This window comes from Elephas maximus, chromosome 11 (genome assembly GCF_024166365.1).
Source record: "Elephas maximus indicus isolate mEleMax1 chromosome 11, mEleMax1 primary haplotype, whole genome shotgun sequence".
Lineage (NCBI taxonomy): Eukaryota > Metazoa > Chordata > Mammalia > Proboscidea > Elephantidae > Elephas > Elephas maximus.
In genome coordinates, this window is record NC_064829.1 from 19,883,227 (window position 1) to 20,112,773 (window position 229,547).

The window sequence follows — 229,547 nt, forward strand, 5'->3', positions numbered from 1 at the left end:
GGCAAAGACACCACTAAAAAAGAAAATTATATACCAATATCCCTCATGAATATAGTCGTAAAAATTATTCAACAAAATCTTAGCCAACAGAATCTTTTGATATCAACAGCATATCAAAAGAAAATAATACACCATGACCACACGGATCTAACATTAGAAAATCAATCAATGTAACCCACCACATAAATAAAACAAAGGAAAAGAATCACATAATCATCTCAACTGATGCAGAAAAGGCATTTGATAAAGTCCAATACCCATTCTTGATTTAAAACACTCTCAGCAAAATCAGAGTAGAAGGGAAATTTCTGAGCATAATTAAGGACATATACACAAAACTAACAGCCAATATTATTCTCAGTGGAGAGAGACTGAAAGCATTCCTCTTCAGAACGGGAACTAGACAAGGATGCCCTTATCACCACTTTTATTCAATATTATTCTGGAAGTCTTACCTAGAACAATAAGGCAAGATAGGGAAATAAAAGGCATCCAGATTGATAAGCATGAAGTAAAACTTCCTATTTGCAGATGACATAATCTTACACATAGAAAATCCCAGAGCTCTACAAGAAAGTTACTGGAACTAATAGAAGGATTTAGCAAAGTGGCAGGATACAGGATTAACACAAAAAATCAGTCAGACTCCTCTAGACTAACCAAGAGAACTCGAAAAAGGAAATCAGGAAAACAATAGCATTTACAATAGCCCCTGAAAAGATAAAATACTTGGAAATAAACCTAACTAGGGACATGAAATCCAATCTATTTTTAAGATGGTCTCTAAATTCAGTGAAAGGAAGAAATGATGAAGTAAAAGAGCTGAACAGATTTCAAAGGGCAGCTCGAGAAGACAAAGTAAAGTAATATAATGAAATGTGCAAAGACCTAGAGATACAAAGCCAAAACGGAAGAATGTGCTTAGCATTTCTCAAGCAGAAAGAACTGGAGAAAAAATTCAAGCCTCCAGCTGAAATATTGAAGGATTCTATGGGGGAAAATATTAAATGACACAGAAAGTATCAAAAGAAGATGAAAGGAATACACAGAGTCACTGTACCCAAAAGAATTGGGCGACATTCAACCATTTCAGGAGGTAGCATGTGATCAAGAACTAAAAGTACTGAAGGAAGAGATCTAAGCTGCACTGAGGACATTTGCAAAAAACAAGGCTCCAGGAATTGAAGGAATACCAACTGAGATGCTTCAACAGATGGATGCACAGTTGTTCTCAACCCACCTGGAGCAAGGAAGAATGAAGAACACCAAAGACACAAGGTAATTATGAGCCTAAGAGACAGAATGGACCACATAAACCAGAGACTACATCAGTCTGAGTCCAGAAGAACTAGATTGTGCCCAGCCACAACCGATGACTGCCCTAACAGAGAACCCCTGAGGGAGCAGGAGAGCAGTAGGACGCAGACCCCAAATTCTCATTAAAAAAAAATCATACTTAATGATCAGACTGGGACTAGGAGGACCCCGGAGGCCATGGTTCCCAGACCTTCTGTTAGCCCAAGACAGGAACCATTCCCAAAGCCAACTCTTCAGACAGGGATTGGACTGGAATATGGGACGGAAAATGATACTGGTGAAGAACGAGCTTCTTGGATCAAGTAGACACATGAAACTATGTTGGCATCTCCTGTCTGGAGGGGAGATGAAAGGGCAGAGGGGGCCAGAAGCTACCCAAAATGGACTCAAGGAGAGAGAGTGGAAGGAAGAACTGTGCTATCTTATTGGAGGGAGAGCAATTAGGAGTGTATAGCAAGGTGTATGTAAATTTTTGTATGAGAGACTGACCTGATTTGTAAACTTTCACTTAAAGCACAATAAAAATTAATTAAAAAAAAAAGTCAATTCAAGACTTTTTTCAACTAAAAAAAAAAAAAACAGATGCAGCGCTGGAAGCACTCACTCATCTATGCCAAGAAATTTGGAGGACAGTTACCTGGCCAACCAACTAGAAGAGATCCATATTTGTGCCCATTCCAAAGAAAGGTGATCGAACAGAATACAGAAATTATCTAACAATATCATTAATATCATACACAAGTAAAATTTTGCTGAAGATCAAATCAAAAGCGGTTGCACCAGTACATCAACAGGGAACTGCCAGAAATTCAAACAGGATTCGGAAGAGGATGTGGAACAAGGGATATCATTGCTGATGTCAGATGAATCCTGGCTGAAAGCAGAAAATACCAGAAAGATGTTTACCTGTGTTTTATTGGCTATGCAAAGGCATTTGACTGTGTGGATCATAACAAATTACAGATAACATCGCAAAGAATGGGAATTCTTGGACACTTAACTGTGCTCACAAGAAACCTGTACATAGACCAAGAGGCAGTTGTTCAAACAGAACAAGAGGACACTGCATAGTTTAAAATCAGGAAAGATGTGTGTCATGGTTGTATCCTTTCACCATACTTATTCAATCTGTATGCTGAGCAAATAATTTGAGAAGCTGGACCATACAAAGAAGGTGGCATCAGGAGTGGAGGAAGACTCATTAACAACCTGCATTATGCAGATGACACAACCTTGCTTGCTGAAAGTGAAGAGGACTGGAAGCACTTACTGTTGAAGATCAAAGACCACAGTCTTCAGTATGGATTACGCCTCAACATAAAGAAAACAAAAATACTCACAACTGGACCTATAAGCAACATCACAATAAATGAAGAAATATTGAAGTTGTAAAGGATTTCATTTAACTTGGATCCACAATCAACATCCATGGAAGCAGCAGTCAAGAAATCAAATGACACACTGCATTGGGCAAATCTGCAAAGGATCTCTTTAAGGTGTTGAAAAGCAAAGATGTCACTTCGAGGACTAAGGTACTCCTGACTCAAGCCCATGGTGTTTTCAATCACCTCATATGCATGTGAAAGCTGGACAATGAATAAGGAAAACTGAAGAAGAGTTGATACCTTTGAATTAGGGTATTGGCAAAGAACATTGAATATACTACGGGCTGCCAGAAGAATGAACAAATCTGTCTTGGAAGAAGTACAGCCAGAATGCTCCTTAGAGACAAGGATGGTGAGACTTCTTCTCACGTACTTTGGACATGCTATCAGAAGGGACCAGTCTCTGGAGAAGGACATCATGCTTGGTAAAGTAAATAGTCAGCAAAAAACAGGAAGACCCTCAATAAGATGGATTGACACAGTAGCTGCAATAATGAGCTCAAGCATAACAACAATTGTCAGAATGATGAAGGGCTGGGCACTGTTTCATTCTGTTGTACATAGGGGCGATAAGAGTCAGAACTGAAATGATGGCACCTAACAACAACTAAAAGGGAGGTAAAAGACATACACAGAAAACTTCAAAACAGTACTACAAGGACCCAAAAGAGACCTGCCTAAGCCGAAAAATATATCACGCTCATGGATAGGAAGACTTAACATTGTGAAAATGACAATACTACCCAAAGTGATCTACAGATACAATGCAACCCCAATTCAAACTCCAACATTCTTTAACAAGATGGAAAAACTAATCACCAACTGTATGGAAAGAAAAGAGGCCCCAGACAAGTAAAGCATTATTGAAGGAGAAGAGTGAAGTAGGAGACCTCACAGTCCCTGATCTCAGAACCTGCTTATATAGCCACAATAGTCAAAACAGCCTATTACTGGTACAACAGACACAGATAAATGGAACTGAATGGAGAGCCCAGAAATAAATCCATCCACCTATAGGCAATTAATCTTTGACACAGGGTCAAAATCCATTAAATGGGGAAGAGAGAGTCTCTTAAGCGGTGCTGGCAGAACTGGATATCCATTTGCAGAAAAATGAAACAGGTTCCATACCTCACACTATACACAAAAACTAACTCAAGATGGATCAAAAACCTAAATGTAAAACCTAAAACCATAAAGATCATAGAAGAAAAAATAGGGGCAAACCTGTTGTTGTTGTTGTTGTTGTTAGGTGCCGTCGAGTCAGCTCCAACTCATAGCGATCTTATCAACAACAGAACGAAACACTGCCCGGTTGTGTGCCATCCTTAAAATCATTGTTACGCTTGAGCTCATTGTTGCAGCCACTGTGTCAATCCACCTCGTTGAGGGTCTTCCTCTTTTCTGCTGACCCTGTACTCTGCAAACCTAGGAACCATAATTTACGGGATAATTTATGGCATAAATAGGCCATCAAACGTAACTAAAAAAGCACAAGCAGCAGAAGATAAACTAGATGATTCGGACCTCCTGAAAATTATGCTCATCAAAAGACTAAAAGGAGAACCCACAGACTGGGATAAAAAAATTTGGCTATGATATCTGATAAGGGTCTAAACTCTCAAATTTATAGAAAACTCCAAAAAGACAGACAACCCAATTAAAAAATGGGCAAAGAACTTGAACAAACACTTCACCAAAGAAGATATCCAGGCAGCCAACAAATATATAAAGAGATGCTCATGATCATTAGCCATTAGAGAGATGTGAATCAAAACGAGATACCATCTCACACTGGTAATAGCAGCGTTATTAGAAAACAACAAATACTGGAGAGGTTGTGGGGAGTTTGGAACTTTCATACACTGCTGGTGGGAATGTAAAATGGTACAATGACTATGGAAAATGATATGGTGCTTCCTCAAAAAGCTAGAAATAGAAATACCATATGATCCAGCAATCCCACTCCTAAGTATATATCCTGGAGAAATAAGAGCCATGACACGAACAGACATATGCACCCATGTTCTTTGCAGCATTATTCACAAGAGCAAAAAGATGGAAACAGTCTAAGTGCCCATTAATGGATGAATGGATGAACAAACTGTGGTACATACATACAATGGAATACTACATAACGTTAAAGAATAATGATGAATCCATGAAACATCCCACAACATGGATGAAATTGGAGGATATTATGCTGAGTGAAATAAGTCAATCACAAAAGGACAAATTTTGTTTGAGACCACTATTATAAAAAGTTAAGAAAACGTTTTCACACAGACAAAAAATTCTTTGATTCTTACAAGGGATGAGGGGTGGGGGGAACCACTAACTAGATAGTAGATGCGTACTAACTTCAGTGAAGGGAGAGATAATACACAAAATGAGGGAAGTCAGCACAACAAAATCAAGATAAAGGAAGACACTGAAAGGTATACAAGAGTTAAAAACAACAACGGTAAATACTAATTCATATATAACCCTGCAACAACTGTAATAACAAACAGTAATATATGAGTGAATACTTAGGTAGATATGCAATCTGAACAGTGATGGAGGATATATGGAAGTACACCCACGTGCATATATGTGTGTACATGCTGCAAATATACCCGTGTATGAAATAGTGCACACAGGGGACACAGTCATGAAAACTTCTTAGCCTTAACAATACACCCCTCCGTGACTGAAAAACTGGGCTTGAGGGTTAAGGACCATAGTCTCAGGGAACATCTAGGTCAGTTGGCACATCATAATCCATATAAACAACGTTCTACATCCTACCTTAGTGAGTAGCAACTGGGGTCTTAAAAGCTTATGAGCGGCCATCTAAGATACAACAATTCATCTCTTCATGTCCAGGGCAAAGTGAAAAAAATCAAAGGCTCAATGAAACAATTAGTTCGAAGGACTAATGCACCATGTGAAATACGGCCTCCACTAGCCTGAGACTAGAATAACTAGATGGTGCTCAGCTACTGCTACTGACCGCTCTGACAGGGACTACAATAGTAGGTCGTGGACAGAGTGGGAGAGAAATATAGAACAAAATTCAAACTCGTAAATAAAACCAGACTTACTGGTATGATAGAGACTGGTGGAGCTCCCAAGACTTTGGCTCTTAGACATCCTTCAAACTTGGAATTGAAATCACTCCCCGAGATCACATTATAGCCATACAATAGACAGGCCTATAAAATGAACAATAACACCAGTGAGGAATGTACACGTCAGAACAATCAACTGTATGAGACCTAACGGGCAGCATTTGCCCAAAAGCAAAGTTGAGAAGGATGGTAGGGGCAAGAAAGCTGGACGTATGGACACAGGGAACCCTGGGAGGAAGCTGACACATTCAGGGGTTTGCAAACCATGTCACAAAACCAGCCATGTATAAATTGTTGAATGGAACACTAATTTGCTCTGTAAACTTTCACCTAAACAACAGTAAAATGTTCAAAAAGAAAAAACAAACAAGAGTAAACAGACATGGCATATTTGGGGAAAACTAAAAGGTATGACAAGATTAATAGTTACCAATGTATTCAAGAATCTGGACTACTGCAGTCCAATAGAACTTTCTTCAATGATGGAAATGTTCAATTTCACTGTCCAATATAGTACCAGCCACATGTAGGTACTGAGCATTTGAATGTAGCTAGTGTAACTGAGGAGACCTAGCGGCACAGTGGGTAAGCATCTGGCTGCTAACCAAAAGTTTGTCAGTTCAAATCCACCAGCCACTCCTTGGAAACCTTATAGGGCAGTTCTGCTCAGTCCTATAGGGTCGCTATGAGTCAGCGACAGGTTTGGTTTGGTTTTAGTGCAGCTGGAGAGCTGATTTTTTATATTAATTAAATGTAAATATTTGCATGTGACTACTGGTTATCATAGTGGACAGTGCAGATATAATCCTTCATTCAACAACATTTTTCTGTACCTACTGCCTACCCTGTGGCATAGTAGTTAAGTGCTACGGCTGCTAACCCAAAAAAAGGCCAGCAGTTCAAATCTGTCAGGTGCTCCTTGGAAACTCTACAGGGCAGCTCTACCCTGTCCTATAGGGTCGCTATGAGTCGGAATCAACTCAACAGCAGTGGGTTTGGTACTGCCTACCCAACACTGCTAGGCACAGGAATATAAAGGCAATTGTGGCCTTTCAGGTATCCATCCCATACATTTCAGGTATGAGATTTCTACCTGAAGTCTCATTAAACCACAAGCAGAATATTCTTGGCCTATTGATAAACTTCTTTTTCCAGAGATGAGTGCAAGCAGCTAAAACATCAACTATTTGGAACCTAACTGAGTTGACCTACGTGGAAGAATTTGTGGTTGAATAGGAAAATAATGTCATCTTAGAGTTCCTATACGGAGACAAATAGAAATCAAATCACAGCCCCAGAATTTTAGAAGGCAAATTTCAAAAATGTCGAAGGAAAAAATTATATAGCACATAATTTTGAAAGGAAGAATTAACCAAGGTTAAAAATAAAAAATGCAGCTCCGGCACTGCAATACCATTGATGCTCAGTGAGAAGAAACCTGTGGCTATACACAATTCTCTGTGGTGAACTCAAATTTTAAGAGCTGTATTTAAAGATTAGAAAGAAAATCATATAGCCAAGAATGCATATAGAAGAAATTCAAACATGAAGATTCTCTAGGAGTTATAAATTATCAACTGAGGTTTTGAAAAATAAAATTTTTTTCAATTAACATTTGGAGCAGAAAAAGAAGTGACAAGCTGCTGTATGGTATTGATGGTATCATGCTGACCTAAAGGAGAATCTAATTCCTATAGTGATTGTTTTCTCAAGAGCAATAATCTTCAACTGAAAAGAGTAGAATGAACCCCAGTGTGAAACTGAATCCCAAGATGACATGAAAACTAAAAATACAATAATCATCAATTGCTCACATCATCTGGACCAGAGTAATTACATCCCAGGAGACTAAGACATTTTGCAAAAACAACCTCAAAAATGTCATTTTAAAGGAATAAGAAAAAATAGGAGCATGTCATAAATTTGAAGATAAAGGGTAAAATAACATTCATCTTTTTCGTGTGTGCGTTTTTGTTTTGTTTTGAAACATTGTTAGTTTACACTACACCATCTTCAGGGCTTTTGGGCAGCTGGACATAAGAACTTCCCTTGTTCCAGTAAACCAAAGAACAAACCCAAGGAACAAAAACATCAAATTCTTGGCTTATAAACTTTGGTCCAGGATTAAGAAACAATGGATGTGGAAGAATATGTTACCAGAAAGATAAAGCAAAACTGTAAACTGACAGATCCAAAACCTCAGTGCATCCCTAGAAGAAGAAAACTATACTGAGCCAAGTCATAATCAAATTGCTCAAAGCATGTAAGAAAAAGGAAATCTTAAAAGCACCCAGAGAATAAAGATACATTATACACAGAGGAAGAAAGATAAGAATGGCAACAGATGTCTCATTAGCAAACCAGAGACAAAAGAAGTAACTAGACTGTGAGAAGCTAAAGATCTATTTTGTAAACTCTAGGTCAACCATTAAAAGAAAGTAAGAAGTAGAGCTAACAAGAAAATAATGGAGATAAAATGGAATCATAAAAAAATACTCCAACCATATCAATGATCACATTAAATATAAATGGTCTAAACTGCTGTATATGCATTTACAAGAAACACACTTTAAACTCAAGACACAGACAGGTTAAATAAAGATGGAAAAAATATACCGTACAAAAAATAAAGAAAGTTAGAATGACTATATTAATAACAAAATAGATTTTAGAACAAGGAATAGTTACAGGAATAAAGAGGACATTTCATCATGATAAAGGGGTCATTTCATCACCAGGACATAACTATCCTAAATATGTATGTACTTAACAACAGTGCTTCAAAATACATGCAACAAAAATCGATAGAACTGAAAGGAGAAATAGGCCATGCCATAATTACAGTTGGAGATTTTTATACTGCTCCCTCAAGTAAACAGAAAATCACTAAGGATATAGATTTGAACAATACTAAAAATTTATACATTTATGGAACACTATACCCAAAAACAACAACAAAAATACATATTCTTTTCAAGTGCATAGTGAACATTCACCAAGGTAGACCATATTCTGAGCTATAAAACAAACCTCAATAAGTGTAAAAGGACTGGAATCATGCAAAGTATGTTCCCTGACAACATGAGAAATTTCGAAATTAATAACTAGAATTAAACTAAAAACACTAAAGTAGAAAATATAATTGGAAAATGTCCAAACACTTGGAAACTTAATGGCACACTCCTAAAAAAAAAATCACAAGGAAAATTAGAAAATATTTTGAACTAGGTGAAAATGAAAACAACATCCAAACATTTGTGGGATACAGCTAAAACAGTGCCTTGAAGGACATTTATAATATTAAATGCTTACAAAAGATGAAAGTTCTCAAACCAATGATCTAAACTTTCATCTTAAGAAATTAGAAAAAGGAAGAGTAAATTAAACCCAAATAAGTAGAACAGAGGAAATAAAAAATAAGAGCAGAAATGGCATCGGGAATTAGGACAAGCCTCACCTAATTGATTCTTCTCTTCACAGTGTCAACCTAGGGCATGCAGTGGCAGTCAACTGATGAACAGGTTGGTCTGGAGGGTCCACGACAGCTTCCCTCAAATATCTGGCAAGTTGTTGGTGACGGCCAGAAACTAAGGTTAGCCTGGACTCTTAACCGTAACAGCTTCCTTAGCACGGCAACCTCAGGGTAGTCAGACTGCTCAAAGAATGAAGTCAGGCAACCGGCTTCCTTCAGCGCAAGTGTCCCAAAAGAGCCTAGGGGAAGTTGCATGGTCATTTCTGACCTAGCCTCGAAAATCACATCACATCATTTCTGCCACAATCTATTGGTTATAAGTGAGTCATAGGACCAGCGAAATAGACTCCACCACTTAATGGGGAAGTGGCAAGGCCACATGATGGAAGAGCATGTGGGATGGGAGATACTGTCGTGGCCATCTTTGGAAAGTTCAATATGCTGTGCTGTGCCTCTAAATTCTCCGAGCAGAGCTGGGTTCCTGACTGTTGCCCCAAGAAAATCACTCGTTATCCACCAAAGTCACTCTTGCAACTGAAAAATTAAGAAAAATTTTTCTGTATACTTGGGTGTTTTTCAAAGCTGGCCTGGGAAATGAAGATGTGGATCAGGACTACTAATTATGATCTGCGCATTAATTTCTCCAGGCCAAATCATCACAGGATCGCCTGACAGGTAACAGAGAAATGGGATAGTCAAGTGCAATATTGGACTGCTAACTTGCAACAGAAGTACACTTTTCCTCCAATTTGCTTTTTATTCTCTTAGCGTTTATCCCGTCAGATGAACAGTTTTTAGAGAAGAAATTTTAATTAACTACCGTGCTAAGACATTGCAACAATTGATAATCATTACCTGTGAGAATAATTTTTTTACTCAAAATATGAGGTATGACAATAGAAAAATCACAAAACCAGTTGCTCCAGAGGCACATAGCAAAGATGTATGATTTGTTTTAGTAATTTGATTAGTATTTAACAAGCATATAAAAATTTTGTTGATCCAAATCTCTGTTCTCTGAAAGGTAGCTACTTCGAGAGGCTATAAAATTATTGATTAGGACATTCTTTTTAGAATTCACATCAAATACTACAGCAAATTTTGAGAAATGCACCTTTTGGTAGCAAATTTTTATCCTTTGGGAATGCTGTAGATTCTTTGGAAATATCTTTAAGTCAATTGAGATTGAAAATAAAGCAACTAAAACTATATGATGTTGTTGTTGTTAGTTGCCATTGAGTCAATTCCAACTCATGGTGACCCTATGTGTGCAGAGTAGAACGACTCTATAGGATTTTCAAAGATGCGACCTTTCGGAAGCAGATTGCCAAGCCTCTCTCTTGAAGTATCTCTGGGTGGATTCGAGCCTCCAAGCTTTCAATTAGTAGTCAAGCACTTAATCATTTGTTCCACCCAGGACTTCAAAACTATATAATACTATATGACAAAATAAAGGAGACTCATAACTTTGCTACTTAAAATCTGGTGTGGAAATAGCAGTATCAGCATGTCTTAGTTATCTAGTGCTGCTATAACAGAAATACCACAAGTGGAAAGCTATAACATGCATAAATTTATTTTCTCACATGTTAGAGGGTGTTATGGATTGAACTGTGTCCCCCCTACCCCCAAAATGTGTGTCAATTTGGCTAGGTCATGATTCCCAGTATTGTGTGGTTGTCCACCATTTAGTGATCTGACGTGATTGCCCTATGTACTGCAAATCCTAACATATATGATGTTAATGAGGGGCAGGATTAGAGGCAGTTATGCTAATGAGGCAGGACTCACTCTACAGGATTAGGCTGTATTTTGAGTCAATCTCTTTTGAGATATAAAAGAGAGAATCGAGTAGAGAGGAGGGAAACCTCATGCCACCAAGAAATAAGCACTGGAAGTAGAGCATGTCCTTTGGACCTGGGATCCCTACGCTGAGAAGCTCCTAGATCAGGGAAAGATTGATGACAAGGATCTTCCTCCAGAGCTGACAGAGAGAGAAAGCCTTTCTCTGGAGCTAACACCCTGAATTCAGACTTCTAGCCTTCTAGCAAGTGAGAGAATAGATTTTTGTTTGTTAAAGTCATTCATTTGTGGTATTTCTGTTATAGCAGCACTAGACAACTAAGACAGGAGGCTATTCTGACTCGTAGTGACCCTATATGACAGAGTAGGACTGCCCCACTGGGTTTCCAAGGAGTAGCTGGTGGATTCGAACTGCTGACATTTGGATAGCAGCTGACCCTTAACCAGTGTACCGCAGTGATGTGATGGGGTGAATGTGTTTTGCATAAGGCAAGCATTTGCATTTTTGGTTGCTGAAGGGTGGAATATTATGGATCGAATTGTGTCCCCCCAAAATATGTGTTATAAATCCTAACCTCTATGCCTGTGGTTATAATCCCATTTTGGAATGGGCTGTGTTTCTTATGTTAGTGAGACAGGATTAATCCTGCAAATAGTAATACTTTTAATTATACCCTCCCACTTATTATACCTCTGATTTCTTTCTTTTGTCTAATTGCGTTGGCTGGCAAATCCAATATAATATTGGATAATACTTGTGAGAGTGACTGTCCTTGTCTTCCTTCAGTACCATCAGTTCCTGATCATATGCCACCTCTTAAAATGGTTGAACATCGACTAATTCTTTTTGGTATAATGACTCTGTGTATTCCTTCCATCTTCTTTTGATGCTTCCTGCGTCGTTTACTATTTTCCCCATGGAATCCTTCACTAAATAGACCCATAACAAAAGAAGAGATTGAAAAGGTAATCAAAAAACTCCCAACAAAAGAAAAAAGCCCTGGTCCAGATGGCTTCACTGCAGAGTCCTACCAAACTTTTCAGAGAAGAGTTAACACCACTACTACTAAAGGTATTTCAGAGCATAGACAACGACAGAATATTACCAAACTCATTCTATGAAGTCACCATATCCCTGATACCCAAACCAGGTAAAGACACCACAAGAAAAGAAAATTATAGACCTATATCCCTCATCAATGTAGATGCAAAAATCCTCAACAAAATTCTAGCCAATACAATTCAACCATATATCAAAAAAATAATCCACCATGACCAAGTGGGATTCATACCAGGTATGCAGGGATGGCTCAACATTAGGAAAACAATTAATGTAATCTACCACATAAATAAAACAAAAGACAAGAATCACATGATTTTATCAATTGATGCAGAAAAGGCATTTGACAAAGTTCAACACCCATTCATGAGAAAAACTCTCAGCAAAATAGGAATAGAAGGAAAATTCCTCAACATAATAAAGGGCATTTATACAAAGCCAACAGCCAACATCACCCTAAATGGAGAGAGCCTGAAAGTGTTCACATTGAGATTGGGAAACAGACAAGGAAGCCCTTTATCACCGCTCTTATTTGATATTGTGCTGGAGGTCCTAGCCAGAGCAATTAGGCTAGATAAAGAAGTAAAGGGCATCCAGATTGGCAAGGGAGAAGTAAAAGTATCTCCATTTGCAGATGACATGATCTTATACACAGAAAACCCTAAGGAATCCTCAAGAAAACTACTGAAACTAATAGAAGAGTTCAGCAGAGTATCGGGATACAAGATAAACATACAAAAATCAGTTGGATTCCTCTGGACCAACAAAAAGAGCATCACAGAGGAAATCACGAGATCAATGCCATTTACAGTAGCCCCTAAGAAGATAAAATATCTAGGAATAAATCTTACCAGAGATGTAAAAGACTTATACAAAAGAGAACTACAGTACACTTCTGCAAGAAACCAAAAGAGACTTACAAAAGTGGAAAACATACCTTGGTCATGGATAGGAAGACTTAACATTATCAAAATGTCTATTCTACCAAAAGCGATCTGTACATTTAATGCAATTCCGATCCAAATCCCAACGACATTCTTTAACGAGATGGAGAAACAAATCACCAACTTCATATGGAAGGGAAAGAGGCCCCAGATAAATAAGGCATTACTGAAAAAGAAGAACAAAGTGGGAGGCCTTACTCTACCTGATTTTAGAACCTATTATGCCGCCACAGTAGTCAAAACAGCCTGGTACTGGTACAACAACAGATACATAGACCAATGGAACAGAATTAAGAATCCAGACATAAATCCATCCACATATGAGAAGCTGATATTTGACAAAGGCTCCAAAACAGTTAAATGGGGAAAAGACACCTTTTTAACAAATGGTGCTGGCATAACTGGATATCCATCTGCAGAAAAATGAGAGAAGACCCATACCTCACTCCATGCACAAAAATGAGCTCAAAATGGATCAAAGACCTAAATATAAAATCTAAAATGATAAAGATCATGGAAGAATAAATAGGGACAACATTAGAAGCTCTAATACATGGCATAAACAGTATACAAAAACATCATTAAGAATGCAGAAGAAAAACTAGATAACTGGGAGCTCCTAAAAATCAAACACCTATGCTCATCCAAAGACTTCACCAAAGGAGTAAAACTACCTACAGACTGGGAAAAACTTTTTAGTTATGACATTTCTGATCAGTGCCTGATTTCTAAAATCTACATGATACTGCAAAAACTCAACTATAAAAAGACAAATAACCCATTTAAAAAATGGGCAAAAGATATGAATAGATATTTCACTAAAGAAGACATTCAGGTAGCTAACAGATACATGAGGAAATGTTCACGATCATTAGAAAAATGCAGGTCAAAACTACAGTGAGATTTCATCTCACTCCAACAAGGCTGGCATTAATCTAAAAAACACAAAATAATAAATGTTGGAGAGGCTGTGGAGAGATTGGAACACTTATACACTGCTGGTGGGAATGTCAATGGTACAACCACGTTGGAAATTGATTTGGCACTTCCTTAAAAAGCTAGAAATAGAACTACCGTTCAATCCAGCAATCCCACTCCTCAGAATATATCCTAGAGAAATAAGAGCCTTTATATGAACAGATATATGCACACCCGTGTTTATTGCAGCACAGTTTACATTAGCAAAAAGATGTAAGCAATCAAGGTGCCCATCAACAGATGAATGGATAAATAAATTCTGGTATATTCACACAATGGAATACTATGCATTGATAAAGAACAGTGAGGAATCTGCGAAACTTTTCATAACATGTAGGAAACTGGAAGGCATTATGCTGAGTGAAATTAAAAACAAAATATTTTCTTCTCAGTTTAAACTATTTCTCAAGTTCTTATAATAGTGGTATTATACAATATTTGTCCTTTTGCAACAGACTAATTTCCTCATGTATCTGTTAGCTACCTGAATGTCTTCTTTAGTGAAATGTCTATTCATATCTTTTGCCCATTTTTTAAATGGGTTATTTGTCTTTTTATAGTTGAGTTTTTGCAGTATCATGTAGATTTTAGAAATCAGGCACTGATCAGAAATGTCATAACTAAAAAGTTTTTCCCAGTCTGTAGGTAGTTTTACTCCTTTGGTGAAGTCTTTGGATGAGCATAGGTGTTTGATTTTTAGGAGCTCCCAGTTATCTAGTTTTTCTTCTGCATTCTTAATAATGTTTTTGTACACTGTTTATGCCATGTATTAGAGCTTCTAATGTTGTCCCTATTTTTTCTTCCATGATCTTTATCATTTCAGATTTTATATTTAGGTCTTTGATCCATTTTGAGCTCATTTTTGTGCATGGAGTGAGGTATGGGTCTTCTCTCATTTTTCTGCAGATGGATATCCAGTTATGCCAGCACCATTTGTTAAAAAGGTGTCTTTTCCCCATTTAACTGTTTTGGAGCCTTTGTCAAATATCAGCTTCTCATATGTGGATGGATTTATGTCTGGATTCTCAGTTCTGTTCCATTGGTCTATGTATCTGTTGTTGTACCAGTACCAGGCTGTTTTGACTACTGTGGCGGCATAATAGGTTCTAAAATCAGGTAGAGTAAGGCCTCCCACTTTGTTCTTCTTTTTCAGTAATGCCTTATTTATCTGGGGCCTCTTTCCCTTCCATATGAAGTTGGTGATTTGTTTCTCCATCTCGTTAAAGAATGTCGTTGGGATTTGGATTGGAATTGCATTAAATGTACAGATCGCTTTTGGTAGAATAGACATTATGATAATGTTAAGTCTTCCTATCCATGACCAAGGTATGTTTTCCACTTTTGTGAGTCTCTTTTGGTTTCATGCAGAAGTGTACTGTAGTTCTCTTTTGTATAAGTCTTTTACATCTCTAGATATTTTATCTTCTTAGGGGCTACTGTAAATGGCATTGATCTCGTGATTTCCTCTGTGATGCTCTTTTTGTTGGTCCAGAGGAATCCAACTGATTTTTGTATGTTTATCTTGTATCCCGATACTCTGCTGAACTCTTCTATTAGTTTCAGTAGTTTTCTTGAGGATTCCTTAGGGTTTTCTGTGTGTAAGATCATGTCATCTGCAAATGGAGATACTTTTACTTCTCCCTTGCCAATCTGGATGCCCTTTATTTCTTTATCTAGCCTGATTGCTCTGGCTAGGACCTCCAGCACAGTATCGAATAAGAGCGGTGATGGAGGGCTTCCTTGTCTGTTTCCCAGTCTCAGTGTGAACACTTTCAGGCTCTCTCCATTTAGGGTGATGTTGGCTGTTGGCTTTGTATAAATGCCCTTTATTATGTTGAGGAATTTTCCTTCTATTCCTATTTTGCTGAGAGTTTTTCTCATGAATGGGTGTTGAACTTTGTCAAATGCCTTTTCTGCATCAATTGATAAAATCATGTGATTCTTGTCTTTTGTTTTATTTATGTGGTAGATTACATTAATTGTTTTCCTAATGTTGAGCCATCCCTGCATACCTGGTATGAATCCCACTTGGTCATGGTGGATTATTTTTTTGATATATGGTTGAATTGTATTGGCTAGAATTTTGTTGAGGATTTTTGCATCTACATTGATGAGGGATATAGGTCTATAATTTTCTTTTCTTGTGGTGTCTTTACCTGGTTTGGGTATCAGGGATATGGTGACTTCATAGAATGAGTTTGGTAATATTCTGTCGTTGTCTATGCTCTGAAATACCTTTAGTAGTAGTGGTGTTAACTCTTCTCTGAAAAGTTTGGTAGGACTCTGCAGTGAAGCCATCTGGACCAGGGCTTTTTTCTTTTGTTGGGAGTTTTTTGATTACCTTTTCAATCTCTTCTTTTGTTATGGGTCTATTTAGTGAAGGATTCCATGGGGAAAATAGTAAACGACGCAGGAAGCATCAAAAGAAGATGGAAGGAATACACAGAGTCATTATACCAAAAAGAATTAGTCGATGTTCAACCATTTTAAGAGGTGGCATATGATCAGGAACTGATGGTACTGAAGGAAGACGTCCAAGCTGCTCTGAAGGCATTGGCAAAAAACAAGGCTCTAGGAATTGATGGAATATCAGTTGAGATGTTTCAACAAACAGATGCAGTGCTGGAGGCGCTCACTTGTCTATGCCAAAGAATATGGAAGACATCTTCCTGGCCAACTGACTGGAAGAGATCTATATTTATGCCTATTCCCAAGAAAGGTGATCCAACCAAATGTGGAAATTATACAACTATATCATTAATATCACATGCAAGCAAAATTTTGCTGAAGATCATTCAAAAAGGGCTGCAGCAGTACATCAACAGGGAACTGCCAGAAATTCAGGCCGGTTTCAGAAGAGGACATGGAACCAGGGATATCATTGCTGATGTCAGATGGATCCTGGCTGAAAGCAGAGAATACCAGAAGGATGTTTACCTGTGTTTTATTGACTATGCAAAGGCATTTGACTGTGTGGATCATAACAAACTATGGATAACACTGCGAAGAATGGGAATTCCAGAACACTTAATTGTGCTCATGAGGAGCCTTTACATAGATCAAGAGGCAGTTGGTCAGACAGAACAAGGGTATACTGATTGGTTTAAAGTCAGGAGAGGTGTGCTTCAGGGTTGTATTCTTTCACCGTACCTATTCAATCTGCATTCCGAACAAACAATCCGAGATGCATGACTATATGAAGAAGAACGGGGCATCAGGATTGGAGGAAGACTCATTAACAACCTGTGTTATGCAGATGAGAGAACCTTGCTTGTTGAAAGTGAAGAGGACTTAAAGCACTTACTGATGAGGATCAAAGACCACAGCCTTCAGTATGGATTACACCTCAACATAAAAAAAAAAAAATCCTCACAACGGGACCAATGAACAACGTCATGATAAACAGAGAAAAGATTGATGTTGTCAAGGATTTCATTTTACTTTGATCCACAATCAACACCCATGGAAGCTGCAGTCAAGAAATCAAAAGATGCATTGCATTGGGCAAATCTGCTGCAAAGGACCTCTTTAAAGTGTTGAAAAGCAAAGATGTCACCCTGAAGACTAAGGTGCGCCTGACCCAAGCAAAGGTATTTTCAATCAGATCATGTGCATGTGAAAGCTGGACAATGAACAAGGAAGACCAAAGAAGAGTTGATGTCTTTGAATTGTGGTGTTGGCGAAGAATACTGAATATACCACAGACTGCTAAAAGAATGAACAAATCTGTCTTAGAAGAAGTGCGGCCAGAATGCTCCTTAGAGGCAAGGATGGCAAGACTGCATCTTACATACTTTGGACATGTTGTCAGGAGGGATCATGCTTGGCAGAGTACAGGGTCAGCGGAAAAGAGGATGACCCTCAACGAGGTAGATTGACATAGTGGCTGCAACAATGAGCTCAAGCATAATAATGATTGTAAGGATGGCACAGGACCGGGCAGTGTTTCGTTCTGTTGTGCATAGGGTTGCTATGAGTTGGAATCGACTCGACGGCACCTAACAACGACAACCTCTGTGTTAGTTTAGGTAGGCAGTGTGTTTCCAGGAATTCCTCCATTTCTTTTAGGTTTTCAAATTTGTTAGACTGCAATTTTTCATAGTAATCTCATATGATTCTTTTAATTTCAGTTGGCTCTGTTGTAATATCGCCCATCTCATTTCAAATTCCGATTATTTGCTTCCTCTCGTGTTTTTCTTTGGTCAGTTTGGCCAGTGGTTTATCAATTTTGTTGATTTTTTCCAAGAACCAGCTTTTGGCCTTGTTAATTCTTTCAATTGTTTTTCTGTTTTCTATTTCATTTAGTTCAGCTCTCATTTTTATTATTTGTTTTCTTCTGGCGCCTGTGAGTTTCTTGTGCTGCTCTCTTTCTATTTGGTCAAGTTGTAGGGATAATTCTTTGATTTTGGCCCTTTCTTTTTTTTGGATGTGTGCGTTTATTGATATAAATTGGCCTCTGAGCACCACTTTTACTCTGTCCCAAAGGTTCTAATAGGAAGTGTTTTCATTCTCATTGGAGTCTATGAATTTCTTTATGCCATCCTTAATGTCTTCTATAATCCAGGCTTTTTTGAGCAGGGTGTTGTTTAGTTTCCAAGAGTTTGATTTCTTTTTCCTGCTTTTCCTGTTATTGATTTCCACTTTTATGGCCTTATGGTCAGAGAAGATGCTTTGTAATATTTCAGTGTTTTGGATTCTGCTAAGGCTTGCTTTATGATCTAATATGTGGTGTATTCTAGAGAATGTTCCATGTGCACTAGAAAAGAAAGTATACTTGCTTGGTGTTGGGTAGAGTGTTCTGTACGTGTCTATGAGGTCAAGTTTGTTGATTGTGGCATTTAGATCTTCCGCATCTTTATTGAGCTTCTTTCTGGATGTCCTGTCCTTCACCAAAAGTGGAGCGTTGAAGTCTCCTACTACTATTGTGGAGCTGTCTATCTCACTTTTCAATGCTGATAGAGTTTGTTTTATGTATCTTGCAGCCCTGTCATTGGGTGCATAAATATTTAATATGGTTATATCTTCTTGGTGTATTGTCCCTTTTATCATTATATAGTGTCCTTCCTTATCCTTTATGATGGATTTAAGTTTAAAGTCTATTTTGTCAGAAATTAATATTGCCCCTCTTGCTCTTTTTTGATTGTTGTTTGCTTGATATATTTTTTTCCATCCTTTGAGTTTTAGTTTGCTTGTATCTCTAAGTCTAAGGTGTGTCTCTTGTAGGCAGCATATAGATGGATCTTGGTTTTTAATCCATTCTGCCACCCTCTGTCTCTTTATTGGTGCATTTAGTCCATTTACATTCAGGGTAATTATGGATAGGTATGAATTTAGTGCTATCATTTTGATGTCTTTTTTTGTGTGTTGTTGACAGTTCCTTTTTCCCACTGAATTTTATGTGCCGAGTAGATTGTCTTTATATATTGTCCTTTCCTCATATTTGTTGTAGATTTTGTTTCTGCTGAGTCTCTCTTTTTTTCTTGTATTTTATTTTGATGAGTAGGATAGTTTGTCTCCTTTGTGGTTACCTTATTATTTACCCCTATTTTTTAAATTTAAAACTAGCTTTTATTTCTTTATATCGCCATATCTCCCTCTCCATATGGAAGGTGTATGAATACATTTCTTAGTTCCTGTTTATTACTTTAACGTTGTCTTCTTTTATATAATAACATCGCTTTTAACCTGTTTTGAGCTTTTTTTTTTTTTAATTCTTGCTTTGTTTTTTTGGATTTCCCTGTCTGGGTTGACTTCTGGTTCCTCTGCCCAGTGTTCTAGTCTTGGGTTGATACTTGATATTATTGATTTTCTAACCAAAGCACTCCCTTTAGTATTTCTTTGTAGTTTTGGTTTGGTTTTTACAAATTCCCTCAACTTGTGTTTATCTGGAAATGTCTTAATTTCACCTTCATATTTAAGAGACAGTTTTGATGGATATATGGTTCTTGGCAGGCAATTTTTTTCCTTCAATTTTTTAAATACGTCATCCCATTGCCTTCTTGCCTGCATGGTTTGTGCCGAGTAGTCCGAGCTTATTCTTATTGGCTCTCCTTTGTACGTGACTTTTCATTTATCCCTCGCTGCTCTTATAATTCTCTCTTTATCTTTGGTTTTGACAAATTTGATTATATGTCTTGGTGACTTTGTTTTAAGATCTACCTTATGTGGAGTTCGATGAGCATCTTGGATAGATATCTTCCCATCTTTCACAATATCAGGGAAGTTTTCTGCCACAAAATCTTCAACAATTCTCTGTATTTTCTGTTATCCCTCCCTGTCCTGGCACTCCAATCACTTGTAGGTTATTTCTCTTGATATAGTCCTACATGATTCTTAAGATTTCTTCATTTTTTTAAATTCTTTTATCTGATTTTTCTTTAAATATATTAGTGCCAAGTGATTTATCTTTGAGTTCAGGAATTCTAGCTTCTACGTGTTCAATTTTGCCCTTCTGACTTTCTATTGAGTTGTCTACTTGCGTAATTTTATTGTTAATCTTCTGAATTTGTGATTGCTGTCTGTCTATGGATTTTTCCAGCTTATTAAACTTTTTGTTATGTTCCTGAATAATCTTTCTAATTTTTTTAATTGCTTTATCTGTGTGTTCCTTGGCTTGTTCTGCATATTGCATCATTTCCTTCCTGATGTCTTAAAGGGTTCTGTATATTAAACTTTTGTATTGTGCATCTGGTAATTCTAGGAATGCACTTTCATCTAGAAGATCCCCGGATTCTTTGTTGTGAGAGCCTGTTGAGGTGATCATGGTCTGTTTCTTTATGTGACTTGATATTGATTGTTGTCACCAAGCAATATATAAGTTATTGTATTAATTTATGCTTGCTTACTGTGTCGTAGCTTCTTGCTTTGTTTTGTTTTGGTATACCCCTATAGGTTGCTTGAGTGAGCTAGCTTGATTATTTTCACCTTTGGACCTCTGACGTCCTGTCCCCAGCTGGCTAGAGCTATTATCCAGTATATCAGTCTAGGAGTCCACTCAGCTCTCTTGTATGAGTTCAGCTCAGGTTTCCAGGTAGTTGATCATCAAGTGTGTGGTACAGGCTCTGTCCTACAGTCTTAGAGTGGCATGGATGATTGGCATATATACCGATATGTGATTGCAGCAGGGGGTCACACTCTGAACAAGGCAGGGGGCTGAGAACCAACTCCCGAGTGTCTCTGAGGAAAGCACATCCCTATTTCCTAGAGCATGCAGGTAGGTGGGTTCTGCAGACGGACCATGGGCACCCAAAGTTTTTGGTTCTAAGGACTGGGAGGTACCAGTTATCTTTGGACCCCTGTCGCAGGTGGCTGGGTGACCTGAGTGGAGCTACCAGTCCTTAGGTCCCTGATGTGGGTAGTAGAGGGCCTTGTTTAATAGGAAAGCAATGTCAAACATCAAACACTCACCTCTGCACCACACAGCTGAAACAGTTGGAGTCTGCCAACAAGGGCCTATTCTCCCAAAATAGGCCCACACAGGTCCATGCAGAAGGGAAAGGTGCTCAAAGTCCACGGACTGTTTATGCCTGGACAGGAGCCGCTTCTGTCCTGAACTCCCCTAGTTAATGGAGCTAGCAAATTATCTTTTCCCCCAAATGCAAATTTTTTCCTTCCCCAAGGCCGGGAGAGTGGCTCTAGGTGCTCAACGGTGCATATCTCAGGCCCAGGGTATTCAGCTGCTGAAGCCAGCTTGCAGGGGTGGCGTGGTAAAATATATGCAAGTATTTAGCTCTTACCGAGAGCGCCATTCTTTTCTGGTTCTGGAATTGTGAGTAGGCTGTGCGGCTGGCTGCTTCTCCCTGAGGGAACTGCAGCTGAAGGGTAGTACCAGCCCGCCACCGCTGCTCCAGGAATGGTGACTGAGAGCTCCTCCCGATTCAGGTCCGGTAACTCCTCTCCACTTCTGAACGGTCTCTTCCTTCCCCGCCCCTCAACTCGTTTTCTAAAATTTCCTTTGAAGCTCAGGGCTCCAGGCTTGTCACAAATATACGTGTTTCACTTGTTTTTTTAGGGTCTTTGTTGTAAAGAGGGCTGGCCGGAAGTGCCTGTCTATTCCGCCATCTTGGCTCTGCCTCCTCGAGTTAGCTTTTTAATTCATTTATCTGAATCCATATATATGCCTTAGTATTATCCCGTAAGTTTGTATATATTTTCGTTGTCTACAGTTTCAACTGGTACTTTCTCTTTATTCTAAGAGTTGTTTAAAATGGCTTTGAATTTCCACATAGAATATTTTTTGTTCGTTTTTTAAATTTTTATTAATTTCCAGTTGTATTTGCATTATGTTCAGAGAATGCTATTTTTACTATTTTTATAGTTTGAACTTTACTGAGGTTTTTCTTTGTGACCTAATACTCTTTGTGAGTATTCATGAGTACTCGAAAGGAAAGCATATTCTCTTTTTAGAATTATAATTTGATGGTATTGTCTTCTATAATTTTATTTTTTATTTACTTGATCTCTCATAAGCTGAGAAACAGAGATTTTTTAAAAAAACTTTATCAAGTTCTCATAGCTAATAAATGACAAAATCTGAATTCAAGCAGTCTGATTTCAGAACCTCAACTCTAAACTATTATGCCAGGCTGACTTTCATTTGTGTTTGTTAGGTTTTCCTCTGTGTAGTGTCACTTTGTGTCCAACCATTCAGTAGAGAAAGAGAGATCTCTCAGAGGGAAAATCTTGAAACCAACAAAAAGGATTGTGAGAACACTAGAATTTGTAAAATAATTTAGCAAGGCAATCTGCCAAAGGAGCTGAGGAATTGTGCAAAATGGTAACATGACTAGAACAAAAGGAATTGTAAGCTACATGAGGTGTTGGCCAGTGAGGTTGCCAAAGGTGTGGTGTAATAAGCTAGGGTGTGGTGTTGTAGGGCAGGAGCTATGTGGTTAAATTTGGGGTAGTAGAATGGCTAACATCAAGAAACTGTGTGAGTGAAGGACAAGCTCCACCAAATTTCTGTAAGGAAGTTATGATAGTAGAATAGTTTACAGCTTGCAGACCTTCGAACCTTTGACTGGAAGAAAGATATCAATTCTAAAGCAGGAAGCCCTGCCCATCAGACACCAACAGACCTAAGATACAATCGGGGAAGGCCACTGAGTTGTTTCCTTATTAAAGGGGAGGTGACTGGTTGAGGCAGATGGGTGGGATAAGCTCTCCACTGGCAGTTTCTTTTAATTCCTGAAAAAGGAGGAAGATATCAGGTCTGAAGAAGCTAGACTGTCTATTAGCAGATGTGAGTTTGCCTTTGAAGGGCCTTTGGGCAATATGTCTAAAAGTAGATAGGAACCAGAGCAGTGTCCTAGAGAGCTATGGAATGGTAGGAAAAAATTATTCCCTGCTTATCTTTTCACCTCAGAAGTAGAGATACTGTCTATGCTCTACAAACTAGAGAATAAGTTAGTTGTCCAAGTTCTTTAGAGAAAGTCCTTAGGTATTTTCCTCACAAGGATGGAGAATATGAAACACTACCAATATCCTAGGAAAGAAATGGGATGGTTGTAAATTCGATTCCCTAGGTATCTGAAGGAAACCCTGGTGGTGCCGTGATTAAGAGCTGTGGCTGCTAACCAAAAGGTCGGCAGTTCAAATCCACCAGGTGCTCCTTGGAAACTCTATGGGATGGTTCTACTCCATCCTATAGGGTCGCTATGAGTTGGAATCTACTTGACGCCAGTGGGTTAGTTATCTGAAAGCTTTAGAGTAGGGAAACGAGGTTAAATCTGTTCAAGCAACTTGGTTTTCTAGACACCAGGAGGGGAGGGTCTGTGTTATTTGGGCCCTGGAAGAAGAATTCCAGAACTGCCCTCAGACTTATACCCTCATACCTCACATCCTGGAAGAGGGACTTGGGGGAGTGAAAGATCTGGTGCCCTGAGGCTGTCCATTCTCAGAAGAGGAAGGAAGATATAGAATGGAATCAGGCCAGAGCTGGCCGCGGAGAAGGTGGAGAAGGCTGAGGTAGCCCTGGCACATCTGGCAGGAATGAGCAAGGAGTAGATCTTGAGGGCAGCAATCCAAAGTCACCCATGGTGGGTGCTCTCCATCTGTAGGTGTAAGGAGGTAGATTACTGAGGAACTGGAAACCAAGAACGGCATATCCTGGTGTCTTTCCTTAAGGAAATCTCTATCCTGGGGCAAAGAAAGAAAGAGTACTTGGGGAATTCCATCCAGTATAACTCCAACTCTACAAAGCAATCACTCTGAATTAAAGAAGCCACCCAAAGCTAACAAAAGCCGGTTGGAACCCACCAACCAAAGAAAAGACCACTAGGCCATACCTATGAAAAAGTTGGTTTTATTTAACTTGTTGCAGCAAGAACAAGCCTGTCATGGATGTCTCAGTAAAAGGAAGTGGGCAGAGGCTTTTTTTTTTTTACAGGGTTTGGGTGCATGCTGATTGATTCTAAGAAGGGATTGTTAGTCATTGTTGACAACTACCGTATAACCTTGTTTATGTTTGGTTAGAAATATTGTTCTCTTGGCCTTGTCTGGAAACATTGTTTATCACAATCTGACTGCTAGCAGGATTTCTTGTCACTTTCTCAGGCACCAATTAGTGTTAGAGGTCCTGGCTGGGGAGAGTTATTTGCCTAATTAAAAGACCACAGAAAAGCCTCAGTAGGGTGGTAGCTGTCCAGGAGCCCTCCAGGGACAGCTCAGCTAAAGCAGAGTTGGAATGTGGCCGTGTGGAGGCAGGAGGAGGCTGGGTGATTGCTGACAGACCTAAGGTGAACCTTACCCTGCATTTCTGTCAGAGGACTTAGGGAGCTGTGGGGAGATTTAGGTACATGGCAGAGAACAACAAAATTATACTGGTACAACATAGAGTATACTTCCCCTTCCTGTTGTGCTTGGCTTCAAGCTACAGCACCTTGAGGAATTTGGCTTTGCAAGCAGTTTTTCTCTCAAGCTCGCAAAGCTTCAGACAATACACTAGTATAAACTTCCCTTCCTTCTGAAAAAAGCATCAGGGCTGAGAAGGTTTCATTTTGCAAATGTAAAGCAGAAGCATTCTTGAAAATGAAAAGAGTTGAAATACTGTGGATCTAAGAATCTAAAATGTTTGTTGAGACACTAAATTATTCTGTGTGTTTGTGTGTCTGTGTGTGCATGTGTGCATGCATGCATACTTATGACTGTGCTCTTTTTTTAAGAAAAAAAAACCTTTTTTTAGGTTTAGATCACAGGAACAGGAGGAGCGACACACCCAACAGCTGTAGAAGCAGGAAACATCTACCATAAAATTGAAGAACAAAAACATGAGAATTGAGAGTATTCGTGCCTATTTTAAGGAGCCCTGGTAGTGGTAGCGCAGTGGTTAAGAGCTCCACTGCGAATAGAAAGGTTGGCGATTCAAACCTACCAGCTGCTCTGCAGGAGGAAGATGTGGCAGTCTGCTTCGGTAAAGGTTTCATTTACAGCCTTGGAAACCCTATGGGGCAGCTCTACTCTGTCCTGTTGTGTCATTAGGAGACTGGACGGCAATGAATTTGGATGCCTATTTTGTTCCAACTAACTTGAAAAAGTCCACATTATATATATGTACAACTGGGAACGGGGAAGCTAGATTCTCTGTGTGCAGTTTTATCTCTGTAAACTTATCACATTCCAGACGTATTAGGAGTTAAATCCCCTAGGACAATTAAAAAAAAAAAAAAAAAAACAACCCATTGCCATCAAGTCAATTCCGACTCATAGTGACCCTATAAGACAGAGTAGAGCTGCCCCTTAGAGTTTCCAAGAAGTGGCTGGTGGATTTGAACTATTGACCTTTTGGTTAGCAGCCTAACTCTTAACCACTGTGCCATCAGGGCTCCCCTACAACAATAAAAAAAAACAATGGGGGGGGTGATATTCACCTGAAGCTGGAGGAGGATCTGTGGAGAGAAACTGGTCTGGGCTTGGCAAATTGATGGGGCCATTTAGAACTAAAAAAAATGTGAAAAATAAACACTGTCCTTGGTTTTCATAATTTACATGGCTGTGTATAACTAAATGACCTAAGTGGTACCATATCTGTGTATCTCTTGTGGGGATGCTGCACTAACCCTGTAACAGGCCAACGGGACTGTAAGGAGAGGTATCCGTAGTATCCACTGCCTTCTGGCAACAGATTGGTTCTTTTTTAAGAAGGTGAAACCTAAACAAGAAATGGGAACTTAGTCTGTAGAGGGAACTTCTATTCTTCTTTGGGCTTTGTCTTGGGACTATATTTGAAAGAAAGTAGATTGTTTTGGGGGGCAGTGGTCGTTCAGTGGTAGCATTCACACCTTCCATGCAGGAGACTCAGGTTCGATTCCAGGTCAATGCACCTCATGAACAAGCCACTACCTGTTTGTCAGTGAAGGTTTGGGTGTTGCTATAATGCTGAACCGGTGTCATGGACTTCCCAGACTAAGATGGACAAGGAAGAAAGTCCTGGTGGTCCACTTCCAAAAATAAGCCAGTGAAAACCCTGTGGATCACACAGTTCAGTCTCCAACCCATCATGGGGGTGACTGGCAGGGGGAGATGATCTGTACTCATTTGAAGACAGGGCCCAGAAGCTGCAAATGAGTCAGCTGCATTTTGTATATCAGACTATTTATATACTGTTTCTCATATTCACCACCTTTTTTTTTCTTTCACTTTTTCACTGTTTCTCAAAGTGTGGTGCTTGGAGTACCTCCATCAAAATCACCCAGAAGTTGTTAAAATATAAATTTCTAGTCCTACACTGCACTGATTCAAAATATCTGCAGGTAGAGCTTAGGAATCTGTACTTTAAACACATGTAAAAACAAGTTATTCTCACGCACACTGAAGTTTGAATGACCATCAGGGTCTCAACTGTACATCCAGATCTGTGTTCGTAAAGGTGGTAAAGCTGTAAAGAAGGAGCTGGTAGTGGCCGCAGCAACCAACAGAAAGCCCAAGTGGAAGGTTAGGGCTTCAAAGTCAAGCTGTCAGATAGAGCCCATGTGTAAACTCTCCTACTGCTGACCTTGGAGGCTTTCGTTTGATTTTTATTGCAGGAGATGGGGATTTCCTGCAGCCTTTGACTCTTCCTGGGGAAGAACTACCTTACCACCTGATTTATTTGCCACCAGATGCAGTCTGGGGCTTCCAACCTGGGCTGTTGCTAAATCCTTATGAAGGTGACCTTCTTTTGAGCTAAAAAGTACACTTTTGCAACCATGTGAAAATGGTCACTTCTGGGTTTCCAATTCCATATTTTCTAAGTACTACCACAACTCCCTGCCCTAATATTTTACTTGGAGCCGAAATCAAAGGTTAGAAACTACTGAGCAGGCTGTGGTGTGGCTTCGTCAGGCCTCTGCCACCCTGGAGTGATCACACGCTGCTAGTGCCCAGGTAACAGGCAATACCTGTCTCTTAGCCTCCCACCCCGTCATGCCCACCACCTCTGTGCTTACGTATTGGCAGCTCCATGGTTTTCTCCACGTTCAGTGTTTATTACTAATCTCCCATACCAGAAGAACTGGCACTTGGCTCTGCTTTAAACATGATTAAGCACATCATACACGAGAATCAGAAGAAAAATTAACCCCACTTTTTAGTAGGGTCATCCTGACTGGTTCTGCTTCCCAAAGTAACAAAACCTGGAAAATTTCCCGGACCCTCTGAACAATACCAGCCCTAACGTTTGTTACGCTGACGTCCGAAGACAAGTCACGGCCTTTGTAAATATGAGTTATGTGAGAAAATTGTTTTTTCCCCACCATGAACAGACTAATGTCAACTTAGTACCTTTGATCATCTTGCCTTCCTTTAAGTACTTCTGTTTTGAATTTGGTGAGTCAGTCCTTCTGAAGTCTGACACCTTTGCACTTAAGGAAAATGAAGTTTTTCCATCTTCTTCTAAATGCTTCAATCTCTTGAGCATTCGCTTGACACCCCTTTCCAGCCCTTTATGGTGTGCCCTGTAGAATCACTTCCATTCCATCTCTCCCCACTGCTGTGCAAGGCAACGCCATTTCCCGGTGGCCTAAACCCAAGGCCTGGAGTCATCCTTGACTTCTACGTCCACCTCACTCTTATCTGAGGTCTCTCAATTCCTTCTCCTAAAAGGCTTTCACATCTGTCTGTCCTCTCTGTCTATAACACAACCTTAACCTCTTTTACTTTTTTTTTGGTGTGAGAGTTTTGTTTTTTTTTTTTTAATTTTATTGCAATATAATTCACATACCATAAAATTCATCCACCTGAAGTGCACAATTCAATAGGTTTTGGTATGGTCGCAGAACTGTGCAGCCATCACCACAATCTAATTTTAGAATATTTACATTACCCCCGAAAGAAACTGCATACTCATCAGCAGTCAACCACAGTCTCTTGCCTGGGTTTCTGTAACAGCCTCCCACCAGGTCCTAAGTTTTAGCGTCTGCAATCCGTCTTCCATACTAAAGTCATATCTAATCATGCCCCATCCTAGATTAAAAACCTTCAATAGTTCTTTTCCCCACTGTTCTCCTTTAAGGTGGCTCCCAGGGCCTTTAAGGATCTGACCCCCTTCTTAGTCTAGGGATAAACAGTATTTTAGAATGCTGTTGGTATTAGAGTAGGCTCCAGTTCATGGCAACCTAGTGTACAACAGAACGAAACACTGCCCAGTCCTGCACCATCTTCATGATCGAGTCCATTGTTGCAGCCACTATATATTTTGACTCCTGTCCAGCGTAGGAAGGTCATCTTCCAGCACTACATCAAAGAATATTCTGTTGTGGTCCATAGGGTTTTCATTTGCTGATTTTTGAACATAGATTTCCAGGCATTTCTTCCTAGCCTGTCTTAGTTTGAAAGTGCCACTAAAACCTGTCCACCATGGATTACCTTGCTGGTATTTGAAATACTAGTGGTATAGGTTCCAGCATCATAGCAATATGCAAGCCACCACAGTATAACAGATCGGCAGATGGGTGGTTATCCAGGGATAAACAATATTTTAGAATGCTGTTGTTGTTGTTAGGTGCCATCAAGTTGGTTCCAACTCATGGTGACTGTATGTACAACAGAAAGAAACACTGCCCGATCCTGCGCCATCCTCACAATCATTGCTATGTTTGAGCCCGTTGTTGCAGCCACTGTGTCCATCCATCTCATTGAAGGACTTCCTCTTTTTCACTGACCCTCTACGTTACCAAGCATGACGTCCTTCTCCAGGGAGTGGGCCCTCTGGATAACATGTCCAAAGTACATGAGACAAAGTCTTGCTATCCTCACTTCTAAGGAGCATTCTGGCTGTACTTCTTCCAAAGCAGATTTGTTCATTCTTCTGGCAGTTCATGGTGTATTCAATATTCTTTGCCAACACCGTGATTCGAAGGCATCAATTCTTTGCCCGCTTTTGCATGCATATGAGGTGATTGAAAATACCATGGCTTGGGTCAGGCACACCTTAGTCTTCAAGGTGACATCTTTGCTTTTTAACACTTTGAAGAGGTCTTTTGCAGCAAATTTCCCCAATGCAGTATAGGTACATGGACATAGCACTACCCCCACCCGCCCCCCCCCCCCCACCTTTCCTGGAGGGAAGATTAAAAAACCAAACCAAGCCCATTGTCATGGAGTCGATTCCAATTCATAGTGACTCTATAGGACAGAGTAGAACTGCCCATAGGGTTTCCAAGGAGCAGCTGGAGGATTCAAACTGCTGACCTTCTGGTTAGCAGCCAAACACTTAACCACTGTGCCATAAATGTAATTAGATTCTCAGAGGTTTAGGTTATCTGGAAGAGCAGATTAATTATGTATAGTTTTACCTATTTTCTAGTTTTGCACAGTTTTATTTTTACTTTATTTATGGAATGGGACACACAATAACGCTTTTAGAGTTCAAAGTTTCTAAAGGTCATTCTGCCACAGGCGTGGGGTGGGGGGAGTTGCAGAGCAGGAGATTCTTACTGTAGCCGTAATGTCTAGAGTAGCCCCATTAGAGGTGGAGCCTCTGTGGAGCAGTTCTACTCTGCACACATGGGGTCACCATGAGATGGAACCTGCTGGATGGCAAACAACATTAAACCTGAGGGTGTGTGTGTACCTTGGCGGGTAGGGGAGTGGAGGAGGAGCAGAGCGGAAGTGGGAAGGAGGGGAGAGAGAAAGCGTATTGTGGGAGGAGTAGGATGTCAGCACTACAGTAAGAGTGGAGGAGAGCGTGCAGGCTCTCTAGTCCTCATCCTCTGCTCCACTTGCTCCCCGAGGGGAGGGACTGTTTCTTATTCATCTTTGAAACCCCAGGGCACAGGAAAGGCATATGTTTGGATGAATAAATTAACGAAGAATTCTAATAAAGCGGCGGTGCCTGTTTTATTCATCTGTCTCTTCCACCTTATGCTCAGCTGAATTGGATCACCCTTTTTTTAGATACATACTAAACAAAAAAAACAAAACAAAACAAAAAGCCAAACCCGTTGGGTTGATTCCAACTCATATCAACCCTATAGGACAGAGTAGAACTGCCCCATAAGGTTTCCAAGGCGTAGCTGGTGGGTTCGAACTGCCAACCTTTTGGTTAGCAGCTGAGCTCTTAACCACTATGCCGCCAGGGCTCTTAGGTATGTGGCTAGATAGGTGTGGTTATTGACACTTGAAAGCACGTATTCTTACTCCTCGCTCAGTTTTCTTATCCCTGGCAACATGTTGCCTCTTCACTGCTGAGCAAGTAAAAACCAAGGCTTCGAGGTGTGGTCTCAAAGCCCTGCGGAGAATTTGCATTTCTAACAATTTCTCAGAAAGTTATAGGTAAGACTCCCTGGGGATCTTGTTGAACTGTAGATTCTGATTCGGTATATGTGGGGTGGAAATGCAAATTCTCAGCGGGGGTTTGAACCTGAACTAGCTGGTCCGAAGCCCTGATAAAGGCATTATAAAGTGCTCCTCCTTTCACACTTCTCTAGGTTCACAAACCAGTTTCTTTTCTGGTAATCAGTTTCATTTCTTTTGAGCCACACCAGCATCACAGCATTGTTTTAAAGTTTCAAATATTCAAACCCATTTTCTATGTATCTTAGGTAATGAAAGGTATTTGTTTTAATTTATTTACAGTAGCATGAAAGGCTCGTACTTTCCAATCTGCCATGTTACTTAATTTCTCTGGTAATAGATGCCATCTGAACAAGAGTTCCATAATATAGCACTTTGCCTCCAAATTCTAACAGACCAAAACAAGGTCTACTAAAACTGAAACCAAAACCAAACCAAACCCGTTGCCGTGGAGTCTCGACTCATAGCGACCCTACAGGACAGAGTAGAACTGCCCCGTAGAGTTTCCAAGGAGTGCCTAGTGGATTTGAACTGCCAATCTTTAGGTTAGCAGCCGTAGCACTTAACCACTACACCACCAGGGTTTACTAAAACAGAAAGTCTCAGCAAAAACGGTTAACTGATTTTGTCCAAATCTTGAACAATACTAACAAATATTAGACTATACTTTTAATTAGATTTATGGCTTTTGCTAGATTATGTTTTTAGAACAATGACACATCTTAATATCTGAGCACTAAATTCTACAGTTTTGGAGGATTTCAAGGAAATTCGAATAATGTTGAGATTATATGCATAAAGGTTACATAAAAAAACTGAATTCTTGTGGGGGCAAAAAGGCTCAGTTCACTGTATTATATGAACTTCAATTGAGGTTATCTATATATATATTTTTTATATTGTATATTGCATAAGGGAGTCCCTGAGTGGTGCAAATAATTAATGTGCTCAATTGCTCACTGAAATGTTAGAGGTTGGCGTCTACCCAGAGGGACCTCAAAAGAAAGGCCTGGTGATCTACTTCTGAAAAACCAGCCACTGAAGACCCTGTGGAGTACGGATGTACTCGGACACACATGAGGTCCCCCCTGAAGACCCCGCGGGGTACGGATGTACTCGGACACACATGAGGTCCCCCCTGAAGACCCCGCGGGGTACGGATGTACTCGGACACACATGAGGTCCCCCCTGAAGACCCCGCGGGGTACGGATGTACTCGGACACACATGAGGTCCCCCCTGAAGACCCCGCGGGGTACGGATGTACTCGGACACACATGAGGTCCCCATGAGTTGGAATTGTCTCAAGGCAACAGGTTTTTATAAGGTGTAAGTATTCAGGCTTTGAAGTCTGACAAATTGGGATTTTAGTCCTGGCTTTGCCAATCCTTAGGCATATAGCCCTGGGCAAGTGATTTATCCTTTATGTCTCAGTTTCTATATTTCAAATATAGGAATAACATCTATCTAGCAGAATTAATTGAAATAAGTGCCTCGACTGTTCAGTGAATGACAGTTATTATGACAACATTCACAGTAGGTAATATCATTCATTACTATGGCAATCAGCGTTTTCAGTTCCAAGGAATAGAAACAATCTCTGGCTCTTTTAAGCAGAAACAGTATTTTTGGCTAGGAAATCGGGTAGCTTGTGAATTTGCTGGGGGGTTTGTGAACCCAACTTGAAAGCTACAGAGCAAAAGTGCAGCTAAAACCATGAACTGGTTGCATGAGGACACCACTGCCACCAGCCTTTTGCACAACTGACACCACTACACGCTGGGGTACGGGTCCCTCCGTGGCCTCTACAAGCTGCTGCTGCTGCCCATTACTGCCTGGTTGGTGGAGCCCAGATGGCGTGCGTGCATCTCAGCTGTGACGGAGACTGGAAAATGAGTGATTCATATCATGGGGAATCCCCTAAACATAGAAGACATTGAGATGCTATCCAAGAATGCATAACAATTCCTCAGGAGCCACGAATATTGGAAATTGACTTGATCCTCTTTCTCACACATCCCACATCCAAGCCATGAGCCAATTTATCAACTTCACCTTCAAAATACATCCAGAATATAACAACTTCTCCTCACCTCCACCACTACCAGCCAATGTCAAGCCCTCATTATCTCTTGTCTGGATTATTATTTTTTAACCTCTTACAAAGTTTTACAACATAGATGCATATATGCAAGCAAAATTAGCAGAATCATATTTTTCCATTTTGTTCAGTAGGATGAACACCTAGAAAGGAGAAAATTTTATATTAGTGAGTGATTAGAAATTTCTGTGTTGTTAGGGAGCCGAGTCGATTAGTGCTGTAATTGAATCAGAATATACAGGATAATGATGGACAACCTGAAAATATCAAGGATTGTGGGATCTCATAGTGAGCTTGACGTGAAAGCAAATAGCAGCTTTCCAGCCACAACTAAGTGTTCAGTAGTAAATAATATCAGTCAGCTTAAGAAGCTTATGATGTACCTAGTTACTTATTAAACTACAGGCCTTACTGTGGAAATATGAAAACCCATTGCCATCAAGTCGATTCCAACTTATAGCGACCCTATACGACAGAGAAGAACTGCTCCATATAGGGTTTCCAAGGTGCACCTGGTGGATTCGAACTGCCAATCTTCTGATTAGCAGCCGAACTCTTAACCACTACGCCACAAGGGTTTCCAATACAATTGATCACAGTTTCAAGTATCTCTTATATGAGAAAACATTGAGCAAAAAAGGGGGAAATCATCACTGCTGCAGTGACAATTAAAAACCAACTATGTGTTGTTGTCATTAGGTGCCTTGAGTTGGTTCCAACTCATGGCGACCATACATACAACAGAAAGAGACACTGCCCGATCCTGCGCTGTTCTCACAATCGTTGCTATGTTTGAGCCAGTTGTTGCGGCCACTGTGTCCATCCATCTCATTGAGGGACTTCCTCTCTTTCACTGACCCTCTACTTTAACAAGCATGATATCCTCCTCCAGGGACTGGTCCCTCCGGACAACACGTCCAAAGTACATGAGACAGTCTCGCCATCCTTGCTTCTGAGGAGAATTCTGGCTGTACTTCTGCCAAGACAAATTTGTTTGTTCTTCTGGCAGTCCATTCAATATTTTTTGCCAATACCGCAATTCAAAGGCATCAGTTCTTCTTCAGCCTTCCTTACTCATTGCCCAGCTTTCCCGTGCACATGAAGCCATTGAAAATACCATGGCTTGGGCCAGGTCCACCTTAGTCCTCAAAGTGACATCTTTGCTTTTTAACACTTTAAAGAGGTCTTTTGCAGCAGATTTACCCAATGCAATATGTTGTTTGATTTTTTTTTTTTTTTTTTAGGTGTGCTCGTGACTGGTTTATTACAGTAAAAGGAGGCAAAGCAAAATCAGCAAAGGGAAGAGGTATATGCAGCAAAAATCAGAGAAAACTCGGCACAAGCTCCCGGGAGTTCTCTGTCAGTGAAGTTACACAAGATACACTTAATTTCTCCAGCAACTTTCTCTTTTTAATTGTACTTTAGATGACGGTTTACAGAGCAAATTAGTTTCTCATTAAACAATTAATACACATATTGTTTTGTGACATTGGTTGACAACCCCACGACATGTCAATATTCTCCCCATCTTGACCTTGGGTTCCCCATTACCAGCTTTCCTGTCCCCTCCTGTTTTCTAGTCTTTGCCCCTGGGGTGGTGTGCTCATTTAGTCTCTCTTTTTTTTTTTTTTTTTTTTTATGGGCCTGTCTAATCTTTGGCTGAAGAGTGACGTTCAGGAGTGACTTCTTTACAGAACTATAAGGGGACTTAAGGGGTCATATTCTCAAGGTTTCTCCAGTCTCTGTCATACCAGTAAGTCTGTTTTTTTTGTTGTTGTTGTTAGAATTTTGTTCTGCATTTTCCCCCAGCACTGTCCAGGACTCTCTGTTGTGATCCTTGTCAGGGCAGTCCGTGGTGGTAAATGGGCACCATCTAGTTGTGCTGGACTCAGTCCGGTGGAGGCTGTGGTAGTTGCGGTCCATTAGTCCTTTGGACTAATCTTTCCCTTGTGTCTTTGGTTTTCTTCATTCTCCCTTGCTCCAGCCGGGGTGAGACCAGTGGAACATCTTACATAGCTACTTACAAGCTTTTAAGACCCCAGACGCTACTCACCAAAGTAGAATGTAGAACACTTTCTATGTAAACTGCGTTATGCCATTTGAGCTGGATGTTCACTGAGACCATGGTCCCCACAGCCCTCACCCCAGTAATTTGTTCCCTCAGGGAGTTTGGATGTATCTGTGGAGCTTCCTTGACCTTGCCTTGTACAAGCTTCCCCAGTATTGTGTACTGTCTTACCCTTCACCAAAGTTACCACTTACCTATTGTCAATTTAGTATTTTTCCCTCTCACCCCTCCCCTCACTCATAACCATCAAAGATTGTTTCCTTTTGTGTGTAAACCTTTTCATGAGTTTTTATAATAGTGGTCTCATACAATATTTGTCCTTTTGTGATTGACTTATTTCATTCAGCATAATGCCTTCCAGATTCATCCATGTTGTGAGATGTTTCACAGATTCATCATTGTTCTTTACCACTGCATGGTATTATTCCAATGTGTTTGTATGTACCATAGTTTGTTTATCCATTTGTCAGTTGATGGACACCTAAGCTGTTTCTATTTTTTTTGCTAGTGTGAACAATACTGCAATGAACATGATATGCATATGTGTATTCATGTGATGGCTCTTATTTCTCTAGGATACATTCCTAGGGGTGGGATAGCTGGATCATATGATACTTCTATTTCTAGCTTTTTAAGGAAGCACTATATCGTTTTCCAAAATGATTATACCATTTTGCTTTCTCACCAGCAGTGCATAAGAATTCCAATCTCCCCATAGCCTCTTCAACATTTGTTATTTTCTGCTTTTTGATTCGTGCCAGTAATGTCGGAGTGAGATGGTATCTCCTTGTGCTTTTGATTTGCATTTCTCTAATGGCTTTTTTTTTTTAATGGCTAGTGGTGGAGAATATTTCCTCACCTGTCTGTTAGCCACTTGAATGTCTTCTTTGGTGAAATGTCTGTTCATATCTTTTGCCTATTTTTTAACTGGATTCTTTGTCTTTTTGTCATAGCGGTGTTGGATTTCCCTGTAGATTTTAGAGGTTAGATCTTTGTTAGAATTGTCATAGCCAAAAAGTTTTTCCCATTCTGTAGGTTCTCTTTTTACTCTTTTGGTGAAGTTTTTTGACGAGCATAAGTGTTTAACTTTTAGAACATTCCAGTTATCTAGCTTATCTTCTGGTGTTTGTGTATTGTTCATTATGGTTTGTATCCTGTTAATGCCATGTATCAGGGATTCTAGTGTTGACCCTATTTTTTCTTCTGTGATCTTTATAGCTTTTGGTTTTATATTTAGGTCTTTGATCCATTTTGAATTAGTTTTATGTATGGCGTGAGATACTTCCTGTTTCATTTTTTGTGAATGGACATCCAGTTTCGCCAGCACATTTGTTAAAAAGGCTGTTTTTCCCCATTTGATGGACTTTGGGTTTTTGTCAAAGATCAGGAGACTGTAGGTGGATGGATTTACATCTGGGTTCTCAACTCTGTTCCCTTGGTCCATGTATCTGTCATACCACAAGCAGGCTATTTTGACCACCATAGCTATATGTAGTAGGTGCTGAGGTCAGGTAGCGGCAGTCCTAAACTTTATTCTTATTCTTCAATAATGCTTTACTTATCCAGGGCCTCTTCTCTTTCCATATAAAATTAATGATTTGTTTTTCCACCTCTTTAAAGAATGCTGTTGGTATTTGGATCAGGATTGCATTGTATTTGCAGATTGCTTTGGGTAGAATTGACATTTTTACAATGTTAAGTCTACCTATCCATGAGCATGGTGTGTTCTTCCATTTATGTGGGTCTCTTCTGGTTTCTTGCAGTAGTGTTTTGTAGTTTTCTTTGTATAGATCTTTTTCCTCCCTGATTAGATTTATTCCTAAGTATTTTATTTTTTATGGGCTACTATAAATTTTTTTACTATAAATTGAATTGTTTTCCTGATTTCCTTTTCATTGTTCTCTTTATTGGTGTATAGGAATTCAAATGATTTTTGTATGTTTATCTTGTATCTTGCCACTCTGCTGAATCTTTCTATTAGTTCCAGTAGTTTTCTCGTGGAGTCTTGGGTTTTCTGTGTGTAGTGTCATATCATCTGCCTTTTATTTCTTTTTCTTGCCTTATTGCTCTAGCTAGGACTTCCAGCAGAATGTTAAATAGGAGTGGTGATAAAAGGCATCCTTTTCTTGTTCCTGTTCTCAAGGGGAATGTTTTCAGCCTCTCTCCATTAAGAATGATGTTGGCCGTTGGGTTTGTTTAAATGCCCTTTATTATGTTGAGGAATTCCCTTCTATACCTATTTTACTGAGAGTTTTTATCAGGAATGGGTATTGGACTTTATTGAATGCCTTTTCTGCATCAATTAAGATGATCATGTGATCCTCTTATTTATATGTTAGATTACGTTGATTGATTTTCTAATGTTGAACCACCCGTATGTACCTGGTATGAATCCCACTTGGCTGTGGTGTATTACTTTTTGATATGATGCTTGTGATGGTTAAGATTGTGTGTCAACTTGGTTGGGCCAATATTCTCAGTGTTTATATATGATCACCCCCATGATGGGATCTGCTGTGAGTAGCCAATCAGTCGGAAGGGAATTTCCTTGGGCATGTGGCCTGCATCCAAATATAAGTGGATGTTTTTGCTTTTGCCTGCACTGGATCCTGCACCTGGCTTCTGTTTGTCTGACCTCTGGTTCTTGGAACTTGAGCTAGCAGCTTATCTGCCGATCTTGGGATTTTTCGATCTTTGTAGCCTGTGAGCAAGAGCCCTGCTCTCCGACTTGCTGATCTTGGGTTCATCAGCCCCTATGACTACATGAATCAAGAGAAGCCTCTATTCTGATCCACAGACTTGGGATGTTTCAGCCTCTACAATCGCATGATTTCTTTCCTTCACATAAATCTCTCTCAATATATATTTACACACTTTACTGGTTTTGTTTCTCTAGAGAACCCAGCTTATGGCAATGCTGAATTCTATTGGCTAGCATTTTGTTGAGAATTCTTGCCTCTATATTCACAAGAGATATTGGTCTCTAATTTTCTTTTTTGAGTAATGTCTTTGCCTGGTTTTGGTATCAGGGTTATGCTGGTTTCATAGAATGAATTTGGCAGTATCCCTTCCTTTTCTGTGTTCTGAAATACTTTGAGTAGTACTGGTATAAGCTCTTCTCTCAGTGTTTGGTAGAATTCTCTAGGGAAGCCATCTGGGCCAGGGCTTTTTTGTTGGGAAGTTTTTCTTTTTTTTTTTTTACATTTTCAACCTCTTCTCTTGTTACGGGTCTGTTCAGATTTTCTACTTCCATTTGTTAGTTTGTGTAGGTCATCGTTTTATTTCTTAATTGCCACTTCCAATTAAAAACCTACTATGCAACACTCCTGAAAAAGAACAAGATCACTCCTGAAAAAGAACCAGATAAGGTGGTTTGCTCTATTGGTTATCAAAACATATAATAAAGGTATGGTAATTAAGTTCTTGTGATATTAGCAGAGAGAGGGAAAAAAACAGCCTGTGGAACAGACTAGAAAATCTAGGAACAGGAGCATACATTTATGGAAACTTGATATGTGACAAAAGAGATACAGGATATATAGGGGGAAAAGAGAGATTGGCTATTCAATGTTCAGACAATTAAGTATTCATTTGAAAAAAGTAAAATTGGTTCCTTTTTAATGTCATATATAAAAACCAACTCTACATGGATTAAGGACTCAAATTGGCAAATGGGAAAAAATTTAAACTTCAAGAACAAAATTTGACATTATCTTTATAACACTTGGTAGTAGAGAAATTCTTAAAACAGACCAAAAACATGAACCATGATAGAAATTACCAATAAATTCAATCATATTAAGATCAAGAACGATTGTTCATTAAGCGACCTTATTTACAAAGAGAAAATATAAGCCACAAACTGGGAAAAGCTGTTAATAAGACATATATGCAACCAAAGTTTAGGATACAATACTGAGATTCTGTTAGGGGCAATGAAAAAATTTGGAAATGGTTAGTGGTAATGGTTGCACAATATGCTGAATGTAATGAATGTCACTGAATTGTCTGTATAAAAATGTTTAAAATAGCAAATGTTTTGTTATGTATCTTCTACCACAATAAAATGAAACAACAAAAACAAAAGCAATACAACAATATGCATCAGAAGCAAAAAAAAAATGGTAAAGTTTAGGATTCACAATATATGAAGAACTATAAATCAACAGGAAAAACTCAAATAACTCAATGTGAAAATAGAAACAGGGCATAAGCAGGCATTTTACAGTAGAGGAAACATAATTATGAAGTACGTGAAATGATGCTCAATCTCATTTATAATCAGGGAAACGCAATTAAAACTACAATGAAATACTATTTCACATTCACTGGATTGACAAAAATTGTAAAAGGCAAAATATTCCTAAGTGTTAATAAGGAAAAGGAGCAGCAGTAACTCTTATATGCTGGAAAATAATTTGGCATTATCTGGTAAATTTGAAACTATGCATACTCTAACACTTGATATATATCCTATGCAAGACATAAAAACATCAGGATACACCACATAGTATTCATAGAAACCAGGTTTTTAAAAGGCAAAAACCATCCTGGAAACAATTAAAATGTCCATTGATAGGAGAATGGAAAAATTGTGGAGCATATCAAGAAATACTGTATACTATTTTTTTTAGTGTCTTAGTCATCTAGTGCTGCTATAACAAATACCACAAGTGGATGGCTTCAGCAAACAGAAGTTGATTCTCTCACTGCCTAGTAAGCTACAAGTCCAAATTCAGTCCAAATATAATTGCCACTAATCCATCTTTTTACATCACAGTGATAGGATTTACAATACATAGGAAAATCACATAAAATGATGGACAATCACACAATACTGGGACACAATTCAATCCATGACAACCAGTAAAAAAGAATGGGAAAAGAATGAGCAATAGCTATGTGTTTCCACATGATTGAATCTCACAAATATTATGTTGAGAAAAAGAAAAAGCTGCAGAAAAATGTATACATGTAATTGGTAAAGTCTTACATGGCTAGAAATATTTTTTGAGATAACAACATATTTTAACTTTTGTTTGTCTCTTCTTTGATTTTCCCTTAATCACCGCCCCCTGCCAACTGTCCACCTCAATTCAAGAAAACAGGAGGCTGTATGCTTTTCTGTCCCGGGAGAACTTTATCATAGGTGTGTCATAGACTGTTGCTTTGGTGGCCTCCAAATAACATGCCTTGCATATTCCTGCCGTTATGTAATCTGCCCTTCAATTTGCGATGGCTCAGGTGGCCTGCTTAAACCAACAGAGTGCGGCAGAAGTAATGCTGTGTCAGTTCAAGTCTTAAACCTTAAGAAGCTTCTACTTTTGTGCTCTGGGGGAACCCAGCCATCATATAAGAAAGAGTTCTGATTATCTGAGACCGTCACTGTGTGAGAATCCCAATCTAGCCATAAAGTGAGGCATAGGAAAGAGATCTGAGATGCCTGGCAGAGCTCCCAGCCAATAGCCAGCACCATCTTGCCAGCCATGTGAGTGAGGCCGTCTTAGAAGTCAAACTACCTAAGCAAGCCACGTAGAGCAGACATCTGGTTCTGCCAAGCCCTGCCCACACCGCAGAATCATGAACGTATAAATAAAATGTTGTTTTTGAGGCAGTTTGTTATATAGCATCGATAATGAAAACAGGTTGGGGAGTAGAAAAAATACTTTCATCCTGGGAATGGTTTTTCTAAAAGCCTAAGCCCTTAGGAGAATGCAGAAGGTTTGGGAAAATTTATAAAAACAAAACATATATGCACTTCTCTATCTTTTTAAGTAAATTTGAGAAGATAAGCATATTTAAAAAAAAATCACTTTCCTTGCCCGTTATTTTTTAGGCATTTTTATTTGAAAGGAATTTAATCTCATCAGCAAATTCTAGCAAGACTGTATTTTCTTTTCCTTCTTTCTGCCAACTACTCTAACAGTTTTAAAAACTAGTCTTATCATAGTACACAGATATTAGCTCTGTTCCTCAAATCAGCAGTGATTCTGCAAACCTACCTCATTTTGGCAGGGGAGCAGACGGGCTTGGCTATGTATCTGGTCTTGACCAATGGGACATTAGTAAAGGTGATGCAAGCTTAATAAGCATTTGCACATTGGAGTTTTCTCTTGGTATGCTGCCACTGCAAAGTGAGAGACCAGCCTATCCTATTAGAGGTGCCTAACAGAGGGGAGGAAACCCTGGTGGTGTAGGGGTTAAGAGCTATAGCTACTAACTAAAAGGTCAGCACTTCAAATCCACCAGGTGCTCCGTGGAAACCGTATGGGGCAGTTCTAGCTGTCCTACAGGGTTGCTATAGGGTCATTAAGAGTTGGGATTCACTCGATGGCATCGGGTTTGTTTGTTTTTTTTTCATAGAAAAGGAGCCCTGGTGGCATAACGGTTAAGTGCTCAGCTGCTAACCAAAGGTTGGAGTTTCGAATCCACCCAGCGGCTCCACAGGAGAAAGACTTGGCCATCTGCTTCCGTAAAGATCTCAGCCTAGGAAACCCACCCTATAGGGCAATTCTACTCAGTCATATGGGGTTGCTATGAGTCAGAATTTACTTCATGGCACCTAACAACAATAGAGGAGAACTCAGGTGCTGTAGTCAACAGTCTCAGCTAACTGCCAGACATATAGTGAGGCCACGATGGACTCCAGCCCCAGGCAAGCTGCCAGAAGACTGCAGCTATATAAGGTATGTCAGGTGAAATCAGCAGAAGAACTGACCTGCTGAGCTCAGCCCAAATTGAACAATCATGAGCAAATAAATGGTTCCAGTTTTAAATGACTAAGTGTTGGGGGTGGTTTGTTATGCAGCGAATGAAAATAAAAATTGAGTGTTGGTTGAAGATAAGTAAATGCAGAATGAGGACTGGGTCATTTCAAACACTAACTTTGTTTACATGTGATAAAATATAAAAAAAAAATTCATCATCTTTCTCTTTCTTTTGAGAACAAAAGTGACTGATAACTGGCAAACGGTCCTGAGAGGGCTTCAGACTGCCATACCGTGGTATAAGAGACTGATTCAGACTTGAAATCTCTACAAGAGGTACACATCAATGTTTTCACCAATGTTGCTGTTAGCTCCTGTTGAGTTGGCCCGATTCATGACAACTTCATGCAAAATGGGAGGAAATGCTGCCTGGTCCTGTGTGGTTGGGGATAGGACCATTGTGATCCATATGGTTTTCACTGGCTGATTTTTGTAAGTAGATCACCAGGCCTTTCTTCCTAGTCCATCTTAGTCTGAAAGCTCTGCTGAAACCTGTTCAGCCTCATAGCAACATGCAAGCCTTCACTGACAGGAAGTGGCTGCACGTGGCTGCACATGAAGTGCATCGGCAGGGAATGGAACCCGGGTCTCTTGCACGGAAGGTGAGCATTCTATCGCTGAACCACCAATGCCTTGTTTTCACCAACAGCTGCCCACAACATTGCAATGCACTTCTCTGGCAGCATTTTGGATCTCTCCTCTTAGTAATCATCCTCAAATCTTTTCTGAAAACATGAAAAGTATTTATATCCACGTATTTGCATAATTTGGAATTACAGAAAAAGGAGAAATTGCCAATGATGAACCTCTCCCTCTAGTACCAGTTTTCTGAAATTGAAAAGCAATTCATCTTGCCATTAATGAAGAATTAGAAAAATAATCTGTGTTATCCCTAAGTCATTTAAATCAAACACTATTACATAATGGAATAGAATGAAAAATTCACACACGTTTGAAAAGTTAAACATGAGAGTTAAAAGAAATTCCGTAGAAGTCAGGTCATTCTGATCTCCTCCTTCCTCCATGTTCTCCTTAGGAACATAGATGACATATGACCACAACCTACTTCTTCCCAATTTTATCCTCCACTTCTACTGCTCCATTCTCCCCACTTCCACCCCTACTATCTATGTTCCCCGAACACCACCACGCATGCTTCACACTTTTGCTCACATCATGTGTTCTACCTGTAATATCTTTTATGTCTACACACACACACGATTCTCACATCTTGATATGAACAAGCAAATCTAAGCTTCTAGTGTTTATGAGTCTATCCATCCGATAACTAACCATGATGGTTTTGACATATCTAGTAAAACAGAATATATACTAAATATTATTCAAACTTTTTGAAGAATCGAAAAAGTCATCAATCTGCTTTGACTTAGTGAATTTACATGTCACCGGTAGCACAGCAGTTAAAGTGATCGACTGCTAACTGAAAGGTCTTCGGTTCGAAACCACCAGCTGCTTCACAGGACAAAGTTATGCCAATCTGTTTATACAGATTTACAGCCTTGAAAAACCTATGGGGTTGCTATGAGTTGGCATTACTCGATAGCAGTGGGTTTGAATCATAAAGGTTGGCAAGAATCCCTGGTAACACAGTGGTTAAGTGCTCAGCTACTAACTGAAAGACTGTCAGTTAGAAGCCACCAGCCGCTCCATGCGATAAAAACGTGGCAGTCTGCTTCCATAAAGATTACAGCCTTGGAAACCCTATAGGGAAGTTCTACTTTGTTCTATAGAGTTGCTGTGAGTCTGAATCGATTTGATGGCAATGGGTTATAAAGTTTGGCAGTTTGAACTCACCCAGGGGTACCACACACTGTAGAAATGGCCTGGTCATCTGCTTCCATTAAGTATATTAGAGCTAAGAAAACCCTATGGAACAGTTCTACTCTATAACACCTGGGGTTGCCATGAGTCACAATTGACTCCATGGCAACTAACAACAACAAAGTACTATGAATTCACTAAATATGACTTTTAAGAATCGAAAAGTAAATGACTAAATAAACTTAGTCCTTCAACAATGATAATAGTTTTTGTTGGTGAGTTAGGGCACTACACACCCATGAGAAGGGTATTCAATAAAATTTACTCCCTGATAATGATGAATAAACCACGAAATAAGTAAGTCAAGAAACCAAACGACATATTGCATTGGGCAAATCTGCAGCAAAAGACCTCTTTAAAGTGTTAAAAAGCAAAGATGTCACTCTGAGGACTAAACATGTGCCTGACCCAAGCCATGGTGTTTTCAATTACCTCATATGAAAGCGAAAGCTGGGCAATGACTAAAGACGAATGAAAAAGAATTGATGTCTTTGAATTATGGTGTTGGCAAGGGATACTGAATATACCATGGGCTGCCAGAGCCCTGGTGGTGCAGTGGTTAAGAGCTCTGCTGCTAACCCAAAGGTTGGTAGTTCAAACCCGCCAGCTGCTCCGCGGGAGGAAGATATGGCAGTCTGCTCCTATATTTACAGCCTTGGAAACTCTACGGAGCTGTTCTACGCTGTCCTGTAGGGTTGCTATGAGTCAGAATCCACTGGAAGGCAATAGGTGTTTTTTTTTTTTTTTTGCTAGAAGAAAAAACAATCAGTCTTGCATGCTCCTTAAAAGTAAGAATGGTGAGACTTGTCTCATTTACTTTGGACATGTTTTCAGGAGAGGCCAGTCCCTGGAGAAGGACATCATGCTTGGTAGAGTGTCAGAGAAAAAGAGAAAGACCCTCAAGGAGATGGACTGACACAGTGGCTGCAACAATGGGCTCAAACAATAGCAACAATGGCGTAGGACCAGGCAGTGTTTCCTTCGTTACAGGTAGAGTTGCTGTGAGTGGGAACCGACTTGACGGTCCTATCTAACAACGATAAATAAAGAAAGCCTTTTTACTGACAGTGTACCATGAGTGAAGTATTTTACATATGTTATCTAATTAACCCCTAATAATTCGTTGCCTGTTGTTATTCCCAATTCCGATTCACAGCCATGTGGCCGCGATGGAAGGGTTGGAACGTGAGGCGCTCCTGGGCCTGGAACTTGGCTTGTCAGTGCTGGGGACACCCGGAGAGGCAGTGAATGGGGCTGCAGTGACGTCACAGGGTCTCGAGTTCGACGTTCTCTGGGACCAGCTTTGCCTTGGGGGCCGGTACTCGGGTCCACAGAGAATTAGGCAAGCGGGCAGAGACGTGCTCGCGGCGGGGAGGTTGCACCTGCGAGGCCCGCGGGCCTGACGCCTCCCGCCGCCGCGTCCACGCGAGCTGCCGCGCGGAGGGCGCCACAGTGGCTTCGGCTGCGCTGCTGGGCGCTCGAGGTCAGACTGGCTCGGCTGAGGTCGGGGCGAGGCGGGAGTCAGCAGACCCTCTCGGCCAAGAGAAGGCCGCCCAGGTGCACGGCGGCTGCTGCGACTGGCTCGCCCGACGCTGCTGTGGTGGACGACCCAGAGGCGCAGGCGCCCGGAGGCCCCGCGCTTCCCTTCAACTCCGCGAGGCCCCGCCCCCGCCCGCCCGCCCGCGCGGCCTGCCCTGCCGCCCCGCCTCCTCGCCGGCGCTGTCCGCGCCTCTTCCTCCTGCGCCACAGTCCCGGGTGGAGGTGGCCCTGTGGCGGGTGGCGCTGCGAGCTCGCGTGGGCGGCGGCGGGCGCGAGGGCTCGGCCCGGGGAGAGTGCGCCGCGCGTCCTCGCCTCCCCGAGAGCGGTGGGCCGCGGAAGTGACGTGAGTCCGGGCCGCAGCGCGTTTGAATCGGTTCCCGGGTGATCCTCGCGCCGCCGCTGCTCGGCCGCCGCCGCCGAGGAGAGAGCTGCGTCCCGCGCGGACCGAGGCCTGGAGCCGCCGCGGGCGCTGGGGCTGGGGGCGCCGCGCTGAGCCCGCGCTTCGGCCCTGAGCACGGCGGCGGCCGGCGTCCGCACTGCTGTCTTTTCTCCTTTCCTCCAATATGGCAGCGGCGGGTGGCGGCAGGCCCGGCGGGCCCTCGGCGGGGGCCGGAGCGGGCAGCGGGGGCGATGGCTACAGGACCGTGTACTTGTTTGACCGGCGCGAGAAGGAGTCGGAGCTCGGCGAGCGGGCGCTGCAGGTCGGGGAAAGCTCGGACTACTCGCGCTTCCGCGCCTGTGTGTGTCAGGTAAGGAAGGGTGCGATGGGGGGGCGTGTGGGGAGTTGGCGTGGGAGGGTGACGAGAAGCCCAAGTGGCTCACCGAGGGCAATAAACCTGTCACCCGGGTCTGGCCCTGCGACCCGGTTGCAGCACCAGCCGAGCTGCGGCTTCCCTCTGGGGTGCCCGCCAGGCCCGAGGTCCGGCGGCAGGAAGGCTGAGGCGCGTCGGGGCGCCGGCCCCGAGCGTAGAGCGGCTCCTCTCGGTGCTCCCGTCGCCCGGCGCTTTTAGGTCCTGCCGCCCACGGTTTGATACCTCGGGTTTAATTGGATGGCGCTCGTGGAGTTTATCTTCCTGTGGGTAAAGCCACTTGTGCCTGCCTCTAGTCTAACTTTTTAAAACAGAGCGGAGTTACGCCCGATGTCTGTGTTGTGAGTGATGCAGACCTTGGCGCCGATTTGCTCCAGGTTCGTTAAGTGATGCTGTAATTTACCGGGTCGTCCTGTCAGGAAGGTGCGAGACGGGCCCTGACAGGGTCCTTCCGCGGCGAAAACGCTTGTCCGACTTAGCTACACCGGTGGGCTGCGCTTGTGGTTTTCTGAACCTAACCCTTGCACCAAGGTTCTTGAACTAACTCGGCTGGTATCCATGGGTTACTGTGGAACGCCAAAGAAAGCACATGCCGCCTGTTATAGTAGTTTGCTGTAAAAAGTAATGAGTATGTATGAAGACCTGCTTTAAACTGAGAAGTATTTTATAGATATGAGGTGATATTTTTGCCTGAGCTTTAAATAACGAATATTTTCATGCCCTCAGTTAACTGTAAGAGATACTTTTTAAGCTATGAGGAGCATTTATTTGGCTTCCAAGGAAAAAAGAATTTTGTTTGAAACAGTTTTTTGCCTTGAGTAGGCTGATTGGTTTAGAAATGTTCTGTGCAGTTGCTGAAATAATTAAAATTAACATCCGTAGAATAAAAGCAATTTGAGAGTAAGGACTTTTGTTATGTTCACAGCTGTATTTCCCATGTCTAGAACCGGGCTTGGCACCTAGTAAATGTCCAAATTCCAATACATAAATGAGTGAAGTCAAAAACCTACCAGCTCTGAAGTTCATTCGTGTGCCTGGGTGTAGTAGATTCCCATGTGTTTAAAAAATGAATAAACCAGTACTCATCTTTTTTTGTTGTATGTTTTGTATTCAAAGCTATCTCATTAAAAGGAAATTCTTTGTTTTTAATTTTTTAGTTTATCTTATTTTTTTGTTGTTGTTGAAAATACACACAATAGAACATAACACCAACAATTTGTACATGTACAATTCAGGGATATTGATTACATTCTTCAAATGTGTGACCATTCTCACCCTTCTTTTCCAAATTGTTCTGTGTCCATTAACATAAACTCACTGTCCCCTAAGCTTCCTGTCTAACCTTTCAAGTTGCTGTTGTGAATTGGATCCCATGTAGATATTTCTTAAAAGAGCATGATGCTCAAGGCAGACATCTTTTACTAGTTAAGCCAAGCAATTGTTTGGTTTTAAGACTTCAGGGGATATTTTTGGTTTAAGGTTTAAAAATTATCTCAGGGCAGTAGTTGCAGGGGTTCATCCAACCTCACTGGCTCCAGATATTCTCTTCTACATTTCCCCCTTATGATTAGAATTCTTCTATAGACTTTTTCATCAAAACTTTCAATAATGATAGCTGGGCACTGTCCGATTCTTGTTTCGTGGCAAGGGAGGCAGTTAGCCACACATTCTATATCCTTTTTTATTCCCGAGGCTCCTTCTACCTGTGTTACACCGGGAGAATAGAGACCTTGGATGGCCACTTCAAACCTTTGAGACCCCAGACACTATGCAACAAACAAGGAGGTAGAACAGAAGCAGTAAACACAATATTAGGCCAGTTAACTGGAATGTCTCATGAAACTATGACCCTAAGTCTTCAACCAAGGAACCAAATCCCAGGAAGTGTTTGGTTGTACATAGCAGCCTCTGCAGCTAGCTGCTCTTTTTTTATTGTTGAAAATGTATCTGTCACACACGTGGCCAATTCAGTTTTTTACAGGTGTACAACTTATGGACATCAGTACATTATCAGCTATCCAACCATTATCCTTAATCAGCATGAATTTTCCATCACCATAAACAGAAACTTAGTGCTCCAGAAGCAATAAGTTCCTCTTTTGCCTCTCTGGCCTCTGGTAACTACCAATAAACTTTGGTCTGTATATATTTGCCCCCCTTTTTTTTTTTTTTTTAAATATAAGTAACATAAAATATTTGTACTTCTGTGATTGACTTATTTCAACTCAGCATAATGTCTTTTTTGGCTGAGTATTATTATTCCATTGTATGTTACGTATGTTTATCTGATCATCCGTTGCTGAGCATTTAGCATATTTCCACCTTTTGGCTATTGGGAATAGTGCTGCAGTGAACAATGACGTACGTATATCTGTTCAAATCGGTGGTTTCAAGTCCCTTGGGTGTATTCCTAGGAGTGGAATTACTGGGTCATATTGTAGTTCTATTTTTAGTTTTTTGAGGAACCTCTGCACTGCTTTCCACAAAGGCTGTACCATTTTGCATTCCCATCAGCAGTGGATAAGGGTTTCAGTTTCCCCACATCCTCGCCAACATTTGTTATTTTCTATTCTTTTTATCTTAGCCATCATAGTGGGAGTGAAATAGTGTCTTATTGTGGTTTTGGTTTGAATCTCTGATGATTAATGACATTGAGCATCTTTTCATTGTTTGGTGGCCATTCGACTATCATCCTCTTTGGTACAATGTCTCTTCAAGTTGTTTGCCCAGTTTTTTTAATTAGATCATTTGTCTTTTTATTGGAAAAGTTATATATATATATATAGGTTAATAGATTGTTATGGGATATATGGTTTCTGAAGATAATCTCTCAGTTCGTAACTTGTTTTTCCACTTTTTTGGTAAAGTCTTCTGATGAACAAAGTTGATGAAGTCCCATTTGTTTGTTTTGTCTTTTACTGTTTGTGCTTTTGTTATTATACCGGATAACCCATTGTTAAAAGTAAGTCCTGACCAGCCTTTCTCCCCTCTATTTTCCTCGTAAGAATTTTATAGTTTTAGTTTTCACATTTAGGTTCTTAATGCACTTTGAATTTGTCTTTGTGTATGGAGTGAGACATGAATCTTATTTAATTTTTCTACATGTGAAAATCCTAAAGGGAAATTCTTTGTATTATTTTTCTCGTAAAAATATCAGCACATTAAAGAAAATATGGAGTGAGAGCGAAAAATATAACTTTTTATATAACTTCTGTTACCACTTGGGCATACTTTTTGCAACCTTAACCTCCCCTTGTTGAAATAGCTGTGGTAAGTGTTTTATATTGTTTCTTCCCTAATATTGTCAGAAGTATTTTTCTATTTTAGTCCAGTCTTGATAATGGAAGTTTGATGGTTGGTTTAATGCCACTGTTTACATGTTTATATAGCCAGATCTCTCCTTTTTGTTTACATTTACATAAATACTTGTTAATGCTATGATGAACATCTTTAAATACATAACCTTTTGTGTCTTTATTGTTGTTTGTGTAGTAGAGAATCTTAGTTTTCTAGATCAAAGACCAGAAACATCTTTAAAGTGCTTGATACAGATTTTCAAAAAGTTTGTTTTAGCTTACCCTCCTTTATAATATCACTCTTTCCCCCCATCTCTCCTGTATGATTGTCATAGTAATTCTTTATATAGATAGGACAGGTATTGTTGTTAGTTGTCAAGTGTGGTGGCCCCATGTGTGCAGAATAGAACTGCTTCATAGGATTTTTAAGACTGTGACCTTTTTGAAACAGATCATCAGGCCTGTCTTTCAAGGTGCCTATGAGTAGATTTTCAAAATGCCAACCTTTTGTCATGTAGTCTAGAGCTTGACTGCACCACTCAGGGACTGTCTGGATATTATTAGCTTCATATTAAAGAAGTGGATACTTGGTCTTGGAAATGGTTATTTGACCAAATCAAACAGATAGTAAATGTCAGATTAGGATTAAAACCCAGAACCCATGTGTTATGGATTGAATTGTGTCCCCTAAAAATAATGTGTTGTAAATCTCTATGTCTGTGGTTATAATCCCATTTGTGAATTTGTTGTCTTTATTATGTTAGTGAGATAGGATTAGTACAGGGTGTGTCTTGAGTCCACCTCTTTGGTGATATAAAAGAGTAAAAACAAGCAAGAATCTGATTAGAGATGGAGTAAGATAGATACCAAGACACATGGAGATCTCCAAGGAACCAAAAGCAGAAGCTGAGGCGGCAGGGTCAAGATGGCGGAGTTATCAGATGCTTCCTGTGGTCCGTCTTACAACAAAGACCTGGAAAAACAAGTTAATTGATTATATATGATGATCTAGGAGCCCTGAACATCAAAAACAAAGTTGAGGAGCAGGACTGGGCGGCAGGGGAAGGAAGAGACAGTTCAGAAGTGGTGAGGATTTGCCATACCTGACTTGGCCGGCACCCTACAGCCTGGACCGGGTGGCGTGCGTGGGTTTGAGGCAAGCAGTAGCACTTGGGACGAGTTTTCCACACCTGGAGAAACTGAGCTGCGGAGAGCCTGCTCAAGCCTCCGGAACCAGGGAGAAGTGGTGCTCCATCAGCGAAAAATAAGTGCAAGCATCTAACCTACCACATGGGATCAAAAAAACCCTTCCTGCCTCCCATTTACCCACTCCCTCCCTGCTCTGCTCCAGTCCAGGTCCAGATTCAGTGATGGCTATGTGCACTGGACCAGAAGTGGGACCTGTCATGAGCCCCGAGCCATTCTCCTGGCTTTGGAGAAGGAACAAATTAACAAACAGGAAAAAATAATCTGCCGGCTCCCCTAAGTCGGGGACTCAGGACAGACACAGCCCCTTTGCCTAGGCACAGGCATAAGGAGTCCATGGACTTTGAATGCCTTTCACCCCTGCCTAGACCTGTGTGGGCCAATTTCAACAGCGTAGGCCATCATTAGCACAGTACCACAGGGTATATACCTGAAGCCTATTTTGAACTGTAGCAGCTAAGGGGGGGTGGCAGGTTTGTGACATTTGGCACTGCTCTGCCCATTAAGCTGGGTCCTCACCTACCCACATCAGGGGCCTGAGGACTGGTGGCTCAACCCACTCCACTGAGCCACCCACAACAGGGGTCTGAGACTAAGTGGTACCTCCCAGTTCTTCCAGCCAACAGCATTGGGTGCCCAAAGTCTGGCTGCGAAACCCACTCACCTACGTGCTCTAGGAAGCAGGGACACACCTTCCACCCAGGCACTCAGGGACAGCCATCAGCCCCCTGCCTTGCTCAGCACATAACCACCTACTGCAGCCAGATACCTGTGCCTACTACAATCACTCCTACGTAGCCCTGCCTGTCTAGGACTATAGGTAAGAGCCTGTATCACACAGTTGATGACTGATAACCTGGGCACCTGAGCCAAATGCACACAAGAAAAGTAAACAGGCCCCTGGGCTAACATACCTAGTAACAGCTCCTATCACCTGGTACCAGGACATGGGAGCTTCAAAGACGCCAGTAGTCAAAGTAGCTTACATGACTGGCCTATTTGGGCGTATCAGAGCAAAACAAAACAAGAAGCTAGGCTGCAGTAAGCAAACATTAAACATAAATAAATGATAAACAAACAAACAAAATAATTTATTGATGACATGGAAACCCTGGTGGCGTAGTGGTTAAGTGCTACGGCTGCTAACCAAGAGGTCGGCAGTTCTAATCCGCCAGGCACTCCTTGGAAGCTCTATGGTGCAGTTCTATTCTGTCCTATAGGGTCACTATGAGTCGGAATCGACTTGATGGCAGTGGGTTTGGTTTTGGGTTATTGATGACTTAGAGACAACCGTCAATATCAAGTCACATAAAGAGGCAGACCACGATGGCTTCAGCAAGCGACCAAAACAAAGACCCAGGAAACCTCCTGGAGGAAGATAAGGTCTTGGAGTTACCGTAGGTAGAATTCAAAAGATTAATATACAGAGCTCTTCAAGGCAAAACGCAGACCAAACCAAGAAACAGCAATTTAAGAATGTTATGCAAGAGCATAATGAAAAGAATCCATAGAGAGACAACAAACAGAAATCCAAAAGATTAACAATAATATTTCAGAATTAAACAATAGAAAGTCATAGGAGCAGAATTGAAGCAATGGAAGTCAGAATTAGTGAGATTGAAGATAAAGCACTTGACAGCAATTTATTTGAGGAAAAATACAGATAAAAGAATTTTAAAAAATGAAGAAACCCTAAGAATTAGGTGGGACTTTAAAAAAAAAATTTTTTTTTTTTAATCAAGAGAAATAACTTAAAAGTGATTGGAGTACCAGAACACGGGGGAGATAACAGAAAATACAGAGAGAATTACTGAAGACTTGTGGCGGAACACTTCCCTGATACCATGAAAAATGAGAATATATCTCTCCAAGAAGTTCCTTGAATCCCACACAGGGTGGATCCTAAAAGAATGTCACCGAGACACATTATAATTAAACTTGCCAAAATTAAAGATAAAGAGAATTTTAAGAGCAGCAAGGGATAAATGAAAAATTGTCTACGAAGGAGAGTCAGTAAGACTAAGCTCAGACTACTCAGCAGAAGCCATGCAGGCAAGAAGGCAGTGGGATGACATATATAAAGCCTTAAAGGAAGAAATTGCCAGCCAAGAAATAATATCCAGCAAAATTGTCTCTCAAATATGGTGGTGAAATTAGGGCATTTCTAGATAAACAGAAGTTTAGGGAATTTGTAAAAACCAAACCAAAATTACAAGAAATACTAAACGGAGTCCTCTGGTTAGAAAGTCAGTAACATTAGATAACAATTCAAGACTAGAACACAGGACAGAACAACCAGGTATCAACCTAGATAGGGAAGTCACAAAAATAAATCAAAGCTAAATCATAGAAAATAGAGAAACAGAGATGTCAATATGTAAATGATAACAACATTAAAACAAAAGGGACTAAATATTGTAGTCAGAACTTTCATAAGGAGAGGAAGTCAAGGTGATATCAAGAAATAAAAGATTTGTTTAAACGTGGAAAAATAGAGGTAAATATTAAGGATACTAAAAATCCTTTACACATCAAAATAAAAAAGAAAAACATAAAGACTCAGCAAATACAAAACAAACAAAAATGAAAGAGATAAAAAGAAAATACATAAAGAAAAACAACTCAGCACAGAAAATTAAGTGGAACAAAGAAACTGAACAACACACACACTCAAAATACATCAAATGACAGCACTAAACTCCTGCCTGTCAATAATTATGCTGAATGCAAGTGGACTAAATGCACCAATAGAGAGAGAGAGAGTGGCAGAATGGATTAAAAAAACACGACCTGGCTATATGCTGCCTACAAGAGACACACCTTAGACTCAAAGAAACAAGTGAGCTAAAATGCAAAGGGTGGAAAAAATATATCAGGCAAACAACAATCAAAAAAGAACAGGAGTGGCAACATTAATCTCTGACAAAATAGGCTTTAAAGTAAAATTCACCACAAAGGATAAGGAAGGACACTATATAATGATTAAAGGGTCAGTACACTGGGAGAACATAACCATAACAAATATTTATGCACCCAGTGACAGGGCTCCAAAATATATAGCAGAAATCCTAACAGCACTGAAAAGAGAAATAGATAGCTCCACTATAATAGTAGGAGACTTCAACACACCATTTTTGGTGAAGGACAAAACATCCAGAAAGAAGCTCAATGAAGACACAGCAGATCTAAATGCCACAATCAAATAACTTGATCTCATAAAGGTATACAGAACACTCCATCCGACAGCAGCCAAGTATACTTTCTTGTCCAGCGCACATGGAACATTCTCTAGAATAGACCATATATTAGGCCACAAAGCAAGCCTTAACAGAATCTAAAACACTGAAATATTACAAAGCATCCTTTCTGATCATAAAGCCATAAAAGTAGAAATCAATAACAGAAAAAGCAAGAAAAAAATCAAACACATGGAAACTGAACAACATCTTGCTCAAAAACAACTGGGTTATAGAAGAAATCAAGGACAGAATAAAGAAATGCACAGAATCAAATGAGAATGACAACACATTCTACCAGAACGTTTGGAACACAGCAAAAGCAGTGCTCAGAGGTCAGTTTATAGCAATAAGTGCACACATCCAAAAAGAAGAATGGGCCAAAATCAAAACATTAACCCTACAACTCGAACAAATAGCAGCAAAAGAAACCCACAGGGACCAGAAGAAAGGAAATAATAAAAATTAGAGCAGAAATAAATGAAATAGAGAACAGAAAAACAATTGAAAGAGTTAACAAGACCAAAAACTGGTTCTTTGAAAAGATCAACAAAATCGATAAACCATTGGCCAAACTGACAGAAGAAAAACAGCAGAGGAAGCAAATAACCTGAATATAAAATGAGGTGGGTGATATCACAACAGACCTAACTGAAATTAAAAGAATCATAACAGAATAGTATGAAAAATTGTACTACAACACATTTGAAAACCTGGACAAATTTCTAGAAACACACTACCTACCTAAAGTAACACAAACAGGTAGAACAGCTAAACAATCCTATAACAAAAGAAGAGATTGCAGAGGCAATTAAAAAACTCCCAACAACAACAAAAAACCCTGGCCCTGACAGCTTCACTGGAGAATCCTACCAAACTCACAGAGGAGAGTTAACACCAGTGTTCCTAAAGGTATTTCAGAGCACAGAAAAGGATGGAATAATCCCAAGTTCATTCTGTGACTCCAGCAAAACCTTGTGTCATGGATTGAATTACGTCACCCCAAAAATGTGTCTCTTAGTTTGGCTTGGCCATGATTTCCACTATCGTTTGGTTGTCTTCCATTTAGTGATTGTAATTTTATGTTAAAGAGGATTAGGGTGGGACTTTAACACCATTACCTAGGTCATGTTTCCTGATCCAGTGTAAAGGGAGTTTCCTTGGGGTGTGGCCTGTACCACCTTTCATCTCTCAAGAGATAAAAAGGAAAGGGAAGTAAGCAGAGAGTTGGGAACCTCATACCACCAACAAAGCAGCACCTGGAGCAGAGTATGTCCTTTGGATCCCGGGGTCCCTGTGGCTGAGAAGCTTTTTGACCAGGAGGAGATTGAGGACAAGGAACTTCCTCCAGAGCTGACAGAGAAATTATTCCCCTGGAGCTAATGCCCTGAATTTGGTCTTTTAGCCTACTTTACTGTGAAGAAATAAATTTCTCTTTGTTAAAACCATCCACTTGTGGTATTTCTGTTATAGCAGCACTACATAGCTAAGACACCCTGTTACCAGAACCAGGTAAAGACAGCACAAAAAAGGGAAAATTACATACTAGTATCCCTCATGAATGTAGGTATAAAAATCCTCAACAAAATTCTAGCCAATAGAATACAACCATATATCAAAAAAATAATTCACCATGAACACGTGGAGTTCATACCAGGTATGCAGGGATGGTTGAATATTACAAAAACAGTCAAGGTTTTTGACATAAATAAAACAAAAGATAAGAACCATGTGATCTTACCAATTGATGCAGAAAAGGCATTAGACAAAGTCCAACACCCATTCATGATAAAAACTCTCAGCAAAACAGGAAGAGAAGGAAAATTCCTCAACACGATAAAAGGCATTTATACAAAGCCTAAAGCCAACATCATCCTAAATGGAAAGAGTCGGAAAGCATTCCCCTTGAGGATGGAAACCAGACAAGGATGTCCTTTATCACTACTCTTATTCAGCATTGTGCTGGAGGTCCTAGCCAGAGCAGTAAGGCAAGAAAAAGAAATAAAGGGCATCCAGATTGGTAAAGAAAAAGTAAAAGTATCCCTATTTGCAGATAATATGATCTTATACATTGAAAACTGCAAAGAATCCACAAGAAAACTACTAGAACTAGTACAAGATTTCAGCAAGGTATCAGGTTAAAGGATAAATATACAAAAATCAGTTGGATTCCTCTACACCAACAAAGAGAACGTCAAAGAAGAAATCACCAAATCAATACCATTTTCATTAGCCCCCAAGAAGAAAAAATACTTAGGAGTAAATCTAACCAGAGACATGAAAGACCTATACAAAGTAAACTACAAGACGCTACTGCAGGAAACCAAAAGAGATCTACATAAGTGGAAAAACGTACCTTGCTCATGGATAGGAAGACTCAACATTGTGAAAATGTCAGTTCTACCCAAAGTGATCTACAGATACAATGGAATCCTGATCCAGATTACAAGGAAATTTTTTAACGAGATGGAGAAACAAATTACCAACTTTATATGGAAAGGGAAGAGGGCTTAGATAAATAACGCATTACTGAAGAAGGGCAGAGTGGGAGGCCTCATACTACCTGATTTTAGAATCTGTGATGCTGCCACAGTAGTCATAACAGCCTGGTACTGGTACAACAACAGATATGTAGACCACCTGAATAGAATTGAGAATCCAGATGTAAATTCATCCACCTGTGAGCAGCTGGCATTTGACAAAGGCCAAAAATCCGTTAAATGAGGAAAGACAGTCTCTTTAAGAAATGGTGCAGTAATTCCGATCCAGATTCTAACGAATTTTTTAATGAGATGGAGAAACAAATCGCCAACTTCATATGGAAGGGAAAGAGGCCCCGGATAAGTAAAGCGTTACTGAAAAAGAAGAACAAAGTGGGAGGCCTCACACTATCTGATTTTAGAACATGTTATACTCCCTCAGTAGTCAGAACAGCCTGGTACTGGTACAACAACAGATACATAGACCAATGGAACAGAATTAAGAATCCGGACATAAATCCATCCACATATGAGCAGCTGATATTTGACAAAGGCCCCAAAACAGTTAAATGGGAAAAAGACAGTCTTTTTAACAAATGGTGCTGGCATAACTGGATATCCATCTGCAAATAAACGAAACAAGACCCATACCTCACACCGTGCATAAAAACCAACTCAAAATGGATGAAAGACCTAAATGTAAAATCTGAAATGATAAAGATCATGGAAGAAAAAATGCAGACAATGCCAGGAGCCCTAATACATGGCATAAATGGAATACAAAATGTTACCAACAAGACACAAACACCAGAAGAGAAGCTATATAACTGGGAGCTCCTAAAAATCAAACACCTATGTCTATCCAAAGACTTCACCAAAAGGGTAAAAAGATTACCTACAGACTGGGAAGAAGTTTATAGCTATGATATTTCTGATCAGCAAAATCTGCATGATACTGCAAAAATTCAACAACAAAAAGACAAATAACCCAATTAAGAAATGGGCAAAGGATATGAACAGGCACTTCACCAAAGAAGACATTCAGGCAGCTAATGAATACATGAGGAAATGCTCACGATCATTAGCCATTAGACAAAATGCAAATCAAAACTACAATGAGATACCATCTCACTCCCACAAGGCTGGCATTAATCCAAAAAGTACAAAATAATAAATGTTGGAGAGAGAGTGGGGAGACGAACAAGTGCTTATACACTGCTAGTGGGAATGTAAATTGGTACAACCACTTTGGAAATCCATTTGGCGCTTCCTTTTTAAAAAGCTAGAAATAGAACTACCATAAGGTCCAGCAGCAGTCCTGCTCCTTGGAATGTATCCTAGAGAAATAAGAGCCTTTTCAAGAACAGATGTATCCATACCAATGTTCACTGCAGCACTGTTTACATTAGCAAAAATATGGTAGCAACCAAGGTGCCTGTCAATTGATGAATCGATAGATAAATTATGGTATAGTCACGCAATGGAATATTATGCAATAAAGAACAATGATGAATACATGAAACATTTCATAACATGGAGGAACCTGGAAGGCATTATGCTGAGTGATAAGGACAAATATTGTATGAGACCACTATTATAAGAACTTAAGGCATAGTTTAAACACAGAAGAAGCTATTTTTTGATGGTTATGAGGGTGTTGAGGGGAGAGAGAGAGAGAGGAGTATTCACTAATTAGACAGTAGAAAAGAACTATTTTAGGTGAGGGGAAAGACAACATGCAGTACAGGAGCAGTCAGCACAACTGGACTAAACCAATAGCAAGAAGTTTTCTTAATAAACCAAACACTTCAAAGGCCAGAGTAGCAGGGGCGGAGGTCTGGGGACCATGGTTTCAGGGAACATCTAGGCCAATTGGCATAATAAAATCTATTAAGAAAACATTCCGCATCCCACTTTGGTGAGTGGCGCCTGGGGTCTTAAACGCTAGCAAGTGGCCACGTAAGATGCATCAATTGGTCTCAACCCACATGGAGCAAAGGAGAATGAAGAACACGAAAGATACAAGGTAATTATGATCCCAAGAGACAGAAAGGGCCACAGAAATCAGAGACTACATCAGCCTGAGACCAGAAGAACTAGATGGCGCCCGGCTACAACCGATGACTGCCCTGACAGGGAACACAACAGAGAATCTCTGATGGATCAGGAGAGCAGTGGGATATAGACTTCAGATTCTCGTAAAAAGACCAGATTTAATGGTGTGACTGAGACTAGAATGACCCTGGAGGTCATGGTCCCCAGAACTTCTGTTAACCCAGGACAGGAAGCATTCTGAAAGCTAACTCTTCAGACAGGGATTGGACTGGACAATAAGATAGAAAAATGATACTGGTGAGGAATAATCTTCTTGGCTCAAGTAGACACGTGAGACACAACGTAGGCAGCTCCTGTCTGGAGAGGAGATGGGAAGGCACGGGGGACAGAAGCTGGCTGAATGGACACGGGGAGTACAGGGTGGCGAGTGTGCTGTCTCATTAGCGGAGAGCAGCTAGGAGTATATAGCAAGGTGTATATAAATTTTTGTATGAGAGACTGACTTGATTTGTAAACTTTCACTTAAAGCACAAAGAAGATTAAAAAAGAAATGGTGCTGACACAACTTTATGTCCATCTGCAAAAAAAAAAAAGACCCATACCTCACACCATATGCAAAAACTAATTAAAAATGGATCAAAGTCCTAAATATAAAACGAGAAAGATCATGAAAGAAAAAATAGGGACAATGCTAGGAACCCTAATACCTGGTATAAACAAACAGAACACAAAACATAACTAACAATGTACAAACACCAGTAGAGAAGCTAGGTAAGTGGGAGCTCCTAAAAATCAAACACTTAAGCTTATCTAAAGACTTCACCAAAAGAGCAAAAAGGCATCCTACAGACTGGGGAGAGTTTTTTGACTACGACATATCCAGTAAGGGTCTAATCTGTAAAATCTATATGATACTGCAAAACCTCAACAACAAAAAGACAAATTGCCTGATTAAAAAAAAAAAAAAAGAAATAATATGAACGGGCAATTAACCAAAGAAGACATTTAGGTTGCTAACAAATACATGAGGAAATGCTCACCATCGTTAGCTATTAGAGAAATACAAATCAGAACTGCAGTGAGATACCTTCTCACGCCAATAAGGTTAATCCAAAAAACAAAATAATAAATGTTGGAGAGGTTGTGGAGAGACTGGAACACTTATATGCTGCTGATGGGAATGTAAAATGGTACAACCATTTTGGAAATTGATGTGACGATTCATTAAAAATCTAGAAGTACTATACCATGCAGCAGTCCTACTCCTTGGAATATATCCTAGAGAAGTAAGAGCTGTCACATAAATAGATATATGCTCTCCCATGTGCATTGCAACACTGTTCACAGTAGAAAAAAGATGGAAACAACCTAGGTGCCCATCAACAGATTGAATGGATAAACCAATTATGGCATATTCACACAATGGACTGCTATGCAATGATAAAGAACAATGGTGAATCCACAAATCATCTCACAACATTGATGAATCTGGAAGGCATTATGCTAAGTGAAATTAGTCAATCGCAAAAAGACAAATATTGTCTGAGAATGGTTTTATAAAAACTCAAAAGGTTTTAAACACAGAAGAAAACATTCTTTGATAATTATGAGGGTTGTGAGGAAGGGAGAGGTGAATTCACTAGCTAGGTAGTAGACAAGAATTATTTTAGGTGAAAGAAAGGACAACACACAGTGTAGGGGAATTTAGCACCACTGAACGAAACCAAAACTAAGAAGTTTCCTGAACACAACCAAACACTTAGAGGGACAGAGTAGGAGGGGCAGGGACCTGGGGACCATGGTTTTGGGGGGACATCTAGGTCACTTGGCATAACAAAGTTTATTAAGAAAATGTTCTCCATCCCACTTCGGTGAGTGGTGTCTGGGGTTTTAAAAGCTTGTGAGTGGCCATCTAAGATGCGTCAATTGGTCCCAACCCACCTGGAGCAAAGGGAAATGAAGAACACCAAAGACACAAGGAAAATACTAGCTCAAGAGACAAAGGGGCGCACATAAACCAGAGTCTCCATCAGCCTGAGACCAGAAGAACTAGAAGTTGTCCGGCTACCACCAAAGACTGCACTGACAGGGAACACAACAGAGAGTCCCTGATGGAGCAGGAGAAAAGTGTGGTGCAGAACTCAAATTCACGTAGAGAGACCAGAGTTAATGGTCTGACTGAGAGTAGAAGAACCCCAGAAGACATGGCCCCTGGACTCTGTTAACCCAGAACTGAAAACATTCCCGAACCCAACTCTTCAAAGATTAAACTGGAGTGTAAAACAAAATATTGCTCATAAAGCGTGTGTTTTTTAGTTCAAGTAGATACATGAGACTGTATGGGCAGCTCCTGTCCAGAGGTGGGATGACAAGGCAGAAAGGGATAGGAACTGTTTGAATGGACCCAGGAAACCCGAGGTGGGAAGGGGGAGTGTGCTGTCACATTATAGGGATTGCAACTAGGGTCACATAACAATATGTGTGTAAAGTTTTGCATGAGAAATTAACTTGAATTGTAAACTTTCACCTAAAGCATGGTTAAAAAAAGAAAAGCAGAAGCTGGAGAGAGCCCACAGAGAGAAACATTCTTCCCTGAGAGCTGGTACCCTGAATTCAGACTTCTAGCCTCCTAAACTGTGAGAAAATAAAATTCTGTTTGTTAAAGCCATCCACATTTGATATTTGTATTATATCAGCACTAGATGGATGAGACAGAATTTGGTGCTGGAGGACCGGGGTGCTCCTCTAAGAGATACTTAAAATGTGGAAGTGGTTTTGGAATTGGGTAGAGGCTGGAAGAGTTTGAAGCTGCCTAATAGTATGATCTTGGCTGCTAACCAAAAGATCGGTAGCTCAGATCCACCAGCCACTCCTTGGAAACCCTATGCTGTTGCTGTTAGGTGCCGTCGAGCCGGTTCCGACTCATAGTGACCCCATGCACAACAGAACGAAACACTGCCTGGTCCTGTGCCATCCTTACAATTGTTGTTATGCTTGAGCTCATTGTTGCAGCCACCTTGTCGATCCACCTCGTTGTCGATCCACCTCGTTGAGGGTCTTCCGCTTTTCCGCTGACCCTGTACTCTGCCAAGCATGATGTCCTCTTCCAGGGACTGATCCCTCCTGACAACATGTCCAAAGTATGTAAGATGCAGTTTTGCCATCCTTGCCTCTAAGGAGCATTCTGGCTGTAATTCGTCTAAGACAGATTTGTTCATTCTTTTGGCAGTCCATGGTATATTCAGTTTTCTTCGCCAACACCACAATTCAAAGGCGTCAACTCTTCTTCGGTTCTCCTTATTCATTGTCCAGCTTTCACATGCATATGATGTGATTGAAAATACCATGCTTGGGTCAGGCGCACCTTAGTCTTCAGGGTGACATCTTTGCTCTTCCACACTTTGGAGAGGTCCTTTGCAGCAGATACGCCCAATGCAATGCGTCTTTTGATTTCTTGACTGCTGCTTCCAAGTAAAATGAAATCCTTGACAACTTCAAACTTTTCTCCGTTTATCATGATGTTGCTTATTGGTCCAGTTGTGAGGATTTTTGTTTTCTTTTTGTTGAGGTGCAATCCATACTGAAGGCTGTGGTCTTTGACCTTCATTAGTAGGTGCTTCAAGTCCTCTTCACTTTCAGCAAGCAAGGTTCTGTCATCTGCATAACACAGGTTGTTAATGAGTCTTCCTCCAATCCTGATGCCCCGTTCTTCTTCATATAGTCCAGCTTCTCAGATTATTTGTTCAGCATACGGATTAAATAGGTATGGTGAAAGAATACAACCCTGACGCACACCTCTCCTGACTTTAAACCGATCAGTATCCCCTTGTTCTGTCCAAGCAACTGCCTCTTGATCTATGTAAAGATTCCTCCTGAGCACAATTAAGTGTTCTGGAATTCCCATTCTTCTCAGTGTTATCCATAGTTTGTTATGACCCACACAGCCAAATGCCTTTGCATAGTCAATGAAACACAGGTAAACATCCTTCTGGTATCCTCTGCTTTCAGCCAGGATCCATCTGACATCAGCAATGATATCCCTGGTTCCACGTCCTCTTCTGAAACCGGCCTGAATTTCTGGCAGTTCTCTGTCGATATACTGCTGCAGCTGTTTTTGAGTGATCTTCAGCAAAATTTTGCTTGCATGTGATATTAATGATATAGTTGTATAATTTCCACATTTGGTTGGATCGCCTTTCTTGGGAATAGGCATAAATATGGATCTCTTCCAGTCAGTTGGCCAGGAAGATGTCTTCCATATTTCTTGACATAGATGAGTGAGCACCTTCAGCACTGTGTTTGTTGAAACGTCTGAAGTGACATTCCATCAATTCCTGGAGCTGTGTTTTTTGCCAATGCCTTCAGAGCAGCTTGGACTTCTTCCTTCAGTACCATCGGTTCCTGATGATATGCCACCTCTTGAAATGGTTGAACATCGACTAATTCTTTTTGGTATAATGACCCTGTGTATTCCTTCCATCTTCTTTTGATACTTCCTGCATCATTTAATATTTTCCCCATAGAATCCTTCACTGTTGCAACTCGAAGCTTGAATTTTTTCTTCAGTTCTTTCAGCTCGAGAAACGCTGAGCGTGTTCTTCCCTGTTTTTTTTTTGTTTTCCATCTCCAGGTCTTTGCACATGTCATTATAATACTTTGTCTTCTTGAGACGCCCTTCGAAATCTGTTCAGTTCTTTTACTTCATCAGTTCTTTCTTTTGCTTCAGCTGCGTGTCATTCGAGAGCAAGTTTCACAGTTTCCTCTGACATCCATCTTGGTCTTTTCTTCCTTTCCTGTGTTTTCATTGACCTCTTGCTTTCTTCATGTATGATGTCATTCCAGAACTCGTCTGGTCTTCAGTCACTAGTGTTCAATGCGTCAAATCTGTTCTTCAGATGGTCTCTAAATTCAGGTGGGAGATACTCAAGGTAATATTTTGGCTCTCATGGACTAGCTGTGGTTTTCTTCAGTTTCACCTTGAACAATTGATATTCTGTTCCACAGTCAGCCCCTGGCCTTGTTCTAACTGATGATATGGAGCTTTTCCATCGTCTCTTTCCACAGATGTAGTCTATTTGATTTCTCTGTGTTCCATCTGGCGAGGCCCATATGTATAGTCGCTGTTTATGTTGGTGAAAGAAGGTATTTGCAATGAGGAAGTCGTTGGCCTCGCAAAATTCTAACATTTGATCTCCAGCATTGCTTCTATCACCAAGGCCATATTTTCCAACTAGTGATCCTTCTTCTTTGTTTCCAACTTTCACATTCCAATCGCCAGTGATTATCAATCCATCTTGATTGCCTGTTTGATCAATTTCAGACTGCAGCAGCTGAGAAAAACCTTCCATTTCTTCATCTTTGGCCCTAGTGGTTGGTGCGTAAATTTGAATTATAGTCGTATTAACTGGTCTTCCTTGTAGGCGTATGGATATTATCCTATCACTGACAGCCTTGTACTTCAGGATAGATCTTGAAACGTTCTTTTTGATGAGGAATGCAACACCATTCCTCTTCAAGTTGTCATTCCCAGCTTAGTAGACTATACGATTGTCCAATTCAGAATGGCCAGTACCAGTCCATTTTCAGCTCACTAATGCCTAGGATATTGATATTTATGCATTCTGTTTCATTTTTGATGACTCCCAATTTTCCTAGATTCATACTTCGTACGTTCCAGGTTCAGATTATTAATGGATGTTTGCAGCTATTTCTTCTCATTTTGAGTCGTGCCACATCAGCAAATGAAGGTCTGTCAGTTTGTCATTATGTGGGGGCTTGTGTGTTGCTGTGATGCTGGAATCTGTGCCACCGGTATTCAGATACCAGGAGGGTAACCCATGGAGGACAGGTTTCAGCTGAGCTTCCAGACTAAGACTAGGAAGAAGGACCTGGCAGTCTACTTCTGAAAAGCATTAGGCAGTGAAAACCTTAAGAATAGCAGCGGAACATTGTCTGATATAGTGCTGGAAGATGAGTCCCCCAGGTTGGAAGACATTGAATAGCTGACTGGGGAAGAGCTGCCTCCTCAAAGTTGAGTTAGTTCCTCAAAGTAGAGTCGACTTTAATGACGTGGAAACCCTATAGAGCATTTCTACTCTGTCCTATAGGGTTACTGTGAGTCGGAACAGATAGCAACGGGTTTGGATTTGGTTTAACACTAAAAGTCTGGATTGCCTTGAGGAGACAGTTGGTAGAATTGTGGTCATCAGATGCAATTCTGGTGAGGGCTCAGAAGAAAGTGAGGAGAGCTATAGAGAAAGTCTCTGTTGTCTTAGAGAATACATATGGTGCCAGCAACAGAACCTTTCTGGAATTGTGAATGTTAAATGTGTTCCTGGTGAGGCTTTAAAAGAAGTGATGAACATGATTGCATAGTGGAGGAAATGTGATGCTTTTTATGCAGTGGCAGAGAACTTGTCTGAATTATGTTCAAATGTTTGGTGGAAGGTACAACTTGTAAGTGTTGAACTTGGATAGCTGGCTGATGAGATTTCTAAGCAAGATCGTAAAAGGGCCACGTGATTCTCCTTGCCGCATATAATAAAATGTGAGAGAAAGAGATGGACTTGAAAATGAAAACAGAACTTAAAGATTTGCAGAATTCTGTTGTACAAACTAAAGACACGTGTCCTAGAGTGTTCAGGAAGGACATAATCTTGTGTTAAAGAGATTAAGTCTATGACGGACCTAACCAACTACCATGATAGAAAACATATCAGCTCAGACTGACGGGGATGAAGAAAGAATGAAAGAAGGGACACTGTCTGCCTCTTGAAATTCTACAGGTACGAAACAGGCCAAAGAAGCTGTATCTGTTTTTCTCCAAAGAAAGAAAATGACCATCCCTGGAGCTGTTCATAGACCAGCAGAACTCCTGGTAGGGAAGCAGAGCTGCCTTGTTCTCAAAGAGTGGGGTCATGTTGGGGCAACTGTTAATGTATGCCAGGGGTTGGGGCTGCTGCCCAAAGCAGAGGGGGGTGGGGCTGTCATGTGCAAAGGGCAGAAGAATGGGCCCTGCCAGGGCCAAAGGTGTGGGTTACCACTTAAATGAACTAGGAGGATGGGTCCGCCCAAAGCTGAGGAAGCAGAGTTGCTGGCCATCCCAGTGGGCCTGGAAGGTGGAGCTGAAGCCTAGGGCTGACAGGCCTCCACCCATAATTCAGAGAGCATGACCAGTACTCAGAATCTGGAGGACAGGCTATTGCCCAGATGGTCTCAGCAAACAGAGGTGTTATTTTCAAGCCTTGAGAGCTAATGTAAGTTGTTCTAGGTTTTGGGCTTCCTTGGTGCTCGTTATCCCTTCTTTTCCTCTAGTTTCTCCCATTTGTAATGCAGATGTCTACCTTGTGCTTGTACCACGATTATACTTTGGAAACAGATAACTTATAATGTAGACCTCACAGGTTCACAGATGAAGAGAAATACACCTAAAGTCTCACCCATATTTGATTCTGATGGCTCAGAAGATGAGATTTTGGACTTAGAGTTGATTTAAGACTGTTGTAATGATGTGATAGGGTGAATGTGTTCCGTATATGGCAAGGACATGCATTTTTGAGTGCAAAAGGGCGGAATGTTATGGATTGAATTGTGTCCCCGAGAAATATGTGTTATAATTCCTAACCTCTACCCTGGGTTTTTTTTTGGGTTTACGTCTGTCGTTATAATCCCATTTGGGGATGGGTTGTCTTTGTTATGTTAATAAGACAGCATTAGTGTAGGATGTGTCTTGAGTCAATCTCTTTTGAGATATAAAAGAGATTAAACGTGCAGGCAAGTGGCAAAGGTAAGCTAAGATAGACTCCAAAAGACACATGGAGATTTCCAAGGAACCAGGACATGGACCTTCCTCCAGAGCCAACAGAGAGCGAAGGCCTTCCCTTAGAGCTGGCAGTCTGAATTGGGACTTCTAGCCTCCTAAGCCCTGAGAAAATAAATTTGTTTGTTAGAGCCGCTCACTTGTGGTGTTCCTGTTATAGCAGCACTAGATAACTAAGATGCCATGTTTTTTTCTGCTACCCCACTTTGCCTCAAATTGAGTTTTTGTTACAGGAAACAGATGTGTTTATTGTACTTTTTAAAGATTTTAATCTGAAAATGAAGACTAATATTTTCTTTGATAAATTCTTTTCCTCCTTCATGTTACTTTTTCCTGCTAGAGGAGGTGAAGGGTTAAATTAGATGTGAGCGTTAAGTACTGGCAAGTAAAAGGCTAACTTAAGAGTCTACTTTTTAAGTATCACTAGATCATGCCCTCCTAGTCTGCATAACCTTGAGGTATGTACAGCTGTCTGTACATGAAGAGCTGAATTATGTTATGCAGCTGCGTCCGGGATTATATAGCTAATAGTGAATCTGGGATCAGAATCTAGGTTTATTTGATTCTAAGGCTAGTTTTGTGTGTGTATGTGTGTGTGTGTTTTATTTAACTTCCTACACTGTTTACTAAAGCCTTCATTTTCCTTGTTAGAGGAAGAATCAAAGTATTCCACTAACTTGTCTTTTGTAAAAACTTAAACCAGTAAGTTCAGGTAGTGCCAGAAAGAATTATAGACCTTTACTTGGGGAAAGCGCAACATTGTGGAAGGAGGAACTGTCACAAGAGGGAGGCAGAGGAAAGGGTATCTAGGAGAAGCCATTTTTGTTGTGTGCCATTGAGTTGATGGATTCTGACTCATGATGACCCGATAGGACAGAGTAGAACTACTCTAAGGGTTTTCTAGGCTGTGACCTTTTACAGGAGCAGATCCACCAGGTCTTTTTTCCCACAGAGTAGCTGGTGGTTTGAACCGCTGACCGTTCAGTTAGCAAATGAGCGCTTTAACCGTTGCTCTACCAGGGCTTCAGTAGCCATTAGACCTGTGATAAGGAACTGTTGACTTAACTGAGCCCTTGTGGCCTTGCAGAATAAAAGCTTAGAAAATGACTAATTTGATTAGTTCTTAAATATGTCCAGAAGTTAAGTCGCATGTGTGCAGCATCCCCCTCCCCTAATTTTAAGAAATTGTCTACTTTCATCTTTGTGTAGTTTCTCTATACCTTGTTACCCTACTGTGGCACTTGTTATACTATTGTACTTTTCTTTTTTATACTTACAGCTGCACATTTATTATCACCAGAAAGAATACAAGTGAAAAGACACATCAGGCAAGGTGTGGGAGAGTTTCTAGCCCAAGGACATACCACGGACCCCCAAAAAGGGAGCTCCAATGTCTAGAGTCCCTTATAAGTCACTAGGACCTCAATATATGTGCATGACTGGAGCCTCAATACATATGCATGAATCAGTGGTTATGTATGATGGATTCCATCATGCCCCTTCCCATTTTTTGTTTTTAATTTTATTGTTTTAGGTAAAAGTTTACAGCACAAATCAGTTTTTTATTCAAAAAATTTAAACCAATTGTTTTGTGACATTAGTTGCAATCACCACAATGTGTCCGTACTGTCCACCAGGCTTCTTAGCATCCATACATAGAGTTTTCCTCTCCCTTCCTGCCTTCTCTTCTTTGCATTTGGGCAGGTGTTGCCAGTTTGGTCTCTGTACTAGATTGAACTAAGAAGCACCTTCCTCATGTGTGTTATTGTTTGTTTTGTAGGCCTGTCTAATCTTTGGCTGACAGGTGGACTTGGGGAGTGACCAGAGTTCTGAGTTAGGTGAGTGTCTGGGAGCCATAGTTAGCTGGGCAGGGTTCCTTCAGTCACCATCAGACCAGTGAGTCTGGTCTTTTTTTGTGGATTTGAATTTTGTTCTACATTTTTCACCTGCTCTGCCTGGGACCCTCTATTGTGATCCCTGTTAGAGTGGTCAGTGATGGTAATTGGGCACCATCTAGTTGTTCGGGCTCAGATGGTCGAGGCTGTGGTTCATGTGGTCCATTAGTCCTTTGGAGTAATATTTTCCTTGTGTCTTTGCTTTCCTTCATTCTCCTTTGCTCTCCTACTGGGACGAGTAGATGTATCTTAGATGACCACTTGCAAGCTCTTAAGGCCCTGGATGCTGCTCACCAAAGTAGGATGTAGAACATTTCCTTTATGAAATATGTTATGCCAGTTGAGCTAGATATCCCCTGAGACCATGGTCTCTAGCCCTCAGCCCCAGTAACTCAGTCCCTCAAGGTGTTTGGATGTATCTATGGCTTTGTCTTGGTCATTTGTGCTGACTTCTCCTATATTGTGTGTTCTTTCCCTTCAGCAAAGTTAACACTTGTCTGCTATCTAGTTAGTGATTTCCTCTCTCCATGCCTCCCTTCTGTCATAACCATCAAAGATTTTTTCTGTGTGTAAACCTTTTCTTGAGTTACTATAATAGTGGTCTTACACAATATTTGTCATTTTGTGATTGACTTATTTCACTCAGCATAATGCCCTCCACATTCATCCACGTTGTGAGATGTTTTGTGAATTCATCATTGTTCTTTATCATTGAGTAGTATTCCCTTGTGTATATGTACCATTATTTGTTTATCCATTCCTCTGTTGATGGGCACTTAGGTTGTTTCCATCTTTTTGCTATTGTGAATAATGCTGCAATGAATGTGGGTGTGCATATTCTTGTGACAGCTCTTATTTCTCTGGCATGTATATCTCATTTATGAATTGGGTTATTTGCCTCCTCTCCTGTTTTTCAGTTGTCAGTTTGGCCAGTGGTTTGTTGATTTTGTCGATCTTTTCACAGAACCAACATTTGGTCTTCTTGATTCTTTATTTTTTCTGTTCTCTTTCATTTATTTCTGCTCTAATGTTTATTATTTCCATTCTTATGGTGGCTGTGGGCTTCTTTTGCTATTGTCTTTCTGTTTGAGTTGTATGGTTAGCATTTTGATTTTGGCTCATTCTTCTTTTGTGATGTGTGCGTTTATTGGTATAAATTGACTTCTGAGCACTGCCTTTGCTGTGTCTCAAAGGTTTTAATATGGTATGTTTTCATTCTCATTTAATTCTAGGATTTTTTAAAATTCCCTCTTTGATTTATTCTATTACCCAGTGATTTTTAATCAAGGCGTTACTCAGTTTCCACATATTTTATTTTTTTTCCCTTGCTCGTCCTGTTATCGATGTCTACTTTTATGACGTGATTCAAGAGAATGTTTTGTATTATTTCGATATTTTGGATTTTATTGAGGGTTGCTTTGTGGCCTAAAATGTGGTCTATTCTGGAAAGTGTTTCATGTGCATTGGAAAAGACAGTATACTTTGGTGCTGTTGGGTGAAGTGTTCTATATATGTCTACGAGGTCAAGTTGGTTGATTGTGGCCTTTAGATCTTCTGTATCTTTGTTGAGTTTCTTTCTACATGTTCTATCCTTTACTGCGAGTGGTGAGTTGAAGTCTACCATTATCATGGAACTATTTCTCTTATCAGTGCTGTTAGAGTTTGTTTTATGTATTTTGGTGCCCTTTTGGGTGCGTAGGTATTTATTAAGTTTGTGTCTTCGCGGTGGATTGTTCCTTTAAATACTATATAATGTCCTTCCTTGTCTTTTATGATTTTGCCTTAAAGTCCATTTTATCTGAGATTAGTATTGCCACTCCTGGGCTTTTTTGGTTACTCTGCTTGATATATTTTATCTCCTCTTTGATTTTTAATATATTTCTGTCTTGCGTCCAAAGTGTGTCTCTGTAGACAGCATACTGATGAATCTTGCTTTTTTAAATCAATTCTGCCACTCTGTTTACAGGTGCATTTAAGCCATTTATGTTCAGTGTGATTATTGATAGGTATGAGTTTATTGCTGTCATATTGTGCCTTTTTTTTTTTTTGGTGGTGCTAACGTTTTGTTTCTCTTTCCTGTGCTGAGTTCTTTTTATTTATGGATTTTCTTTTCTTTCAGTATTACAAATTTTATGTTCACTGAGTCTTTATGCTGTTCTTCTTTTTTTATTCTGATGAGTAGATTTATTAACTTTCTTTGTGGTTACCTTGAAATTTACCCTTATCTTCCTAAGTTTGAAGCAGTGTTTTATTACCTAATATTACCTTGACTTCTCCATTTGAAAGTTCTGTAGCTACACTGTTTATCACCCCTTTTATTGTTTTGATGTTGTTGTCAGTTACAGACTGACACCTCTGTTCCCGTGTTTTAAGTCTTTTAGCTTGCTGTGTTATTTAGAGTTCTTTACCTAGGTTGGTATCTGGCTGATACTGTCCTGTCTCCTAGACTCTGGTTGTTGTTTGATCTCTAGTCGAAGAACTCCCTCTAATATTTCTTGTAAGTTTGATTTGCTTTTTACGAATTCCCTTAATTTCTGTTTATCTGGAAATGCCCTAATCTCGCCATTGTACTTGAGAGAGTTTTACAGGATATGTTATTCTTGGTTGGCAGTTTTTTTCCTTCAAGGTGTTACATATGTCATCCCATTGCTTTCTTGTCTGCATGGTTTCTGCCAAGTATTCATAGCTTAGTCTTATTGTTTCCCCTTTGTAAGTGGCTTTTTATCTTTATCGAGCTGCTCTCAGGATTCTTTCTTTGCCTTTGATTTCAGCGAGTGTGATTATGGTAAGTCTTGGTGACTTTCTTTTGCAGTCTGTGCTGTATAGGGTTGGTTGAGCTTTTGGGATGGCCAGCTTTTCATCATTTGTAGTATTTAGGAAGTTTTCTGCCAGTAAATCTTTAACAACTTTCTCTGTATTTTCCATTTTCTCCCCCTATTCTGAAACTCCGATCATGTGCAGATTTTTGCTCTTGTGTCCTACACAAATCTTAGGTTTTCTTTATTCTTTTCTCTGAGTTTTCCTCAAAGTGGTGTCCATGGATTTGGATCGTCAATATCAATGATTCTGTCTTCCATTTTTAAAAAATTTCCTTCTAAAACCTTCTATTGAGTTGTCCATTTCTGAAATTTTGTTGTTTATCTCTTGGCTTTTTAGTTGCTGTTTTTGTATGATTTCTAATTATTTATTTTGACATTTTGTTCCCTGTATTATTTTCCTGAGTTCTTCTATTGCTTTGTCTGTGGTTTCCTTGATTTTGTATATGTTTTATTGTTTTTTTTTTTCTGTGATTATGTCTATTTTTTCCTTGGTTTTGTCAGTGTTTTCTTTGATCTCTTTCCTAATCTCTTGGAAAGCCCTAAATGTTAGCCTTTTGAACTCCATATCAGGCTGTTCCACTGGCTTTTCTTCTACCAGAAGGTCATCTGATTCTTTATTTTGGTCACTTGCTGGAGTTATCTTGTCCTGCTTTTTGATATGTTTTGATAACTGTGTTGTCTCCAAGACACTAAGGTATTATTTTATTGATTTTATGTTTGTTTATTTTGTCCTGCTTCTTTGCTTTCTTTTGCTATGTCAGGGCAAGTGGGACAGGCATGCTTCAATGCTTGCTCATCTCTGGGCATGATAGATCTCACCACCTTGCCTGGGTGGGCAAGGCATCAGCAGACAGGGCAAGCCTGTTTAGCTGTATACTGGTTTGGTGAGATGGCTGTGGGTGGACTTGGTGGACGCTGTCTGCTTCCTGGTGTTGGTCTAGTGGTATGGGAGTATTCACAGCCCCTCGCCAGATAGGTGGGGTGTTGGATGGTGTCTTAGGCTGGGTTCTCCAGAAAAGCAAAACCAGTAAAGCTTATAAACATATATAGAGATTTATATCAAGGAAATGGTTCATGCATTGTAGAGGCTGGAACGTCACAAATCCATGGGTCAGGATAGAGGCTTCTCTTGATCCATGACACCACAGGGGCTGGTGACCCCAAAATCTGCAGGTCAGAGAGCAGGGCTCCCGCTCCCAGGCTTTGATGATTGATGAAACCCAGGGTCTGCAGATAAGCTGGTAGCTCAAGTCCCAAGAACTAGAGGTCAGAAAAACAGGAAGCAGCTACAGCATCCAAATCCCAAGTTCTGCAGATAAGCTGATAGCTCAAGTCCCAAGTGTCGGAGGTCAGACGAACAGGAGGCAGCACAGGATCCGGAGTGAGCAAAAAAGCCAGAACATCTACTCAGATTTGGATGAAGGCCACACCCTCAAGGAAACGCCCTTTCAGTTGATGGCTACTCATGGCAGATTCAATCATGGGAGTGATTACATATAAACATTGAGAATCATGGCCCAGCCAAGTTGACACACAATCTTAACCATCGTAGTCCACCCCTTGTACACAGGTACACATCTCCTTAAACCATACATAATCTCTTAATAAAGACAATTATGAAGGCATACTTGTACCTAATATGATACAACTAACACATATACAACTGAAAACACACTAGCCCAGTTTACATCTTTTATAAGTGAAGAAAATGGAAATATTTGATGCACACATACAAAGCAGAAATACTAATAACAATTACAGTCCTCATTTCTGCACCCAGTCACGTGGCCATAACTGGTGTTTAGTACTACCTTCTTCCACCACCCATTCCGTATCCCATTTGCCCTCAGCAAGCACCTCAGCTGGCTGTGGTTCTTTGCCTGGTGGGGTGCCCAGACCTTCATTCCTGAAGGGTCTGGGTCATTAGTAGTCATGTCAGAATTGTATTGCTGTAGTTTTCCATTGATTTTAATCACAGGGCGTGGTAGTACTAAGAGATGTCCTAGAGGATCACCTGCATTCCAGACATACTCTTCTTTAACTCTGTATGTAATATCAGTCCGGTTTCCTCCTGGTAATCAAGATGAATCACACCAGCCGGTATGGTAACGCCTTTCCTTGCCTATTGATCCAGAGGCATAAGGGGCCCAAAGTGGCCAGGTGGCATTCTTAGCTTCCAGTTCAGTGGAATCAGTGATGTGTCTCCAGGTGGGAGCATTCCTCCCGTTGGAACTAAGACCTCTAGATCTGCAGAGTGTAAGATCATGGGGACAGGAAGCAAAAACCTTGCAAGTGGGTCACTAGGTAATAGTGAGTGGTGCCACTCTCATTTCCATTCCTTGATTCCTGGTCCCATGAATTCTGACTATGGAAGAAACAGCACCATGTATTGGATGCTGGTTTAGAGCATATACAGCCTCCTGAAGAACATTGCCCCAACCCTGCAAGGTATTGCCATCTAGCTGGTGCCATTTCATTGTTCTATCAAGCCAGCTGCTTCAGGATGATGAGGAACATGATAAGACCAGTGAATTCCATGAGCATGGGCCCACTGCTGCACTTCATTTGCTATGAAGTGAGTCCCTTGATCTGAGGCAGTGCTGGGTGGGATACGGTGACAGTGGATAAGGCATTCTGTAAGTCCACGGATGGTAGTTTTGGCCAAAGCATTGCATGCAACGAAGGCAAATCCATATCCAGGGTAAGTGTCTATTCCAGTGAGGATAAATGCTGCCCTTTCCATGATGGAAGTGGTCCAATGTAATCAACTTGCCACCAGGTTGCTGGCTGATCACCTCAGGGGATGGTGCCACATCAGGAACTCAGTGTCGGTCTCTGCTGCTGGCAGACTGGGCACTCAGCAGTGGCTGTAGCCAAGTCAGCCTTGGTGAGTGGAAGTCCATGTCGCTGAGCCCGTGTATAACCTCTATCCCTGCCAACATGGCTACTTTGTTTATGAGCCCATTGGGCAATGATGGGAGTAGTTGGGGAAAGCAAATGACCCTTTCCACAGAACATGTAATCTTACCCACTTAATTGTTAAAATCATCCCTCGGCTGAGGTTGTCCTTTGGTGAGCATTCACATGAGACACAAATATCTTCACTACTTTGCGCCATTCAGAGAAGTCTATACTTATAGCTCTACTCCATAAGTCCTTGTCTCCAATTTTCCAATAATGTTTCTTCCATGTTCCTGACCATCCAGCCATACCATTGGCCACAGCCAATCAGTATATAATTGCACATCTGGCCATTTCTCCTTCCAAGGAAAGTGAACAACCGGGTGCCCTGCTCGAAGTTCTGCCCATTGAGAGGATTTCCCGTCACCACTGTCCTTCAGGGAGGTCTCAAAAAGGGGCTGTAGTGGTGCCACTGTCCCCTTGAGAGTGGCACCTGCATATTGGGCAGAACCGTTTGTAAACCAGCCATGAGTTTTCTCTTCTTCAGTCATTTGATCATAAGGAACTCTCCATGAGGCCATAGGTGCAGACTGGGAGATGGACGGTAATGTGACAGGAGTGGAGACCATGTGCATTTGGGCCACTTCCTCATGCAACTTACTTGTGCCTTCAGGTCCTGTTCAGGCCTGATCTCATATATACCACTTCCATTTAATTATGGAGTGCTGCTGTGCATGTCCAACTTTATGACTCTATAGATCAGATGACACCCAGTTCATGATAGGCAGCTTAGGCTGCATGGTGACTTGGTGTCCCATGGTTAAGCATTCAGTCTCTACTAAGGCCCAGTAGCAAGCCAAAAGCTGTTTCTCAAAAGAAAGTCCTTATCTACAGAGGATGTCAGGGGTTTGCTCCAAAATCCTAAGAGTCTGTGCTATGGTTCACCAATATGGGCCTGCCAAAGACTCCAAACAGCATCTCTATGGGCCACTGACACTTCAAGCACCGTTGGATCAGCTGGATCATATGACTCAAGTGGCAGAGCGGCTAGCACAGCAGCCTGAACTTGTTGCAGAGCCTTCTGTTGTTCTGGGCCCCACTCAAAACTAGCAGTTTTTCCAGTTACTTGATAAACAGGCTGGAGTAGCACACCCAGATGAGGAATATGTTTCCTCCCAAATCTAAAGAGGCCCACTAGACATTGGGCCTCCTTTTTAGTTGTGGGATCAGCCAGATGCAGTGACTTATCCTTCACTTTAGAAGGAATAGCTTGATATCCCTCACACCGCTAGACCCTAGAAATTTCACTGAGGTGGGAGGTGCCTAAATTTTTGTGAGATTAATTCCCCACCCTCTAGCACACAAATGTTTTACCAGTAAGTCCAGAGTCATTGACACTTCTTCCTTACTAAGTCCAACCAGACAATGTCATCATTGTAATGGACCAGTGTGATGTCTTATGGATGGGGAAAGTAATCAGGGTTCCTTCAGACTAAATTATGACACAGGGCTGGGGAGTCGATGTAGCCCTGAGGTAGGCAAGTGAACGTGTATTGCTGGCCTTGCCAGCCAAAGTCAAACTGCTTCTGATGGTCCTTCGAAACAGGTATGGAAAAAACAGCATTAGCCAGATCAGTAGCTGCCAGGTACCAGGAGAGGTATTAATTTCCTCAAGCAATGAAACTACATCTGGAACAGCAGCTGCAATCGGAGTCACCACCTGGTTAAGTTTTTGATAATCTGCTGCCATTCTCCAGGATCCATCTGTTTTTTGCACAGGCCAAATAGGCGAGTTGAATGGGGGTGTGGTGGGAATCACTACCCCTGCATCCTTCAAGTCCTTGATGGTGGCAGTAATCTCTGCAGTCCCTCCAGGAATGTGGTATTGCTTTTGATTTACTATTTTCCTAGGTAGGGGCAGCTGTAATGGCTTCCACTTGGCTTTCCTACCATAATAGCCCTTACTCTGTCAGGGATCCAGTGTAGGGGTTCTGCCAGTTGCTGAGTGTATCTATTCCAATTATGCGTTCTGGAACTGGGGAATCAGCTAGAAGATGCGTTCAGGGACCCACTGGACCTACTGTGAGATGGGCATGAGCCAAGACTCCGTTAATAACCTGACCTCCATATACCCCCACTCTAACTGGTGGGCCACAGTGACATTTTGGGTCTCCTGGAATTAGTATCAGTTCAGAGCCAGTATCCAGTAATCTCTAAAAAGTCTGATTATTTCCTTTTCCCCAATGAACAGTTACTCTCGTAAGAGGCCTTAGATCCCTTTGGGGAGGGCTGGGAGAAAGATTAACAGTAAAAAATTTTGGCAGTGTGTTGGAGTCCTTCCTCAAGGGGACTTGGCCTCCCCGTCATTCAAGGGGTTGTGGGTCTTTAAACTCGCTCAAATCTGGGATTTGATTGAGGGACCGTGACTGTCTTCTGGTGATCAGCCTGCTGTTCACCTGACCTAGAATTCATCCATTTGTACAGATCAAGCACATATTTAGTAGATTTTCTATCTTTCACTCCTAGGGACACCATGACTAAGTAGCCAACGCCGTTAAGTCCATACAAGTCAGACTATTCTGATTACTGCTTTGACTCCAGCTGTCCATTACTGTAACCATGCCCACCTTATCTTTGTCGATTGAGTGCAGTGACTTGTTCCCTACTAAGGGGGTGGTGCGTTGGATCAGCCCCATTGTGTTAGGTGTCTTAATTCAGTTAGGGCAGTGCTCAATGTCAAATTGATTTACATAGGATAGTGGTCACAGCAGTCTTAAAGGATGACGGAGCTCCCTTCACAAATTTTTTCATCTGGGCACCCTACAGTATCCCAAGGCAGGTCTGGAACTTCAACTTGATTTCGCGTAAGCCACCTCATAATCCATGCTTCGGCAACCCGACCAAATAAACTATTAGATCCTTTCCTAACTTCTCAAGCTGAAACATTTAATGAAGAATCTTTGCTTAGTGGGCCCATATCAATTAACTCAGACTGATCCATCTTTATGTTCCATGCACCATTCTCCCACACCCTTAATAGCCATTCCCACACGTATTCCCCACGTTTTTGTTTGTAGATTTTAGAAAATTCAAGCAGTTTTTTTTTTGGAGTGTAGTATACCTCCTCCTGGGTCACACTTTTTACTTCATGTTTTGGGGCTTGCTGGGACTTCAGTTATAGGTTGAGAAGCCAGAATGGGTAACATGGAATTGTTTTGGGAACATTTAGCATTGCCTTGTAAAGCATCTGCCTCAGGTGATGCCCCAGGCAATGACTCAGGCAAGGGGTCCTTAGAGGCAGCTGGGCTAGGACTAATCCCATTAGATGGGAGTGGAGGGGCTGATGGTTTTTCTGGGGAGGGCGGTTTAGCAGACAAACATGAAGTAATCTCTTCAGATGGGAGTGTTTCTCCTGGCAGGAGTGATTCAACGGAATTTAGGGGTTCAGTGTCTCCAGCTTTCTGATTCTCTGCCTATATGTCCCCATTCCAAGCTTTAGTATCCCATTTCGTCCCAATCAATTCCCTGACTTAAACGTCAGACACCTCTTAAAGTTGGCATTTGAGCTGGCATTGTAATTTAGCCACTCTTACCATAAGGCTCTGGGTTTGGTTTTAGGCAGTTTCAGCTCTCTCACTACAAGAAATTGGGCTTTCTTTCAAGCACAAGTGGAAGCCTTAAGGCCATTTATGTGGCACTTGAGCTTTGACTCTGAAGCCCTGAGTGCATCTCTTTCTTTCACCAGTTTGTCTAGCGGAAGTGGGACCAACCAAGCAACTTATACTTCTCATTCTGACACAACGGTAGAGCGATATCATACATGTGTTCACCCGGAGCCTTGCCTTTCACTAATACCTGATCTACTGGTGGTGATATTTTGCGTAATTGTATTGCCAGCTCACACCGTGGATTAGCAGTGCCCTCTTTACTAATGGAAGCAGAGTCATCAACATCTTTAAGGCTAACCAGGCTTGAGAAACAATTTAGAAAATTCATCCGTAGAAATTTTGTTTCTCTAATACCACTCTTGGTACAAAGTGTCTTAGGTTTGGTTCTCTAGAGAAGCAAAACCAGTAAAGCACATAAATATATGTAGTTGTTGTGTTGTTGTGAGGTGCCGTTGAGTCGGTTCTGACTCATAGCGACTCTGAGCACAATAGAACGAAACACTGCCCGGTCCTGCGCCATCCTTACAGTCGTTGTTATGCTTGAGCTTATGGTTGCAGCCACTGTGTCAATCCACCTTGTTGAGGGTCTTCCTCTTTTCCGCTGCCCCTGTACTCTGCCAAGCATGATGTCCTTCTCCAGGGACTGATCCCTCCTGACAACATGTCCAAAGTATGTAAGACGCAGCCTTGCCATCCTTGCCTCTAAGGAGCATTCTGGCCACACTTCTTCCAAGACAGATTTGTTTGTTCTTTTGGCAGTCCATGGTGTATTCAATATTCTCTGCCAACACCACAATTCAAAGATGTCAGCTCTTCTTCGGTCTTCCTTATTCATTGTCCAGCTTTCACACGCATATGATGTGATTGAAAATACAATGGCTTGGGTCAGGCGCATCTTAGTCTTCAAGGTGGCATCTTTGCTCTTCAATACTTTAAAGAGGTCCTTTGCAGCAGATTTGCCCAATGCAATGCATCTTTTGATTTCTTGACTGCTGCTTCCGTGGGTGTTGATTGTGGATCCAAATAAAATGAAATCCTTGACAACTTCAAACTTTTCTCCGTTTATCATGATGTTGCTCATTGGTCCCGTTGTGAGGATTTTTTTTTTTCTTTTATGTTGAGGTGTCGTCTATACTGAATGCTGTGGTCTTTGATCTTCATTAGTAAGTGCTTTAAGTCCTCTTCACTTTCAGCAAGCAAGGTTGTGTCATCTGCATAATGCAGGTTGTTAATGAGTCTTCCTCCAATCCTGATGCCCCTTTCTTCATATAGTCCAGCTTCTCGGATTATTTGTTCAGCATACAGATTAAATAGGTATGGTGAAAGAATACAACACTTACGCACACCTTTCCTAACTTTAAACCAATCAGTATCCTCTTGTTCTGTCCAAACAACTGCCTCTTGATCTATGTAAAGGTTCCTCATGAGCACAATTAAGTGTTCTGGAATTCCCATTCTTCTCAGTGTTATCCATAGTTTGTTACGATCCACACAGTCGAATGCTTTTGCATAGTCAATAAAATACAGGTAAACATCCTTCTGGTATTCTCTGCTTTCAGCCAGGATCCATCTGACATCAGCAATGATATCCCTGGTTCCACGTCCTCTTCTGAAACCAGCTTGAATTTCTGGCAGTTCTCTGTTGGTATACTGCTGCAGCCGTTTTTGAATGATCTTCAGCAAAATTTTGCTTGCATGTGATATTAATGATATTGTTCAATAATTTCCGCATTCAGTTGGATCACCTTTCTTGGGACTAGGCATAAATATGGATCTCTTCCAGTCAGTTGGCCAGGAAGCTGTCTTCCATATTTCTTGGCATAGACGAGTGAGCACCTCCAGCACTGCATCTGTTTGTTGAAACATCTCAATTGATAATCTGTCAATTCCTGGAGCCTTGTTTTTCTCCAGTGCCTTCAGAGCAGCTTGGACTTCTTCCTTCAGTACCATCTGTTCCTGATCATATGCCACCTCTTGAAATGGTTGAACATCGACTAATTCTTTTTGGTATAATGACTCTGTGTATTCCTTCCATCTTCTTTTGATGTTTCCTGCGTCGTCCAACATTTGCCCCATAGAATCCTTCACTATTGCAACTGGAGGCTTGAATTTTTTCTTCAGTTCGTTCAGCTTGAGAAACACCGAGCGTGTTCTTCCTTTTGGTTTTCCATCTCTAGCTCTTTGCACATATCATTATAATACTTTATTTACTTTGTCTTCTCGAGAGGCCCTTTGAAATCTTCTGTTTAGTTCTTTTACTTCATCAGTTCTTCCTTTTGCTTTAGCTGCTTGACGCTGAAGAGCAAGTTTCAGAGTCTCCTCTGACATCCATCTTGGTCTTTTCTTTCTTTCCTGTCTTTTCAGTGACCTCTTGCTTTCTTCATGGATGATGCCTTTGATGTCATTCCACAACTCGTCTGGTATGTGGTCGCTAGTGTTCAATGCGTCAAGTCTATTCTTCAGATGGTCTCTAAATTCAGGTGGGATATACTGAAGGTCATATTTTGGCTCTCGTGGGCTTGCTCTGATTTTCTTCAGTTTCAGCTTGGGAAGGAACAAGGACCCAGCAGCCTACTTCTGAAAAGCGTTAGCCGGTGAAAACCTAATGAGTAGCAGCAGAACATTGTCTGATATAGTGCTGGAAGATGAGCCGGCCAGGTTGGAAGGCACTGAAAAGAGGACTGGGGAGGAACTGCCTCCTCAAAGTAGAGTCAGCCTTAATGATGTGGATGGAGTAAAGCTTTCAGGACCTTCATTTGCTGATGTGCTATGACTCAAAATGAGAAGAAGTAGCTGCAAACATCCATTAATAATCAGAACGTGGAATGTACGAACCACGAATCTAGGAAAATTGGAAATCATCAAAAATGAAATGGAACGCATAAACATCTATATCCTAGGCATTGGTGAGCTGAAATGGTCTGGTATTGGCCATTTTGAATCAGACAATGATATAGTCTACTATGCTGGGAATGACAACTCGAAGAGGAATGGTGTTGCATTCATCGTCAAAGGGAACGTTTCAAGAACTATCCTGAAGTACAGCGCTGTCAGTGATAGATGATATCCATACGCTTCCAAGGAAGACCAGTTAATATAACTATTATTCAAATTTATGCACCAACCACTAGGGCCAAAGGTGAAGAAATAGAAGATTTTTATCAGCTGCTGCAGTCTGAAATTGATCGAACATGTAGTCAAGATGCATTGATAATTACTGGTGATTGGAATGTGAAAGTTGGAAACAAAGAAGAAAGATCAGTAGTTGGAAAATATGGCCTTGGTGATAGAAACAGTGCTGGAGATCTAATGATAGAATTTTGCAAGACCAGTGACTTCTTCATTGCAAATACCTTTTTTCACCAGCATAAACGGCAACTATACACATGGACCTCGCCAGATGGAACACACAATCAAATTGACTACATCTGTGGAAAGAGACCATGGAAAAGCTCAATATCATCAGTCAGAACCAGGCCAGGGGCTGACTGTGGAACAGACTATCAATTGCTCATATGCACTGAAATATATGTAGAGAGAGATTTATATCAAGGAAACAGGTCACACAATTGTAGAGGCTGGAACATAGCCGCAGGGGCTGGCAAAGCCAGGATCCTCAGGCCAGGGAGCAGGGCTCCCATTCTCAGGCTTTGAAGATCAAGGATTCCCAAGGTCTGCAGATAAGCTGGTAACTCAAGTCCCAAGAGCCAGAGGTCAGACAAACAGGAGGCAGCTGCAGAATCTGGAGTGAGCAAAAAAGCCAGAACATCCGCTTATATTTGGATACAGGCCACACCTCCAAGGAAACTCCCTTTCAACTGATTGGCTACTTACAGCAGTTTCAGTCATGGGAGTGATCACATATAAACACTGAGAATCATGGCCCAGCCAAGCTGACACACAGTCTTAACCACTGCAGAAGGGGAGTGGCATAGACTCACCTCCCTCCATTCGGCACCTGGTCAGTTGGTGGAAGGGGCGTGGCAGTGCGGGCCTGATATGGTGGTGGGCCTGAGCTGGGGGTGCTCTAGCTGTGGCAGCACGGTGTAGTCTGGTGGGTAAGGAGGTTGTGGTACGGGGCTAGGAGGGTAGGAACAAAGAAAAGAGGTAGAAAAAAAAGAGGGGGTGGCCAGCATTTGGGGTAGGTTGGAACTGGTGGATGGCGAGAAGAGGGAGAGTGGCATATGGGGCTAGGTGGGAGGTAAAAAGCAGTGGGCTGGTGACTCCCTAGCCATGGCGGTGCGGCAAGACTTGGTGGGAAGGGGGAGAGGTGGCTTATGGGGCTAGGTGGGAGGGAAAGAAAAAAAATTAAAACAAAAAAATGGTGTGGCAGGTGAGGGTAGATGGGACCCAGGGTGATGGCAGGCGGGTAGCTCTCTACCCGTGGTGGTGTGGTGAGGCTTGATGGGAAGGGGTAGAGGTGGCATCCAGGGCTAGGTGGGAGGGAGAAAGAAAAAATAGAAAGAGGGGAAAAAAAATGCCACAGAGGGATCCATCAGGTGCTTGTGGGGCAGACCCAGGGTGGTGCCTCTCCAGCCTAGGTTGCTTGGTATGGCCTGGCAGGAATGGATGGAGGTAGGGTACAGGACTAGGTGGAAGTGAGAAGGAAAAGGCGGAGATAAGGAAAAGGAGAAGATGGGAAAAAAATGTAATGGTGAGGCAGGTGGAAGCAGGGAAACCTGCTGGCAGCAGGCCTGTGGTTCTTTATCTGTGGTGGGACTGGCAGGAATAGGGAGAGGTGGCATACGGGGCTAGGTGGGAGGGAGAAAGTAAAGGGAGAAAGTGGGGAAAAAGTGGGGTGGGGCAGACATGGGCTGGTGTCAGGCTAGCATCTCTTTTTCCAAGGTGGTGCGTCATAGCTTGGCAGAAAGGAGTAGAGGTGATGTATGGGCTAGGTGAGAAGGAGAAAGAGAAAGAAGAAAGGGAGATAAAATGATGTAGCAGGAGGTGGCAGGTGGGGCTGGGGCAGACCGAGGCTTGTGGTGGGCCAGCATCACTTTAGCCAGGGAGGTGTGGCAAAGGTTGGCAAAAAGGGTTAGAGGTATGGTACGGGGCTAGGTGCAAGACAGAAAGAAAAGGAATAAAAATAAAAATCACACAGTAGGAGCCAGCTGGTGAGGAGGGTGGGGGTGGGGAGGACTTGGAATGGTGGTGGGCTCAAGTCTCTCTAGACAAGGTGACTTGGCGTTGCCTGACAGAAGCTTTGGAGGTGGTGTATGGGGCAAGAGAGTTGAGGGGTGAGAAAGCATGTTTGTCTGGTTACTGGGTGCTCTGTCTCTTGTTGGGAGCTCTGTGAAATTGCCTTCCTGTACTCCCTGTCCGGGGTTATTGATGGCTGTGCTCCAAGATGGCATTGCTGCATCGTGTTTATATGATTGTACTTTTTAAAAATTAACTGTGTGCCTGTTGAGGGCAGGAACCTTATCTAGTAGTCATTTTATAGCTGTTTCAATAAACAAAACAATCTCTTGCTTTTTTTTTTTTTTGTACTTTAGATGAAGATTTACAATCTCTTGCTTTTTACAGAAAAAAAAAATTAGGGTAGCTAATACGGGTAAATCAGTGTTATAGATTGAATTGTGTCCCCTAAAAATACATGTTGTAAATCCTAATCACTACAAACCAGAAAACCATGTCCACCACCTTCGAGTTGATTCAGACTCATAGCAACCTTATAGGACAGAGTAGAACCGTCTCACAGGGTTTCCAAGGCTGTAATCATTATGGAAGCAGACTGTCACATCTTTCTCCCATGAAGTGGAAGGTGGGTTTGAACCGAAGACCTTTTGGTTCGCAGCAGAGCGCTTCACCACTGTGCTGCCAAGGCTCCTCTAACCACTGTATGTGTGAATATAATCCTATCTGGGAAGAGGGTTTTCTTTATTATGTTAATGAGGCCAGATCAGTATAGAGTGTGTTTTAAGCCTGTCACTTTTGAGATATAAAAGGAGGAGTTCATTAGGTGAAGGGAAGGACAATACTCAATACACGGAAGGTCAGCTCAACTGGACTGAACCAAAAGCAAAGACATTTCCGGGATAAACTGAATGCTTCAAAGGTCAGCGGAGCAAGGGCGGGGTTTTGGGGACCATGGTTTAAGGGGACATCTAAGTCAATTGGCAAAATAATTCTATTATGAAAACATTCTGCATCCCACTTTGAAATGTGGCGTCTGGGGTCTTAAATGCTAACAAGCGGCCATCTCAGATGCATCAATTGGTCTCAACCCACCTGGATCAAAGGAGAATAAAGAACACCAAGGTCACACGATAACTATGAGCCCAAGAGACAGAAAGGGCCACATGAACCAGAGACCTACATCATCCTGAGACCAGAAGAACTAGTTGGTGCCCGGCCACAACTGATGACTGCCCTGACAAGGAGCACAACAGAGAACCCCTGAGGGAGCAGGAGAATAGTGGGATGCAGACCCCAAATTCTCATAAAAAGACCATACTTAATGGTCTGACTGAGACTAGAGGAATCCCAGCGGTCACGGTCCCCAATCCTTCTGTTGGCCCAGGACAGGAACCATCCCCGAAGACAACTCATCAGACATGGAAGGGACTGGACAGTGGGTAGGAGAGAGATGCTGTTGAAGAGTGAGCTATTTGTATCAGATGGACACTTGAGACTGTGGTGGCATCTCCTGTCTGGAGGGGGGATGGGAGGGTAGAGAAGGTTGGAAGCTGGCAAAATTGTCACGAAAGGAGAGACTGGAAGGGCTGACTCATTAGGGGGAGAGAAAGTGGAAGTATGGAGTAAGGTGTATATAAACTTACATGTGACAGACTGACTTGATTTGTAAACATTCACTTGAAGCTCAATAAAAATTATATATTAAAAAAAAAAAAGGAGTTCAGGCACAGAAGCAAGAAAACACAAACGGAGGGGAAGATATATGCCACATGAAGATTGCCAAGGAACTGAAGAACCGAAGCTGAAAAGAGACAAGGACTTCTCCCAGGGCCTACAGAGAGAGAGGGCTTCCCTGTAGAGCCAGATCCCTGAATACAGACTTCTAACCTCCTAAACTGTGAGAACATAAATTTATGTTTGTTAAAGCTACCCACTTGTGGTATTTCTGTTATAGCATCACGAAGAAACTAAGACAACCAGTTAAATCTGTTGGCGTGGAGTCCATTCCAACTCATGGTAACCCAGTGTGTGTCATAGGAGAAGTATGCTCCGTAGGTTTTCAGTGGCTGATTTTTCAGAAGTAGATCGCTAGACCCCTCTTTTGAGATCATTGCCTCTGGGTGGACTTGAGCCTCCAACCTTTTGGTTAGCAGCTGAGCATGTTATAACAGTTTACATCACCTAGGGACTTTGCTTATATGGGCATAGTATGTTAAAAATACCAATAGATGAAAAGTAAAAAAAGTAGAGGGAGACAGATGTAGACTGGTAATGTGGAACCTAAATAAAGTTAATAAATGGAAGTGTATTTTTTTTTTAATTTTTATTGTGCTTTAAGTGGAAGTTTACAAGTTAGCCTCTCACACAAAAACTTATATACACCTTGCTACATGCTCCCAATTGCTTTACCCCTAATGAGACACTCTGTCTTTTCGTGTCCCGTTCGCCAGCTTCTCACCCCCTCTACCCTCTCATCTTGCCTCCAGGCAGTAGATGCCAGCATAGTCTCAAGTGTACACCTAATCCAAGAAGCTCACTCCTCACCAGCGTCTCTCTCCAACCCATTGATGGAAGTGCATTTGATAATAAGATTGCTACCAATGCTGAGCCATGAAATCAACTTTGAGTTTCCTGGTGGTCAAAACAAAGAAGTAAATAGAACTGATATAAAATTCACAATATCCGTAAAATAAAAATATACCAACTGCTAGGAGAAGCAAAGTTTTCCTGACATTAAGATTTTAGAAAAATTTCTCCATAGATTTCTCATAAATCTAGAGTGATAAATTGGATCTTATCTTGTCTTTCAGTGCAAGATAAGGGTGTATGTTATTTTGAGTAGCGCAAGTTGTGTTAACCAGTGTTGTTGTTCTTAGCTGCCACTGAATTGGTTCTGACGCGTAACAACCCTGCATACAACAGAACAAAACACTGCCTGGTCTAGAACCATCCTCACAGTCGTCAAATGTTTGAGCCCATTGTTGCATCCACTGGGTCAGTCTTTCTCGCTCAGGGTCTTCCTCTTTTACTGCCCCTCTACTTTACCAAGCCTGATGTCCTTCTCCAGGGACTAGTCCCTCCTGATAACATGTCCAAAGTATGTGAGGTGAAGCCTTGCCATCCTTGCTTCTGAGGAGCATTCTGGCTGTATGGCTTCCAAGACAGATTTGTTCATGCTTCTGGCAGTCCATGTTGTATTCAGCATTCTTCGCCAACACCATAATTCAGAAGCATCAGTTCTTCTTTGGTCTTCCTTATTCGTTGTCCAACTTTCACATACATATGAGGTGATTGAAAATACCATGGCTTAGGTCAGGCGCACCTTAGTCCTCAGAGTGACGTCTTTTCCTTTTAATATTTTAAAGAGGTTTTTTGCAGCACATTTGCCCAGTGCAATTCGTTGTTTGATCTCTTGACTGCTGCCTCCATGGGCGTTAATTGCATATCCATGTAAAATGAAATCCTTGACAACTTCAATATGTTCTCCATTTGTCATGATGTTGCTAGTTGGTCCAGTTGTGAGGATTTTTTTTTAGGATTTTTGTTTTCTTTATGCTAAGGTGCAATCTACAGTGAAGGCTGTAGTCTTTGATCTTCACCAGTAAGTGCTTCAAGTCTTCTTCACTTTCAGCAAGCAAGGCTGTGTCATCTGTGTATTGCAGGTTGTTAATGCGTCTTCCTCCAATCTTGATGCCGAGTTCTTATAGTCCAGCTTGGATTTTTTGCTTGGCATACAGATTGAATGAGTATGGTGAAAGGATACAACCCTGATGCACACCTTTCCTGACTTGAAACCACGCAGTATCCCCCGTTCTGTTTGAACAACTGTCTCTTAGTCTATGTAGAGATTCCTCATGAGCACAATTTAGTGTTCTGGAATTTCCCTTCTTCGCACTGTTATCCGTATTTTTGTTATGATCCACACAACGGAATGCCTTTGCATAGTCAAGAAAACACAGGTAAACAAATCTGTCTTGGAAGAAGTACAATCAGAATGCTTCTTAGAAGCTGGAATGGTGAGACTTTGTCTCATGTACTTTGTTTTTTGTTTTTAATAATTTTTATTGTGCTCTAAGTGAAAGTTTACAAATCAAGTCAGTCTGTCACATATAAGCTTATATGCACCTTACTCCATACTCCCACTTACTTTCCCCCTAATAAGTCAGCCCGCTCCCTCCTTCCTGTCTCTCCTTTCGTAACAATTTTGCCGGTTTCTAACCCTCTCTACCCTCCTATCTCCCCTCCAGACAGGAGATGCCAACACAGTCTGAAGTGTCCTTCTGATACAAGTAGCTCACTCTTCATCAGCATCTCTCTCCAACCCATTGCCCAGTCCCTTCCATGTCTGATGAGTTGTCTTCGGGAATGGTTCCTGTCCTGGGCCAACAGAAGGTTTGGGGACCATGACCACCAGGATCCTTCTAGTCTCAGTCACACCATTAAGTCTGGTCTTTTTAACGAGGATTTGGGGTCTGCATCCCACTGTTCTCCTGCTCCCTCAGGGGTTCTCTGTTGTGTTATCTGTCAGGGCAGTCATTGGTTGTAGCTGGATACCATCTAGTTCTTCTGGTCTCAGGCTGATGCAGTCTCTGGTTTATGTGGCCCTTTCTGTCTCTTGTCGCCATAATAAGGTTTTGATCTGGTTGTTCATTTATTGATGAACCTTGCATTGTCAACTAGAGCTACTTGGTTACACTTAAAATGCCATGGGTACAAAAGAAACAGGATAAATGCTGTATTCATCCCCTTTCGTTTGTTGGTGTTAAGGGTAAGCAGTTGGTCATCAACTTAGTTCCCCTAGTGACCAATAAGGATTTTTAGTGTCATTCAAGATTAGCATGTTATTAGGCTAGGTTTTTTAGTTGTCTCTGGTGAGGTTGGTCTAGATTACCTATACTATCATTACCTGAAGCAGAAGTCAGCCTTTCTTCTTAACTGTTTATGCATCTGACATTGTTTCATTTTAGAAAGAGCCTGTATTTTTTTAAATTTTTAAAGATATATAAGCTTTAAATGAAAACGTTAACTCATTCTACTGATTCTCAGTTTTTTGGTTAGTCATGAGATCGTGAGAGTTCACTTTTTTTTTTTTAAATTAGTGAACCCCTGCTGTCTTGTTGATTTTTCTGTTGTTCTTTAGTGACTTAGGAGACCCCATATGTTACAGAGTAGAACTCCATAGGGTTTTCTTGGTTTTAGTCTTTACGGAAGGATCCCTGGCAGCGCAGTGGTTAAGTGCTTGTCTGCCAATTGAAGTGTTGATGGTTCAAACCCACTAGCCACTCTATGGGAGAAAGATGTGGCAGTCTGCTCCTATAAAGATTACAGCCTCGGAAACCCTAAGAGGCAGTTCTCCTCTGCCCTGTAGGGTTGCTATGAGTCGAAATCAATTTGATAGCAATGGGTTAATCTTTACAGAATAAGATCACCAGGTCTTTTTCTTGCTCATTGCAGCTGGGTGGTTTCAGACCACCAACCTTTTGGTTACTAGCAGAGCACAAATCATTTGCCACTCGGGGACCTTAGTTTTCACATTTTTTTTCATGTATTTATTGGTCAGTTGTATTTTCTCCTTTTGTTGATTGTTCATGTCCTTTCTGCTCATCTTTGGTGATCTTAATCTTGCTGATTTATGAGGGTTTTTTGTCTATTAAGGATAATAACCCTTTGTCTCTTGTTGCAGTTTGCCCTGCAATATATAATTTGCCTTAACTTTTTAAAATTACTTTTTTGGAAGGGATTATAATAAATATAAAGATTCTTTAAAATATGCTTATTTTCCAAATACTCTGTATACCAGAGCTATTCTCAATGATATAAAATATTAACCCATTTTTTCTAGTATTTTTGTTTTATTTTTATGTATTTAAATATTTAATCTGTATAAACAATAAATGTTACATTAATGCTGTGCTCCAGAAAAGTTGAGTATGTCTATATTGACATGAAATAATATGCCCTTTGTCTGGGTGGACCCTACTGATGAATGTAGTATTGTTAGTTGCCATCAAGTCAATCCTGACTCAGAATGACCCTATGTGACAGTATGGAACTGCCCCATATGGTTGTGTAGCCTGTAATCATTTGGGAGCAGATCCCCAGGTCGCCTCTGGAGCTGTTGCATGGGTTTGAATTGCCAGCCTTTTGGTTAGTAGCTGAATACTTAACCATTGCACCACCAGGGCTCCTCTGATGATTGTTAAAACCACCTGATCACTAGTGTTCTTAAGTGGCATATAGTAGCAAAAAAAAAATTAGATAGATTGTGCTATGTTAATTATGCAAGGGAAAAATTTTTTAAAATACTGAGTCTTATATTTTCTAGACAGACCTAGTAAGATGATAATATATTATCAGTAGTTCTATATTCTTGTAAATTTCACTAGTTCATTTATCTCTTTTGTATAATAATTGATTTTATTTCTCTTATTTTGGATAGACTCTTGGCATTTCACCTGAAGAGAAATTTGTTATTACAACAACAAGTAGGAAAGAAATTACCTGTGATAATTTTGGTAAGTAAACAGTGTTAAGTTCATGCTTTTATATTTAATATGTGCTAGTACATGAAGTACATGATAGAGCGGTAACTATTTTATTACACACATGTATATTAAAACTATTAATGATTGTTGGAATGGAGGAAGAAACTGACTATATGTGTACAGTTTGCTCAAAGGTCGTGTATTTGAAGCAAGATGATGGGAAAATAGTTGATAACAGCTGTGGCTACAGAAGATGAGACCTTGCCCAACACCTCGCACAGATCCTTTGTTTAGGTCCTTAAAAAACTAATTCTCCACACCTACTTGGATTCTTTCATTATCTTTTTTTTTTTTTATTTTTAAAAAATCTAATTAGTTACAAAGACCTGTCATGTTTTCATGCCTCATTTCTTTTGAATTTAACCAGCCTTCTCTATTCATGTTAATAACCACTCTAATCCAAATTTTCATCTGATCTGTTGTGATAGTTTAACTTAATAAGAATTGAGTATTTCACATAAATGGATGTGTTTGGGCCCATTCCATGGTACCCTTAGCAAAACACAACTGAATTTGTAGATAGCTCCATTGTTTTGAGATTTGCCTATGCCATCTTTAAAAATAATTCATAGGTACAGTTTGCAAAATTGTAAGTTCATTGAGTTTCTGGTGTTAGCCTAGCACTTAGGATTTTACCTCTTGATTGCAGATGAAACTGTTAAAGACGGAGTCACTCTCTACTTGTTGCAGTCAGTCAATCAGTTACTACTGTCAGCTACAAAAGAACGAATTGACTTCCTACCTCACTATGACACACTGGTTAAAAGTGGCATGTATGAATATTACGCAAGTGAAGGACAAAATCCTTTGCGTAAGTATTCCATCCATACTAATTTTGGTGAACTATTACTCTTCTTTATCCCTTAGTTTCTTGTCCCATTCTTTCAGTTTTCATAAATTCTCTCATTCTACTTTATGAGAAGACAGTGTCCACTCATTGCAAGCTTTCGTACCCCAACCTCTTCATCACTATGTATTTCTTTTTCTACTTAAGTCATTTTACTTCAAAGTAAAGATACCTGTTTTTTAAAGCTAGCCTAGTACTAGAATTCATTCTTTTACACCTCATGAGGGTCTCATGCCTACATGTCTTTTCATCTCCCGTATATGCCCCTTTCCTGATTTGTTCTTCTTGGCGTCCTATAAACCTCTCCCAAATTGAGAAAATATTTGCTTTACCTTGTGTACTTATATAGCTGAACTGCACAAGTAAGTAGTGTTCTTGTCTCCATTTCTTTGTCATTTCGTTCCACCTTTACTACTTGTCACTGGACTGTTTGCTAGATCTTTACAAATTAGTCAGTTTACCCACTCACTCTTCCCTCTCTGGACCTTGCCAAAATGTTTAATACTGCTTAGATGTTCACTATAAACGTTCTTATTAGAAATATTTCTTATCATTGTAATCGTTTGTGGGAAATTTTAGGAAGCATAGACATGCAAAAAGAACATAACGAACATTTGCATCTCTACCACCCAGTTATACTGTATTTTTATGCAAATAACACCGTCCCCCAACAAGATATTTTCATAAGCATACTATGCTAATACATAAAAAAATGTATTGGCATAGCGGTGCTTATAAAAATACCTTGAGAGAGGAGAGGGCGTGGTTGGCAAACAAATACAGAAGGTGTGTGTTTGCATTAAAATGCGGTAACCACCACAGACGCTTCAGTGTTTACCCTTCAGACCTTTTCGTATTGTTTTTTTTCTTTAGATGGTTTTATTCTGTGCATACTTTTTTACCCTTTTTTTTTAGCTTAAAAATAAAAGGAACATCTTTCTATGTCAATATATGTTTTCAGTTGTATTTAGGTAACAATTTATTTGAACAGTTGTCTCCTATTATTAGATGTTGTCATCTGTCTTGCCCCATCTTTCCTCTGCTGGCTTGTTTAATCTCTTTTATATCTCAAAAGTTACAGTCTACACTAATCCTGCCTCATCAACATGACAAAGACAACCCATTCGGAAATGGGATTATAACCATAGGCTAGAGGTTAGGATTTATAACACATATTTTGGGAGGATGTAATTCAATCCATAGCAGACATTAAGGTTGTTTTCAGTGATTTTATTGTTACAAATGACTGAATATTTTTGTGATTAAATCTTCGTGCACGTTCTTTCCTTAACTATTACTACTGCTTTTACTGCTGTCAGCTGCAGTGCCTGGCACTGTACCAAGTGCCCTGTACACGTTACTTCACTTAATCCTTAATCCTGTTTGGTAGGTAATGTAATTAACTCTATTTTGCAGAAGAAACTGATGCTAAGAGATTTTAAGTAGCTTGCCAAAGGACACACTGCTAATAAGCAGTGGGGCAGGATTTGAACCCTAGCAGTGTGAGTTCAAAGCTTGAACTCTTAATAGTGCGTTTATTACTTCCTACATTGTTCTCTTTGTACAACCAAGCTCGTGTTTCTCCCATCTTAAAAATCTTATCACTTACCCCAACAGTCTGTCCAATCGTTTTGCTTCCTTTTACAGCAAAACTCAGAAGAACTTTCTGTGTTCACTCTCTGGAGTGCCTCTCCTCCTCCTGTTCTATCCTGCTCACTTGGACGCGGTGTTTCCCAACCACTGTACTATACTTACTTTTTGCAGGGTCACCAGTGACTAACTCCAGTGATCAATTTTCAGTTCTCATTCAATTATGGCATCCTTTGACACTTCTTCCTCTTTGATACACTTTCTTCACTTGGCTTTTGAGAGACGCACTCTCTTGATTTTCCTCCTATCTCGCTGGCTGCCCTCGTCCCTCTTATACCACCTTGTTAATGTTGAAATGCCTCATGGCTTAACCGTTGGTACTTCGTCTTCTCTCTCACTTCTTCACTTGGTGGTCCCATTCATTCTCATAGCTTTAAATACCACCTTTGTCACAGTGACTCACAAGTGGAGATGGTGAGAAACAGTCATTTTAAATTAAATATTGAAAATAGTGCCAGACTTCTCTCCTGAATTCCAATTTTGTCTACCCAGCTGCCCATGTGGGATCTTCACTGTGTATAAAACAGGAACCCTGATCTCTTTACTCAGTCCTGTACTGCTCATGGTTTTCCTCATCTCAGATGATCACTTCATCCTTCCAATTGCTCAGGCCAAATTGATTCTTCTTTGTCTCATGCCTCACATTCAGTTTGTCAGGAAATCCTATTAACACTATCTTAAGTGTTCATCTAGAAATGACCATTTCTCACAGCCTCCATTGCTGCGACTTGGTCTGAGGTGCTATCATATCTTACCTGGATTATACAGTGGCCTCTTGACTGGTCTCTTTCTCTCCATCCCTGCCTGCATAGGGACTGATAAGTAGATTGTGTCAGTCCTCTGTTGAAAACATCTATGACTCCCATTTTCACTTTTGCCAAAGTCTTTATAAGTACCTAAAAGGCCTTAGCAATCCTGCTTTGTACCTCCCTGACCACACTGCCACACTGGCCTCCTTGCTATTCCTCCAACTTGCCAGTCATAGTCTTAGCTTCAGACCCCCTGCTGGAATGCTCTTCCGGCAGATAGCCCCTTGTTTCATTCCCTCACCTCATTCAGGTCTTTTTTATCTTATACCTTCTCAACAAAGCTTACCTTGATCACCTTATTTAAAATTGCAACTCTATGCCCCCTATGCCCTACCTGCAGTTTGATCCCTTTTCCCTGCTGTTCTTCTCCATAGCATATATTGTTCTCAGGCATTGTAGAATTTACTCATTTATTATGATTATACATAATTTCTTGTCTTCCTCCGCTAGAATATTAAGTGCACAAAAACAGAATTTTTGTCTGTGTTGCCTAGTTTCTAGAACAATGCCTGGCACATCATAGGTTCTTAAATGTTTGAATATTGGATTAATTTTACTCTTTCTTTGGAGATAAATTTCTAAGTGTGCAGTTGTGGAGACAGGATATATTTGTATCTAAGACTTTTGATATAGGCTGTTTAATTACCTTCCAGATTGGTCATACCGGTTTTCATTCCCACTGTCATTATATGAATAAGGTAATCACTGTTTATACTCTTGGCATGATTTCTGTGACTTGACTCTACATTCTTGATCTTTCTTTACCTCTGTTTTTTTTTGCCTTCGGTGTTGCTTCTGATTCTTCTTGACCATCTGCCTGGTGGATGTTTTGTCAGCTCATACTGATCATTTCTTTTTGTGCTTTTCTCTTAGTGAGCTGATTCAAGCCTGAACTATTATATCTATGCCACTGAAGCACAAATCTTTATCTCTGGCTGTCTTTATTATTTAAATTAAGCATGGAATCTGCTGTCTTCCTAGGAAGTGCCTCTGCTCATTCAGCTTGATAGGGCACAGTATCTAAAACTGAATTTTTGTTTCCTCCCCTATAAATTTTCCCTTGATGGGAAATATTAACATTTACTCAGCATCCTGAAGGCAAAAATTTAAAACCATATTTGACTTTTTTTTCTCTTTTCTTTTTTTTCTCATTCAGCAATTTATACACAAATTGTTTTGTGACATGGGTTGCAGTCCCTGCAGTGTGTCAAAACACTCCTCCCTTCCACACCCTAATTCCTCTTTTCCACCCATCCATGTTTCCTGTCCCTGCCTTGTCATCATTGCTTCTGGGCAGGAGTTGCCCTTTTGAACTAAGAAGCATGTTCCTCACTCAACTATGTTATTGTTTGTTTTATAGACCTGTCTAGTCTTTGGCTGAAGGGTATCTCCTTTTTTTAATCTAATCAGATATTAAGTTCTATTCAAATCTTGCTTCTATGTTTCACTTAAGTCTCTTTTCCTCCCATTTCCTACTATGTCCCTTCTCCATTTTCTAGAGTATTACCCTTAGCCAGATCCTTGTACATATCTGATTTGTTATAGCTCCCTTCTCACTAGTTTAACAAAACTGATATCACCACCCTTAAGTGCTAAAGGTGAGTGCACTCTGCCGGAGTGCTACCTTGCAGAATAATTACAGCTTTAGTTGGGTTAAGCGTCAGTAGAAGTAAGTGACATAAATTTGGCATGTTACCCTTTCTTTTCAGCTAAGGGAATAAAAGCAGGAAATAATTTGAATAGCGAGCTTGAAGAAAGGAGAGCATTGGTTAGTGCGGAGCCAGTGAGAAACAATGTCAGCTTGGTTGCGTGGTGGGGAATCAGTAGCAGTTCTGTCAGTGAAGCAGATGCGTTCAGCTGTCTGACGGGTTTCTGTTAGTCATAAGAATTCTATATCTAAGTTAGCTTTTAAGAGACACTTTTAGAATTGCTTCTTATATGCCCCATACTTCTAAATGTGCCCAGTTTTGACTTCTGCATGATATAATTTCATACCACAGACCACTACTTGATTTGATTGTTATGGCCTTCTGTTTATCTCCTGTGTCTGTATGTCTGTCTTTAGTTGTAAACTCCTTGAAGCCAGGAATCATGGCTGGCTGACTCTTGCCGTATATAGCCATACAAGTAGTGCTTGATGACTGCTTTTTTATGCTGGTGGTGATTGGCGATGATAACGTTTATTAAGTATTGTATCATTAGGATGGAAATCCTGGTGATGTAGTGGTTAAGTGCTACGGCTGCTAACCAAAAGGTCGGCAGTTCGAATCCACCAGGTGCTCCTGGGAAACTCTATGGGGCAGTTCTACTCTGTCCTGTATGGTCGCTATGAGTTGGAACCGACTCAACAGCAACGGGTTTGGTTTTTTTGTTAAATGTTTGTTTTATCGTTAGGATCAGGATAATACTTTAATTCTAGCTCTTTGGAAAATAAAAGTGATGGCTTAAGGTAGTTGAGCGTTTCTTCTACTTTGAACTTTATATGAAGTATTTGGAAGGGAAAAGTTAAGCAATAACATTTTTCATTCTCTTCCAGCATTTGCTCTGGCAGAATTAATTGACAATTCATTGTCTGCTACTTCTCGTAACAATGGCATAAGAAGAATACAGATCAAATTGGTAAGAAAAGAATACTCAAAAGCAGTTTAACTTTTTCTTTCATAAAAGTAGTGTAGATTTGTTTGAGAAAAATTAGAAAATAAAAGCAGAAATAATTATCTGATGTCTCTTTATCCATTGGTAAAATTTTTTCATGGGTCCTTCCTTTTTTTCTGTGCATACATCTTTGCATGTATGTGTGATCATATTGTACATTTTGTAGTCTACTTTCCCTTAGCAGTCCATTGTAGACATTTCCAAATCATTAATGTATTGCAGTATTGTATTGCATTCCTGCAGAACGGTTTATTGGCTGTATTATAAATTGTGTAGTCAGTCTTCTGTTGTTGAACATTTAGATTTTTCCTGTATTTTTTGCCATCGTAAGCAATGCTCGGATGATAGACAGCCTTACAGGTCTTTGTGCATATTTTTTTTACTAATTCCTTAAGTTAAATTCTGAGAAATGACGTTTCTAGGCTAATGAGCATGTAGAATTCTAAGGCTTTTGAAACATATAGCTGAAGAGTCTTTCAGAAAGCTGTGTTAATTTACATTTCCACCAGTAATGTTTGAGGGAGGCCATTAAATCTCTTTATTATGCTTAACGTTTCATGTTTTTCATACTGGTTTGACGTTTCCTGTCTTCATAAACTTATTTTGTTTTCGTAGCTTTTTGATGAAGCACAAGGAAAACCTGCCATTGCAGTGATAGATAATGGAAGAGGAATGACCTCTAAACAGCTAAACAACTGGGCAGTGTATAGATTGTCAAAATTTACAAGGCAAGGTGACTTTGAAAGGTTAGAAAACCTTATTCATTGTTTTTTTTTTTTTTTTGCTTTTTTTATGGGCAGTTGTGTGTTTTAATAAAGATAAACCTTTAGATGCCTTTAGATTGACATTACATGGGAGTGTTTGATGTTATAAGTGTATACATTATAGAATTTTTATCATCAATACTTAGAAACAAGTAAAGCTACATAATATGATGCCCTTTCATTGAACAGTTCTTTTTGCATTTCCTGAGCTTTGCAGGGATTAATTTTGATATGTTGAGTACTTCGGAGCTTTTCCCCTTTTCCATTTTAAGTTTGATGAAAGCTATGTAGCCTCTAGAACAGTAGAATGGTTTCATAATTGCCTTCAGAAATCACCTGATGCCACTTGCAAAATGTATAAAGAACTATGTAGATTCTGTGGAACACACTGTTGCTCTACTTTCAGGGCTCTGTGTTGCAAAACATTAACAGCTATTAAGGAATAGAATCTAGTTGTAAGTTTTGTATCAGAATATGATTATAGAAAATATCCTGTGAATGTCATAGGAGAAATAAAATATGCTGAAGGCTGTCAGGGATATAAAGATTTAGGTCCTTGGGGAATTAGCTGAATTCTAGTAAAAATGGTGACTGAGCAGTAGTCTTTTAATGTTTTTAAACGTGTCATATACTTTCATATCACGTTCTTGGGAATAACCTGTGGGCATTCTTTTTAAATAGTTGTGTTTATTCATTATTCTGTTTTGCCCTTTGCTGTGTCAAGGAGCATCAGCCAAGTTTAAGGATCAATATCAGTAACTATAGTTATTATAGTTAGCTAATTTGCCTTCCCATTTCTAAAATTTTGGCTGCTTCAGAAGTTTCATGGGGTTGTAAAGCCTTACCGTGCTGTGTTGAGAGGTGGTAGAGTTTAGAACAAGGGCTCTGGAATCATTTGGCCTGGTTTGAATCCTAGCCTTGCCACTTACTGGTTGTGTAACATTGGTTAAGGTACTTTCCCTTCTCTGTGTTTCAGCTTCTATATCTGTAAAATAGGACTAATACCTCATAAAGTTTGTGAAGACCAAATGAGTTAGTTCATGTAAAATCCTTAGATCCGAGTCTGGCATACAGTAAGAAATCAGTAAATATGAACTATCATTATTACTTCTTGTTCTTGATCTCAGATTCCTCTATAGCCATTGTTTTTCACTATTTTACGGGCACATGCTGTTTCCAAAAATGTATAAAATAGCCACAGAGAAGGCAAAAACCACCGTCTTTTAAAGTCTAAACATAGGGTTTAGCATACGATAGATTAAAATATTAGATCGTAGACTAGACAAAGTCAGAAAAAGATTAGATAAATCAATGGGAAGAGTGGAAAGAAATTAAGAGTGTCTAACTTTATTAAAATAAATTCAGATCTTAACTGGATTAATGGAGCGCTGACCCTGAATTTTCGCTAGGTCTTAGCACAACACCAACTTTTAAACTTAACCCAAATGTTTGGGAGGTTTGTTCAGTTTCTGGTAAAAATCTGCCTGTTGCTGGTTTGGGTCTAGCTTCATAGCTATTGTGTCCGTAAACAATCAGCCATCGTTATAGCTGTTATGTACTTGCACTGCCTTCCAGTGCAGGACTGTCCCTTGACCCACTCCAGTTTCTGTTACCATCAAATGCTCTACCCTCCTTTCTGCTGCAGCTGCTTCTCTGGAAAAAATTATCACTTGCTTTACTGTTTCCAGTTTAGCCTTTTCTGAATGCAAAAAAGAATGCCAACAGATTCTTCTCAGTCATAGAAAGCAGGCTACGGAAGAGAAGGAGGGATACCCTACGAGGACAGAACAGCTGATAGATAGTCTTTGCCTGTAGTTTATGTTCTAGAGGAGAGGGAATCAAAAGTAAACACCAAAAAAGCCATTTACAAGCATTTCAGTTATTGATTATTACTGCAAAGAAAAAACAGTAATATGGTAGAGCGTGACGGCAATCTCCTTTAGCTAACGTGGTTGGTGAAAAGGCCTCTTTGAGAAGGTTATGTTTGAGTTGAGGCCTGAATGATTAGGAGGAAGCAGTGGAATGGAAGATCTGGGGAAAGAGTATCCCAGGTACAAGGAAAACCAACAAAGGCTAAGATCCTGAAATTGCGACAGGCTTGTTTTATTTGAGGGGCGGAAAGAAGACAAGCATGGTTGGAGCTTAGTATATGAAGGAGAGAGTGAAGGGAGATGAGGTCAGTGCCTAATTTGGCAGTATTGTTCATAGTGCTGATTTACCTGGGAACTACCCCCTCTCCCCACCGTTTTTAGTTTGAAAAATTTCAAACAACAGATAAGCTGAATGAACAGTACTAGGACCCATATATCCTTTACCTAAATTCATCAGTTGCCATATTTGTTACCCATGTATCCACACAGATACACATGCCACTGTGGGTATGTGTGCGCACATGTACGCCTGCATATACCTACTTTCTTTTCCTGAATCAATCGAAAGTAAGTTGCAGGCTTCTTGACGTTTTATTCCTAAACACTGTACCATGTATCTCCTGAGAACAAAGACAGTCTCATAAATAACCATAATACCATTGTTCACAACCAAGAAATTTATCATTGATAAGATCATGTCTAATAGAAATATAATGCGTATATTCAGATTGGAAACCCTAGTGGCGTATTTGGTAAGTGCTACAGCTGCTAACCAAAGGGTCGGCAGTTCAAATCCTCCAGGCACTTCTTGGAAACTCTATGGGGCAGTTCTACTCTGTCCTGTAGGGTCGCTACGAGTCAGAATCGACTTGACAGCACTGGGTGTGGTTTTTTTCTCTTTGGGTTTTTTATATTCAGATTTTTTTCCTGTTATATCTCTCTAGTCTCTTATTCTATGGTCGTTCCTCACTTCTGTGTCTTTTATGACATTGTCATTTTTGTAGCATTCAGGCTACTTTCTTATAGAATTTCCATAGCCTGGATCTGAGTGTTACTGTTGTTTTCTTCATCATTTTCTTAGGAACATATGCAAACATACAGAAGAGTTGAAATTCTACTGTAAATACCCATTTACTCACACCTAGATTCTAGCATTGACCTTGCAATTCCACTGCTAAGAATATACCAAAGGGACTTGAAAGCAGTGATGCCAGCCGACATATGTATGCCAGTGTGCATTGCAGCACTATTCACGATAACCAAGAGGTGGAAACAACCTAAGTGCTTATCAATGGATGACTAAATAAACAAAATGTGGTATATACATACAGTGGAATACTACTCATCTAGAAAGAGATGGAGCTTGAAGACATTATACTAAGTGAAATAAGTCAATCACAAAAGGATGAATATTGTATGACCTGACTTATATAAAAAGGCAAGAACAGGAAAAGTTTATTAGTGGTTAGCAGGGGCAGAAGGGAGGGGAAGGAGGGGATTGCATGTGGAGCACTGAGTTTCTGTTTATGGTGATGGAAGATTCCCATTAGTTAAGGGAAATGGTTGCATAGCTGATTAATGTAATTGATGTCAATAAGTTGAATTGGCAAATATTGTATAAGATACATTTTCAACAGTAACAACAAAAAAGAGCAGCTGCTTAGGCTGCTTATGTGCAACCAAACACCTCGTAGGATTTGGTTCCTTGGTTTGGAGACCTAGGGTCATGGTTTCATGAGTCATTCCAGTTAATTGGCCTAATATTGTGTTGAGTGCTTCTGTTCTACTTCCTAATTAGTTGCATGGTGCCTGGTATCGTAAAAGCTTGCAAATGGCCATCCAAAGTATAAGAATTGGTCTCTAGGCACTGGAGCAACACAAGAAGGAGAGTCAGGAACAGGAGGTGGAAATGGAATGCGTGGCAAATTGCCTCCATAAACATCTCCCTCCTTTGTCAGGAGACAAGAACTGGATGGTGCCCGGCTACCATTACTGAACATTTTGATCAAAGATTCTATCGAATAATCCTGATCAAAAGAGGGAAAATCAGAAGAGAATTTCAAATTCTTATGGAAGCCATAATTTCTAGAGCTATGGAGTCTGGAAACTCTTGACTTGAGATAATATTTAAACCTTAAACCAAAAATGTCTTCTGAATTTTTCTTTAAACCAAACTACAGTTCAGCTTAACTAGTAAAAAATAATGTCTGCCTTGAGCATTGTGATGTTTTAAGAACTGTTTATATGGGATCAAATTGACAACAGTTACATGAAAGATTAGATAGGAAACTTTAGGGGTAGTGAGTTTATATTATTGAGGGAGGAACAGTTTGGAAAAGGAGGGTGAGAATGGTTGCACAACGTGAGGAATGTAATCAATGTCACTGAATTATACATGTAGAGATTGTTGAATGGTATATGTTCTACTGTGTACATTTTCAACAACAACAGTAATAAAATAACAAAACAAGCCAAAAACTGATGTCCTCATTTGGACTTCTGACTTTCAAAACTGTGAGAAAATATATTATTGTTGTTTAAAGCCAAAAAGGAAACCCTGGTGGCATAGTGGTTAAGTGCTACGGCTGCTAACCAAAAGATTGGCAGTTCAAATCCACCCAGGCGCTCCTTGGAAGCTCTACAGGGCAGTTCTACTCTGTCCTCTAGGGTCGCTATGAGTCACAATCAACTCAACGGTAGTGGGTTTTTGGTTTTGTTTTTAAAGCCAAAAAAAAAAAAGAAAGAAAAAAACACCCTGCAAGTAGAGGTTCCCAGAGAATTGCCAGACAGGGCAAATGATGACAGTTCTCTTGGGAGAGGCTTTTGGGGAATTCTAAACCTCTTGTTTCCCCTGCAATAACTATTAGATTGCTAGTGTTCACTATTTGTGGAGCCATGTGCTTTCAAGGGTCCCATGGAGTTGGTGAGAGGGAAATGGGATAAGAGAGGGAAATGGGGTAGGGGAAGTTAAAATGCCACAAAGCTTGCTGTTCTTACAAGATTCCATTGTGTTTCTTAAGTAAACGCTGCTTGGATTATTGTAAGCCTTTGGTTAATTTGGAGAGGTTTGAAAAAGTTTATTTTGACCATTTTCACCCCAGTTCAGTTATTTTTGTGCTTCAACAGATTTTCAGAGGTTTGTCATTCTGGAAGTGCTCACTCTATTTGCTCATTTTTGACAAATGCATATACCTGTGTAACCCAGACCCCTATCATGATATAGAACATTATATGAACCCAGAAAATTCTCTCATAACTCAGACACTGTTATAATCATTGTCTTAGAATTATATTGGATACCTGGAACATAATTCTAATCTTATGTGATCATTTATTTTGTGGAGGAAAGAAGTATGATATTAGTTCAGTCAGCGGGATGATCATAATTCAGGCATGTTATCTTTGGGTATTACCTGTTAATTCTGTTGAATCCTCTGCCCTTAAGTTCATGAGGTGGGAAGAGGGAAATTTTCTGCTTTATACAAACAGGCCAATTCCAAAATCACTTCCGCATTTTAGGTATCTGTTAGAGCACCCCCCCACTCCTGGTACCAAATTCTGTCTTAGTTATCTAGTGCTGCTATAACAGAAATACTACAAGTGGATGGCTTTAACAAACAAATTTATTTTCTTACAGTTAGGAGAGTAGAAGTCTGAATTCAATGTACCGGCTCTAGGTGAAGGCTTTTTCTCTGTTGACTCTGGAGAAAGGCCCTTTTGTCTCCAGCTTCTGATTCCTGGTTTCTTGGAGATCTCCACGTGTGTTTCCTTTTTTCTCTTTTGTTGCAGATGAGTACAGGTCAATAGTTGTGTCTTAGATGGCTGCTCGAAAGCTTTTAAGACCCCAGATGCTACTCACAAAGCTAGAATGTTAAGCATTGTCTTTATGAACTATGTTTTGCCAGTTAACCAAGTTCTCCCACGACACTATGGTCCTAAGCCTTCAAACCCAGTAAAACAATCCCGCGAGGTGTTCACGTCTAGGTAGCACCCATAACTGTGCCTCTGATGTGCTTTATTATAGATAAGAATAAATATGCAGTACACACAAATGTGTATATGTTGTTGTTTTTAGGTGCTGTTGAGTCGGTTCCAATTCATAGCGACCCTGCATACCACAGAACGAAACACTGCCCGGTGCTGCACCATGTTCACAATCGTTGTTATGTTTGAGCCCATTGTTGGCAGCCAGTGTGTCAGTCCATCTCGTTGAGGGTCGGTTTTCCTCTTTTCTGCTGACCCTGTATTTTACCAAGCATGATGTCCTTCTCCAGGGACTGATCCCTCCTGACAACGTGTCCAGAGTATGTAAGACACAGTCTTGCCATCCTTGCTTCTAAGGAGCATTCTGGTTGTACTTCTTCCAAGACAGATTTGTTTGTTCTTTTGGCAGTCCATGGTATATTCAGTATTCTTCACCAGCACCACAATTCAAAGGCATCAGTTCTTCCTTAGTCTTCCTTATTCCTTGTCTAGCTTTTGCATACATATGATGCAATTGAAAATACCATGGCTTGGGTCAGGCATACCTTAGTCTTCAAGGTAGGTGCCATCTTTGCTTTTCAACACTTTAAAGAGGTCCTTTGCAGCAGATTTGCCCAGTGCAGTGTGCAGTGTGTCTTTTGATTTGACTGCTGCTTCCCTGAGTGTTAATTGTGGGTCCAAGTAAAATGAAATCCTTGACAACCTCAGTCTTTTCTCCATTTATCATGATGTTGGTTATTGGTCCAGTTGTGAGGATTTTTGTTTTCTTTATGTTGAGGTGTAATTCATACTGAAGGCTATCTATGATCTTTGATCTTCATCAGAAAGTTCTTAAAGTCCTCTTCATTTTTATCAAGCAAGGTTGTGTCATCTACATAACGCAGGTTGCTAATGAGTCTTCCTCCAATCTTGTTGTCCTGTTCTTCACATAGTTCAGCTTCTCCGATTATTTGCTTAGCATACAGATTGAATAGGTATATATATGCCTAGAGATAAACACCTATGCATATACACTGTTATACTCACATATGCCTTCTTATACACATACATGCATACATATTAAACTATGTAACCATACACATTTTTTATTACTGTTCCAAAATTGTGTATGTTATAACATTTATGAAAATCATCTATTGTGTACTTCTTAGTGTCATAATTTACCTTGGTCAGCTTGTGCAGACTTCGCCCATATTCGGTATTGCCTTTTCCATTGCCAACAATAACAAGTGTCCTGGTGGCATAGTGGTTAAGAGTTTGGCTACTGACCAAAAAGGTTGGCAGTTTGAATCCTCCAGATGCCCCTTGGAAACTCTATGGAGCAGTTCTACTCTGTCCTATAGGGTTGCTATGGGTCGGGATCACCTCAATGCAATGGGTTTGTTTGTTTTGTTTTATTTTACTATCTAGAAAATAATTCCCCTTCTTTCCCTTTCCCTTCCCTGGTAACCACCAAAGAACGTTGCTTTCCGTATGTATACCTATTCTTGTCTTTTTACAAAAGTCAGACCGTACAACATTTTTTCTTTTCTGATTGACTTATTTCACTCAGCATTATGTCCTCTTTATTTATCCATGTTAAATTTAGAGAGCTCATTCTCTTTATTTATCCATGTTATATTTAGAGAGCTCATTATTATTCTTTATAGCTATGTAGTATTCCATTGTATGTATGTACCAAAATTCATTTGCTCATTTACCTGTTGATGGGCACTTAGGTTGTTTCCATCTTTTTGCTATTGTGAATAATACTGCAGTTGACATAGGTATCGTATGTCTATTTCTTTCACTGCATTAGATCTCTAGGGCATATAACTTGGAGTGGGATTGATGGATCATAAGGTATTTCTATTTCTAGGTTTTTGAGGAAGCACCATACCATTTTCCATAGTGGTTGTACCATTTTACAATTGCACCAGCAGTATATAAGAGTTCCAGTCTCCCCACAACCTGGCCAGCGTGTGTCTTTTTCTGGCTTTAATATTTTTTATATCTCAAACCTTCTCGTGATGAATTTTCTCAGCTTTAGTGTATTTTAAAAAGTCTTTATTTCCCTACTGTTTGAAGGATTTTTACTGAGTATAGAAATTTAGATAACTTTCTAAGAAATTTCAGTATCTTAAAGATGTTACTCCACCTACTACTGGCTTGCATAATTTATGATGAGAAGTTTCCTGTCATCCTTAAATCTTTGTACCTTAGTATATGTCTGTTTTTTGTGATGGCTTCTAAGATTCCTTGTAATCTGGTATGTGTGTGTGTGTTGTTTGAGATTGGGTTTGCATACGTATTGGTTGTGTGTTTGTGTTTGTCCTATGTGGGGATCATATGTGTGTACTTGCATGTTGTGTTGATATTTTGTGTGTGTGCATGCATAGTGTGAGTGGGGTATCTTGTGTATATATGGGGTACTTTGTGTATACATCTTTGCTGTGTGGGGAGGCATTTTATGTGTGAGGTACAGGGACAGTGTTTTTGTGTTTTTATTGTTTGATGTTAGTTTGTGTCTGTGTGTTGTATGGAGTGAGTTAGCGTGTGGATATGTTGTTCAGTGGTGGTTTTGTGTGTTTTAAGTGGGCAGTTTTTTGGTATGCACTGCTGTTTTTTAGGTCTAGTGTTACAGTGTAACCTGGTCAGTTTTGTCCATTTACATTTGAGTATTGATATATAGGATTGGTACTTTTTCTACCAATTAAAATATTTTTATTCATCCCATTCTTTTTTGTATTTCTGTCGTTATATTTTTGCCTTTGTAAAAAATTCCTTGCAGTTTTTTTGCAGTTGCTCTGTTTTCTGTTTGTTTTGTTTTTCTCTTTAATTGTTACGGAATTTATGGATTTTCTGGTTGTCTTTGAAATTTTGAAGTGACTATTTGACCCTAGCTGTCAAGTTTAAAAGTACTTCACTGTCCCGAAATTAAGGACTTTGGAGCACATTAGTTGTCATCACTCCCTTCTTGAATTAATACTTTTGTTGTCTAATATTTAAATTCTGACTTTAGAAATCCCACAATTTATACACATCAGTTTTTCCCAACCAGGCCACTTAAGAAAAAAATCATATACATACTACATTTTAAAATTACCTTTGAGAGTACTTTATTATGGTATCCTCCTGTATGTCAAATTGTGCTTGTAAGAACATTTCTTTAGAGCAGGTCTCTTTGTGGTAGATTTCCTTAATTTTTACCTATAAATTCTTATTTATCCCTATTTCACAATTCTAGGCTGACAGATTTTCCCTGGGTACTTTGGAGCTAATACTCCACTGTCTTTTACTGTTGGTGTAAATGTCTCCTATCCTGTTTTATCTATTAGCCTGTTTACTAGTTCTTCTGTTCATTTTAGATGTTGACTACAATGTGGATTTTTTTTTTTTTTTTAATTCTCTGTGGGCCCTTTTGGTCTTCATGGATCTGTGGAGCCATATTTTTTATTGGCTCAAGAATATTTACAACCGTTATCTATTCCCTCCTCTCTTTCTAGAACTACATTTAAACTTGTGTGAGATTTATTTCACTGTTTCATATCTTTTAACTCCACTTTGGTATTTTCCATCTCCTTTTGTTTCTTATGGTTAAGTTCTTTGAATATATCTTATAGTTATCTAATTCTGTCACTATTGGTGATTTGAGTGTGAAAGCTGGAAAAAAGAAAAAGGGTCCATAGTAGGAAAATATGACTTTAGTGACAGAAATGACGCCGGAGGTTGCATGATAGAATTTTGGAAGACCAAGGACTTATTCGTCATAGGTACCTTTTTTCAACAACATAAACAGCGACTGTACACACGGACCTCACTGGATGGAATACACAGGAACCAAATTGACTATATTTGTGGAAAGAGGTGATGGAAAAGCTCAATATCATCAGTCAGAACAATGCCAGGGAACAGACCATCACTTGCTCCTCTGCAAGTTGAAATTGAAGCTGAAGAAAAGTAAAATAAGTCCATGAGAACAAAAAAAAAAAAAAAACTTAAGTATTCCCACGTGAATTTAGAGACCATCTCAAGAATAGATTTGACGCATTGAACACTAATGATCAAAGACCAGAGGAGTTGTGAGATGACGTCAAGAATATCATAAGAAAGCAAAAGGTCATTAAAAGACGGGACAGAAAGAAAAGGCCAAAATGGATGTCAGAAGAGACTCTGGAACTTGGTCTTGAATGTAGAGTAGCTAAAGTGAAAGGAAGAAATGATGAAGTAAAAGAGCTGAACAGAAGATTTCAAAGGGCTGCTTGAGAAGACAAAAAAAAGTATTGTAATGAAATGTGTAAAGACTTGGAGTTAGAGAACAAAAGGGAAGAACATGCTTGACATTTCTCAAACTGAACGAACAGAAGTAAAAATTTATGACTCAAGTTGCAATTTTGAAGGATTGTAGGGGGAAATGATGAAAGATGTAGGAAACATCAAAAGAAGACGGGAAGAATACACAGTCACTGTTATAAGAATAATAGGTTAACCTTGAACCATTTCAGGAGATAGCATATGATCAAGAACCTTGAAGGAAGAGTCGAAGCTACACTGAAGGGAGTGGCGAAAAACAAGGCTAGGAAATAGATGGAATACCAATTGGAACGTTTCACCAAACAGAGGCAGCACTGGAGGTGCTTAGTTGTCTATGCCAAGAAATCTGGAAGACCTGGCCATATTTGTGCCCATTCCAAAGAAAAGTGATCCAACAGAATGCAGAAATTACTGAACAATACCATTAATATCACATGCAAGTAAAATTTTGCTGAAGATAATTAAAAAACTGTTGTAGCAGTACATCTACAGGGAACTGCCAGAAGTTCAAGGCGAATACGGAAAAAGACGTGGAACGAGGCATATCATTTCTGAAGTCAGAAGGATCTTGGCTGAAAGCAGAGAATACCAGAAAGTTGTTTATCTGTGTTAAATTGACTGTGTAAAGGCATTCACCTGTGTGGATCATAACAAATTACAGATAGCGTTGTGAAAAACGGGAATCCCAGAACACTTAATTGTTCTCCTGGGGAACTTGTATATAGACCAAGAGGCAGTTGATCAAACAGAACAAGGGAATACTGCATGGTTTAAAATCAATAAAGGTATGTGTCAGGATTATAGCCTTTCACCATACTTACTCAATCTGTATGCTGAGCAAATAATCTGAGATTCTGGACTATATGAAGGAGAAGACAGCATCAGGATTGGAGGAAGACCCATTAACAACCTGTGATACAAGATGACACAACTTGCTTGCTGAAAGCAAAGAAGACTTGAAGCGCCTACTGATGAAGAACCAGCCTTCAGTATGGATCACATCTTAACATAAAGAAAGAAAAAATCCTCACAACTGGACCAGTAAGGAACATCGTGATAAATGGAGGACATATTGAAGTTGTCAAGGATTTCATTATACTTGGATCCACAATCAACACCCATGGAAGCAGCAGTCAAGAAACCAAAGGACGTATTGCAATGGGCAAGTCTGCTGCAAAAGACTGCTTTAAAATGTTGAAAAGCAAAGATGTCACTTTGAAGACTAATGTGTGCCTGACCTAAGCCATGATATTTTCAGTCACCACATATGCATGAGGCCCTGGTGGTGCAGTGGTTACGTGTTTTGCTGCTGATCAAAAGACCTGCATTTCAAATCCACTAGCCACTCCTTGGAAACCCTATGGGACAGTTCTGCTCAGTCCTATGGCGTCATTATGAGTTGGAATTGACTTGACAGCAACGGATTTGTTTTTTTTGTTTGTTTTTTTCCCATATGCATGGTAAAGCTGGACAGTGAATAAGGAGTACCAAACAATTGATGCCTTTAAATTATGGTGCTGGTGAAGAATATTGAATATACCATGGACTCCAGCAGAATGAACAAATCTGTCTTGTGAGAAGTATAGCATGAATGCTCCTTGGAAATGAAGATGGTGAGACTTCATCATACTTGGTACGGTATAGGGTCAGCGATAAAGGAGAAGACCCTCAACGAGATAGATTGACTCAGTGGCTACGATAGGGGGCTCAAACATAGCAATGACTGTGAGGATGGCACAGGACCATGCAGTCTTTCGTTCTGTTGTACATAGGTTCGTTATGAGTTGGAACCAACTTGCAGACACTTAACAACAGTAAGAACAAGAACATGTCACAGTTGCTCTTTAACCTTTCCATTGAGTTTAATAATGGTTCAAGCATTAGCCACAATTCTATTTCTTTCTTTTTTTTAATATTTTCTACATGTGCCATTTAGTAACATTGATTACAAATATTCAAGTTGTTTAACCATTCTCACCCTACTTTTCTGAGTTGTTCCTCCCCCATAAACCATAAACTCAGTGCCCCCTAAGTTTCCCATCTAATCCTTTGAATCACTGTTGTCGATCTGATCCCTTATAGATGGATGGTTCTTAAAAGAGCATAATGCTCAAGGCCAAACCTTTTTTTACTATATAAACTAAATTACTGTTTGATTTTGAGAAGATGTTAGGGGATATTTTTAGTTTAAGGTCTAAAGGTTTTCTCAGGGCAATAGCTTCAGAGGTTCATCCACCCTCCATGGCTCCAGGAAGTCTGGATTCCATGAGAACTTTAAATCTCGTTCTGCATTTTCCACCTTTTGATCAGAATTCTATGGAATTTTGTTCAAAATGTTCAGTAATGATAGCTGGGCACCATCCAGTTCTTCTGGTCTCCTGGCAAAGAGGCAGTTATTCATGGAGGTAATTAGCCCCACGTTCCATATCTTTCTCCTATTCCTGACTGTTTTCTTCTTCGGGTGAATTGTTGTGTTTTGGATTGCCACTTGGAAGCTTTTTAGGCCTCAGGCACTATGCAACAAACTAGGAGGTAGAACAGAAGTACAAAACACATCATTAGGCCAATTAAGTTCCTATGAAATGAGGACTCTAATCCCCCAAACCAAGGAACCAAAAATCTGATGAGGTGGTTGGTTGTAGATAAGCAGTTTCAGCAGCTATTCTTTTTTTTTTTTTGTAAATATATCTATCACACAATTTTTGCCAGTTCAGCTTTTTGCAGGTGTACAATTTATTGACAGTAATTACAGTAATTGACTGTGCAACCCTGCTCTTAATCAGTGCAATTTTTCCATCACCGTTAACCCCCCTTTCCCTCCTCCCGCCCACTCCTGGTAATCTCTGATAAACTTTGGTCTCTATACGTTTGCCTTCCCTTGTCTTTTTATATAAGTGAAGTCATACAATGTTTGTCCTTTTCTGATTGGCTTACTTCGCTGAACATACTGTCTTTAACCTCCATCCTCACTGTAGCATGTATCAAGACTTCATTTGTCCTACTGGCTGAGTAGTATTGTATTGTATGTACCACATTTTGCTTATCCATTTATCTGTTGATAGGCATTTAGATCGTTTCCACCTTTTTGGCTGTTGTGAATAGTGCTGCAGTGAACATTGGTGTACAGGTTTCTTTCTGAGTCTCTGCTTTCAAGTCTTTTGAGTATAAACCTAGGAGTAGTAGTGCTAGGTTATATGATAGTTTTATTTTTAATTTTTTGAGGAACTTCCACACCATTTTCTACAGTAGCTGTACCATTTTGCATTCTCACTAGGATTCCAATTTCCCCATATCCTCTCCAACATTTATTTCTGTTTTTTTTTTTTTTTTTTTTTGTCTTAGCCATCCTAGCGGGAATGAAATGGTATCTTATTGTGTTTTTTATTTACATCTCTCTGATGGCTAATGATGCTGAGCATCTTTTCATGTGATTGGTGGCCTATTGAATGCCCTCTTTAGTGAAATGTCTATTCAAGTCTTTTGTCCATATGATTCCATTGTCCTTTTGTTGTTGTCAAAGTTTTATATATGTTTTATTAGATTCTTATCAGATATATAGTTTCCAAAGATATTCTCCCCGTCACTAGCTTGTTTTTTCACTTTTTTGGTAAAGTCTTTTGATAACGAAAGTTTTTAATTTTAATGAGATCCCATTATTTTGTCTTTTGTTGTGCTTTTGTTATCATATTAGATAATCCATTGTTGAAACTAGGCCTGACAGTATTGCCACTACTTATTCTTCTAAGAATTTTATGACTTTAGTTTGCACACTTAGGTTCTCCATCCATTTGGAATTTATTGTTGTGAGACATGGATTCTGTTTCATTTTTCTGCATACAGAAATCCAATTTTCCCAACACCATTTATTGAAGAGACTCTTCTTTCTTCATCAAATGGATTTAACATCCTTGTCAAAAATCAGTTGATCATAGATGTGTGGGTTTATTTCTGGACTCAGTTCTGTTCCATTGGTCTATGTGTCTGTTGTTTTACTAGTACCAAGCTGTTTTGATTACTGCAGCTGTGTAGCGTGTTTTAAAATCAGGAAGTGGGAGTCGTCCTACTTTGTTCTTCTCTTTCCACATTGTTTAAGCCATTCGGGGCTTCTTGCCATTCCGTATAAAGTTGAGGATTGATTTTTCTATTTCTGTAGGGAAGGCTGTTGGAATTTTTATTGGAATTGTGTTAAATCTGTAGATCACTTTGGGTAGCATTGACATCTTAACAATATGAAGTCTTCTAATCCATGAACATGGAACACTTTTCCGTTTATTTAAGTCTTCTTGAGTCTGTTTTATGGGGCAGTTCTACTCTGTCCTATAAGTTGCTATGAGTTGGAATTGACTCGACGGCAGTGGGTTTGGTTTGGTTTTGGTTTATAGTTTTCACTGTATAAGTCCTTCATATCCCTGGTTAGATTTATTCCTAGGTATTTTATTCTCTTAGATGCTATTGTAAATGGATTGTTTCCCTAATTCCCTTTCAGATTTCTCATTGCTGATGTATAGAAAACCAACTGATTTTTGTTGACCTTGGATCCTATCACTTTGCTAAATTCTTCTATTAGTTCTAAAAGTTTTCTTGTGGACTCCTTTGGATTTTCTATATATAGGTTCATTTCATCCATGAATAGAGATAATTTTACTCCTCCTTTTCCAATCTGGATATGTTTTATTTCTTTTTCTTGTCTTATTGCTCTGGCTAGGACTTTAATACAATATTGAACAGTAGTGGGAACAGGCACTCTTGTTCCCAATTTCAAGGGGAAAACTCTCAGTCTTTCTCCAAGTAGAATGTTGACTGTTGGCTTTTCATATATACCCTGAATCATATTGAGGTATTTACCTTCTATTCCAATCTTCTTTAGGGTTTTCATCAAGAAAGGGTATTGGATTTCATCAAAAGTTTTTTCTGCATCCCCTGAAATGATCATGTGGTTCTTTTGCTTTGTTCTATTGATGTGGTGTATTACCTTGATTGATTTTCTAATGTTGATCCATCCCTGCATTCCTGGGATAAATCCCACTTGGTCATGGTGTATGACTCTTAATATGCTGTTGGATTCTGTTTGCTAGCGTTTTGTTGAGAATTTTTACGTGTATATTCATAAGAGATACTGGCTTGTAGTTTTTTTTTTCTTGCGGTGTCTTTGTGTGGTTTGTGTATCAGGGTTATGTTTGCTTCTTGGGATGAATTATGGAGTATTCCTTCCTTCTCTGTCTCTTGGAAGAGTTTAAACAGAATTGGTGTCAATTCTTCTCTAAATGCTTGATAGAATTCCCCAGTGAAGACATCTGGTCCATGACTTTTTTGTTGGGAGGTTTTTGATCACGAATTTGATGTCTTCACTTGTTATGGGTCTGTTGAGACTTTCTGTTTCCATTTGAGTCAATATGAGTAGGTTGTATGCTTCTGTGAATTTGTCCTTTTCATCTAGGTTATGAACAGTTGTTCATAATATTCTGTCATAATTCTCTTCTATTGTTGGTAAGTTGTAATGTCCCCTTTTTCATTTTGATTATTTTCATCTTTTCTCTTTTGATTTCATCCTTGACCCTTTGGGTGATTTACTAGTGTGTTGTTTAATTTCAGTATGTTTGTGTATTTTCCAGGTTTTTTTCTGTTAACTGATTTCTAGCTTCACACTCCTGTGTCCAGAGAGAAGATACTTTGTATGATTTCAATCTTTTTTAAGTTTATGAAGACTTGCTTTGTGTGCTAAAATGTCATCTGTCCTGGAGAATGATCACGTGCACTGGAGTAGAATGTATATTGTGCTGTTTTGGGGTGGAATGTTCTGTATATGTCTCTTAAGTCTAGTTGGTTTGTAGTATCATTCAGTTCCTCTGTTTCCTTGTTGATCTTTTCTCTAGATGTTCTGTCCAGTATTGAAAGTGATGTATTGAAGTCTCCAGCTATTATTGTATAGTACTATCTTGTTCTCCCTTCAGTTCTGTTCGCTTTATGTATGTAGGTGCCTCGATGTTGGCTGTGTATGTATTTGATTGTTAAATCTTCTTAATTAATTGACCCGTTCATTCACTATATTATATCCATCTTTATCTCTTCTGACGAATTTTATCTTAAAGTCTATTTTGTCTGATATTAAGATTGCCACCCAGCTCTCTTCTGGTTATTATTGGCATGGAATATTTTTGGTTTCTTTCTGATTGTGGGAAATGCTGTCCTTGGAGACCCTGTCTATATTTTGAGAGACCTGTGATGCCTCTTCTCCAGAATGTTGTTATTGGTGCAGCAGGAGGTTCTTCCAGAGCTCTTTGTCTGTAACGATATATGGAAATAAGAATTCCTTTTGATATGTTCCCTGTTATTCTTTAGATAATATTTTAGCACGTTTTGAGGTAGCATACTTTTTTGAATAGAAGGTTCTAGAGACAGAGGGATTTATAAGGACAATTTTTTTAGTCCATTTTGCTGGGAGATTTTCTGATTTAGTAGGGCGGGGCCCAGGAATTTACATTTCTTAAGAGTTCCCAGGTGATGCCAGCTCACTTGGGGATTGTACTTTCATAACCCTTACAGTAAGTGATGTTTGACTTTGAGCTCTGATGCTTTCACTTTTGAATAGGGGTGTTACCTGGCTTGGGATCATTTTACTGATGCTTAATAAAAATGCTTTAAAACTTACCTTTGGTGCCTGAGTAGCTTGTTTAAAATCACTGCATTAATGTAATGTTTTATTTTAGTGATCATTCAGGATATGTTCGTCCAGTACCAGTGCCACGCAGCTTAAATAGTGATATTTCCTATTTTGGTGTTGGCGGCAAGCAGGCTGTTTTCTTTGTTGGCCAGTCAGCCAGAGTAAGTAAAAAGATTTCTTATAAATGAAAATTGATCAAAATATTTTGAGATCATGTCTAAATTAACGAATCAGTTTAACTATTAGGAATTTTTAAAGTATTATTTTTACTATAACAGATGATAAGCAAACCTGCAGATTCCCAAGATGTTCATGAACTTCTGCTTTCTAAAGAAGATTTTGAGAAGAAGGAGAAAAATAAAGAGGCAATATACAGTGGATATATTAGAAACAGAAAGGTACAATACATTTAACTCAATAATGTAAATTTATTCCTTTGGACAGTTGATATGACACACAGTTTTTCCTAGTGTCTATTTAAGATACCAGTATTGGTGCTTTATTAAAAACTTGAGGTAATTCTCAAAATAAATTATTTTTTAAAATATTATTTTGAGCTTTTTGAGGATTTTTTTCTGATTCTAAAAGGAATTGTAAAAGATCTTACAGGAAAGTATAAAGAAAATATAAATAGTCCCAAATGCCAGAGAAAAATACTAATAACGTTTTGGTGGATTTCCTTCACGTCTAACTATTTTGACTATATATTTATTAAAGTTTTGATCTCACGTTATTTCAGTTAACATTTTGAATATTTCCCGCATTGTAGAATTTTTTGGTGCACAGCATATATTTTAGTGGCTTCATAATATTCCTGTGGGTGATATGCTGTAGCTTAACTATTCTGTTGAACACTTAACCTATTTCCAGGATTTTACTATAATTACAAAGACCAAAATAAACCAAACCCAGCGCCGTCAAGTTGATTCTGGCTCATAGTGACCCTGTTTATAGAGACATTGCAGTGAATATCTTTGCATAAAATTTTACCTGAGCTGCAAATGATTTTTCTTAGAATGTCGTTAGTTGCCATCAAGTCATTTCTGATCATGGGAAACCCAACGCATTACAGAGTAGTACTGCCTCATAGGGTTTTCTAGGCTGTAATATTTACAGAAACAGATCGCCAGCCCTTTTCTTCTGTGATGTCGCTGGGTGGGTTCAAATCACCAACTTTCAGGTTTGTAGTTGAGTGCAAACCATTTGTGCCACCTAGGAGATAGTTAAAGTTTTAATAACTGTGGTAATGAATTTGAATTATTTAAATGTTCCTGGTATGTATTACAAAATTGATTTTCTGAAGTTGAGCTACAAATCAAATACATTCCCAACAACAGTATATGAAAGTAACTATTTTGCACAACTAACAGGCACCTTCTATGTTTACCAACCATGCCCCCTCCTGCAAGGTATTTTTATAGGCTCCACTATGCTAACTTATTTTTTTTCACAGCAACATGAAAAAAAAATTGACATAGTGGTGCTTATGAAAATACCTCATCGGGGGAGGACACAGTTGGCATACAAATGTAGAAAGTACACGTTATTTGCTTAAAAATACAGTATCTGAAGAGAAAAAAAAAGCAGCAAGATATTAGTTTCGTAGGTGAAAATAATGCCTTTTCTTTCATTCCTAGTGGGCTGAATGTTTTTTTATATTTTATCTTCATGTGTATTAGCCATTTTTATTATCTAATTTAACGTTCGCCTCTGTCCAGGAAATTACTTTTGTTGATCTACTTTTTTTGTCATTTAAACTTGTTGCGTTTGTTTAACAGTTTACATACATTGGTGGATTTACATAAAAGTATCTTCAAACTAATTTCATCTTATCTTACCATCACAAAGCACTATAAAGCTTATTGGCAGAAATGTTTGTCGTATTAAAACTGATGGAAGAGGATTTGAGAATTTAAATAATTTTTAAAACTGTATAGATATGATAAAACTTAGAACTAAGATCTCTTGTATCTTAATTTTCGTATCAACTTTTCCTATATTTTATGCTTAGTTTTTTCCAACAAACATTTAATGAGTACCAATAAGGCACCTGGTTCTTTCCTTTTTCATACCAAATTTTTCATCCTACTTTTCTTTCTTTCTTTCTTTTTTTGTTCTTAATTTATAAATCAACAGTCTTGCTTGTCTATGGAGATGTGTGTGTGTATATAATGTATACAATATTTATGTATATATTATATGTATAAATAACTGTCAATCTGTATTTCTTGTCAAGACTTCTCTCTCAAGATGGAGATACTGAATTAGTCTGGGTTCAGTAAAGTAAACAAGCTATTCTAGGTGCTTTAAGTCGAAAAGGATTTAGTAAAAGGAATTATATGTTTCCATGATTATTGGAAAGGCTGAAGGAATGTGCACTAGGCTGAGCTTCCTAGGTGATGCCTGGACACTCAGAATCCACCTTCAAGTGATGCAGCAACATCTGCTACAATCAAAGTTGGAGGACCACCACTGGAGCTGGAATTCAGGAACAACCTATTGTATCTGTGATCTGGGAGTTCAGATGGTCTCACTGCCACAGTTGCCCCAACACTGGAACCTAGAATTTTTGACCATACCCTGCATTGCAAGGACCTTTTGATGCTTCAGTGATCTTGCATGATGACGTAAAACCATCGCAAAACCTTAGGAAGATGGCCTCTGCTTTGTTTTTGGCTTTCAAACAAACCTCTGTAGCCCAGTAGGGTACAATAAAAGGTGGTAGGAATGAATGAATGAATGCTGAGTACCAACTGATCATATTCAGCACACCCATATTTCCGGTTTCCACTAGATGTCCTTTACTAGGTGTTCTGTAAATAACTCACATTTGGTATACCTGAAATCAAACATTATGTATAAATCATACTTACTTCCCTCCCAGCCCTCCTTAACAGTTAATGGCATCCCCTGGCCGTGTAGTTAGAAACTAATTTGTGTTGTTAACCATGTTTAAATGTCTTTTAGAATAGTTTCTTTCATCTGCCCTCTTGTCTGCCCCATTTTCAGCTGCTCTAATTCAGTCTTCCTAGCTTCGTCTTTCGTCATGTTTATATTTTATACCTTGTTTCCCTTATACTCTCAAATCCTTGATGTTCTCACTTGTCTGGAATGTCCTTTCAGTCATTTGCTGAGTGAATGTCACCCTCTCTTCTGTAGTTCCTGGTTCATATCTTTATAGGGGCACACTGTTTTTTAATCATTTGTTTTTCATCTCCTACCAGATGACGTTTGCCCAGGAAGAGCATGGGATTTAGTTTAGGATTTAGAAGATTCTTGATAACTATTTGTATAATGAACTTGTACCATTGTAAACTCAGCTAATCTAATAACTCTCAAAGTATATAAAATGATACTTGTAGCTAAAATATCAATAATTTAGTGTGTAGAAATGCATTGGAATGGTTTTGAAGAGTTTATTTTAGGTTTTTTTTTTATTAGGAAAGTAATAATCCCCAAACTCAATGCCATCGAGTCAATTCTGACTCATAATGACCCTATATAGGACAGAGTAGAACTGCTCCATAGGTTTTCTAAGGGTGAATCTTAATGAAAGCCGACTGCCACATCTTCTGCAAGGAAAGTAGTGATAATATGGGCTTATTTAAAAAAAGAGAATCAACCCATCTCCCAGAGATAATAGTTTAGTGTGTATCTTTATCATTACAGATTTTTTATGTAATAGCAACATGTATGCATGCAATTTTTAGCACAAATAGATTCATACTACAAATTGAGAAGATTGTAATTCCTATCCTCAACCCCCCACCTGTTGACGGCAGTGTTTTTGTTTGTTTGTTTTTATTCTCAAGCCCCTACCTCCCTTTCCCAATCTCTAGTTATTCTCTGCAAGTAGGCTGGTGCCAAGGATGATTTCACTCCCTTTTAAACACACTGCATTTTGGCTAAGCCAGCTAGATCCAGGCTGTCCCCTAGTTTTCTTGAATGTGGAAGGCTGGGCATTGGTCTTGCCCAAGTTAAGTGTTAGGTATCCCATACTCTGTGGTAAGTGTCCTCAAAATTTTAGGCGTTTGTAACTCAGTATTTGTTGTCTTTACTTTTGTGTGCGTGTGATTCTAAAATTGGTTTATCATTATTATCATTATGGGATAGTATTATGGGATATTATAGTCCTCCTTTATGCCGATTTAACAATCTCTAAGTTTCCCTGTCCTCTCAGCATTATCACACACTCAGCTGGTTTGTTATATTGGCCCAGTTTCCTCTGAAAGTTTTTCTGAAGCCTGTTTCTGAAATCATCCAAGTGAATTAGATTACAATTGATATAAGTGTTATTTGTAAAACTTGGGTGTATCTCATCTTTTCTGTTTGTATTCACTCTTTAGCCATCTGATTCTGTTCACATTACAAATGATGATGAAAGATTTCTACACCATCTTATCTTAGAAGAGAAGGAGAAAGATAGCTTTACTGCTGTGGTTATCACAGGAGTACAACCAGAACACATACAGTACTTGAAAAATTATTTCCATCTCTGGACACGACAGTTAACGTAAGTAATTACGTTTGATTCAGGACGTGTTGCTACTTATCTCTTACAACACAGAAAATACTACGGATGCATTTGAACGCTTTTTAGTGTTCTTTTTGCTCCTGTGCCATTTCCTTCAATGCAGCATCCAATACTCTGATGTTAGCGTTAAAACGGCTCTTTCTGTGTATTTATAGGTCATCTATGGTGTACTGAGCATTATTTGAGGCACAGGTTTTTGTTTTGTTTTGTTTTTGGTGGTAAGATGTATATGAGAAAAAATTTGCCGTTTTAACCGTTTTTAAGTATGCAATTTAATGACACTAACTGCATTCACTGTATTGTGCAACCATCACCATTACCTGTTTCCAAAAGTTTTTCATCTCCCCAAACAGAAGCTTAGTACCCGTTACATACTAACACCGCATCTCCCCTTCCCACCCACCCCTGGTAATGACTAATAAACTTTTGTCTAAGTGGGATTATACAATATTTCTCCTTTTTTTGTCTGACTTCATTCCCTCAGCATGTTTTCAGGGTTCATCCGTGTCATAGCATGTGTCAGAATTTCTATTTATGGCTGAGAGGCACAGACTTTATGTCTATTTTAAAAGTTTTTTATTGTTGTAAAAATATATGACATATTTGCCAATTTAATGTTTTTCACTTGTACAGTTTAGTGACATCGATGACATTAATCGGCTGTGCAACCACTACCAATATCCGTTGCCAAATTTTTCATCGGCATAGACAAAAACTCAGTGCTTCCTAAACGGTGACTCCCTTTTCCCCTCCCTCCCACCTCCTGTTAACCAGTATACGTTTGCCTGTTCTAGATATTTCATAGGAGTGAGGTCATACAATATTTGTGTTTTTGTGCCTGGCTTGTTTCACACATTCATATTGTAGCATGTATCAGGACTTAATTTCTCTTTATAGTTGAATAATACTCCATTGTATGTATATACCACATTTTGTTTATCCATTCATCTGGCATAGGCTTTCTGACAACTATTATAAGAATTAAAATAAACTCCATGATTTAGGAAATTCAGCACTGCCAGTCCCATGTCCCCCTTTTGTGTTTTTTTTTCCATAGCATAATCTTCCATACCATGTATTTTACTTATTTGTTTGTCTGCCTTCCCTTATTGGAATGTCTTTTTTAATTTTTTTTTTATTCACTGACTGTATCCCTAGTGCCTAGAAGAATTTCTCCTACATAGTAGATGCTCAGTAAATGCTTGTTGAAGGAGTACATCAAGCCTATTTTCGAAAGTACACTATGCTAATTTTTATACGAAAGTACTTTAAATAAATCATTGTATAGTTATTCCAATAAAACTTAATATTATTCTAGGGACTGTATATCCCAGTAAGCTAAACCAGAGGAATGGTTATCAAATGGCCATGTTTTTCCTCTGAGGCTGTGCAGCATAGACCATTTACTGAATTGTTTCCGTAGTTTGCATTAGTCTGAAGTCTTACAAAATGGGTATGTCTTCAGAAAATGCATGTTTTTAAAAAATATCATTTTATATTTACTCAAAAAACTATTGCACTTAATTTGAGATTTTCTATTTAAACATGAATTTAGGTAACGTAGTTTAAAATTTGTCTTTCATGGAAATTTGGTTTATAAGGGCATCTTTTTTATTTTTGAATAATGCTGTTTTTTGGCCTTGTAGCCCAAGATATTTAAGGACATTGGGTTTTACTTCCCTAAGTGCATATTATATTAGCTATATAAAAAATTAAATGATAATTTGTTTTAACCGAAGGCACCCGGCGCAGATAACACGTAATTAATTACAGTCCTGCTGTAACAAAGAGTAATGTATAACTTTATTCTTTGAAATAGACGATTGTTATGCTATCTGAAGTAATCTTTCTTAATTCATGGTAGTAAACTAACTGCTGATTATGGTGTCATACTTTTATTTTGAGATATCTGAAGAAAGATCTAAAGATTTTCAAATTTCCTTTTATCTCAATGGCATTTTAAAGAGTAGGTATGATAATAAACTTAATTATTTTTTGGTTAAAATTTATATGATGAAATAGTTCAAATTCCCATTTGAGGAGTAGACATGGTATTTTTTAGCCCTCAGTCCCACCAAAATACAGTCTTTTTTAAACTTTTACTTAAAAAATAAAGTAGCAAAGATTTCTGAAGCAGTTGTTTTCAAAAACCAGAAAACCAAACCTGTTGTTGTTGATTCAATTCTGACTCATATAATGCAGTAGTTTTTGTTTGTTTTTGGAATGTTGAGGCAAGAATAGTTCTAGAGTGATATTCTTAGTTGAGAACATAATTTGATCCAATATACTTCCTGATATTTGAGTCCTTTCTATAATATCTCTGATAAATAGATGTATAGCCAATTCTAGTATATTTTATTTGGTGAACTATATTTCTTGGAAGTGTAAAGTATGGGCTCTGGATTTGGAAAGACCACCTCTCTCAAAATCTAGTTCTGTGACCTTAGGTAAATTATGTAAACTCTTTGAGCCTTAGTTTCTGTATCTGTAAAATGAGATGTAATAATACCTGCATTTCAGGATTGTTTTTAACCACTAAGTAAGATACCATATTAAAAAAATACTTAGTATAAGTGGTTGACACCTAGTAAGTAGCTATTAATTTTTTTTCGGTAGAAGATTATATGAACTGTAGTTTTATGTGAATTAAAGTATAAAGTTATTCTTCTATATTTTAGGCATATTTATCATTACTATATTCATGGCCCAAAAGGAAATGAAATACGTACATCAAAAGAAGTTGGACCTTTCAACAACATCGATATTGAAGTAAGATCAAAATCCATCTTAAAATATTTTGGATTATTAGGCATCTGCTCCAGTCACAAGTGACTCCAAATAACAAGTTAGTCGATAATTAGGCAGCTCCTCATTCCTTAATCTTTTACCAAAGTATTTTGGTAATTTTATATCTAAATAAACAGATCATTCTTAGATGTATTTTCCTTCAACCTTTATTTACTATACTATTTGGTTTCTCTTTTTCCTCTCTCTTCTGTAGACATATGAGTTATTGCTGAACTTCATGTCTTGAAGCAGGGAGGAAAAGGGACAAGACTTTCTTTCATAGACGTCTAAGTGGTGACTTATGATTCAGAAGCAGAGAACATTTTAGTGTTGGGTTCTCACTGCCCTTGCCCACACATTAGAGTTTCACATACATCATTGTCCCACTCACTGCCTCTAGCAAGAAACCTTGAGTTAAATCTACTCATGACTTATCTGTCCTTCAGCTCTGATTCGCTGTTCCTTTGTTTACTTTCTGTTTTTAGTAGCATATTCCTTATTGAGATGCTACTGAAAGCCATTTAACCTATAAATACACACAACACACAGGTATATATACATATATTTCATGAAAGTAGATGATTACGTATACAAATAAAAATAGTTTTTGCCTGTTCTGTTGTTGGATCAAAGCTGAGAACAAAAGTGAAGTCGCCGTAGAATTTAATTATTTTTGTTTTATTTTTATTTTAGATTTCTATGTTTGAAAAAGGGAAGGCACCTAAGATTGTCAACCTAAGGGAAATACAAGATGACATGCAGACGTTGTATATAAACACAGCAGCTGATAGTTTTGAGTTCAAGGCTCATGTTGAAGGAGACGGTGTAGTGGAAGGGATTATTCGATATCATCCTTTCTTATATGATAGAGAAACTTACCCTGATGATCCATGCTTTCCATCAAGTATGTTGAATCTCTTATTTTAGCTACAAAATGTGAAGTTGTAATTTAGGATAGTGATTTGTTTTTTTAATCATTGTTACTAGTTGGGCTATTAAGGTTAGATGAATATTTAGTTTTTTTCCTTGTGCAAGTCTTCTTCATATATTAGATATTTGTAATTTTATAATTCTTGACTTTTGTGTATATTCAATTCCAGATGAATAAAGCACTGGCTTTAAGAAACATCATGTATGTTCCTTTCTCATAGACATCTTACTGAACTGAACTTTTAGCAATATACAGCATATTAATCTTTTATATATTCCCCGTATTGTCTTCCTTTTTTCTTTGACTGTGTTGGTATTTATAAATTACTCTTAAGCATTATGTAGTCATAGCTATCAGTTTTTTCTTTACACTTTCTGATTTTGTCTTGTTGTAGAAAGGCTTCTTATACCTCAAGATTATAAAAATATCCTATAGTGGGTTTTGTTTTTGTCCTTTTATATTTAGATCTTTAATGCATCTGTAATCTTCTTTGTGTATAAAGTGAGGTAGGGCGTTGATATTTTCCATGTGGGTGTTCAGTTTCCTGGCACCAATTATTGGATGTTACATTCCCCAGTAGTTTGAACGATCGCTTTTATAATATATTAAGTTCCTATAAGTACGTATAGGATTCTTTACTATGAGGCAATGATCTCTTTTACATTTTTATACATGAGTAATAATATGTCTTACAGCTTTATCCTGTACGTTGATATCTTTAGAGCAAGGCGTTCTCACTATGCTGCTTTTTTGAGATTGTTCTTAATTCTTGAGCTTGTGCTCTTCTAGATGAACTTCGGAATTGGCTGTATATTCACTTGAAAAAGTTCTAGTGGAATTATTGGGATTGCACTGAATTTATAGATTAACAATGTAAATTTTCTCATCCACGATATGTCCTTAGTACATCCTTATGGTTGTGGGTTCTGGAACCAGATTTCCTGAGTTCGAATTTCATCTTTGCCACTTTCTGCTGTACAGACTTGGACAGACCACTCCCTGCCTCAGTTTCCTTATCTGCAACATGAGGGTAGTAGTTCATATCTTATAGAGGTGTTGTGAGCCTTAAGTATGAAACTGTTCCAAGTCCTTAGAGTAGTGCCCAACACTGTTTAGTAAGTACTCAATGCGTGTTTTACTCAGTGGCTCTGCCTCTGGTGAGGTCTCTGACTCCTTTTTAATTTGCTATTTCTGAATTTCTCTGCTTATAGGCAAAGAGCAAGATAAAGTTCTTCAAATGATGTCCTAAAATAGGAGCAGATAAGTTGAGTGATGATCCTAGGGGTTCTTCTCTAAAAGCAAAGTGATTTCGCTTTATCAGAAAGAGCTTTTACATAGGGACTTCTCATGAGGGCTTTTTGTGGGGAGAGGAAGGCTTTATGTTAGGTGGGTGACTTGTTACAAGGATAACTGAGGTGTTACTCTATCAGGATCATAATGTCTGATCCTGATTTATCTGGATTGCTAAGCATAATAATAATTATGGTAATTGTTTTTGATGCTTAGTAACATATCTTGTAATATATTTCTAACTGTGCTCATATTTTATGCTTACCTCAATCTGATCTTTTAAAATTTAAGCATTTATTATATAAGGTAAACTTAAATCCAGTGTTATTGCCTGATTTGTCCAAACTAATAAATTTGCTGTATCTAGATACCATAGATTGACCAGATAGTTTTCATGTGAACATACAGGCCTGAAAGAATTGTGAAAACTATGTTTTAGGTGTAGGATTCAAGCTTCTGTATATGTAGGGAGAAGGATTCAGCTATAGGGGATAATGTCTTAGGGAATGTGAGTACTTTTACTTGTTACATAGTTGTAAAGATCGCAGGCTTAGCAGCTATCTCGGTGCGCTGAAGACATAGATTGCTTAGTGTAGAAGTAGATAATTAGTGACTTTTAAATGACAGACACCATTGATAATGTGGCATCTACTTGGGAACTCTTCCCCTTCTGAGGGCAGAGAGTAAAGCTGCCTTTAGTTTTTATAGGATGCAATTTGAGAGATCATATGGGTTTGTGTTACCATGTCTCTAAAGTAACTTTAATATTTTACTGAGAGAAATTGACTTCTTAGTGATGAAAATTGTATATATTGTATAGTAATGAGCGTTTTGTTTCACTTGCCCCTTTGATCCAGAATTAAAAGATGAAGATGATGATGATGATTGTTTCATAGTTGAGAAAGCAGCAAGAGGGAAAAGGCCTATTTTTGAATGTTTTTGGAATGGACGATTAATACCATATACATCTGTTGAAGAGTAAGTTATGACTTTTGCTGAAATTGTGTTGTTCTATCGTCAAATCTTTTTACTAACAGATATTTTATTCTGTTTAAGCTTTGACTGGTGTACTCCTCCTAAGAAGAGAGGGCTTGCACCAATTGAATGCTACAATAGAATATCTGGTGCATTATTCACTAATGACAAATTTCAGGTCAGCACAAATAAGCTGACTTTTATGGATCTTGAGCTAAAATTGAAAGATAAGAACACCCTGTTTACAAGGATCTTAAACGGACAGGTATGGTTCTAAATATCAAGTTTTGAATGTTGATAAATTTTCTACATACTTTTGTGTATATACATTCCCCACAGTGCTCTTTTTTTTTTTTTAAAAAAAAAGTAAATTTGGTATATGATAAAATTACCATTTTTTTCTTTTTTAAATATACAATTCAGTGGTATTAATTATATTCACCATGTTGTACAACCATTCATTTCCAAATATTTTCCCTGCTCTAATACTCCTTAAGCAATAACTCCCCCTTTCCTCCACTCCGTAGTCCCTGGTAACCACTGATAAACTCTCTTCTCTATGCATTTGCCCATTTTAGGCATTTCATATAAGTGAGATCATACCGTTTTTGTCCTTTTGTGTCTTACTTGCAAATACTCTATTTTGAAGTAAAACACAACTCACACGTAGTATAGATTTTTCCTGAAATTTTGTGTAGTTTGGATTTCATTTAATAAAATACTCTGTTATAATTGTAAGTGATGTATAAATAAGTTTCTCTTCATGAGCATTAAGTGTTCATATCAATCAAAAATTTCAAACTGATCAGAGCATATTTGGATAAAATGTACAGGTCTGTATTAGATCTTAATATCAAGACCTTGACGTAGTGAATAGAAACGATGGAAACATCTTCATTTGATGATAGCATATATGAACAATTGTACCTGGTACAGGGCTATGTTAGCACATTCATAACTTAAATATTTTAATACAATCTTGAGGCTAAAAAGGGGGTCTAACTATGAAATACTTTTGGGCCAAAAGGTGGTTTGAAATTGAACAATATTAAAATACATGTATTGATTTGATAGAACAAGAATTATTCCACTGTCAGTAAATTTTTGACAAAGTTGAATGAGATTAGTGTACTTATATTCTACCCGAATACCTCAGGAAGTTTTACTCAGTAGTAGTCTTTCAGTAGTTTAATATTGGGTTACCAAGGGATAGATGCATTTATTGTCAACAGTATTTATAGTCAACCGTTCTTATAAAATTAATTTTGCAATTATAAAAAAGTGTGAATCTTAGCAGTTTTAGATGTTTTTTGAAAATTATCCAGAGGTCATGTAAAAATGAGTTAGTAGTCAGTTGTGGTAGACTTGGAATTCATTTTACAACATAATATTAATTTTCCAATTCTTTAATTATACTGTACTTTTTAAGTATATATTTTATAATTTTGAAAAGTTTCAAATACACAGAAATGTCAAAAGAATAGTATAATGGATACCTGTATACTCCTCCTAGATTAACTGTCATCTTACTGTGCATGTTAACGTTGTATTTTGACACATTTACTGACTGTCTGGATTTAGTTAATGCATCTGGTAGTTTGTTATTTAAATTATTTAAGTTTTAGCTTAGGCTTGAAGTGCAGTATACAAATTTGGTACACATTTCTATTCCTGGTTAATAATTTTAATATCTAATGAATTAAAACATACTGTGTTGACAAAAAACTGACAAAATTTGCTTCTTTGGCGGGGAGTTGGAACCTGAGAACAGCAGTGGGAGAGGAATGCGTCTTTGGCACTGTGTACCCTTTTGCACCTTTGAGCCTGAATGCGTCTTTGGCACTGTGTACCCTTTTGCACCTTTGAGCCTGAATGCGTCTTTGGCACTGTGTACCCTTTTGCACCTTTGAGCCTTTAGCATGTACATGCATTTCTTATTCAAATAACTTAATAAAGTAAAATTGGATTTTGAAGAGAGCTAATAGCCCTCTAACTGAGGATTTAAAAGTTGCAGAAACTTTAGTTGAAATCACTTTTAATTTTGTCCCGTTTTCCTTTGGGAATACGGTACTCTGGAGTAAGGTGTGTAAGAAAGAATGAGCCTAAGTTTGTGGCTTATCTCTGCATTCTATGAAAGCATGTAATGTGGAGATACCTTCCATATGCCTTCTTCTGGAAAAAAAAAGGAGGCAGGCATTAAACAAGCAAGTAGCAGCTTGCTCCCTGGGCCCTCTCCCAGCAGGGTAAAGAAGGACGGGTAGCAGGGTGATGAGTGCATGAAAAAGAACACATCTTTATATGTATTATTAGAAAACAATTTTTATTTCATAATTAAAGTTTTACTTTTTTAATAGATCACATGTATATATAATATTTAAAAAGAATAAAAGGGTTTATAGCATTGTTTCCCAAACTTTTTTATCACCTTTGTAAGGAGCCTTTTTAGACATTTTTCCTAATTCATGAAATGAAAATTTAATACCTTAGATGTACTGTGTATCTGTTTCATTGTATGTGTGTATGTCTGTGCTTTGTACATAAAAATAGCCTTTTATTGCCATCCATCGAGAATGCATGGTTTACAGTGAGAAGCTTTTCCTTCACCCCTTTGCCAAAGCCACTAATTGGTTCTTCTCCTTGTAGGTATGCAGTGTGAGTACTTTTTTGGTGTGTCCTAGGATTTGAAGCAGGAACGGAGAGCTTTGTGGCTGATATTAACTCTTGGGATCTTGGTTCCAGGGATAATATTGAAGATTTCCTTTCTTCAGTAATAGTTTTGTTTGGAATCTCATAAATTTGTAGGAGAGAAGGATTTAGCAAAATTTCTTTTTTTTTATTAGATTTTCTGAGCTGTGGTATGTGGTGGGAAAAATGGGCTGAATGATAAATGTCTGATTATATTTGTTTACTATATTAATTACATGGAAAATTTAAAATTTTTATAGGAACAGCGAATGAAAATTGACAGAGAATTTGCTTTATGGCTGAAGGACTGTCATGAAAAATATGACAAACAGATAAAATTTACACTCTTTAAAGGAGTAATTACACGTCCTGACCTCCCCTCTAAAAGGCAGGGCCCCTGGGCCACATACTCAGCAATAGAATGGGATGGAAAAATATACAAAGCAGGACAGCTGGTAGGTTTAATTTGTTTTTCGATTCAGTTTTTATTAGAATTTGAAATTAAATTTGATGTGTTGGAATTTAGCCTAAAAATAAAAATAATGCATGTATTGGCTCCTCAGGAAAGAATGAAGTGATATTAATTACATAATTTATTATAACTTAAAAAAAAAAACTTGTATTACTAAAAGCTCATTTAGCAAGGTTTTTATTATTTCTGGCAATAAACTACTCACGTAGAGATTCTCAGTTTTTTTTTAATGTGACATGAAGTAATGATTTTTTAGCAAATATTTATAGAGCAACTACTGCATGTAAGTTACGTGCATTTTCATTGTAGAGAATGCAGAGTTCTAGAAATGTGCTTTGTCCTTAGGGATATTATAGTTTAAAAATGGAGATAACATAAACACAAATAATAAAAGGTTTGAAGGGGATAAGTGATATGAAAAGAGGAGAATTTTCTGGCTTTGGGTGTTGATAAGGCATGGGAGAAGAAGGCAAATCTTGAAATACTTGGGAAAAAGTGGCGTTTGCTGAGGGCCCTGAAAGTGGTAGTGGTTCAGTTTACACAGTTAATTACAGAGGTCGAAGGCGGCCGTTCCCTCCATCAATGTGAGAATCATCATCATGTATTCAGAGCCATGGAACTGGAGATCATTCAGAAGTAGTGAGTGTAGCTAGAGAATAGGCCAAGGACTGAACCTGGGGCCTTCCCAACATTTATGGGTTAGAATGAAAAGCAGGAGCTGGTAAAGGATACCGAGAGGGTAAGCTGGTAAGATTGAGGCCAACTCGAGCAGTTGAGTCAGGTTCTCGTTGGGTATAAATACAAACGCTTACAGTTTTGTTAGAAATTTCCAAATTGGATTAATGAAATTTATCCTTAAACTTTTCAAGCCGAGAAAGAAAATGAAATCTCACAGGCAAGTTTTGAACGGATGTATTTGAAAGAAATGTTAACTTGCTACAGTTTTTAATTGGTGTTCTTTGTCTGAGAGCAAGAGATTTTATGGGGAAAAAAATTTTTGAGGTACTTTGGGATTCATAGTAATTGACTTTGAAAACATTCTGGACCCAGTAACAAATGCTTAGCTATGACATTTTTGTGTGGTGCCCAACTGGTGTATCTTTACGACGTTATGTTAAGAATAAGTAGAGACCTTCACAAATATAATTTTCTTGGAATATTAAAATACACTTTTCATTAGTTTTTCTAATTATTGATACTAAGAGTTGTTTTCTTCTATAAAATAGTTCTGTGAAATGATTATTAAATTAATATTAAATCTGTTTCTGTTACTAAAATACTAAAGCCTTTTTTTTTTAAACAAAACATTAGGTGAAGACAATCAAGACACTCCCCCTCTTTTATGGAAGCATAGTAAGATTTTTTCTTTATGGTGATCATGATGGAGAAGTATATGCTACAGGAGGAGAGGTTCAGATTGCAATGGTAGGACCCCAAGAAATGAAGCTATTCATTGAAAGTCTCTGGGTGCTACTTGCTTTTGTTTAAATATTGAAATAAAGATACAGTATTTTAGATTTTGCTTGCATTTAGTTTTGGATACAGTGGTTGTGGTTTTGGCATGAATTTTCATATTTAGTGTCTTTACTAATCTATAGAATTTAACATCTGTATGCCCAGTGTTTCATAAACATACATACATTATTGCTAGTTGTCACAGTAATTTTGTAAAGAATGCATTTTCTCAAGGGCCCACAAACAGTTGGAGCCAGAACTCTGTCTCAAGAATAACTCCAAAACTACAGTGGTTTTTTTTTTTTTATACTACACTTTGTTAATATTTGGATAGTCTATAATTAGGCCTAAGGGGGTGACATGATACACTGAAATAAACACTGTGGAATAATGTAGAACAATCTAATGTGATTTATGTACTTAATTAAGGTCAAATATATTTCTTTGGAAGAAATAAAAACTAATGTTTTCATTGCAGCTAGATTTAAATAGTTTTCTTTGAAATATTTGTCTAAACTTATTTGTTCAGGAACCTCAAGCATTGTATGATGAAATAAAAACTGTGCCAATTGCAAAACTGGATAGGACAGTTGCTGAGAAAGCTGTAAAAAAATATGTAGAAGATGAAATGGCGAGGTAAGCAAAAATATGTAGAAGATGAAATGGCGAGGTAAGCCGCATTTTAAGATGAATGACAAAAATAACGAAGATGAATCATAATGCTTTTAAGTAGTCTTGAGTGTATTGTTTTACTCTTACGCTAGGCCATTTGTAGTCTTTGATGTTGTAATGAACTTTCTGTCATAAAAAAAAAAATTGACAGCCCTAGTTATTATAAAACATTTGTAGAAAAAGTAACAAATTTCGTATATGTAAAATTTGTCACTCGGGTACTATATTAAGGTGTTAAAAAAAAAAAAAACTTGATTTGTGACTAGAAGAAAATTGTTTTAACTACCAGAGATAAAGATTATTACAAAAAAAAGGAAAAGGGAGTGGCTCTTCTGCTTGCCTGGTTAACGAGCAGATTCTTACTGAATTTCACTGATAATTCTTTTAATCTTAGAGCTTATATTATCTCCCAAAAGTAACGTATACTAAAAATGAATGGAAAAACAACAAAAGATTGAAAATTCCTGGCTCTTAATACCAAGAGGTTTTATTTTACATTTTCAGTAGTTACAGGGATAGTTAAGTAGGAAAAATTTTAGATGAAATTTTAGAATTCCAGTTTTAACCTTTCAAAATATATCAGAAAAACATTTTTAAGATTCCACTAACTTATATTTTTCTAATTAGGACCATAATTAACATACTTTGTGAATCATTAATGTGCTGCTTTCATAACAGGCTCCCTGATAGATTGTCAGTAACTTGGCCTGAAGGAGATGAACTATTGCCAAATGAGATTAGGCCTGCTGGAACCCCTATTGGTATGTTTTGTTTTTTTCCCCTATTACTGAAATAATGCTTCTCTTGTTTCTCACATTTCCAATATGTAAAAGACCATGAAAAGTTAAAATGTAATGTCAAGACATCATAGATTGGGTATAATTAAGATACTTTTTCCCTTTAAATTTTGGACTAATAGGTGCATTAAGAATTGAAATACTGAATAAAAAAGGGGAAGCAATGCAAAAGCTTCCAGGAACAAGTCATGGAGGGTCAAAGAAACTCCTGGTTGAGCTCAAAGTTATATTACACTGTAAGTATACAAGTCGGTTTAGATCTTTAATGTATAGTACAGATTTAAATATCTTCATGTAATTATTGGTAACCTAGCAATCTTATTTTTTTTTAGCAGTCTTAGAGCTAGACATTGTTAGGTTGGTGTCTCCATTTCCTAGGGCTGCTGTAAGAAAATTCTACAAAAGTGTTTTTTTTTTTTTAATTGAAGGTTTACAGACCAAATTAGTTTCTCATTAAACAATTAATACACATATTGTTTTGTGACATTGGTTGCCAGCCCCATGACATGTCAACACTCTCCCCGTCTCAGCCTTGAGTTCCCCATTACCAGCTTTCCTGTCCCCGCCTGCCTTCTCATCCTTGCCCCTGAGCCTGTGTGCCCATTTAATTTTGTTTTATTGGCCTATCTAATCTGGCTGAAGGGTGAACCTCAGGAGTGACTTCAGAACTGAGGTAAAAGGGAATGCAGGGGCCATACTCTCAAGAGTTTTTCCAGTCCCTGTCAGACCAGTAAGTCAGGTCTTTTTTGTGAATTAGAATTTTGTTCTACATTTTTCTCTAGCTCTGTCCAGGATCCTCTATTGTGATCCCTATTAGAGCAGCCTGTGGTGGTAGCTGGGCACCATCTAGTTGTGCTGGACTCAGTCTGGTGGAGGCTGTGGGAGCTGTGGTCCATTTAGTCCTTTGGACTAATCTTTCCCTTTTGTGTTTGGCTTTCTTCATTCTCCCTTGCTCCAGATGGAGTGGGACCAGTGGAGTATCTTAGATGGCCATTCCCAGGCTTATAAGACCCCAGATGCTGCTTACCAAAGTAGGATGTCAAGCATTTTCTTTATAAACTATGTTATGCCAATTGAGCTAGACATCCCTTGAAGCCATGAGCCCTAGCCCTCAACCCAATTAATTCATTACCTTAGGGAGTTTGGATGTGTCTGCCATGACCTTGCCTTGGTCAGGTTGTGCTGACTTCCCTAGTATTATGTACTGTCTTACCCTTCACCAGTTACCACTTACCTATTTTCTAGTTAGTGTTTTTCCCTCCCACCGCTCTGCTCTCTCGTAACCATCAAAGATTGTTGCTGTGTGTAAACCTTTTCGTGAGTTTTTATAATAGAGGTCTCATACAGTATTTCATCCTTTTATGATTGACTCATTTCACTCAGCATAATCACCTCCAGAGCCATCCATGTTGTGAGATGTTTCACAGATTCGTCATTGTTCTTTATTGTGTAATGTTCTGTTGTGTGTATATACCATAATTTGTTTATCCATTCATCTGTTGATGGGCACCTAGGTTGTTTTTATCTTTTTGCTGTTGTGACTAATGCTGCAGTGAACATGGGTGTTCATATGTCTATTTGTGTGATGGATCTTATTTCTCTAGAATATATTCCTAGGAGTGGGATAGTTGGATCATATGGTATTTCTATTTCTAGCTTTTTAAGGAAGTGCCATATCGTTTTCCAAAATGGTTGTACCATTTTACATTCCCACCAGCAGTGCATAAGAGTTCCAAGCTACCCACAGCCTCTCCAACATTTATTTTCTGTTTTTTTGATTTGTGCCAGTAATGTTGGGGTGAGATGATATCTCATTGTAGATTTGATTTGCATTACTCTAATGGCTGGTGATCTTGAACATTTCCTCGTGTGTCTGTTAACCGCCTGAATGTCTTCTTTGATGAAGTATCTGTTCATATCCTTTGCCCATTTTTTAATTGGATTATTTGTGTTTTTGTTGGATTTTCCTGTAGATTTTAGAAATTAGACCTTTGTCAGATTTGTTATAGCCAAATTTTTTTTTCCAGTCTGTAGGTTATATTTTTACTCTTTTGGTGAAGTCTTCAGGTGAGCATAAATGTTTAATTTTTAGACCATCTCAGTTACCTAGCTTATCTTCTGGTGTTTGTGTATTGTTAGTTATGGTTTGTATCCTATTTATACCATTTTTAGGGAGCAGTGGGTGGTTTTAAAGAACAGAAATTTAATGTGTTGTACAGGTCTGGTGTCTACAAATCCAAACAGGGCTGTGTTGATTCTTTCTGAGGGCTCTGAGAGAGTAACTATTCCATGCCTCCCTCCCGACTCCTGGCAATTTTTGATGTTCTTTGGCTTCTATCTCCATAGTCACATGGCTATTCTCCTTTCTAACTCCCCCGTGTGTTCTCTTTATAAGACATTTTGATGGGAATAGGACCCACTGTACTCCAGTATAAGCTCATATTAACTGATAATATCTTCAAAGACTGAATTTCCAAATAAGGTCACAAGGTTTAGGACTTCAACTTATCTTTTGGACGACACAATTCAATCTACAACACTTGACTTCTGTGACACCATGTACTTCATTTCTCCAACCTTTTTTGGCTTCTCAGTGTCCTTTTGCTTGATCCTTCTCTATGCCACATCCAAATGTTACAGTACTTCAGGGTTTTATCCTAGGCACATCTTCTCTTTCTAGGCAGTCCCGTTTATTTCTTAGTCCCCTGTTGCCAGTCCACCACCAAGTCCTAGATTAAAAAACATTTTCATTCTGCCTACTTTTTTCCATATCTTTTGGTACCTTTCAAGTCCAAGTTATCATGGTCTCTTATGTTAATCACTTAATTATGCCTGATTGGAGACCCCACTTCTATTCTTGCTCTGCTCTAGCTCATTCAGAAATGATCTTTGTAAATGGCAAATCTATCACTGTTTCATCCCATATTACTTCACCTTTAGTGGCTTAGGATACCAATCATAGCTGTGCAGGGCTCCGCATGTGATCAGGCCCTGCCCACTTCAGCTTCATCTCATACCGTTTTCATTCTCACTTACCATACTGCCAACCATAATTGCTTTCTTTTGGTTCCCATACAAGCCAGGCTTCCCCACCTCCAGGTCTCTGCATATGTAGTTTCCTACACCTGGAACTTACAAGCAGCAAATCCTGGATAAGTTAACCCTTCCTTATCTCTTAGGTTTCTGCTTAAATGTCACTTTCTCAGAAAGTTTTCCCCTAATAATGATACAGAACTCTTCTTGTTGTTTTCTCAAGCATCTTATTCTTTTCCTTAAATTTACTTTGTATAATTTGAAATTTTGTTTATTCCTTCAATGTCTCTCTCCCCTCTAGAACAGAGTTGGCAAGCTTTTTTGTAAAGGACCAGATAGTAAATATTTAAGCTTTGAGGGCTGTAAGTTCTCCTTTGGGACTACTTAACTGCCACTGTAGAATGAAAGCAGCCGTGGCTGGTAGTTTGCCAGACTGTTCCCTGGAAGATAGAAGCTCCAGGAAAGCAGGGATATTGTGTGTTTTCTTCACTTTTTACTAGTGCTTAGTAATAAAAGGTGATTAATAAATATTTGTTGAATAAATGCGTTACAAATTAGAAAGTTCCTTGGTCTTTTCTAGAGATCTGGTGGTGGTTTATTTGCCTAATATCCATTTCATGGTTATGATTTTTTAAACTTAAATTTTTAAAAATTATAAGTGAAACAGATAAAGATGTAGAATAGTAGAATGCCTGCCCGTACATAAATTAATCTAATTCATTAATTATCAAATACTTGGTTGCATTTGCTTCATCTGTTCTTGTTTGCAGTTGTATCTCAAGTGCATATATCTCTAAAAACATAGATTTTTTTTATGTGATTGTAATTCAATTATGACAGTAATTCCTTAGTATCATCTAATACCCACTTCAGCTTAAATTTGTCTTGATTTTCTAAAATGATACCATTTTATGGTTGGTGTTTTGGGATCAGGCACATGCATTGCATTTAGTTTTTATGTGTCTTCTTAAGTCTCTTGTTTCATAGCAGATCCTCCTCCTCTTTCCTATGCCACTGATTTGTTAACAAAACTCAATCACTTATTCTGGAAAAGTTTGTTTTTTCTTGTGATGTTGCTTAACTTGTTCCACTCTTTTTTTTTTTGTTTGTTTGCTAAAACCTGGAAGCTTGTTCTAAAAACTAGATTCAGGTCTACTTTTTTTTTTTCTCTAAAGCAAGACTCAATAATTCATAGGTAATCAAGAGACACGTTGTCTAATTGTCACACTTTTAGTGATGCTAGGATGGATGGCGCAAACAGTTAAGCACTCAACTGCTTCTGAAAAGTCACAGACTTGAAAACCCTGTGTGGAGCAATCAGTTCTACTCTGTACACATGGGTCACCACGGGTTGGAATCGACTTGAGGCTAACTAGCAATAGGATGGATTGGTAAATTCAGTTGGTGATATGATCCGTGCATTATAAAGTTCCCCCACTCACCCGATATGTAATGGTTTCATCCATTAATGATCTTTGCCTGAGTCAATTATTTTATTACCAAAAAAAAAAAAACCTGCACCCCTTTATGTGTTCTGACTCAGCAGCCCCATGTGTTACAGAGCAGAACTGCTCCATAGGGTTATCTTGGTTGTAATCTTTAAGGAAGTGGATCTCCAGACTTTTTTTGGCAAGCTCTGCTGAGTGGGTTTGAACCACCAAACTTTCAGTGGGTAGTCAAGTGCACACTCTTTGCGCCACTGAGGGGCCTATAGTATTTTTGACAGAGGAAAGAACAGCTGAATTCACACTCATATTTCAGGTTTTTACCTAACCACTTAGATTTTATACTTGTATTTTTTTTCTTTACATTGAAAATCTTGATTCTTAGCAATATTAACAATTACTTGCTTTATCCTAAAGTATGTATAGTTTCAAAATAACAATCCTAGTAGTGTATTTACCAATAGTAAGACCATTGAAATAGGTTTGACTTCTTTGTAACACTATTTGTCTTTAAAATGTATTTCTCTCTGTTTAAATAATAAAATATTCTTTATTCTAAACTTACTTGAAATAATTATCTTTTTGTCTCTGGGGTCATGTCACCTACATGATCTAAATTGTGATTTTGTTTATGAATTGCCTTTACTTTAGTTCCATTTTTGAGTATTTAAATTAGTCACATAATGCCAAAGCCCAAGTTTGTAACAAGGAACATTCCAGAGACGTCATGTTATCTCTTCTCTTCTGTTTTCTTCTTCCCTGTTAAGGTAGTAATTTTATTAGTTTTTGGCTTATCTTCTCAGTGATTCTTTTTTGTAGCATAAACAAGAAGAGATAGTACGTATGTCTTTCCCTTTCTTACACAAAAGTTAGCAATATACACATACATACACATAAACACATTGTTCTACTCCGTGCTCTTTTAGCAGTATAGCTTGGAGCTTGCTCTGTGTCAATAAACTATACTATTTGAATATTGAAGAAAACTTTTTTTTTCAAATTGTGATTAAAATATACATAATAAATACATCATCTCAATTGAAGAAAACTCAAGGTGACTTAATATCAAATGAAAATCCTTTATTAAATTCTTTTGTTTGTATCACTAAGTTTATTTACAGATATATTTTCAAGGGTTGAGGTAAAGGCATTTTAATCAGATGAATGAGTAAAATTTCATTACTGTTGATTACTTGCATAAGATAGGCTTTAGATCTTTTAAAGCTTCAAAAGAATTTTTTGAATGTAGAGCAAATAAAGATATCAGTGTGACATTTCACATTCATGTTTTAAACTCAGTTTCTCAAGGCATAAATCTCTCTCTTTTTTTATTAAGCTTCAAGTGGAAACAAGGAAATAATTTCACATATTAGTCAACATGGAGGAAAATGGCCTTACTGGTTTAAAAAAATGGGTGAGTTATTATTCTGAATGTTAAAAATTGTATCAGTACTATGTTGACTTGATTTTTAATTTCTTGTTAATTTATCCAGAAAATATTCAAAAATTGGGGAATTATACATTGAAATTACAAGTTGTGTTGAATGAAAGTAATGCAGACACTTATGCAGGAAGACCGCTACCATCTAAAGCAATTAAATTTTCTGTTAAAGGTAAGCAAAGCAATATATAATTACATATGCTAAAGATGGCATTTTAAATCCAGGGGGGAAGGACAGATAATTCAGTAAAAGGTGTTACAACAATTGGGTAAATATATTGATCTTAAAGTACCACTGTAATTCCACTTGATAATCATAGTCGCTCTGAGTTTTGAAGGCACTGAATGCCTCACTGTTTTCTGGCTTCCATTGTTGCTGATGAAATCTGAACCTGTACTAGTTCCTGACCCTTTGTATGTGACCTACCCTCCCACTACCAGGCATTGGTAGAATCTTTTCTTTGTCTTCAGGTTCTGAAGTTTTAAATTGTATAACGTAGTGTAGGTCTGTTTTCACTCAGTTGTTGGATACTTTGTATGCCCTTTTAATCTGGAAACTCTCAACCATATGAGCCAGCAGAAGCCTTTAGCCTGGTGCCTGACCCACACATTTAGGACTTGCCACCCCCAACAACTGTGTGAGCCATTTCGTTGAAGTAAATCTCTCTATATGTTTATATATACGTTTTCACTGTTTTGCTCTTTTAGAGAACCCAGACTAAGACATGTACTAATTTACCTTTTTCTCCTTTCTATCTCTTGATTTTATTTTTCTACTTTATTTCCTTGATTTGATGTTCCAGACTTCCTATTGTGTTTTTCCTTTTTTTTTTTTTTTTAATTGCTCTTTAAGTGAAAGGTTGTAATTCAAGTCAGTTTCTCATACAAAAGCTTAAACACATTGTTATATGACCCTAGTTGCTCTCCCTAAATGTGACAGCACACTCCTTCTCTGCGCACTATATTTCCCATGTTCATTCAACCAGCGTCTGTTCCCTTCTGCCTTCTCATCTCGCCTCCAGACAGGAGCTGCCCATTTAGTCTCATGTTTTTATCTTTTTGAGCCAGGGAGCACGCTCTTCACCAGTATCATTTTATGTCTTATGGTCCAGTCTAATCTTTGTCTGAAGAGTTTGCTTCAGGCATGATTTTAGTTCTGGGCTAACAGAGAGTCTGCGGGCCACATCTTCTGGGGTCCCTCCAGTCTCAGTCACATCATCAAGTCTGGTCTTTTTACTAGAATTTGAGTTTCTGCACACCACTTTTCTCCCACTCCATCAGGGACTCTCTGTTATGTTCCCTGTCAGGGAGGTCATTGGTGGTAGCCAGGCAACCTGTAGTGCTTCTGGTCTCAGGCTGATAGAGTCTCTGGTTTATATGCCCCTTCTGTCTCTTGGGGTCACATTTTCCTTATGTCTTTGGTGTTCTTCATTCTCCTTTGCTCCAGGTGGGTTGGGACCAGTTGGTGCATCTGAGATGGCTGCTTGTTAGCTTTTAAGACCCCAGATGCCACTCACCAAAGTGGGATAAAGAATATTTTCTTAATAAACTTTGTTATGCCAGTTGACCTAGATCTGCCCTGAAACCGTGGTCCCTAGCCCCTGCTACTCTGTCCCCCAAAGTGTTTGGTTGGATTAAGGAAGCTTCTTAGCTTTTGGTTTAGTCCAGTTGTGCTGACTTTCCCTGTATTGTGTGTTGTGCTTCACTTCATCTAAAATAATTCTTGTCTACTATCTGGCACTGGGTTTTATCTGGTTAGTGACTACCCTTCTTGCTCCCTCCCCACTCTCATAACCATCAGGGAATGTTTTCTGCTACTTTTAAACCTTTTATTGAGTTCTTATAGTAGCGGTTTCATACAGTATTTATCCTTTTGTGACTAATTTCACTGAGCATAATGCCTTCCACATTCATCTGTATTATGAGATATTTCACAGATTCATCATTGTACTTTATCATTACATAGTATTCCATTCTGTGACTATACCATAATTTGTTTATCTATTCATCTGTTGATGGACATCTTGGTTGTTTCCATCTTTTTCGTATTGTGATCAGTGCTGCAGTGAACATGGGTGTGCATTTATCTATTCATGTGAGGGCTCTTACTTCTCTAGGATATATTCCAAGGAATGGGATTGCTGGATCCTATGGTGCTTCCATTTCTACCTTTTTAAGGAAGCACTAAATCGATTTCCAAAGTGATTGTACCATTTTACATTCCCACTAGCAGTGTATAAGTGTTCCAGTCTCTCCACAGCCCACCAACATGTATTATTTTGTGTTTTTTGGATTAATGCCAGCATTGTTGGGGTGAGACGGTATCTCATTGTAGTTTCAATTTGTTTTTTCTAATGGCTAATGATCGTGAGCATTTCCTAATGTATCTGTTAGCTGCCTGAATGTCTTCTTTGGTGAAGTGCCTGTTCATTTCCTTTGCCCATTTTTTAATTGGGTTGTCTTTTTGTTGTTGAGTTTTTACAGTATTTTGTAGATTTTAGAAATTAGATGCTGATCAGATTTGTCATAGCCAAAAACTTTTTCCCAGCTTGTAGGTTGTCTTTTTACTCCTTTGGTGAAGTCTGTGGATGAATATAAGTGATTTTTAGGAGCTCCTAGTTATCTAGTTTCTCTTCTGGCATTCGTGCATTGTTAGTAAAGTTTCGTATACTGTTTATGCCATGTATTAGGGCTCCTGTCATTGTCCCTATTTTTTCTTTCATGATCTTTATCGTTTTAGATTTTACATTATAGGTCTTTGATCCATTTTGTGTTAGTTTTTGTGTGTGGTGTGAGGTATGGATCTTGTTTCATTTTTTTGCAGATGGATATTCAGTTATGCCAGCATCATTTGCTAAAGAGACTGTCTTTTCCCCAATTAACAGACTCTGGGCCTTTGTCAAATATCAGCTACTCATAGGTGGATGATTTTATGTCTGGATTCTCAATTCTGTTCCATTGGTCTATGTATCTGTTGTACCACTACCAGGCTGTTTTGACTACCGTGGCGGTATAATAGGTTCTAAAATCAGGTAGTGTGAGGCCTCCCACTTTGTTCTTCTTTTTCAGTAATCCTTTATTTATCTGGGGCCTCTTTTTCCATATGAAGTTGGTAATTTGTTTCTTCATCTCATTAAAAAATGTTGGAATTTGGATTGAGATTGCATTGTATCTATCTATAGATAATGGCTTTTGGTAAAGTAGACATTCTCACAATGTCGAGTCTTCCTATCCATGAGCAAGGTATGTTTTTCCACTTATGGAGGTCTCTTTTGGGGTCTTGCAGTAGTGTCTTATAATTTTCTTTGTATAAGTATTTTGTCTTCTTGGGTGCTATTGTAAATGGTATTGATTTGGTGATTTCATCTTCAATGTTTTCTCTGTTGGTGTAGAGGAATTCAACTGATTTTTGTATGTTTATCTTGTATCCTGAAACTTTGCTGAACTCTATTAGTTCCAGTAGTTTTCTTGTGGATTCCTTAGGGTTTTCTGTGTATAAGGTAATATCATCTGCAAATAGAGATACTTTTACTTCTTCCTTACCAATTTGGATGGCCTTTATTTCTTTTTCTAGCCTAATTGCTCTGGCTAGGACCTCCAGCACAATGTTGAATAAGAGTGGTGATAAAGAGCATCCTTGTCTGGTTCCTTTTCTCAAGGGGAATGCTTTCAGGCTCTCTCCGTTTAGGATGATGTTGACTGTTGGCTTTGTATAAATGCCTTTTATTATGTTGAGGAATTTCCCTTCTATTCCTATTTTGCTGAGAGTTTTTATCATGAGCGGGAGTTGGACTTTGTCAAATGCCTTTTCTGCATCAGTTGATACGATCATTTGGTTCTTTTGTTTTATTTACATATGGCTTACATTGATTGTTTTTCTTATGTTGAACCATCCCTGCATACCTGATATGAATCTTGCTTGGTCATGGTGAATTATTTTTTTGATATGTTGTTGAATTCTCTTGGCTAGAATTTTGTTGAGGATTTTTGCATCTTAAGTTCATGAGGGATATTGTCTATAATTTTCTTTTTTTGTGGTGTCTTTACCTGGTTTTGGTATGAGGGATATGCTAGCTTCATAGAATGAGTTTGAGAGTATTCCATTCTTTTCTGTGATCTGAAATACCTTTAGTAGTAGTAGTGTTAACTCTTCTCTGTAAGTTTGGTAGCATTCTCCAGTAAAGCTGTCAGGGCCAGGGATTTTTTTGTTGAGAGTTTTTTAATTACCTTTTCAATCTCTTCTTTTGTTATAGGTTTATTTAGTTGTTCTACCTCTGTTTTTGTTTAGGTAGGTAGTATGTTTCTAGAAATTTGTCCATTTCATCTGGGTTTTCAAATTTGTTAAGAGTACAGTTTTTCACAGTTTTTCTGTTATGACTCTTTTAATTTCAGTTGGGCCTGTTGTAATATCACCCATCTCATTTCTGTTTTGGGTTATTTGCTTCCTCTCCTGTTTTTCTTTTGTGAGTTTGGCCAGTGGTTTATTGATTTTGTTGACTTTTTAAAAGAACCAGATTTTGGTCTTGTTAACTCTTTCAGTTGTTTTTCTGTTTTCTATCTCATTTAATTCTGCTCTAATTTTTATTGTTTGCTTTCTTCTGGTGCCTGAGGGCTTCTTTTGCTGCTGTCTTTGTTTGTTCAAGTTGTAGTGTTAGTGCTTTGATTTTGGCCCTTTCTTCTTTTTGGATGTGTACGTTTATTGCTATAAATTGACCTCTGAGCACTGCTTTTGCTGTGCCCCAAAGGTTCTGGTAGGATGTGTTTTCATTCTTATTTGATTGTGTGAATTTCTTTATTCCGTCCTTAATTTCTTTTGTAACCTAGTAGTTTTTGAGCAAGGTGTTGTTCAGTTTCCATGTGTTTGATTTTTTTTTTTTTCCCTTGCTTTTTCTCTTATTCTGCTTTTATGACTTTATGGTCAGAAAAGATGGCTGTGTAATATTTCGATGTTTTGAATTCTGTTAAGGCTTGCTTTATGGCCTAATATGTGGTCTGTTTTGGAGAATGTTCCATGTGTGTTAGAAAAGAAAGTATACTTGTCTGCTTTTGGGTGGAGTGTTCTATATATGTTTGTGAGTCCAGCTTGGTTGATTGTGGCTTTTAGATCTTCCGTGTCTTTATTGAGCTTCTTTCTGGATGTTCTGTCTTTCTCTGAAAGTGGTGTGTTGAAGTCTCCTACTGTTATTATGGTGCTGTGTATGTCTCTTTTCAATGCTGTTAGAGTTTGTTTTATGTATTTTCGACCCCTGTCATTGGGTCTGTAAATACTTAATGTTGTTATGACCTCCTGATGTATTGACTCTTTAATCATTACATAGTATCCTTCCTTATCCTTTGTGGTAGATTTTAAAGTCTGTTTTGTCAGAAATTAATACTACTACTTCTGCTCTTTTTTGATTGTTGTTTGCTTGATATATTTTTTTCCATCCTTTGAATTTTAGTTTGTGTCTTTAAGTCTACGGTGTGTCTCTTGTAGGCAGCATATAGATGGATCGTGTTTTTTTTTTAATCCATTCTGCCACTTTCTGTCTCTTTATTGGTGCGTATAGTCCATTTACATTCAACATAATTATCGTTAGGTACGAGTTTAGTGCTGTCATTTTGGTGCCTTTTTTGTGTGTGTTGTTGACCATTTCTTTGTTCTACTTAATTTTCTGTGCTGAGTCATTTTTCTTTATGTATTTTCTTTTTCATTGTTGTTGATTTTGTATTTGCTGAGTCTTAATGTTTTTCTTCTTTTTTATTTTGATGTGTAGGATGTTAGTTTCCTTTATGGTTACCTTAATATTTACCCCTATTTTTCTAAGTAAACCAATCTTTTATTTTTTGATATCGTCTTGACTTCCTCTCCATATGAAAGATGTGACTACATTTTTTATTCCCTCTTTTGTTTTTATGTTATTATCTTTTGCATATTGGCGCCTGTTTCCCTATTTTCTGTGTTTTAGCTTTGATTTATTTTTGTGATTTTCCTATCTAGGTTGATACCTAGTTGCTCTGTCCTTTGTTCTCGTCTTGGATTGTTATCTGATGTTATTGATTTTCTAACCAAAGGATTCCCTTTAGTATTTCTTGTAATTTCGGTTTGGTTTTTGCAAATTCCCTAAACCTCTGTTTATCTCGAAATGTCTTAATTTCGCCATCATATCTGAGAGACAGTTTTGCTGGATATATAATTCTTGGCTGGCAATTTTTTTTCTTCAAGGCTTTAAATATGTCATCTCATAGCCTTCTTGACTGCATGGTTTCTGCTGAGTAGTCTGAGCTTTGTCTTACTGTAGGTGACTTTCCATTTATCCAAAGCCGCTTTTTAAAGTTCTCTCTTTATCTTTGGTTTTGGCAAGTTTGATTATGTCTTGGTGACTTTCTTCTGGGGTCTACCTTGTGTGGGGATCAATGAGCATCTTGGATAGATATCCTCTCATCTTTCACGATACCAGGGAAGTTTTCTGCCAACAAATCTTGAACAATTCTCTCTGTATTTCCTCTTGTCCCCTCCTGTTCTGGTACTCCAATCACTCGTAGGTTATTCCACTTGATAGAGTTCCACTGAATTCTTAGGATTTCTTCATTTTTTTAAATTCTTTTATCTGGCTTTTTCCTAAGATATGTTGATGTCAGGTGCTTTATCTTCAGTCTCACTAATTCTGACTTCTATGGCCTCTATTCTGCTCTTATGACTTTCTATTGAGTTATCTAATTCTGATAACTCAATGGAAAATTTATTGTTAATCTTCTGAATTTCTGTATGTTGTCTCCCTGTGGATTCTTGCAGCCTATTAAATTTGTCATTATGCTGTTATCTTCTTAAGTTCCTCTGTTGCTTTGTCTGTGTGATGTTTGGCTTGTTCTGGGTTTTGCCTGAACTCATTCCTGTTCTCTTGAAGAGCTCTGTATACTGATCTTTTGTATTCTACCTCTGGTAATTTTAGGAAGTTCTCTTCGTCCAGAAGATTTCTTGATCTTTGCTTTGGGAGCTTGCAGTAGCCATAATGGTCTGCCTGTTTATGTAATTGGATATTGACTGTTGTCTCTGAGCCATCAATAAGTTATTATATTTGTTTATTTCATGTTTGTTTAGTTTGTTCTAGTTTCTTCTTTTGTTTTGACATGCCCAAATAGCCTGCTCATATGAGCTAGTTTGATTATTGGTGCCTTTGAAGCTCTAACATCCTGTCACCAGGTGGTTAGAACTGTTACTAGGTATGTGAGCCCAGGAGTCCATTTATTGTATGGATTCAGCTCAGGTGTCCAGGTAGTCGGTCATTGCCTGTGTGGTGCAGGCTCTTACCTACAGTCCTGAGTGAACTGGGGTGATTGGTGTAGGCACAGTTATCTGGCTGCAGAAGGTGGTCACGTGTTGAGCAAGGCAGGGGACTGACAGCTGCCCCTGAGTATCTGTGAGGAAAGCATGTTCTTGTTCCTTAGAGTGCGTAGGTGAGTGGGTTTTATAGCCAGACTATGGGCACCCAGTGCTGTTGGCTGTAAGGACTGGGAGGCAGCACTTATTCTTGGACCCGTGTTACAGGTGGCTAGTTGGTATGAGTGGAGTCACCAGTCCTTAGGCCCCTGATGTGTATATGCTTAATAGGCAAAGAGGTGTCACATGTCATGAACCTGCCTGTCCACCATATAGCTTATACAATTGAGGTTACACTTCCAGGTACATACCCTGTTGTTCTGTGCTAATGAGCCCAGATAGCTCTCTGCAGGGGTAAAAGGCAGTCAAAGACTGTGGGCCCCTTATGCCTGTGCATAGGTAAAGGAGCTGTTGTTGCCCTGAGTTCCTGGCTTAGGGGAACCGGCAGATTATTTTTTTCTGTTTGTTCATTTGTTCCCTCTTGAAGGCTGGGAGAATGGCTCAGGGTGCGTGACACGTCCTACTTCTGGCCCAGGGGACACGCCAATCTCTGATGCCAGCTTGGAGCTGTGCAGAGTGGGAAGGGGACAGGTAAATGGGAGAGAGGTTTTTCCCAAAGGAGTGTTTTTTGATCCTCACTGTAGGTTAGATGCATGTACTTATCTTTTGCTGATAGAGCACCGGTTTTCACTGATCCCGGAGGCATGAGTGGACTCTCCTCCATTCCATCTTTCCCAGTGTGGGAAGTGCATTCTGAACACCACTGCTTGCCTCGCTGCGCACGCCAGCACATTCAGCCTGCGGGGTGCCAGTTCCCACTGGGCCAAGTCTGGCAACTCCTTGCTGCTTCTGCACCGTCTCTCCCTCCCACTCCTGCTCAGTCCAGTTCCTCAACGTTGCCTTTGATGTTCAGGGTTCCTAGATTGTCATATACAATCCATTCACTTGTTTTTTGGGGTCTTTGTTGTAAGAAGGACCACAGGAAGTGTCTGACTACTCCACCATCTCGGCCCCGCCTTGTGTGTTTTCCTTTCTGCTGTCATTTTTCATTTTATAAAATCTCTTTTAGTAGTGCTGTGTCTCTCAGTGGATAGACTTAGTCTTTTACTTTCCTCACAGAATAAGCCTTCATTCAGCTTATTACTGGTGTTGAAGAAGGCAGGTGAGTGGCTGTGCAGTGAGGGATGGGGATCTGGAGAACTGTTTCTTAAACAGACTCCCAGGTCCTCTAGTTTTTCTTCCAGTTTCATTCCAACTTGATACAGCCATTTTTGAGACTTTCGGGTGTCTTAGAGTGTGACTTGCAGGAGAATTTAAAGTTGGCAATGATTTCATTCTACTTGTATCAAGAATCAAAATCCATGGAAGCAGCAGTCAAGAAATCAAATGACATATTGCATTGAGCAAATCTCTGCCAAAGACCACTTTAAAGATTTTTTGTTATTTATCTTTTTTGTTGGGGGGGGGTGAAAATATACACAACAAAACATACACCTGTTCAGCAGTTTCTACACGTATAGCTCAGTGCCATTGGTTATAGTCTCCACGTTGTGTCACCATTCTCATTATCTCTACCCAGATTGTTTCACCATCACTAACTTCTACTCTCCATGCCTCTTAAAGCTCTAAGAGTAATGATTAGAATTATTTTTCGCTTTAGAGTTACTGTCATCAGTTTGATTGCATATAGATAATTCTTTAAAAGAGTGAAATGTTCAAGCCAGCGTTCTTTATTAATTGAGCCACACTGTTTTGTCTTCAGATGCTTCATTGTATAGTTTCAGTTTAAGGTTTAAATATCATTTCAAAACAATAGATTCAGGTGTTCCCTCAGTTTCAGTGGGCCTAGTGAGTTTGCTTTCCATAAGAATTTGAGGTTCTATTCCACATTTTCCTCCTTTTGGTCAGGGTCCATCTATTAGGTTCTTGATCAAAATGGTCAGTAAGGATAGCTAGGCATCATTCATTTCTTCTGGTCCCATGGCAAGGTAGTTAGTAGTTCATGGAAGCAGTTAGATCTGCAGTCGATTTCTTTCTCCAGTCCCTGGTTTCCTTCTTTACTGCTCCAGGCAAATAGAGACCAGTTTTTGTTTCTTGGGTGGCTGCTTACAAGCTTTTAAGACCCTGGGAACTACTTACCGAACTAGGAGGTAGAACAGAAACTAAAAACATTAGGCCAGTTGATTGGTTAGATCCATAAACTATGACCCTAAACGTTTGAACCAAGAAATCTAATCTCGTGAGGTGTTTTGTTATACCTCAGTAGCATCTACATATGCAGCCCTTTTTGGGGGCGGGGGGAGGGCCGCTGTTGTTGTAAAATTGTATGTAAAATTATATTTGACATTTTGCCCTTTTTTCTGAAGCACAGCTTAGTTATATCAGTTATATTAAGTTGTGTAGTCATTATCCTTAGCTGATGCCAGTTTTCCCATCGCCACAGATAATTCCCTACTCCCAGAGAATGTTTCCTTTCTCCCTTCCCTTTACACCCCTGGTAACCACTAGTAGTCATTGGTCTCTGCATATTTTCCTATTCTTGTTATTTCATATAAGTGAGACCATGCAATATTTGTCTTTTTGTGATTGATTTACTCCACTCAGCATGTCTTCAAGGTTCATCCATGTTGTAGCATGTTTCAGGACTTCATTTTTCTTTAAGGCTACCTCTTTAAAGTTTTGCATAGCAAAGATGTCACTTTCATGACTGAGGTGCACCTGACCCAAGCCGTAGTCTTTTCAGTTGCATCCTATGCGTGTGAAAGCTGTACAGTGTAAGAGGAAGACAGAATAATTGATGTATTCACCCTGTGGTGTTGGCAAAAAATCTTGAATATACCATGGACTGCCAGAAGAACAAACAAATGAATTTTAGAAGAAGTACAACAGGAGTGCTTTTTAAAAGTAAGGATGGTGAGACTTCAGCTCACTTACTTTGGACATGTTGTCAGGAAAGACCAATAGCTAGAAAAAGGACATCATGTTTGGTAGAGGGTCAGCAAAACTAAGGGAAAACCCTCAGTGAGGTGCACTGACAAAAAAGGCACACTAGTGAACTCCAACATACCAATGATTATGAAGATGGTTCAGGACCAGGCGACGTTTTGTTTTGTTACACGTAAGGTCACTGTAGGTCAGCACTGACTTGGTGGCACCTGACAGCAGTATAGTGTGAATGGAATTGGTTCTTTGCTTGCTTTATGGGTGATTGAAGAGTTGGCATTCTTGAGTCTTTCTGATAAATAAGTTACACTTGCTCGTATCCTCTCCAGCTTTCAAATTCTCCTACTATTGTTTCATACTCTTTGTTTAGGCCTCTTTTGAAAGAATCTTTGTACTGTTATCGTAGTGGGGTTTTTGGAGAGAGCTGATCTAAATGTCTTTGATCACCTTGTCTTCTTTAATAAGGACCACCTCGGAGATTGTTCCTTGTTGTACATATAAATCTACCTCTTGTTGATTTCTTTTAACAGCTCTGGAACACACTTCATAGTATAGATGGGTCATATTTTAAGTGGTTTCCCACTGATGAACATTTAAGTGGTCTTTTTGGCTATTATAAACGACATTGCCAGATGTGGGGGAAAACGTGTGCTGGAATTTCTGTCGATGTATCTTGGTACCCTTCTGTAGGATACCAAGAAGTCGAAGTGTGTGTGCTTTAACTTTTTTAATGTTTACTGTCAAGTTGCCTTCCAAAAAGATTGTGCCATCGTGCTCTCACCAACAAAGTATGAGAGTTTCAGGTTTCCCTGTGCTCATCCCTGGGTGACATTTATTTAGCCTAGTTGGTGGTTAACCTGGAGCCCTGGTGGCACAGTGGTTAAGCATTCAGCTGCTAACCAAAAGGTTGGCAGTTCAAATCTACCAGCCACTACTTGGAAACCCTATGGGGCAGTTCTGTTCGGTCCTTAAGGTCGCTATGAATCGGAATTGTTATTGATTCGAGGGCAGCGGGTTTGGTTTGGTTTGGTTTGGTTTGGTTTGGTTTGGTTTGGTGGTTAAACTGTCTCTCTGACTTCTAGGCTGTGTACTTCTTCTAGCCTTTATTGGATGTTTATAGATCATTAAGAAAACCTGTTCATTTAATAGTTTGAAGCTGTGTGTGTATCTGGATCATCTTGGAGGGCTTATTAAAACAGACCTCACCCCCCCAGAGTTTTTGATTCATTAGTTTGAGATGAGTTCAAGAATTTGCATTTTTTAAGTTCCCCGGGAATAGCTGTTAGTATAGACCAGAGACCACACATTGAGAGCTTCTGGATTATAGGAGGTTTTTGTGTGTTCTGGATTTCAATTCTTTGTTGTGTATGTTGCAGATATTTTCTCATGGGGCATCTTTTAACTTCATTTACTGTACCTTATAAGGAACTTTAAACTTTGTCAAATATATCCCTTTTTTGTTATTATGTTTTGCCTTAGAAGTTTCTTCCTATGATAAGGTTATAAATATGTTCTTCTAATAAGTTCATAGTTTAAGAACACATTTATCTGTAATACCTATAGAATTTTACTGTTATTTGTGGTATGAGATAAAGATCTAATTTCATTATTTTTTCAAATGAATTGTCGATACAATGTATGTAATTTTTGCACAGATTTAAAATGCCATCTTTATCATAGTCTGATTTCCCATATATAAATGGATCTGTTTCTGACCTCTGTTTTTGCTTTTCATTTTCACTTTTGTTTTTGTTAAAGAGGGTAAGCCAGAGAAATTTTCATTTGGCCTTCTGGATTCTCCTTTTCGTGTTGGAGTCCCATTCAATATCCCTCTGGAATTTCAGGATGAATTTGGTCACGCCAGTCAACTAGTAACTGACATTCAGCCAGTTCTTGAAGCAAGGTAATTTGAAGGATCAAATTGTATTTATCTGTTCATATTTGCTAAGATTTGGTCTTTTTTTTTTTTTTAATTAAGGTTTAAGAATTCATGTGTGCTTATAACTTCAGTGTCGCTTTTTAAAATGCTTGGTGAGTTTTATGGTATCTAGGACTTTATTTAGCCCCCAGGCTGTCCTGTGCGACTGCAGTGTCATGTGTAAATTCCTTTTCGCTGACTATTTTGACTGAATTTACTGTTGAAGTTTGTTTAGGTGGTACTGAAGCTCTTGTCTTCTTTCAGTTCCATTTTCACCTGCTAGTAAGACCACTACTTCATTGTTATTGTTGTTTTGCTTAGAAGTTATGGCCAATTAAGCTTAGTCGTATTACCTGCTAGTAGGTTTTTAACTTGCCAGTGCATTTTACTTTGGTTTGTTTTAAAATCCATAGGAATAAACATTATATGGTAGTATGGGTCCTTCCTTGGAATTTGCCCTTATTTAGTATTTTTTAGTATTAATAGCCCTTTGGAGTAATGTTATCGGCTTATACCACATTTTTCCGCAAATAACGTGTGCCTTCTGTGTTTGTTTGCCAACCATGCCCTCTGCTTGCGAGGTATTTTCATAAGCGCTGCTGTGCCAATTTTTTTTTACATGCTGCTGTTAAAAAATAAAAAAAAAATTAGCATAGAGTACTTATGAAAATACCTTGCAGGGGGTGGGCATGGTTGGCAAACTAACATAAAAGACACGTTATTTACATAAAATATCGTATTAAGAAATAACTCTGAGAAACTTAGAAATACATCATTGAGAATGTTTATTATTTACCATTACCTCTTTTTGAGGTGCCTATGGAGAAATCCATGATCAGTCTTGAGGACGTAAATTAGGGTTCTTCTCCTATTTTATTTTTTCTTCTAATCGCATTTGTAGAAATGTTGTTTTTGTTTTGTTTTTTGCACTGCCTGCCAAATTTGTCTTTTTGTATCCAATTTTTATGTATGCTACCTTTTTCCACACCTTTTGGTATGTGTGTGTGTTTCCTTTATGGTGGAATGGTTTATCATTCAATCATTTGACAATATCAGGAAAGTTTTCTACCAAAAAATCTTCAACAATTCTAATTTCCATCCCCACCTCACCCCCCACCCCCCCGTTCTGATACTCTAATCACTTGTAAGTTATTCGTCTTGATAGAATCCCACATAATTCTTAGGGTTTCTTCATTTTTTTTAATTATTTTATCTGATTTTTCCTCAAATATTTGAGGAATTCCGACTTCCATTGTCTCAATTCTGCTCTTACGACTTTGTGTTGAATTGTCCAGTTCCGAAATTTTATTGTTAATCTGAATTTCTGTTTGCTGTCTCTCTATGGATTCTTGCAGCCTATTCAATTTGCCATTATGCTCTTGTCTAATCTGCCTAAGTTCCTCCAACGGTTTGTGCATTCCTTGGCTTGTTCTGTGTTTTGCCTGATCTCCTTCTTGTTCTCTTGAGTAGTTCCGTATGTTAATCTTTTGTATTCTATATCCGGTAATCCTAAGAAGCTCTCTTCATCTGGAACATTTCTTGAATCTTTGCTTTGGGAGCTTGCTGAAGGCATCGTGGTCTGCCTCTTTATGTGATTTGGTATTGACTGTTGTCTCTGAGCCATCAATAAGTTATTGTATTTACTTATTTTATGTTTGCTTAGTGTGTCCTAGCTGCTTATTGTTTTTTTGATATGCTGAAATAGGCTGCTCGTGTGATCTAGTTTGATTATTGGTGACTTTGAAGCTCTGACATCCTGTTACCAGGTGATTAGAGCTGTTACTAGGTCTGTGAACCGAGGAGTCCGTTCACTTTTCTTGTATGGATTCAGCTCAGGTGTCCAAATAGTCAAGTAAGTATGTGGTACAGGTTCTTACCTGTAGTCCTAGATGAGCAGGAGTGATTGGTGTAGGCACTGGTATCTGGGTGTGGTAGGGGGTCACATGCTGAGCAAGGCAGGGGGCTGACAGCCACCCCTGAGTATCTGTGAGGAAAGCGTGTTCCTGTTCCCTAGAGTGTGTAGATGGGTGGGTTTTGCATCCAGACTATGGGTACCCAATGCCGTTGGCTGTAAGGACTGGGAGTCACCACTTGTTCTTGGACCCCTGTTGTGGGTGGCTAGGTGTCATGGGTGGAGCCACCAGTCCTTAGGCCCCTCCCTGATGTAGGTAGGGGAGGACGCTGCTTAATAGGCAGAGTGGTGTCAAATACTACAAACCTGCCTCTTTACCATGTAGCTGAAACTGCTGAATTTAGACTTCAAGTATATACCCTGTTGCGCTGTGTTAACGAGGGCCTATGCTGCTGAAATGGTCCCACACAGATCTACTCAGGGGTGAAAGGCATTCAAAGTATATATACCCTTTATGCCTGTACCTAGGCAAAAGAGCTGTTTCTGTCCTGAGTGCCAGGCTTAGGGGAGCCGGCAGATTATTTTTTCCCTGTTTGTTAATTTGTTCTCTCTCCAGGGCCAGGAGAATGGCTCAGCGTGAGTGCAGGGTCTTTCTACTGGCCCAGGGGATGCAGCCGGCTGGGACCCAGTGCAGAGCAGAACGGAAGCAGGTATGTGGGTGAGACGTTTTTCCCACAGGGATATTTTTCATCGCAGTAGGTTAAACGCAAGTACTTACTGTTTGCCGATTATGGGTCTGTTCTCGCTTGTTCTGGACGGTTGAGCAGGCTCTCCACCGTTTGGCCTCCTCCAATGTGGAAAATGTGTCCCGAACACCTGTGTTTGGCTCACCCGCTCACAACAGCAGCAGAATCGGCCTGCAGAGTGCTGGTTCCCACCGGGTCAGGTCTGGCAGCACCTCACTACTTCTGAACTGTTTCTCGTTCCCCCTGCCACTCAGTCCTATTCCTCAACTTTGCCTTTGATGTTGAGGGCTCCTCGCTTGTCATATATAATTGATTCACTTGTTTTTTTGGGTCTTTGTTGTAAGAGGGAACACAGGAAGTGTCTGACTACTCCGCTATCTTGGCCCCACCTCCTAGCCTTCAATCATTTGAGCATACAGTATATTCCAGGCACTTTCGCTAGCTGGAGATATAGACATGAGTAATGACGTAGTATTTGCCTTCTGGAAGCTGACAGACTTATGTGTCAGATTTACGCCGTCATTAAGTTCCTGAAAAGCAATTCATAGTTAAAAAAATATTTAAAATTCAATTTTGAACATAGTTTTATGTTCCCTTAAGTCACAAAAAATCATTCTTGTCTTTTTTGATGTATTGTGTTAATTTGAATATTAAACAACAGTGGAAGAGTTGAATACTTAAACTTGTTTATTTAAAAAATAAAACACTAAGAGCATCCAGTCTAACCACAAATAGAAAAATCATCAGCCTGTACCTATTATCTATTATATCTTCCATCTTACCCTTAATAGACTATTCTTACATAAGAAGGCTCTGTCATACATGCATAGTGACATTTATGATTTTGAACTTTTTATTTTGGTGGCATGGCCATGTCAATTTGTCTTCAATAAAATGAAGACCATTTGAGTGGGTTTCTTTGTTGTTCTTCTCAGCTGTTACCTAAATTTAAAAAAAATTATTTATGTATATGGCTTAAAGAATCAAATAGTTTGAAAATGCCTGTGTAAAATTATAGTGGCAGTAATAATAGTAGCATCAGGGCCTGTCTAACTTCATGGGGGTATAAAGACCAGGATAGCCCAAAGCCGATTCCCACTTAATTTGCAGAGTGTATTGAGCAATCCGTGCAAGGTGCATGCCAATCACAAGGCAGCCTAATCCTAAAACCAGACAAAAAGTATCAAACCACAAGTTGTTTACAGTTTATCCAGAAAATGTCAATCAACCTGGACAAAAGTAACAAACTCTCTGCTGTAGAAAAGGAAGGCAAAGATAACTCCTCAGGGCTTAGGGGGAAAAGCTCTCAAACTCGTTTTCTAAAGGACCAAGGCAAAAGGCCAGATAAAGGAACCATTTCACCATAGTCCACCCTCTGGCCTTTCTGCCATGGGTTCTTTTACATACATTTTACCAGTCCAAATCAGTCATTAATAGGCCATCAGTGGAGCAAAAAGTCTCAGGTTAGGTCACCCAGGTGCCAGTCACTCAGGTCTGCTGCAGGTGTCAGTCTGGTCTGGTCAGGTTTTCCAAAAGGTTGTTTTGGCTTCACCCTTTCTGGCCTCTGATAAAATTTAACAGAGAGAATATTGTTCCTTTGTTCTGACCCTCCCTTTAAGGGACATAAGGTTTGGCCACTGTACCCCAGTCCAGCAGTGCCTACCCCTTAGTCCACTCTTTCAGTTACAACTTCTACAATTACAGTTTTTATGATCACAAGTAGCCCTGTTAACAACTGACAGTCACAGCTGGGTTGGATCAGCATCTTCCTCCATCCTCTCTTCCCCAGGCCCATCAGGAACAGAGCAATCTTTTCAGTGGGGATCTTCCTTTGTTCCCCTCATATTGAGTATAAACTCATGAACCGCGTGTAAGCCCCCACTTCATGATTTTATTTTCCCCCATTTTGGATAACCAGTTTTTTAATTGCTCCCGTAGCAAACCAGTACTCTGAGGAGACAAGCGTGTTCCTTGATCTGAAGAATCTTCTGTTCTGATTAGAGCTTTGAGCATCTGCATATATAAGCAAAGTCCAGTCCAGAACAGGCCATCAAATTGCACTAACCTATGCCAGCTGATGGTGTCAGACATCTCTTTCTCTCTCTACCCCTTTACCTGGGGCCAGGTCATCTTCATCCCCATTCAGTCAGGGCCAGCTTATCTCTCGCCATCCAAGCTAGGTCAGTGGGTACTAGCCACCAGCTTGGGAGTCCATGAAGCTCCCTGTACTTGAGAGCAACCAGCCGCTTCTCTCTCTTTCTCATGTCCAAACTCAGCCCGTCTCTGTATTTTTGCATTTCCCTACTTCTACTCTCTAGTGGACCCAGGTGTTTACCTGAAGCAAGCATATCAAGCTATCTACTCGCTGGCTTCCATCAGCCTCCATTCCTGGAAGGGGGTTCTTCTGATGGGTACTGATATGTTCTGCTGAGCACACCCTTCAGATTCCTTAGGGCTGTGCCCCACGTGAACATCCTTTTATTGTTCATTCACCAAGCAGCTCTTTGGTCATTTGAGCCTTCAGTCTTCATCAAATGCAAATCTCCTGATATCACAGGCTTTTGGCATAAGCTCCCTTTAGGTTATCCTATCCAGAATTGCCTGAAGAGCAGTTACATGCTCTGCATTTTTTTATCCTACCCAACGTTCAGGTCTGTTTTATAATACCAGGTGGAGAAAACATTCCTTCAGTCAGACAGATGTGGTGCAGTCACATAAACATACAACCTTTTTAAACCTTCCAGTTTCATCTTCTGTTCACCACCCTCTGACTGTTCTTATCCATTTGTAAGCATTTGGCCTTAGGTCTCTGGCTGGGTTGAGACAGAAGACTCTGGCACCCTGTCAGTCATCTTGCATAGCCTACTGGACCTTCACCCCAAGCCACTCCAGATGCAGCTTTCCTATCTACTCCTGCAGCATAACATCTCTTACTTTCCTTTTAGCCATTGCAGATAGCAGCAACCAATATAACCATCCAGGAATCAAAAGGTTCTCATCCCATGCCTGTTTATCCTTTCTCCTCTAAAACCTCATTCTTCTGTGAGTTAGGAACCATTGCAACAAATCCCATTCCTGACATCAACTATAAAATTCTAGTGGTAGTAATAGCAATAGTAAGAAGGTAACTAAAAGCTCATTGAAGAAACAAGAAACCTCATCTACCTTGACACCAGAAGAACTGAATGGTACCTGGCTACCATTGACCATTTTGACTGGGGTCACAATATTTGGTCCTGGATAGAATGGGAGAAAAATAATGGAGCAGAGCTCAAATTCCTCTTCAAAAAAAAAAAAAAAAAGGCCAGACAAACTGGAACAATAAAGAACAGAGGACTCCCTGAGATATCACCCTGAGACGCTCTTTAAACCTAGAACTGAGCCCATCCCGAGATCACCTTGTAACAAAGTAGTAGAGTGGCACACAGAATAAAAGATATTACCCGTAAGATCAGTGCACTGGTTAAAACCGTCAGTATGAGACAATTACTCAAAAGCAAAGGTGAAAAGATGAGGGGCAGGGAAACGAGAGTACTGCAAAGGGAACAACCAGGACACAATTAAAGAAAATGTTGACACATTGTGATAAATGTAACTAATGTCACTGAACGATTTGTGTGGTGGGAATTGTCAAATAGGAGCCTAACTTGCTGTGTAAACTTTCACCAAAAACTCAATTTTTTTTTTTTTAATTATTAAAAAACAAAATAAAATACATCCATCATCACAGAAAGTGATCACATTATTACGATTTTACGGAAGCTTTATTTTCTTAACTTTAATCAGTAAAAAAATAAGAACGTAATACATATTTGTTGTTGTATGCGGTTGAATTGATTCCAACTCACAGCAGCTGCCCCACAGGGTTTCCTAGGCGGTAATCTTTACGGGAGCTAATCACCAAGTCTTTTCTCCTGCAGAGTGGCTGGTGGGTTCAAATTGCTGACCTCTTGGTTAGCAGTCAAGTGCTTATCCATTGTGCCACCTCATATTTATTATTTAAAAATACATCAGTCCAACATGTAAAAAGCAGAAAATGAATATTCCTGGCAATGCTCCCCCAAGAGGTAGTGACACGGTGCTATAAAATAGTTTTGAAATATTCAAGATTAGCTAATACTCACATCTTACTGTTCGTATCAGTCTTGAGTATCAGATTCCTTCTATCATCTCAGTGTCCAAAAGTCCCTAGAATGTATTATTTTTTTTTTTAGGATTTTTTTTAGAATTTGAAATATAGGAAATACAATCATTGAAATAGTATTCCTATTCCTCATTAATATTCTTCTGGGTTAGTTTCAGTGTTAATTTCTTAAAACATAGATAATCAAACATGTTTCTTCTCTGCCGAAGATTATTTGAATGGGTCATTGTAGCCTACAAGATACAGAGTCTAGACTTTTTAGTATGACATATGAGGCCCTTCAAATCTGCCTCTGAGTTGCCTTTTGTACCTGGTTTCCCAGCACCTACCTTAATATGGCCTGTACTCAAAACTGTCTTATTTTGCTTTTAGTTAATATATAGTAAAGTTGTCTTTTTCTTACATGATTCTGAGAATTGTAACCACTGCTGCAATCAGGATATAGAGCAGTTCCATCACTCCAAAAAAACTTCATCATACTACCCGTGTCTAGTTACATTCTCCCCCAACCCTTACTCCCTGGCAACCAAATCTGTTCTGATTGTTCTGTGGGGTTTTTTTGGTAGCACCGTATACATGGAGGCACACACAGTATATAACCTTTTGAACTGGCTTTTTTTACTCAGCATAATGCCTGTAAGATTCACCAGCAACTTGTTGCGTGTGTCAGTAGTTCATCAAGTGGATTAATTTTATTTCGAAAAGTAACAATGGATTCTTAAGCTTTAACTGATTCCCAAATTATAACAACCCTACCACTTCCTAGAAGAGACTGTTTGGTTCCTTTATAGCGTCTTGTTCCCCATACCTCCCTTGATAGAAGTCCTATCCATTATTTTGAGGCTTTCAGCTTAAGTTTCTTCTCCATAAAATGAAGTCCTTCTGGAATGAGTGATTGGGTCCCAACTCCTGCCATTAATTTGAGAAGCACCTCTCTACTGATTCTGATGTACAGCCACTGTGGTGGCTCATAGTTAGAGTGTGGCAAAGTCTGAGGACATCCTTAAACCTGGCCTATTTGCAGAAAACAGCAAATGCTGGTGAGGTTGTGGAAAGATTGGAACTCATACACTGCTGGTGGGTGGGATTGTAAAATGGGGCAACCACTAGGGAAAACAGTGTGGCGTGTCCTCAGAAAGCTAGAAATAGAAATACCTTATCCAGCAATCCCACTCCTAAGTATATGCCCTAGAGATACAAGAGCAGTGACATGAATAGATATATTCAGACCCATATTCATTGCAGCATTATTCACAGTAGTAAAAAGATGGAAACAACTTAAGTGCCCATCAATGGATGAATGGATAAACAAATTGTGTTACACACATACAATGGAATAGTGCCCACCCAGTACCTAGTGCCCTCAAGTCGATTCTGAACTACACAACTCTAAATAATAATGAGGAGTCCACGAAATATAACATGGATGAATCTGAAAGACATTATGATAGTGAAATAAGTCAATCACAGAAGGACAAATATTGTATAGTCTCACTTTTATAAAAGGAGCCTGGTAGTGCAGTGATAAAAGCACTCTGCTGGTAACCAAAACGTCAGCGGTTCAAACCCACTAACCACTCCATGGGAGAAAGATGTAGCAGTCTGCTTCATAAAGATTACAGCCTTGGAAACCCTGTGAGGCAGTTCTGCTCAGGCCCATAGGGTCACTATGAGTCAGAATCGACTCGACTGTACAGGTAATAAAATAAACTATCACCCATGAGTGATGCATTTCCTTTAAGTCAACTGTATGAGACCAAATGGTTAACATTTCCCGAAAAGCAAAAATGAGAAGGCAAGGAGGGGCAGGGAAGCTGGATCAGGGGAAGCAGAACAGACAGAATGGAAATAATGAGAGTGCTGACACTTTGTGAAAATTATAGCCAATGTCACAGAGCAACGTCTATAAGAATTGTTAAATGAGGACCTAATTTGCTGTGTAAACTTTCACCTAAAACACAATAAAATATGTAAATTTTTTTAATTGCCCTAGAGTTGACTGTTTCCCGACAACCCCGTGTGTATCAGAGTAGGACTGCTCCACAGAGTTTTCAGTGGCTGATTTTTCAAAAGTAGATCACCAGGCCTTTCTTCCTGGGCACCTCTGGGTAGACTCAAACCTCTAACCTTATGGTTAGCACCCAAACGTGTTAACCATTTGCACCACCCAGCGACTCCTTTAGATTCCCAAAATCATAGGAAAAAAAAGACTGAGTTTCACAGTGCTTTTTAAAAAGAACAAGCTAAGAAAACCCTGATCCCAAACCTCTTAAGATGGTGTGCCAGTACCTCCGCCCATGTAGGCACACAGAACAATAGATGTCCTACACTTTGACTTACAAATAGACACAAACATCCTGTATAAAACACTAGCAAACTTAACCTAGCCGTGTATAACATTTTAAAGTAGGGTCTATTTCAGGAATGCTTATGCTTTTAACCTGTTACTAAAAATCACATTTCAACTAGTCCCTGAGGCCACCTTGTAGCTGAATAATAAATTCACTCAAAAATAATGAATATCACCCCTGAGTACTGTGCCCCTTTAAAAATGATCACCTATATGAAACCAAACGTCAACAATTACCTTAAAACAAACATGAGAATGGAAGGGGGCAGGGAAACTAGATTAATGGGAACAGAACAACCAGAACCAAATAAGGAAAATGTTCATGCATTATGAGAAATGGAACCAATGGCACCGAACAATTTGTGTAGAAATTGTTGAATGGGAACCTAAACTGCTGTGTAAACTTTCATCAAAAATACAATAAAATAAGTATTTTAAAAAAAAAAAAAAACACTGGCCTATTTGGGTATCTGCTTTTCTTTTATGTGCTATAACAGGTTAGGCTTATATACCTGGTGTATTTATTATTTCCTGTCTTCCTATCTGTTTTGTCATTTCCTACCTTTTTTTTTTTAGTCTTTGCTAATTTAATATATGTCGTTTTAACATTCTATGTGTTGTGTCTTCTGCATTGCTTAGCCCATTAATGTCATTTATCAATACTTACTGAATCAGTTATTATAGTCTTTGTAAAAGAAATTCATGTTTCTTCCTATATTTGAAAACATTATTTTATTACGAAAATGAATTAAACATGTCAGTGGTATGAGAAAACAGTGGGAAGGAAGTTATAAAATAATTTTTTTTCCCCCAGTGGCTTATCTTTACATTATGAAGAAATAACTAAAGGACCAAATTGTTTAATTCGAGGTGTTACAGCTCAGGGCCCTGTAAGCTCTTGTCAAGGCAAGGTAAGCATTGTTCATAAAGGTAGTACTTATTAAGTATTTATTTCCTATACAGTAAAAATGAAATTGGAGATTTAAAATTGAATGGCATGGTTTTGCAACACAATGACAGTAATGTTGGGTTCTGGGGAGTAAGCAGGACCATGGCACCTAACTTACCTGTTACATCGGTAAGAAAAATCAGCACACGTCACTACTGTTGTATGGTAAACATTTATGAGTTAAATATTTCTCAAATATTTTCATCTTCATTCCACTGTTTGCACATTTGAAGCCGTTTCTTCAGCATAGTCATCCAGTACTTGGTTGTTTCTTTTTTCTTCCTGAGTTTTTCCATCCCCCCCTTTTTTTTTTCTCTTTATGAACAAAAAGGGTAACTACAAGCATGAGATATGTTAACTCACTTCTGTGAACATTTGGCATTTCTTTATCCAAAGGGAGGTGTTTGGGGAGAGATAGGGTTAGAAAATTTGAAGACATAAATTTCAGTAAGATAATTTTTTAGTTAGGTACAAGAGAGAGTTTTTCAATTAGACATATAAAGCAGTATATTTATATGAAGTCCCTGGGTGGGCAGACAGTTAATGCACTTGGCTGCCAACCTTTAATAATAAACTAAGTAGTATGTTACTTTTTAAAAATCCCTATATCGTTACTTTCAATATATATTTAAACATTTTCCCCATCAGTATGTTTAAAATAGAGCGTGTGGTTTCCCGTAAGTACTGTGCCCTGCTTAGTCAGTCACGTCAAGTTGAAGACTGAGTTCTGTACATCTTTCTGAATTCAGATTTTTCTGGAAAAAGAACTTGAAATTTGTAGATTTGACTTTAGTAAGATAAACTTAATAAAAAGATTTCTAGATTTTCATAAACTTTTTGTTTTGAAATAATTTTAGATTTAGAAAAGAGTTGCGAAGAGAGTGCCCATACACTCTACCTAGCTGCTTCTGTTAACATCTTACATAAGCACCGTACACTTAATCCAAACTAAGAAATTAACAGTAATATGATATTCTTGGAGCTCTGGTGGTGCGGTGGTTAAGCATTTGGCTGCTCACCAAGAGGTTTGCAGTTCAAACCCACCTTGGAAACTCTATGGGGCAGTTCTACTCTGTACTGTAGGATTACTATGAGTTGGAATCGACTCAGTGGCAATGGGTTTGGTTTTTGGTTTATAATACTATTAGCTAAACTATACGGACTTAGTTCTCCAGTTTTTCCACTAGTGTTTTTCTGTTCCAGAATTTTTAGATTTCTTGTTTTCTTTTTTCCCACTTTTTTTTTTTTTTACATTTTATATAATGCCTATCCTGAGTCTTATAATTATTCAGAGGTTATCCTTTTTGAATTTGAAGAGACTGTTATCTCTACGGAAACAATATAAATTCATTTTTTCCCCCTACATCTCTTATATACATATGTGTGGTGATTTCAATGAATATAAATTGCTGAGTAGATTTCTATAATGGCATGAAAATACAAAGTAAATTGGAATTGAGGTGATAAACTATTTAGGACTTGGGTTTAATTTTTAAAATTTCTTTTCAACAGAATTTTAATCTGAAGGTTATTCTGCCAAGTTTAAAAGAAGACTCACAGATTTTGAAAATTAGATTACTACCTGGTAATATCATATTAAGAAATACTTACCTTTTAAGTAATATTCTTATGGTAAAATATAGTGACACTTAAAAAGGTGGTGTTTTTTGCTTTGGTATGGGTTTGGGTATAAGTATTGAGATTACATTTGACTGTCAAACATAGCACTGACAGAAATGACCACTTAAAAAGAAAAATGTGAATATTGAAAATGCATTGAGGAGCTGTTCTTGGGGATATACTTCCTAGTTTTGTGTTAGAACTGGGTCTGTCCTTTATCTTTTGTTGATAGAATTATTTCCTATTTTAAGAAGATAAGTTTCTAATGCCATTTATATTTGATAATGACTTATAAACCAGTATCAACTTGCAAATGAAGTTGTGTTAAAATTAGACAGGATATTTGAATCTAAGCTCTGACACTTAGGAGCTAGACAAACCTGTTTTGTGCCTAATTTTCTCGTCTGTAAAATGAACTAATATCTACTCTCATAGGGATTGTGTGAGGATTAAATGAGTTAATACAGGCAGACTTCAGCTTTGCATAGCTTCATGGTAACTGAATTGAAGATGTAGTCCCAGTATGTGGGAGTTTTTGCTAACACGGTACCATGCAGTAAGTACTGCCTATACATGTAAAACACTTAGGACAGTGCTTGGCATGTAAGCTTTAGCTCTGATATTTTGAGATTTGATAGTTTGAGGTTTCCCTTAAGGTTGAATTGATAAAAAAGCAAAAGCTGGCGTACTGGTGGAACTATGAGAAGAAGTTAAAAAAAAAACACTTAATTCTGTTTTTATTTTAGGGATTACCTAAAAAGTATGGTTTTGAGTGGTAAAATTCTTGGTAACCGATAGTTGTGACTTGTTTCGGGAATGTGAAAGTGAAAATGGTAAAATAGGAAATAGCACTGTGTAGTGATAAAGGCCAAGCGATTTCAAATTATAAACCAGGATTTAAAGCTGTTGCTGCCACCTGCTAACTATGTGACCTGGGCAAGATACTTAATCTTTATGGATCCCAGTTTCTTCATCATAAAATAGGGATAAGAACAGTACTTTCTTCACTAAGATTATTGTGACAATTATTTGAAAATAGTACTTAATTAAAACTTAATATAGTTCCTGGCATATAGTTAATAATAAATAAAAACTAATATTATTATTATGAAGTGAAATAAATATTTCCAGTAACTGTTCTTTGTTAGTTTGTGGTATCAGTATTTGCCATAAATTGAGTTCTAAAATATCAGTGTTTATGGCAAAACTCAGGTCAGCTTACTGCAGAAGCATAAATCCTCTTTTATTAATCCTAGAGGAAATTTGGGCCCTAAGTTGCTAATGGAAACCCTGGTGGCACAGTGGGTAAGTGCTACAGCTGCTAACCAAAAGGTCGGCAGTTTGAATCCACCAGGCACTCCTTGGAAACTCTATGGGGCAGTTCTACTCTGTCCTGTAGGGTCGCTTGAGTTGGAATTGACTCAACAGCAATGGGTTTTTTGGCTTTAAGTTGCTTATGACTGCAAAGTAGTGGGCAATCTAACAGAAAAATTACCTGGATATGTGATTACATGCACTGATCTTTTAAATGCTGTCATCTAAAACAATTGTGTAGTTATGTGCCCAAGAAATCAGTTGCTGTGTAAAGTTAAAGATAGTAAATAAAAAATGTAGTTTAATAAACTTTAACTTTCTTCTTGAATACTTTTTTTTTTTCCAACATCGTTTCAAGGTTTTACATGTTTAGGGTTTTTCTAGCATGAGTTGTCACAATATTATAACTTACAGCATAAAACTAAACCTAGATATCAAACATACCATACAACTGAGACAATTCTGGTCATGTATAGAATCTATGAATTTTGGGGAAAGAAATGATTAAACATGGGCATTGCTTATTTTTTACCTTTCTTGTCATTATTTATATCATATAAATGTTAAAGTTTCTTTTCATATTTCAATAATTGACTCTTTTGACACATGAAATCTGTATTTAATTATATAATTTCCTGTTAGGTCCTCCTCGTCGATTGAAAGTGAAACCTGACTCTGAAATTTTAGTTATAGAAAATGGAACAGCTTTCCCGTTTCAGGTGGAAGTTTTGGATGAATCAGACAATGTAACAGCACAACCAAAACTGATAGTTCATTGTAAGGTAAGCTATTATAAGCTAAAAATACGTAGATTTTGTTTTGAGTCTCATGTTAGTAAATGGCAATGACTACATCTTTTAGGTAATTTCTAGTAGGCTTTACATAGTCTTGAATAGTTTTTGTATGGGAAAATTTCATTACCAAGTCTTCACTATCACTGAGCCAATAGAGATACCACTTACATCCAGTTTCATAACGAAGTTTATGGATGGAAGTTTCCTCCCTCCTTCCCCGACTCCAGCCCTCTCATTTCAGATCAAATGTTTCATTTATGAGGAGTATGATAGTAATATCCTTCAGGATTGGGGAGGAATAAAAGGTGGATTAAAGACCACGAAAAAGAAAGGAAAACCCAAATAGATAAGTAAAAAGAATAGTGTTTGAGGAAGTTGGTGTTTCTTCCAAAACATAAATTTTCCTTAGCATTGTAGAAAATTGCTCTTTTCATTCAGAAATTGCCTAGAATTTTGGTGTGTTCTATTAAGAATTTGCCAATTTGTAGCCAGAAATAATAGCTGCAGTGAATTATTTGAAATTTTGAATAACATTCATTGAGTAATCAGTTATGTTTGACTACGGTCTTAAATTGTTTATATTCTTCTAATAGTTTTCCGGTGCTCCAAACCTTCCACTCTACGTTGTGGATTGCAGTAGTTCTGGGACTAGTATTTTAACTGGACCTGCAATTCAAGTTCAAAATATTAAAAAAGACCAGACACTTAAAGCAAGAATTGAAATACCTGTAAGTTATATTATTAATCATATTCAGTGTTCATATAAATATTCTTTAGCAGCTTTATAATATTTTATGTAAAGTTGTTTGACTTTTAAAAATGAAGTATTTGAGTTTCTTTTAGCCAAAGGGAAGAAAAGAAGGCAACATGAAATTGTACACTGAATAACTTTAACTTTTTGTATCAAATATTAATAACTTTTCTTGGTCAAGCGTTTTATGATAACTAGGAGCCCTGGTGGCGCAGTGGTTAAAATACTTGGCTGCTAACTGAAAGGTCAGCAGTTTGAATTCACCAGCTGTTTGAAGGGAGGGAGTTGTGGCAGCCTGCTTCCACAAAGATTATAGCTTTGGAAGCCCTATGGGGCAGCACTACTCTGTCCTATAGGGTTGCTGTCTGTCAGATTTGACTCAATGGCAGTGGGTTTATAGCTATTCATTTACGTCTTTCTAAGATCATTTTTTCTTAGAGTGTATCATATAAGTATCAGTTTTACTTTATACTTTTGCTTTTTGTAGTTTATATTTATTTCCAGAATGTTTGGTAAATATTCGCACCACTGAAGGATATATACACGTTTAAGTATGTAATTTTTTATAAATACACACTTTTTATTAGTAATTTCACAAAAAGGGATTTCTATGTAATGTGCTTTTTATTGGAGATACTTTTTTATTGGAAATGCATCGTAGCTGCTGCTGAGGCCAACATGGGTGCTATAAACACCTCCTTCCCAAGGTTGCTGAATGGGATAATAGATAACTCAAACAAGTAAAATACTTAAATGTGATTTCTTAAAAATTGATATGGTAGAAAATGAATAACCGAATCAGTTGATTAACTTATACACTTGTACTAATTATTCATCAATTAGTAACATATTTTGAACCGAAAGAGAATAAAAGATGACTTTTATTTTTTTAATTAGAATGAGATGACTCTTGGCTTTATTCCAATTCTTTTGGAGCTGATTATATTTGATAACTTTCAAATATTTGTTAAACATTTCCTTTATACAGTAATGGGGTGACATATTTTTGAGGATAGAATCTTGCAAAAAATCAGGAAACATTAGGAATTATGTAAATACTACAGAGCGGCAACACTCAAAGACCAAAAATCCAGTTCACTTAAGACAGTGACCAGGATGTATCCTATAATATGCAGTTACAAACCTTATCCCGAAGGCAGTCAGTCTTGAGTTTAAGGAGTCAAGCAAATAAGATATGCTTGTAATAGATCACAGAGTGTTGGCCTAACAGTCCGTGAGGTAGGAATTTAAAATGTATCACCAGTCATGTGGATGGGCTTTAAAAAGGAATGGCTGCAACTAGATGAGGAAGGGGTAAAGATGTCAAGGTATTTTAGGGTTCTTTTTTGTGTCCTCTGGAATGCACTTTAGTGAGATTGTGACACAATGGTGTAATATTTTAATTTTGTATGCATAGAATCAACTTATGTAGCATAATCCAGCTCTTAAGTCTGTGGGACACTCACATGCCAGTACGTTATAAATATGCTAGTACACTGATCTGCTCAGCTTTCAGGAGATCTAGAGCCCTTTTCTGGCCACTTTGTCCCCTTACCCCAATGTGTTATAAAGTGAGAGAGCATGTTAGCTAACCTTGGTTAACCTAATGTCATTACATAATATATTGTATGGCAAGCGTTTGTGTCTAATTTTATCAAAAGTTCTTAATTTCTTACATCTTTATTCTTACCAATAAATGCTAGTCACTGACCCTAATGTGGTTAAAATTTCACAAGTTTGTAAAACTTCTAAATAAATTCACAAATAAGGGAAAGGAAGTCCTTTGAAATCGAAATGTGCTGGGTTTTGGTTTTAAAAATGGGGCCACTATCATTATTTATGACCTCTGTTGGGATAAAATATGGAATTATTAATAGTACAATGTCCTTTTAATTATCAAACCTGTGAGTATAACATTCTATAAGGTGGGCTTGTGTAAGATGAAACTAAAATTTGTGAACAATCTAAAGGATTCACCATTAAAGCCAAAAAATATGTTTTCAGTATAACTGTCACTCAGTGTGTTGTGTTTCCCCTCTTCCTAGAGTTGTAAAGATGTGGCTGCTGTTGAGAAGACTATTAAGTTGCTTCCCAGTAGCCATGTTGCAAGACTGCAGATATTCAGTGTGGAAGGACAAAAGGCAATCCAGATCAAACATCAAGATGAGGTTAATTGGATAGCAGGCGATGTTATGCATAATCTGATTTTCCAAATGTATGATGAAGGAGAAAGAGAAATTGACATAACATCAGCTCTAGCAGAAAAAATTAAAGTAAGTATCTCAAACAGATTGTTTTTTTTTGTTTTATTCTTGAAGGACTCTGAACAAGAAGTTTTATAAAGTAGCATCTAAGAGGTAGCTTACTGCAACGTAATAATACTACTATTTAAAATTCTGAGCTAAGTAAGATTTTTTTTTCATAGACCTAATTGAAACGTGGATAATTCATATGCGGCAAACTCGTACTTAGGGAAATAATTTTGACATTTAAACAAAATTCCAGTTTTGGGCATTTTGTTTAGTTTTGCACTTCTGGACCAACCTTTTCCATAATCACAATCAAGATCACCACCATACCAAAACAATATATTTGTTGCTGTTCTGAAGGCACTAAGCAAAAATTCTGTTAAAGGCAAACAGTGAAAAAATATTGTTAACTACAGAGCCTCTATTTGGCCATTTGAACATGACCAAATATACCGTCTTAAATATCGTCTTAAAGCTTGATCTTTAGGAAAGCAGTTTTGTAGTTCCTCAGGAGTCTCAGGTGGGCCCCCTCAGCCTTCTGCCACCTGAATGCACATGATCGTGATAGGGTAAACCTGCGTGTTGAAACTTACCATCTCACCTACCAGGGAACCACATCAAAACTGGCAGGAAGTTTCTTACACACCAAGTAGGCAGCTCTGCTCCATAGCACTCCTTTTATAACTGATTGAAAGAACAGTGAACTATCTATGCTTGCTTCTTTCAAAATACAGTCAATTCTACTATACTGTGACATGCATTCTTAAAAATCACTGTACTTTGCAAAACCGTGCAATAAAAATCACAGGGCTTATGGGGAAAGTGGAAATGAAAGGCACAACACGCAAACTTTGTCAGTGACCCATTAAAAAGAAGTTGTGTGCCATCGATTCAATTCTAACTGATAGTGACCCTATAGGATAGAGTACAACTGTCCTTTCGGGTTTCCTAGGCTGAAATCGTTACTGGAGGAGATTGCCAGGGCTTCTCCTGCAGAGTGGGTTTGAACCACTGACCTTTTGGTTAGCAGCCAAGTGCTTAACCATTGTGCCACCAGGGCTCCTTCACTAAAAAAGACAGGAGCCTGATAAAGCAGTAGCAAAAATGGTAACAGGTGTTAAATGGTTCAGAAGTATATAAGTACTATAAAAAAATATGACAGTTTACTTTGTGTGTAGCATAGGTGCTGGAAGAGTTGCAGTTTGTGAGCTATTGTGACTGGAAGGAGGGTATTTGAAATTGGATAGAAAATTGTGTGGCTCACAACACGGTGAACTGAGGTAGTTGGTAGGTGTATAAGTTGTCATTTTGTGTGTTCATACAAGGCTTGGTGCAGCTGGGTTTAGTTTCCTGCATTTACCTAGTGTTTTCATGGGTGAAATTGTGAATAAGCAAATGTGAAATTTGCTTTATACTCAGATTGTTTTCCTAATACATTCATCACATTGGAACAAATTTATTTTTTCAAAACAAGCCTTATACTAGAATTGACCACTTTTTTCTGACACCTGACTAAATGGCAATGGGTTTAGTTTTGGTTTTTTAGAGAGAAAACTACTCGGATCTTGAGTGTCAGGAAATAATTTTCCAAAAATCCAGGTTTATTTAAGACAGTTGGAGATAAACATCCCCTCATCTCTGTAAAGCCAACACTAGTGGTCCCAATTAACTAAATTTTTGGACAGTTGCCATCGTGGAACATGATGTAGGAATTATTCTTTTATACTGTTACTTTCTATACCCATCTTGAGTTTCAAAGTATAAAATATGATATTTAAGAAGCATTTTCAGCAGGGGTTCAATTGACCTGTTTTTAAAAATCTTATTTGGAATAACCCTTGCTCCAGCCAGTTTACACGCACACACACATACGAATTAGGAAAAGGAAGATTGAGAAACTATCCTGATCCTGTTTGGAGGTGAGGTAAGCCATTTTTACCTGTATCAGTAGATTTGAAGCTGAGTGGTTTAAAAGTGGTGCCACGTGACTTCTGAACTGCTTTTTGCTTTCTTACAGTAATGCTGCTTAGGAACCTTAGCACCTCCTAATTTGTTATCAGAGTTAGGAAGAAACCCTGGAGAGCCCCTCATTGTACATGAGCTTTTCTTTTGTCGTTCTCTAAGCTTGTGGTCTGCATTTGACATTATTTTACCTCATATTTAGTAGCTATGTGTTTCCTGAATACCAGATATTTTAAAACATGCACCTCTTCATTAACGGTAAAAGATACTGAACACGACTCTTTTATTAAATGTACAGCCTTTAAGTGGCATTGTGGTCTTTAGGGAAATAAGCCAGGATTGAGGAAAGTTAGCCTGAACTGGGCTGGGAATCCACTGAGAGGGTAGACCAGGGTGAGGGAAGAAGTCCTTCATCTTTTTCGGTATAACTCCTGCTCACTTCTGAACTTCCACTGTGGAAGAAGGTAATGATAAAGAACTGAAGACAATAAAGATGGTTTAAAAAGATTTAAAAAATAGCTAAGAAGGTTAGACCAGATTAAACTAAAAATCAGAATGTTCAAATATCAGTGATTTAAAAATCACAACTATGTCTTAAATAGAAAAGATTGAAAGTTTAAAAGTAGGATGTTGTTAGGTGCCATTGAGTTAGCGCTAACTCATAGCAACCCTGTGTACAGCAGAGTGAAACACCGCCCAGCCTTTCTCCATCCTCACGATTGTTGCTATGTTTGGGCCCATTGTTGCAGCCACTTGTCAGTCCATCTCATGGAGGGTCTTCCTCTTCTTTCACTGACCCTCTGCTTTACCAAGCATGGTGTCCTCCAGGGACTGGTCCCTCCTGATAACATGTCCAGAGTATGTGAGACAGAATCTCGCCATCCTCGTTTCTAAGGAGCATCCTGGCTGTACTTCTTCCAAGACAAATTTGGGGAATGACATCCAGGACACCATACATGAAGAAAGCAAAGGTCATAGGAAAGATCAAAATAGATGTCAGAAGAGATTCTGAAACTCGCTCTTGAACGTAGAGCAGCTAAAGTGAACAGAAGAAATGATAACGTAAAAGAGCTGAACAAAAGATTTCAAAGGGTGGCTCAAGGCGGAGTAAAGTATTATAATGAAATGTGCAAAGACCTGGAGTTAGAAGTCCAAAAGGGAAGAACACACTCAGCATTTCTCAAGCTGAAAGAACTAAAGAAAAAATTCAAGCCCCAAGTTGCAATATTGAAGCATTCTATGGGCAAAATATTGAAGAACACAGGAAGCATCAAAAGAAGATGGAAGGAATATACAGAGTCACTGAATCAAAAAGAACTGGTCAGTGTTCAACATTTCAGGAGGTAGTATATGATCAAGAACCGATGGTACTGAAGGAAGAAGTCCAAGCTGCACTGAAGGCGTTGACGAAAAACAAGTCTCCAGGAATTGATGGAATACCAATTGAGATGTTTCACCAAACGAATGCAACATTGGAAGTGCTCACTGTCTGTACCAAGAAGACAGCTACCTGGCCCACTCACTGGAAGAGATCTGTATTTGTATCCATTCCAAAGAAAGGTGATCCAGCAGATTGCAGAAATTATCTAACAGTATCACTAATATCACACACAAGTAAAATTTTGCTGAAGGTCATTCAGAAGCGGTTGCAGCAGTACATCAACAGGGAACTGCCAGAAATTCAAGCCAGACTCAGAAGAGGACATGGAACGAGGGATATCATTGCTAATGTCAGGTGGATCTTGGCTGACAGCAGAGAACGCCAGAAAGATGCTTACCTGTGTTTTATTGACTATGCAAAGACATTCATCTGTGTAGATCATAACAAATTACGGATAACATTGCAAAGAATGGAAATTCCAGAACACTTAGTTGTGAGCATGAGGAACTTGTACATAGATCAAGAGGCAGTCATTTGAAGAGAATGATGGGATACTGCATGGTTTAAAATCAGGAAAGGTGTGTGTTAAGGTTATCCTTTTCACTGTCCTTAGTCTATATGCTGAGCAAATGACCCAAGAAGAATGTGGCATCAGATTTGAAGGAAGACTCATTAACAACCTGCGATATGCAGATGACACAACCTTGCTTGCTGAAAGCAAAGAGGACTTGAAGCACTTACTGATGAAGATCAAAGACGTCTCAGCCTTCAGTATGAATTACACCGTAAGATAAAGAAAACAAAAATTCTAACAACTGAACTGATAAGCAACATCATAATAAATGGAGAAAAGTTTGAAACTGTCAAGGATTTCATTTTACTTGCGTCTGTGGTCAACACCCATGGAAGCAGCAGTCAGGAAGTCAAATGATGCATTGCCTTGGTCCGATCTGCTGTAAAAGACCTCTTTAAAGTGTTAAAAGCAAAGCTGTCACCTTGAGGACTAAGGTGTGCCTGACCCAAGCCATGGTATGTTAAATTGCCTCGTATGTGTGTAAAAGCTGGACAATGAATAAGGAAGACTGAGGAAGAATTGATGCTTTTGAATTATGGTGTTGGGAAAGAATATTGAATATACCATGGACTGCCAAAATAACAAATAAAAAAAGTAGGATAGAGTAGAAATATCAACTTTAAAAAATGGTCAAGTAACAAAATATGGAATGTAAGAGACGTAAAATAAAGATATAGCTAAAAGCATTCAGGAAGTGATTAAGACTAAAAAGTGGCCAGAAATGTAATTACATCAGTAGATGTAACTTTGGTTTTCTTACCCTGCTGGATAAGGGTTCTCCTAGATCTTATTTAGAGCCTCTACAAATAAGATTTCATTTTACTTGCATCCACAATCAACACCCATGGAAGCAGCAGTCAAGAAATCAAAAAACGCATTGCGTTGGGCGGATATGCTACAAAAGTCCTCTTAAAAGTGTTGAAAAGCAAAGTTGTCACCTTGAAGACTAAGAACGAACAAATCTGTTTTGGAAGAAGTACAACCAGATTGCTCCTTAGAAGCAAGGATGGTGAGACTGTGTCTTATGTACTTTGGACATGTAATCAGGAGGGACCAGTCCCTGGAAAAGGCCATCATGTTTGGTAAAACGGAAGGTCGGCGAAAAAGAGAAAGACCCACAATGAGGTAGATTGACACAGTGCCTGCAACAGCGTGCTCCAGCATAACAACAATTGTGAGGATGACACAGGACCAGGCAGCGTTTTGTTCTGTTGTACATAGGGTCACAATGAGTTGGAACTGACTCAATGGCACCTAACAACAACAGCAACAATGAATAAGATTCTTTTCAAAAAGCAGTGAAATGTTGCCTCCCAAGAATGATCATACGATCTGATCTGTAAGTTACTGTTAAAGTATCATGACCTCAGTGATCATCTTTTGCAAAGGTCTAGTTGAAGAAATGACTTAAGAATTTTTATTCTGTTGCATTGAAAGATATGGAATAAAAAGAGCAAAGACAAAGAAAGTGATCCTTTTTATCATAGTATTATATGAAGCACTGTCATTTCTTATGAAGGGACTTTTTTTCCTTGGGAATAGGGAAAATGGGCTACAATTCAGCTTAAGAGTCTACAGTAAGGTAAGTGACAGTAGGAGGGCGTTAGAGTAGGCTTTATGTTATCCCTAAATATGTTATTTCTCTCCTAGGTTAATTGGACTCCTGATATTAACAAAGAACACTTGCTTCAGGGTCTGCTTCCTGATGTACAAGTACCAACATCTGTAAAAGACATGCGCTATTGCCAGGTTTCATTCCAAGATGATCATGTGTCTTTGGAAAGTGCATTTACAGTAAGGTTTGTGGGCTTACTATATTTCTGGGTATTTTAAAATTAAGCATAAATCAACCAAAATACTTTTCTCTAATGCACACATATAAAAGTGGTTTTTAATGTAGAAATTATTGCAGTTTCTATGAAATATGGTAGGTGGAGTTTGGAATAAATCTTCACTGGAGATAGTGATTAATTCCTGTTATCGCTATAACCCTTGGCTTTATTGGCCCTCTAGTATCTGGGAGAACTAGAGCCTTCTTTAAAGGAAAGTCCTCCTCATACAACCAACAACAAAAACACCTGGAAAATGACAAAGACAAGAAAAGTACAAAAGATACAGTGTGATCAGTGAATGTGTTGTTCGAAACGAAAAATTTTTCATTGGTTAGTGGTGATTTTCAAAACTTAAGTCCGTACTGAACACGTAGAACCAATAGAAAAGGGGAAGATGTAACTGACTGTGACAAACCTATCTAACACCTTGGCCTATGAATTCCTTGGCTACCTCTTTCTAATAACCTCCTTCACTTTAATTCTTCCTACCTGTTGCCACACTATTTCCTAAATTTACATGTTTGTGGGAAGAATTTCAGGTGTACTACTCTGAACACAGCCAGGTCCCTTGATGAGCACTGTATTTTCTACTGACCCATCTGTTTTCTTTTTCAGTGTTCTCTAGTCATAATTTTTATTTAAACCCTCAGATATAGTATGACTTAACACTTCTGTAATTTTGTCGTATTTTCTATTATCTTTGCAAGTTTTCTTTTCCAGGCTTTTTCCAGATAAATACCTGTTCTGTATTGGAAGGGCATTATCATATTTAAGTTTTGAAAATCTTGTAATAAGCTACGTTTTAGCATAATGGTATTGCTTTAATTTTTTTTCGTACAGTTAATGGTATATGTAAATAAAGCCTTTTAATTTGTTAACCAATTTCAGACCACTTCCTGATGAACCTAAACATCTAAAATGTGAGTTAAAAGGAGGAAAAACAGTACAGATGGGCCAAGAACTTCAAGGAGAAATAGGTTAGTGTGCCCTGCTTTCTTTTGTTAAACAAAACACGTTCAGAATGCTCCTTTACATGGATGCTTTGGCATACATAATCTGAAGGGAAAGCTTTGGTTTAAAGTCCATTGTCTGAAAATATTGGAACGTTAAAACATCTTTGCTTATCCTGATAATCAGTTTGGCAAGAACAATTTGTTAAAAAAAAATTACTGTTGTTAGAAGTAATAGTAGTTAATACTAAAGGTGTAAAGTAAATATGTGTATCTGTATTATATTTTTATTATATTTAGAATATTATAAGAAGTCCCTGGGTGACACAGACAGTTAAACGCTTGACTAGTAACCAAAAGGTTGGCGGTTTGAATCCACCCAGAGGTGCCTCGAAAGACAGGCCTGGAAGTCTACGTCGGAAAGATCACAGCTTTGAAAACACTACGGAGCAGTTCTATTCTGCACACATGGAGTCACCATGAGTCGAAGTTGACTTCGGTGGCAACTAACAAGAATACTCCTTAATCCTAAAATATTTCCTTCAAATTTCCTGCTTAAAAATCTGATTAACATCTGTGTCATATTAAATATATAATCCAAATGTACTTATGTAGATTCTTGAGTCATATTTATATAAAAATCATTATTAAAAATGTATATAATATATAAAATATATGCAAAAATTCTTTAAATTACTTAGATAAGAGAACCAAGATAGAGTTTCTAAGCGTAAACTTTTAAGTTCGTTTTACTGAAAAGATAACACTTTCAATAAAACTTTTTTTTTTTTTTTTAAGTTGTTATAGTGACAGATCAGTATGGAAATCAAATTCAAGCATTTTCACCAAGTTCTTTATCTGCTTTGGGAATTGCTGGGGTTGGACTTGATAGCTCGAATTTGAAAATGACTTTTCAGGTATGGCTGCTTTCCATAGCAATTGGTTTATACCATTGTTGTATGTATAGCAAGAAGTTTGGGAAAGACTAAAGTGACTAAAAAAAGCTTTAATGTTTAAAATGAAAAGTCATAAAAGGCATTAAAAAAACTTTTTCTAATGAACAATTTTAAATATATATGAAAGTAGACAGAATGGGATAAAGAATTCAGTTGTATTTGTCACTCACATCAGGTTCTTCTGTATCTAGCTTCACCCAGTGAGTAGATTGGGAATAATTGTGTTTTCTTCTATTTTACGTGAACAATCCCGGCTCCTCTCACTTTATGCACAGACTCCCATGGGACTGTTCACCTGATTGCTCCTAAATTGTACCGTTCTCCTATATCTTCAGTTTTTCCTCTCTGGCCATCAAACTGTGAACATGCTGAATATCTCTCATCTTAAAAAACAGCACCCCCCAAAGCACACATTCTTCCCTTAGCCCTGCATCTCTGTCCATCCACTGCCCTGTTTCTCTCTTTCTTTTTATATTAAAACCCCTTGAAAGAGTTGTATGCACTCTGTTTTCACATCCTTTCCTGTCTTTCACAAGCAAGCCACTCTGATCATGTTTTTCTGTCCTGTTCCACCTGACCAAATCCAGTGGCCAGTGTTTAGTTCTCATCTTGTGTCACCTCTCAGGCCTGTCAGCATTTTACGCTGCACTCAGTTTAAAATCCATCTCCTTAGTGCATGCATGCTATAGTGTTCCACCTTCCTCCCCTATAGCTCGCGACTCTCCAGCAAAGTTGACCTTCCGTCTGCCTACTGTCATTTTACAACTGACCTTTACCATTTTTGCTCGTTTTCAAAGTTTTATATTTAATTCTGTTTGTACTCATCTACGATTTGTGAATCCAGATTTCATTTTTAAGATTTGCAGTAAAACCAGAACAACTTCCAATGTGACTTCAAAAAGAAGTAACTTCTTCAAGAGGATTTTTTGGTTGTTTCACTGTTAATTGTGGAATTCTAGGGTAGATTATACATTTTGAAATTTCAATAAGTTTTACTAATATCTATTTAATTTGTTTTCTAAACATTCAAAATTCCTCTGAGCTCATTGGGTTTTTAAGGGAGATTAAGTTGTGAGTTTTCTGTCAAATCTTTTTATAGAAAATATTCTATAAGCAGTTGTCCTGGAACTCAAATTTTGGAGTTTTAGCTCTGATTTTTAGAACCTGAAAACGTGTATTTGTACTTAGTAGAAATTTAAGATGATTAAATCATTAGAGGTCATTATTAAAACATGAATACTACAGTCCTCAAGCCAGTATGAAATGGATTTATACTATCCAATCATATTGCAAAGATTTCAGGCTAGTTCGTAGATTCACGTTAATGTAATGTGTCAAGCATTGTTGTAAGTACCGAGATTGAGCAGTGACAGACCCAAGCCCCCAACCTCACAGAGATCACCTTGTAATCGGGAGCACATGCATTGGGTAAGAAATAAGTAACGAGAAAAATAAAGTAGGATGAGGGAATAGAGTGCTATTATGTAGCGTGGTCAGGGGAGACCCCTCTGATTAAGGCATGGCGTGCAAAAAGCCAAAGAGAAACCAAGTGTAAGTCTCATTGCAAACAAAGCAGAAGAGCAAGTGTGAAGGCTATGGGGCAACACTGCTTGACAACAGGAAGGAGGCAGTATAAGGAAGAGGGGAATTAGGAAAAGATGAAGTGAAAGTTGTAGCTAGAACCTTTTAGATCCCTCCCCGACAAAAAAGGGATTTGAGTTTCTCTTCTTGTAGAAGTGAAATTCATGGTATGCCAGTATTGGCAAGTGTGCACATTATTTGCCATTATGTCACCCAGACAAACACATCTGTACCCACATAGGTGAGTGACAAAACGTTTTTTTTTTTCTGGAAACTAAGTGTTATTCTCCTCTCTTTTCTCAATGTACTTTTTTTGCACTAGGAAAACACACAGAGTATAAGTGTAAGAGGCATCAGATTTATCCCAGGTCCTCCTGGAAATAAGGATCTTTGTTTTACTTGGCGTGAGTTTTCTGACTTCATTCGAGTAAAGCTAATTTCTGGACCCCCAGCTAAACTTCTTTTTATAGATTGGCCAGAATTAAAGGAGGTAAGGAATTTCCTGTCTTAAATAAATTAGTATAACATGGCTTATTACTTTCAGATTGTTAGTGAATCAGAATAGATATATTTTGTTATTGAAGCAACAGCAGTAGTTACAAAAGTAATATGAGACTTCTTAACGTTTCATTATTTAATTCATTACTTTGTTCATACCCATAAAACCCACTGCCATCAAGTCAATTCTGACTCTTAATGGCCCTATAGGACAGAGTAGAACTGCCCCATAGGGCTTCCAAGGCTGTAAATCCTTACAGGAACGGACGGCCACATCTTTCTCCCACAGAGCCGCTGGCGGGTTTGAACTGCTGACCTTTCATTTAGCAGCCAGGCATTTAACCACTGCTCCACCAGGGCTCCTTACTCTGTTCATAGTTTATTAAAAATAGTGAGTGTGATAATGCAGATTTTTAAAGCTTTATTACAGAAATTTTTAAATATGTATAAAAGTAAATAAAAGAAAAAAAAGTATAGTGAAACCCCTTGTGATAATTTACCCAGCTTCAATTACTGATTTTTGCCAATTTTGTTTCCTTATCTTTCCCACTAACTTAAAAATATATGTATGTATGTATTTGTATTTTTTTCTTGCTGAACTTTTTAAAACACATTCCAGACATCAACTTATTATACCCATAAATGCTTCTGTACACTTTCCCACACAAGTACTTTAAGTATTTTTGTTACCTTCATTGAATTTTTAGAACTCATAATTTTAACATCAGATTCCAGCATTCAGTTATGGCGTAGCAGGGCTTTAACTGTTGGTATGATAACTTACAGTTTTTATAAAGGAAAATAAACTCACATGACTTTGATATTAGATGAAATGATGCCAGTAAAGGAGCAGGCCATCTAAGAAGATTCATGTGGGTACGTCTTAGTTTGAAATTGCCCTTTTTGATTTGTGAAATTACAAAACGGATAAACCAGTTCTGACAGGATGTACTTTAAAATTTATTTTTTTTTATTATAGTGTGTTGACTGAGGGATTTCACTGAATAGTCATTGCATTAATTTTTATCTGTAAGCACTTACACTATATAAATTAACACTTTATTTGATTTGCCTTTTAATGCGAGTAAGATTTATTGGTTGGCCATATTCTGGAGCAATTGCATGTCTTAGATGTGGAAGAAATCTTGACGTGTTCAGCTTTTTTAAGATTCTTTTGGGGGTGTAATACCAAAAATAATGATAGTTGTTAACTCAAATTCATAATACATTTACTCATTTTAAAATCTACTTGCAGATACCATAATAATCCAGAACTTAAAAAAAATAAAACCTAAAACTAAATTCTATTAGAGATATGGTTATATGCAGATAAGGCTGAAAAAGTAATTAAATATCTGATTTTCCTAGAATTTCTTAAGTCGTGATCCACCTTCCCCCCACAGGGTCTAAGTGGAAAAGGGAAACTGATTTAACACCTAGGCGTGATAAGTATTTTTTTTTTACTGTAAATACATTAGTATACACATATATATATTTGCTCTTTCAGTCTTCAACAACCTTATGAAGTATTATTTTATAAATGAGGAAACTGAAATCCTGAAATATTAAAGCACACCAAAATTAAAAAAGGGCAGAGAGCAGATTTATATTCATAAACAACTGATTTGGGAGATTTGCCTTTTCCACTGTTTCCCAGGAAATTCTTTTACTAACAGTTTGGGTTACAGGTTATTTAATGAAGGATATAGTATTTTTTAAAAGTAGTTACTATTTAATGGGTAGACAGTTATATGATTGTGAATAAAGTACCATGATGTGTTTACATCTGGAAACTGTCTGAAGCACTTTTTTTATTCTAGCTTTTTATAAGCTTTGGCAGAGGAGTATGTAAACTGTAATGGACATACTAAACTTTGTGGTAGATACATGGTCTTGGTTATGTCTTTTTCTTTTTCTTTTTTTTTTTAAGCTAAAACTCTTATCTGTAGCACGTGCTTTATTTTTCTGCCATTTTCAACAGCCTCACAACATAATTTGGTAACCAGCCACCTCAGATAAGAGTGGAGGGTGAAGGAAGCAGAGGGAACATTATCAGTAGGAGAGAGGTGGTAAATCAGCTTTCCTTTTACATTAGTTACTTCTCTCCCAACTGCTTCTGCTTCTTTTTTCTTTATTTTTAAACTCTGGCACAAAGGATTGGGCCTTTATTAGGTGTCTTGCTTGATAATGTGTTTTCTTTGGTATAAAAAACCAAATGCCCATAATTACACAGGTCTTATTTTTGTTTTACGTATTAAGTAGGTGAAAAGGCAAGAAGCACTTTCAGTGAACAAGACAGTATAGGTCATCAGTGAACAGTACTACTTAACAAAGGGCTGGAAAGCTGCATTGCTGCTCAATGCAAAATAGCAGAGAGCTGAAAATTGACAGAGAGGAACTAAACCACAATTAGATTGTCAGTGCTAAATCTGAGAACCCAAGATGAGCTCCTATTCCCATTGAAGCCATTCTAATATGTACCTTTTATGCTAGAAGCCAGTAATGTCAAATACTGTTTTTCCTTTCATCTACTTATTAATCAGTTATGTAAGAAGTGGGTTATTTGTGACAATTTCATTGGCTTTCAAAAATATATTTTCATTGGTGAAATAAGCCAGTTGTGGATAGAAAAAAGCTAAATTAAGTGATCATTTTACAAGTGTACAAGCGATAATTAAATTGTTTGATACATATGTTTTAGTGCTTCTTAAAATACTTGTATCTATTTCAGTCCATTCCAGTTATTAATGGAAGAGAATTACAGAACCCTCTTATTGTTCAACTTTGTGATCAGTGGGATAATCCAGCACCTGTACCACAGGTTAAAATAAGTCTTATAAAAGCTAACAATTTAAAGGTAAGTGTTTAATTCCATTAGATTATTTCTTATTAGAATTCTGAATTTTGTTCTCATGATAATGTCTTTTGGTGTCACATTTCTTTTTTAATTTTTTTTAACTTAGTTCAAATAACCTTCATTACTGCTTAGTTTAAATCAGCCAAAATATTTTTCATAATTTTTTTTTTTGAGGAAATAAAGTGTATGTCTTACAGTGAAACGAGGAGCCCATATTATATAATTATGGCTGTTTGAGTATTTACATTATACAATACTAGTAATACTTGCATTTCCGATTAGTACAAATAGATAACATTATGACAAGGTGAGCAAAGGCAGATACCACAGTGACCTGCAGTATGGGTTAAGGAACAGGTGTAATTGAGGAAACTTAACCAGTTAAGGGTAAGCAAGAAGATTCATACAGGTATCTGCTTACCTTATGGAAGCTACCACAGCCAAACATAGCTGCTAGACATGTAGCTGTGTGTTCTAGAGTTGTGTTCTAGAGTGGCGCACCTCCCTTCTGTAGCTGTTTTTATGAGGCAAGTGTGAACTTGGACTTGTAAAGTTTGGGGACAAACGTAATGCTTGGGTCCCAGGACGTTCAGGATTAGGTGCTGTCTTAGTTATCTAGTGCTGCTGTAACAGAAGTACCACAAGCGGTTGGCTTTAACAAACAGAAGTTTATTCTCTGACAGTTCAGGTGGATAGAAGTCCACAATCAGGGCACCAGCCCTAGGGGAGGGCTTCCTCTCTCTGTTGGCTCTTGGGGAAGGGCCTTGTGTCCTTTCAGTAGCTGTGGCCCCAGCATTCCTTGGAGATCTCCGTGTATCTCGGCATGATGGGTTATAATTCAGGATCAAAAACGATTTCAGGTTACAGCTCTTCAGTCAGGACAGCTTCTCAGCCATGCTGGCAGGCAGGCCTCTCTCTTTCTCCACCGCCCCCGCCCCCCCGCCCCCATCCTGTCTTCTGCCCTGCTTAGGAAAGTGTTACAGAGCTCTTAAGCTCCATCAGTAAGTGCCCACAGGCACCCAACTCCTTGGCCCAGAGGCATTCGGTTCTCTATCTCACTGGGTCGGCAAGCCTAGCTCCACTGATAAATGTCCAAAGGCACCCCACTCTGCCAGCAAGCCTCCTGCCCAAAGATGCTGATCTGTCTTGCTCTGGGGGTTGGTGCACCAATGATACCGTCTTCTGCCAGTCTCCTAGTTCCGCTGCTGCCAGTTCTATGCTGCCACTTCTTGCTGTCTTGGGCTGTCTCTGGTGGCAGAAAATGGCAGAAAAATAAAGCACGTGCTACAGATAAGAGTTTTAGCTTAAAAAAAAAAAGAAAAAGAAACAGCTCTCTATCTCCTGAGTCTAGGAGGTTCTCAGGAGAGGGACCCCAAGTCCAAAGAATGCACTTTGGTCCCAGGTCTTTCTCAGTTGTGGTGAGGTCCCCTCTCTCTACTTGCTTCTCTCTTCTTTCATCTCTTGTAAGATGAAAGGTACGACTTGAATAAGGGTAAGAGTGTGACTTGAGTAACGGTGATTGTGACTTGAGTCACACACTCTTGTAAAGCAGTGACTCGAGATACATACCACCCTAATCCTGCCTCATTAACTTACAGAGATTAGGATTTATAACATATCACAAAATGGGGGATAATTACATCAGATCACAAAATAGAGGACAACCACACAATACTAGAATCATGGCCTAGCCAAGTGGATGTGAATTTTTGAGGGATATGATTCAATCCATAACATTCTACCCTTTGGCCCTCCAAAATTTATACCTTGCCACATATAAAACACATTCACCCCATTGTGTCAACCCAGAAGTCTTAAATCAACTTCAAATCCAGATGTCTCATCTTCTGAATCATATCCCATCCTGGGGCAAAATTCTTCTTCATCTGTAAACCTGTAAAATCTAGAATATAAGTTATCTGTTTCCAAAGTATTAATACAATGGTGAAACAGGCACAAGGTAGACATTTCCATTACAAATGGGAGAAATTGGAGGGAAAGAAGGGATAACAGGCACCAAGTAAGTCCAAAATCTAGCAGAACAGTTTACATTAGCTCTCAAGGCTTGAAAATGACCCTCTCTTCTCTGAGACCATCTGGGCAGTGGCCCTGCCCTCCAGATTCTGGGTTTTTGGCCATGGCCTCTAGATTCTGGGTGGAGGCCCCTTAGCCCTGGGCTTAATCTACGCCTTCCAGGCCCACTGGAATGGCAACTCTGCTCCCTCGACTTTGGGCAGCCCCATTCTCCAAGTCCATCTGAGTGCCAATCCCACCCACCCCGCTCCTGGCAGGCCCCATTCTTCTGCCCCTTGGGCATGGCAGCCCTGCCCCCTAGCTTTGAACAGTGACCCCATCCCCAGCACACCTTAATGGCAGACCCACACTCCAGGACCGAGCTGGCGAAGATCTGACTCTTTGAAACCTGGGAGTTTGTGGCCCCACCCTTTGAGATCCAGGAATCTGTGCCTGCACCCTTTGAAACCAAGAAGGCCCTGCTTCCTGTGCTCCTTCCAACAGTTCTGCAGATCTCTGAGCTGCTCCAAGGATGGTTCTTTTCTTTTCTTGAAGGACAACAAATGTAGCTCCTTTCGCCCGTTTCCTGCCTGTAGGATTTCAAGAGGCAGACGGTGTTTTTTCTTTCCATTCTTTCTCTGTCCTCTTCAGCCTAAGCTGATGAGTTTTCTGCTGTGGTAGTTGGTTAAGTTGGTTAAGTCCCAGCCTGAATGTCTTTAACAAAAGATTGTGTAGCCATGTCTTTGGTGAACATTCTAGGATATGTGTCCTTAGTTTGTACAACAGAATTTTCCACATCTTTAAGTTCTATTTTCATTTTACACAGTTCATATTTAAGTTCTTCTCTCTCCTCTTGCATTTTACTATAAGTGGCAAGGAGAAACCATGCGGCCCTTTGGGATCTTGCTTAGAAGTCTCATCAGCCAGATATCCAAGTTCATCACTTTCAAGTTCTACCTTCCACCGAACTTTTGAACATAATTCAGACAAGTTCTTTGCCGCTGCATAAAAAGCATTGCCCTCCCTCCATTGCCCAATCACATGATCATCATTTTCTTTTAAAGCCTCACCAGAAGCACGTTTAATGTCCACATTTCTACAACATTCTGTTGCCAGTGCCATATGTATTCTGTAAGACTTTGTATAGCTCCCCTCACTTCCTTCTGAGCCCTTACCAGAATTGCCTTTGACATCCATGATTCTACCAACAGTCTCTTCAAGGCAAACTAGGCTTTTACACTTTGGCACCTTACAACTCTTCTATCCTCTATCCTTTACCCAATTCCAAAATTGCTTTCACACTTTAGGTTATCTGTTAGAGCAGCACCCCACTAGTCCAGTATCAAATTCTGTCTTAGTTATCTAGTGCTGCTATAACAGAAATATACCAGTGGATGGTTTTAACAAACAAATTTTATTCTCTGACAGATTAGGCAGATAGAAGTCTGAAATCAGGCCACCAGCTCTAAGGGAAGGCTTTCTTCATTCTTTCAGTTCTGGGGAAACATTGTTGTCTCCTTTCAGCATCTGTGGGCCTGACATTCCTTGGAGATCTCCATGTGTCTTGGCATAAGAGGTTACAATTCACAAGGATCAGAAATGACTCAGGATACAGTTCTTTGGTTAGGGCAGCTTCTTAGCCATGCCCACAGGCAGGCCTCTTTCTCTCTCTCCTGTCCCTCAGCCCCTCAGCCTGCCTTGCTTAGACAAGTGTTACAGAGCTCTTCAGCTCCACAGATAAGTGCCCAGAGGCACCCCACTCTGCCAGTAACCCCCAGCCCATAGACGCTCAGCTCTCTATCTCCATGGGTCTGCAAGCTGATAAATGCACAGAGGAACCCCTACTCTGCCAGCAAGCCTCCTGTTCAAACGTGCTTAGCTCTCTTGCTCCGGGGGTTGGCACACCCACTGTGCCATATCCTGCCAATTTCCTGGTTCTGCTGCTGCCGGTCCTCTGCTTCTGATTCTCACCACCTTGCACTGTCTCCAGTGTTACAGTTCTCTGTCTCCTGGGTCTAGCAGGTTCTCATTGTGGGGACCACGGGTCCAAAGGATGCAGTATGTCCTGGCTCTTCTTTCTTGGTGGTGGTGAGGTCCCCTGTCTATGCTTGCTTCTCTCTCTTTTTATATCTTAGGTGATAAACGGTATGACTCAAGTGAAGCTGTGACTTGAGTTAGGGTAAGGGTATGACTTGAGTGATGGTGACTTGAGTCACACTCTCTTGTAAGGCAGTGACTCAAGATATACCCCACCCTATCCTGCCTCGTTAACTTATAGAGGTTAGGATTTACAACACATCACAAAATGGAGCATAATTAAATCAGATCACAAAGTGGAGGACAGCCATATAATATTGGGAATCGTGGCCTTGTTGACACATATTTTTGGGTGGCACAGTTCAATGCATAATAGGTACCATCTGTTTCCATGAATATTGGGACAGCTCAAAATCTAGGGGGAACCTTGGATGCCAGGTATAAAATTAAAGGCCCTGCTGCTAGGGGCAGGGAGAGAAGCTGCCAGTCCGTTGGTCGTGTGAGATGTGTTTTGACAATTCTTCATTTTGGCTTTAGGAACTCACTGATCCCAGCCAGGTTGTTTTTAGGCAACCCAGAGAGAGTTCCTGGGGTTATAGTCAGGCAGTTTTGTGTATCCCTCCACAAACATTTTCTAAATTTAGTGGATGAAAAGAATTAATATTATATAAAGATTTTGTAGTTCTCTCAGAATTAATTAGCTCAATCAGAATCCCAGTAGGGATTTCCTAGGACCTGACAAGTTGATCCTAAAAGTCACACAGGAGATGAAAGTGCCAGGAATGTTTTGTGATCCACATGGGCTTGTTTTGATAGTAATGTAATCAGACCCAGGGTTTGTCAAAAAAGGCAGTGTATTATTGCTGCTTACAACTTGAAATAGAAGACTGACTTCTCTGGCCTAGCAACAAGGTTTTAGAACCCAGATAGAAATACTTTGAGAAAAATGGGGTTAGAGACAATAAGTCAAAGACTAAATGGGACAGGTAAAATTACAGGAGTTTATCCTATCATTTCAAATATCCCTTGTCATTTTTGCCTCCAACTATTGCTGTCTTTGTGTGCATATACCATTTTTGTCTACTCTTGAGGTTCCATTAAGTAGAGATGGGCCTTAGGGTTTAGGAGAGCATCTGATTTTCTGCTGGTGCGATTTACAAAGTCACTTTTATTCTCAGTGTTTGCTTCCAGGAGTGTTAAACAGTGATTACTTTCAACCTCAGAATAAGGGTATTATGGTAGTTTCTAGAGAAGCGTCTGTAAAAGATTTTTCAACCAGTGATTAAGAAATACGGCCACTGATTGTTAATCACTTGTTAGTGATACCGTGGTTATCACTGTAGAGGTGGTACTGCAGCAAAGATTTAAGAAGCACATCTGAGTAAACTTCCCAGGGAAATATGAAGTAACAGTGGAGCTAGGATTTTAATGTCTTGACTTAAGCATATGTGTGCTTATTTATATTTATGTATCTATACTCCCCCACCCTCCCACTTTGAAGCATAACCTTCATAGATTTCTGCAACTTTATAACTGAGATACATTAAATTCTAGTTTAGTGGATCAAGATGAGGAGTTATTATCCTTTGGATTATTTGATTACATTGTATTATTTCAACTGGGTAAAATTAGAAAATTACAGGTTTTAAAAGTACGCAAGTGTAACTTAGAATTGCTTGTTAAAAGAAAAAGAACTTTATTGATCTCAAGAATTTTCTAATAGTTTTGTTTTGTTTTGTTTTTAGCTCACTCCTTCAAACCAACAGCATAAAACAGATGAAAAGGGCAGGGCTAATTTGGGATTGTTCAGTGTTTCTGCCCCTAGGTAAGAACTCAGAGTTTGATAGTTACTGGTATTGTGCAGATTGATTTTTCTTATTATTTGCTGAAGTTCAGAGTAATAGCTACTCTTGTGTTAAGTGTTAGGCAGGAGTTGGAAGTGAACAGGGGTAGAGAGCTTGGAAGAAGCGTCAGATTTTTGCCTCTCAGATATGCATGTCCTATACCAAATAACCTTTGTCAGAAAGAAGTATCCCTAAAATGTGCTTTTCTATTACAGTCAGGCTAATTACCAGTTTAGAGAGTAAAGTAAATGGAAACTGGGGAGAAAGCTCAAAGGTTTTCCTAAATTAGTTACTTTGTGTAAAGTGTCACCAAAGTTTTGGCTTGTGATTCATGTAATTTGACCATCCCTACCTCCCCTCCTTTTTTGTTGGTCAGGGGAGAACATGTTATGCAGATTAAAGCTGTCTATAACAAGAACACCATCGAAGGACCTGTCATCAAGTTAATGATTCTTCCAGACCCTGAAAAACCCATTCGTCTCAATGTTAAATATGATAAAGATGCTTCCTTTTTAGCAGGGGGACTTTTCACTGGTAAGTAATTCACAGTATTTAAATGATTTGTAATGATAATTTGCTTGTTATTTTAGCGGCATAAATTGTGTATCCTAGGTGTGCAGCGTGATAAAAACCATGAACGTATCTAGCTTAGCTGTGTCTCCTCTCACACCTTTGTCCTGCCTTCCTTTAATGTCGAGAATGAGCGGAAAGCGCATACATAAACTTAGGGCCTGAGGTCACTGGTTCAGTTTGTGTTTGTACATTCCCTGAATTGTAAAATTTTCCAAAGGAAATATAAACTGCTAAGTGGGGAGAACTGTGGTGTTACCTTCTACTAAATGTGTGTGATATTATCCTAAACCCATCAGAACCTAAACCTACCTTCTAACTTAATAATCACATCAGCGTTTATAATTAAAGCCACTTGAGAGCAAAAAATGTTTAATAAAAGCCTGCCATATTCAGGCACTGTACTGGGCTTTAGTTACAGCAATGAAAATGACAGTTTTCAATGAATTTATTCTAATCTAGGAGACAGTCTGGTAATCAAATCATTTCAGTGTAGTGTGGGAGTGCTAGTTCAGTAGGAAAATAGAGTTTGCTCTTAAAAAAAAAAAGCAAACCTGTTGCCCTCGAGTCGATTCCGACTCATAGTGACCCTACAGGACAGGGTAGAAGTGCCCCAATAGGGTTTCCAAGGCTGTAATCTTTACGGAAGCAGACTGCCATGTCGTCCTTCCATGGAGCAGCTGGTGGGTTCAACCTGTCGATCTCTCGGTTTCCAGCCGAGTACTTAACCACTGCACCACCAGAGCTCCCTAGTGTTTGTTCTATGTGGGTCATTTTCCAGATGATTGGTTTCCTTGAAAGGATAGCTTCCTGTTAAGGAGTGAAAGAAACACAGCAAAAACCTTACAATTTTTTTAATAGTAAAAAAAAAAAAAAAAATTTTTTTTAAAGTTTTATTAAGTAAGTTACATATATACATAGCCTCTAAAATCAGTTTTTAATTTGGAAAATTAAGGTGTATTTCCTGTGATTAAAAAACTGTAACAGGTGCCAAATGAGTGTTACAGATGGCAAATATAATGGAGAAAAAAAAAATCTACTGTATGCTATGGAAATTCATGTAAGAAAGTAAAATTCTGTTTTGGGAATACATAAAGCATATGGTTGACATACTATTCAGCCTGACTCTCAGGTGCTAAGCACACAACCTTTTTGTCTCACATGCTTGGACCTACAGCATGACAGACTGTGAGAACAAGGGAATGTTAGCAGCAAAGATGGGTTTGTTAGATTTCTGGGAAGAACTTGATGTCCAGATCTAGCACTACAGTTGTTTGTCATGATTAGCAAGTTTTATAGCCAAATTGTTGGGGAATGCTGGTTAAAGGATGGCTTTATTTTCTTCCTCATCAGAATTTTATTATTAACATTTAAACAAGATATATGCCTTAAGGCATACATTTATTTAACTATATTAATCAAATTAGAAAGAAAATAATTTTTTAATGTTTGCCATGACAGATTTTATGATTAGTGTTATTTCTGAGGATGACAGTATCATTAAGAATATTAATCCAGCACGTATTTCCATGAAAATGTGGAAGCTGTCTAGCACTGGGAGCCGGCCACCAGCAAATGTGAGTCCAGGAAAGCATTTTCACATGTTAAAATTAACTCTTTAATTTTAACTTAAAATTAAATGTAATTTAATACAAAACTACAGTGTATATATTTGAGAACTAGAAATTAATCCACTCCACCCCTTGTGACTTTTTTTAAATACATCACCATCCATTTCAAAATTAAGTGTTAATGCTGTTGAAAAAGAGTAGCCTGCTTTGTGATTTGTCTTCACTTTTCAAGATACTTTACCCTTTAAAGTTGCCATGTCTGAAGGACAGCAGCACAAGGCAGAATGCCACTAAATATCACTAAGGGAAAATACAGAAAACGAGATGCACAGAGATGTGGTCGATGGACTCCAGGGTAGAGGCAGGGCTACAGCAGTTTGAGGGTCTGAAGCAGCACTGTCCGATGGAAATACAATGTGAGCCACACAGGATATTTAGATTTTCTAGTGGCCACATTAAAAAAGTAAAAAATAGATAAAATTCATCTTAATGTATTTTAAGTAATATATAGAAAATATTTCCATCATAACATGTATTCACTATTAAAAATTATTGAGATTTTACGTTCTTTTTCTTACCATGTTTTCAAAATTTGGTGTGTAGTTTATATTTACACCACATCTCAATTCATACCAACCACATTTCAAGTGCTCAGCAGCCTCATGTAGCTATTGGTTACCATACTAGACAGCATAGATATAAAATAAATCTGAAATTGGAGACTAAATCTTAAACTTTAGGGGATCCTGTTTTAATAATCCGTTTCAGCGTTCAGGTTCGTTTTAATCATGTGTTTAGGAACCTATAGCTGTCATGTGTCCTTCTGATCCATAGTGACCCTGTATGACCAAGTAGAACTGCCCCATAGGGCTTCCTAGGCCGTGATCTCTAAGGGAGCAGATTGCTGGGTCTTTTCTCCCATGGAATGCCCGGTGGGCTTGAACAGCAAGTGCTTTAACTATTGCGCCACCAGGGCACCTTTTTAGAAAACTAATTGCTTAATTTAGACCATCAGTCTAGTCAAGCTATTGCCTTAAAATATTCTTGCCACTGTAGAGACCACTGGGTGCCCTTTAATAACAGGGTGTGTTTTTTCTGTTGCCTCATCTCAGTATTTCAAAGAAACATGCGTATTCCATAAATCCAGTTGTGATCTGGATTCACATTCAGTTCAGGTTTTCATCCTAAATATGCTATGTTAAATGTTTGTAATTTCCCCCACCCCTTCTCTCCTACTCCCCTTTCTAGGTAGAAACATTTAGTTGTAATAAAGTAAAAGACAATGACAAGGAAGATGGCTGCTTCTATTTCAGGTATTTCTCAGACAATTTCATATTTTTATGCCTCTTTTGTTGCAAAGTAATTTAACCTTGGTTTTTGTGGGGAAATTTTTTTGGAAAAAGGTGTGTTTTATTTGTTTTTAAGTTTTGTGAAATGGTTTAGAGGAAGATTATTGTCATGGATGGATTAGCTTTCAATAGTATAACACAAAGCTGTCAGAAAAAGAATTACTTTAAGTTGTCACAGCACTGTATAATCCTTTAATAATCCTTTACTACATAGGAGGTTTCTATAATCAATTTCTATAACTTAAGATATTGTCAAGTAATAAAGAAAGTTGGACTAGCTTTTTTAACTATTTAACTGTGTGACTTTGAGCCTGTTACTCCTCCATTCTGGACCTCCATTTTAAAATCTAAAAAATGATTTTGAATTAATTATTTCCAAAGTTTATTTTTAAAATTCTTTGAATCTTCATCAGTTGAGCCAAAATGCTTATTGTGTTACTTTAGTGCTTTTTCAGAGTCTGATGAAGGACCACTTTTTGTTTTTTAAAATTTCCAATCTGTTGTAGACTGATGAGTTTTGCAAAACAGAGGCCCACTAACTGTCAAATTGCTATAATTGCAGTGTCAGATTGCTATAAAAGTTTCCAAGCACCCTGAGGTTTGTAAGTGACCTTGTAACACACCGCTAACAAAACATGCAGACCAGTACCTGTCCTGGGACCACACTTTGAATAACATTGCCCCAGGCCTCTTAGGTATGCCAGAGTTGTGGCATGGAGCTGATTTAAACATCCCTAAAAGGGCATAACCAAAAAACCAAACCTGTTGCCGTTGTCGAGTCAATTCTGACTCCTAGCAACCCTACAGGACAGAGTAGAACTGCCGCATAGGGTTTCCAAGGAGCGGCTGGTGGATTCAAACTGCCAGCCTATGGTTAGCAGCCATAGCTCCCAACCACTGTGCTGTCTTTTTTTTTCAGTCATTAAATTATCTTTCAGTGTATGAAATCTTAGTGTGGGAGAATTGGATTGTTCCACCGTGTTCCAAAAAATCCACGTATTTTGTTTTAATCTTAACAGTCCAGGGCATCAATTTGAAGGAAGCTTTCAGCGGATCTTTTAAAAATAATCACACACATTTTGGAACTAGATAGAAGCGGTGATTGCACAAAAATATGAATGTACTAAGTGCTGCTGAATTGTATGCTTTAAAATGGTTAATTTTATGTTATACGAATCTCACCTCATTAAAAAAAATTGCACACACTCTCATAAACTCCATTTGCTTTCTCCAGCTTTATGTACCTTTGTTTTTTTGTGCGTTAAACCTATCAAGGATTAGTATTATTATTTTATATAGTTAGTGTTTGTAGAAATTTAGGTATTTACCCTTCCTGTTTACCTTCAGGGACTTTTATCTGGGATCATTTTCCATCTAAAGAAGTTTCTTTAGTATTTCTCCTCCTGTACATCTGCTGGTGATGAATCATCTCATCATTTTTACCTGAAATATGTTTGTCACCTGCATACTTAAAGAATATTTTCACTGTATCTGCTATTGTAGATGGGCAGTTTCTTTCTAGCAGTACTTTGAAGCCATCCTTCACCATCCCGGCATTTCTGTTGAAAAGTTTGGTGTTAGTCTTCTTGTGGTTCTCTTGAAGAGTAATCATTTATGCCTTCCTTTGATTTCTTTGAGTTTTCTTTCCAGCTGTCTTACTATGATATCCCCAGGTGGGGATTTCCTTTTTTTTATCCTGCTTTGTGTTTAGAGGCTTTGATTTTGTGGTCTTTGTTCAATTTTGAAAAATTCTCAGCCATTATGCCTTCCAGTATTGTGTTTGCCCCATTCTTTCCCTCCTCTTCTGGCACTCTTAATTCTACGTGTGTTAGTCTTTCTAGCAGTAGACTGTATCGCTTATTCTCTCTTCTCCATATGCCATTCTTTTTTTTTTTGAATTGTACTTTAGATGAAGGTTTGCAGAACAGATTAGTTCCTCATTAAACAATTAGTACACATATCGTTTTGTGACATTGGTTGCCAACCCTACAATATGTCAACATTCTCCCTCTCGGTTCCCTATTGCCAACTTCCCTGTCCCCTCCTGCCTTCTCATCTTTGCCCTGGGCTGATGTACTCCTTTAGTCTTGTTTTGTTTTATGGGCCTGTCTAATCTTTAGCTGAAGGGTGAATCTCAGGGGTGACTCAATTACTGAGCTAAAAAGATGTCAGGGGGCCATACTCTCAGGGTTTCTCCAGTCTCTGTCAGACCAGTAAGCCTGGTCTTCTTTTTCTTTTTTTTGTTAATTAGAATTTTGTTCTACCTTTTTCTCCACCTGTCCAGGATCCTCTATTGTGATTGCTGTCCGAGCTGTTGGTGGTGGTAGCTGGGCACCATCTGGTTGTGCTGGACTCAGTCTGGTTGGAGGCTGTAGTAAATGTGGTCCTTTAGTCATTTGGACTAACCTTTCCCTGTGTCTTTGGTTATCTTCATTCTCCCTTGCTCCAGACAGGGTGAGACCAGTAGAGTATCTTAGATGGCCTCTCACAAGCTTTTAAGACTCCTCTATTTGCCATTCTTTTGTCTCTTCATTCTGTATATTTCTTCTAAACTATCTTCAGTTCACTAATTCGCTATTCAGTGACAACCAATTTGCTGTTAAATCCATGTTTTGAGTTCTTAATTTTTGTTTGGTATTTTCAGTTCTAGAATTTACATTTGATTTTTTTTTTTTTTTTTTTTTTAAGGTATAGTTCTCTACTGGAATTCTCAGTTTTGTCTCTTACCACCTGACTAGTAAGCAGTGTATTAAAATCTGTGCCTAGAGTTCCTTTGGGTCTGTTTCAGTTTTCTCTTGTTTCTGTTTGGTTTTCATTCTAGTTCTCTTGCCTCTTCATGTACCTGTTATTTTTTGTTACGCCAGACGTTTTGTTTATGAATATTTATAGAAATTATTTGAGGTCTAGGATGCTGTCTTTGCTCAGAGAGGGTATACATTTGCATCTGCCGTTTGCCTGGACTACCAGCATCTGGAATCACCTCAGATCAGATTCAGAGATTGGGATGAGTCACAGCAGGGTTGTGTTTCCCTTGGGAGTCTGTCTGCTTTAGATCCACCTGTCCAAGGATTAAAGCAGCCTTAAACGTGAAACTCACCTCCCTGGTTCTCCATCCTGTTTTGGACCCTGTTTATCCTCTTGGCGTAAATGTGGCTTAGGGAAAGGTTAGTTTTCTCCAAGGTTGCATATATGTTACAGTGCTGGGATTACAATTCCAGCATGTGTACAAAGCCTGTGTTTTTTCTACTACATGGTGCCAGTTTTTGAGACTGAATGACATGCAAAAGCCACCTTAGAGACCGTGAGCACATAACAGGCAAGGTATGCTGTAGAACGTCATTTGTATTTTCATTGTGTTTATGTGTAACCAAAACAGGCTAGGAAGTGTATCTCTTATTAAAAAAAAAAGTTTTTCTCTTATTAGGTACTGAGTTCTTCATTGATAATTAAATCATAGTAAGTGCCTTTTATATGTAAATTCAAATACTTAGAATAGTACTTGAATGGAAAATGGAATGAAAAATAAAAGGTCAGCAGAATGTCCGATAATGCTGAAATATTCAACTATTGGTTGGAAATGTATAATTTAAAAGTGAAGCAAAATTCACTTAACATGTAACTCAGAATTTTTTGCATTTACTATTTTCTCAATGTTATATTCCTGTTCATTGAATTTTTACCATACCCAGAGCCTTTGTTCTAGATGTTTTCTGAAAGGATGTGCAGGTAAGAGGGACCTGGGATTAAGCCTGGCACACAAGAAATGTTGTTGAATGAATGAAGCTGGTTGTAGTAATAGTAACTCTTCTTACTCATTTACTTTTTGTGAAAGGAACATAAATGTTGGTGCTTTGAATTCTTTCTTCCTTTATTTAAAAACTGTCAACAATCTTATTTTCTTTTTAATTTAGGGATAAAGTAATTCCTAACAAAGTGGGGACATATTGTATCCAGTTTGGTTTTATGGTGGATAAAATAGTTACTCTCTACAGTGAACAGGTTTGCTTATTCTCTTTATATACCACAGTTAACTTTACATTTTTATGAATATTTTTGTTTGAAAGTGAATTGATTATTGGATGTGAAGTATAAATAATGTAATTGTCAGGAAAATTAGAATGAAATATATTTAAATTACATTCAGTAATTTGACCTGATAAAGAAATCTCTTTCCCTGGCTCTTTTTATTGAAGGCTCAATTAGTAAGTACTTTGGTGCATATCATGGGAAGGTTGTTCAAAGTAATCATACTCGGAAATTTTTAAATTAACATTTCAGCTATTGGAATTCTGGGTAGTGAAGTTTAAGGTAGTTTTCTCTTAACATACAATTACCTGTATTTTTTAAAGTCTCTAAAGTTTGTTCTTAGATGATTTTAAACATTAAAAAATTAATCTGAGGCATTTTTTGACCTGAAGTTTTTCAAATAAATTGGCACTTTTAAGAGATTAATGGAAATAAAATTTAGACGGTAACATTTCATTTCATTTCATTTAGTATATGCCATCATTATTTTTTCTTTTCGTCTTAAGTACAGGTGTCCCCAATTTAGGAAGTATTCTAGTTACAACAAACTGCTCTTACGACTGTTGGGGTTTTTTTTTTTTTTGGTACATTTTATCATTAGTAGTATGTATGTATGTATCTGTAAGTTTATATGTAATGTCTCAAACCCCCAAAGACAAATAAAGATCGGATTTTTAAAGATACTGATAATAAAAGGCAATAATAATCGGGAAAAAAGAAAAGGAGGTATTTGACTTATGTCAGAATCAACTTACGACAGAGCCATCGGAACACAACCTCATCATACGTCAGGGACTGCTTGTACTGAAGTATCAATAGTTGTTAATGAGAACACGTCTTTTGTTTTGTAAGGTTATAGTTGATGTCCTTCCTAATCAACCTGTGAAGTTAGTTCCCGAAATCCAACCAGCTACACCAGCTGTTTCTAATGTTCGCTCAGTTGCCAGTAGAACCTTGGTCAGAGATTTACGTCTCAATATCACGGTATTGTTTATTTTCTTCCAAAACTATAAGGTTAACAAGAGAAATTATTATAATTTTGGTGTGCAAAATAATCATTATACAGTAAAAAAAAAAAAAAAAAAAAATCATTATACAGTAGATCTTGATTATTCAATTTAAGGTTATAAGGCAAATTTGTGCAGATTAACTATTTATAAAATTAAAATTCTTTATATAAATATAGAATGTATAACATTATACATAAAATAAATCCAAACGTACTAAGAAGAACTGACTCAAGATATAGAAACATACGTTTACCTCCCTGCTTCATGTATGTATTGTAAGCGTGTGTGGACTAAATTGATTCCTCTGTGTCCAGTTCACTGAATGGATGGAAGGAGGTCATTATTTATTTTTTAAGAGATCTGCTTTGATGACTGATCATAGTTAATAAGAAAATCACAGCTCCTCGAGGCTGCTGATTACCTGGAAAGTAAGCAGCAACAGAGCTGCTGAGAATATTAAGAAAAATATATAAGGCAGCAGTAGGACTTCATCTTTGTGGAAAGGTTGGCTGGTGGGATACTTGAACTCCTTTCAAACAACGTATTTTCCTGTTTTAGACAAGTGAGTGATCCTCCTCTTCCCCAGACCTCTTAGTGGGGTAAAACAGTATGCCGTAGATTTACTGCACGGGGTCTTTGAGTCCATATATGCACCAAACATTGTCTGAAGAGTACAAGATATTTCACACATATAGGTACTGTTGCTTTTCAAATGTATACAGATGCTGTTGAAGTTAATAAAGTACTTTTAAAGTGTTATAAATTCATAGTATCTTTTTATGATTATTTTTCACATCAGTAAATGTTAAAAGCACATAATAAGGTAAAATTTAAAAATGAGGGTCCTTGTAATTTAGAAAGTTAAGCATCATTGTATTAGATGTAAGTCTTGGATTCTCTTATGCTTTTTGAGACCATTTCCTGCCTGTGGAGCACTTAGAACTGAATTCTGGGCTTGGATTAAGAAGGGTCAAGATAATTTAATGTTTGGGATTTACATAGTCTCTGGGTTTAATCTTCCATTTTTTTACCATTGTTTACTTTAAGGATGAATACAGCAATCATACTGGAATTGATTTGGTTGGCACGGTAATAGCTACTATTAAAAGTTCCAGTGAGGAGGATACAGATGTACCGCTTTTTACTGGGAAAGTTAAAACACTCGAATTTCCCTTTGTGAATGGTTCAGCTGAAATCACGGTAAATTTATACCTTTTTGGTAGATAAAATTTCTGTAGTATTGTGACCCACCATATTGAGATGTTCTTTTGTATGTATAGTAATGAAATGTTCTAATTATAGCAGTAAATTGGATAGTCAGCCAAAATGTATTGTGATTTCACTCTAAGCTATTGCACATTAAACTCATGTTCATTATTGCCATTAGCAAGGTCCCCTTTTTCCCACTGAGTGCTAGGCAACTTTCTGTGATTCCAGTGATTTATGGGCTTCAGTGGCAGTATGATATTTATGTTTCGTTGAAAATCTGCATTTTGGTGTATAGAAACATAAAACATAGCCCAGGTAAAACATAAACATATCTAGAAAAATCTAATAAAGCTGTTTTTTATTCTTTTTTTCTCAGAGTAGAACTAGTTTTACTTGTATAAAAAAGTACAGTGCAAGAACTTCCAAAAATAATCGTTGTACCAGTCTTTAGAGATGAGTATGATTATCAACTTAGTCTGTACCCTTCCAGACTTTTCTTTATATGTACTAACACTTCATGCATACTGTGTGTGCATGTGATTTATATGCATGGTATGTGTGTAAAATTTCATTAGTTTCATTGATATAATAGAGCTATACTGTTTTAAAAACTTCTTCTGTTGCTTAATGTATCTTAGGACTAGTTCTTCATCAGTAAGTATAAGCCTACATCATTGTGTTAATACTCAGAATTGATTTGTTCCTATCAACAGTACTTCCGTCAGCCTTCTTCTGTGTACATTCTTTCCATAGATCTGTTTTTTTTTTTTTTTTTTTAAGAAGTTGCTACAAGTAGAATTGGTTGCACACGCGGCATGCACATTTAAGGCTTTTGATCATTATTGCCAATTGCCCTTCCATTTACATTGCCTACCAGAAATACATGTCCATCCTCATGATATTACCGATATTGGATAGTAACAGTTTTTAATATTCTAACCAACTTCCTATACTTTAAAAAGTATTTTCTTACTAGTAAGGTTGAACATTTTTCATGTTTTTTATCTTTGTAAGTTTGTTGACTTTTTTTTTCAGTATTCATTGTTTTCTTCTAAATTATATATCGAAGATATTAATACTTTTTTGTATATAATCATTATTTTTTAGACTTTTAGCTCTGTTTATATGGGCAAAAGGCTTATATTTACAGTGCCACCTCTAGTATTCCTTATGATTTTAATCTTTGTCTAGATTTTAATTTGGCTTTTTTTTTTTTTAATCAAATACAGTTGAGATGAATTTTATATATGTATTTATTTCCTGGTATCAGTTATTGAATAATTTTTCCTTTACCAACAAATATGAAATGGCCCCTTTCCTTGTCTTCTGTTGTTGTCATGATTCATCCTTGTATCTGACCCATTGTGCACTTCACGTGGTTTTTATAACACTGGGTGCACATTGGGAGCCTGTGGCTACACCGCCCTGCAAATGTGTCGGTTAGTGTGGCAATAACCAACCAGTACAGGATTTTTATTTTAATTAGTTTCTAACATTTAAAGTTCTGGAGTTTTTACATAAAAATCTGCATTTCTAATTTATTGGAAGAAATCTAAAACTCTGGCAATACAGGGCGAAGTTTTTCTTCTGGGCAGCAGTGTGCAGGGACCAAGCGGGGACTGCCCCTCTCAGATGGTGCCCCATCTTCCAGTAGCCACACCCTGTCACCTCCTTTCATCTTTTGACATTAAGGACAATTGTCAGTTGCCACCTTTATTCACACTTGTTTTATTTTTCTTATAATGGAGAGTAAAGTGCAATGTTCTTGTACCCTAACAAAAATTAGCTAATTGAAGTCATGTGGGGAGAGGGGTAGTACAGAGGAGATAATGTTTAACATAAAAAAAAAAGGATTTCTATTGGGAGAATACACCTGCCCCACTTTATGTGTTTGTTTCCTTGCCCCCCTTTCCATAGGCATTTGAAACTGCTAACCCTGGTGTACACATTTTGGAGATTAGGACAATGACTTAAGCTATTTCCAGCAGCCCTGTATATAGCTCCATTTAATGCATATGAATTTCCTCTAACCACTAGAGGTCCCTAATAGCACACTGAATAAGCCTCAAACTCCCAAGTCCTGCTTGGCTCCTGCCCTACATATTGGGCTAAGACTCTGGAATTTGATTTTTAACAAAGACTTAGGTAATTATTAAACATTAGGGAAGCTTAGGAAAGAATGGGAATTCTAGAATACTTAATTGTGCTCATAAGGAACCTGTACTTATACCAAGAGTCATTCGTTCAAACAGAACAAGGGGCTACTGAGTGGTGTAAAATCAGAAAACATGTGCTTCAGGGTTGTACCTTTCACCATAATTATTCAGTCTGTATGCTGACAAATAATCTAGGAAACCAGACTTTATGAAGAAGAAGGCAGCATCAGGATTGCAAGAAAACTCATTAACTACCTGTGATAACACAGATGATGGCACCACCTTGCTTCCTGAAATCGAAGAGGACTGAAGCACTTACTGATGAAGATCAAAGACTGCACCCTTCAGTATGGATTACACCACAAAGAAGAAATGAAATCCTCACATCTGGACCAATAAGCAACATCACAATAAACAGAGAAAAGATTGAAGTTGTCAAGGATTTCATTTTACTTGGGTCTACAGTCGATGCCCACGGAAGTAGCAATCAAAAAATCAGATGACGTATTGCATTGGGCAAATCTTCTGCAAGAGACCTCTTAAAGTATTAAAAAGCAAAGATGTCACCTTGAGGACTAAGGTGCACCTAGATCCAAGCCATGTCATTTTCAATCACCTCATATGCATGCAAAAGCTAGACAATGAAGAAGGAAGGCTGAAGAAGAATCAACACCTTTGAATTATGGTGTTGGCAAAGAATATTGAATACACCATGGACTGCCAGAAGAACAAACAAATCTGTCCTGGAAGAAGTACAGCCAGAATGTTCTTAGAAGTGAGGATGGTGAAACTTTGTCTCATGTACTTTGGACATGTTATAAGGAGGGACCAGTTACTGGAGAAGGACATCATGCTTGGTAAAGGAGAGGGTCAGTCAAAAAGAGGAAGACCTTCAACAAGATGGATTGACACAGTGACTGCAACAGTGGGCTCAAGCATAACAAAGATTGTGAGGACGGCACAAAACCAGGCAGCATTTTGTTCTCTTGTATATAGGGTCGCTATGAGTTGGAACTGACCCAGCGGCACCTGACAACAGCAACAGGGAACACTGGCCCAGAATACAATTAATGTTTGCAAGAATTAAAAATTATAAAACTTTGGGGTAGGAAAGGCTTCCTTAAAGAAGACACAAAGAAGAGGCTTTATATTTAACTACATTAAAAGTTAAACTTTATGTACCAGAAAGTTATATACCATAAACGTATCTTAAACAGAATTGAAAGAACGATGACAATGTGTTGATAATTGTTGACACTGAGTGATGGATTGTGGAGATTCATTATGATTCTGTAATAAAAAAAAAAGTGCTGGTGGGAATGTAAAATGGTGCAACCACTTTGGAAATCGATTTGGCGCTTCCTTAAAAAGCTAGAAATAGAACTACCATAAGATCCAGCAATCCCACTCCTTGGAATGTATCCTAGAGAAATAAGAGCCTTTACACAAACAGATATATGCACACCCATGTTTATTGCAGCACTGTTTATAATAGCAAAAAGATGGAAGCAACCAAGGTGCCCATCAACAGATGAATGGATAAATAAATTATGGTATATTCACACAATGGAATACTACACATCGATAAAGAACAGTGAGGAATCTGAAACATTTCATAACATGGAGGAACCTGGAAGGCATTATGCTGAGTGAAATTAGTCAGTTGCAAAGGGACAAATATTGTATAAGACCACTATTATAAGAACTTGAGAAATAGTTTAAACTGAGAAGAAAACATTCTTTTGTGGTTACGAGAGGAGGGAGGGTGGGAGGGGGCATTCACTTATCAGATAGTAGATAAGAACTACTTTAGGTGAAGGGAAAGACAGCACACAATACAGGGGAGGTCAGCACAATTGGACTAAACCAAAAGCAAAGAAGTTTCCTGAATAAACTGAATGCTTCAAAGGCCAGCGTAGCAGGGGCAGGGGTCTGGGGACCATGGTTTCAGGGGACATCTAAGTCAATTGGCATAATAAAATCTGCTAAGAAAACATTCTGCATCCCACTTTGAAGAGTGGCGTCTGGGGTCTTAAACACTAGCAAGCAGCCATCTAAGATGCATCAATTGGTCTCAACCCACCGGGATCAAAGAAGAATGAAGAACACCAAGGACACAAGGCGATTACAAGCCCAAGAGACAGAAAGGGCCACACGAACCAGCAACTACATCATCCTGAGACCAGGAGAACTAGATGGTGCCTGGCTACAACTGATGACTGCCCTGACAGGGAGCACAACAGAGAACCCCTGAGGGAGCAGGAGAGCAGTGGGATGTAGACCCCAAATTCTTATAAGACCAGACTTAATGGTCTGATTGAGACTGGAAGGACCCCGGTGGTCATGGCCCAGACCTTCTGTTGGCCCAGAACAGGAACCATTCCCGAAGCCAACTCTGCAGACATGGATTGGACTCAACAATGGATTAGAGAGGGATGCTGGTGAGGAGTGAGCTTCTTGGGAGATGAGAGGGGGGAGGAGCTTAGAAGCTGGCGAAATGGACACAAAAAGAGAGAGTGGAGGGAGAGAGCGGGATGTCTCATTAGGGGGAGAGTAATTGGAAGTGTGTAGCAAGGTACATATGGGTTTTTGTGTGAGAGACTGACTTGATTTGTAAACTTTCACTTAAAGCACAATAAAAATTATTTTTAAAAAATAGGTCAAATTAAAGTACTTTTTTAGAAGTGATAGATTGGAGAAATATTGCAGTATTTGCAATAGAGGATTAATATATTAATCATATTTTTCAAACCTAGAGAACATCCTGCCAGTCAATGATACAAACAGGTAATTAATAGAAGAGAAAGTACAAATGACCAATAAACATAATAAGCATGAACTTAATATCAGTTAGAGAAATGCTATCTAGAACAATAAGGACTCTCTGTTTTGTAGTTCATCTCTGTACAAAAAAAATACATGATTGATATTAAGTGTTAGCATCAAGGGAATAGGGCACTTCCATACACTGGTGGTGAGAGGATAAATTGATACAGCTTCTGAAAGGAAATTTGATACTACCTATTAAAATAAACTTTTAGCTAGTCATTATGTTTCTCATTATCCATCACTGAAAACAGATTTACAAAGAAGCATTCAAAGATATTTTCTTTGCTGTATTGTAAATAAATTGCTTAAAAATTTTTCTTTTAAACAACCTAAATGTTCTTTACCCAGTGTGTGGATATTATTGTGTAGTGCATAAATTTTTCAAATTGTTTTCTATATGTATTCACATGTATTGACCAATACATCAAATTGAATGCTGTACGCAATTGCTGAAGTATAAAGGGCATGCTGTTTTCAAAATGCAAACAGTATTCTATTTTATATGTCTTTACATTTATGTAAATAAGTTGAAAATAATTTTTAGAGTAAATGGGATTAGCGATTGGTTAAATGGGGGCTTTTATTCTCTTTGGGAAAAATTGTTAGCTGTAATTGATAATTTTATTATTTTACAGTGTTCTGTCAATTTAGAATTTTTTTATTTTACTTTTCTATTTGTAAATTGTTCCATTGTAGCCAAAAAATCAAAATAGCTAGGGTCTGTTATTTCCCGTAGGACTGCGAATAAAATCATTGGGGATATAAGTATTTATATTTCCCTCATTTACTAGTTATATGTTACAGTCTTAAACTAAGATATATCAGAAGTTTTTTGTGTGTATTAATGAAGAAAATACAGTTCTTTAAAAACAAATTTTTAGAGCCTTTCAGGACCTCTTGCTCTGTCACCAGGGACTTGGTGGGCCTAGTTCCATGGCAACAGGTGTAATTGAAACTCAGCAGTGGGCTTTAGGCATTTCTTTGTGATTAGTTTTATAACTTACAGGCTGTCAGCTATTTCATACTGCTTCAGCTTCAAGGTTGGAATCAAGAAGATTTTGTAGCTCTAGGAGATAAAAGTGGCCATTCTGGTTCCAAAGAGAATATACTTTTTGTTGTAATTTTCTAGTATATATCATTTTTGCACAAGCTGTTTATTGATAAGATAATTTGGCATTCAAAACAACAACAGAAGGTTAAAAAAAAATAAGTTGTATTTTATATCTCAGTTGGTGGTAGGGGATGTTATAATGAATCTTAAGGGTCAATGGCTTTTGCCTTTAAAACTTACCACTTATTTGAAAGTAGAGCACAATGAGATATGTAATATTTGTACATTGAAAAATATCCTTTTATATGGTTTTTTTTTTTTTTTTTTTTTGTGGTTCAGAGCCTAGTGCTGGCAGAAAATAGTCCTGGGAGGGATAGCACTGAATATTTTATTGTGTTTGAGCCGCGGCTACCAGCTTTATCAAGAACTTTAGAACCATATATCTTGCAGTTCATGTTTTACAATGGTAAGTTTTTAGACAAATTATTAAAGTCTGATGTATTACTTCAGATAACCTTGTTCTGCTTTCTGTTCACATGGTGTTTATTAGCCAATCATGTTATATTTTGGAGGAAATCACAATTTTTAAATTGTTTAAACTCTGGGTTTTTTCTCAGATGTGAAGAAGCAACAACAAATGGCGGCACTTACAAAAGAGAAGGACCAGTTATCTAAGTCTATCATTATGTATCGGAGTTTATTTGAAGCCAGCAAACAGCTTCTTGATGAGATGAAATGTAAGTCATTTTGTATCCAAAGGCAGCAAGAGGTTATGTGTTGGATGGTGAGGTGGAAGGTTAAGATTGAAACAAAATGTATTTAGAAACTGCTCTTACTTGCTTTCCTAGGCTCTAAATTCACTGCAGATGATCACTGCCGAAAGATAGTAATGATGGTTATATTATTTGTCATTTGATAATTTTAAAGACAACATATTCCTTCATTTTAACTACACTTTATCCTGCTTACTTACAAAACTGTGAGGTTTTCTGTTAGTTAGAAATCTGAATCTGTGGAATATTTAGGTCTTTTAAAGTCTTTCAGCATAACAATAATAACATTTATATCTAACTCCAGATTCTGGCAAAAGCAACTGAATGAAAGTATCACTAAGGGAGTGACGTGTAACGTAATTTTATTTTGGTCATGGGGCGTATGCATTTTACTTAAAATATATGCATTATGTCCTGCTGTGGAGGTGTTCAGGTCAGCACCTACTGAAACTGATGTCTGTAACTTATACTCGAGTCAGTACACGTAATGTTTTGCTGTAATTTTTAATAATGTTTGTATACAGCTAACACAGAGCATTTGCTGAATTGTGCTCTATCATCTATTCATTTGTTGGTTTTTTTTTTTTCATTTTGTTTTAATTACACAGCTAAAATCTTAGTCATTTAAGCAGCATAGAAAGTCTTCACTTTTGTGTATTTGTCCAAGGTCAAGGGCACTTAGAGAATAATAGGAGCTAAATAGTGTAATGAAGCATCATTTGAATAACACCGACAATTGTTTTTATAAAGCGTTAATTTAGTTCTGAGAACAATCGAATGCAATTACATCTGTACGTCATTGTGTGGATTGAGTCAAATGATGGATCCACGATCATTCAGATTACAGTAGAATATCATAATGTCCTCCTTAGCTGCATTGTTTTACTCCTCTTTTTTGTATATTAGAATTGAACTTTTAGATTTTTAGTTTAATTTTGAATTTCTAAAATAGTCAACTATCATTTTAGCATCAAGCATTAAAAAAAAACAAAAGGGAATAAAAATTAAATATTTCCCATCAGAACTTGATGGTTGTTTTTTGTTCTGTGTTTTAGGCCAAGTTGAAGAAGCAAAATTAAAAGAGGCCCAACTGCGAAATGAGCTAAAAGCACATAATATTGACGTTCCTACAACACAACAGGTACAGTGTCCAAGTATACAGGAAAGATTTCTTTGTTAAATTCTAGTCAGGAACTTCTTTATAATTCATGTTTTATTAGGAATTATGGGCACTCTTGGTTTTGAGTACAAAGACTTTGAGTTGTAGTCCAGTCACTTACTAGACAGTCAAGGACTAACAAAATGATAGACCGCTGTTTTCAAAAACTTAGTTTGTGTTTTTAATGTAATGGCACTAATAAATGCAGTTACAAATACTCCAGCTTGAATACTGGATTGAAGAGGTTTCGGAAGTAATAACTAGTGTATATGGTGGCAAAGAAGATAAGATAATGAACGAAAAAGCAATATGGATTTTCTTTAGCTTACATCCTTTTATATGTATAACTCAGTTTCAAAGAAAACTGCCGTTATAGGTAGTATTTCTTAACCCAGATAAAAAATTCGGTGAGGTGGAAGCTTTGTATTACTATAATAATAGTCTTTTAAAATAATGTCTACTTATTATTAACTTTATGTTCCTGAGTTTTCCAAATTATTTTCCTCAGCTGTCTTTGTGGACTGCGATTACAAGAGTAATTGGCTTTATAGTTAATTTTTCTTTATAAATTACAGATGACACATATTGAAGCACTTTTGAAAAGAAAGGTGACAGAACAGGAAGAGCTAAGGAAAAAACCTAGAAGATCATGTACTCTTCCAAACTATACCAAAGGCAGTGCAGATGTTTTGGGAAAGGTTTGTGTTTGAGCTTTTTAAGAAACAGTACGTTTTATTTTGTTTTTTTTTGTGTGTGTGTATGTGTGTAAACCCTGCATTGTTGAAAAATGGAGTTATAATAAAGTGTCAGTTTGGCCGGAGTTAAAGTAAAACGCATTATTAATTCCCTAATTCTTATCACCGTTGAGGGCTGTGCAGAAGTTGAGTTAATGTGTGTTAATTTAAGGCTTGTTGTCCCCTTAGAGATGCTCTCCTGTCTCGTGGCTTCGTAGCAGCCAGAACTTTTACAGGTACCTCATCTTAAGTGAGACAACAGAAGAGAAAGATCAGAATTTTTCCAAGATCTAAGTCTCATGTTGTTAGAGAATTCTGATATACACTAGAACTTAAATAATAAATAAACAAAAAACTTTATACATATCTCTGCCAAGGCAGAGTGCCATTCTTCCTCCTTTTGTCTTTTCCGCCTTTGGTTTTGCCTATTGTCGAGTGAGTTGTATGTTCATTCTTATCCTGTCATTATTCTGTCATAACCATTTCATTTTATATTTTTCTGATTTGGAATATCTTTTTGCAACTATTGGTAAATCCTTTAGCCAGGTCTTAGTTCTTCTTTCTCCCATGTTTTGTCATCTTCTGCTTTTCTCCTCATACCTTCAGTTTTTAATGGTGTTAAGGTTTGTAATATATGTACATGTACTTAATTTGTTAAACTTTTCCATTTAATGTGCTTCTATGGTTTCTGCTTTTACCCCCATGTTAAAGTTGAGGAAATTAAAACTAAGATTCAAGAACATTAAATAGGTTGTTTGAGGTTACATGGCTACCAAGGAGAGCCAGGATTCCAACCTAGGCAGCCTCACTCCAGAGTCTGCTCTTTATCCCCGTGCTTTATCGTGTACGTACGTCATTCTGCTTTCGCAACCACGCTCTCAATATTTGTAGTGTTCCTAGTTTATAGATGAGGAAACTGAAGTTCAAAGAACTTAAATAACTTGTTAATATAATTAATACGAGGTAGAGCTTAATTGTAAACGAAGGTCTTTTGGACTCCATAGTTCATCTTAGTTTCATTGTGTACTGCTCTCTAGCTTTACAAGGGACCCCACACAAAATAGGGGGTAGTGGTTACTCTAAAATTACAGAAGTGTTTATGACCAAAACCATGTAATATTATTATCCAAACTTAAAATCCACAAATTGAAAAATTAAGAATGTAAAATCATAAATGAGAAAACAAGATACAAGTATATAATATCTTAGAGTATTATTCCTCAGAACCAATTTCTAGAAAGAAACATTCTTATGATTCAGAACATGTAGATATTTCTAGATAGTCTAATTTCAGATACTGACACTAACATCACATTTAAGTGTTTCGTCAGTACAGAAGTCCTGCTTGACGTGTAAGATTTTTACCAGAATATAAAATAAATGTTAGCAGGAAAAATATATTTTAAGATTCCTGTCCAAATATTTCTTATTGCATGACTTGAAAATCTGGGGGCAATCTTCGAAATCTCATTTTATAGTGTTTTTCTTCTACCCCTTCGGAAGTTAAGCCTCCCCTAACCCACACACAAAAAAAACTTTTCTACTTCCTCCAAGTCATTCTTAATTTCTTCTGGCTTACTTTTAAAAAATCTGTTGTGACATTTATCTTAAAATTAGAATAATCCTGGAATATAATGAGGGATGAATGGAGATTTTCCCCCAGACCTTATACTATTTTAGTTTTAACACACTTGGATGCTTTAGTTTTTTCCTCCTTGATTCCAAATATCTTGAAATCCTATCTTTTTTTTTTTTTCAAGTGCCATCGTTAGCCATGCCCACAATGAGAAAGAATTAGTAACATTCATAAAACTGGCTAGAGTAGCCTCAGTAAAGCTGGAAATGTAGTCAGAGAAGCAGAGCATTGTATTTAATCTGTAAATAGAAACAAGATGTGCGTTCATATTTCAGGATTAGATTTTTGAAAAAACAGGATTTTATATACTTGAATCACCTGAAAGTTTAAGGGGTAAGTGTAGTGTTAAGAAGTCTAGTGAGAGCTTTCAGGCCGGTCTTCACTTAGAAATAGTGATTCCAGTTAGGAGATTGAGGTGTGTGTGAGCAACTACCAAACAGATACCTGTCATAGCACTTAGGGTCACATGTAAAATGAGGTCACTTAATTTGCTTACCACCACTAATCCTTCTGCACTGGCTAGAACATTATTTTCAACTTCATTTACATGAACTAGTTTGCATGTCTGTTTTCTTACCTTTCTTCCACTAACTTCTAGAGAATTGGAATACAGATGTAGAAATTACGATGTTTCTAACAGTGACACACGACATTCTCATTGCTAGGGCAGGTTTTTGCTACCAGATCAGGTAAGAATAAGGGTAAACGTGACCATACCAGCGTGAGGAAAGAGGTTTTGAAATTGGCCACAATATTCCAACCTTGTGGAACTTTGACCAGGAATGTCTGTGACTGAAGGCAAGTATTTCTAAATAGGAGAGTGATGGTTTATCCTAAGCTCCAAAGGCATGACCCTTTAAGCAGAAAAAACTATTCTTATTGTGACATTTAGATTTGTTTTTTGAAAGAAGTACTGTAGTATTAAAATATCTACTTAAAATGCTGTGGAACTGTATGTTCAGTTGAATCTTAAAACACCATTGATTATTTTATGTGTATATTGTTTAATATATTTTATGAGTATTTTATCAATTAAGTCATATCCCAAATGTAGAGATATTAAAGTGTGAAAAGATGTGCGTCTTTAACTGATAACATTGCAAATATTTTTATTTGCTTATTTGCAAATTTACTAGAACATAATCTGTGAAACAATATTTCCAGAATTTAACAACAGAATATTACAGTTGAATATGTTTAAGCCTGTAAGTTTTTACCACCTGACAATTTTTTTTTTCCTTTTTAATTAATCTAAGTGCCTTAGAAGAGTGTTTTTGCATTTAAAACTTGGGCTTTTAAAATATTTAATATCAGATTTTTATACATTTATTTGAACCATTTTTACTTGGTTTTTTGAATGGGTTATAGATTGCACACCTAGCGCAAATTGAAGACGATAGAGCTGCAATGGTTATTTCTTGGCATCTGGCAAGTGACATGGACTGTGTCGTGACCCTGACCACTGATGCTGCACGTCGCATCTATGATGAAACGCAAGGCCGTCAGCAGGTGTTGCCCCTTGATTCTATTTATAAGAAGACTCTTCCAGATTGGAAAAGGTTAGAAAACATTAGAGTGATTATTTTTCTGAACTATGTTTTCTTACCAAAGCCCTGAATTTAAAAACGGTTTCTCTAAAAAAAAAAAAAACTAAAGCAATCTGAGAAGTGACTCACATGACCTAAATTATTCTTGCTTTCATCATAAATGTGCATACTTCATGAGAGTTAAAATTGCAGTGCATTTGCTGACATATGCTGACCATATTTAGTCTGCAGATTAATGTTATTTATATATGAGACATATGAACACACACACAAGCACATACACAAATCCAAAGCAAATCTTTGGCCTTTGCAACGCATAGTTCTGATAGTACTGCTTGATATTAAATTATATCATAATGATATATGACAAAATACATTTAGTTTATACATATTAATTGGATCCTTGTAAATGTTGTAAGACCCTTTGCTAGGAGTTGAGGTGAATGCATGGTAATGCTGATTTTGTACTTAAACCTAATATGTAAAGAAGGAAATACAGCTTGAACATAAATAACTGTGAACAAGTTAAAATGTGTTCAGTTCTGTAAGAGGTAATGAAAGAGTGCTTTCAGAACTCGGAGGAGAGAGTGATAATAAATTTAAGTTAATGAAGGAAGGGTAGGATGAAGGACAACTTAATGGCAGAGGTAATAATTGACTAGGATCTTGAAGTGTTCAGAGAAAGGATTAAGGACATTCCAGGTAAAGAAAGCAGCGTGAGAAGAAGCATAGAGGTGGTAAAACATGCTTAGGGAATAGGAGATAGTTTGTCAACAGCACATTAGAGGTTTATAAGAGAATTATGAAAAATAAGACTGGTAAATGAGTTGACAGTTCGGAAGCTTTTTAAATGTCATACTAAATATACTAAATATGAATATACATTTTTACTTATGAATCAGTTTGTATGTGATCACTAAAGCTATTATGCTGTGCATCTGAAAGATTCTGGCAGCTCTGTGTAAGGGAGATTTGAAGAAAGGGGGAGACTGGAGGCAGGGACATGTGTTACGACACTCTTGGAGCAATACCAGGTTCAAGATAATAAAAGCCTGAATTAGGGTATTGGTAGACATGGAGATAGATTAAATCAGAGGGGCTCTGGGATCCCTTTAAGAATCTGATAAAAGTTGTAAATATTCTCCCTTAAAAAAAAAGACTTATCAAATACCATAGTCTCAAGGGACAGCTCAGTCAGTGGCATAATATTTGATAAAGATGATGTTCTATGTCCTAGTTTAATGAGTAGCATCTGGGGTCTTAAAAGCTTGCAAGCGCCCATCTAAGTTCCAACTATTGGTCTCTACTTGTCTGGAGCAAAAGAGAATAAAGGAAATCAAAGACTCGAAGAAGAAACTTGTCTGTAGGACTAAAAGCCCACATGAACCACAGCCTCTTCTAGCCTGAGACCAGAAGAACTAGGTGATGCCTGGCTACCACTATGGATCATTCTGACCAGGGACACGATAGGAGGTCCCGGATAGAATGGGAGAAAAATGTAAAACAAAATTCAGATTCCTAAAAAAAGGCCAGACTTGCTGGACCAGTAGAGACTAGAGGAACTCCCCAGGCTGTCACCCTAGGATACCCTTTGAACTTGGAACTGAAGCTACTCCCGGAGGTCACCTTTCAGCCAAATAATAGATTGGCTTATAAAGTAAACAATATCACCAGTGAGTAATGTGCTCCCTTAAACAATCAACTATATGAGACCAAACGGTCAACATTTACCTGAAAACAAAAATGAGAAGGCAAGGAGGGGCAGGAAAGCAACATCAGTGGAAACAGAACAAACAGAATGGAAATAATGAGAATGCTGACACATTGTGAAAATTGTAACCAGTGTCACAGAGTAGTATGTATAAAAATTGTTATACGGGAACTTGATTTGCTGTGTAAACTTTCACCTAAGACAGAATAAAAAAAATTTTTTTTAATCACAAATATGCCAAATTTTATATAGATTTTAGGAGGATCGTGATCTCCAGTTAGGAATCCCGGATCATAGAGGAATCATAGAGGTCATATTCATAGAATTTAGCAACTGATGTAAGAATGATAGGCCTAATGACTTTAGGGTATCAAGGTTATGTAAGTGGAAGGATGTCATTATCATTAACAAAATATGGAACAGCTTTATTTGGAGTCGGGATTTAGATATGTGTCTAGGTTCCTAAACAAAGCTTTGCAAAGGCCTTCAGTTGCATGGAGTAGTGATTTGAAGGAAAATGGGAACTAATATTAAAAGCCAACTGCATCGGTATATTAACATATTATTTCACTTTGTAAACTACGAATAGATAGCTGAACAGCTGCAATTTGAACTCAAATCTGTCTGATCCTTAAATCTCCCACTCAGCTGCTAGGAAGTACCCATTTTAAACAGCACGGGAAATCCTGTAGGTCATGATTTCTGTGTTGATAAGGGTAATTATTTTTTGGAGAGGAGAACTTTTCCTCCACGAAAGCCTCTTTGTATTCATCATAATCCCTGAAGAACAGGTTAAGAATCTTAGATTTAGGGAAAGTATGAATTTGCCATTTAATTCTAAAGTTTGCTATAGAAAGTAGTTATTTCTAAAGTTTGCTGTAGAAAGTAATCCTCTCTGTTCTAGGTATTCTGCCTCTTAACTGGAATTTACTAGCTCCTAGAGTCCCCCAGCACTCTACCTTCAAGATTTAGTTCTGCTACACTATGTGGAAAGGAAAAGCCCTGACACCCCCAATCAGTTCTTACCCTTGAGCTCCACTGTTATCCATGAGCTTCAACTGCACATTCTGTTTGCTGAGTAGGAGGGAGAGAGGGAGGGAGCCTGGGTACCCCCTCACGTGTCTCAGACTTGGCCTTGCCCCTTCCCTTACTCATTGTAGAGCCGTGCTCCGCATGAGACAGTTATGTCATTTGCATCCCCATTTGAGGCTGGCTTTAGAGCCTGCTTTTCTCCTTGTCAGACTAACTGCAGATTATTGATTGCATTGTATTGATTATACAGACTAATTGAGGGTAGTAGTACAGATCGAAACCAGGCAGATGTTTTTATAGGTAAATATTGTTTTTCATTTCTAAGAGCTGATCATTAAACAGTATCACCTGTGGTGGATGGGGAATTATATGGTTAAAATGATATACAGTGTAGTCATGTTTTTCATACTACATTCTTTTAATTAAAAAGCTACATCTATTTTACTTAATACCTTTAAAATTTTCTGTCCCTTCAGGCCTCTACCTCATTTACGAAATGGAAAATTGTATTTTAAACCCATTGGAGATCCAATTTTTGCCCGAGACCTGTTAACATTTCCAGATAACGTAGAACATTGTGAAACAGGTGAAGTATATTATAGGGTACAGATGTTACATTTGTGACCCAGATCTATACATTACTGATTTAGGGACATTTATGGTTTTATTTAGTTTATAAGGGATAGATTTATTCATATTTCTTTATATTTATTATTTTTTCCTATTAGAGGAAAATGTTGGATAAAATTATAATGAATGTTAGCATTCTTTCGAAGAAAGATTTGCTATGTCATTGTATTTTAATATGACCAAAAAAATTCATAATTTTAAAAATTTCATTTATTGACTTTTTTAGTATTTGGTATGCTGTTAGGAGACACCATTATTTTGGATAATTTGGATGCTGCCAATCATTATAGAAAAGAGGTATGTATGTGAATTCTTTTTTTAATTTGTAGCTCCAATTTTAATGTGTATTCTTTTAATTTAATACATAGAGCCCTTATATAGAAATCATTCCATTTGATGATACAAATACAGATTATTAAGTAGCTTTGGCAAAACCAATTTAAATCCTACAAATCAATAAACAACATAAAATTGGGTGAAATATATGAATGTCAATATACAAATTAAAGTGGGAGGTATTTTTGGACCATGGAATTGTCTAAGACTTAAAACCAATTATCTATGATTGATGAGGGTATTGGAAAAAAGAGGACTCAGATAATGTCAGTGAAAGTATAAATTAGTATAGCACTTTGGAGGGCAGTTTGTCAATATAAATGTATCAGTTATCTATTGCTACATAGGAAACACTCTAAAAGTGGCTTTAAACAGCAACAACTAATTATTTCTCACAACTCTTTGGGTGTCTCTAAATGATGCTGGCTGATGCCAAGATGGTGAGAACTCCAAAATGCCTCACTCACATGGCTGGCAGTTGGTGCAGGCTGCCATCTGGAAATTCAGCTGGAGATGACCAAGAAACTCAGGATTCTCCTGGAGTTATTCTCCTCTACCAGAATCAATGCCATTAAGATTTTTAGAAGCCTTTTTGTCAGCCAACCAAAAGGTCAGCAGTTCGAATCCACCAGCTGCTCCTTGGAAACCCTATGGGGCAGCTCTCCTCTGTCCTAGAGAGCTGCCATGAGTTGGAATTGACTTGATGGCAATGAGTGTTTTTTTTTTTTTTTTTGTTCGCTTGTTTTAACAAGGTCTAGGAGGTAGTGCCTTAAATCTTTCTGGGGTCTTAACAAAGGAGCATCCTTGACTTGATTTTTACCCTGAGGCCACATTTTACTGGCAGTGCACTGGATTTGCTCTTAACCCTGAGACTGACCGTTTTTTATTTAAGGACATTTTGTCAGCTTAAGAGTGGAAATAAAAAAAAAATGGTTTTATTTTCCAACTTGGCAAGTCCTGGGTTAAGAAGTATATACCCTTTTAATTTTGAAAACTAATTAGTTTCTACTTTAATTTTTCTTTACTCTTCATGCTGACTAGTTGTTGCCTGCTGCTGGCTAAGTGTTTAACTGGGACTGTTGGCTGGTGGCCTCAGACATTCTCCATGTGGGCCTCTCCTTGTGGCTGCTTGGGCTTCCTCACAGCATGGCATCTGGGTTCCAGAAATGAGTATTCCAAGTAGTGAAGGCAGAGCTGCAGATCTCTTAATTCCCAGCCTCAGAACATACATAGCCACATTTGATTGGTCAAAATCTGGCCAGCCCAGATTCAAGGGGGGAGTGGGAAGGTGGTAATAGATTCCATTTTCCATGGAAAGAGTAGCCAGAAATTTGCAGCCATCTTTAAACCACCACAAGGTATTAAAATAATTTCTCTTATAAACATGCACCCATAAATGTACCAATAATTTGCATTAGAATGTTAGAGTTAATTTATAACAGGAAACTTTGGAAAGAGTCTAAATGTCCATCAGTTAGGGTTGGACAACTCTATTATATAGTAATTTGTACAATAAAGTAGTATGTAGTATTAAAAAGTTGCAAAATAATATGTATAAGATGATGCCTTTTTTAAAAATAAACTTTTGTACATTTTTAAAAATTGGAAGAATGTATTCTGTACTGTAGATGTATTAAAGAGAATTTCCCTTCTATATTATGTTATACTTAGGAAAAAGAAAAGGAAATCTTTTCTGAGGAATTTTTATCTTCAGTTATCTAATATCCAGGTGTAAGTTGAAAAATAAGTCTCTGCAATTTAAATTCTCTTAAAAACTAAACAAAAAGCAAAATCTAGCCCAAGGGGCTATGAGACATCTCTTTTAAGGACTTAGTGTAGAGTTAGGCATAAAGACAGGAGAATTATTTCCCATTTGGTTAAGGATTTCTTTATTTTTTTTTCTTGTATGAAGTTCTCGTGGTTTTACTCTAATAACATTTTTCCTTCTTTAGGCGGGGATGATTGGTAAATTACAGACAAGACATGCTTGTCTTTAAATTGCCTATGTTAAGTGTGGAATTCTCATAAGTCATTATTTAGTGAGAATAAAATCAAAAGCATTGTATTTGAGGAATTATCTAAAATTATTTTTTAATACATAGACAGTAACATAGGGACATCAGAATCAAGAGTCTGGTGTTCATCTATCCCCAATATCATTTACTGACTGTATGACCTTGGGCAAGTCAGTTCTTTAAGCCTCAGTTTCACCATCTCTATGAGATGTAGCTAATAATGCAATCATTTCAGATGGCTATTGTAAAGATTAACTGAAATAATACATATAAAAGCACTTAGCGAAGAGCATAGAATATGGTGAAATCTCAATAAGGGATAGATCTTTTTGAATCTGAGACCTCAATGTCTTGAGTTCTGTGATACACAAGAAATATTACATGGAATAGTTGTGGTGTTGGGAGCCTGGGAATGGCAATGTGATAAACATGTATGGAAAACATTACAGATTTGTAAACTATTACAATTGAAAACGAGGAAGAATATTTGTTTTCAGTTATGTAAGAGAAAACAAGCCAGTTTAAAATATGAGCCATTATCTATAAAAATAGTATATTCTAGAATCATGGGGACCTTAGAAATCATCTATTCTCACTTTATAGATGAGAAACCTTAAGCACAGAGCAAATAATAGATGTGTCCCAAGTTACATTACTAATTCATGTCAGAACTAGAACCAGTCAGAGCAAATTTTTTGGAGTTAGTTAAGAAGAAATAATAAAGGTATCTTAATGATTTGCCTGGACTGCTAACCAAAAGGCTGACAGTTCAAACCCCCCAGCAGCTCTGCAGGAGAAAGACCTGGCATCTGCTTCTGTAAAGACTGCACCCAAGAAAACCCTATGGGGCAGTTTTACCTGTCACCTGGGGTCACTATGAATCAGAATCAACACGACAGCATACAACAACAAAAAATTAGTGGGATTATTGAGAATTACACAATAATTGGAGAATAGTATTTAGCATCTCCATGAATGTTTCTTGTGAATAGTTCCTTGTAAATCATAATAGACCATATTAGAAAGAGGTTGAGAATGGAGAGCTAGTGTATTCTGGTAGCGGTAAGTATTTTTATGTCCTGAATTATGGAATAGAAATGTTATAACACGAAATCATTTTGAGGGTAGAATTAACAAATACAGTAATAATTGGAAGATTCTAGTTAGTTTAATTAGAAATTTGAACATGTACTTGATTTGAGATTGAAGCAAACATACTTTCTCTGGAGGAATTCATCTTTTTCTTAGGAATGAAATAATTTTTGTATTGATGATAGCAAAATTTTTTTTTACACTTTTCCGTGATTTTTTTTTTTTAATTTTTATGGTGCTTTAAGTGAAAGTTTACAAATATAGTTGGAATCTCATACAAAAATTTATAAACACCTTGCTATGTACTCCTAATTGCTCTCCCACTGAGACAGCACATTCCTTCCCTCTCTCTTTTTATGTCTGTCCGGCCAGCTTCTGACCTCCTCTACCCTCTCATCTCCCCTTCAGACAAAAGATGCCAACGTAGTCTCACATGTCTACTTGATCCAGAAAGCTCATTCTTCACCAGTGTCATTGTCTATCCCATAATCCAGTCTAATCCCTGTCTGAAAGTTGGCTTTGGGAATGGTTCCTGTCTTGGGCTAACAGAAGGTCTGGGGACCATGACCTCCGGGGTCATTCTAGTCTCAGTCACACCATTAAGTCTGGTCTTTTTACGAAAATTTGGGGTCTGCATCCCACTGCTCTCCTGCTCCCTCAGGGATTCCCTGTTGTGTTCCCTGTCAGGACAGTCATTGGTTGTAGCCGGGCACCATCTAGTTCCTCTGGTCTCAGGCTGATGTAGCCTCTGATTTATGTGGCCCCTTCCGTCTCTTGGACTCATAATTACCTTGTGTCTCTGGTGTTCTTCATTCTCCTTTGCCCCATGTGGGTTGAGACTAATTGATGCATCTTAGATGGCTGCTTGCTAGCGTTTAAGACCCCAGAGGCCACTCTCCAAAGTGGGATGCAGAATGTTTACTTAATAGGTTTTATTATGCCAGCTGACTTAGATGTCCCCTGAAACCATGATCCCCAAACCCCAGCCCCTGCTACACTGGCCTTCAAAACATTCAGTTTATTCAGGAAAATTCTTTGCTTTTGGTTTAGTCTAGTTGTGCTCACCTCTTCTGTATTGTGTTTGTCTTTCCCTTCACCTAAAATAGTTACTATCTACTATCTAATTACTGAAAACCCCTTTCCCTCCCTTCCTCCCTCCCCCCCCCACCCTGCTTGTAACCATCAAAGAATATTCTCTTCTCTCTTTAAACTATTTCTCTAGTTCTTATAATAGTGGTCTTATATAATATTTGCCCTTTTGCAGCTGACTAAATTTTTTTTTTTAATTTGACTCAGCATAATGCCTTCCAGATTCCTCCATGTTATGAAATGTTTCACAGATTCATCATTGTTCTTTGTCGATGTGTAATATTCCATTGTGTGAATATACCATAATTTATCCATTCGTCCATTGATGGGTATCTTGGTTGATTCCATCTTTTTTGCTATTGTAAACAGTGCTGCAGTGAACATGGGTGTGCATATATCTGTTCATGTAAAGGCTTTTATTTCTCTAGGGTATATTCCAAGGAGTGGGATTGCAGGATCGTATGGTAGTTCTATTTCTAGTTTTTTAAGGACGTGCCAAATCGATTTCCAAAGTGGTTGTACCATTTTACATTCCTACCAGCAGTGTATTAAGTGTTCCAATCTCTCCACAACCTTTCCAACATTTATTATTTTGTGTTTTTTGAATTAATGCCAGCCTTGTTGGAATGAGATGAAATCTCATTGTAGTTTTGATCTGCATTTCTCTAATGGCTAATGATCGTGAGCATTTCCTCATGTATCTGTTAGCTGCCCGAATGTCTTCTTTAGTGAAGTGTCTGTTCATACCCTTTGCCCATTTTTTAATTGGGTTATTTGTCCTTTTGTAGTTGAGTTTTTGCAGTATCATGTAGATTTTAGAGATCAGACGCTGGTCAGAAATGTCATAGCTAAAAACTTTTTCCCAAGTCAGTAGGTAGTCGTTTTACTTTTTTGGTAAAGTCTTTGCATGAGCATAGGTGTTTGATTTTTAGGAGCTCCCAGTTAATCTGGTTTCTCTTCTCTATTCTTAGTAATGTTTTGTATACTGTTTATGCTATGTATTAGGGCTCCTAGCATTGTCCCTATTTTTTTTTCCGTGATCTTTATCGTTTTAGATTTTGTCTTTAGGTCTTTGATCCCTTTTGAGGTAGTTTTTGTGCATGGTGTGAGGTATGGGTCTTGTTTCATTTTTTGGCAGGTGGATATCCAGTTATGCCAGCACCATATGTTAAAAAAAGAGGCTATCTTTTCCCCATTTAAGTGACTTTGGGCCTTTGTCAAATATCAGCTGCACATATATGGATGGATTTATGTCTAAATTCTCAGTTCTGTTCCATTGGTCTATGTACCTGTTGTTGTACCAGTACCAGGATGTGTTGACTACTTTGGCAGTGTAATAGGTTCTAAAATCAGGAAGAGTGAGGCCACCCACCCACTTTGTTCTTATTTTACTGTAATGCTTTACTTATCCGGAGCCTCTTTCCCTTCTGTATGAAGTTGATGATTTGTTTCTCCATCTCATTAAAGTGTCTTTGAAATTTGGATCGGAATTCCATTTTATCTATCAATTGCTTTTAGTAGAGTAGACGTTTTTACAATGTTAAGTTTTCCTATCCATGAACAAGGTATGTTTTTCCACTTATGTAGGTCTCTTTTGGTTTCTTGCGGTGGTGGCTTGTAGTTTTCTTAGTATAAGTCTTTTACATCTGTGGTAAGATTTATTCCTAAGTATTTTATCTTCTTGGGGACTCCTGTAAATGGTATTGATTTGGTGATTTCCTTTTCGATGTTCTTTTTGTTGGTCTAGAGGAATCCAACTAATTTTTGTATGTTTATCTTATATCCTGATACTCTGCTGAGCTCTTCTATTAGTTTCAGTAATTTTCTTGAGGATTCTTTAGGGTTTTCTGTGTATAAGGTCATGTCATCTGCAAATGGAGATACTTTTACTTCTTCCTTGCCAATCTGGATGCCCTTTATTTCTTTATCTAGCCTAATTGCCCTGGCTAGGACCTCCAGCACAATGTTGAATAAGAGTGGTGGTAAACGGCATCCTTGTCTGGTTCCCATTCCAGGGGGAATGCTTTCAGACTCTCTCCATTTAGGGTGCGGTTGGCTTTGTATAAAAAAAATGTTGAGGAATTTTCTTTGTATTCCTATTTTGCTGAGAGTTTTTATCATGAATGGGTGTTGAACTTTGTCAAATGCCTTTTCTGTATCAATTGATAGAATCGTGTGGTTCTTGTCTTTTGTTTTACTTATATGATGGATTATATTAATTTTTTTCCTAATGTTAAACCATCCCTGCATATCTGGTATGAACCCCACTTGGTCATGGTGAATTATTTTTTTGATACGTTGTTGAATTCTATTGGCTAGAATTTTGTTGAGGATTTTTGCATCTAAGTTCGTGAGGGATGTAGGTCTGTAATTTTCTTTTTTGTGGAGTCTTTACCTGGTTTTGATATCAGGGATATGCTGGCTTCATAGAATGAGTTTGGGAGTATTCTGTCCTTTTTGATGTTCTGAAATACCTTTAGTAATAGTGGTGTTAATTCTTCTCTGAAAGTTTGTTAGAACTCTGCAGTGAAGCCATCCAGGCCAGGACCCTTTTTTGTTGGGAGTTTTTAATTACCTTTTCAATCTCTTCTTTTGTTATGGGTCTATTTAGTTGTTCTGCCTCTGCTTGTGTTAGTTTAGGTAGCTGGTGTGTTTCTAGGAATTCATCCATTTCTTCTAGGTTTTCAGATTTGTTAGAGTACAGTTTTTCATAGTAACCTGATATGATTCTTTTAATTTCAGTTGGATCTGTTGTAATATCACCCATCTCTTTCTTATTTGGGTTATTTGCATCCTCTCCTGTTTTTCTTTTTTCAGTTTGGCCAATGATTTATCAATTTTGTTAATTTTTTTTCAGAGAACCAGCTTTTGGTCTTATTAACTCTTTTAGTTGCTTTTCTCTTTTATATTTCATTTAGCTCTGCTCTTATTTTTATTATTTCCTTCCTTCTAGTGCCTGAAGGCTTCTTTTGTTGCTCTTTTTGTTCAAGTTGTAGGGATAAGTCTTTGATTTTGACCCTTTCTTCTTTTTGTATGTGTGTATTTATTCATATAAATTGACCTCTGAGCACTGCTTTCGCTGTGTCCCAAAGGTTCAGATAGGAAGTGTTTTCATTCTCATTGGATTCTATGAATTTCTTTATTCCATCCTTAATGTCTTCTATAATCCAGTCTTTTTTGGGCAGGGTATTGTTCAGTTTCCAAGTGTTTGATTTCTTTTCCCCGCTTTTTCTGTGATTGATTTCTACTTTTATGGCCTTATGGTCAGAGAAGATGCTTTGTAATATTTCAGTGTTTTGGATTCTGCTAAGGCTTGCTTTATGACCTAATATGTGGTGTATTCTAGAGAATGTTCCATGTGCACTAGAAAAGAAAGTATACTTGGCTACTGTTGCGTGGAGTGTTCTGTATATGTCTGTTAGGTCAAGTTGGTTGATTGTGGCTTTAGATCTTCCGTGTCTTTATTGAGCTTCTTTCTGGATGTCCTGTCCTTCACCGAAAGTGGTGTGTTGAAGTCTCCTACTGTAGTTGTGGAGCTGTCTATCTCATTTTTCAATACGGTTGGAGTTTGTTTTATGTATCTTGCAGCCCTGTCATTGGGTGCATAAATATTTAATATGGTTATATCTTCTTGGTGTGTTGTCCCTTTCATCATTATATAGCGTCCTTCCTTTTCATTTATGATGGATTTAAGTTTAAAGTCTATTTTGTCAGAAATTAATATTGCCACTCCTGCTCTTTTTTGATTGTTGTTTGCTTGATATATATCTTTTCTGTCCTTTGAGTTTTAGTTTATTTGTGTCTCTAAGTCTAAGGTGTGTCTCTTGTAGGCAGCATGTAGACGGGTCAAGTTTTTTTTAATCCGTTCTACCACTCTCCGTCTCTTTATCAGTGCACTTAGTCCGTTAACATTCAACGTAATTATGGATACGTTGAATGTCGTTTTGATGTCTTTTTTTGTGTGTTGTTGACAGTTTTTTTTCCCACTTAATTTTTTGTGCTGAGTAATTTATCTTCATATGTTGTCTTTTCCTCTTCTTGTTGTTGATTTTGTTTTTGCTGAGTCTCTTTTTTTTTTTTTTTTTGATGAGTAGAGTAGTTAGTCTCCTTTGTGGTTACCTTAACATTTACCCCTATTCTAAGTTTAACCCTAACTTTTATTTCTTTATATTGCGTTGTCTTTCTCTCAGTATGAAAGATCTATGACTCCATTTCTTAGTCCCTCTTTATTATTTTAATGTGTTTTACATAATAACATTGCTGTTTCCCTGGTTTGAGCATTTTTTTATCTTGATTTATTTTGTGATTTCCCTGTCTGGGTTAACATCTGATTGCTCTGCCCGGTGTTCTAGTCTTGGATCGATGCCTGATATTATTGATTTTGTAACTAAAGAACTCCCTTTAGTATTTCTTGTAGTTTTGGTTTGGTTTTTACAAATTCCCTAAACTTCTTTTTTTCTGGAAATGTCCCAATTTCGCCTCCATATTTGAGAGACACTTTTGCTGGATATATGATTCTTGGCTGGCAGTTTTTTTCCTTCACAACTTTATAAAAGCCATCCCATTGCCTTCTTGCCTGCATGGTTTCTGTTGATAGTCCAAGCTTACTCCTATTGACTGTCCCTTTATGGGTAACTTTTCGTTATCCCTAGCTGCTCTTAAAATTCTCTCTTTATCTTTGGTTTTGGCAAGTTTGATTATAATATGTCTTGGTGACTTTCTTTTAGAATCTACCTTATGTGGAATTCGATGAGCATCTTGGATAGATATTTTCTCATCTTTCACAATATCAGGGAAGTTTTCTGCCAATAAATCTTCAATAATTCTCCGTATTTTGTTATCCCTCCCTGTTCTGGTACTCCAATCACTCGTAGATTATTTCTCTTCATAGAGTCCCACATGATTCTTAAGTTTTCTTCATTTTGTAAAATTCTTTTATCTGATTTTTCTCCAAATATATTGGTGCCAAGTGCTTTATCTTCAAGGTGCCCAGTTCGGCCTTCCGCTTGCTCAATTCTGCTCTTCTGACTTTCTGTTGAGGTGTCTAATTCTGTAATTTTATTGTTAATCTTCTTAATTTCTAATTGCTATCTCTCTATGGATTTTTTTAGCTTATTAAGGTTTTCATTATGTTCTTGAATAACCTTTTTAATTTCTTCAGCTGTTTTATCTGTGTGTTCCTTGGCTTTTTCTGCATATTGCCTAATCTCCTTCCTGATGTCTTGAAGAGTTCTGTATATTAATCTTTTGAATTCTGCATCCAGTAATTCCAGGAAGGCACCTTCATTCAGAAGATCCGTTGATGCCTTGTTTTAAGAGTTTGTTGAGACGACCATGGCCTGCTTCTTTATGTGTTTTGGTATTGACTATTGTCTCTGAGCCATCTATAAGTTATTGTATTAGTTTATTTTATGTTTGCTTACTGTATCTCGGTTTCTTGCTTTGTTCTGTTTTGATAAGCCGAAATGGGTTGCTTGAGTGAGCTAGCTTGATTATTTTCACCTTTGGAACTCTGACATCCTGTCACCAGATGGCTAAAGCCATTATCAGTTAAATGAGCTTATGAGTCCATTCACTTTTCTTGTGTGGATTGAGCTCAGGTGTCCAGGTAGCTGGTCATCAAGTGTGTGGTACAGGCTCTGTCCTACAGTCTTAGAGGGGCAGGGGTGTTTGGTGTTGGTACCAGTATTGGTTGCAGCAGGGAGTCACGCTCTGAACAAGCAGGAGACTGAGAACTGTCCCCCAAGTACCTCTGAGGAAAGTGCGTCCCTGTTCCCTAGAGCGTACAGGTGGGTAGGCTCTGCAGACGGACCATGGGCACCCAGTGCTTTTGGTTGTAAGGACTGGGAGGTACCAGTTATCCTTGGACCCCTGTCACAGGTGGCTGGGTGACCTGAGTGGAGCCACCAGCCCATAGGCCCCTGATGTGGGTAGGTGAGGACTGTGTTTCATACGCAAAGCGGCGTCAGATATCAAATACCCACCTCTTCACCACACAACTTAAACAGTTGCAGTCTGCCAGCAAGGGCCTATTCTCCCAAAATAGCCCCACACAGGTCCATGCAGGGGGTAAGGTATTCAGAGTCCACGGACCATTTATGCCTGGACAAGAGCTGCTTCTGGCCCGAGCTCCCCCAGTTAGTAGAGCTGGCAAATTGTCTTTTCCCCCTGTTGTGAATTTATTCCTTCTTCAAGTCAGGGAACATGGCTCAGGTCGCTCAAATGGGCCTATCTCAGGCCCAGGGAAATCAACAGCCACGAAGCCGGCTTGGGGGCAGGGACCCACTAAACCACTGCCATCCAGTCGATTCCAACTCATAGCGCAGTAAAATATATGCAAGTACTTAGCTTTTCAAAAGAGCACCGTTCTTCTCTGGGTCCAGAGGTATGAGTAGGCTGTGGCTGCCTGCTTCTCCCTGAGGAAGCTGTGGCTGAACACCACTACCAGCCCGCCGCCGCCGCTCCCAGGAACGATGCCTAAGGGATCCCAGTGATTCAGGTCCGGTAACTCCTCTCCGATTCTGAACTGACTCTCCCTCCCCCTCCCCCTCAGTCCGCTTTCTAACTTTGCCTTTGATGTTCAGGGCACATAGCTTGTTATAAATATAATTGCATCACTTGATTTTTCGGGTCTTTGTTGTAAGAGGGATCGCCAAAAGCATCTGGCTATTCTGCCATCTTGGCCCCACCTCCCGATAACAAATATTTTTAAAGTATAGTTAATGTAATTCAAGAAGAACAATGTTGAAAATGAGAAAAGAGCAAGCAGACTTTCAAAAAAAAACTGAAGTAGAGCCTCTAGAAATTAAAAATATAACAAATCAGGTACTCACTGGGGAGGTTTAACAGCTTATGGGAAAATTAGTATATTGGAACGTTGGTCAGAAAAATCCAGGTTGCAGCCTGAAGAGAAAGTGAGGTGGTGTGTAAGAGAGAGGTTGAAAGACCTGGTGGATAAAATCTAATAAAAGTCCAATCAGAGTACCAAGAGGAGAGAGAAGGATCAGAGGTAACATTGGAAGAGCTAATGACTGAAAATGTTTTAGAACTGATGAAAGACATTAATCCATAGCTTCAAGAAGTTCAACTAATTCCAAGCAGAATAAATAAAAAGTCTATGTGTGGACACTCCACAGTGAAACTTCAGGATACCAGAGACAATGTGTAGATCATAAAAACATGAAAAAGCAGTGACAAAATCATTAAAGAAATGTCAGTTCAAGTGCAGCTGACTCCCTAGCAATCAATAGAAGCCAGAAAATAGTGGAATTATATCTCCAGTGCAAACCAGTGTCAGGATAGAATTCTGTATGCAGCAAAACAGCTTTTAAAGGTGAGGCCGTAATAAGGATATATTCAGATGTGCCTGAGGTTTTCAGAGTCTGCTACAAGTCAATTTTTAGGGCCTCCAGGTGGAAGGCCCAAGAGGCAAGCAGTGAAGAACAGAGAAGGTGGTAAATATGTGGGTAAATATCAACAAATATTGACTGAATAAAATCATCATAACGGTTTTCAGCTTGGAAATAAGATAGTAAATATTTAGCAATGATAGAACATAAATCAGGAATGGGATTGGAATTACATTGCTCACAAGAAGGGTGAAGCTGTTAACCTCAGACTTGGCTGCATATGCTTGTTAAAATGTCCAGATGTAGATCTGCTATATATGAGCTACTTAAAGATAAAGTTGTAGACTGTTAGTGTCTGCAACACGATAAATAATCTTGAAGTTAAAGTGGAAGTGTTATTTTGGTTTTCTCTTTGTTTTCAAAGAAATCTTAAAGAGCATATGTAACAAAACAGGTGCAGAATTTGTTCCTCATAGTTGGTGTAGCACATGTCGATGTTCTGTGCTTGAATGATATCATACGTAAATCCGCTGATTAGATATTGTCTTAAAGTTCTTCTGAGAAAAGGCTTTATGGCATTCTTTGGTAACATTTTTACATGTTAGTTGCCTTAGTTACTGTTTTCTCTAACTTCCTCCTGCCATTTGTACTACCTCAGCCCTTATTGATGCCACCCCTTGCCAGTCCCTACAGCAGCTTTGAATAAGCACTGGCCAGAGCTCTAGCAGTAGATCACTCACTGAATTTGCAAAAGCTGTCATGACCTTTTTATCCTAATAAAGTGCTTAGTGAATTAGTATCACAAGACTGAAGGATACTTTGAGAATTGAAAAACTGTCCATGAAAGTAATATTTACAGAATTTTTACAAAATTTCACTTTTCCCATTTGCGTTGTCACCGTTTTAGTATAGATTAACATTTCGAAGGTAGTCTACCTGATCTGCCTGTTTTCCCCCAAGTTCATCATACACATCACTAGCTTAATAAAAAGTACTATCATGATCATGTCATTTCTAATCTCAGAAATCTTAAATGATTTCCCTTTTCTTAGAGCAGCTGAAATAAATTTTGTAGGCTCACTGATTAATATCCATTTACTTACAATAGGTTGTTAAAATTACTCACTGTCCTACACTGCTGACCAGAGATGGTGATCGCATTCGAAGTAATGGGAAGTTCGGGGGCCTTCAGAATAAAGCTCCTCCGATGGATAAACTTCGGGGAATGGTATTTGGAGCTCCAATACCAAAACAGTGCCTGATCTTAGGGGAACAAATAGGTAGGTTTAATAGGTAACTTAAATAACAATTTCCAATTTGATTTTAATCTTTTATTTGGGGTTGTATATTGACTTTATATCACAAAAACTTTAAATAATGTTAAGATTTTTTTGTTCAGTATTTTCAGCTTTGTTATATCAGGTTACTTCAAGTTATATAGGCAATAGGTTTTTCCCTTATTTTTTCAAATTTCTTATTTTGAAATAGAGAAAATACTGTCCTCATTGGATAAATCAGTACCTCACCAAATAATCGTAATACTTATTTTTATTATCTTGGAATGCCTGTCTAGAATACAGCTAAGAATTTTTTAGGTGGGTGATGTGTGACCCTCTGTCCTATTTCCCTTCTACAGGCTGCATCCCTTCTTCTAGTCAGCCCATATAATTGTTTCCACATCTGTGCCCTGAAGTGCAGTACTTTACAGGAGATCCCCTACAGGCCATACTGAGAGCTGGTTTGCCCTTAATTTTATATAATACTAATGCACTCAGGTACCAGCATCCAGAAGTTTTGTTGTTGTTAACATTTATTAAAGTGTGATATACATACAGAAAGGTGCAGATTTCATAAACATACCACTTGCTAAAGTTTCCCAAAGTGAGCACTGCACCAGGATTAAGAAATAGGGCATTATCAGCACCAGAGATCTCTCATGCCCGCTTCCATTTACTACCCAGCCCCTCACTCCAAAGAAAACAACTGTCTTGACTTAAAACATTTTTGTACTTCATATAAATGGAATCATGTAATGTATACTTTTTTGTGTATTTGGCTTCTTTTACTCAACACTATTTTGTTGTAGTTCATTTTCATTGCTAAATAGTCCTCCTTTATATGAGTACATCACAATTTATTCATTCTACTCTTGAGAAATTTGGGTCATTAATGGTTTTGGGTTGTGACTTCAGCCCCCAGCAGTTTTTAAAGCAATAGTTGAGAAAGATGATGAGAATACAACACATGCCTCTGTTCATGATGGCACTGAGCACATACAAAAAGTCTTCTGTGCACATACAATGATAGACAATAGCTTAATGTACAAACAAACTGATAACTGTGTTTTATAGGTTTTTGTAAGTGAATTTTAAATATAAATTGTTGCAGACTACCCAGATTATTTTAAGAAACTAATAATAATCCACATTTCAAAAATAGCACAGAAAAAGAAAATGAATATGTTACCATTCTTCAGCTGTGTTCAGGAAGATCTCCTTGGTGTAGTTAAACAGAAATAAGATTAATATTAAAAGGAAGAGAAAGTTTATTTTAAGCCTCACCTACAGTGGTTTTGCCTCAGATACACATACGGCTTTGATTCTTTCCAGTTCTGTAATGTCACATCTTCAGAGAGATCTTCCCTGACTACCTGATCTAAAATAGAACTACCTACCTTGGGGAGAAGAAGTGCTTTTTAACATGAAAGTAATAAAAGAAAATATTTTTAAAGTTTATGTAAAATTGTAAAGCACTGTGAAGAAAATGAAAAGGCAAATGAAAAACTTGGGGAAAAATTACAACATATGATAGAGGCATTATAGCCTTACTATTAAAACAGCCTTTAAAAATTTGTAAGAAAAAAGCAAAGACTAATAAAAATGGAGTGGATGACATGAACAGGCAATTGTCAAAAGAATACTAATGGTTAATATTTGAAGACTTACTGTGTACCAGATGCTTTTTCAGCTTCTCACTTGAATGATCTCATTTGTTGATATTAACATCCTCATTTTACAGCTGAGGAAGCTGAGGTTAGATAACTTAAACAGGTTAGATAACTTTCCAAGTTCAAAGCAGTCTGTGTATTTGCATATGCATTGAAGCAGAAGGGTAGAAAGAAAGAAAAATGTTTTTCTTCATTCCTGGATTATATAATGGAGATAATTTTCCTTTTCTCTATATTTTCCCAGATTTGCCTGGGAAATGAGCAGTTGTATATATCCTTTTATAATAAAAAAAAAAATTACTAATTGTCTTTAATATTCATGTTCTTTTAACCAGTGTTTGATTTTCTAGTAAAAACACCTAAACAATCTTAAATACAGGTAAGGTATTTTTTACTCAGGCTAATATTGCACCCTTGTTTTTCTAGCAAAATATTAGAAACACTAAATACTTTAAATGAATTTATAATCTGGGAAATGTCCATGACAAAGTTAAATGGAAAACAAATAGAAAGTGTAAATACAAATATGACACTTGTTAAAAATTAAACCCACATATCTGTGGAATAAAAAGACAAGAAAAGTGTGAGGTCGTAGACATAATGTCCCCCCTCCCCCCCCGCCGCCGCCGATCTTGCTTCCTTTCTAAATGAACCAAAGCTTTCTATAGGTGTCTTAAGTAGAAATAAGTTTAAAATGGAAAGGAATAACCAAGGATATTGTAGAAGCCAGCATGCGAACAGAGGGGAGATGTGGGAGTTGATTTGCTGGATGAATTTCTTTTAAAACTGTTTTATACTGTTATTGACCCTTAAAATAAAAAGTGTTGAATATCTCAACCTCATGTACCTTGTACTCACAAATAATTTCTCCCGTGGTTTTATATGTTAGCTACTGTATTTACAGTGAAACCTGTGAGCAGGAACTCAACAGAACTGCCTTGCTTTTCCGGGTCTTGCAAGTTTTCCTCCTTTGAAAGGCTGCAGTCTTACCACTTTACTATTGCTCTCGATTAGTGGAAAATACTTGAGTTTTCCTTCTCTGACAGACTTCTGCCTTGCACAGGTTCCAGCTTTCACAGGTTTTACTGTATTTGTTGAATGTTCAGATGTTTGTGTATCCATTTTATAAATATTGGTCATCTTAGTGTAACTACAGCAGGGGTTGGAAACTTTTTCTTAAAGGGCCAGATAGTAAATATTTTAGGCTTTGCATGCCAAGAGGCATAATCAAGGATATTATGTAGGTATTTTTATAACCATTTAAAATGTAACCATTTAAAAATATATGAACCATTTTTGGCCCATGGGCTTTAGCTTGCCAACCCCTGGAGTATAACCACTGTATTAGACAATAGATCATGCAGTCAGGCAATAAACAATTTCAAACATGAATAATAGACTTTTAGACTTTTAATTAAGGAAACGTAATTAAATCTTTTGAAAGTTAAGAATTTTATCAGAATTGCATTTTTGAAAGAATTTTATATGGCAGGTAATAGCCATATCTGATAGAAGCAGTGATTTCCTAACAGTACTGTATTTAATATCTTTCTCCCCAAATTTGTCTCTAGCATTAACTACTGAATATCAGACGAGTTGTAAACATTAACTGAGAGTGATCCAATTGATAGAGCACTTTTATATAGAAAACTCTTCCCTGACACAGAAATAAATTTATTAAATCAAGCAATCAGAAAACTAAAATTTAACAAATACCAGTTTTGTGCTGAGGAATAAACAATGGCTTTTATTTCATTTGTTTGCATTGAATGTTTCGTGGATTAAAAGTGGTTCCTACATGTTACTGCGCTATGTGATGTTCGTTCTTCTATCCTTGATATGTTATCGGTAGTTTAACCAGTGTCTTTGTTTCATTGTAGATCTTCTTCAACAATATCGTTCAGCAGTGTGCAAGCTGGGCAGTGTGAATAAGGACCTTAATGGGCAGTTGGAGTACCTTCACACTCCTGATATGAAGAAGAAGAAGCAAGAACTTGATGAACAGGAGAAAAATCTGAAACTAATAGAACAAAAACTAGGTATATGTTTAGTTTTGTGAACATTCTCTGTACAGAATTAAATATTTATGATTAAATAGAGTCCAGTTGATGTTAATGATCCAGAACTTAAGTCGACAGAAACTTTCTTTCTAATTTTATTGTGCTGTAGGTGAAAATTTACAGCACTAATTAGTTTCTCATTCAAAAATTTATATGTGAATTTTTTTGTGACATTGGTTGTAACCCCTGCGATGTGTCAGCACTCGCCCCCTTTCCACAACAGCTGTTGTGAACAATGCTGCTGTGAACATGGGTGTGCATATGTCTATACCTGTGACAGCTCTTATTTCTCTAGGATATATTCCTAGAAGTGGGATTGCTGGATCGTATGGTATTCCTATTTCTAGCTTTTTAAGGAGATGCCATATCATTTTCCATGGTGGTTTTTCCATTTTACATTCCCACCAGCAGTGCATAAGAGTTCCAGTCTCCCCGCAACCTCTCCAGCGTTTGTTCTTTTCTGTTTTTTTTTTTTTGGTTTTTTTTTTTTTTGATTAGTGCCAGTAATGTAAGGGCGAGATAGCCTCATTGTGGTTTCGATTTGCATTTCTCTAATGGCTAATGAGGAGCCCTGGTGGTGCAGTGGTTAAGAGCTTGGCTCCCGATCAAAAAGTCAGCACTTCAGATCCATTAGACGCTCCTTGGAAACCCTATGGGGCAGTTCTACTCTGTCTTATAGGGTTGTTATGAGTTGGAATCAACTCAACAGCAATAGGTTTTTTTAATGGCTAACAATCAAGAGCATTTCCTCATGTATCTGTTAGCCATCTGAATGTCTTCTTTGGTGAAGTGTCTGTTCATATCCTTTGCCCATTTTTTAATTGGATTACTTGTCTTTTTGTTGTTGAGGTGTGGAAGTGTTTTATAGATTTTAGATATTAAACCCTTGTCAAATATGTCATAGCCAAAAATTTTTTCCTGGTCTGTAGGTTCTCTTTTTCGGTAGAAACTCATCACCTCCAAGTCCTCTGATAAATGGTTGTAAACTATTCTTTCAGCAGGAGTAATAAGAAAATTCTCAGTATTACTTCTTAATGCTATTTCTATAAATAACATGTATGTATTTGTTTTTCTCTCATATAACTCAGTCTTTTTAAAGTTGATTTTCTACATTTTCTGTTTTAATAGGTATGACTCCAACACGTAAGTGTAACGACTCATTGCGTCATCCAGCAAAGGATGTGACAGATAGTCCAATTCCCCCTAAAAGAATGAGAAGAGAATCTACAAGACAGAACAGGTGAGCCCATTGTGACCTGGGTGTTATCATTGGTTAGTATATCAAAACTCTTTGTTCATCATACTTTAAAAACAGCTTGAGTTTATTTCTAACTTACCCCCTTGAGCTAGAGTTAGTATTAAAAAAAAAAAAGTGGTGGATAATAGAGATATGACACAACCATTATATTCTTGTAGGATATTCTAATTTTTGTAAACAAATTTGCTAATTATTTGGAAATGTTAGTAGTTTATTTTTCTGTTATATTAAATGTTGAAAGTTAAATTGTTTTTCTGTTGTTTGACTTAACTTTCATTTAAAATACACTGCATTCCACTTCGTAGGATCAGCAACTTAATAAGTATAGAATATTCAAAGCCACTTATACATCATTACTCATTTAAAGACTCCTTGGGCGATGCAGACAATTAAACATTCAGCTACTAGCTGAAAGGCTGGCAGTTTGAGCCCACACAGAGTGCCTCAGCAGACAGGCCTGACAGTCTGCTTCCAAAAACTCACAGCTTTGAAAACCTTGTGGAGTAGTTCTGCTCTACACATATAGGGTTGCCATAAGTTGGAATCAGCTTGATGCCAAGAAACAACAACTTATTTAAAAATTGCTTCTAACTTTTGGTTTGAAGAATCAGATACCATTTATATAACTCACCCAAAAAATCAACAGAGCCATCTGGAGGCTTAATCAGTCATCAAGAAAATATTTTTTTTACATTAGATATTGGTAAGGCCATTCCACAGAATACTGTGGTATGAGGGTTTCTTGTACATTATTTCAAAAGATTGAAGTATAGACTCTACCTGGATAAGTTTCTCATACTGACCTAAGAGGAGCTCTCTTGAGCTTGGTGTTTGGGATGGGCATCTATGCCCTGTGCATCTGTATCTACATTGATTCAGGGAGTATTGGAATGGTCACTTTGTGCCATATGTTGCTGGCAAATAAAAGTGACATGGTCCTTGCCCTACAGGGTTCTTGCCCTGTAGGGTTCTACAGTCCTATGCAGAAGGCAGACAATAAACAAGTAAACAGACAAAAAAACCAAACTCCATTGCCTTTGAGTTGATTGCGACTCATGGCATCCCCATGTGTTACAGTGTAGAACTGTGCTCCTTAGGGTTTTCTTGACTCTAATGTTTACAGAAATGGATCACCAGGCCTTTCTTTCACAGTGCAGCTGGGTGGATTTGAACCACCAACCTTTTCGTTAGTAGATGAGTGCAACCTATTTGTACCACCCAGGGAACCTGTGTATACAAATGTATAGAATAATATTAAACCCTACGAAGGATAGAAAAAAAGATGTGGTGATAGAAAATAATGAGGAAGCTATCGATCGTCAGGAAAAATGCATTTAAGCAGAGAACCAAAGAGTGAGAAGGAGCCCACCGTCCACAGATTGGTTTCAGTCAGAGGGAAAGTCAATGTAAAAGCTTGGACATGTTTGAGGGAGGGAAGAACAGTGTGTGGCTAAAGCAGGGTAGGCCCAAATTGCTGTTGGAGAGGTAGGCAGAAGCCAGATTATGCACAACCAATCGGATGTCATAAAAAATTGTGAGGTAAAGTTATTTATATTTTAAGTCCACTGACATCTGTTGAGTTTTTGAATTGTGTCTTTGTAGGAAAAAAAAGTGCTTTGGAACAAGCTGCTTTTAAAGTAAATTATGGTGGAGAGCTAATGAAATATTAATACAAGAATGCAGTGCTCATCAGTACGACAGTGTTTACACACATGTAGCCCTGTGAATGTCGTGTGTGTTTCTGGGCATGTGGTATGGGTGTATAGAAACTGTTAAGGTGATCATTGAAAGTGTATTGAGGCAACTTAGCATCAGAAAGAATATCTGCAATAGATTTAGAAACATATAATTTTTAAAAATCATGAGTTCAAAATGATACCAGAAAAACCTCATTCATCATGATTGTCACTTGCTAGGGCAACAGCTTACTACTGTGTAAACCAATATATTCATATAGAAAAGATGTGTATTCTGGCCTGCCTGTATGAACTGTCTCTTAGGGCAACCGAATAGTTGAAGAGGGAAAGTCCTTCTTTTAGAAGAATTATACTGAACTATAAGAGAAATGATAGCATTAGAACAACACGATTTGGAAGCCTGGTGGCACAGTACTTAAGAGCTATAGCCGCTCCTTGGAAACCCTGTGGGGCAGCTCTCTTTCCTGTAAGATCGCTGTGAGTCGGAATCGACTTGCCAGCAAGTTTATATATATATATATAACATAAAAAACCAAAAACCCATTGCTGTCAAGTTGATTCTGACTCATAGCAACCATATAGAACAGAGTAGAACTGTTCCATAGAGTTGCCAGGAAGCACCTGGTAGATTTGAACTGCTGACCTTGAGGCTAGCAGCCAAGCTCTTAACCACTGTGCTACTAAGGCTCCATATATTACATATTTACATATTTGTTAGCTCTTAGAGGGATCACATATCATGTTTTGTCAACTCTGAGATGCCATCACTTAATAAGAAACACCATTAAGAAACATTAAACAAAAAGCATTGACAACTAACTCATGACATTGATTTTTAAGATATGCCTGTGTATCAGAGATGTTAAATATGGAAAAAAGTTCATCTTAGAATCAATAAAATATGCTTAGCTCAGTAGTCTCAGCTGTTTTCCTGAATAGAGGCTCCAGGCTTTCTACTTTATTTCCTACTTAAACGATTACAAATTAGCTCTTTATTTAAAAAAAAAAAAGTGTCTTCTGTTTGGATATGGCAGTTCAGGGCAATATCATTAGAAAAGATTTGGATATATATAGTATCTGAATTGTATAGTATCTGTGTAGATATATTCCAAGGTGTTCACTGTGTTCATTGCCACATAAGTAGGATTTTGGGTGTTTTAAAATATTTTTCTTTTTCTTGTTTTTGTTTTGTGACTTTTTTTCTAAAAGCACTGTAATTTCTGTTAATTTTTAAAATAGTAATTTCATTTAGAAAAAGGGGAAAAGTAAACAAAAATCTGCAGAATTCAGATCTCAGAGATGCCGTTCCCAAGAACTATGGTACAGATGTTACTTAGCTCTTCATCTGTATACCTTAACTACTGCTGTTATTTTTTGGCTTTGGTGGCGGGGGCGGGGGGGCGTACCTATGCAGAAAATGGTTGTATAAAGGATTTAATTAAACTTGTTTATATCAAAAATATAATTAATAGAGCATAATTCCACTGGGTGTTTACGCATCAGCTATGATGAGGGGGTTCAGGAAAGCATATGAAACTTACTGTGTTTGTTTTTCCACCTAGGATTATAACCAAAACAGATGTGTGACAGGTGACAGAGGGGATCACTGAGATGCCCTGACTTGTGCAGCGCTGTTTCAGAAGACCAAGAGGCTGACTTAGCAGCCAAGTATTTCTGGGGACAGTACCAGTATCTGGGCATGAGTTTTCATGTCTGTCCAGATGGGACTGGAAGCAGCAGTTCAATTTTATGAATCTCACTGGACAATGTGGACTTTCTATGATTATTCCAGCCATCATGCCCCTTGTTTGTCATTACCTTGCAAACGTGTCAGAGGGGAACGTGCAAACATGGCAGCGACTGTGAAGTTGGCACATGGCATTTACTAATCCTGAAGAAAAGTATATGTTCTATTTTTCAGTATAATTATCATGGCTCTGTTTTAACTGTTTCTTAAAAACAAATCTTTTTTTACTTTTCTGTGAATTTATTTAACAAAAACGTTTTGTCTGTTATGTCTAAGAACGTTTCTAGGGGCTAGGTATTTAATTGTAAATATAAGGAAACTTAATGAAGAATTCAGGATAAAAACAGAAAAAGCACAGGTAGTCTTGGAATTTAGATGTTGAGATGAAAGTAAACTTGTGACAGTGGTAGCA

General features: G+C 38.3%; 1 protein-coding gene across 2 annotated transcripts; it reads left to right on the plus strand.

The window, feature by feature from the left end:
- The first annotated feature begins 45,337 nt into the window (after nt 1-45,337).
- Nucleotides 45,338-229,227, plus strand: SMCHD1 (structural maintenance of chromosomes flexible hinge domain containing 1). 2 transcript variants are annotated; one of them, XM_049901053.1, is made up of 48 exons: nt 45,338-45,907; nt 88,921-88,996; nt 89,676-89,837; nt 94,869-94,951; nt 95,603-95,733; nt 112,607-112,721; nt 112,839-112,958; nt 116,907-117,073; nt 119,773-119,863; nt 120,575-120,785; nt 122,960-123,080; nt 123,159-123,342; nt 126,023-126,217; nt 127,546-127,659; nt 128,219-128,325; nt 129,040-129,122; nt 129,281-129,394; nt 134,973-135,050; nt 135,130-135,249; nt 147,139-147,283; nt 157,205-157,301; nt 158,852-158,924; nt 160,916-161,055; nt 161,661-161,795; nt 163,864-164,091; nt 169,635-169,783; nt 170,705-170,793; nt 171,565-171,683; nt 173,626-173,793; nt 176,533-176,658; nt 182,454-182,533; nt 182,929-183,086; nt 184,584-184,699; nt 185,942-186,006; nt 189,954-190,041; nt 190,921-191,052; nt 192,126-192,278; nt 198,663-198,789; nt 198,941-199,060; nt 200,152-200,237; nt 200,831-200,953; nt 203,994-204,184; nt 207,392-207,501; nt 207,772-207,842; nt 220,535-220,706; nt 224,254-224,412; nt 225,562-225,673; nt 228,951-229,227. In XM_049901053.1, exons 1-48 carry the CDS (start codon nt 45,722-45,724, stop codon nt 228,973-228,975), a joined length of 6,015 nt encoding a protein of 2,004 aa, XP_049757010.1. In that variant the 5' UTR covers nt 45,338-45,721; the 3' UTR covers nt 228,976-229,227. The 2 variants fall into 2 exon arrangements, with proteins under 2 accessions (XP_049757010.1, XP_049757011.1); XM_049901054.1 differs by lacking the exons at nt 45,338-45,907; nt 88,921-88,996; nt 89,676-89,837; ... (3 more) ...; nt 112,839-112,958; nt 116,907-117,073 and adding an exon at nt 117,523-117,827.
- The last annotated feature ends 320 nt before the right edge of the window (nt 229,228-229,547 follow it).

What these genes read in the sequence shown, in the direction of transcription:
- SMCHD1 (XM_049901053.1), top strand. Translation starts at nt 45,722, where the DNA reads ATGGCAGCGGCGGGTGGCGGCAGGCCCGGCGGGCCCTCGGCGGGGGCC. An exon ending in TGATCCATGCTTTCCATCAA is followed by an intron (nt 120,786 to 122,959) that starts GTATGTTGAATC and finishes CCTTTGATCCAG; the next exon opens with AATTAAAAGATGAAGATGAT. An exon ending in GAATCTACAAGACAGAACAG is followed by an intron (nt 225,674 to 228,950) that starts GTGAGCCCATTG and finishes TTTTCCACCTAG; the next exon opens with GATTATAACCAAAACAGATG.